Source organism: Rhamphochromis longiceps, linkage group LG2 (assembly GCF_057381845.1).
Source record: "Rhamphochromis longiceps isolate RC_006_pf linkage group LG2, R_longiceps_female_GT1.1, whole genome shotgun sequence".
NCBI lineage: Eukaryota > Metazoa > Chordata > Actinopteri > Cichliformes > Cichlidae > Rhamphochromis > Rhamphochromis longiceps.
The window spans coordinates 29879305-30121807 of record NC_140558.1 but is presented as its reverse complement, the minus strand read 5'-3'; the positions used below and the strand labels follow the sequence as shown (position 1 = coordinate 30121807).

Below are 242503 nucleotides of genomic sequence, written 5' to 3'. Positions count from 1 at the left end.
AGCGATCAGCAGCAAATATAGTTGCATATATTAAGAATGTGGCCTAGTTTCATATTTGTTCAGTTACTGTTTGTGGTGATTTTTCTTGTTTTGCTTCTTGATGTGTCCTTGTAGTGCGTGCCCTTGGTGATTTTAGTCTGTAATCATACCAGAATCTAAGGCAAATAAACAGCCAGATATTTGCTGTTAGTGCCACACATAAAGAGAAAAAAAGGAAGCGGGAAGTAAAAAGGGGGGGGGAAAGCTCAATCCTTTATCATAGCAATGATGACACTAAAAAAATGAAAATAAATAAATAAAATGCTTAAAATTTAAATCAATTTAATGTAAGTGTTGTATGTTCAACTAATTTGCAAACAGAAATATAACTGAGGGCAGGTTACCCACTTCCTCACTGTATGTTCTGTAGTTATTTATGAGCTAAATAACTGCCATATTATTTATGTAGCTACAGTTTATTAATGCCCAAGCATCAGATCCCCAGCATTAGCTTAAATAGTCACTTTTCTGACTATTTTCGATGCTAATGCTCTCAAAATTTTGAGGCCACATCCCTTTGTATAAACCTCGTAAATGATGCTTTCAAAGTGATTATGAGGAGAAACGCGACTGCTGCTGCTGCTGGAGCGCTCGCTTGGACTCGCTCCCTGAGAATCACGCTCTGCGCCCTCGTGATGGGAAGCGCGTCTGTACGCAGAGCGAACACAAGTAGGACAAGCCATGTGTATCACTGGGTATCAAACCGTTCCGCACAGACACCCTATCTTGTGTAAACATTACCAGCCTCGTTAATGATAAATCAGTAATGAGCCTCACCTATCAAAGGTTTAGGTGTTGAATTTCCCATTATATCCAGAAATTTCTCGCGCCGGCTGACAACTTAATCCCGATTGCAGTGCTTCTCTGTCCATCCATGTATCACGGGTCTGCTGAATATTTGCCTGGACCTGCTTCAGTCTTTAGTATCAGTGCCTTCCGATCGCTCTGTACCTCCCCGCTGGACCACCGACACGCTCTTCTTAATGTCAACAGCAAGCGCTGCGACAGGCAGATACCTCCAACTGGCGCACAGCAGCCCCCTCCTTTCTTTAGTACGGGCTCCCCTCTGCACGACTTTAAAGACACAGCGAGCATAGACACCCCCCCCCCCCCCCCCCCCCACCCCCACCTCTTCAAAAACATCTCAGAGCCTCTTAATAATTAATCGTGATTTAATCACCGCTATAATGAAGCCCCGTGGGCGTGTAGCCTTTAAGACAAACAGTATGTTTGATAGAGATGCAAAAGGAGAGTCTGTTGAGATATTTGCATATAATAACTGCATGCTGGAAAGTTTGGCAACAATAAAATGACCCCATCATGGCTGTTTAACGGATGTGGCGGTAGTAGTGGCAGGGGGTGGGGGTGAATTAATCTACATAAAGTTAACAGATAGATTGATAAATAGCAAAACTGTAAATCACAGAACCCTAAAGCAATATACACACCAATGGCAAGGGGAGCGACCCAGATTTTATCACTCACTCATAGAGTGCACGGCAGATAAGGATTCCACACTTTTGATAAAAGTCCAAGCATTGTATGAGGAAATCCCCTTTTTCCCCACCCTATCCTCTGTCCTCCCACAGCCTTGACTGCTGTGCTTCTCTCAAGCTGTTTCCTGTCTTCTGGACCGCACTGCTCTCTGAGGAGCCATGGCCTGCAGGGCTTGTAGGAATCAGAACATCAGTGAAGGGGGAGCTAGGAAAGCATGAGCATTACAGAAGCCCGAGGTGCAGCAGCAGCAGCAGCAGCAGTGTGACAAATATCATGAACAGAATCTGTTCTTGAAGAAATGGAAATGCATGAATATTTATGCTCGCAAATGATACGTCCTAGACGTCACCATCATGGCAGTGACTAATTGGAAAGCATGGCAGAATTAGGTGGTTCGTGTGTGCAGGTTGACTGTCAGCACAGTCAACCCGCCAATTTGCAAAGGGATGGGGGGGAGAAGTGCCGCTGGTTTCTGGTAGATGACAACATGGTCATATTTGATCTAACTCAATCTGAGGGCAAGCAAGCCTTGTGTGAGATGGTGTTTGGGTGAAGGCAGACTGTAACTAAATATAACTCAAAGACAAAAGCGTTTGTTTCTTGCTCCTCAATGCTGTTTGTTTTAGCAGGATATGGTGGCTCCTTATAAGCGCCTTGGTGAATGGTGTAGGGGGTGAAGCGAAGCAGAAGTGAAATTCCCCCTGCCCTCACCCTTGCCTCCAAAAAAAGAGTTGCTACTGCAAAGGGATTAACAAAGGAAGTGAATATGAGGCTGCAATGAGTTCTGCAATCAAGTTTAACACAACAGAGCTGCAGGAACAAGTGCTGCTACTTCCTCCTGATGCTTGATGTACTGTGTGAGTGCAGACTACAGGGTGTTAATGAAACCATCATGATTACTAGGCTCACTTTGCTCCAAAGAAAAAGAACTGTACTTTTTAGGATCGTTTTTTGCACAATCATTGCAGAAACAGTGGGGCATCTGCACAAATATCCACTGTGCGATACTTGGGGAAATACACTTTCTAGAAACTGCCTTCCTAAAAAATGACATCATCAATCTTTCCACACAGGGCCCTAATACAAATGGATGATAAATTACAGGGAAAAAACAACAAAGTGTCTTAGTAGGTGCTGAGCCACCACATCCTGCCAGGATAACTTCAATGAGCCTTGGCACCGACTCTCAACTGGAGGGATTAAACACCGCTCTTGCAAAAGATATTTCCTCATTTGGTGTTTGGATGAGAACGTCATCTGACACATCAGTCTAAAATCTGCCACAGGTGTCCAATTTTGGGTTGACATCTGGTAATTTTGAAGGCCATAAGAGATAATTTACATAACTTTAATGCTCATTAAGTCATGCAGCGACTCCTCGTGTCCTTTTAATGGAAGCATTGTCATCCTCAAAGAGACCACTGGCACTGGATAATTAGCCACTGAATAACTGAGAAATGGACCCAAAGCATATCAGCAAACTGCTTCCCAGAGTATAACAGAGCCATCAGGTCACTGTTTTAACTTGTCACATGCCCCTTCTCAATGTCATATACACCAATGAGGCATAATATAAGGATGTAAATTAGTTAGCTGCAGACCAGTCAGGGTTCCCATGCTGATCTCCATCCAATTATGATGCATGTGAGCATCATAATTGGACCGTGGAGCAATCGAAGGTGGCCTGGTCTGATGGATGACTGTTTCTTTTACATCATGTGGATGGATGGGTGTTTGTACTTACCTGGGGAACACCTGGCACCAGGATGCATTATGGGAAGAAGACAAGCCAGCAGAGGCAGTGTGATGCCTTGGGTCCTGCCATCCATGTGGATGTTACTTATGTCATGTGGCAGGATGAATGTTATTTCTCGGTTCAACCCACTTTCGGCCTGACGCATTAGGGGGGCGCTACTATAAATAGCGGCCATTTGAGCGTTCCTGGATCGCTTACCTGTGATCTCCTTTTTGGTCACCTGACTTCCCTTGGTGTTGCAGAGATCATTTGCGGGTTACCCTTCTGAAGCCTCCATCGCGGCTGGAAGGTGTTTTGTCATTGTAGTGCGTACATTACCTTACTTGGTGGTAAACAGGTATTGTTTTTAGGTCGTAGCTGTAGAAGCCTCCTATGAGCCACTCTGCTCATGATTCGTGACGCTGTTTACTCAGTTTTGTTACGATCTCTGCCTTTTATTGTTCTTTTATAGTAAATACTTACTATGCTTTGCAGGAAGTGTGGGCCTTAGTTTTACAGAACGCTAAGCTAACTGAAGTGCTGCTGCTTTGCTTTTACTGTCTGTTCCTGTCGCGAGGTTTCTTTTCCTGCTGCTGCCAGCCTTTTAAAGTGGAAGTCAGCGTGGACAGCGGCCATATGCATGCTGCTTATTAATAAATTGTCAAACTGTTTTTTATCATCGAACCTCGTCTCTGTGCTGAGTATAACAAACCTAAGTGCCTTCTTGGTGATCAGTATTACTTCCAGTATTCTTCTGGGTGAAATTCCCAGGGTGGCGTTGTCTTTTAAACTGTGAAGAGTATTTACTTTATTCCCACCTCGTGCTGCTACACTTATATACTATGTACCTAATCATTGTTTCAGACCATGTACACCCTTTCATGGATGGCTGTGGCCTCTTTCAGCAGAAATGGTTCAGCAAAGGTTCGAAAAGCACAGGGATGAGTTTGAGGTGCTGAATTGTTCTCCAAATTCCCCAGATCTCAATCCAATCCTTCATCTCTCTAGGATGACAAACAAGTCCAATCAACGGAGGCCCAACCTCGCAAGTTGCAGGACTTGCAGGATCTATTGCTAACATGTTGGTGACAGATACCCCAGCACACCTTCAGGAGTCTAGTGGAGTTCATGTCTCAATGGGTCAGGGCGGTAAATCAAAAGTGAGACCAGGACCATATCAGGCGGGATGTCATAATTTTATGCCCGAGTGGTGTATTTGTATTTAGCGATATACATATTACTTGATTTTGCATACGAGTAAACACACTGTGTATTCCCACAGTGTAGTTTTTAGTGTACCAGTTACACTCTAACTAAACTATGACCTTCTCCTAATTCTAAAAAAAAAAAGATGTGGCTTCTAAAATCAATGAAGCAACATATTTTTGTTAAAGAGCTAAAAAAAAATAATCTAAACCAAATCAATGTAGTGAAAAAACTGTGGTCCCAAAAGGGGCATAAATCACATTCTCCTTGGTAACAGTGTTAGAATTTGACAAAACAGCACTATTGCATTTGGAAATGGTTTGGTTTAACTATAAGTGACAAAGTCCTCTAAGGGGTGTAATAATTATAACATGGGGCAAAGAAGGAACTGAGGTGGCATTAACCGAACATCAGATATTAACACGTAAGACTGTTGTTCATTTCCCTATTAACTCAAAGACCACTGTCTAACCTTAATCACGCACACCTGGCATAAACCACAATTTGGCCCATCAAACAGAAGTGCTTTAACTGGGGGGAGGTGATGTGCTGTTTCACATCAAATTTATTTTAAGCTCTGACTTTCAATTTACACTTTCCTGTGGCACTAAGGAGCCATGTACACTGGCAAGCTTTTGAGATTTTGGTGTGATTAGTGAGTGCGAGGTGCGAACGTGGATTAATCCAGAGCGGAAAACACCAGCAAAGCCAGCTGAAGCGACATACAGTCCAGAGGAAAAGCTGCATCTTTAGAGCAACGGTGTGCTCTAAAATACATAATAATGCATACGGTCCCCCTTTGGGATATTAAGCATGTGTAATGCAGTGATATCAATGGCTCCTACAGCGAATCAAGTTGTTTCCAGAGGAGGAGGGCAGACATGCCTCGTTTGCTCAAGGAAACTTGGCCCGCGGCAGCTTGACTGCTGCCATGCAGAGCAGCGCAGTGACTGGTCCTTGGACAGCAAAGTGTTACGTTTGCAGTATTTTAAATCTCTTTAAAGATTCAAAGGCATGTGTAGAAATGCTGAGCAGATGGCTGTTTGGGAAGGTTTGTGTGTGGTGGTCTCAGTATCAGGGGGAGGGCTGCTGTCCAAACCCCAGCCACTGATCTAATGGATGAAGTGAGTCATACCCACCTTCAATGTGAACACAACCATCTCCATCAAACACACATGGGCCAGCACAATAAGCCGCATTCATACAACAATGTTTTTCTGGTCACCTTTTTTGTTTTTGTGCACTGTTTTCTACTACGGTGCATTCACATCTGTTTCCAATGTGTCCTCCTGTCTTTTCATTAGGTCGACTCTTAACGGGCCACTGGAGTCAAGCACCTGCTTTTCAAAAAACGCAGTAAGAGTTCAACTATTGCCATGGCCATTGTGTCAGTAAAAAGCCTCTCACGTAGATGATGAAACACTCAACGTTTAAAAAAAAAAAGAAAGATACAGTTTTTTGTTTTGTTTTATAAATCAAAGCAACTGTGCAGCATTTGCCTTTAATTGGAGCCATTTTAGGAGGAGTTCTTGCCATGTGCTTGGTGCCCTCACAGACTGTTTTAATTTGCAAAATCCTCAGACTGAATGCTGTGGTAGTTTCAAGAAGACAAAATGCTTGGTTTCACTTTTGCAATTTCACATTTCAGTAAATTAAAAACACCACTGGTAGTGAATCGCTGACGAGTGGTGTAAATTGAGAAGATGATGCAGTGTAATGCAGTCGTTTGACAATCTGAGCTTTTTAAAAATGATGTTATCTATACATAATTTAAAAAAACTAAAACCTAATTATACATATATATGAAGAAAGGGGTGAAAGATGACAGTTAAAGGAATGCAAATCTTGAAAGGTGGGCACACATGGCTGAAATCCACAGCTGGAAGTGAAGAGTGGATGACACAGTAATGTTAATAATGGTAAAGGACATAGTAACTGTGGTATGGGGGGGATTTCCTGATTCAATTTCCATTGAGGGAGTCTAAATCATGACATTATGTAACATGTCAGGCCCTAGCTTTAAATGACCTCTGCTACTCTGACAATGGAAGCAGAAGCAAGGCGGCACTGAGAGAAAAACAAAATCTGATGTTATTCAGCATTTTAGATGCACAAAAATTTGCTACATCTTACTAAATTGTAATTTCTGGTAGTGAAACATGAAGCTGTGTCATGGCTCCTCCATGTTGTTTCAGGCCTCACTGTCAGTGGGAGGCTTGCTAAAAATGTCCTTTCAATGCATTTAACCAGATGCACAGACAGTCTTCTTCCTCCATCTGTTCTATTGTCTCGATGTTCTCTGGGATGAGGAGCGGATGCACCACCAGAGGAGATGCAGGAAATACTCTTGGCCGAGAACGTCTTCTAGCCTCTCGCACACTGTCTTCAGATTCAGGTGTGGCTCAAGACGGTGGTCGAATTAAGGTATTGCCTAATGCGAAATTCATACCCTTACAAAAAATTTCCATTACGGTATAAGTTGGAGAAGTCTTCAAAAGCACACACACTGTGTTGCGTAGACATATAATCTTAATGTGTTCCTTATGCATTCATCTTTTAATCTACTAGACTGTAGCTTATTTGATGTAGTGGAAAACTACAGTTGTCAGAGGGCTCATCGGATCTCAGACTGGTCTCCAGTCTAAAGAGGAATAGGAAGGCTTATTGATGCCCGGGTCAAGGTCTTTGTCATCTTTAACATGACTCCACACAAACAGCCACAGGCTCACTCCACACAGTCTGTCAGGCATGCTCCAGAAAGAGATGTTTTTGTCGAGCACTAAAATTTACGAGCTAAAGCCATATATTTTTAATCATCATTGAAGAACGGTGAAAAATAAAAGGGGATCTCGTGAAGATTAAAAGTAAATAATGCCCCAATAAACAGAGGTCTGTGTAAATATGTGCGTTTATAACCAACCCGGTCTCACCGCAGTGTAAATATATTTTTAAGGGATCATATTTTGAAAGGCCGGGTAGATGTTGTCAACCCGCAGCCTTCCACTGCTGCACCGCAGTTGTGTAAAGTCCCGTGCCATATTCACATTAATCCTGTGAGGGCTACAAAAGTGAGGCAGTGAATTCTTGTGGTCTGTATTAAACAACAAAGCTATATTTAAGAAAATTCCAATTAAGCCTCTTAACATCATTAGAGTTTATGACACCGTTCAAAAGCAAACTACCTCCCAAGCAATTTAAGGCTTGTCAGAATTTGCCTTCCGGGTCCCAAATTCGAACCTCTAAATTGATTCACTCTCAACTATTCAGCGGAAAAGAATTCACAATCTCATTAGAGAAACTCAAGTGGTTTGAGGGGAACTAAACTGCTGAGCAGCCAAGTTTAGGGACTTTTCAGCTACAACCATTTTGCCATTTTAATCCATGCCTTTATGTAGTTTCCCTTTCATGTGTTCATCACGTAATATAATGTCTCGCTAAAGCCGGAGCAGCATTTTATTAATGTTCCTGAAAAGTGGAGCGTTCAGTTTGTGAAGCATTGAAGTGTGCTGGTAAGCTTTAAATGACATGACAGAATAATGTGGACTTTATAGGAGACATACAGGCTTGTGTGTTACAGTTAGAGCTGGATATTTCCTTTCATTTGTTTGCAAACCGCTCCCCCAGTAACCTTGACCACAAAGGGCTCGATGACCGAGGGCAGACCCTGAGGTTATGACACAAAATACTTTTGCTATTATTACCATGTCGGTCACAGTGTACATGAGATCTAAGCCCAGGTTCAGCAACAAACCTGGCTAAGCTCTCAGTTCAAGAAAAAAAGTTTCTATGAAGTCAAAAACAAAACAAAAGACACAGGAACAACAGCCAGCAGCCGTCAAACCCAATCCTGAAAATGGTGGGATACTGGGTAAGACGCAAATAAAAACAGAATGCAATGATCTGCAAACCTCATAAACTCTCAATTTATTCATAACAGAAAATAGAAAAGATATCAAATGTTAAAACTGATAAAAAGATGAAGGGGCTAAGGTTGTGGACATGAGGTCGACCAGAGCACCAGTGACCCCTATATCCATCCATGGAGTCTCTACAAGAAAGGCCAAAGCTGCCTCTACTTTCTGAGACGACTGAGGTCCTTTGCCATCTGCTCAGGATTTCTTGTGGTGTCCAGTGCCATCCTATGTGCTTTGGTGCGCTGGGGCAGCAGATTGACAGTAGTGCATATCAACAGACTCAATAAACTGATCTGCAAGGCCAGTAACGTTGTGGCTGTGAAGTCTGACTCTCTGGTAGAGGTTACTGTCGATACTGGAACATCTCACGCTGGACAGCCACAGGAGGACATTCACCAGAAGCTACGTCCAAACTGTGGCTGGACTATTTTCACTTACATTATCTTGTTTATACTGTTGTACATTGTATTCTTTAACTTTGGAATATCTAATCTAAAACTATGCTTTGAGTGCCTTAGTTGGACTTATGAGTCTGCATTTTCTATCTTTTGTGTTTACATTTTTATGCCTGCAACAAAACAATTTACCCCCGGTGGGATTAATAAACTGCTATGCTATTTCATTTTAAGAAAAATAAGAAAAATTTCATGTCTGGTAGAATCTGATGCCAGCAACACGTCTCAGAAAACTTGGGACAAGGCAACGAAAGGCTGTAAAAGTAAGTGGTACTAAAAACAAACAGCTGGAGAACATTTTTACAACTAATTAGGTTAATTGGCAACAGGTCAGTGACACAATTAGGTATAAAAAAGAGTGTTAGTGAGGCAGATGTGCAGATGTTCACCAATTTGCAAAGAACAAAATGTCCAACAGTTTCAGAATAATGTCCCAGAACATAAAATTGCAAAGAATATTTCATCGTGTATTGTCAAATATCTTCAAAAGATTCAGAAAATCTGGAGAAATCTCTGTGCGGAATGGACAAGACTGAAAATCGGTACTGGGTGCCCGTGATCTTCGGGACCTCAGATGGCACTGCATTGAAAAGAGCGATGAAAGCACTCCGTCATGGAAGTCACTGCCTGTGAACCCAGTTTTCCAGGCAATGCAAAGAAATACATACGAAGCCGTACGTAAACGAAGTTAAAATGGACTGAGGCAAACTGGAAAACCGATCCGTGGTTAGAAGACTCGAATTTGAAATTGTTGTTATCAGTGCTCAGTTCAAACGCCTGTATCTCTGCTATAAAGGGAAATCAGTGCCTATGGAATTGGCAGCTGGCACATCTGGAAAGGCACCATCAATGCTGAAAGGCACAAGTACAAGTCATAGAGCAACATATGCTTCCATCTTTTTCAGGGAAGTCCTTACATATTTCAGCAAGACAATGCCAAACCTCACACTGCCCCTATTCCAACAGCATGGCTTTGTAGTAGAAGAGTCCGGGTACTGAAGTGGCCTGCCAACAGTCCAGACCTTTCACCAGCTGAAAACATTTGACCCATCATGAAACAAAAAATACGACCAACAAGACCCAGGAGCAGCGAGCAGCTAGAATCCTATGTTAGACAAGAATGGGACAACATTCCTCTCACAAAAGTCGAGCAGCTGATCTCCTCACTTCCCAGATGACAGACAGTTATTAAAAGAAGAGGAGATCCTATACAGTTGTAAACATGGCCCTCTCCCAACTTGTTTGAGACATATTGCTGCCATGAATAGAAAATGACCTTGTTGTTTTCTTAAAATAGTAACTGTTCTAAGTTTAAACATTTTATAAGTGTTTTATTGTGAATTTTAAAAGTGGGCTTATGTTTTTTTTCCCTTGGAAATCACTGCATTCTTTTTTTATTGACATTTGGCACTGCATCTCAGCTTACTGGAATTGCGTTTCTTTGACCATTAAGGTCCACCTGATTTGTCTCACAGTCCAAAAGGAGAGGGGCATATGGAGGAGCAGACAGCTACTGCATTACATAAATGCATATTTCCATTCAGCACTCATCTCTTTCCATTGCTCTGCAGTTTGTAGCCAGAGACAGTATGACAGACATAAGCTGCATGTAGGGTAACCTCCCTGTAACTCTAGCTTTCCTGTTTTTCTACTAATTGCCCCTTCTCTGGCACTCTCTTGGGGGTTAGGAGTGATACGCAGGACTGTTCTGCTGAAAATTTCCCATACAAGGCAGAAAAAATACAGTGTTCTGCACATGTCAAAAGTCGTAGAAGCTACTTTGTTGCTCCGGTCAATGCCTAATTTATCGGCGCCTGAGCTTTAAATGTTATCAAAATAGTAAAACTCCCTCTGGGTTCACCTTATGGCTGATGATAGATGCCTATTATTTTTGTGATTTCACCACAGTTTGTGTATTCTAACCACCTCCCAAAAAAAATTATCCCCCGATCAAAAACATCTGAGCAAACTAAAACAGAGGCTCTAACACAAAGCAGTTTTTGTTCTCCACTGGACTGTGCACCATGAAGGACATATAAATGAAACTCCAGGGGGCACATAAGTCAGGCCTCTCCTTCCCTAGTTCTGGGTGCATGAGTCACTCGTGTCAACTGTCATAAAAGAAATTCAAGCCACTAGCAGCACCAGAGGTTCAGTAATAACGTGCTGTTCTTTTTGGTATCTAGGCCAGTTTGAAGGCCCGCAGCTCTGCTCACTGACCCTTAAATGAAGAGGCTCGAGTTTGTCTTATAACACATATCATGCCAACTAGCACATCTTTACTTTAACGGTAAAGTTTAATTAGCAAATTTAATATCATTAAAATGTTTAGCGGATGGCAGCATCAAGCAGAGACCTCTGGTGAGGAAAACTGGAAACCAGTGCCAAAAATTGCAGTTCCTGAAATTGCCACTTGAGGCTTACTCCAAAACTGAGTCAATCTCCATAAAGTATAAATAAACATGCTTACAGTTACAAGACCAAAGCATGATTTAAAGGAATCATCTGATAAGATGAACAGAGAGTCCAATTTTATTTTCATTTTACTTGTATGTTACTTATCTAGCACATCTCTTTGTCTATGTGAGGCTAATGCTATCAGGCTAATACTTTTGCTAGCATTAAAGAGCAAATAACTTAGAAGTCCACATTCCTGTCCAAATATGGTCACATTTGGCTCTATAACAACAAAATATTGACAGTCTTCAAATGACTCATGATAAAGTCTTCAAACTACGACATTGCAACCATTTGGTCACATTGCAGTTGCTGTGTTTAACGTCTATATACAGTCCATGACAAGTCTTTGTTTAAAGTCCAACGGAGAATCACATCATTCTGCTTTCAATAAAAGTAACAATTTTAGTACATTTTTATATATTTTACCTGTAATCTTAGCTGCCCATTTTGCTTCCTTTCCTGCTGCTATGTCCTTGTCTTTTACCCTATTGCCTCGTTGCATGTTTTTTTCCCCCCCACTATTTTAAAACAAAGCAGCAACATGTAGTCAGAGAAACATCTTGAGCTGAGGCATGCTCCCTGCCTCGCTGCTGACTCGGGTGGGTGTAGCTAATTACAGAGCAGGTCCCGTATTGTCCAGGTCTCCAGGGAAACAGCTTTCATCCATCCCTAGTTCCCATGGTGCAGCTTGAAGCTAAGGTGTGCGTACTGACTCTTCTGCTAGCGACCATGCTGTTTGGGACGGATGCACTTCACTGAGCACATTTAGGCTGTTTTCTTTCCTGCTGCTTGAGATATAACTTCAAGATCAACGAGTGAGATGCACAGCATAACAGATCAGTGATGGTGAGTCCATAAAAAATGATCAAATCAGTCAGCAAATGACACAAAAATCATGGCACCCCTCTTGTTATGTGATTCAGGTGTTTATACAGAGGTTTCTCTTACAACTATATATTTGATACTCTACAAACAGAGAGAATTTTTCAGGAAATATGAAGACAGAAAATTATACTGGCTAGCCGGGTATCTGCATCTTATCACTGTCTCTCCAGACAAAGCAGAAGAAAAATAAACGATGTATGTGGTAAAACATTGCTCCTCGACAGATTTGCAAAACTGTGACTGTAGTTCAAACATGACGCTAAGACAAATAGGCAGCCAAAGTTTTCCTGCGATTCAGATCATCTTGTTTTGGTTGACCCAATCAGACTTCAATGCCAAAATAAACACCTTTCTCACATAGAAGTGCAAGAATGATTATTTTTTTTGTGAGAATTACTTTTTTGTTTGTTTCTAATCGCAAAATAAGACAGATGAATGATGAACTTTCTAAACTTCAGAGTGAAAGCAAAGGACCGCTTTGATTTATTCAAAGTAAACTCATGGTTCTGAACAAAAATATTTGGAGAAACTGATGAAATCTTGATATATACAATTTAGCTACTCATATCTTGTGTTTTTGTAGATTTCATGACTAACATGTTGATTTTTTTCCCCTGTACAAAATATTTTCGATTTTCTTTTCTCTAAATCATATAAAGGTGGCCAGCATCTGACATTCAAATGTAGCTGTTAATTCAACTGTCATAAAAATCTAGCAAAGCTGGAATGTGCTGAACTGGACACAAGCTGCTATCCGCAAGCCCAACTCCAAAGACAAACTGCATGTCGGCCATCAAAGACAACTGCCGTGGAAAGGCACGCACCAGCGGGAACTCTGTAAGAGGATATCATGTCCAGGACCTTGTGAGATGTTACAATGTACAGTATGCAGTTAAAATTTTCAGGTAAACAACAGGGCCCAGTAACAGGTAAAGACTGCAGCTCTGGAATTTGTTCTTATTTTATCCAGGAGAGGAAAGACGAAGTTGTGGGTGCCAGAAAACCCCAATGCGTAAACTTTTATTTGAAGCAGGAAAACCGAGTCAATTTCACAGACGCTCTGTTCCCCTATAACACTTCTACACTGCTGAGTGCTTCCGCCCATCTGTTCCCCTTTTCCTGTTCTCTCTCTGCAGCCAATGGGTCAATCACCAGCCACACCCTTTATCGTAACCCCCCTCCCCTTCTAGCATCATTTGGTGGGCTTTTTTGGACTTGTTATTTTTCTTATCTCTCCTTAAAGCAACCCCTCTTTCCTTTCCTACTCCATGACCCTCTTTTTCTCTCCCTCGCTCTCTCGTCATGACATCGTTCATGTGACACGTGTGGGAAACTTCTGCAGGGCCCCTGCTTCAGACAGGACACTGATATACTGAGAGTGCTGGATGACAGGGCTATTTTTGGAGCTTGTAAATATGAGAACTTCCTTTCCTAAAGTATATCTAATATCCCAGGGGATTAGCAACAACAAGAGACATAATTACTGTGTGTCTGTTATCAATTAGAGTGCAGCTTCTACTGCTTTTCTCTATGTTTTATTGATAAGACAGAGATCCACAGTACCAGCCCTTTTCCAAGGCTAGCCTACAAGTTGCACAACAAAATCCTTTTGTCTGTATGATAGCATTTTCAGGCACTTCCACGTATTATGCAGTGTTACACTTAGGTCATAGAGAGACATAGAGTCCATCATCACAGTGTGAAAGTGAGGCTCAAGTCCTGTTGATGTTTTTGTGACTGCCAAGACTCATCCATGAGACATTACACCACAATGCACCAACAACAAATGCATACTTCAGGGTGAAAGGCAGAATTATAGCGTGCTGGTGGGCAGACAGCTGTGGACATCAAGGACAAGCAATCCTTATTATACTTTTTTTTAAGTCTGCTTGGACTCCGCCTCGACGAGGTATGCATCCATGTTGGTGCATTGTTGTGTAGCGCTTTGCAAAAAAAGCAGATCTATGATGTTTTTCTCCTTTCTGCAGCTCTCACAATCCAAGTTTAGACTCAATCATTTTTTACGTTTTGCCAACACCTTGACTCATAAGCGTGCAAGTATAAATGCAAACCCCTTCTACAGTGTAGGCCCTTTAACGCAGTACTTGAAATTAGGCTTTCACCCCAAGATTTATGGAGCCATCCCAGCACACGGTTCAGAAGGTAGTCAAACCTTCTCCCCTGTTTGGAAGTGAAGAGACAAGACAAGGAGCAAAATAAAGTGGAAAGATAATTGAATTTGACCTTTGGAGGAGGAAGCTGAGGCTGCGATAAGGGAGATCTGGGGTTTGTTGCCAGTGTTTTAACAGAAAACAGACCACACAGCATGAGAGCCGGGAACTGCTCTGAACAGCCGCAAACGGATTAGCTCTAACCAACTGACTGGACCTATTTATAAAATTGAAATCAGTATTAAAAATGTATGGCGACTGCTTACAGCGTGACTTCCCATCAATGAAGATGATTAATAGGTGATATATATGCACCGAATATTACTGCCGAAATGATAATGTCTTTCATATTCTTTCTTCTTTTGCCTCTCTCTGTCACAGGCGCACGCACAGCCGAGTGGTCATAAATAAAGTCAGCGCTGCTTAATGTTTAACTGAATCCCTCTTTGCCACCCAAGAGCTTTGTTATGAATGAGGGAAATGAACAAGTTCACACAAAGGACATTCTTATTTTGATATTCATATAAAATGCAGGCAATCTGTAACACATACAGCATGCAACCTAAACATGCATGAGATCTGAAGACAACAAATCAAATTCTGCTCTTTTTTTTCTACAACCACTTCTCTCCTCCGCCTCATTGTAATTTGAAACACCAGCCTGGCAGATGCTATCAGGTCTTCTGCTGATTTAAATGCTTTAAAAGTACCATTAGTCCTATAAAGAGAAACCCTCTTGTTCTGTGAAGCTTTTAAATATAGGAAAAACCCAATGAGCGGTCACTAGACAGTCACATTTGTTGCCTGAAGCAAAAAGACATAAGGATCTACTTGCACTTCATTGCAGAATAAGCATGCAGCTGCTTCACAGAATGAACAATGGATGCTTAAATAGAAACAAGTGTTTCTGTCCAGTGCTGCGACTTAATCCAGGGAAAGACTCCGATGAAAGATGTAGTTCAGCTTGTCCACTAAAGTCCAATGAAGTCATACTTCGACTTGCCAGTTCAATCCTGAAGTGCTGATCCCTCTAATAGGGTCCCTCCATAGAGCGATATCAATATGATACAATGGCACCACCTAGTGGCGCATATGCGCATTTCTAAAACGCATTCCTCTGCGATCATAGCAAGTACAGAATGTTTATATGTACGTGATTAAAGAGAAAAAAGATGCCAATGTCTATTGAAAATAAAATAAATAAAAAAAACTGTGTAGATGTATAGAGGCATAAATAAATACAGGAAAAAGAAAGAAACAATAGTGGGACCAAAAATTTGAAAACACAGTCAGTTTGTATATTTTCCTTGCTTCGAGATTACATTAGTTCTCCACCAGTCACTTCCTTGTCTGTACTCACAAGCTTTTTTGTGTGTTTCTCATCAGCCCCTCGGGGGTGTTGGGGAAGCTATGAAGTGGCCTCTTTTAACCTCTCTCAGCCCACATGGACCTCAATATAGCAACAATATGAGCAACAGGCATTTCCTGTCTGTCTGAAAAAGCAAATACAGAAGTTTAGTTTGATTAGGGTGTGGGGAAAACGTGAAGACACTGGAGAAGGGTTTCAGCTACAAAATGTGTTGTTTTTTTGTTTTATGTGAAAGTACAAAGTTTAATGTTAAAAGTATATGAAAAAGAGCCAGAAAACATGACTGGAATTCATATTATTGTGGGACAATTGCGTGTGGTGCTATGAATAACCCTGCATTCATTAAGGCTCCATTGTACGGTGGCTTATACATTCACCTAACACATGAAACATTCCTAGTACGATCCCAGTAGGAGACACAAATGGTTGTGTCAGGAAGGTCATGTGGTCTAAAGACCTGCCAAATCAAAACATGCTGGTGAACAGAGGCGTGTCCAAAAGAGAGGCGTGGGGAGGACCAGTGCCACCTAACCCATAACTGATGCCCCCCACTAAAGATATGATATATGAACTAAAGCACTACTTATATCTAAAGTACTGCTATTATATCTTACAATTAAACACCATTAGATGAGCACATGGATAGGGCTAGTAGGGATGTAACTGAGTGCATTTATTCAGGTTGAATATTCTTCTACTTTAACTAAGTAGTTCCATGTTATTCTGCTTTCTGCTTTTACTCCATTATATTTCAGATGCAGTTTTTACTCATTGTACTCAATATTGTTTAGTTTAACATTTTAGTTGCCTATTATTTTGTAAAGTAATTGTATTATTATAGCTAAAGCTACAACAATTATATAATAACAGCAATAATAACGATCCAGTTATATCATGAATAAGATTATGAAAAGTCATTCAACATAAGGAGTACTAGTTTTTAGGCCCACCTAAAAACTCTAATCAAAATTCAAGAGAAAGTGATACATTTCCTTGAAATTTTTGTTGAATATACATATAAAACAACAGGTTTTTGAATGCAAATTTTTAATGCTATCCAGTCATACACAAACAGATAAGGCCAACGTGTGACCCACCTTCCACTGGGACACAAACTTCATTATGGTTCAGTAAATTTAGGTCAGAGTACTATCACAACCTTACTTCCTCCTATTATGGGTTTAAATTTACTTTTTTATATAAATAAATGTATATAAATATGCAACTGTACAAACTTGTCAGTAACTTCAAACTGAATTTTTGTTACTACTGTTGCCCACCTGCAGTACCCTCACAACCCACCAGGGGGCACTGGCCCACACTTTGGCAGTACTAATAATAATCATCACATTGTCACATAATAACCACTTTGTCCTGGTTCTGTAACAAGAACCAGAGCCATAGATGAGTCTGTAAGTCATGTCTTTTTAAGCCAGTTTCTACATCAAATTCCTTTGCAGTACCTCTGCTGTGCTCTTGATCTCCTGAAAACGCCCCTACTCATGGCTAAGGGAGCAGCCACAGATGTTTTTTGTTTTTGTTTTGTTTTTTTAACTAAGATTTAACAGATTGAAATGATACACACAGAGAAATAAAGTGTAAGGCTTACCCTCTGTGCTGCAGCTCAGCTTCTTTTCTCTGCTGGAGAGGGGCAAACCAAACAAGCCAGAGGGAATGCTCAAGTTTGAAGAGTGGTTATTTCCCATGTTGTCTCCCCCAGAAAACAACACTTCACATTTATCACTACAGAGCTTCTCTTGTCGTGTACAGTCTCTGCAGACTGGCGGGATAGTGAAAGTCTGCTTCTTTTATTGCTAAAACCATCCCGCCAGAAATTTGAAGGGAGTAAACACAGCCACGTGGCTTTAGCTGTCTCTTTATTTGGTCCAATAAAATCCCAGCCGGGAAGGGAAGGACGTTAGCACGTGCGGAAGGTGTGTGAGTATGCGCGCGCGGACCGTTAGCTATACACACGTGGTAGGGAGGCTTTTTTTTCTTCTTCTGTTTTTTTTTTTCTTTTGCAGCCCAAACGGCAGTTTCTAAAAGAGGGAAGTGGGCGTGCGCAGTAACCCCGACCTTGAAAGGTGGGCGCGAGACAGTGTTAATGTTTGGAGGGAAAATTATTTGTTTTCAAAAGCAGCTCTCCCAAAGGGCAAATAATGGAAAACTAGATTCAGTGGATTTATAACATGTTAGAAGTGTTCTCTGGTTTTGCTATGATACTGGACTTCAAGTTTGTTTAATACTTTGTTAAACACAGCTGCCATGGTGAGGGATTTTTAAATATGTAAAAGCAGAAGAAATGAGGAGTAAATGCTAAAATTTGAGCTTAATTGTCAATGTTGTCTGTAACTCCTGCCAAGGTAAAGAAGGCCTAGTAAGTAGGTAAAGGCTACAAGAACCCCAGCAGCATTTATCGTCAAACCTGAAAGCCATGTATGAAAGCTGAAAGCTCAAGGGTTTCTGTTAGCTAAGCGAACTGTTTTTCCTGTATTACATTTTTTTTTGGGGGGGGGGGGGGGGGGGCTTTCCACTAACTGGAAGGTTGGTGGTTTTATTCCTGGCTGCTGCAGTCTGCATGCCAAAGTATCCTTGGGCAAGATACTGACTAACTGAGTGAAGGAGGCATGTTTTATAAAAGGCTTTAAGTGCTCAAGTAAAAAGTGCTATATAAGAACAAGTCAATTTACAATTTACTTTTTTCATCAATAAATCAGTGAGCCGATAGTCAATACATTATTTTTTCCATCAAACTTTGTTTATATATCATACGAACAAGCTGCTGAGCTCCAGTAATGTCACTGCTGACCTCTCACTTTGAAGAACACCAGCTGACCTACTTCTTCTCCAAAGAGTCCTTACATAGTTTGAAGTTGTGCTTTGGGCTGGTGTCCTGCTATGGAAATAAACTGGGTCCTATCAAGCGACAGACACATGGTATGACACTGTGCCGCGAAATGGACTGACTGCCTTCTGTTGTGTATCATTCTGCATCCTGTTATTGTTTTGCCAGTGTGTTTTTCTTTTCTTTCTATTAGGGGAAGTTCACTGACATCTGGGTGAGGTCATCTGTGTGAAGTTGTGGGTCTAAATAAGTGGGGCTCTATTTGGTCCAAACTTCCTTATTCCTATCTTAACTGTTTCCATTTTTTTGTTGGTTTTATATTGATTTTGTTTTTATAATATATAGTATTTTATTAGAGTTAAAAATTATTTTTAATTATTTTTGTTAAACTGTTAGCAAAACAGAAAATGATGACTTTAAGTCAGGGTGGTAAAACACAAGGCCCGGGGGCCAGAATAGACCCAGCATAGACAGCTTTGGAAAACGTGAATGAGTGCACAGATGTTTTACCTTTAACTGTATTTCCATGGGTTTTACAGCTTTTCCTATTGAGAACGATCTTGTCATTCATACTACACCAAAGTACCCAATAGATAAACAACAGTTTACTTATTTGCTATAGCAGTATTTATCTATCCTGTAGAAAAACTGAAAAGTACTATTAAAACTAATTTTTTATATAATAAAGAGGAATAAATGTGTAATTAAACAACTTTACACTGACAGAAAGAGGATTTTTGCTGGTTTGGCCCACTCAAGATTAAAGTGGGCTGTATGCAGCTCACAATGTAACATTACACCCCTGATGTTACTGAAAAACATCAAAAACTTAGCTTTGCCTTTCTGCCTTTCAATTCAGTTCAGTTCAGTCCAATTCAGTGTTATTTATAATGCCCCATCACAACTGCAGTAGCCTCAAGGTGCTTTGTATTGTAAGGTAACGTTCCTACAATAATACAGAGAAAACCCCAACAATCAGACAATCCCCTAAAGTGTGAGAGTGGTGAAGAAAAACTTTCCTTTAACAGGAAGAAATCTCCCGCAGAACCAGGCTCGTGGAGGGGCAGCCATCTGCCGTATCTGGTTGGTAGTGAGGGCAGGAAGACGGGACAAAATCTATCATTAAGGTAGGGTTATCACTTGAGTTAGACTTCCAAGGGCTTATGAATGTGCCAGCTGTTCCACATCTCATGTGGCAAATATCATTTCTCAAACTAAAGATTCTGATATATTTTTCCTATTAATCAGTTTTCCACCAGACTCTCTGATATTTTTTTCTATTGTAGTTAAACAAAGATTTCTCCGTTCTATTTCCCGTTATAAAGTATTATACATCACTCTGTTATATCTTTATATTTTGGTAGATTTTTGTATTGGATTGCCTATAGTAATACTTATAACAAACATATAACTTGCTAAACTTGCCATTAGGACACAGGAGTGATTCCTACTAAAAGTATATACATGTGTAAATGATACCAATTATAAATAATCCATGTTTTCAAAATTCCTAATCAATTTGGTGTGTTTTTTATTTAAAAAATGTTACTATTCCAAACATTGGAATAGTAGCATATTAGGCTTCTGTTTAATCTTCTGTGTTGTTACCCTTTCCTATTTTAACCTTAAGATATCAATGTTTCATTTCTAGTTGATCATTAACTCTACCCAATACAGATTACTGAAGTGGTCACATTGCCCTTCATCAGCAGCCTTACAGCACAGTTACTCATTAACTGCTCAAAAGTCTACAGTTTGAACGGAAATGTCTTGAGTTGGACCTATAGCAGTTCAGTCTGTCTCTTGCTTTATCCAGCTTACTTCAACACTTTCTGTCTGTGGGGCTCAGGGGTATTTTCCGAATTTTAACTTCAATTTGAATAATGAAAGTAAAAATTAAAAAAATTGCATAATGACAATGATGTCATGTTAGTGTGAATCCCCAGGTTAGACTCATGAATGCCACATCTGTGTTAGACAGTGGGTTATTGATTTTCTACACCCACACTGATCATTTTAAAACCTCTGTGGTCCCTTGGAAACCTCAACCTTTCAGATCATGTGGGATGATTAAGTCAAAATGAAAATATGACTTTTATGCTGAAGGCAAAAACTCGTACGCTCCTACGTTCTGTTTAGTCCAGTTACAGGTTGCGTGTCTTAGTGGTGAAACACGCAGTGTTTTCCTCAAGATGGCGCTCACACCCAATGAGCACACACTCAGTGAGAATCAGAACTCCTTTTGAGTATCCTTTCATTTCATTTGTGTGACAAGCCCCTCTGCATCTTCTCTGGACTTGTGTTTTAACTTCCTTTAGTCAACTATCACAGACTAATTCCTGAATACACAAATTCACGAACGTCGTTGAACAGACGATCCCACCGATGACAAAAGACAGCTTTTAACAGGTCATCAGTGAATAAGAGGACATGTTAATACAACGCAAAGATCATGTGTCCATCTGCAACCACTTTCAAACATGCTCGTGTGATGTGGGAACACGTGATTGGGAAAAAAAAGCTTAACAATGACTGGAAAGCATAACTGTAACTGCAAATAATGTATAGGAAGAAAGCTGATATTTGGATTTATAGGAATTGCTGTACTGCTCCTACACAATACCGTCACACACAGGTTGCCTTTAAAGTTGGGATGCTTCTTGTTGTGTCTGAACTTTTAGGTTGCTCATTAAAAGACTAAGATCAACTATTAGGACAAAACTGAACACATTTTGACCCATTTACAGCACTCTGTATGACCTCACATGAAGTATTGTCACTTGACTTGGAACTGAAAATCAGTTTCTTATTCCTCCAGCAAACTGCATCATCAGTTAAGTTTTCATAGTTCAGTCACGTGGGACCTTCTACAGCTTTTGTATGCATGAGAGGGCCACGGTTTAGATTCAGTGAGTACCATATTCTGCCCAAATGCTCAAAGCTTTATTTATCTTTCCAATACTTGCACACGTTTTTAAGCAAAGACTTGTTTTCATCAGATTTCTCATTGTTCGCAAATGGGCAAAGACTCAACCGGCCTCAAAATTCTCTTAAGTCTCATCTGAAATATGGGCATACTTTTAACAGGCAAACACATCTGCGTGCACCTCTGAGATCCTTATCTACACCTACATGTTCTTTGGGTGTGACATCATCCACCCAGAGTGCAGTCAGCGTAGAAGACAGGATGCCGAGCATTCCTTGAATAACCAACACAGGATCTCATTTCTGCTTGTGAACACAGACCTGACGACGCTTCAGTGAGTGGAAAAATACAGCCTCTGTTCAGTGCCTGTGGGGTGAATGAGGGTGGAATGATGGGTGCCTTCCTCCTGCCTGCGTTTGATGAGTTTTTGTGCTAATAAGTGCTTAAAAGTTGGCAGATATGCAGATTTGGTTTTCTTTATTTATTTTTCTGGATGGGGGACTTTAAAATGAGGCAATGTTTTGACCCTCGTTTATTCCATATAATTGTTTTATTATAATAAAAAATCCCGCATACATCTTTTACTTCTCTTATCTGACATTCTAGGAGGGGCAGTTAAAGGAAGGGGAGTCCTGCTGGCTTCAGTGCAGCTATACATAATGTCCTTAAATTCTTTGAGTTAGTGTTTGGTTATCATGCCAGGAATCTGACCTTATCTCCTCTCCTGTCACGCAACAGCCGCTTGTCTGACCTCTATGATGTGGAATGTCACGGATGCTGGAAGTTTAAAAAAGCATAGCAGCTTTTACAACATAAATCTCCCTCTTGCTGGGTCTTTCTGTCCATTAAGTGGCTATTGAAGCAGTTTCTTTTTTTTTTTCAGTTTGGCACATTGGCCTCTTTTATGCGGCCTTTCCTCGACAGTGTCTCGGTAAAAGATTTGACCCAGCAGATGGGGCCTGTGGGCGCTGACGTAAAGATTAGAGCAAGGCATTACAATGCCTCAGACAGGATGTTTCAGAGGCCGCCCCGTCATAGTCGCAATCCTCTTACTGATTTACTGCAGGTGCATACTATGCAGTGACATCAATGTGTGGAGTAAATCTTCTCACTTGGGATTTTGTGAGCGTGCCGGCTGTTACAAAGACACACTTGCGAAACCCAGTTTAAAGGTGTGATGAAGAGTGAGAAGTGTAATTACTCTGTAATTACTCACGTTACAGACTCCTGACACACTAAAAGTCACTTCTAAAGATGTGGGTAAGGTTGTGGTTTCCAGTATCTTCACTCTGTGGCATGTCTGTGTCCCCAAACATGAAAAATGGTGATTAGATGAATAATATTATTTTTGTCATAGCAGTTTGATTGGTCTTACAGTTTTTCTCAGTCGCTTTGGTGCATTTCTCACAACAGAATTGAACTCTCCACCACTACTAAGGCACTTCTCAAAACAATTAGTGCAAACTGCAAAACATGGTGGATAACTTGCAAAAGTGAGTCACTCCATCAAAAAGAAAAGTCAGGTGTCCAAAATAAGTTGTCAATGCATCAACAACAAATCCCTTGAGCAAAACAGATAATACATTCATCAAAAGCAAGTACTTATATCAATCAAAGTGTCAGGGCTGTCACAATTACAAGTCATTACACCAGCACCTTTGGTCACAAAATCAAATGGTTTGAACATGTTCTCATTGTGACGGATTTCTTTGTAGGTGCTTCCCAATGACATGTCAAGTCTGGACAGCATGCATGGCATGTTGAAAACCATAAATTGTAAAGGAAAATCAAGACACTCCATATGCACTCTTGATAATATTTAATTGAAACTGTTCACAGCATTGTGCAAACTGGGGAAATACAGTAAATCAAACATTTTACAGCAAACATAAACTCACTTAGACAGTAAACCTCACTCCAGTGGTTATGAAACAAAAAAACAAAACTGAAAAACAGACACTGCTGCATATCAATCATTGATATCTAGACGCTCCCGTCTGTCTGCCCACATATTTGCATCAACATCACAGCGAATGTCAGCTCTATCGATGCATCGGGGAAAGTATCTTCTGGAGTGTCAACTCCACTCTCTGCAGGACTCTGCTGTGATGTCATCACAAGCTGCATCCATAGCTGCTAGCAGGGTCATTTGGGTATGTCATATACCTTCCACCTCCAGAAAGAGAAAAACTCCTCAATTGGATTTAGGAATGGAGTGTAAGGAGGAAGAAACTCCATAAGTATCCTGTCGTGTGCTGCAAACCACTGCCCGACTACAGCAGAGTGATGGAAGCTAACATTATCCCAAACCACTACATACATTGTCCGATTGTCACCAGGATCATCCCTTTCATTTTGTGGGATTAGGTCCCTATAAAGAGCGTCCAGAAAAGCCAACCGGTGTTGTGTATTGTATGCACCAATACGAGGAATATGGGTGTGAACGCCATTTTCTGAGATTGCTGCACACATTGAAATATTTCCTCCTCGTTGGCCTGGGACATCAATGGTGGCTATTTCTCCAATGTGATTTCGTTCACGCCTTTTGCAAGATTGAATCCCGCTTCGTCAAGATATACAAACGTGTGCAGGGGTTTCATGGAAACTCCTTAAAAATAGGGTTTTCAAAATGGGTGTACAAAGTGTTTGACAAGATGTTCAACAATTTTGAGTGCACTGACACAAGCAATGAAATGAAGACTATTAGTTGTGAGGACAATGACTATTCAGCCGGTACAAGTATGAATAATTGTGACATTCATGATAAAAGAAAGGAGATAGTGATGAATAGGAAGTCAAACGTGACCATTCTTTAGATATTTGTACTCACTCAACTGCTTCATGTCCAAAGGCATTTGCCTTTGGACGCAGTGAACGTGAAACCGCCACAGGGTTGTGCCAAAACGACTACATGTTGTGGTGGTTGAACTAACTGTTGTGCAATGTTTAATTCTGTTGTGAGAAATGCACCAAAGCGACTGAGAAAAACTGTAATACATGTATTTACTTCCTTTTAACACAAGTTACAATGTTCTTTACAAAGCACTAAAAAACAGCAGGGTAGCTGGTGGACTCCAAAGAGAAGTGCTCTAATGGATATCTCAAAGTCCCCCTAATGTTCCAGCATTTCTCTGTTCCTCCTTTTGCTCTTGGGCTTCCTCTGTGGTCACCTTCTCTTCAACAAAGCACGTCACAGCAATATTCAATCCAGTTCAGTTCAGTATTATTAATGACACAACAAATCTCAAATCACAACAACAGTCACCTCAAGGCGTTTTATATTGTAAGGGAAAGGCCGAACAATAATACAGAGAAAACACCAACAATCAGACAACCCCATATGAGCAAACATTTGGTGAGAGTGGGAAGGGAAAACTTCCCTTTAACAGGAAAAAGCTCTCTGAAATCTGTTGTGACTGGTGGGGGGTGAGGGGAGGAAGAAAGGACAAAAGACACACTGTGGAAGAGAGCCACGGTTTAATAATAGCTAATGACTCAATGCAGAGTGGTGTATAAACGCAGAGAGTGAAAAAAGGTGAGTGAAGAAGAAACGCTTGGCGGAAAGCCCCTAGCAGTTTAGGGCTATTGCAGTGTAACTAAGGCAGGGTTCAGGATCACCTGACCCAGCCCTAACTATAAGCGTTATCAGAAAGGGAAGTTGTAAGCCTGATCTTAGAAGTAGAGAGTGTCTGTCTGCTGAATCCAAACTAGCTGGTTCCAAAGAAAGGGGTCCTGAGGGTTGAAGGCTCTGCCTCGTATTTTACTTTTAAATATCCTAAGAACCACAAAATAAGTCTTAAATAAGTCTGAGAACAATGTGCTATATGTGGGAGATATGGTACTATGAGGTCTCCATAAAATGGTTTAATATATTCAGCACAAATTTGGTATATATTCAGATTTAATGGGTAGCAAATGAAGAGAAGCTAATATCAAGAACCTTAATTTTCTTTTATATGTCTTCAACACAAGATCGGTGATTGGGACGTCTGAGTTATTTAGTTACCTTATGGATTATTCTTGAAATTACAAGACAAATGTGTGCTTTGTGGTCAAGCAAAACCTTATGTAGAGCAAATGGTAAACCTTCTCATTCTCCAGTACCAGCTATCAATGAACAACATTTCCCAGTGACATTAACATGACAGTTAACCTGTATGTCACCAAAATAAACTTTAATTTCTTCGGTTGGCTTCTATAGAAGCAGCCCAGCAAACCAGCAAATGATGCTGTGAGGGTAGAGGGTACTACTTGACTGAATCTCTAAAAGTTGATTCTGTTCATCTGGACGTAGCGTTTTGTGGGAGAAACGTTTCATCACTCATCCAAGTGACTTCTTCAGTCTCAGCTCACTGCAGGTTTCCCCAGTCTTACAGCAGCACATCAAGAAGGCCCAGTTGGACTTTTGTCAAAGCTGGGAAGGCACCTAAAGAAAGCTCCAGCCGATCCAAAAGAGAAGGAAACCTGTAGTGATCCCGTATGTGTCAGGAGTATCGGAGCAGTTGAGACGCATTTTTTCTAAACACCGGGTCTCTGTGGCTTTTAAACCCCAAAACATGCTGCGCCAAAAATTGGTCCACCCCAAGGATCGGGTCCCCCGACACAAACAGAGTAAGATTGTGTACGCCGTTAAGTGCCAGGAGGATTGCCAGGATTTATACATCGGGGAAACCAAACAACCCTGGGCGAAGTGGATGGCACACCACAGAAAAGCCACCTCGTCAGGCCAGGACAGGGAGGAACGCTGGTTTGAGCGAAGAGTCAAGGAGGCCATTTACATGAAAAGGGAAAGACCGTCTCTGAATCGAGGAGGGGGCCTAAGGGTACATCTGTCACCATTTTACAATGCTGTGATTGCAGAACTGACCTCCCAGCCCATTGTTTCTTCAGTGGGCTGGTTTCAGTCATTATGCAAATGTACTGTTTATAAGATTTGGGGAAACCTGCAGTCAGCGGAGACTGAAGAAGTCACTTGGATAAGTGACGAAACGTTTCTCCCACAAAACGTTACGTCCAGATGAACAGAATCAACTTTTGGAGATTTACTTACCTGCATGATTGAGCATGCATCAAGACGATACTTGACTGAATTTAAAGGTTTGTATGATAAGACATTAACCAATAGGTTACTCACTCGGATAGGCTTTCTGCAAAGACTTCACTGTCATTTATTAAAGGTATGAATACACTCATACGCTCTCAAGTGGTGTGGAAGCAACAGTCAAGTCTCACTGATGTGATCTGCTCTGACTGATGTAATAGGGAGGGCTGGGATTCTGTGTCTTCTTGAACATGGCAGCTGTGTCTGACAAATTACATAACTACTTTTTTCTCTTTTTTTCTTGGGATTGTGATCATTAAAACGACTTTGAAGGTGAGTCAGAGCCCAGCTGCTAAATGGGAGAGTCAACTGGCAAGTTAGTGGAAATGGCAAATGACGTTATGGCCGGTTCTGTCCGACTGATGCCAAGCTAAAACCAGAGGGTGTGAAAAGACAATGAAGACGATAGTCAAGGTGGCGCTTTCTATTCTTATACGAATTGTGTCGTTTTGAAAGCTCTTTTAAATTGTCTCGCTCTCACATTTGAATCATCGCTCTCACCCACACTCAAAAGTCACAGCGCTTTAATGTCCCTGACCTTGCAGTTGACTGGGGCCTTGCTTCCCCCACTCTCCAGAGATCTGCATCAGATCACACACAACGACTCACACACATGCAAAAATACACGCTCCTGCCTTCCTCCCACATTACAACGGCAACTCTAACGATGCAAAAGCGGGGGGTGGGGGGCTTGTTGGAGGAGATGTGCGTGTGTGTGTGTGGTGTGGAGGTGATTGTGGGAATGGGGGGAGAGGGCAGGGGGCTCACATATGTCTCCCCCCTCTCAAAAAAAACCCCAACGCTTTCCTGATGGTGGTGGTGTGGTAATGAATGAGCCTTTGATCGCAGAGCCATCACGTCACTGGTAATGGTTGTTGTCAGAGACTACATTTGCATTGCTGTTAGATAAGACATCAGTGCACACTCCCCCGAAACCTGGGCTTCAATGAATACAGACAGTGAGTTTGTATCGAAGGCTTCAGGGGGCTCGTCGTTATCGTCATCATCACCATCACCATCATCACCTCCACAGGAAGTTTGTCTCCTTTTTCTCACACCCCAGCCGTGGGTTACAGCCAATGTTTTGGCTAATTTGCAAACCAAACATATTCCTTTCCCTTTCATGGCTATCTTAGTCCCCACCTCCTCATTTGAGTTTGAGGCAGGGGATACAAGGGCTGTGCTTGACTGAGCCCTGAATGCTCTTTAGTTGTCACACTTTTCCCAAACGCCTTGCAGCTGCTCCTATTGTGGCAGCAGAGGGAGGTGCTCCTTAGCTGATTCTTTGAGCCTCCTGCTGTTGCCCCGGCCTCAGAGGGGTTCATAGACGGGGAGCGTGGCCTGAACAATGGCTGACGCCATGACATCATGCTTCTTATTTTGGTCGAATCCTTATGCAGATATAAGATAGAGGATTCCATCACATGGAACAAAACAGGGAAGGGTGGTAGAAAAATAATTTGAACACGGCAGTTGACCACTTCCCATCAGCTTTGTTTAGGTGGAATATAAATGTTCCTCTTCTACTGTTCTTTTCATCCAAAATAAAGTAGTTTCACACTATGAAAAACAAACTTATGTACAGCTAAAAAAGTCACTTTATAATGACACTTTTTATTTTAGGTTAGGTTTATTAACGCAAAGATATTTAACTCTTGATTTGTTGAAATTTTAATGGACTAAATGATTTGAGAGAAATAAATGAAAACGATAACACACAAACACACGTGTAGAGTTTGATTTTCTAGAATGGGAAACTGGCTCTTTCATACATAAGCAAACATGTTTATAAATGAGTTATAGAGTCATTGGATACTTTATGAGGTACACACTGCTAGTAGTGGGTTTGACATCCTTTTTGTTTTCAGAACTGCCTTCATTTTTCTTGGCATAGATTTATCAAAGTGCAGGAAGCATTCCTCTGAGATTTTGCTCCATACAGGCATGATAGCATCACACAGTTTGTATCTATGATACAAATCTCTTGTTCCACCATCATTCCAAAGGTGCTTTATTGGACTCCGTGAATGTGGAGGGCATTTGAGTGCAGTAAACTGTGTGTCACGAGTTGAACTTGTTTACATGGCTGTAAGAAGCCATCAGAAGATGTGTGGATGGCTCCTTGTAGTCATAGTAGTCATAACCATGAATAACTAAAAAATAGGGATTTTAAATAATATGATGAAAAGGTTTTGTCAGAGGGCCAAAGATGAGTGCACTGTGATCATTATGGGATGGGGATGGTCAGTACTTAGGTAGGCTGGGAGCCCAAAGTGGGCCGAGAAAATCTCTCCAACACCCCGAAACCACCAAGGCAGGATGGATCCATGTCTTCATGTTGTTTACTACCAACTGAGTTGCTGCCATGTGTTTAGCTGATGAGATATTTGCATTAGGCAGTTCAGGTGTACCTAACATAGAGGCTGGGGAGTGTGTATTTTTCTGTTGAATTGATATTCCCTGCGTTAGTGACCTGGAAATCTTTGATTATTGTTATGATTCACATTATGGAAGAGATGAGTGTTAAATGGTGGTGGTGGGGGGAATGCAACACTGCAACCATGTTTAAAAAAAGTCAAATGAGATTTATTCATTTGTATAAAAACAACATTAAAACAAACATTTCCAAAAATAGATAGAGATATATTACTTTAGTTAATAAATACGTCATAATGCAGTCAAAGAGGACTATGTGGCCCCATTTTAGTAGTCTTACGGGGCTCCGTCCATCTTCGTGCTGCAGCACACAGTACACATACATGAGGTATTTCACGGTCAGCTTCCCCAAAATGTCAGGATCGCCATGGCTTCATGATGTCTCGTGAGGCAAGTATTTGCATTTGAAACGGCCCCCTGTTCAACTCTAAATCTAACTATGAAGATTTCTGGCACATCTACTCCTAGAAAGAAGGGGATACATTCATTGTTCAAAGGAAGGAGAGACTTCCATGCCATGTTGGGGAGTAGATCAATATTGCTTTCTTTGACCAGTATAGAAAGCAAATGAACATGAGAGGGTAAATGAACATTCCTGAGACAACTGTTACAGCCCTCTGTCTCTTAATGATTATGATTATCAGAAGCAGTTGCCTCATGGAGGAGAAAAAAAAAGGATTTCCCATATAAGACTAAACACAACTATCCTGTCAGTTGTTTCCCCAAGTAATTCAGGTTAAAAAGTGTGGTTAATTTTCACATTTCTCAGTTTAAACATCAATACTCAAATGGTGGTTCTCAAACATCCCTTTGAAATGATGAAAAGCCAGGCTACAGAGATTTGACCAGCAGATCACATAGCCAAATGATCTGACCCTGAAAACAATAGGTGCCCATTCTGTAAGGCGATACCAGCATCACCATAAATGGATAATAATCAGAAGCGCAGTTTTGTGAAGTCACGCTCGAGTTGCCGTTCAAGTCCAAACAAAGTGTCTGCTGACAAACCCTTTCTTCAGCAGCTGGGAGACGTGGTGATGGGACTGTGGAGGAATGAGAGCTGACCGGCAGAAGTGTGCACGGGGATGGAGACGGGGAAGTTGAATACTGTGCTGCTGCCGCCGATAGCTGGACTGCCAGCCTCTGACGAGCACGTCGACGAGGCCAGGACCTGGGACTCGAACTGCAGGAGCTGACCCATGAAGCTGAAGTTTGGGGAGATGATGCTGCGGCGCTGCTTGACAAACTCAAAGGCCTCGTCCAGCTTCACGCGGTTGGTCCGCATGAGGTAGGCGAGGCAAATGGTGGCGGAGCGGGAGATGCCGGCTTGACAGTGAACAAACACCCGGCCTCCTTTGTTTCTCACAGAGTCTGAAGATGAGAAAGAGAAAGGGAAAGAAAAGTTAGTGGAGTGTAAACACCTGCGAGGTTGTATCAGGGCTGAACTCCTGGCTGTCACAGGAAACCACAAGCACCAAAGTCTTTGCAACACTTTGATATTCTATTAAAATTTGCCAGTGCTCATTACGACACAGGAACACAATAAATGGCGGAGCAGGGTGCGAGCCAGTGGGGGCCGCTACCAAAGGAGGCAGACTGAATGCACAAAAGAAGGGGGATAAACCCCTGCTGGCTGTATTGATCTGGGAGGAAAACTGACATTGAGTGAGGAGAAACTGCCTTTTGTTTGGCCAGAACAAAGAGCAGTGTGGAGGGAGCTATTCAAGCAGCCAGTCTACCCACCACAAACTAGCTTGGAGCTGCTGCTTCGCAATTGATCAAAAAAAAAAAAAAAAAAGAAAAAAAAAAGGAGGGGGGGCATCCTATTTTCTATGGCTGGGAGGTGGCAATGATGTAACCGCATTGTGCCTGAGCAGGGAGCCTGTGCCGAGCCAGCTGGTCGATTTTGGAGGGAACTTTTTTTTTTTTTTAAATCTGGGGGAAGGGGTTTGGTGTTTGTGTTTCTCCTCATCAACAACTATGCTAGGTGCTTTGATTTAGCAGAAAGGGCGTGCGAAGAGAGTAAACGTGATGATGTACTCACCGATAAATTCGATTGCCTCATTGAAAAAGGAGCTGATATCAGCTTTGTGGTTGTCCTCGACAGGGATGCTCTTGTAGAGGAAGGAGTCCTCAAAGTGGTTGGGGCAGTTGGCAGACACATTGATTAGAGCGGTGATGCCAAGCATGTCCAGCATGTCTTTTCTAGAGGCATGGTAAGCACTACCAAGGTAAAGGAAAGGCAAGATCTCCACTGGACCGCCCTAGACAACCACAACAAAAACAAAAAATCAGTCATAAATATAAAAGTCCAACAGACAGAAAGTGACAGAAACTGGGATTATTTTTGCTTTTTAATCTTTGACTACAATAAAATACCAACCTGGTCATATAGCGGTGTATTGCAAGGGCTACTGTTGGTACCAGCACTGTCAGGATGGTTGGAGCTTAGAGGCAAACTAAGTCCCTGTGGAGGGGAGGGTTTGGTACACATTTCTGGATACTCTGTAGAAAATGTTTCAAATCCGCCTAAAAAGGACAGAAAAGAAACCACCAAGGTTAGATCACACATCTCAACAAAGACGTTTTTAAATACAGCTCTCCAAAAAGGTGACAGCTGCTCATGGTGCTATTTTGGAACATCGTTTACTCCAAGCACCAGCTGTTATGGTGACAGGTGTAATCGTCATTTATTGACCTCGTTGTCAGGAAACAGTAAAACAACTCTTTAAACTACTTAAAACTCGGAGTTTTCTTACCTTTCAGAATAAAAACACTGGCACCGCAGGCGTGACGACACAGGGCTGTAGCAGCAAGCATCATTGTGCCGTCTTTCTTCACTTGGCTTAAGTCCAAACTGCGATCGTCGAGCAGTACCACGGACTGGTACTCCCCGGAAAGGAGCCGGTTCCTGATATCCTCGTTGGGGACGATGTGTTCAAGTCCCAGACCGCCCCTGGCCCTCCTGCGCACTATGGTGCTGAAGCGCACGTTGGTGGAGCCCGAAATGTGAGAGGAGTTGAAGGATAGAAAAGAGCGACAGTCCAGCACTAGGCAGCCCAGGACTTCACCCTCCAGCAAACCACGGAGGGAAGCGCAGTCGATAGTGGGAACCTCCATTATGACCATAGTAGTACGGCGGGGGAGAAATGTTAAATCCAAAAACATAAAGTTACGACGGAAGACAAAACTTAGGTTTGAGCCGACTTGACAAACGTTGTTCGTCCAAGTGTTATTTGAAGCGCGGAGTCCTTTGTTCCGGTTAGCTTGTTTAAAAAGAAAAAATCAAAAACATGAAAAAGTTTTAAGACGATCTTAAAACTGGTCCTTTCTTCTTCTTTAGAGTAGCCTATTCGGCAGCCCCAGACTTTTATTTGTCTTCTTAAGTTAAAAAAAAAAATTAAATGTTATAGTGAGCGCGTCTGCTTGCGAGTGCCTTTCAGCCCGCTTTTATAAACCCGTGGTTGTGAATGAGAGCTCAATGACGTCAAGGGGACCGCCCTCTTGGATGTCTGCCAATTCTGCGAACGTCATCGCCGACCGTACCGCGTGCACGAGAGCAAAAGAAGGCTCGCGCACAAGCAGGACATTTCTGTACATGCGTCCTGCACGTACGCGGGCACGCGATGTTGACCAACTTTAATCATTAGCGGCTAATGTGTTTTCTTTCTTCAGTGTGTCAACGTTAAACTGTTATAAAGCTATTCTACTTTAATACATTAGGCTGCTAATTCACCAAATTAAAAGTACAATCAACACCAATTTACAGCCTTCTAAGTGTTTACACATCTATTTGTCCTATGCAGTAATTTATAATAGGTGCTTTATGATTGTTTATTTCAGTGCACGCTGCCAGTGTCTTAAAGGTTTTTAATTGTTTAATTCTGGTTCATGTAAAGTCCTAATTTGAAGATCTGCATGTCAGGAAAAAGAGGAATTTGCCAAACCTTTCCATGATGTTAGTGCTTAATTAGATTTTAAATTCGCCTCTTCATCTGAGAGTTGACAAATAACAAGATAATAAATAGATATCTGCCACGGGTGCCATAAAAGTTTACACATTGTTTTTATTAGTCAGCGGTACATAGTGTTCAATGCCCCGAGAGCAACGGCTAACCATAAAAGTTAATCACTATATAGAAATCTGAAGTCCAGTAAATTTCCACATGCTTAGAAACAAAACAGTGGATTGCTAGGAAGGCAACAGCAGATGGAGATCTCTTGACCAGCTACTTTTGTTTCATCCGTGATCTAACTGGAAAAGATGGGTGACATGATGAACTGTTTAAGTCAAAATGAGAGTATGTTTTTAAAAAAACAAAACAAACAAAAAGCTCTGGGAAACCCTTTTCATTTGTTGTTGTGGTTTGCTGACTCAGTACGGACAACACTTCTCTTTCATAATAAGGAAGCTGGAAGATCACTGTTGTTAGAGACCGTGTGTCTGTTGACTAGCCCTACTGTCTTGAAACTGAACAGCAGACACACGTCACGGTTGTTTGGTTGTGAAACAAACATTTACCAAGCAGAGGTGAACGTGTGATATTACAACACTGGACTTTAGGATACCATAACAGTCGCTTATTAAAAAAATTAGGTCACCTAACATATTTACATTTTTTCTTTAATTGTCACACTGTTTTATCAAATAGGTCATGATGTCATTATGACTTTAACCTGACTGAGTGTGGACTTTCAGGCTTGGTGAGTTCACACCTGTCCTGTTCCTGAGCGTCTCTTTGACTTCAAGCAAGGAGGGGTGAAAAAATGAATTTGTTATCTAAGAACGGAAGGAGGCAGAGGAAGGTAACCAGTCACGGTTGAGTGCAGAAAAACTCTCCAGCCGGTTTAACCTCACACTCATGTGAGATGAGTCACATCTCACACGAGTGTGAGCCTGTGAGGAGCTTGCAACAAAGCAGGAATGTTACACACAACACAAGGACGTAGGGTCAAACAGTCTCCAAAAACAGTCTGTACCCAAACATTTTGTCCTTGCAGCAAATCCGCCTTCCTTCCACTTATGAAGCAACAGGCGTTATAGTTAAGGCAGAAACGGGACACCTGACTAAGAGGTTAAGACAGACAGCCAGAACAAAACAAAAGCAACCCTGTGAATCAGTTTTGTACTTTCTTGAAGTAAGAGGTGCCCCCCCCCCCCCCCCCCCCCCAAAAAAAAAAAAACCCAAAAAACCCCCAAAAAGCAAAACACACCATCACTTATATCTGGTGTGATACTGGCTTACAAAATATTCTTGGATATTAATTCAAGTTTTACTGGCAAAAGCCAAGTATCATATTTCACCATCTGCAACAGTGAAGCTGGTATAGTTTTCTCCTTTTGAAGCTGCATGAGTGGCTGTATTATGCGTGATCACTGCAAAACGAGACCCAAAGGATACAGTGGGAAATACTACAAAGTCAGGTGGTTTTTTTATGTATGTCAGGATGTGAATGTTTTTCTTTTTTTGCCTTTTGTGTTGCAGCCATGCTAGATCAGGAAATGAAGCGTGGGTGTGGTTGTCACTTGGGTACAAAGTAAAGATATTCAGTTAGGGGATGAATAAGAGCCCATGACTCAGGGGACCTTTGAACAAGTAGCTGAGATTGAAACAGAAACCAGGAGATGATGGGTTTAGGACTGGTGTGAATATGCCTAATTTCTCTGCGGTCATCATGACCAGAAAGCTGGACTTTGCTGTGAGCACGGCTTGATGTATGTGTGAAACTGAATATTAAAAGTGAGCACTGTAAGTAGTTGAAACCATTGCTTTGTTTTCATTCCCATAATAACAGCCTGTAACCAACCAGCATTCCCATGCAGAAAGGGAAGTGAAACAGAGGATGACAAAGTGGCATTTCCTGTGGTCAGACCGCTCTGTCACTTGCTGACATCTGTGCCTGATTACTGTCATTGTCACTACGGGCTGCACTGAGACATCACTGGGAAAACACAGGGCCTATCCTGTCTTCTAGTGTCTCAACAACAGACCACTTTTCTTTGAGCCAAAAATATTCTGTTTCTTGATATGAGAGTATATGTGTGTGTGTTAAGGAAAGAAAACGAAAATACCTACAGTGGAAAAAACGTTAACTGATAGATTTGATGGATTTTTGGTAGGAGAGCAGCAGATGCATTTCTCAACCATACCAGCCTGACGTATAGGTCTCAGTTTCAGTTTTGTGGTGTTATTTTAGTCCCCTAGAAATTTGTACATGATCGCAATGGATGTGAACCAAACTCATAAGTAATGTTACTGTAAAAACTCACATATTCTCCATTCATTTGTCAGACTTGGAAAAGCTTAGCCGAGGGCTGTTTTGCTTGAAAAATCTATTTTTACTACACATCAGCTGATTTTCTTTCATGGTGACCTTTTTTTCATTTTTGCACGTGAAGGGTAATCTGTGTTGGTCAGATAATGTGCAGGCTTTTGTTTACTTGCCAAAAGGCACAGCTGATGTACTTGGAGTCAACGTGGGAGATTAGATGTTAGCACAGTAATACCTCTATTAGTTTTATTAGAATGGCAATATGATTTATATCACATAGACGCCTCGAGCAAAGTAGTAGTTAACACATGCTGCTTGGCAAGCGTAAAGGTTGTTGATTTGATTCCAGCTAAAGACATAAAACCCTCTCTGGATTGCGTCAAGAAGAGCATCTGATGTAAAACTGCCAGATCAAATGTGCGTAGTTACTCGCCATGGCGGGGGGGGGGGGGGAAGGGCAAAGTGTCTTACTTACTTTTAGAAGTAAGAACAACATGAATAACAGTAATGATAAAAACCCATGTTCTTTTATTAAATAACACCTTTCTTTAAAACAATCTATTGTTTGGACTCCTAAAAAGTTACTCAAAACTACCTTTACCTGTCATATGTACAATTGCATAATAGTTTTCTATTCATAATTTATGGACTGGTACTTTTAAAACACTTTTCTACTCAAGTTTAGCACTACAAGCACTTCCTAGTCTCACTCACCAAATCACATTCATACAGCTGTTGTTTCAGCATTCACACACACACACACACACACACACACACACACACACACACACACACACACACACACACACACACACACACACACACACAAATGCATTGGGGGCGTCTTGGTGTTGTGGATCTTGCCCAAGGATTCTTTCATAAGGATACTTTGAGAATGTAGGGATTCATCCACCAACCTTCTGATAGAGTCCTCCTTAGATACAGCCACTGAGGTGGCAGAGTTTTATGTTTATAAATTTTCATTTCTTGGTAAGAAGGAGTTGTTAGCATTATTTTAAAAAAAGGGGAAGAGAACCTTTTCCTCTATGGCAATTTGGCAAAGGTGGTAGAGCTGGTTGGCCACTAATCAGAAGGTTGGTGGGTTAATTCCTGGCTTGCTATGTTCTCATGATGACATAATGCTTGTATGAATTTGTATATTGAGGCATGTTGTAAGAAAATGAGCAGAAAAGTGCTACACAAGTATCAGTGCAGACCAACTGGGAAAATCAAAGAATGAACTAAAGTTTTATTGGGCAAGATGCTGAACCCTGAGTTACCCACAATTCATCCATCACTGCAGTGAGGGTGTATGTGAATGTCAGCTAAATATTTACTTTTAAAATGTGTAGGTGAATGAGACTTGGAGTAGTACATACTTTTTTTTTTAACATTTTTAAAATATTTTTGTTCTCTTGCTGCACATATTAAAAAAGAAAGCGAAAAATAAGAGTAAGAGCATAACACATGGATAATACTGGATTAAATTTGAGTTTTGAGCAGTTTGTATTGCCCATTTTTGTCATAAAATTCATAATTCCTTTTCCTCTTAAAATTCACGTTACTAAATAAATAAAAAAAACACTATAGTTTTCAGTCAATAAAATTATTTTTAAAAATGTGATCGTATTGCACAAGTTCATCTTTTGTTAATCTTAATGTTAATTTTTAATTATTTCTTAATTTAAAAAACGTTTTCCCATTCATGTTTCGGCTCATTATAATACGGCTGCATCACTCGGAGGAAGAAGAATCATAGTGAACAGGAAGTACATCTTAGCCAATCAGCTTCTGCAAAGCGTCCTAAGCTGACGTCAGCCCGGTACCCATGAACAACCGGTAGCGTTGAAGATAGTATGGTCTCCTGTTGTTTGTAGTTTTCTTCTTTTTAACGCCCCTGTCCAACGTGCAAACATCATGACTTTCGATGTTAGGAGGTGAGTACGGGGGGCTTCCGGTTCTTTGTGGCGGGATATGAAGTGGAAAGTGGTGGTGGTGGTCTGCTGTCTGTGAGCTCTAGATGAATTAACAGTTGGCTCAGCATCACATGCTACTGAGGCAGCCAAAGTTATCACAATGATGTGTTGCGTTTGACATGAGCGAGCTCAGTTTTTTTTTTTAAAAAGAAACATTTTTTTTATGCACGGGTTTTTCGTTAAGTCGCCGCAGTGATGCTCGGGTTTTTGTGTGGGTTCGTTTTTTTGCGCATGTGCAAATGTCCTCGACCAGCTTTGCCAGACGTGAGCCCGATTACAATCAGCACGGTTGGTTTGGTTTACAAAAGAAACTGTGTAGCACGTTCAGTACACAAACATCAAAACATTCAGTCATTAGCCACCAATAAACAGTGAAACCGGAACACAGCCATTGCAGAGCCATTCAAGCTATTAATCTGCAACTTAAACTTGTTTGCCACACTTTCTCTACAGGGCTGTTAAACCTATCAATAGAGTACGGCCAGTTAGAATAAAAAACAGGATGTTTGCATTGCCCATTTGCATAATGCTCACTTCATCCTGTTTGCCAGTGCCAAGACAAATTTAGTAAGAACACATTTTGAGCCAGCCTTTAGATTTTGAATGGAAATCTGCCATATCCACAGTCACAACTGTTAAGTTCACAGAGATGAAACTTCACACATTTATACAGAGTCTAAAATGGTATCTGATAAACTCAACTGCAGCGTGTTCTGGAAACTAATTAAACACATACAAAACGTATCTCTTCAGAGGCTCTGAATAAGTAATGTATTACTTTTGCAGTTATCCTGTTGCTCACCAGACCCAACAAAAGTCATTTCCTAACAGTATTTTAACAACGCAGCTGCTATATTGAAGAAAAACATTTAGCAAAGTCATAAACAAAATATCTTCTATGCATTTTATTTTGACAGCAAATTAAGTTGTAAAGTGCTTGTACTTGTTAATAATATTTATGTTTCCTGCCTGTGGATTGCATTGTTACATTTTGGGCTTATTCAAGTGCCTTTTAGTTGTTTGTCTGTTGGTTTCTTACCATCTAAATTTAAAAAAAATTCTCAAAACACTATCTTTGACACACACAATTAATGTAGCACAATATTTGAGTATGGACTGGTTCTAACCGAGCACTCAAAGTGCCTTTTATTGTAAATGGTAAATGGCCTGTATTTGTATATAGCTTTACTTAGTCCCTATGGACCCCAAAGCGCTTTACACTACATTCAGTCATCCACCCATTCACACACTGGTGATGGCAAGCTACATTGTAGCCACAGCTGCCCTGGGGCGCACTGACAGAGGCGAGGCTCCCAGACACTCTGACCACCACCAGTCTCTTGAGCCACGATCGTCCCTTACTACAAGCTTTAGTCACCCATTCACACAGTGCTTTGTTCTATACCATCTGGAGGAGTATGGGGTTCACTCCCTTGCCCAAGGACGTTTTCGCAACTTTACCATGACCTTCCGAATAGCAGATGACCCGCTCTGTCTCTTGTGCAGAGCTTGTGCAGTTAATCTTACCAGGGAGTCACATTTAGGGCCTAATTGTAACATTAATTCTTACTGGTAGCAGTTTATAAAGAGAGAAAGTTCATATTGAGCAGAATTGAGTTTGGCTTACTAGCGCAACAGTTACAGTTTCTCACATGGACCCTAGGAAAAATCAATTGCCCATCCCAGGTCCTGAGCCACAGCTTCCATTAGTAAATGTGATGTCATTTGCTGATAGGTCAATAGGAACCAACAAGGCTCATATGTGACAATGTTTCAGATAATCCTCCAGCTCTATTTAATGTGAAGTAATCACAGTTTTCAGATAGCTGTATAGCTGTGCTGAATGTTAACGCAGAAAAATCGGACAGATTGATGAAAATGATCAACAGCACGGTCAAACTGGAAATCAGTGTCTGTCATCTTTTTCCAAAGATTACAGCTGTGTTGTGCTGACAGAATGATTTTACTACAGAAGAAAAAACACTCTGGATGAACTGTGTGTCACAAGAGGTCAGATTCTCATCGTTGGATGCTTTGCTTGATGCCTCGATCATACAAAACCCGCATTGCAACAGCTAGAAAAGGCTTGAGTAACTGTTTCGAGGTGTTGTCCTTTCAAAAATACTGCAGGGTTAGTCACCAGCGTGAGGGTGTGTAACACTTTTTGGCTACCATAGATTGCATCATCCACAAAAGTAGGATGTATTCCCGGAATGTGCATGTTATTTATTTCAAAGCGCACAACAAATAAGCTAAAGTGCGAAGCTGGTGTTTTTCTGCCTTTATGTTCATAAATCTGATGAGCAAAAATAATAAGGTGCTAATTTAAAATTTAAAACCTAATTGCATGTACACATTTTCATTTCTTTAAAAAAAAAGACACACAGCTTTCCTCAAAGAGTTACTTGTGTATTTGTTAGGGACTATTTTAAGCTCTGGATTAATGTACAGTTGGTGTTCTAGGTTTTTTTTTTTTTTTTTTTTTTTCCCCAGCAGCAGGATGGTGTACACATATACGGTCTTGTGTTCCCCTTCTAATATGTGGTAGTAAATTTCTAGGTTTGGTCTTTTCTAGAAATGCGTATCTTTCTCAGCTGCTGTAGATTGACATTTCAACAGTAATAAAGTTCTTCCACAAATGCCAACTTCCAACAATGAGGATCATCTCATTCAGGATGACCGAACAGCGTCACTGAAGGAACGAGTGAATCACCGAAAGGCTTTTATGCCCAAGTTTAATGTCCTTTAGATTATGTCATTTATTGGCACAAGGACATTTTGTGTTAGCCAACCCGATGATCTGCTGTGTTTATTACATGGTCACTTTAGAGGCTTAATATGGATTCTCCCTGTTTTTTCAATAATTGCAGTAATGACTTTATCGTAACAGCAGTTGGGTTACCTACGTAAAGAGAGAAGTATTGCTTATATTCTGTGGTGTAAGGTGTGAAAAGAAGAACCTTGATCGTCTGTAATGTGGGTTTACTCGGCTATACATGGAACAAACTACTGACTCACCGTGAGTCATTGCCGAGATTCGGCTTATTTATTTAAGACCCTTGAAAAGTAGGCTTGTGTTTTCGTGTCATGGTGTTAACAGCTAGATGCTGGTATATCATGTCCTCCCTAATCACATAACATCTGAGCAGTGAGATGTGACGGAAGGAGATGTGTTGACTGTAATTCAGGAAATTACGAATGTAAGTGGTACACTGAGATGTGAACCCTTGAACCTCATAAATATTCATGAAGTGTTCTGAGTAGAGATAGTTTGATAAAACCACAGTGTCGCACAGGTTAAAAATACATATAGTGAAAGTTTATGTCAGTCTTTTTTTTTTTTTTACACTTCAGTAGGTGTATAGTCATGTTTTTCTTTAAAGTATATTTTCTTTAATTTAAATAACTCCTGGATCTTTTAAATATTTTTTTAAATTGCTGACTTTAAAAGGTTTAACTTTATAAATTGTACTTTATTATAATAAAGTTACTGACTACATTTTGAAGCTGCGATCAAGGAAATAAGAAACTTTTTAACCAGTTACTTTAAAAGTCGAAAAGCCTGCAGCTCTGCTCTGCTCTGGATTCCACTCTTTATGTTCTTGGATTAGTTCTCCACACTCTGGACTCTCTACTCAGTTCAGCTACGGTTCCCCCGCTGCTCTGCACAGCAGGCGACCCACCTGTTTCCATGTGTCCACAACCTGCTCTGTCACTACTCAATATTCCATCCAGTCAGCCGGCAGTAATTACTTCTGCTAGCCACTACGATGATGATAACAGACGGCTAGTGTAGCTAATTACAAATCATTAAACTGCTTAAGTTAACATGTGTGACAACCAGGTTAACATTTATGCTAACTGTTTAATACTTGTTGAAGCTTTACTAGTGTCTGACATTTCTCCTAAACTGTTGTTTAGTGTAATGAACATATTAATTTTACTAATGAATTCATTAACCTTTGTCACCTCAGAGTGAACACATTGTAGGACTGTTTAAAAATGTTACAATAAGTCTCTTAAAAAAAAAAAAAAAAAGGAAATAGTTTAGCTGTGAGGCAGTAAACACAACTCATTTTGGTTACTGTCAAGTGAAAGTTGTGTGTTGTGGCCTTGTCTATTATTGTCCTTTTGTGGTATAATCTTAAATCAGACCTTTATTTACCTACCCCTGGTTTGAAGTGCGGGACACTGTTTGTGAAACAGCGGTGTTATTCCAGTAGGATGACATGATCACAGTATGTTTTTACTTTAATGTCAAAGCAAAATGACGTATGTGAGCGAGGAAGCGTGTCTGCATGCAGCTCATTGCTTTTAACTAGTGAATAGTGTGGTTACATGGGTCACCTTTTAAAATCAGATGATGTGTAATTCGAAATACTTGAGCCAATATTGTATGTGGAGTCAGTGATAGTGATGTCATATTGTTCTTTTTTCTTTTTTTTTTCCAACACCTTCAACTGTTAAAAACAAAGGTGTGTGTGTGTGTATATGTATGTATATATGTATATGTCTGTCTGTCTCTATGTGTGTATCTATGTATATGTATAGATCCACAGATACACATGTAGTTTTTATAAGGGGAATTTATAGCTTTTGTTTAAAAAAAAAAAAAAATCCTGTCCACGTAAGCAATGCTATGGAAACTATCTCAGGCCTTATGAAAATACAAGAACTAATGTCATGCATTGTCAGGAGCACACAAGTAGTGATAAAACACTAGTTGTATGGAAATGCTAGCCAATCAGAAGCCTGACTTTAAAAAAAAAAAAAGATGGTAAAGGCTCACACATTTGACACTGAAAGACAACAAGGAGTATTTTAAAAGCTCAGTTTACATGTGTACAGAAGGCAAAAATGCACAGAAAAAGGTCAATTTTCTAAAATACATGTGCATGTAGCTGAACTGTTTCTCTAATTAAGCTGAAAAAAAAAAACCTGTATTTGTATAACCAAGAATAATCCAAATATATTCCAGATGAACTTCCTTTATGTAAAATGATCCTTTCCTGCCATAATGCTGAACTTGACAAACTGCACAACTCGCATATTCATAAAATGAGCTCAGTTGTTTTACGTTCTTATCAGTGGCTGAATACATATCTCGAACATCTCTGTTCCAAATAATACCACTATGACCACAATCTGCCTTCAGCCTTAGTCTACTCATACCATCTACACCGCAGAATGCGTAAGTAATACTTGAATAAACTCCAAAGACGTGGAAAAGACTAGAACTTGACTTACAAGGCCTTCACATGGTGGGGATGTATATCATTTTGCTCCACCTGTCATGTGAGGAAAGGCAGTGCACATTATCTATCTACATTAGTATGGATGTATACTGTGATGATATACACATAGAGGAATGCTGAATGAGAGTTTTGGGATCTAGGAGTGCTTCACATTAAAACAAAGGCGTTAAAGCAGGAGGTTATGCAACATCGAGAGAAGAAACAGAGGTGGATTACAGGAAGCCCACCCTCATACTTCCTCCCGGCCCTGCATTGCATTAGCTGTGATTATTTTTCTGGACGCTCTAAGTGGAAGAAATGTAGACAGATGTGATTGTTTTGGTAGGAGACTGCTAAGGAGAGTTGAGTGGGGAGATCGGGGTGTGGGAGGAGTTTGCACAGTCAGCCAAAAGATTTTTCACTGCCCAAAAAGGACAAGCGCAAGAAGTCCTGAACCGAAATAGTTTTGGTGTTGAGTAGCAGATTTTTTCTCCTTCCTTTTTCTAGCTCCCAAAATTGGCAAGAACAGTATTTCACAAGCAGAGTCGATTGTGTCAGGTGGAAATGATCTTCCCATCTCTTAAACGCTGATTTACGAGCAGTTTAAGAAAGGTATTTTTAGAAATATCCAAAAATGTTAAACTGAGGATTTTACCGAGAGTAAATCAGCAGTTCTTATATCCACTTACTGCCAAGAAGATGAAACCATATGATTTAAAGTTGTCGGTGAACTTGTGTTTATGTTTCTGTGTGTGTTTTTGTTGGCTTTGTGTATGTGTTAGACCTTTGTTGGGGTCAGTTCATAATTACAGAGCAGACATTCAAAGGAAGAGGTTGTAACCCTGTAAAAGTGCGTGTGTGTGTGTGTTTGTATGTGTTGCGGTTGGCCGTCTGGATGTGTTATATAACGGCGGACGTCCAAAGCTAACATTCCACCGCGCTTCTGTAATATCGCAAGGCATGATGGGTACAGAATGTGCAACGTTTTTCAGCACATAATATTTACATTTGCTATATATTTCTTTTTGTCTCTCCTCAGATTTGATATCTACAGGAAAGTGCCAAAGGATCTCACCCAGCCAACATACACAGGAGCTTTCAGTGAGTAGTCCTTCACTCACAGGCCAAAGTTATGAGCATCTACTTTAAGGTTTTCATTTTTTTGTAATTTTTTTGGGGGGGATTTTGTTCCACATATGTGAAAGGAATTCCTGAATCTTGCTTCTATAAATGGAAGATGCAAAATGTGGCAAAATAAGATGTGAGACGTAATCACTTTTTCCAGTGAAAGTTAACTGAAAAGGTCATCCTTCGTGACTGTACAGCTGCTTGCAGTAGTTTGACATCAGCCAAAACACTCGTTCTGACTGCTCTGGCTGCTGGTAGCAAAATCTGCCTCTGCAGGACTTAGAGTGAGAATTAACACAAACCAAAGTGTAAAGGCGATAAACCATATTTTGAACAAGTAAGATGGCATGTGTTAATGTTTGTGCCATAGGTGCTTAGATTTGTGTGTATGGGCTATCTTTGTGCTGATTAAGGCTACGTCTACACTAATGCGTTTTCGTTTTCTCTCCGTTTTAGCCTCCCATCCACACTGAGACGGCTTTTTGAAAATGAATACATTTGAAGACTGTGCGTTTGCGTCGCAGTGTGGACAGTGAAAACGTAGACTTTCTAAAAATGATGATGCATTTTAGTCATGTGATGCAGTCATGTGACCAACTAAACAAAGATAGCAGAGGGCATTATACAGCAGTTGTTTTGTTTGCTCTCAATTTTCACAGCCCTATTAAAGATTAATATCAGTTTGTACCAAGGTTATTATCGTTAACAAAAACTAACGAAATAACAAAAACTAGAAGTGAAAAAATATTTTCGTTAACGGAAATAAAAATTAAAACAAGACTTTGCAAAAAAAGGAAAACGAACTAAAACTGTAATGAGTGTTCACAAAACTAACTAAAATTAACTGAATTTATAGCAAAAATGTGTTTAGTTTTCATTGATGTGTGCGTGTCATACAATAGTCTAGGGTGAAAATGAAGTGTAGTTTCCAGGTTTTTTTTCTTGCTGTGTCTCATTATGCCAGCAGGTGGCAAGTACGTTAGTCGAGTCGTCTGTGTTGCTGCTCCGTCCCACGCAGAATCGTGTCAGCAAAAGTCGGGAGAAATCGCTACAGTCCAATTTCAGATTACTTTGAATATGATTGTGTTTTAGATAAAAGCAAGTGTCTTGTAATGGAATGAGACAAATTATGTGGTGCATTTCTAAAGGGAAAAAAAAAATCCCACAAACCTTAAAGTGCACTTGAAAAGCTTGCACAAGAAGGCTAACCAGGCTTACCTTGAGAAGGTAAAGGAGCACGCCCAATCCTCATCCCCAGAAACAGAAGCTTGCCCCAGGCAAGGCAGCGTGATGCATCCCAAGTGAACTCCACAAAAAACATTAATGCAGTGCTTCCAACAGCGACCCAATGGCTGCTAGTTGGTCAATTCGCAGGAACATCACAAGCGAGAGGAAGCGTTGGTGAATATGTTTATTGAGCCTGGGATATCTACACAACTGTGTGAGTCAGTTGCCTTCCAAAAGTTTAGCAAATCACTTGAACCAAAATTACGAAGACCCAGTGCTGCAAGAGTTAATAGTCTCATTGGGGCCAAGATAAATCTTTTATAGTTGCCTGGTATCAATGGTTGTTCATCTGCCCTAATTTTATTTATTTTTTAATAACCCATAGGTTCCCTATAGGTGGGAATGCGAGTTGTCTGTCACTGCGTGTTAGCCCTGTGACAGACTGGCGACCTTTCCAGTGTGCAGGGTATGGTAGCTGGAATAGCAACATACCCAAGGATAAGCAGAAGATAAAAATAAAAACTAAACTAGCAAACAAATGGTAAAAACTAATTAAAACTGATATAAAATTGAAAATCTGAAGTCAAAACTAAATAAAAATAAAAACTAATGAAGATTGCAAAACTATTAGCTTTTCTTCAAATTATTTAATTCTCACTCGCTCTTGCTACTTTGTACTTCTGTGTTACTCGCAGCAACAACTTCACCTCATTGTCAGTCCATTTAAAAAATTTTCCTCAACCTTTTGCTGCGACGTTTCAAAGAGCCGGAAAGTAAATAAACGGCTGACAGAAATGAGGCAGGCCGAATCATCTGGCGCTTCACGCATGCGCAGGACTGGAACGTAAGCGTTTTCGGCCGTTTCAAAGTGGACGCACAACTCTGTGAAAATGACTGAAAACGCTAGTGTGGACGCGGAGTGTTTTCAGTAGAAAACGCCATTTTCAAATCTATCCGGGCTAGTGTGGACGTAGTCTAAAGGCCTCAGCTTATTTCCATAGTAGAGTCAATCAGTTCACTTTAGTGTAAATGTCAGTGTTTAATTTCAGTGTAGCTTTTAGTAACTTTAGTATTAATATTTTAGTAGTTCAGAATGGGTGTTGCAAAATGAACACAGCACTTTTTGATTATAGTTGACTCACAATTATAGACATCTCAAATGAAATAAAGGTATGCAACAAAGTAGAACTACAACATACTATTTTTGTTCACTATAATAAAAAGAACTTGCTCAACTTTACATTAAAAAAAAAAAGTAGAAACATACTAATTATTGAATATCAGAGCTGCTAAAAACTATTTTTTTAAGCTAAGCTTTGTAAGCAGGGCTAACCTAGCATCATTTATCCTCTTGGCTTGTTCACCTGTTTAGTGATTCACTTTTTTAGCAATAGTTAATTGAAGTATATTAACAGGAACATTTGCTTGTCATTAATCAACCAGACTGAATCAACCAGAAATAAAAATAAAAAAAACTTTCATCTATAGCTAGCCCATCTTTATGCTAATTACATTCTAGCTCTGGCATACAATACACCAGCTAGTCAAAACACACACACACTTTAATCCAAAGTTTGTTTTTGGAGGCATAATGGACTTTGTATTTTTTTTTAACATAGAGCACTGTACAAAGCTCTGAATCCACCACACATTGCTTTATATTTTGCATGGAAAGTGGGTGCAGTAATTCTAACGAGACACTCACTGTTGTACCTCTCTCCAAACGGTCGGGTGCGAGAAGTAGACTGAAAATATGTGACAAATGTGCAGCCAATGTCCAGTGAAAAGCATAGAAAGACCTTCAGAAAGCCTGAGGAACTATTGTTCTCTTACAATAAAGTCTGGCTCCTTGGAGTTAAAATACAAAGAAATTAACGGTGACTCGAGACTGTTGCACAGTACTTTATTTTGATTACTCTGATGTCTTTAAACCGCCTCATTCTTAACTCAAAATGACATTTGAGTCCTAGCAGGGCTTCACAGTCTGTAACCTTCTTCTTCAGCTTGAACATAAAAAGTAAATAGAATCAGATGCCAGTCCCTGCTCTGGGAGGCAGATGTTTAGGAAAACGATGACAAGTAATTGTGATTCAAGTACTTCCCTTTTGTCAGCACAGAGGTATGCTCTTATGTAAAAAGCAAACAGCTTGGAGCAGTACCTGTTTTAGCACATCTGGTATGACAAAAATGCTAATAATCATGCTGTCTCATAGTCACTGGCACCTCAGGAGTCCTCAGTGGAAATCTGACTGCTTTTTCCTGTCAGGTCATGAGTTTTCCTACTTGTCATCAATAAGTCATTGTGTAATCAGGGGCTATATTGATTATTCACTGCTTGATAGAAGACAAGAGCTCTGATGACACATTTTTGGCAGCAGTCGTATTCATTAGTCAGCTGACAAAGACACATAGTAGGAAAACTCATGACACAGTGGATAAACTAAAAGTGTTATTTCAGTATTGGACCCTTTTAAGGCAGAGAAAAATAATTTTCTGTATGGACAGCAGAAAGAAGTTACTAAAGTTATACACTAACGTTTCCACCCAAGAGGAAATGGATATAAGTTTTTCCTGCACTCAGTTAACTCCCTTCCTGTCTCCATCCGCTGTCTAGGGATGACGCCACTGGTTGGATTGGGATATTAGAAACCTGTTAATGCTTCATCCACAGCAGGCCGAATAACATTCAGGCCACGGTGGCAAAAAAGAATCAGAGCCTGCCTTTTCACAAAAGGCCAAATATTTGACCCTCATCTGCTTTTGTTGCCCCAGGGCACATTCTGCAGGGCTCAGTTTACCCTAAACAAAAGCTCTGTTTGGCCACTGTGGTTTCTGGAACTACTCATGGTTTGGATTTAATGTAACAGTCTCTTGTTTGTCAGATTTTTCTCTCTTAGTATTTGTGTGGGTTTTTTTGCCCGGGCTGATGTGGAAAAAAATAAAATAAAAAATCAAATTTGCCTGTGCTATGTGGGGAAAATGAGCCTTAGAAGGAACAAAGATGTAACAAAAAAGCCACATCTGATTACATAAATAGGGTTAGTTTCAAATGTCAGTGACTGATTCATGGTGTTATTGTAGCCGATTCCTTTGTGTCACAGTCCAAAGAATGTCCGAGCTGTCCGGATAAGCTGGAGCGTAAATAGAAGACAGTCATGTCATGTCTTTGTAAATCATTTCGGGGTGTCAGTATTTCCATTGTGAGACTATTAAAAATCACTCATCTTTAGTAATCATCGTCCTATATTGCATCCTTTGAAGGCAGGGAAAACTTACTGTACAAGTTTTTTAATGAACCTGAATTCGTAATCTATGTGTCACAGTGACACTCCCTTGTTTGTTGGTTAAATATTACCTTATGTAAAGCTTCCTCTAGCCGCAGGTCCGCCTGTGACGCCCTGCTAAACCACAAGGTCACGTGACTGTGCGAACCTAGGAGACGGTTGCCACGTAAACATGCCTCACCTGCTGAGCGAGAGCTTTCTAACCAAGGCTCTCACCATACCAGATAGACCACAGACACAGATCAGTTCCTTCCACATTTATCTTAGTAAACACATGGCCACTCTTTTATTTGACTCTTCGGCTGATTAGTTTGGCACATGGAGGGAAGCGGACGACCTGGCTGCTTCTCCTTTAGTGTGTTTTTAAGCTTAGGCTTTATGTCGGCACAAAGACACTGAACAGTTAAAGTTAATTTTTCCTACTTTGGTGTCTGCTCAGCCTCTTTTGTGGAAGCCATTTTTGGTCTGGGTGACTGTCAGTGTGTGAGTTTAAGGAAGCCTAAAATGTTGTTTGTAGGGCTTACTAAGGCGTAGCATGAGATCACCTCTCTCAAAGAAGAAATGCTGTAATGGCCGCCTGCTGTGCTGGTATTTAATGTGTAATTACTGTAGGAGGTTCTTTAAAAGAAAGAAAAAACAACATAATGGGAGGGCTAACACTGTCAGTAAAACTGCTATTTAGGGATTTATTTTTTTTAGCTGCTGTGATTTCATTAATACCAATAGCTTACGTCAGCCGTTCCTTAAGACCCAGTCAGTCCAGATCATTTGACTTGCATCATTCTGTGTAAAGCTTGTGTAACTTCTATGTGAAAGAAGTGATATATGAGACATCACCAGTGACCTAGGTTTGAACAGTGTCTTCATTCTGACTTTCTTCCTCTTTGCCCACAGTTTCCATCCTCTGCTGTGTCTTCATACTCTTCCTCTTCCTGTCTGAGCTGACGGGATTCATAGCCACTGAAATGTAGGTACTGCCGCTCGTCTGTAATATCCTCCGGCTGAAACGCACAGTTCCCTGGTTACCACGCAGGCACAAACAGGGACTTAATTATGAATGTCAATGCCCTCATTATGATGTATTCTGCCCAGCCAGTGTTGTAACCAATGAATGGAGTCAAATTTGTGACAGGAAATTGGCTTTGTGCATGCGTCAGCCTCTTGGCAATGTGTAATAAGCAATGACTTGGTAAGGGTGTGACAGAAAGGAAATTACACCGGCAGAGATACACAAATGCTCTCTCCTTGCAATTTGGCAGAAGATGAGTCCCCTACTATTAAAGTGGCGCACAATAGCATGACGTCGAGGGAGAAAAGTGTCTTTTTCTAATGAAAATACCACATTTCTTTAAATTAAAAGTTGATTTTCTGTTCTAACCATTTCTAACCTTTTTTTTCTTTTCTCCATCCATTGCAGTGTAAATGAACTGTATGTGGATGATCCCGATAAAGACAGTGGTGGGAAGATAGAAGTGAGTTTAAACATCAGTTTGCCAAACTTACACTGTGATTGTGAGTATATACATATATACAAATATCTATTTCTTTGCATTACATCTTCTGTTTCTGTATTTTTTCTTCCACACTTTGTAAGGCCTCTTTTAACAGTTTGTTTTCCCCTTTATCTGACTCATGCTTACTGTGTGCCCTGTCATTTAACCTGTCATATTAGCAAAGGATAAACTATCCCTTAGATAAAGAAACAGACTCTCAAAACTACAGTGATGTGCAAATGTCTTGAGCAAGCCCTCAGTTCTTTATTAGTTCATATGATTTTTTTTTTTTTAAAACCACTTAGCGCTGACCTATGAATCATTCAAGTATAGAAAAGGCACAATTTAACAATTCAAGGGACAAATCAGCTATTTTGTGTCCAGGCATAACAGAAACTTAAATTTTTAGCTTTAAAAATAGCGGTTAATCAGCATCAAAGACCTGACACAGCATGCGTCTGGACCTTCAGTTGATCCATTTACTCTTCACTGAAACTTCAACGGGCTCGGTGAAAGGGTGTGCTCTCAAGAAGCCATTATTAATGATGATAAAGAGGGAGAAAAGCCTGAGGTATACCAAATTGCACAAGAATTGGACTGAAAATCAATGGCAACGAGTCTTATAGAGTGATGAATCCAAATTTGAATTATTTTGAGGATATTGTGAAAATTGATGGAATTATAAATGCAGAAAAGTCTCATAAGATTTTGATTTACTATACAGTATCATCTGCAAAGTGTTGTTTGGCAACAGCTTTATATTTCAGCATGTCAGTGATCCCAAACACACTGTCGGTGCAGTAAAGGTGTAGGTGGAAAGAAAAAAACACAATGAAACAGCTTCAGTCAAGGATTGCCCACCACAGAGCCTGGACTTCAGCATTTTTGAAGCAGCGTGGGATCATTTTGACAGAGAACAGAACAAAAGGTAGAAACATCCAAAAAAGAGAACTATTAGACGATCTGTCTAAGAGAGTTCAGGCTGTGTGAATGAATGGGGGCCTTACTAAATATTGACTTCCCACCTCATTAGAACTGTTTTTGCCATATAATACTGTATTTCCATATATGTTTCAGTAACCTGCTGCATCTATTTTCCATTTTCCTAGCAAAATGTAAAGAAATGAGGCATGCTTTAGAACATTTCACAATACTGCATTGGCAGTTTTGGTCTGGCATGCTCATAGATAAGACGAGAGCATCCTCTGTATCTCCTGTTGAATCTCGTGCTGCCACACAGATGTGATCTGTGTTTCACATTAAGTCGCCTCTACTGGCTCGTACCCTGCGCTCAGATGTCTGTGTAACGTGCGATTGAAGGGTACTAGGTCACTTTTGTGCTCCTCGTGCCTTCCCCCAGCCCCTCCTCTAAAACTATGCCAAATGACAAATCGCTTGCACAAATACACCGGCAGGTCTCGGGACAGCGCAGAAAACTCACACATCGATTCAGCTCGGGCGATATCCAAAAATGGAAAAGCTTATAACTTGCTTGTGTGAAAATTAAGTCCAGATTTGTGCGATAGAGGCTTTGGCACGCAGACACACAGCTGCTGGCCATGTGTTCAGACGAGCTCACTCACTCATGGCATGCCTAAACAAAGGCCGTCCCCCTGCCGTTACTAATGAAAGCTCTTGATGATTGTATGTATAGGTCGTTTTGTTTAATTGCAAAATTGAAGCCCTTTCCCTTCCCCCCTCAAGTTTGGGTCCCATTTAAATACCAGCTCAAACACGTCGGTTTGACCACACAGTGCAGCTGCACGTAATGAGCAGAAATGTTCCTCTCCTCACGAGTTAATATTCTACACAAGTCAATTTTCCAAAGAGCTTGTCATCCGCTGCAAATTTACTTCAAGGAAGAGGCTCTTTCCTCATGGAAAACCTGACATTTCCATCCCCTGGTTTTAGTGTTTATCTGCTCTGCTGCTCCAGAGTTAAACATCATCTCTCTTCGGTGACCTTTACCGGTTGCCCCGCCTTGATTTGTGACTTCATGGAAAAGCACATCCGCGTGTAAATAACCTTATACTAACCTCCACTTTCTTTCAACCTGCTTCCAGTCCGAAATGTCTTAAAAAGGAGAAACAACCATCTCTCACTGGCGCGCACACACACACACACACACACACACACGTCACTTATATTTATGCACTGTATTTTGAGATCTGGATAGAGATGGAGAGGGGGGAGAATCCCGTCTTGAATGTCAAAGGTCAGACAGACGGCATGTGGAGGTTTTTAGCACAGATCAAGCAGACATCCCTCTCTCTCTCTCTGTGCACTCGTGGGTGACATAAAATGCAGGCAGGCTCTGAAAATAGGCCACTGCCAATGTGTGCCACCGCCGCCTAAAAGAAAGGGGTGAAGTCTAGATGGAAAAACACCGACACGGGGAGACGGGGGTGATTGGGTATCGTAAATGGTCTGATTGTGTGTTTACTCTGTGGGTCACTTTGTGCAGTGATAATCAGATATTCTCTTTTTCTTTTTGAATAAAAAGTGCTTGTTTGGTTTTTCAAAATAAAATAAATAAAACAGCAACAACAAACAGCTGCTCATATTTAACCAGAAGGTGGTGATGCTCCCAGATTGCTGATTTTTGCTGAAACTCATCAATAAAATAGGCAAATATTTGTTATAGAGTTAAAAAAAATCACTTGAGTTCATCATTGTTTTCCGGATATCTTAGAGATTAAAGTAATCACTAAAACAAGTCTCAGAAAAACTGTCAATGTTTTTTTTTTTTTTTTTTTGTTTGTTTGTTTTTTTTCTTTTTGTTGATTCCTTTCTGTTGTTTAACGAAACGATTTATTGGCCGATCGTCCTCGCACTCGTCTGAGTTTGTTTCTTTGCTTTCAGTGGTGGGTTTGGACATCCAAGATGAGATGGGACGCCACGAGGTCGGTCACATAGAGAACTCCATGAAGATTCCCCTCAACCAGGGTGATGGTTGTCGCTTTGAGGGAGAGTTCAGCATCAACAAAGTAAGATCTCACCTGAGAGTGCGAGAAGCCTAATCCATACATGCTGTGTGAATCACTTATACTACTGCTTCCCTTCAGGAAATTGCAAAACTCTGCTTTTCTGTGCCCAGTAGTTACACTGTGATGGACTGGGTCGGGCTGATATTTGTATTTTACTGACAAGCAAGCTTGGATTGAATGTCAGTTTGTATATTTGAGTTGGACTCGAGTTAAAAATGGAGATTGCCCCCACCAACCTCTTGGGTCTAAATTGAGTTACGCTAAATTGAGGCTGCTCTTGGATTTAGTTACACCTATCCGTATAATCTAGGCTCCATGAAGCTGTGTTTGTCTCACGTCTGCATCTTGTGCGTCAGTCTTTCCACTGCATTTACAGTGATTAACCCTGCAGTTGAACAATTGACACTCATGCTTGGGGGAGTAGTTGGAAATATGTAAAACACGCGCGGTTGGGAGGCAAGGAACATTTAGTTTCCAACCAAATGCATTCAGGCTCCCTCATTAGCTAACTAAATGTCTTGCAGGTGCTTGTGGTGTTAGGCACAAACCCACCTCAATGTGTTTATTTGTGTTCAGGTACCGGGAAACTTCCACGTGTCGACACATAGTGCCACAGCACAGCCTCAAAGCCCTGACATGACCCACACCATCCACAAGCTTGCCTTTGGAGAAAAGCTCCAGGTGGGACACATTTTTTATTTATTTATTTTTTTTAGATGGAGAAAGTGGAGAAGAATAACTGCCATATTAGCACAGATCTTTTCTCTCTTCATTGTCACACAGGTACAGAAAGTCCAAGGAGCCTTTAATGCTTTAGGAGGGGCAGACAAGATGTCATCTAATCGTATGTATCTAGACAGCAAATGTAATAATTATGACCAACTTATGACAGTGCTTACGTACACCATATTGCCAGAAGTATTCCCTTGTCTGCCTTCACACACACATGAAGTTGAGTGTCATCATATTCTTAATCCATCGGGTTTTATATGCTGCCCCACCGTTTACAGCTTTAAATCTTCTGGGAAGTTTCCACGAAGTTTAGAAGTGTGTTTATAGGAGTTTTTGACCAGAAGCACATTTGTGAGGTCAGACACGGATGTTGGACAAGAAGGCCTGGCTCACAGTCTCCGCTCTTAATTCATCCTGTTCTGTTAGATTGAGTTCAGGACTCTGTGCAGGCCAGTCAAGTTCTTCACACATCAAACTTGCTCATCCATTTCTTTATGGACCTTGTTTTGCACACTGATACGCAGTCTTATTGGAACAGGAAGGGGCCCTTAGTTCTTAATAGAACTTTAGGGGCTGAGCCCAACTACTGAAAAACAACCCCGAGCCATAATCCCCTCTTCATTAGACTTTACGCTTGGCATGGTGCTGTCAGACAAGTACTGTTCTCCTGGCACAAAAACCCAGACTCGTCCATCAGATTGCCAGAGTCGTCACTCCAGAAAACAAGTCTTCACTGCTCTAGAGTCCAGTGGTGACGTGCTTTACATTACTGCATCCAATGCTTTGCATTGAGCTTGGTGATGTAAGACTTTCATGTGGTTTCTTTGCCATGCAAACCCATTCTATGAAGCTCCCTACACACTGCTGTTGAGCTAATCTGAAGTCCACATGAAGTTTGGGGGTTTGTAGCGATTGACTCTGCAGAAAGTTGGCGACCTTACAAGGTGCTTCATGGTTGATTGCTTATGACTTCCGCTTTGTTATAATACCACTAACAGCTGACTCTGGACTATTTAGTAGTGAGGGAATTTCACGATTGGACCTATTGCAAAGGCAACATCCTATCAAGGTACCACACTTGAATTCACTGAGCGACCGATTTTTAAAATATGTTTGTAGAGCATTAAAGGTGATTGATTTTATACAACTATGACTGTGGGAGTGATTGGAACACCTGAATTCAATGGTTGGTAGGTGAGTGAATACCTTTGGCAATGTAGCTTAGGATGATGTAATGTCACAAGACACTCACTGGACAGAACTACATGGGAACTTGTTTTACAAAGACAGCATTCATCTTGAATACTGAAGATGCTTTGTTTGTCTTATTTAATTAATGTTATGTCTCTTGCAGCTCTTGCTTCACATGACTACATATTGAAGATTGTACCAACAGTGTATGAAGACCTCTCAGGCAGACAGAGGTTCTCTTATCAGTACACAGTAGCCAATAAGGTACCGCATCCCTGCACTCATTAGCTGATGACCTTTTCTCATCATAGAGGCAGCGCGTCCATGTCGGCATACGGCCGGAGCACGTATAGCTCGTGTTAACATTGCACTCATCTGAAAGTGAAAGCTCAATCCTAGTGACTGGAAAAACTCTCAAGATGTCAACAAACCATAAAGGAAAAAAAGAAAAAACACTTCCTGGAACTGTGTAGGAAGACAGCTGGGAGTGGAGTGTGGAATAATAACACTGCAGGTCAGCTGTGAAGAAGGGACAATAAGGGCCTGAGCAAAATATTTCCAAAACCTAATTTCCAAAGCGTAAATAGTGGTCCAGCTGAGGCCCGCATCCGAGCTTGGACTGCGACATTCTTCTGCGTTGTGTTAAATGTGTTTAATGTGGTCAACATTATTGTGTCGGGCAGTTACTGCAGCACTGATTTTGGAGAAATGGATTTATATATACCGCCTGATAACGTTGTCAGCTCGTAACAATAATTCAATTTACATTGTAGCCTCCTCGAGATTGCTTCATTGGAATAATATTCAGCTGAGATTCATTTTTATTGAATCATTTATGACTGTGGAGTGACTTATTCCGAAACTGATTCTGTAGTGACTCACAAACACCACTGCCACCGCTGTAGATGAGAATATGTGCCGATTTATTTTATAAACGTAATGGGATTAAGTTCCTCACTTGTAATCTTTTTTTTTTTTTTTTTCCCCCCCCCACACACAGGAATATGTTGCTTACAGCCACACGGGAAGAATTATCCCAGCGATCTGGTTCAGGTACGATCTCAGTCCGATCACAGTGAAGTACACGGAGCGGAGACAGCCCCTCTACCGCTTCATCACAACAGTGAGTAAACACAAAGCCCGCGGCCCCAAAGCTGTTTACAAAAGCCGCTTTTATTTGAATTGCAGGTCTTTCAAGTTCAAGTCCAAAGATCAACTTTTTACTATCCTGTGCAAAAGTCTTGAACCACACCTTATTTCATTATATTTTGCTTTCAATGAGCCAGATATTCTTGAATTGTTTTTAAAGGGCTTAAGTAATAATTTTCCAGCTTTTCTGAAAGTCTTTCACAGTTTTTCTCTGGACTTTGGCTGCTTTTTCACTCATTTTCAGTCGTGTACGTGACCTTTTCTGTTTGTTTGTTATGCCACCTATGAATCATTCAAGGATAGAAAAGGCACCTGACTCAGTGAATGAACTAGTGTTGTGTTTACACATAACAGACAACTCGGCAAATAACATATTTTAAATCGTATCTTTAGGCACTTTGTTTTTATCACAAAAGCACCTTTATTCCAGTTTCTTTAGTTAAGTCTATGAAAAATGTCAAAGATAACAGTTTTTATGCCGTGTGGCATAAAATAGGATTTGCGCAACAACAAAGTGATTCCCAAAGAGCTGGAGACTTAAAAAAAATGAGAAAACTGTAGAAATAGATGATAGCAGAAGACGTGTCAGGCATGTTCTGAAGAAATTGACCTGAGAGATGCATCTGGCCCTTCAGTTGATTCATCTGCTGTTCGCTAAAGTTGAATTAAAATTTGATCTCAGTGTAAGGGTAGCGGTCAAGAAGCTGTTCTTAAGGAAGGGAAATGAGGAGACAAATTCGTGCATTTTAGCTAAATATCTCAGCTTTGTGATTGAACATCTTCACTGCCCAGTAACAGATAGAAAATAAGCCGTTCAAATGTTTGCTAACATGGTTAAGAATAATGCTGCTGGGTTGATCTCTGATCAAAGCCTGGCTAGCCGTTCCCTCCTTTTTCTAGTTTTTGTGCTAACCAAAGTCTAACCATCTTCTGAATGAAGCTTTCGTGTTGTTGGTATGAAACTTAATGACCATTTCCTAACTCACTGAACTCCCTTTGTCTTCCTCAACTCCCTTTGTCATCGGTGGAATTTTGGCGTAGCCTGTAGCACCTCATCAGAAAGTTTCCTGTTGACTGATAATGCGGTCAGGCTTGAGTTGGCAGCCTGCCTGATGAGCTACACCATTATTCGTCTTGTGTGTTGTTTAGGTTTATCATGACTTAAGGCATGGGTAGGAGATGACTGTGTTTTTAATGTGATCATGAGTCACGGCTCAAGATTGTGAGTCAGCCTACAGCAGGGCTTTTTGTTGGATTCCTATAAATTCCGTGGCGTTGGCGCAGAGCATTGTTTTGATAAATAGGATTAGGCCCAGCTGATATTGAGACTTAAGAAGAAGACATCAAAGCTCTGAAATATGAAGCCTGACAGGATCGTTTTTTCATTTTCTTTCTTTTTTTTGTAGATTTGTGCCATCGTCGGAGGGACGTTCACAGTCGCGGGGATCATCGACTCCTGTATTTTCACTGCTTCTGAGGCCTGGAAGAAGATACAGATTGGCAAAATGTCATGATGACGGTTTCCAACCCTCTCCTCACATCTTATTTATAAGTGCAAAGTTGCTAGCCTGTTAGCTAAATCCAGTCCGAAACGACCTCCTTCAGGAGATTGTATCACCTTGTCCATATAAGAGTCTCGGGCACTTGATTTAACTACCAGGCTGCAGGGATGCATCTGTTTTATTAAAGATCCTCTCGGGCTCCTTCTGCTCCAGTGACGTGAGAATGCTGACTATCACATGTCGGCTTCCTCCATCTTCAGTGTCAGGAGGGGAAAGGAGAGGAGATGATATCTTTTGTTACTGAGTGTGCCAGGGATTCATTCTGTATTTTTTTTTTTTTCTTTAAACGTTGCAGCTGATATATTTAGAATGACACGAAAGAATAATAATAGACATCCACATATATTAAATCAAAGGAACATTTTTTTAATCATGGGTATAGGAAATGATATAATTCAGGGAGTAAATGGCATCAAAACAGGATCATCTCAGCCAGATGTGTTGTAAATTAGGAGACCAATTTAGATTTTTGGTCCTCGTGTGAAGGAAGTATTGTCAGGGTTCATAAAACGTGCAGAGGACGGGATGAAATCTAAAGCGTAGTGTGTACAAATAGCATTTTGTGTCATGTAGCGTGGTCTGTCGTTTTTATCTCCAGTATTCCACCTGTGTGCCTTTTGGCTTACTGTTAAACCGTACAGGATCATCAACAGCTCTCTTTGTGCCACTGAAAGCTTTTCAGTTTCTCCTGCTTGTTTCAGTATCGGTGCAGCATTTATCATTGTTTACTTTACAGTCTCTAGTTTCCACTTTATTTCTACTCAGTCTCAGTGATGGCAAAAATATAGTGAATGTCTGTGTTTGTTTGTTTTTCTATTCTTTTTTGTTTGTTTGTTTATTTACATGGTACATGATTTTTTTCAAAAAAGAATTTTGGTGTGGTTTCAATAAAGGTTTGTTTTTAAAAGGGACAAACCTGTTCATCAGGGCCTCTGCTTCCTTTTATTCTGTTGTCATTACAACACTCCCTGTTATGTCAGTGATCATCGCTGAGTTAAAAGCACCTTAAAACCTGTTTTTCTACTCTGAGTACCATCCTTTTCTCTTTAACGCTCAAATTACTGTAATCCCTGCGCTGTCCTCAGAGGTTACGATAAAGGTTACTCTGGTATGATTCGTGTTTCCAAAAAAACCTCAGAAAGTGATCTGTGAACGAGTTTTGGCTTTAAAAATTTTAGGTGTCTTTTTATTTCTTTTAGCTTCTTTAAACTGCAAGAAATGTATTTGTAATAAAAAGTCAAATTATGAAGGCCATATTATGACTTTTTACCTGAACAACATGGTAACGATTATTCTTAGAAGCTGAAAGTGGCACCTTTGTGTCTCTGACTTTGTATACGCTCACTCTCCTAGCTGTAAATGTCACAAAGTGGACTTTGCACCAAGCCGGTTCTCATTTCCCTCAGCTGGCAGCCTGGGACAACACCCTGCAGGCTGTCATTTGTGATGTGAGCTTGTAAGAGGGCGTTAAGCTGTTACAGCTATCATCGTGCAAGCGTCCAGCTCTGATAAAGGTGCTTACCGTGAGTCACTCCTTTTATTCCCCCTCCATCCCTCTGTTTACTTCCATCACTTATTAGCAATGTTGTGAGTCTAAGTGTGTCCACCTCCACTGAATGACACAGATGCCACAAATATCTGTTTACTTCGCTGACTAAATCACAGATCTTGTGGCTCTTTCTCATTGTGGGCCAAAACACAAATTGACACTTTACTCCACTGAAGTACAGCTTTTACGACAGATCCAACTCTAAATTCATATTCATCATTGGGGAAAAAACAAGCAGAAGGAGATAAAATTCTTTATTTCCTCTTGTATGAGTCATAATTTGCACAAATAAAGAAAGAATTCTCTGCATATAAAAGATAAAAATATATATATGTGTGTGACTAGAAAATACTTGTGGTTTGTTTTTGTCATAATGCTGCCACGCAGTGGCTGGTTAGAGGAACTTCAGGCACATGTAGCTCAGTCCATTTGTTGAGGCAACAGTCTGAGAGAAGAAGGATTTCGAGATGAAAGTAATCATGAGAATCTAAAACCTGATCTTCAATATATAAAAAAAAGACTAGTTACATGTCAATACTGAGATGTTACTGCAAACCATCCTCAACCTCAGCTGTCTGTGTTAAACCCCTTTTTTATGCATCTTTGGTAAAATTACACATTCGAAGAGGCCGGGGAGGTGGTGTTCGGTGAGGAGTAGAAGTCACAGAAGCCCTCCTCGGACAGGTGTCCGTACTCGTTGTTGTAGAAGGTCTGACCTGACAGCTGGCTGAAGAAGTTGGGCCGGAGCCTGGAGCTGCCTGTGGCATGGCTTTGATCTGGGGAACTGTGGGAGGCTGTCAGAGGCTCCGTGCTGCTGCTACTGTTTATACGACTGAGGAAAGAAGGAAAAAAATTACAGACTCCCAACTCAGGCTAAACAACTTTCTGTGAATTTTGATTGATACAATTCTCTATAACCTAGATAATCATTGTTGAACTCCCCTGTTTATTACCATGAGCTTATTATTGCAAGACAGTCCCGAATACACCAATCCCCAGCATGTACACTTACGAAATATTTGTGCAAAATGATGGAGCCCAGCTGCTTGAAGACATTATTAAGCAAAAGACTTTCAGAGGCACCAAAGATACTGACACACTGATTTAATATACGTACTATATTATATATTATGTAATATATCCTCTAAAGAATGGGATAGTTTATTTATTTTTGACTCCTTTTTGATCAGAGCATCTGCTCACATAGGCTCCTCCTACACTTTACTGTAGGAGTAAGTTCTCCATAAAAACATGCTTTTTTCACTTTTAGTTTATGTTGGCTTTTTACAACATTGCAACTCTCAAAATGTTGCTAATACCCAGGTTTGAATGACTCAGACAGTTGTTTACTCCCACTTACCCATGCATAGATCGAGACTGCACTGATGCTTACTTCCTTTGCAAATCTAGTTTCGTTCCACATAAAGCAGCGGGTGACTATTCTGCAGTTTCCGAGCAAAAGAAAGCAAATGTTTTCTCGTATTGACTCTGAAACATGTGGAGCATAAAGGCATTCATTTCTAAAGTTTTTCTTTAACTCGACAGTCATTGTGCTGTTTCATGGTGAGAAATTAGTGTGTAGCGGTCCAAATGTCAGATGGTGTGACTAAACAGCTGGCTGCGTACGTCTAGTGCTTCGATTCCAGTTTTCACAGATATTCAGATTTTTGCTTTCATATCATTTAACCTTTTCAAGACAACACCCCCGTGGTTGTGCTCAATTCTCTCAAATTCTTCGGAGGCCAGAACCATCCCGCTGTCCGTCTGGTTGTCCTAGAGGAAAAAAGACACAGGTTGACGCAGGTGCTACATCTGTCTCGACCAAGAACGACCATTTTTAGTAATAAACATAGGTGATAATGTCTAAGTCTGAAAAAGCTTTCAGAAAATGTCACCAGTCAGTTCACATTTTCCGATAGCTGATAAGAGGATAAGAAGCTTACTTGAGGAGGTTTCTGTGGATGCATCTCAAGAGGCAACTCTTCAAAGGTCTTCACTCTGGGCTGGCATATTTTGGACGGCCCCACGAACACACAGCCAGCAAAGGGCACACAATTATAATACCTGACCGAAAGACAGAGAAAAGGCAATGATCGCAAACAAACTTGAGCTGCATATTGCATTTCTATTTTTAATAATTGAAACACAAATTTCAGTTTACCAGCATTTTTTGGACATTAATTGGAATCTTTACACAGCTATTGGAATCATTATATGTTGTATTTATGATGCATTATGTTCATGACAAAAAGTGACAGTTTGATAAATCCAACAATAACAATCTGCTGTATCATTCATATCGTTTTATGGGGTCTGGTGGATAAAAGGGGATTGCTCTCTTGTACCTTGTGGGCATAGTGTTGCAAGCGAGTCTCAGTTCTTCCTCAGATGGCGGGCGCGAAGAGGCTTGAGAGAAACCATCGTCTTCAGAGTTCTGTGAGTGGTTCAGGGGGATGTAGTCCTTCCCATCCTGAAGGAAATAAGAACAAGATCCAGACCCCAAGAAAGAAAAACTACAGAAGAAAGTTGGAGACATTATCTCTCCAGCAGAACTTACAGGTAGACTGTTGTCCTGCAGCAGGTCTCCCAGGATCTGGACCAAGGCGGGGAAGGTGGGCCTCTCTTTTGGCTCGCCCTGCCAGCAGGCCAGCATGATGCCATATCTACCAGCAGAGGGCAGCGCAGTCTTAACAAGCATAACAGCCTCAAATGCATCTACAAATGCCATCCTACATTGTTCCCTAGATGTGCAAATCAACTTAATGACATTAAAACGGAAGTCATTCTTCTAACTGGTTTACCCAGTTAAAGACATTAAGAGCAATATTTTCTTCCTGAAAGCAGAAGCATTTTTTTTCTCGAAGATGCGGAAAGAAAGAGAGAAACTAAATGCTTACATTTCAGGAGAGGCAGTCTCCGGTGCTCTCATCCTGACGCCCTCTTTCAATCGCTTGCAAAACTCTTCGTCAATCTGTACCCCCGGATACGGAGATGCACCTAAGAAAAGACCAACATCAACCACCACATTAGGAACAGGAAGACAAATGACTGAGTACTTGTATAATAGGGATGCTGATTCGTTCTGCTAGTAAAAGTTCATTGCTTTTGGCACCGGCTGACATTTATAGATATTTTCAATCACAAGAGACTGAGTTCTGCACAGATGACATAAAAGATGCGTGTGCATGTGTTATGATTCCGACTTCTTACCGAGTGAAAAGATTTCCCAAAGGAGAACTCCAAAGGACCACACGTCACTCTGGCTGGTGTACACTTTGTCAAAGATGCTCTCTGGGGCCATCCACTTCAAAGGGAGGCGAGCCTGAGAGAACATTAAAACAGATATGACAGGCAGATAAAACACAGCTGAGACTCGCCATTAAAAGTAATCTTTATGTGGGTGGATAAAAAGAAATAATAACAATTAAAAAGTGTATTCTTTCCCGGGAAGCTAAAGTGGTGACATACGTTGCCTTTCCTGACGTAGTCGGGGTCTTTGTAAATGTCTCGGGCCAGCCCAAAATCACAGATCTTCACAATGTTGTTCTCTGACAGGAGGATGTTACGGGCGGCCAGGTCTCTGTGGATACACTGTGGATACACACAGGACCACGCATACATCATAACTCCGCAGACAGGTGTTTGAGTATGTGCGTGATTTTTAAGTGGTTGCATGCGCGGTGTCCGCCTTGTTTCCTCTGCGTAAGTGTTATTTGGGAGAGTGTACCATTGACCATTTTTTAAAACCAGGGAGTGTGTTTGTGTCTGCGTGTGCCAGTTTGTAACTGGGGCTGAACTGTATCTCTTCCAGCACCCTTCACAAACCTGGCAAGCAAACACAGCTTTGAGTGGTTTGGGGGAGTCAAATAAAGCCAGCCAGTCTGCTGTTTTAAGTCTCAGTATCACATTCATTACAAGTTGCAGCTGCTCCCTTTTTTCCGATTTAATCGTTTATCCAGTTACAGTGCAATGAACCATAGCAATGCGTATCAGTGTTTTGGTAAAACACAATTTTTAAAAGCTGGGGATCAAATGGGGATCAAATCAGCTCACCGTCAAACTGAAACAATCCAATAACACACCTCTCTAACGCCTGGAAAATGTGAGAATTCAGTTTGCATCGAAGTGCTTTGAAACATCTCTGCTGTTTGCGAGGAGTATTCCTCAAAATTAAAACACAATCTTAATTTTATTGCTTTACTTGTACCTGAATGCTTTTAATGTCATTTTATGTGCAGACAAAACTTCAATTCTAAGTTGATTTCATGTTTTTTTAATATTCATGAATTTTAAAAAAGTCATATAATTTTAAATCAGTTTAGTCCTATCTCTTGGACTTCAATAAAAACTGCTCTGAGAAAAGCTCACCTCTTATCTCTTAAGTCAAAAGATTTTGCTCGTTAGACAGTATAACTCAGGAGGCCTAGATACTTTGTGATAACACTCCTGATGCACTTCCAGTGTCAAGGTCAGGTGGCAGAGTCGCTATAAGAAATGACAAGTACTTAGGAATTGTGCTTAATATTTAAATTGAGTAGTCCCAGTTTATACTACTGTGTATTTTCTCCACATTACCAGAGCAACAAATGCAGTTGCTGCAGAACAGATTGAATGATCGCTTCATTAATCATAATACACTACTGTTTTTAACCTGCTCACATGTATTTCGAGTATCTAAAATAAATTTGAACATAAAAGGCACTATAATAATATAACAAACTGTGCTATTTCTAAGCTGGGATTTAGTTTCTTTTTCATGTTGTCTATGCAGTTAGTACACAACGATTGTCTACTTTAAACACGCACCAGTAATTGCTCTCATAAAGAGAACAAATCTTAGTTACGGTGTATAAAGTCTCACCACTAGATGTCAGTAGATTGAAGCTAAATGAAATGCACAAGCCTAGCTACGGTGGCCACTGTAGGACAAGTAATCTGTAGCGAGTCTAGGCTTTAGTCCAGCTGTCGAGATTTACATTGGTGTAACTAACATTGCTGAACAGTGACGCTTAGTGAGTAAACTCTTGTACGATGTGAGAATTTAATCAAAGTGTTTGTCGGATGGAACGTGTGATATTTAGGACAATTTTTTGAACAGCCTAACATTAGCTGGCATACTGTTAGCTTATAGCGTTGTGCGCTGTCTGGAGATGGGAGGGTTGTATCGAATCTGCTTCGATGAGTTCAGTTCATCGACGAGGTTTGAGGTAAGGATGAACAGGATTACATTTTATTCTGATGCCGGTTGCATTGTCTGTATTTTTTAATGGTTTCAATATTTTAAACTCAAAAGAAAACAACGGATAATGGTACCTTTAAATGACATTTAATGTATTGATGCTGTGTTGATGCTGGTGACTTTATTGTTCTTGTATACAATGTATTGGTATTTATGGTAGTACTTCCCAGGTTCAAGTCTTTTTCCATCAGCAATGGTAACTACACTCTTCTTTTGTGGTGTATCTCAAGGTTCCATTCTGGGTCCAGTTTCCTTTGTTATGCTATCACTGGGGCTATATTTGTAACATAAACCCTTGCCAATTCTGGTAAGCAATGCCTCTGTCAATTCCTTAACCTGTTCTTTAGTTGATGTTAAAACCTTAAGAGTAATTAGTGATTCAGCAGGCAGTTACACCATCCCCTAACGTCTTCATATTTTGTGTCCTCGGCATCATATTTTAAACCTCAGGAAAAGAATCAGTGTTATTTCTGTTTCTTTTCTTAAGTTTGATTTCCAGATTATATCAGCTGTTAAAGACAACTTTTTTCTTTTTAATTAATACATTTCTTTCTGTTATTGACTCTGAAATGGTAATTTGTGCTTTCATCACAGTTGGTCTGAGTTGTTGTATGTTGGACTGAGAAAACCACTAATATCGTAACTGCAATCAATTCAAAATGCCAATGTTAAACCTTTTTTTTTTTTTCTTCATTAAAAATCTTTCTAATTTAATTTGTGTATTGCACTGTGGCATCAATGCAAAAACATCCATATTCTTCTGCTAGTTTTAAACTGGGGATCATTGTTAGGCACAAAGGACTGAAAAGTTGATGGTAAATGAAATGCACTCACATAGTGTCCTTCCACCTTAGTGCACAAAACACTTAACCGCTCAATTACCCATTCAGATGCATACTCTATGCCAGTGGAGCTGTCACAGGAAGCATGGCAGAACATGACACTCTGAGCCAAGGGATCGGAGATGCCAAGCATTAGCGGTTGACCCTGCTCTACCACCTGAGCCACTGTGGACCCCTCATAAATGCCCCAAACTACAAGCCGCTGCCTCTGAAGCTAACCTCCGGTGACAATTCATCACAGCTTAATCATTAATTGTCCACACTGTAATGCTGAGAATTAACCTTTCTGGAAGCCAGGAACTCCATCCCACGAGCCACCTGGAAACTGTAGCAAATCAAATCTTCTATCGTCAGAGGAGTTTTCCACAAGTCCTCCACTGGAGAGAGAGAAGGAGAGGATGAGGGCAGTCACGGCGAGAAAAGAAAACAGCGCGGTGCGGGATGAGGAGTTCAATCACATAAAATGACTCACTTTTCTCTACAGCGGGAGTCTGACTGGACGTATTGGATGATGGACTCTGAGAAGCGGTGAGCGGGGAGGAGGATGGAGAGGGCGGTTGACGAGTCCTCTGGGCAATCTGACCCGCTTCAATCATCCGCCTCACCTGGCTCTGGGTTTTTGGAGAGCGATCCTAAGTGGGGAAGCGTTTCAATGAATCATCTCAAAAATCAATATCGGGCTTAAGACTTACAGAACATGGCAGATAACTGAGTTTGTGAACAGAAACTACATAAAGGGGACAAAGCAGAGGTAGAAAAATGAGACAGACTAAAAGGTTAAAATGAAAACATGATTACAGATAGTCTTTCTGAGCTTTGAGCTGCCATCAGAGAACAAATGTGAAAGTGCTTGAATAAATTGCTTGAGTTCTGCAGCGCTGTGTTACCCTGTAAGGGAGGAAGAACTCTCTCTTGGCTCGTAGGAAGTTGGAGAGATTCCCATACTTGCAGTATTCCACAATCACCATCAGCGGGCCTGGTAACAGAGATGTTTCAAATGTTTCAGCACATGTTCACTGCTCGTCTACAAGCTCTTTTTTTGTCTTTTCTCGCACCGTATCTGAAATAGAGACGCTGCAGCTTGAGCTGGACCATTTCCCGCCTGAGATTAGCTGCCTGGCTGCTTTTTGTTTAGGATAAACACTTTCAGATGTCCGTGACTCAAAAATATTCTCTATAGGTCAAAATCATGCATGGGTGAAAGGGAAAAGAATGAAGGCATCTGTTTTACCTCTCATTTGGTTACAGGCTATAAGGGAAAGGGGGGTGGACAAAATGATGTAAGGACTTTTACACTGAACAGGACAAAAGAGCAGAGCCGGAACATGAAGCTTTCCCAAAAATACTGACAGAGGAAAATAGATGATCAAAGGCTGAAACAGTGACAACATTACCAAAACAATCCCACCTTCATTTATCTTGTTAGGTGACTGTGTGCAAATGTATTTAATACACTATATGGACACGAGTACTGGGCCACCTCCAGATTACACCTACAGGTGCTCTTCGGCCATGGAAACCCAAGCTACGAAGCTATTGGTACACAGTATTTGTGCTGATGTTAATGCCAAAGCAGATTTGGAACTGTCACTCTATATGGTCTGCTACTTTGAAGTTCAATCAATGTGGTTTCTAAACACTTGTACTAATATTACTAATACCACTTATTACATTCTAAAAATAGGATTTTGCAAACATAATCCATGTAATTCTTTGGCCTCACCATTTGGTTTGGTGCAGGCTCCCAGGAGGTTTACTACATTCAGATGGTTGCCAATGTGAATCAGTATCTTTAACTCTGACATCAAGGCTTTGTGTTCACTGGCCGTGGCTCCGTCTGCAATACAAAGTGAAATGTTCCAAATAAAACACATCACATTGTGTATTTTGACGTGTGCATATCTTGTACAAACATGAACTGCGTGGGCTGCACTGCACTGCAATTTCTCCTAACTTTGATTACTCTGACTGCATCAAATCTGTTTAGCATTTGCTTCACTTTGGGTAACCTTCCAAGAACATAAACACACAAAGCCAAATCTCACCCTTCAGCATCTTGACAGCCACCGTGTCCAAACCTTTGCTCTTGCTAATGCCGTAGATTGATGCTTCAATTACTTTTCCAAAGGCACCGTGCCCTAAAACTTTTCCTGTGTCAAGAGAAAGAGCAGAAAATCAACAAGATATTCATGCTTATTGATTGATGCGTGCTTGATTTTAGCCTCACTGGAATACATAAACAGTTCCATCTGCAATGGGAAAAAAATTGCAGATGGCATCCATGGAGACAAGGAGGAGCAACGGGACATTAGACAACATGCTCCCATAAGTTGCTGTCGTGGAACAGATGCTTTTCTTCTGGGCATTTTTAAAAAGCTGTTCTGGGAATGAGCACATATTTAACATTAGCACTATTGCTGGCAGCGCTCTATCCAGTTGGCAGCAATCCAGAATCATGCCATTATGGATTGTGGAAATGGAAAAGTAATTCAGTTTCACCCATCTATTTGCCTCTCATCCACTCCTGCTCATGTCCTCACACATACCTCAGGCTCCTATGCTACTTTAGCAACCATCCCTTTTTTCTCACTGTTCCTTGTTACCCACCTAGCCGGAGTCTGTCTCTGGAGATCTCCCACTGCGATGAGTCGTAGGGCAGGTATTCGCACTGCTCATCCAGTGGCACCTCCCCCGGGTCCATAATGATTGACAGATAACCTGTCTTTATGTCTGCTGGGTTAACCTGAAGTTCAAGGTGAGACGAGAGGTGGGCTGAATAACAGGGAATCTTGGAAAGGAAGCGCTTGGACACGCAGCGCAAATGTGAAACGTAAATAGCACGAGGACAGAAAGAAGGAAAGGTCGATGGTATACTGCAAACGAGTGAAATTACCTTTAGTCATGCTCTTATTAGAGTTAGAAATATGTCAGCATGCTCTTTTAAAGCACATTTAGTGTTTTTCTTTTATTGCTGAAAGCAAAGAAAATGATTTGTATTGAAATATTAAATAAAGTGGCCCATCTGCGCTTGACTGACAGCAGCCACTGAAAGCCACCGAAGGATGAGGCATTGTTAGCAGGAGTCTTCATGACCTCATCACTAACTAAATGCTGCAGCTGATAAGCTTAGTAGCACTTAGTAGTACTTAGCATGCAAAGTGACATTAGTAATGCACTTTTAGGGAGTGAATGTTTGTCTGGTGGCTTAAGCACAGGCCGTGTGCATTTGCGGTGCTGTGTACAAAGCATTAAAAGCACACTTTTAAAAAGTAAATGCTTTTGTGCTCTGTGTTTGTCTCTGGATGTGTATTTAGTTAAAGGACACCTGTTTTTTTTTTTTTGTTTGTTTGTTTTGCAGCCTTCAAAGCCCAACATGCAACAGCAGCCATGTTGACTTGAAACAGAAGGTAAACACGGGTGTTGCTGATGTCATTAACTGAGCTTCTTTTCTATTCAGGAGTGAGAGCAACACCTTTGTTTACTGCCTATTACTGTAGTTACATGTGGTATGTTCATGTTGTGTTTACATATGTTTTATAGCCTCCTGTCATGACCTGGCATTTGTTAGTGTTAGTGTGATGCTACGGTTGCAGTTAAGTTGCAATGCAATCTAACTAGCTAAGATGAAGACCTTAAAGTATTCTGTTCAATTGTTACTATTAAAAGTGCGGATCCAAATAAAATATGTCAAATATGTCCTGTACAAAGTACAGCCTTCTTCAATTTTAAGGTTTTATATAACAGGACATCATAAAAAAATAATTTGGTCTTTAGCAGGTCATAACATTAGGCAAATACAATCTGAGATGAACATTTACACCTGACAGGTGACACTGCGTCATTATTTATTTAACAAAAATCGAACCACTAATGCAGAAGCAAAGAGTAAACAACTAAGTGCATCCTTTTTGCTTCCACATGAATTAAGAGGTAGACAAGTGCTGCTAATGGTAAAATGGACTGGTACTTCTATAATGCCTTCACCCAGTCATACACATTCATAAAGCACTAAATTTCATGCCTAAGCAATTTTATCTAACATTCAAACACACACTCACACTCAAATGTATGCATTTGAGTGTGAGATTCAGTACTTTGCCCAAGGATACTTCGACAGACTGGATGATCAATCAATCCACCCACCTACCTATTGATTGAGGACCCAGTCTACCACCTGAACCACAGCTGAAATCAAATGTACTCGAGTAACTGATTATCAGCAAGTTAAGTGCATCGGCACATCAGTGAGCACCTTGTAAAAGCAGAAGTTTGTTGGTCTGGAGAATTCAGGTGTGTGTTAACATAATGACAATCTTCCCAGGATTGGGCACCTTAGCACATCCACCCCAGTGTTAGATCGTGCAATACTCTGAGAGGCTGCAAAAAACCCCAAGAGCTACACCAAAGACTCTATAGGCCTCAGTGAGGAGATTAAATGTTAGAGTTAAGTAGAAAACCCTCATCTCTCTATAAAACCAACATGGCAGCACAGCTTAGGTTTGAAAAGTTAGGTTTAGGTTTGAAAGGTTGCATTTGGAACAATGTGCTCTGGACAGACAAGACTAAATTGGAGATGTCTGACCATAATACACATCATTAGAAAGGTATTTGAGAAAAATGGAGCATAGAGGAGCAGAGCTAGAGACAGACGAAAGGTGGAGAGACAAACATTGAGACGCTGCAAGCAAGACGGAGAGAAAAAAAAGGAAAGCCATCTCTAATTAATCTACGAACATTATTGCTAAGGATTGTCTTATTGCATTGGAGTCACACTGGGTTAAATATGTACACTTGGGTTTTAAGGGGTATTTATTATTTTCTTCTTTTTTTTGGGTTGTATGGAAGCCCCAAACGCAATTTCATTGTTCTTGACAATGACAATAAATAAATAAATACTAAATACTAAATTAAAAGAGAGACTCACCCTACCAAGTGTGCAAATAAAGAGCAAATGGATTCTCATTATGACCACGTTTGCTGCTGTTGCTAACAGCAGCAAACGATTCGCTCTATGCGCTCCAAGAAAATATCACTAACTGTCTCTGGATGTAAATGACAGACTTATCTCTAACAAACAGATTGTGCTCAAAGATAGACAAAACAGGAGTCAGGGGTCAAAGTGCCTCCGTCACAGCCTGTCGGCTCCTCTCGAAACACACACAGACACAAACTCAGACACAGTGATAAGTGGCGCCCTCTGACCCGCTTCACATTGCAGAAGATGAGAATGAGCAAGGCCCAGAAGAAAACGGCGATGACTCCAGTCCCGATGAGAATTACAATCTCCACGTTGGCCCGGTCACTTGATCCTTATCGGAAAGAAAGAAAGGAAGAAAGTCAGTGTTAGATGCAAAGGGTTTAAAAACACACACACATACACTGCTGAAAATTACTCAGCCCTGTCACATGGACTGGTCTTTTACCAACTATAGGGGGCACTAAATTACAAAGTATTTGCCCCACAGCTTTCTAGTAAACTCCTTAAATAAAATCGTTAGAGTTAAATAAATGTGCTGGGCTGACTTTCAGCCATTGGCCATAAAACCTCTTCCAGCAAACTCATTCACCAGCTGAATGAGAAAACACAGTGTTTCACTGGCTGATGACTATGATTTGAGAGCCGCACATAACAAAAGCACAAAAACTAGAGTTACGGTGAGAGTGTGAGAGGTGAAGATGTGAGCTCAAGGACAACTGCGATTTCAGGCCTGAGTGCACTCGAAAAAGCACACGGAGAGAGCCGGGAGAGCGTATGGTGAATAGATTCAGGTGTCTCTGTGACTGTGTGTGCGTGCGGCTGTCTCACCGATGACGCTGACGGCGGCTGAGGAGTTGACACAACCGCGCTGGTTGCAGGCGGTGCAGGTGTAAAGACCGGCGTCCTCCTCTCTGACCCGCTGGATACTCAGCGTGCGGTTTGAATCCTGCAGCTGGATCCCTGCGAAGGAGGCACCGGGGGATGGGGTGGAGATGGGGGGGACTTGTTAGTGACACGCAGTCAAACCCATATTCGAAGCCTGTGCTGTGTGCTGTGACTTTAGTGCCACTTTTTCACCCTTTCGCATTGTGAATTCAGCACCATTTTCCACAGCGCCTTTTTGAATTTTTGTCACACCTCTGGACCTCCATTTGTAGCATTCATTTATTATTCCATCATCCCGCCGCGCACCCCAAACAGTCCCCTCTGAGTGATCCCAGGGCATCAGCTGTTATTCAGACTTGCATTGACCCACCCTACAGGCTCATCACCTTCAGATATTAAGAAGAGACTAAAAAGCTAATGAGCTGTGTCGGCCTGAGAGGGTTTTATGTGTGTGGGTGTGTGTGGATGTGTGAGGAGCTCTACAGCAAAAACATCATGACAGGAACTCCTGATACAAGTTCTATTTGACCCACTTGTTCCACAGTGTGAGTGTGTGGGATTGATGTGCGCTTGTAAAGGAAAGCAATGGTATCCTAGAACCAGACCTTTCCTTTTTATTTGGTTTCTGGATTGATAGCTAGGACAAAAACATTCTGAAGTGGTCCAATGTTTAGCAAAAACACTGCAATCTAATCCCAAAGACCATTTATCCATGACAGTGGAATGCTTGATCTGCATTTGACTAATCTCCTAAATCTGAACACTCGCAGGAGGTGAATTTTTCCAAGAAGACAACGGTGTAATCTTGAGAAATGGCAATGTCACAGACTCGACAAGGGGGCCGTGATAAAGTTGCAGCCGGTTGTGCCAAAAATGACTGAATACCACTGAAAAACACTTTGTTGTGCACACACAGCAACCTGCAGTGCATCGTGTTTGCACTGACTGTGCTGACCAGGAAGAAAGTGTAGAAGAAATCCTACACCGAGGCACAATTTACATGAGGAAAAATATTGTTCCAAGAGTGCAGGCTTGCTGGAGAGAATGTGTGACGGCAACGTTATTAGCATGTTGTTGACCAGGCTTGCAAAAACATGAGAGGGTAATGTCAAAAGCAATCGCACACACTGAGAAAAAACAATCCGAGGCTGTCACTCACAAAAAGAGCTACTTATGTTTCCACTTGGAAAACTGCACTACAGTATTATAGCTATAGATTTCAGCTATTTTTGCGCCTATCAATCATTCAGAGGCAGAAAAGACAGAAAATAAAGCACAACATTAAACATACAAGAAGTTTACCTGAATAGCTGGACTGACATTTGATCACACTGAGTCGATGTATCTGTGTAAACATTAACAAAGCCTACTGGGATGTAAAGTGGATAATACGAGTCCCATCAAATAAAGCCTCACAGGGGCAGGTTTTCTGACTTCTTGTCGGCGTGCGTGTGTGAATGCGAAAGCCCCGTCCTACAAACACGTGTATGAGCTGCTGTGATTTATTCATGCACCTGACATTTGGTGGAGAGGCTGGTTGTCTTTGAACCAGAAGAATCGGGGCAGAGGTCTGCCCTCCACGTCGCACTCCATCGTGAGAGACTCGGTCACATTCACTGTTTGGTTGGTGAGGCTGCGCTTATAGCGTGGTGCCTCCAGGGCTGCGATGGGAGAGAGAAGGGAGAGCAAAAGCCAGAGACAGATCAGCAATGGAGAAGGTGAAATCAAAATTATTTCACTATATCGACACTATATCAACTCAAAGAGGGCAAATGTACAAGATGCACTCTTGTGGGTTTGAAAATCAGGGCAAAAGGAAGAAGATCCCATTAAAGCGTACATATGTCCTCCAGGCACTGACGCAAGCTTACACAGCAAACAGCACGAGCGAGGCAGGAATTTGTTTGTGCTTTTCAGCCCTGCTGCATCTCAGCTCTGTTTTCATGTCCCTACATATTGATGCTGTGCAGGCATCAAGTATTTTCTCCATTATGTGTGGATGTGGGTATCGAGCTGCGTGGGATCTTTTGAGTGTGGGTATTTTTAAGCCTCTAGCATCTCAGCGCCAGTTCCGCTGTGTGTTGCCACTGCCAAGGGTTGAGTTTTTCTCTATAATTAGTGGTGCAGCCTAGTGCGCTGGAGTTAGAGTGACTCTGCTTTCTGCATTCAGCGGTGTGTGTGTTTGCATCTCTGTGTCTGGAGCTTTAATTCCCCCTTATTGCTCACCTTTGACAGAGATGTATCTGAAAAGGCACTGTTTCTCCCCACTGCGTCTGCTCTGAGCCTCACATACGTAATGCCCTTCATCCTGCAGCTGGATGGAGTTAATAGTGAAGTCCAAGACCCAGCTGTTGGAGGGCTCCTGGAAGGAGAGCCCACCACGGAGAGCCTCAGCATATAGGTGCACGCTCTTGCAGTCCAGCTCCTGGGGCTTACCCTCCTCGTCCTGCAGGGCCCGAGGGTCAAGACGGTACCAGTGGAGCTGCTCATAGGTGTAATTATCAGCACTGCAAAGGAGAGACACTTTCTCCTGCTCCAGGGGATACTCAGACTGCTGGACATCTACATTGAAGCCCTCGGGGATGGCTTTAAAGATGAGAGAAGAACAGGCAGGCTGGTATGTTACCCTTACACAGAAAGGCTTTGAATTACACATCAATAAATACTCCTCAAAATATGCCATTTATATAAAATATAAACCAACAAATGCATGTAGGACGGCCTTGTTATGAGGATCCCAGCAAAAATGAAAGAGAAGTTTTGTTTGTGCTTGCTCACAGGATTAAGAAATTCTGCAGCAACATTAGGCCTTGTTACACTGCCACTAGGCCCTTAATGGCAGGCCAACCTCAGTGTGAGTTATTTTCACAAGGACTATTTCTTTGGCATGGAAGCGTAAAGAGGCAACAGGGTGTTGGGCACAGACTTCTAATAGTTCTAAAATAACAACCCCACAAGTTGCTTTGAGTGTTTTGAGTTGGGCTGCTATCACAAAGGAGCTCTACTTTTTTTTTTTTTGGTTGCGCCCTGATGTCCTGTTCTGGCCACCGGTGCACGGATGCCAGCGATTTCAGCCCGAACATAGCCTGCTGCGTCAAACCAAACCAACTTTCACATGGAAGATCATCACTTTTAAAGTGAGCAGTGCCCAAGTCAAAAGAAGGCACATTAAGTCATGTGTGCAGCCAGAAACCCTTCCCCCTGGCTTTTTTGTGGGGAGTGTACCCTATACTCCTCCTCCAGAGTTGGGCCAGAATTGGACAGAAAGTTCTACTGTGGCATGTGCCATCATGGAGCTCTTTTGTCCCCACAAACAAAACTGCAGCTCACCATCCACCCCCATTTGCTCCCCTGCGTCTCATGTTCTCAAAGGGGAATTCGAGTTGAAGTGTTGTCATTTTGACTCGCTGGATGTGATCCAGCACACGCTGCAAACGGGCACCTGCAAGTGGTCAGACCGTGACTTCCAGAGCGCAATCCAAGCTTAGCTGGGGTGCTGGAAGCGGCGCAGCAACCTTGATGTGCCAAATTGAAATCAGACATGCTTTTTGTTTTTTATTGGATTACTGGAACATTTGAGCACAGATCATACTACATACTGCAGCGCGCATTCTGTGTAGGCTTATCATACATTGAGTAGCTTTGTTATTCCTGCAGAGGATCAGAGCTGACTGAGTCCTGTGACAGAACAGAATGACCCGTTGGCTCTTGTGCCCGGGAAATCAATTTGAAAATCTTTCCACCTTTTTTTTTTTTCGAGGTAATTAATTTTTCAAATCTAATTTTCCACCACAAACTCTGCTCAGCTTTATTGTAATAGAGTGCAGCAAAACTTGGATCATCATTGATCAACCTTTGGCTTTAAAACCAACCAAGCTCCTATTTTTTTCTCCCAGCTGAGGAAAGGCAGTTTGTTTGTTTGTCTTCTTTATGGATCGTCTTCAAGCTTCAGAACAATATACTAGGCCTCGGGGGACATGAGCGCTTGGGTTGGCTAAGCATTTGACCTTGACCTTCATTGTTAGTGCTCAAGGTCAAAGTTTATCTTGAAAAACATTTAAAGAAACCATGTCAAGTAATATATCATATGATAGATCTGTGCAACACACTTTTTGTCTTTTCAATATGACACCCTATGATGTCACAATGACGCTATAAAGTTTTGCAGAATCACACACTGGATGAATATGTCTTAAAGCTCGAGTTTTTATAGCTTATAGAAGCCAAAAATGCTCCAATCATATACTAAAGATAATAAAATACACAATTTTAGTATGTAATACTTCAAGGTCAAAGGTCAGGGTCACAAAAATAAGGAAAAAAGCTTTAGTTTCCATTCAATCCTCTCCAAACTTTGAAGCAACATAGTCATCATTCTTTGTTTAAGCTCTTCAAAACCGTATTTTTTTCAATACAACATAATATGACTTCACAATGACACAAAATATAATATAATATAGCACACTCGATTATGACCTTACCAATGCTAACATGAGCAAAGAATATCAAAGTTTTAGTATAGCCCTTGGCCTTTGGGGGGAGTTGCGCTCTGTGAGTGCTCCTGTTTCGCATTGTGTTTGAGAGATATCTAACCACACATACTCACTGGTTACATAGAAGTAGATAAGCCGCTCATCTTTGCCCACTTTGTTTTTAGCAGAACACTTGTACATGACGGACACGCTGGCATTGCGAATCAGAAGTCTGCTCACTCTCTGCGAGGCGAGGAAAGGAGGACGAGACTTTAATTCATGTCGTGGAGACGCACATTTTAAAAGAAAGTGCAATCTGCTGTCGTGTAAAAATCAGGTTTTCTGCTGACAGACCAACGACACACAAACTCGCTCAGGTGTGAGTGAAAAAAATAGGGCGTTTGCAGCGTGAGCGTGTGTATGTATAATTTCCTCTTACGGCTGTGGTTTATAAATGTGCAGGCGTGGGTACGCGTACATGTGTGCCTGGATGTGTTTATAACTAGAACTTGCAGGAAGTCTGCAGAGGAAGACTGTTCTAAATATTTCTACTGTGGAAATGGCTCTTGATTGACAAATTTTGTTATGGAGCTTAGAATTTGGGACACTTACATAAAAACATCACAGGTCACAGATAGGTCCACTTACAGAAAGGCCTTCTTATGGGTTAGGCCGTAATTATATTCTGTAATCCTTTACCCCAGAGAATCAATTTATAAGCAGAGCATGTCTGTCCACAGAAAACCAGTAACAATCGCAATGAGGCCTGACGAACCTTCTCTCGTCCATCCACAACTTCGAGAGACGACTCGATCGGCTCAATTTCATTCATCGCATTCTCCGAGTTAATGTCCTGCCAGTTCTGACATTCTGCAATCCTGTCACTCCGGCTCTTCCGGTCTTGTCGGGCCCTGGAGGGAAGCAGAAACACATTCATGACACCTCGCCTCATTGACATTTGCAGCACAGAGTGGGCAGTGGGTGAGAATTAAGGAGCACGTTGAACGATATCCTGATGTTTTATGAGAAGTCTTTTCCCGCAGACTGTATATTCACATCAGCTTGAAGCCCTGAGCCAATGCAATTATGTCCTAAGTGTCCTAGCAGTTAATGGACAAATTACTCTATCAATTATGACTATCCGCAGTGCGAACATCACAGGAAAACTAATGAAATTTCTATTTAGTATTTTCACCCATCTGCACTACTCTGCATTAGCAGAAGGCCACAGGGGTCAGTTTTATTTTACTCTCTACATAATTTACTGATGGTAAATGTGCATACGAAAAAATGATAACTTGTAAATACCAATTTACAGTATTGTACTTTGCACATTGGATGCTTGCCCAGCCCTTGTACTTAACACATTTCAGCCAGTGGTGTTGGGGATTATAAACACAGAAATCAAATACCATCAGATTTTCATTTGAGCCGTCTGAAGAGTGTCTGATTGACAGCAGCTTCATCTTTCAGCATGAAAAGCATACCTGTGGAACACTATCAGCCCTCCCAGAGCACGGACCTCAACATTATTTTGACAGGCAACAGAACAAAAGGCAGCCAACCCATATGGAAAAGAAATAGTAAAAACTTATATGATTTACTCATGAAAGTGGCCACTTTCTCATTACTTTCATATATTGTTTTAGTTAGTATCCAAAACATACAAGTTTCATTATATAATTTTTCAAGGGATCTTATATCTGTTTTCACTCTTGTATGCTTTTCATACAAGTTTCACACAAGACAGATGCAAACTTTATAAGATTTATATATATCTTTTCCATATGGGAACATCCAAACAAGTGCTTTGAATGTCCTTCAAGATGCATGGAGAACCTTTCCTGAAGACTACTTAAAGAAATGTCAAGAAAGCTGCCTGACAGAGTTCAGCCTGTGTTGAAGAATAAAGGTACAAACTCTGTGTTTGCCTTAGATACCATATTTATTTCAATAAATAGGTACACCTATTTCCCTTTATCCTAGCAGTATACAAAAAGCTGAGGTGCAATTCAAAACGACTGTAGATAGGCAGAAATGTACTAATTTATAAAACACAATATCCTTTTACTGACCGTAAAGAGATCGCATGCAGCATTTGGACCATAGGCAGAATAATTTTAGCCTTTTCTCTTACTCCTAAATTACTTATCAAACTCCTCTTATTGGCACGTCTATGGCTCAGTAATTAGGATATTACACCTCATTTGTCTAATCCATACTGTTTAAGAAGTGATGTGCCGCCTTAAAACCACCTACTTGTGAGCCAGGGGATTATTTGCTTTTCCTAGTTCTAGTCTCGATGCTAAGCTACGTTGATGAGGCTTCATATTTCGCATAGAAGTCTAGCAGCACTTTTAACAAGTCACTGAGCTCAGATATCGATAGCAGACCGTTCCTTTTAACTAAAAACAATCGTAAAACTGTGTGAGGGCCTGCTTTTTGTGTTCACTTGTTTTCTGTTGCCACATGAATGAGAGAGCTCCACAATGTGCTTTATGAGCAGATTTGTATATGCAACAAACAAGCACACACATACAGAGATAACATCAGACAAGACATTGCTCTCCTGAAAGTAATTTCTCAGGCTCTGAAGAAAAAGACCAGCACCACCGAGATTACAAAAGCAAACGCCTGATATTGTAAAATTACTTTCTTTCATCAAGCACACTTCATCAGGAACACACTGTGCTGCTACACTTAACAGGAGCCTGTGAGGAAGGACAGGTTTAGCTGGAAGTCCTTTGCTGTATTTTGGACCGTCACAATGGACAAGGAATTTCAAAATATTCAAAGAAAATTGAAAAAAAAATAGAGGCAGAATTCACTGTCCATGAAATGGCATACTAGATCCACAGTGGCTAAAACAAAATAAAAACTGAGCACTTTCAGCCAAAATTAAACCAAAGCTGCCACTGCTGTGAGTTTCAGACTGCCTCTTAGACCAGGATCGAAACCTTGCAGCTGCACTCATGTTGCATGTTGACATGGAAAGGTCAGAACAGCAATATCTTCCAAAATTAAGCCTAGGAGGAAGACGGTAGAGGCAGGTGGATATTAGAGCAATATTCAGTGGAAGCGCACAAAACACAGGGGCTAAAGAAATAGGAAACAAGTGAGTATGATTGCATGTTTTATGTGTGTATTTGTATTGTGTAGCACTCTAGTTAGCTTCAATCACACCTGAGAGATTTATGTGCATTTCATGTGTGTTGTGTCTGTATGTGTGTCTTTGCTTATGCACAAAGCTGGACCATAGCACAGGAGAGTGACAGGCACATTATTACTGTGTGGGGGAGGAAGCTGGCTGGACATCGAGCAGACACTTTCCTTTAGTCTCCTCTTTCCTCCTTCCTTACCTCCCCTCTACCTTCCTCTATATATTAGCTCTTTTCATCCACAGCCATCCGCCCCGCTGCCCCCTTCTCTCTCTTCTTATCATCTCCTCCCTCTCTTGTTCACTCAGAGCCAGTGGATAATTTCACACTGACCTCTTCTTGTTATTTGGTCTCACATAACGCTTCATGCACAGCTCTTCCCGCCTTTCCTGTCTTGTCTGATGAAACCTTATCTTCACACACACACACACACACACACACAGTTGCAAAACTACCAGTGCTATATAAGAATGAGTCTGGGGCTGAGGTTTTTCTTACACTCTGCTTTGGGTGCTGTTGAGGACACAGGGGCCCCAGGCCCTCCACTGCCAGCTGATGTTGGGAATAGGGACACCGTAGGCGGTGCACGTCAGCGTTTGGCTGCTGCCGCTGGGGTAAGGGCTGGATGGATCTGCCACCTCTTTTTCATGAATCTGAGGAGGAACTGGGGGAAGAAGAGAGCTAATAAATCAATTTTTCCAGGAAGTCATAACTTTTTTATGCTAGATACAGGTCTCTTTATAATTGATTCATGCAACGTTTTTACTCTTTTGCTCCTTTCCTTTGTAAGATTTTCAAATTAAATCTACAAAAATTCGACTTTCCTCACTTGGGAAGGCAGGGAATCTCTATAACTTTACACTGCTGCTTTGTTCCTAAAATATCTGGAGGGATTTTAACTGGAGGTTCACAGAGCAACACACACATACCGTTGACGACAAGCGTTATGTTGAGCTTCCTCTCTAGCCCAGCATCGCTGTTTTTCAGGACCACCGTGTACAGCCCGGAGTCCTCCTGACAAACATCCTTAATCTCCAAAACATGTTTAGGGTGCATCCTCATCCTTTTCATCTTGAATTCTGGGCGCTGGTTTATTAGCTTTCCGTCTTTATACCTGGTGGCACACACAAATACACAAAATGTGCTCCTACTGAGATGTCCTGCTCTTTAATTGAGCTACAAATCTCAGATTTGCGAGGCCTAATTATGCTTTTGGACATTTCCAATTACATTTAATGAGACTCCTCTTACCATTGCGTTTCGGGTGCCGGTAAGGCAGAGACATTTACTTGTAATTTGTATGACTTCTGGCCAGCAGTTATCTCCACAATCGGTCCAATTCTGTAGTCGAGGTGGATAAATGGTCCTTCTGGAATCAGAGGCATTCAGTTGTTTACATAAAAGGCTTTAAAATCTTAAGGTCAGAGTACGAAACACTCGCCTTCTCTCAGCTTAAAACATGGCAATCAAAAGCATTATACGTGTCTCCACTGTAGTCAGCTTGGATTCAGTGAATAAATCCTCTGGTTCTGACTTTAAGTCACTTTTTAAGCCTTCAGCAGTAAATATTCGATTGATTTTTGGTAAAAGGAAAAATAATACATTAATTATTTTGCCTCATCTGAAAAAACCCTTTAATCCATAAACACTGCTCAATTCCAAATTCTAAGGTATTTTTCTAGCGCTTGTCCACGAGGTAAGGATGGTGCGCTGGGTTGCACGTGTCGTGGTTTTGGAGTTAGACACTGCTCAAGCAGATCTCTGGGCAGACTCGAGCAAGCCCTTAAAGCCCTTTTCCTTCTGGAAAAAATCTGAAAGTGAAGTTTTTCAAAAACATCAAAGAGAGAGCATACGACACCTTTGGTGCACCTTTAGATGTCAGAGTTCGCCTTTCATGTTTTCTGTGTTTAGTTATGCTCCTTTTACTTTGGTCTGTTTCACGTCACACATAATATCACAAACCAAAATGTTTGAAAATAAAGCTTTACAGTGATAAAGACCATGTGTGGCAGGAAAAATTTATGAATGTAATATGTTTCATTTTGATTTTTAAAAAATCGACACCAAATCGATACCAAATATCGATTTAATATTTTATGAAATAAAATGTTGATATTTTATTAAATAAATCCAACTACTCTGGTAAATGCAAGTGCAAGATGGCTCATCTCATGCACAGAAATCCTGAGGCAGCGTTAGAGCCAAACTCGAGGGGACTCGACTCAACTGGCTGCCAGCTGCCTGTGTTCTGGTTATACTCCTACAGACCTGGGAGGTCGCAGAGTGCAAATATAATAGTTAAATGTGAATTTCTGTGTGAAGTGTAAATGTTTCTGTCTGTGTAGAGAGCAACAGATGATTTACCACAGTTAACCAATGCATTATCAGGAGTAGATTGCATGTAATTGCCAGCTAAGTGGCAACATTTATGGCAGTTTTTTTGTGCTGATGTTGGCATGTTATACAATCTCATTTGCAGCAAAAATAACAGATGAAACGAGATAACTTCAGCTTATTGGATAAAACAGATATTATAACAGAAAGCAATATATGTTATTGGAATACTCGGCATGTTGCAAAAAGTTAAAAATCACAATAATATCATAGTGTGAGTAAAGTATTATGATAATTGTAAATATCAACACTTCACTTTTGATTCCACAGAGGCATCCGATGGAAGACATAACACTTATTAATAAAAAGCATAGCATTATTGAGGCACTGCAAATTATTTAATCCCAACATAATATGGTATCGTGGGGTGATTCTTACCTCTATTAAATATGTGACTTCATTAATAACTTAAAACTATAACTTAACTATAAACTACAATTGTCATGAAGGTAGCATCAAACACAATCTAATGCAACTGATTGGCGTGACAGAGGAGGATGCTGAGGACAGGGTGAGATGGAGGCAGATGTTTGGTCAAGTTTTTCATTACAGGGATTATTGTGGAGACTGACCATAACTGCACATAGAGCTGGATTATTTGCTATGTTTGCCAGCATAACTGTAGATTTGGATGATTAATGCAAACTTTAAGAAGACTAATGTATGGACAAAAAAATAGAAAGTCTTACCATAAACTACGACCTGAGTTTGTTGGGTGTAAGTCCCGTCCATGCTGGTAACATTGCAGGTGTATCGGCCGGTGTCTGTGACATTGACACTGTGGATGGTCAGGGCGCTAGAAGCCGTTGTGGCTTGAGACAGAGATTCACGGAGGGTGGTAACTTGCACCAAGTCATTCGCCTGGTGAGGAGAAACAAACTGTGATTGTAAATTCAGGTTTGCTTCTTACTAACACAACATGCGATGCACTGCTAGTACCTGTTTGCTTGGGTAAGACCACTGGATGTCCACCCCTGCGTTGAACTCCACCATCGCTGTGCAGTTCAGGGTGAGGGCCTCCCCCACTAACAGCTGTACTGGCTCCTCAGGAAACAGCTTGACATCGTAAACCTGACTTCCTGTCCGTGAAAATAAAAGGGCGAGGTAGACCCAGACAGAGGTAGGGAGACAGTGAGAGAGGTCAGAGTGACATTGTCAGCAGTTTTTCCTGAGGAAATGACTTTCCTTTGGACCTGAGAAGCCATCCCAGGCTACTCTAAAACTTTATATATACATACACACACACACACAATTTTATATATATCTAGATGTGTGTGTGTGTGTGTGTTTGTTTATATATGTGAATAAAACTGAAGTGAAGCATCAATCCCGTTTTGCACACTGGACAGTGTATCTGATGTTTAGGTCATTCTCTCTGCATGGAAATGACTTTGCACGTAAAAGAAAAAAGGCAGACTGTGATTACTGATTGTTTATGCAGTCCATTAGTGTGAAGAGTGAAGCCTCTCCGAGTTTCTCCTCTGACTGATGTGGCTATTAAATTTGGCTGGGAGCGGTGAATATGAGTTTCCATTTGCCCTCTGAAGACAGAGGTGAATGAGCTCATACAACAGAGCGTAGAGCATCTGGATCACCCTGAGTTCACGCGCTATGAGAGGGAAACTCAACATAAAGTCTCTCGCCTTTTCAGCTTAGTTTTTCAAAATGTGATTATGCCTTCCTTTTCCATCTGCTTCTCTTTTCTTCTTTTCTTTTAGTGCTTGTGACATAATGACTCCATCCTTACATAAAAATGGAGTTGTTTTAGAGGAAATTACATAATTAAATAAAAGCCTCAAAATTGTCAGCATTAAGGCTTAATTGGCTCGTCGACTGCCATGGAAAATTATGGGGACAGGGCAGTCAGTCTAGCACCACCTTTGATTTTCTAGCTAATTTCTCTTTCAACAAGAGCAGAGAGTCAAATCTAATTCAAATATTTGTCCTGGGTCGGGAGTGTTTTTGTAACTCTGTTCACCCATCCATCCAATTTTCTGCTGCTTTATCCGGGTTTGGGTCGCAGGGGCAGCAGTCTAATCAGAGATGCCCAGACCTCCTTTGCCCCAAGTCACCTTTTCCAGCTCTTCTGGGGAGGGGGAGCGGACGCCAAGGTGTTCCCAAGATCACATAGAAATAATCTTTCAGTTTGAGCCACAGCAGAGATAGCGTGAGCTCCTCATTTCTACTCCTTGCATCTTATTCTTAATTTAGCATACCAACATACTGATACACCATCAGCATCAGTGCAGACGCTTCTCCAATCTTTTCGTCAGTCTCCTGCTCCACTCTTCCCTACTTGTAAACAAGACCATGAGATAACAGCACTTCTCCTGAGGCAGAAAATCATTCCCAGCACAGAATGTGCAATCCACCCTTTTCCAGCTGAGAGCCGTGGCCTTGGACTTGGAGGTGCTAATTGTTATCCCTACTGCTGAAAAACTGCCCCAGTGCAAGTTTGCAATCATCCCTCAGTGAAGTCAAAAAAGCACAGACATGATCCTGAAACCACTGAACCTGAAACCTTTTGCCCCTTGGCTGCACCTAGAAATTCAGCAAGAAACAGATATGGTAACAAAGGCAGCACTGCCACAGTCCAGTACCCACCGGGAATAAGTCTGATGTCCTGCCAGCAATGTGAACCAACCATGTCAATTGTACAGGGACTGAAAAGCTCTTGAAGCACCCTACAGAACATCCCAAGGGATGTGGTTGAATGCTTTCTCCAAGTCTATAAAAATTGACTGGTTGGGCAAACTCCCAAATATTTCTACTGGAAAAGCAAGAAAAGAGCTGGGCCATTGCTCCATAACCAGGAAGTAAACTGTGTTATCTTTCCTAAATCCTAGCACTCCCCTGGGATAAACGTTCCCAGCGAGGATAAGCAGTGTGATCCCTCCCGAAGTTGGACCACCACCCTAGTTTGCAAATCCAAAGGTAATAACTTGCACTTGGTGTTGCAGAACTGTGTCATACAGGAAAGTTGCTCAATACCGCCCAGCCAATATTATCAGTCGATATTAGCTATTTGCAGATACATTATATGAGCAAATAATTTACATTTATTTTACAACAATGAGAATTAAAACAGGAAAAAAAAAACACTGGAGAAACACCCCTGAGCTATGTTACAAGTGTTGCATAGTCTGTCCACCACAGCATACTCTGCGACTTCCCTGTTGGCAATGCAGGTGTTTAGAGTGCCATTAACACAACAACCGATTGATCTAAACAAGTAATCCACAACTTCGTGTGACAAAAAAACAAGATTGTTTTTACCCTGCATTGTTATATTATCTTAGCAGGGACACATTATCTTGTTTCGTGTACTTGAAAGAAAAAAAGATATTGGCTGATATATCAGATTTTTATGTTAACAAATATTAGTGTCAGTCTTAGAAGTCCTATATCGTTCAGGCTCGAATCCAGACCTATGAGAAACTCAGAGCGGATCTCATCCACCTCAAGGGATCTGCCCAAGATTTTTAACTAGCTTAATGTTCTCAGTTACAGTAATGACCCAGTCTTCTCTGTGTCCCAAAGCTCTGTGGTGTGTCATTTAATGCTTGAAGTTAAAAGTTCAGCTAAGAGTTCAGCTGTTGCCTTTTGGTAGGACTTTGTGATAAATACCTAAGGATACTTTTGAAACCTTTGGAGGAAACATACTGTTTTACCTGTAGTGTGGAACACGTAGTTGTCCGAACTGTACCAATTGCCTCCCAGCATAGCAGCACAAAAAAGCATCAGGAGAGGTTCCTTGTCTATGATGTTTTTGGGAATGGACCAGCCCCGCTTGTTGTCCCATCTCAGCCTCTCCTTCTCCAGTGGCCAGGGATTGTACCACATCTAAATGCACAAAAATGATTGCTGCTGTTAAAATCATCAATTTAAGCACCAGCTGAAAACTTTAACTGGAGGAACAGAGTGTGAGAAATATGTTTTGGGCACAAACCGTTTTCAGGGTGACATTCAGATCAGGCACTGTGACCAGGCATGGCACTATTACATCCGTGGAATGGCTCTTGATGAAAATGGTCTGCACGCTGCCGCTGTTGAGGAAGGGCTGCTCTGGGTCTGGATGCAGACAGAGAGAGACAGGGAGCAGGGAGGTTAACCCCGATAGCAGCTGGGGTAATGGCAGCTATTACTGAGTTAACTTCATGTATGGCCAGCCAGATCTCCCCCATCCTGATAATGACCCCCAAGGACACACCTCATGTGTAGTTTATCATGATTACCAACAGCTCAGTCTGTCCCCGCCTAGCAAATAGCGGTAAGGACCTCTATTACACATCAACTGAGAGACAGACAGCCAAGAGGTTTAATCATCCTCTAAACAGTGTTACAATTTCACCTCAGGCTCTCTGGTGATGGAAAATATCTCTCCACTGTGTTTCATTCTTAACACCTTGATACTTCCCTTTTTTGTTGCTGCAGCTACCGATGCTCAGGACTTTGGGAGGCATCGCAGCAATTGTTTTGGCAATTTACACTGCAGCTCTTATCACCATAAAAGCTAATATTCCCTCAGCAAGAGATTATGTTATTATAAAAACCTTTATCTCTCCCGCTTTGCTGTCAGTACCGGCGATGTTTGAGCAGCAGCAAATATGTTATATGACATCCGAGCTTTTCTTCTTACGTCTTGTTTTGCATGATAAGCCTTCAGTTATTTCCATACTTCTTGTTTTTTCTGCACAACTCAAACCTATCACTTTAAGCTTCTGCAAGGCCAAACAAAAAGTCATATCAAGAGTGTTGGGGGAAAACTCTGTAAAAAACCCAGGAGAAATAAAGACACAATGAGACAAAGTTACTTTCTTTATCAAACGTGTACACGGGTGAGCTGCTAAGAACAACTCACACCATGCACAGTGGCTTGGTAAGTTTTATAGGCACAGAGCACAGAGACAGTGAGAACAGGATAACAAATAATAAACAGATAAAATAAAACAACTCCATATATGGTGCTAGTCTCGTCAGCAGAGAGCTAGGGAAGATAAAACAATCTAAAACAATATGTCCCAGAAACAAGATGTCTTTGCTGGGAAAGTCTAAAAAGATAATTCTAAACTAATCTAACCATAGGCAAAGGGCAGACAAAAGGCATCTTTGTACATTTAAAAGAAGGTAAAGAAACATAGAATCATTTTTCCTGTAACAAAGAGGCTTATATTTCTGCCCTGCAGTGGACTGAACACACACACACAAGCAACAGAAATAATAGACAGCGTTTCGCACTTTAACGTCTTCTCAATAAATCACCCGTAGGTATCAGACTGCAGGAAGAGATCTGCTACTTGAGGCGAGGACAGGTTGCAGAGCAGGCTGAGCAGGTGTTTGTGTGCTTTGCATTATTCTACACATGTAAAAATACAGTATATTCATGTATTCAGATCAACGTCTGCACTCATATGCGCGTTTAGAGCATAGCGTTAGAGCCCTGAAGGAGTAAAAGGCTGACATCTGCCCGTCTAATTGAATCCACATGTGTCCCCTTTATCCTTCAACACACTGGGTCTAATTTATGGCTGCAATTCCATCTGCTTATGATCAGCCCCCCGGATAGATCTGTGGAAACTGTTTTGGCACCTTGTCTGAGGGGATAAACAGGCGTTTCACATGAGTGGACTGGTCAGCAGGATTCCCCGCCATGACAATCATTTGTCTCTCCATGTGCCTCCTCTCCCTCAGCACACGGAGCGAGGAAAAGTAAAGAGACAACCCTTAGGGACAAGTCCTGAGTTCTAAAGTTCAAACTATGAGCTAGTCTGAAACTTGTATATGGCAAAAAAATACTGATAGCGAAACACATTTCATTGGTGTTCTTTGATATGTTATTCATTTCGATATTACGAAAAACAAATAGCGCATTAATGCTTTAATTAGCTTCCCATTCCTGTCTTTATCAAAAGCTTTGCATGGCTAATATCTGAATCCTGCCAACTTCCAGGGTGTGACCGAGGCAAACTCAACAATTTCCACTTCTAGTAACAGAGCGTCTGCTTTGATATTAGAGTAATATTCAAAACAGGAGATCTGCTTCCACAGGATGGCTACCAAAGAAAACAGAAATAAGGACTAAAGGTTCCACATAGCCAAGCCAAAGAGCTGCGGACCAGATCAAGCAAGGGGATGAAATTTTAGCACATTTGCAGGCTTGTGTGACTCACCCATGACAAAGACATAAATGCTGGTGGCAGTGGTGCCTTCAATGATGGCCTTGGCATCCTTATATGAGCAGCGGTAGTACCCCGTGTCTTTGGCCTGTGCCCCATTCAGGACAAGCTTCTTGCAGTACGGCAATTCCAACTTCCCCGGACACTCGCTGACTAAGGCCACCCTCTGCCCGGGGGCTGAGGTGGTCTCCAGCTGGGAGTGACGCTGGGTTAGGTCTCGTCCAACCAGAGTCTGATCAGGCCAGGCCCAGGCCAGAGTATTAGATCCCCTGAAGAGATGTGAAAAGTCAAAGGACACGGAACAGATTTAATCTTAGTACTTAAAATGAAAAGTTGTATTATTGGAATTAACACTCAGATTGTCACATTACTTGTGGTGTACCACAAGGTACACTCCTAGGTCCTTTAGTTTTTTCTTTTTTTTACATGATTCCATTTTACCAAAGTATCCAATGTCATAAAGTCTCTCTTCATTTCCAAGCAGACAATATGCAGATATGCATTAGCTGACATCTACCTGTTCTTAGATTGTTTATTAGTGATGTTAATTATTCGATTGCATAAAACTTTCTTTCTGCTTATCAGTCAAAATACTCTGTGCTAAATAAAGACATTATTATTACATTTTTGTTACATGTTAAGTAAAAAAACGACAGTGTTTGTGTGACTGTGAGTGTGCATTTTGCACTTGTAGTGCTATAAATTTTCCAGAGCATCTGTACATCCTTGTTTGCTTTGAGCTTTGTCACATAAATTCAGTTATGTTAACCCAGAGGCATTACGATTGCAACCATAATTGCTGCCTGAAAACCGATAGCTATGCTTTCATCACCTTGCTCCACTAAACAGCAATGACAGAAATGTGCACATGGTGCCAAAATGTGATGGCTGGAAATGACACAAACATGACAGATGATAATTTGAGTATTTTACAGCCTCAGTGAATAATTTTCCCTTATGGGAGGTTTATTTTTTTTAAAGATGAAAACATTTATCTGAGAAATAATCTGGAAAAGACCAAAAATAATATCAGCTTTAGCAAAGACAGCTTTTCTTCTTCTTCTTTTTTTTTGTTCACCACAAAAACAAAATGGTTAAAGGAGGGACTGCTTGGGGCAGCAGACAGCACAGCTGAGATTTTATAGGGATATAGGATCATTATCATGAGTTGATTCATATATGACAGAGGCTCAGTTTAAATCGGATCTGGCTTTGCTTTAGAACAAAAAAAATCTCTTTCTTATAAGACATGGCCCATTGTTTATATGGTTTAGAAAAAGCAGAGTAAAACAAGTGCAGACTTTTCTTATTTAAACTGACAGTTTGCATCACAAATGTAAGACGTATAAAATGCTATGAAAACTATTAGCAATGCATGAGTGTCCAGATCCTTTGTTCACGAAAGATGCAATAAAACTGGTAACTTTTTCTGAAAAATGAACTGTAGCAGAGTCGAAATGTATTTTTCTCATTTGTTGATTGCAAGTAACACATTTTTTTTAATCTATCAATGATGATTTTTTGTAATTTCCTGAAAAAACACACAGTTTGTCATGCACAAGTGCATGTAGTCAGTCCAAAACGAGAAGACACACATACCTGCATGTAAGAGTGAGTGTTGTGTGGGCTGCAATCACTAGTTCGTCTTTGGGGCTGTCGAGGACGGGTGGAGTCATAGAATAGCCTATCACCAGACCTGCGGGAATGAACAAGCCAACTGCATTAGAATCATGTTACACAGGTCAGTCAAGACCTAGTGTTTTTGACAGAGCTGCTGGTAAGCTGTCAAATCTCTGAAACACATCGGGAATCTGAAATCTGACACAGTGGTTATTACATTTACAAGCTGTAAGGCAATCTGCGGCTAAAGGAACTGGTCCCTGATGCTGAAAAACACCCAGATAGAGAAATTACAGCTCGCTCGTGAGGCAATGCTGGTGTGATCTCTTTACCTCCGCCTCTGAAACAGCCACACAAACCATTTGCCCTTGATTTATTACAAATGCATTCACTTCACTCATCGGTGCTTGGTTAATATAGCTGGCCTAGAATGTCATTACCATAGTAGAGTCCCCTCAGGGTGCTATTAGCGCTTAGTCAGACTCTGCACCTACAGTTGATCATATATAAAAGTGTCACCATGACTTATGCTCCACCTGGATATCATTAGAGATGAAAACACACACTGTGCTATTGCAGGGACTGAGTGGCTGTGCGGTAGTGGAGAGGCTTTCTGAGCATTTACAAAACAAATCATGACCATTTTCCCACATCAGACTGAATAAATAAATACATAGTGTGCTTCAAGGCACTTTGTTACAAAGCGATGCACAAACATCAAAACAAACTGAGAAAATATGCATGGATAAGCATCATAAACAGTAGACTACAATATAAAAACCCCTGCACTCCATATGTAAAATGTAAATAAAAACAAAGCAATGATTTTTATTCTCAAAATTTCCTCTGCACAAGAGACGAGGCTGAAAATCAGTATTGAAATCTAAGATCTTCACACCCTCAGGTGCCACTGCCTTGAAAACAGACATGTCTCTGTTGTGGAAGTCATTGCATAGGCTGAAGGACACTTCCAGAAACCACTATCTGTGAAAACTGTTGACCGTGCCATCCATAAAAGCAGGTAAAAGCTCCATCATCCAAAGACAAGCTATATGCGAACACAATCCTGAAACACTTTCTAAGGGGTTAAGCTCATTTAAAATGGACTGAGGACATTTGAAATTAGCTTGTGGAAAACTGATCTGTGTTCAGAAAAATTTAAATGTGGAATTCTTTTTGGAAAACATGGATATGGCATCTATGATGGTATGAGGGTGCATTAGTGCCAATGTATCTTACACATCTGGAAAGGGACCATCAATTCTGAAAGGTAATACAAGTTTCAGAGCAACATGTGCTCCCATCCATCGTGTCTTTTTTAAGAAAGGCCTTGCATGAAACAATACTTAACTGCATATTGCAGCTATTACAACAACTTGGCTTTATAGCAAAAGAGTCCAGTTTCTGAACTGATCTGCCTGAAGGCCAGATCTTTCACCATCTCAAAATATTTTGTCCCATTATGAAACAAACGATACAACACTGAAGACCCAGGACTGTTGAACAGCAAGAATCGTATATTATCCCCTATTGGATTTGTAAGTTTCCTCACTTCCAAAGAAATGAACTACCTCCAATTTTTATGGTAGTTTCATTTTAATGAAGAGAAACAGAATATCATCTAAAAATCCAGAAAAACACCTTACTTGAAAGTTAGAAAGTGATTTGCAAGGCATTGAGTGAAATTGGTATTTGATCTTTAAGCAAAACATGAAGTGGTACTTGGTGAAGAAACTTCTGTTGGCAACCACAGTGGTAATATGCTTCTTGTGGTTGGGATTTTGGGCCGCTTCTCTCACCCAAGACTTGAGTAGGGAGACCTGCAAAATTTCAGTCCATTACGGCATATTATGTTACCAGTAGTGTCCTTGGCCACTGTGGTCCCAACTGCCCTCAGATCATTAACTAGTTCCTCCTGTATAGTTTTGGACTGACCCACAGCTTTTCTCCTGATCATCTTCAATGCCATGAGGCACTGTCACCTTCTCACCAAGCTTACTGCTGATGGTCTTGTAGCCCATTCCAGCCTTGTGCAGGTCTACAGATTGTCCCTGACGTCTTTTGACAGTTCTTTGGTCTCACCCTTGGTGGTGGAGAGGTTGGAATGGAAGAAATGGATTCTGTGGACATGTAGCACACATGTCCACATGATGAGTTGCGATCAGGAGTATTTGTAATTGATTGATTCATTGACTGGTTTTAATCTGCGTGTCACATGGGCACACAACCAATCTGTGGGAGCCAGAGTTTTGGCTGGGTTGTAGGGGGTAAAATGCTTATTTCACTCAATAATAAGCAAATCAATTTACAATTTTCAGGTATGTGTTTTTTTTTTCTGAATTTTTTAGTTGATATTGTGCCTTTTTCCATTAAAATGAAAAAGTCGTAAAAACTAGAGACTGATCATTTTTTGTTAGATGTGAACAAAGCTACAAATTCAGCAGGACAAATGCACAAATAGAGTTATGCAAGCAGCTGAAAGGCTATACAAATACCTTTCATATATTGGATCAGTATACTTTCTTTTATAAGCACACAAATCTATCTGGGGTCAAAACATTTGTACAATGGAGCTGCATATGCGCATTTTATATTACTGACTCACACATCTTCTAGGTCTAGGCAACAGCAGCTGAAGTGCCCAGCAATGGTTTCACAGCAGCCAGTCATGACCTGCTGCCAATCAAAAGTCAGAGATCTGTACAGCTGCGAATCTTAAACACCAGCCTCGTTCCTCCTACATGTCCCGCCGCCCAGGGAGCATCACAGAGCCAATTTATTCATATGTAAATTTTTCATTTTTACAATGTAAGCCCAGCTTCCTTTCAAAACTGCAAAGATTTAAAAACTTCAAATGATAATTTCTTAAAGAAATCATAAGCGATTTCGAAAAATATGCTGATTTGCTTTCTTGCTGTGACTTAGATAAGAAAATCCACGCCAGTCTCACATCTACATGCAGCTGCAATCAACAGGCGGTTAACTGAGCTTATCACAAAGGCGAAAACTGAGGCTGCCTAGCGAGCTGCAAATACACAAAATACAATAAAGCTCAGAAACAAAGTGGACTAACGGAAGAAATCTGCAATAATAGCTGAAACATCTGATGCTTGACTAACAGGCAGAAGTATGCTGTAACTTCCTGTGTCGCAAAGCACGGTAAAAATAGGCAAAAATTACAATAAAACAATGCCCCAGATGTGTCCAGGTTTTTATTATAGCCTGTCTTATTTGCAGTGTTTCTATTTTTGGTTATGTTTTGTATATTTGCAGTGAGCTGCTTTTGACATGTAGGTGGCAGATTACTCAGAGCCAAGCTAGCTGTTTCCCACCGGTTCCAGTCTTTATGCTAACTTTAGATAAACGGCTACCTCAGCCTCAGCAGTTATCTGTAGTTTGGCCAAGAAAGCAAAGAAACATCTCCCCTATAAATTTGAAAGTTGTATTATGTTATTATTCCACTAAAAAAAGAGAGCTAAAATAATCCCCTTTAACTTATCCTGATTTATTGCTGCAGGAGATAATAACTGTTAACAGTAAAACTGTCACCGACATCTTCTCACAGATGTTAAAACTGACATTAGTGAATTATTCAGAGCTAATATTGGCATTCTCAACAAAAACAAACATGCTGAAGGCTGCAGTGGGAGTCGGTGGCAGTCCATAAATCATTCCCAGTTTGGTGCCCAGCAGGATCTTCCTTCCTTCCTTTTTTCCGAGATCTTTACTTTGCCTCGGAGGAATAGCAGAGACTCCCCCAACGTATTGTCTCTGCTGTCATGTGAACTTGCCACCAGATTCAGTCCCATCACCGTTTGAGATGCTGCAAAGCCAAACAGCGGGCTGTGAAAATTGCACACACAGAGGCCAGCATGAGGCTACAGACCAGGGGAAAGTGAGAAAGGAAATTCCTGTCAGGACAAGTCCAAATTTCTATTTTAAGATGCGTGGATTTCCTTCCCACAGGCACCAGGAGAAAAAGATCATCTCGAAGATTCTTTGCTCATTTTTTAAGGATGGCAGATAGCTCCAGCAAAGCTCTGGACCACCCACACCTTTCCATTCACAGACCTGGATGCAGAGTGTAATGGGAGACCTACAATATTTCATCAAGTTCATGAATTTTTACATTCAAATGACTGAAAAAATAATGAGGTAGCTTTAGAATAGAAATAAACTTTATTTTCTTTATTGATCACCTTAATGTTCGCATCAGCATTTTATGTCAACAGTAGATTAAATGATGTGTGCTAGTAAAATGTGCACAAAGATATGAATCATTTATTGTGACGAATTTGCGAAAATTGCCAACTGTGCCTTTCAGCACTTTGGATCACTTTTATGTTTGTCAGCTCTTTGTTATCTTTCCTGCCACAAACTTTCATTCACTGTCTTTTGTCCTCAAATACATAATTTTGAAGAATTGGGCCATATCGTATTCATAAGGACCTCACGGTACCTTGTTATCCTAACAGAGCACTTTTCTTTCAGACGTCAGGCTTACTTGTGGTTCCTAGAGTTTATAAAAGTAGAATGGGAGGCAGAGCTTTCCCCTCACTCCCAGCTCCACCCCTAAACTAGCCTGTTTCTGCAGGAGGTTTCTTCCTGTTTAAAGTGAGGTTTTCCTTCCCACTGTCTCCAAGTTCTTACTCATAGGGGGTCATCTGATTGTTGGGGTTTCTATCTAATATTGTTCAGTCTTTACCTTAGAATATAAACCACCTTAAGCTGACTGTTGTTGTGAATTGGTGCTAATCAGAGCGGCATAAAAAAAATGCTAATTTCTGATACCAAAAATTGTTACCACCACTTAGAAAAAAATGCTTTATAGACGTGCATTTTTCTGAACATGGCCTCTCATGCCTCTGTGAGTAGTAGCTGTTCTAAAAAAATTAAAGGTAGAGGTGGTGTTATGTCCAGAAGGAGGTCAGTATGGATGACCGGGTGCACAAAATGTCACACTTGGACAATGAAGTCTACTGTTTACATCCCTTTAAGCACCACTTAGGTGCATAAACTTTTTTAAAGAGCTATTGTTAAAGAGATTTTGCATCAAAAACAATAAAAGAAAGTACAAATGACAAATTACTTCACTAAGCAGATCCGCCACAGAAATAATATCAAAGAGGTGGCAGTGAACAGCGCACACTCTGCCACCCACACATCTGACTTTATTCATTTCTGCCATTTTTTAATTATTCCCCACAAATTGAACCACCTTCATTACAGCAATCTGTACAATAGTGTTGGACTAAAATGATATCGATCTCTGACTCTAGAGATACAGTTGACTTACAAACAATATATAATATGTAAGAATCCTGCACGCAGGCTGACATATGGTGACAGCTGTTAGACGTGCAGACTGAGTGATGAACTGGGTCCTAAATCCCCTTTGTAGATGAGTCTCGGTGATGGATGCTTCCCTGAGAAAAATCTGTTGGGAGATCACACACTGGCAAGCCACACGCAGATTTTACATCACTTTTGAAATGTCATTAATGACTGGCATGCCTGAGAGATAAAATGCCAAGCTGTTGGAGGTGTAGGTTGTTGAAGGAGGGGAAGCTACAACACAAACATTTACCATTACCGTGAACACCTCAGCTGTGGATTTTTTTTAAAAACAAAAGCTACAGCGTGCAGTAGATGTGTGTGTGTCACAGGAAAGGGAAAAGCAGCATCACACCCACACGGAGTTGAGCTAAAAGCTCCCAGAAATCACAGATCATTCAAACTGACAGAATTAATGTCATATACGCCGATGTTTGCTGAGCTCAGCACCTCTGAAGCGGCAGTCTGAAAATAACGTGCACCAACTCGATAATTTGGATTTCTTGTGTATCACTCGTCATCCTAAGTGGCTATCTCGCATCTGCTGAAGGAGTCGGAACTTATTTTGTGCTGGGTTTCGCATGACTGCAGGTCGAAGCACCGCTCACCTCTCTGCTGATTGATGAGTGGCGGAAGGGAGTATATACTGTAGGTGACTCTCATCCATGTTAGTGCAGAGGCTGCTGTTTCTTTCACCCCGTGTTTAACAGCGATGGCAAATTTTTGTGCCAGATGTCAATATCTTCCATATGGATGTGCTTCAAAATGTATACGCTCTCTTTCCAAACCGCGAAACCCCAGATATGGAGACCTGTCACTCCATCAGCTGCACAAAGCGTTTCAGCACATATATATAATCCCATTAGTGTTTGCTTGCACTCTGTCAAATACAATTAAAAACACACGAGGCGAATGCCAAAGTAAACCGAACACATCGGATCCTGAAAGTTTGGGGCTGATAACGTGTCTTGTCATGATAATAAACACTTTTTCCTGGTTTGAGCTTACATGCTGCTTTTCATGGCAGACTGCAATGACAATCACTCATTTATCTGGGTATGCCTTAAACTGTGAAGAACAGAAAGGTTAATGGTCACCGTGTATTGCAAGAGCTGTGTTCCTGAACAAGAGCTTCAGCTGGAGGACAGTCGGTGGGTGGACAGTGAGTAATCTGAGTTATCCTTCAGTACACAAGGCTTCAAGCTTCCTAAAGAAAAATGAGTGTCTCAGTTATGTCTAGTTTGTCTTTAATTTGCTTTTATTTAACTGGTGTTAGCACCTGGGCGACAGTTTAAATTAGTTTTAAATTGTTTCTGGCCACTTCTTTTTTAAGTCATGGCTTATGTATAATGCATTTGCTGACATTAAATGCAGCCACTGATTTCTCATCATTTGTGTGAGACACACAGTCTTTTATGTCCTGTGTCATTGCGTTGTAATACAGCAACTAATACAGGGCACATTGCATTGCTTGATAATGTCAGTGTAACTGACAAAAAAAAGGTCAGGCAAATGTGGTGTTCAAGTTACAGATCAGCTAACTCATCTCCAAATTTAACATGAAGTCACATTAGCTGATGAACACCTGGAGCTTCATAAAGTCCAACTACTTGTACACAAGTTCAGCTGCTCGTTAATGCAATTATCAAATTAGCCAATCAGTTGGCAGCAACGAAATACATTTATGCATGCAGACATGGACCTGATTAACTTCAAACTGAGCATCCGAATGGAGAAGAAAGGCCATTTAAGTGAGATGTGGGGCTGGTCTGAGTATTTAAGAAACTACTGACCTACTGGGATTTTCCCAGCAACCATCTTAAGGGTTTACGGAGTCTGAAAAAAAAGAAAATACAGAGAGAGAGAGGCAGTTTTCTCTGCAAAAATTCTTTGTTGATATCAGAGGTCAAAGGAGAATAACCAGACTGCTTCAAGCTGATAGGATGGCAACAGGAACTCATTATAGCCAAATTATGCAGAAGAGCATCTCTGAATGCACAGCACGTTGTACTTTAAAGCAGATGGGCTAGAAGACCACACCATGCGCCCACTCCTGTCAACTAAAAATAAGCAGCTGAGGCTACTATTCACACAGGCTCACCAAAATTAGACAGTAGAAGATTTGAAAAACATTGCCTGGTCTGATTTGGGGTCAGAATTTGGAATAAACAACATGAAAGCGTGGATCCAACCTGCCCTGACAGTTAGTTCAGTGTACTCGAGTGGCCTCCACAGTCAGCAGATCTCAATCCAACAGACCACCTTTGGGATGTGTTGGAGCAGAAGATTCACTTCATGGATGTGCAGCTGACAAATCTGCATCGACTGTGTGATGCTTTCAAAAATCTCCGAGGAATGTTTCCAGCACCTTCTTGAATTCAGGGAACACTCGGGACCAACCAGCACTAACACATCGTAACTGATGAAGAGGCCAGTGCGTGTATATTTTAAATGTAAAACACAATAACACACATGTTAACACTTTTTTTCTAACTGCTACAGAAACTGGAGATTGAACCGCTGACCTTCCAATTAGTGAACAATGTGCACTCCCTCCCAAACCGCAGCCGCCCACACAGGCATACAAAATTAAATACAGACATATAGAGAATGGTTAACAGCGATGTACACTTTAGTAGGTTTGCTGGAAAATGTGTTGGATCGTGCCAAATCATTGGTATAAATCATTTTCGCAGATGATTGTATGTCGAAACCCTATTCGGAATGACTCCCTGGCCTGAAACAGCAAAATGAGTGGTGATTGGCCCATTTACAAGCACCTTACAAATGTGAACACGGACAGAGAGCCAGAAAAATATTTCAAGCCTGGTTCCCCTCTTTCCCATGCATTCCAGCTGGTGGTGCAGAGATAAGCAGCAGCTTCGGGAGATTAGCCTCGACCAACAAATATCACAGTAATTTCATGCTGGATTCTGTTATCTAATGATTACACATGATATAAACACATAACATTAGATTTATAAATGACTTCAGGCACTTAAGTGTTGTGCTCTCATAGAGACAGGCTAATTCCGAGCCTCCTTTATGTCTGAAGCAGCTGAAGTGACAGCGACTCGATGACTTTAGAAACCTTGTGATTCGGCTCACCGACTTCTCGGTATCTGACACTCTGATCACCAGGGCTTGTCAAAAATAATTAAATTCTGTCTTCAAGACTTGCAGAAGATTTAACCTCCTCACTGACAGTCATTTGACATGGCTTTGTAACAGAGAAGCAGCTCACTCAACATGTCCTTGTAAAGAAACCTAACATTTCTCTTGAGAAAATAGAATTTCTCTCTTGTTTTGTGACAACCCATTCTTAGATTCGTTTAAAAGATTTGTAAAAGAGGAGAAATAATAGGCATAAAAAAAAATATTAAAAAAGCAAAAAAAGTTCCATCCATGTTTGACATCAGCCATATAAAGGGATATGGTTACACCGGCCGGATGACTTCCCAAAGCAGGCCCCTCTGATTTTCTACAAGATGGAAGTCCCAGATGTATATATGTGAGCTCTGTGCCAGAAGTCAAACACTTGCAAGGACAACTGTGTCTGTTTACTCCACAAGTGCCATTGGGCCTCGCTTTGATGTGCCAGCCTCCTAACTGGTTGACAGGGAGGAAAGAAGTGCAACTGGTTTCCTGTCAAATAAAATCTGTAAACAGCATTTTATTAATTCGAAAGACTCAGAATGCCTAACGGGCCATAAAACGTCTGCATCCCAGTGTTTTGCAGCAATTTCCAGCTTTGAATACAAAGAAAAAGGATTTTAATAATGCTGGAAAAGTTTAATTTATTTGGGACACTTGCAGATGCACAGCAAAGCTTATTAGGCTTGGTTTACATTAGAACAGCAAAATCATATGCATGCTTGAATGCACAGCATGCTAGAGCCAGCCAGGTCCAATTGTTTCCTGCCTTCGCATTTCCAGCCTGATTTTCACCCATATCATTCAGCTCAATGTAATCTTATTTGCATTATGCCAAATCACAACAGATGTCATTTCAGGGGGCACTTGACATAATAAGGTCAAGCTCTCTCACAATATTTCAGAGAGAAGCCTACTGCACGGCTTCCTTTGATTATAGCAACAACGGGGGGAAAAATTCCCTTTTATTAAGAGGAAACCTGTGCGCACAGCAGAAATCCATAAATCAAAAAAATGTGTGTTTCAAATCTCTTGTTCCCATTTGTGTTTCCCCTACTGATGGCTGGGAGCTCAACAGAAGCAGTACATCAGTGTGATTTCTCTTTCTCGTGCAGAAAACAAGAAGAATTTCCAGATAATCAAAGTTCCAGGGGCAACATTACATCCAAATGTACTACGTTTGCAAGATGAACTGCAGAACTGCTGAAGTTAGTGGACCTACGGTGATTCATACACACTGGATTTTTAACCCATTTAAAAGCCTCTTGATATGCGCACTCACATTTTATTTGCTGACCTCTCTGCAGGCTCACATTGGGAGTTTTTGTCACATTTACGCAATACTGAATGTGGGCTTCCTATAGTCTGTGAAGGACACCTGCTGACTAGATAAATCACACACAGAGAGAAAGCTTCAGTGCCATAGGGCACTTTAAGCCAGTTAAAAATGTAAAGCTTCTCTGAGAATCAGGCGGATGCAAGGCAAGCGGGATTCGTGGGCATTAAAGGCGAGTAGGCGTGAAGATGAGCCCTTCTCTCTTTCGCTCTCTCTCCTCAGGAGCGACACAGGGCGCTCGTGTGAAAAGCAGAGCGGTGTTTTTCACTGCGAGCAAATTTCCTGTTTTCTTTATCATATTCACGCGTCTCCCGCTTCCCGTTTTCATGGACACTAAAGATGATTTTGCCGTCAGCGTTTTCCTCTCCCCTCTGTAGTTTTGTTTCTGATCAGTCACATGACAGGAACAGGAAAAGAGGAACCATTTGCAAACAAATAACTTGTCAGACTCTTAGTTTTAGCACACAGGAGTGACTCAAGGGAATTTAAAAATAAAGTCTTTCACAGATATAATGATTATGGTAAGGCGTGTGCGGAGTCGCTGTGTGGTTATATAAAATATCCATGAGCAAAGTTCCAATGGAAATTCGGTTTAGATTTAATTACAGTAATAAAAAAAGGAAAGCGAAACACACATGAAAAGAATGTACAAAATGTTTCAACTTTTTTTGGTGGCGAGGGTTAAAATTAAGAGCAGCTTGAGGATGCAGCTACACTGTTACTGTGTTACTGGCTGAGGTCCAAGGCTAGAGGGCTCTGAAATAGCACCATATATCTGCCGAAGGACGGGAGGCCAAGCAGGCCACGGAGCAGACCTGCACTTTGGATGTGAAGTCAGTCAGCCACGGGCTCTGACACGCTTCCCTCTCTCCCTCTCTCTCCCAGCTTCCTCTGTCATCTGGACACAAGGCCGGGCCAAATCCAGGCGACTGGCTGACTGGCAGCCTGGCTTTGATTTCATTGTTACTACATAGGTGGATGACATCCACCACATCCCTGTCCTCTCCACTGCTGGGGGAGAAAAAGCCTTTCCAACATCCTGCCAGAGGAGGGCTACAAACATAAGGATGCCACGGCAAGCCATCTGGGCCAGCTTCCTATGTTTAAAACCTCTGACCCTGACTAAACCTTCCTGTACCTGCCACACAGGCACACCGGACAGCTCAACTCTTCCTTTGCAGCAGTGACTCTTTTTTTTTTTTTTTTTTTTTGGCTTGTCATCATTATTATAACTGAGATATTGCTTCCTCCACTGAGAAGGGAAGCAAGTACATTCTGGTAAATGCTCTGCCCCTGTTTCTGGCAATGATGATTTTGTGTGGAAGAATCTAAAATGTTCCTTTTACAACTAGCTGTACAAAAAGAAAGAATGCCAACATTAGTGCCAAAGATTAGCACAATCCAGCCCTGCTGTGATGGCTTGCATGCTCATAAAAATCACGCTGTGCCTCTTTAGAAGCCAAATGTTAAGGAGCTTCATTGCTGTGCTCGTTACCTGATTCGTGCAGACTCGGGCCATAAACAAGTCTCTGCTGCTGTCGTGTCAGATCTCCCGGCAAACTAAATCACCGCGGCAGCTTAAGATGCCGGAGAAAAGAAGGGCAAAGTAGGGAGTACTGGGTCAGCAATTATGGTGCTGAGTGCCTAAAGGGAGGGAAGCTGGCAATTTCCTCAGGCTTTGCCAATAGACCCTTTCCCATGAACCTCAAGTGACCTCCAATGCACAGCAAGTACTCTGAGTGACCAATAATATGCTACACGGACAAGTCACAACCCTAAACCCACACAGCTGCCCGAGCCTGAGCAGCAGTTTGAAAGTAATAGCGATGGCGACTCTAGCTAGAATTACGAGGGCTCCAAATTATGTTTGTCTCTAAGCAACAGAGGCACTTTGGAGTGCTGTAATATAACTGCGATACAGGCACTGCGTCCGAGGAGCCGGTCTCTGCCTTTAGAGGTATCAGGCCACGGATGCCACAAAGGAAGAATTTTCCTCCTGCGCCTCACAACATAACTTACAATAAATGTCGTCACTGCCTCGTATGGCTGTTGGATCCCATGCAATTACTTTTGCATTAGCGTGTCATGACAATTTGTGAAGTCAACACATTTGTAGCTGTGAACTGAAACCCCCTGATTATTCTGGACTCTCTCATTTGATCATCAACCTGTCGCCCCGTAGAATGACACCCAGCTGACACGACAGATTGTGCACGACTCCTCACAATTGTTTTTCTTTTTAATGTCGATTAACAACGGCAGTGACACAGCACTCACTCGTGCAGTTGTATAAGCTCTTCACCCTCCATGGGTGGCTCTGTACACTCAGAGACTCACAGTTCAAGTATTCAGCCATCAAAGCGTCGCTAAAATGCTGTCCTTGTGATGGACTGCAACATGAAACTCAGGCCTGGGTGAACATGAGAGACAGGAGGAAAATCAATAGGTGAAACCTCCTCTGCACAGTAATTATTCAAAGTGTGGTGAGATTTTTTTTTTTAAAGAGTGCAAAGAAAATAGAGCCCACTGAAACATTTCATTTGCACAGCAGGGACACTGAAATGACCATGGAGATATGGTTCTGAAAAATCCCTTCATGGCCATTTGTATAACTTCTCTTTTTCATACGACAACTCTATTGATTTTGAAAAGGTGCTACAATAAGGGCCGAATAACCAAGAATAACCATTATTTTCTTGTGGTGGGTCAATGGAACCATTCATACAACAAGACAAAGGCTGATTTTTCTCTTTTTTGATTGTTAACACACAATTATCTGTCAGTTTATACATCACCAACTGAGTGCAACATGATGAAAGTACTGATTAATTTTCTTTTTGAACTGTTTTGACATCACCTGTGGCTTTGTAGCAATTATTTAGCTACGAAGTGGGTCACAACCTCCCTCTTATCAAGGCAATCTGTTAACCCATCAGCTAGCTGACTCTGGGAGCAACAGCCAATATTTTTGGGCTTCCAATGTATCAGGATGTCCGGACAGTGGACACCGGATGGCTGATTCATATTCCTGTTCCATCTGTCGGTCTCTGCATGCACATGTGACGATTACAGCTACATGTAGAAATGACAAGTACTTTAAAACCAGAGAAAGCTTCTGGTACCAAAAATCTCGTCCCTTGCCTACAGACTGCAGACTGAATGCTGTAGACTGCTCCTTAGATTGTCCGTGTGGGCCTATTTGTGTATGTATTTGGGTTTGTTGTTTGTTTAAATACATTTTAATATGTTAATGACCTTTTTTTATGCCTGCAAACAACTGAACTAAAACTCTATTGGCAATTTGGAAGTTGGAATGGCAAAGTCTTTTCCCATCTCGTAAATGGATTGACATTTAAGTGTTTTTATAGTATTATTAACATCTCCATGCCACATTTACACATTCACAGACATTCATGTAGTGCTTTATACAACATATGAAGCATGCTTATCTCTCAAACATACACACTGATAAACGCTTTTGGGCATTTTGGGGTTCAATATTTTGCCCAAACACACTCACAGCCAAGACTGTAGGCAGCAGGGGTGCTGCGGATGCTAGGGCGCCCCCTGTTGCAAAAGGCAGACATCACCAGAGCCACTGAACGGAAGAGTCCGTACCACAAAGATGAAAAAGGTCCAATGGGCCTTTCTCTTTCTTACAGCAATGGCGGATCATGGAGTCTCACGATAGTTCCAAAAGTTAGCAACACACGCTAGTCGCACCATAGAGATATAGCAGCACAGACGTTTTTTAAAACGTAAGAAACAAGTTAAAAAACTAGTCTGCTTGTTATCAGAACACATTCCAACTGTCCACTAAACCTTTGTGAACTTTGACCCCCTGCTAACATGACTCTGACTTACTCAGAGGCTTTGCCCATAACCAGCTAAATATGCTCAGACTCTGAACAGGAGTGTGCCTCAAGAGTAAAATTAATTTCTGAGTGTAAATTTGGAGGTTTATAACCTGCACCCAGATGAAGGCAACTTTTGGCTTATTATGAGCTGCTGATGAGCAGTTTAATATTATAATTAAGCAATAATTGCAATATATATAATATAATATAATTTTATACCTTAGACTCTAGTACCCCGTCGCCTGCCTGCCTGCCTAATTCAGCACCCCCACCTTCAAGGCCCTTCCCACGGCTGATTTAGACTTGTGCAGTGAATCTTTGGACAGCCTACGACATAACCTACGTAAATGGCCAATGCTGTTGCCAGCACTCATCCTTGTGCGTGTGTGATATGTTAGTTTCCTTGTGATTGTGTTCCGGTGTTTTATATGCCAGCCACAATAGAAACAAATAAAATACTGGGATGTTTTATTCCTCCCGGGCCCCCGCTCTTTGTTGTGGTTAGTTTTGGTTTTTGATGGGTTTTAAAATTGTTTTTATTTTATTTTTTTTGGAGGCAAACATATTTGTCTCTCAACTTTTTTCCACTTCCTTGTCATTTTCCTCACGTCCGTTCCAATTTTTGATTTCCGTTCTGCAATCTCCCTCCAGGAATTTGATGAAACGTGAGTCCTTATGTTAAGGCAGCGATTATGATTCCCTTAGTTCCCTCAGTTACTCTTCCATTGAGCTGGACATCAGGTTGTGGCATAAGTAGTGCTGTAGGGTTTCAGAGGGGTCTACGATTATGACCCACCTGTGGTGTAAATTTAAAATAGAGGTATAAATCCCCCATTAATCCCTTGTCACATTGGAGGACAGGCGATCAAACTACTTCATGAGCCACGTGGGAGTGGGCTATTCATTTTCCCAACTGGGCTTCATGAGAAACTGGTATTGTTGTGGAGGGCTACACCAATAAACTTGTAAAAAGATAACATTAACACTGAGCTAAACTGAGTTCAGCTTATTGGCCCAGGTTTTCATGTGGGCCCTTAAGAAAATCATTTTTGCCACCCCCGATAGTCGCCCCCATGTGTGCAAATGTCCAATTAATAATGAAGATGTGCACCACATACAGAGTAAAAGGGAAAAATTCAAAAGTGGCTAATAACATTCAAAATGGGTGGTGAGGCTGGTCATTGTATTATCTCACAGCAGCATTACTATACTATATTTTTACATGAAAAGCATGTGGGGATCGCTGAAGTGACTAAAGCTCATCTTCACAGAGACGGAGCTTTTATCAAATCTCATGGCATCCCGATCGGTTGTGATCGGTTGTTAGTGAGATGTTGCCTCCAAAACCACTAACGTCACTCTTAAGGTGGTATTAGAAATGTCGGGGTATCACCAGAGCTCTTGGGATTTTGTGCTATGACAGCTGATCCAAGAGAAGATAACGAATGAAATTCAAAAATATCAACAAAGAGACAAAATAGTTGAATAGAAAAGTGGCGCCTCTCCAAAAGTTAATGGTTCTCTTTAGTTATTTAGATGTTTACATTGGGACCAGAATGGTGGCCACTGGATACTGCAAAGCAATGCAACTAGCATGACTAGAAACTGGGCATTGAAAACATGCAGGGGTCAGATATTTGAAAACAAAAATACCACAGATGGTTTCCATCAACTGTCTAACACCAACTTGGACACATATTTGGCCTCTGATTCAGATTCCTGGTGTTGAAAGAGCTTATCTCTCAGTTCTAGCTGTATTTGGGGTATTTGCGCTTTAGCATAATGAGAAAGTGAGTGACCAGAGCCCCAAATGCCCAGGGGGCCTCACTGCTCCATGCCAGCGATGAGTGAGCCACTGGACTCCTTATTTATTTGGACTTTACTGCAGCAGCAGCATTCCTCTCAGAGGAGGCTCTGTAGCTGACAGAACAAGATATTCAAGAACGGACACCATGGACCGCAGAGTCCTGAGGTTGAATCCTGAGATCAGCACTGAGAACCAGGAGGGGGTATTGTTAGCTAAAACAACTCAACCTCTATAAGGGTACAACTAGAATAATACCCAAAGTTGAGAGTCAGATTTCTGGGATGATCTGATCAAGCAGAGGTATGCGTACAGAAAACACTCTGCTAAAAGCAATATCAACACTGTGCACCCAAGACAGAGAGCAAGCCAAAGATCATTTGGCTCAGGAGCTCAGGTTTTCTTTTTTTGTTTTCTCTCTTTTTTCTCATATGTGGCTCATTTTGGGTTTAAAAAGGGTTTAAAAAGCCACTTACGGCGCAACAAAATGAAGGAAATTATGAGGGGAGAATGAAGGAATCAGTGACTCGCTATTCATTCCAACGCTGTCAAACAGCAGCAGAAGTTTCCCCCGTGATGTCTTTCTTAAATAAGACAGAATTTCTTTGATGAATGTCTTTGCACTGCTGTAATTCAAACTAGAGGCAGAGCGTGAAAGCAAGATGGGACAAAATGACTCGGGCAGGAGCTTTTTTAAATGCAGCTGCTGCGTAGATTATCTGCTCTCCCCATCTTATGACAATGACTTCTGGGCTGGCGGGTCTACAATGGACTCACCTTTAATCTCTCCCTCTGATCATAATAAGGGCAAGTCTGTGATCTAGTTACAGTTACATCAAACTCAGAAATGGCTTTTTAATGTCACGCATTTGAGAAAGAAAGAAATCTGGGAAGTGTGGGGTTAGGAGGGTTAAGAAAATCCCTCAGGCCAAAGACGTGCATAATCTTTAAACACAAGACTTTGTTTTGTTGAATTTATTTGATGAGAGATTTTATAAGTGAGGCAGACACAGACAAAGATCTCTGATGTTTCTGTCTTGGATGCTGTTTCACGAGTGGGAAAAAAAGACAAGAAACACTTTGCTTTAACTCCACATCTCCAACACCTCAAGACCATATTTAGCCCTCAGCAAGTCTGGATCCTATATAAAGCAGCTGAGCATAACATGACGCTTGACTTGATTCCAGTCTGAAGTGATTTTAAAAAGCAGCAATTCTGAGCTTCAAACTGCCATCTTTCTCCCACCTCTCCGCTTCAGAGTGTCAATCAATCCCGTAAGTTCCCACTGTGAGACTTGAAAAATGCCTCCAGGTTAGTTCTTCGACATTCTGTTTCATTTTTATGCTTTCTGTACCAGTTGAGAAGCAGAGGGCCTCTGTATGGATGAACACCCTGCAGAGTAGGCTCGTAAGATGAGAAAAACATTATACAGAGCTTTAAAAATTCAAAGGTCACATTTTTTTTGATGGGAATGAAAACTCGGGTTTGGTTCTTGTTCTCAGTGGATTCATGTGACCCAACCGGCACAGCTCATCCACATCCACATGCAGTCATTTACGGAAAGCTGCGAGCATTCTCGGCTGTAGATGTTTCATACATCTAATTTAAACCGTGCATAGAGGACCAGCGTGCTTTAGATTATTTAGACACAGCCTGGCTGAACTTGTTTGACTTTAAGACACACAAGTGACAATGGAAGACGTGTGCAGGCAGAGCTTTTTGCTTGCCACAAAAAAAAAAAACCAAAAACCAGAAGATTGCAGAGAAAAGCTCTGGACCCTCACTGACATATGGGAGCCCAGTGAGCTCTACACACACAACTGATGCAAAGTCACTAAAAGTCAGCTCAGCTGAATCCTCTGGTGTTTTTGTATCTCCTGAGATTAAGGCACCATCGATTAACAGCTACATCTTCATCAAACAGAACAACAACATGCCTCCCCCTAGTGCCTATCTGCATGTAGACTTGTTGAGTCTTACACCCTACCAAAAGATGTGCACTCTTAGTGTTTGTCAAAAGGACTGATTAAAAGTGGGTTAAAGTTTTTACGCATAAACTTTGCAGCTAATAACACGCTGATAACACGGGAAGTAGCCCCTACGCACAAATGCGCACAATTAACATCCACCTGGCTTCGTTCAAACCTCGAGTAAAACTTAAAGCAACTTAAATTAAAAGCTCAATCCACCTCACAGCAGAGGAAAGCCGGTGTAAACCTAGAGTGCAACACCTCACTTTGTTTTTCGTTTAAATAAAGTTGCGCTCAAAACTTCCACCGTGACTCATTGCGTTATGAGATGTCTCCTCACCTGAGGCGTATGCTAGTCCAATCCAAGTCCGACAGAACAGCATAAAGTCTGTCTTCATCTCCAGATCTCCGGTCCAGAAGTGCACAAGCTTGAGCTGAGTTTCTCTCTCTTTAAATTTTTTTTTTTAGAAGAATAAAAGAAAAAGGACAGGTTGGTTTTAACAGGCTCTTAGTGGAGAAGCTGGTTTCAATGAAGGTCCTTGGGTGGGGTTAAGGGGGGGAAACTCAGGTGAACGCTGTCTGTCTGTGGGCTGCTTTGCGCAGAGAGGACATAGCCGAAGTGCTGAGGAAAAGGAAAAGCACACACACACCACACACACAATTTCCCCCCTCGTTTAGTTTAAAAGGATGCATAAGGCACTGAATGGGATTTTCAACGATTTCCCTTTCCTTTGCTCGTGACGGGAGCGCATCCACATCCACCCACCCAGTTCATAAAACAAGCTGGAGAGGGGTGTGAGCGTGTGAGGTGGTGTGTACGGGCTAGGGAGGTGGGGTGTGGAGGGTCAGCCAAACATCCATGACAAAGTTCCTTCCTGCTGTATTAAAGACTTTTAGAACTGCGGATAATAACTGTGGAGGATAATAAAAACGTGCAATAAGAGCACTGCAATATTGGAGCTGTGGGTTTTCCCATTTGTTGCGTTGCTGCAGAACCGTTTGGCATTGATTTTCTGTCATGGATTTTTCCCAAAGCATTTAAAGTCGTCCTGACACCTAAATAGCTTAGCAGGTAATCCTAATACCATCAGAAATTCTTACAAAGCCACCACGGGAGCACTGCAGTCACCACAGGAAGGAAACAAATGCCACTGCGAGATAAAGCAACAGAGGCAGCCTGCAGACAAATATAAGAATGTAAGAAGGAATGGTATTTTTGATGTATCAAAAATAGGCTCAAATTTCAAAAATGTTTTTAAATCCTTCTGACACCAAACTGTCAATGCAGTTTTATGTGTTTAGGTCAAATGCTGGTTGTTAATTTGATGTAAAGGAAAGATCTCTTCTGGCATGCTTCTGGACACAAATTCTTCCTCACGTTAAACAAACATAAGCTGAGGGAGTGCCTCTCTATTAAGTCTCCGTAATAACTCATCCAACGGGTCAGATGTAAGTAATGATGCCTCCAAGACTAAACTGCACAGAGTTTCTTCCAGACTTGACCAAATCCTGTTAACCCCCACCACCCACTCATCCATCCTCCTCGGGGAGTCCTCAGAGTGTGAATAAAAGTCATGTACTAGGAGCACAACATGCCCGTAGCGAGCCGCTATCAGTCCCGTTTTATCGTACAGGGAGGGATTTGGAAAATTGAAAACCTGTGTACCATAAGTCAGAGAGGGCAGAAGGGGGTGTGCGCTTGTGTAATCATGCGCACGCACAGAGATGGGCCTTCAGGTGCAGGTGTGTGCTTTATCTGTGAACTGTCAGGGTCACCTTTGCGGTGGTCAGACAAACATCGTATGGAAAGTGCAGAATAATCAGCGCAAGTCCAGTGAGATATATATAATAATGTGCTGCTTCGCCACTTGGAAATCCATTACAGCATTAAAGTGTCTCCGGACTCCTCCCTTGCTGTGCCTTTAGAACAGTCCACACATTAAGCAGCAGCTGTTGATGAGACATATGAGAAATAATATTTTTCCTTGATATGAACATGGTGTGATTCCTCAGCTATGAAGAGCCTGACCTCAGGGAGAGAGCTGAATAACAGGGAGTCAAAGGATTATTGTTTGTTATTGTGGGCATGTGTTTCCACTCCGGAGCCCTTACGGCAATCCACCTCTCTGACCTTAAAACACAATGTTGTGATTGAATGGTTGTAATTAAAATGTTCCCTCGGTTTCAGGCCGGCAGAGCCTTCGGCTTCACAGAAAAATAAACACACTAAATTGTGATGATAGCCTAACAAAGCGCTGTCCAGGGAGTTACTAAATCTCATTACGAATATAAAACAGATAATGTCATAAACAAACGAAAAACACTTGAACAGCCAATTCAATAAGAAATCCGCACACATAAGCCATTCAGGCAACAGCGATAGCAAACAATAGGCTTTACGCAGGATGGCACAATCGCCTCTGCTGTGTCAGATGAAAAGGTTTCAGTTTATAATTCGTCCGACCCCTGAGAGACAACCGAGGGCTCAAGGACTCGTCCTTGAAGTGCCAGCACTCCATCCGGCCCATCCTCAGGTCAGGAAACAGATTACAGCTCTACAACTACTATCATAGGAAGGATGTGGAGCAAGCGTGCAACCCTCTCGCTCTTTCGCCGAAGTTCATGCCCATGGGCCTCCACGCTACACTGCACTTTTGCCAAGCTACTTTGAAGAAGCTGTTACAGTTCAGCAGAGTTCCTTTGGGTTTCTTTTGATTGTGGTAGCCACCATTCTTAGCATTTGTAGATCATGCCGAGTTACGGTGCCCTCCTGACTGTAGGAGCAGCGCGGTTTGCATGTAAGTTATTTGCTATGTAATCAGGATAGCAGTGGGACAAGACAACTCTCACAGCTCAAGGCAGATCCAAACTTAAGTTTGAATCTCAATCTCAGATTTGTTTATTTGCAGCTTTTATCCTTCTTTGCTGAAACTTCTTGTAGACAACTTGATACAAATCACACAGGCTCATGCATAGACCTCCCCAAATCATTCAATTTAGTTTCATCTTATCAATACTTGTGATTTGGCGCTTATATTAAGCAACGATCAGACAAGCCCTTATGACAAAGAACTTGGCGACAGTGAGAAGGAAAAACTGCCTTTCAACAGGAAGAACGGTCCAGCAGAACCAGGCTCAGGGAGGGGCAGCAATCTGCCACGGCCTATCTACACTTTCTCTTGACTTAGCCACTCCATAATCATTCCCGTTCTTTATGAGGAGACATGGAAGGTATGCAGCTAATGTTGGGTATATTTATTTAAGATGGCACTGTGGTGCAATGGCTGTGTGGAGTTTGCATGTTCTCCCACCTGTGTCTATTATGTGTCTTCCTCCCACAGTCCAAAATTGGCCGTAGGTGTGGTGGTCTGAGTCTCTGTGTCACCTCTGTAGCCTTCTCCAGCGTATACTTTGCTTCTTGCCCTGTGACACCCAACCTAAATCCGGTAAATAAAGGAAAACAGCTGATAGATGTGCTCTAATAGAAATTTGACTTTAGTGTTTAGTATTTATACCACTTTCTACTTCTCCACTCTTTACTTGACTACATGTATCACAACCATATATCACATACAACCAGCAGATTAATCATTGAAAACTATAAGAAAATAGTTTTTAATACAGCAGTATAATCCTGCTTGAGGGAGATTATTTATATTTAGGGGTCTGCTCTCATTAACTAACAATACTTAAGTGAGATTTTAAATTCAGACTTTTATTTGTAACAGATTGATTTCATCATGTGGTTTTAGTGCTTCTATTTAAGTAAATATAAGAAGTAGGCATAAACGTTTCCACCATGATGGGGATAAAGTTCTTCTTTGGTCTGCGCCAAACATCCCTGTTGTTACTGTGACTGAGCACTTCTTATCTTTGATTTGAGTGTCCAGGTCACATCTTTCTTTCCCTTTGTCTCCCTTTATCAAATTGTCGCTTTGGTTTAATCTTCCTTTTAGACAGTAAATCCAAGGTCAAATTTCTGTAGTCTTTCTCGTGAATGCCCTTTGACACCAAACAACTAGAAAGAGTTACAGTACTTTCAGATTCTGCTTTACTTCCCATCAATGTCGGTGTTCCCTTTTTTTTTCTCCTGTCCTTTTTCCTTTTTTGGAGTGATCAGTGACGCAGAAACTGGCAGCTATTTGAAAGCTATGCCACTTGTGGAAGATTTTTCTTACAGTGGAATGATTTATTTCAAATTATTTTTGAATCCCTCGCTGCTCGAGGGCATACACAATCGAATTTTTTCCCTGAAGACCTTGGAGAGCTCTTTAGATGTTGGCATGTCGATATGAACAGATTTGAACAGCTAAGAGAACAGCAGAGGTTAGATAGTTCAAGTTGTTATGAAAAGGACTTATTAATATTAATATGTTTTGACTTTTTCCACCACTGTTATTCAGGTGCAACTGAATATGTTAAAAAGGTCAATAATTTCCAGAGGGTGTACTTCCTTTTTCACAAAACTAAAACTGAAGCAGATTTAAGAGGAAATGGCGAGGAAAGCTAGAAGTAATGACTTTTTGCATAATTGCATTTCTCAAGTTTTAATAATAAAATATTAAATAGTGTCGCTTTGAGCTACATAGGATACCCAAAGGCTCTGTAGAGCTGAGCGTCCCATTAAACAGACTGGCCACTGTTTAGCTCTATTACCATTACATTGCTTAACATGTTTTAATTACAATAAGAAACATCTTGTAGTATATAGATGTATATCACACCCAAAAGGCACAAATGTGTTCCACAGAGTCAAACAGAATGACCTGTAAAGAAGAGAAAAACAAGAATGTAAAAGGTTTACTTCATAATTTACGGCAATTTTGCTAAATCTGAACACATACATAAAAGAAAGTGTGTGATAAAAGCATGATGAATGCATATTCCATGTAGCTGCTGTGCAGAAAAACAGTTCCCCCACCGGTCTAGTTTATTGTGCCACTTTCCCAATCAGGAGGCGCAGGCAGCAGCATCCTGCTTCAGCAGCCCCCTGAGGCCTGTCCAGGAGACCCACAGGCAACCCCACTGTCACTCTGTTTATCTGACCTTTCACCTGGCGGGAGGAAACAGGACGTCGGTGCTGTCGTGTGTTTGCAAAGATAACCAAAAGCCCGCCTGTTTTCGCTGTGGAAGTGTCAGCGATGGCTCACGCGTTTAAAGAAAAAAAATTAAAATAAAAAATTCCGGTGCAGGCGAGTCAGCAACCCTCCACCGTGTCTCCTGTTAGGATAGCTTTGGATTCACATCAGTTGCAGTGTGCAGTTGCGAACTTTGCTTTGATGATGTTTAATAGCATCCTTGATCGTTTCAAGTTGTGTTGGGTTTGCACTTCCACAGCGTGTGGCGTTGTAGAAAAGAATCAAAGGCAGTGTTTGAGGAAGAAAAAGTGATTCGGTTTATTTGCGTAAGCACTTTATACACGACGAAAGGAAATTACTAAGAAAATTAAACTCATGATACATGGCTTCAAAATTAGACACATACATAATGAATAGAAACGAATAAACAGATTGAGTCCTTTCTATTTCCTACACAATCACATACAAAATCTTGTAATAAAGTGCATAATAACCTCACCCTGACTGAATTTGGTGATTTTACAAGTCAGTCTAAAGAGTCTAACCTGGCAATTATTCCAATTATCATAGCAAAAGTCATTTATCTACATCTATTAAACATTATGTGTTGAAGACTGAGTATGCCATTAATGTAATTTGATGCATCTAAGCTAGAGCACAGCGTTTTAATACTGCATTTAAGCTAATTGGTGCATAAGCCTTGGCACGATGATTACTACAAAGTGGATTTTTTTTTTACTTTGATGAGTAAGACAATTTTCTGAACATTTTAAAGCTTTTAAGATAGAAAACAGCATCTGGCAAAATCAAGTCAGAATTTGTGAAAAGAATGTTTACGTCACGCTCATTCAAATAATGGCTGATAACCGTGTTGTGTGAGAAAGCATTGATTGATTGCAGCGATATCAGCCGGACAGAGCGGCAGGAGGGTAGTGGAGGAGCTTTATGGGCTGAGGTTTGTGGCGGCTGTCTGTAATGCACGGGCTAAAGAAGGGGAACACCTTGCCCCTCGGCCCGTTGGCGAACGAGTAGAGCAGACTCATGTCGTCGGCGTTGTAGAAGGAGACCCTCCTCTCGTCGCAGTCCAAGAAAACCCCGAGCCTCTGCGGGGAAGATCTGACCCGCAGCCTCTCCCACGGCTGCTTCCCCACCGAGTACTCGTTCCTGTTGCGCAGCCGCAAGGTCCAGTAGCCGCTTTCCGGGCTCAGCTTGATCCGAGCGTGCCTGTTGACATTCTCCAAGGCCACTCCCAGGTCCCACTTAGGGCTGGTGCCCACTTCTACCTCCCAGTAGTGTCGACCCGATTGGAAGCCCTGGGCAGCCAGAATGTTGACGCACTGAAGGAAGCGCTTGTTGTGGTTCACGTGGTGGGTCATGACGTTAGATTCGACCGCTACGGTTTTGTCTCTCGAGACTTGAATGCTCGGGTGTGCTGTATCGACGTCAAACGTTAACAGGGAGGGACCTATGGGGTGAAACAATTCATTGGGAGATAAAATGACAGATTTTTAACGCACAAAACTCCAAAACAACCCTTTTACAGCATGATAATGGTGCCACTCCTGTTTCCACCTCAATAGCTTATCATAACACTACACTCATTTTCCCTTAATTACTCCCATTATTGACTCAGAACCAGTTTTCAGCTCCAGTCATTTTGTGTGTAATGAAGCATCGGGGGGAAATTACCTGGTTTCAAAGATTTGAACATCCTCCTCCATGTGATGTATTGTAAGGGAGCCAGGTATTTGTTACTGAAAGCATTTATATCAAACTCCGGGGCGATATCCACCTGCGCACATGGTCTGTGCAAACAAAAAGGACACAGAGTTCGGATCATTTGCTCTCAGCGTAAATTACTGTAAATGTCACATGAGCACAATGTGCGCAAAAACTGTCACGAGCAATTAATTGGTCACAACACGGAAATGCACGCTCACCTCAGTGCTGGGAGCTAATGAGAAGGAAAAAAAAAAGTCACGTTAACAGCTTGTTTGAAACGGGTTCGTGAAAAATAATTAATTCCCAATTAGATGATTTTATAATATCAGACAATAATATAAATAGGGTCACATCATTTTCAATTCCCACCTCAGTCAGTACGATGTCCTGGGTGGCAGTGCTGGCCTCCTGCAGCGCTTTTATATTGTCCTCCAGCTCCTTCGCTGCCTGCTCCGTGACCTCCAGGTGGTGCTGGACTTTCACCAGCTCCTCCTCCTGCTCCCTCCTCAGCTGCTCCAGCGTACAGGCTTCCTCATCGTGCAGGATCTGATGGAGAGCTTGGAACTCACTTTTGACACGCGCCTGGAGATCTGCCGCGACACTCTACGAGGGAGAGGGATGATTAACGTTATAAGAGCGGGACTCTCCGTGTCGTGCCACGCGTTTACCGAACACGTGGCTTGCTTGCTTAAAGCTCTAAAAAGCTTGCGGAACAACACACATCTCCAGAGATACAAACAGATGGGAATGAAGTCACAATTAGCATAAAAGCTCCATGTGTCTGACAAGTACTGCATAAAGAAGGAAACGATTTCCTTTTCATCATCTCAGCCCAGCGTGTGCGGCTAAAATTTAAGCTCTTATCCCACATCTGTCTGCCTTACTTTGTCATTTTGTTTCCGTCGCTCCTGCTTTTGCACAGTTTGTCATGTTCTGCACCACTAAATATGCACATTAACATGCTGTAAACGGCCATTAGAGACGGCCGTGCTTGTTCTTATTTCTTAAGTGTTGCCATTCCTTTGGATTCCCACATGAGCGTACCTTTATAATATTCATCTTTTCTTTGTCTCTGTGAATGCTGTTGATGAAGTCCTGCTTCCTCAGGCGGTGGCTCTCCAAAGCCTCCTTCAGTTGTTTCTGCAAAGTGGTATGCAAATCTAATCAGCGTGGGGGATAGGAACACTAAAGAAAAGAGACTATGCAGAGAATGAAGGAACTCGATAACAGTAAAGGGGGGAATAATTAACGACAAGAAGTAAACGCTATTCAAGACACAGGCCCATCTGAGAACTTTGCTTTTGTGCTGTTGTTGAGTTGATCTGCATCACATTCAGAGGTTTTTCTTATATTCTGCATGTATTGAGGAGGAAACATCATAATACATTACAATCTAACGGAATCTAGTACAACTACAGCACAAAACACAGCCTAGGAAGAACACAACATTTTAAAAGGTCCCACATTATGGAAAAGCATTTTGATTGTGTTTTATTATGTTCTTAATCCACTTGCATATGTAACATAAAAGCTGCGAAAATACACCTGTCTAAAGTTTGGACTAGTGATGTCATCAGAAGAAGAAAAAAAAAACTTTACACAAAAAACCCCAATAGCAAAATCTGGAATACTACTCATTTTTTGCAGAGTATGTACCAACATGGGGATGCATAACTACAAACTACAACACCAAAGATGGCGGCTAGTGCAGTTGCAGTAATAGTGCCAGCCCGACTTGCGAAGAAAAGTAGTAAGAGTCGAGTACGGAAGCACTTGAGGTAGATGACCAAGGGTTGGAACTACATTTTTAAAAGATGATATGCAAACGTCCCCCACAGCTTGTGGGGATAGGTTAATTGATTGATTAATCTAAATTGTCACTAGGTGTGAATGTGAGTGTGAATGGTTGTCTGTCCCTATGTGTTGGCCCTGCGACAGACTGGCGACCTGTCCAGGGTGTACCCCGCCTTTCGCCCTATGACAGCTGGGATAGGCTCCAGCGCCCCCCGCGACCCTGGAAAGGATAAGCGGAAGCGAATGGATGGATGGATATGCAAACGATGCTATCTTGACTTTCACACCAAGTGTGGAAATGCTTCAGAGAAGAGGCTAAAAGATAGACATCTACATATGCTTACATTCATATTTCACAACAGCATTGCTGTTGTGAACTCAACTGTGTCTAAAGTTAAATGCTTGAGCTTGTGACGTTAGCAGGATACTTAGCAACCATGCTAACACTTCTGGTAACCAAATATATTGGTAACATTTTCGTGTCATTCTGAAATGACACTGAGTCAAAGGATTAGGGTAACGTCTGTGTTTTTCTTTTTTAATTTGAATTGAATTGAGTTTTAAGAATCAGGTAATTATGCTGGTACTGGTACCGACTACTAGACTTCCAGGAAAGCTAAAGAATGTACAGCCAAGGATGAAGACAGTAGCAACATACACTGAAGCCAAAATGTCCTTTTTTGTTAAATATAAGCTACATTATAAATTTTTTGACTGCTCTGCTTCAGACTGAACTGACAAAAACAGGTATTTTTACTGCAAACATGACTGTGCCATCTTAATTAGAGCCAACCCAATATAGGTTTTTAAGACCAATACTGATATTTTGTGATTTAAAAATCAGATAAATCAGCTGTTATTAATGCTGATAGTCATCAATCAGCAAATAGCTGACATTGGCTAATAATAGTGATAAAGCTTAGATTAAGCTGAAGTTCAAACTAATATGAAATGGGATCATTATTATGGAAAAAAACTGGCTTAAATGTTTATAGCCTGAAACACATGTTAAGGTATGTAAAGTCAGAATTATAAAGGGTGTGAGCCGCATTACCTAATTGGAATCACTGAGCTGGAGTTCTCAACCATGTTTGTGTTATGTTATCTTACCAATATTATGGGTTATTATGCTGTTAGCTGGTGTAACAGCTCAAGGGAGGCCTGCGCTCCATTTGCACGCATCTATGCGCACGCAATGGACCTACGCAGCCGACACAGGCACACAGCCGATAATTTAGTAATCAAGTAGTTTGTTCACATGTGGTGTCTTTTGGCCTAAAAAAATAATTAAATAAATACATTCTAAAATTCAGGTGACTTTACAAACCAGTGGCTGATGCTGCCGTGGTCTGTGGTTTGTTACTTTAGCTTTTTATGTTTTGTATGGTTTCCAAAAAACAAAAGCAACAAAAAAAAAAAAAAAAAAAAAAAAAAAAAAAAAAAAAAAAAATAGGGGACAAGTTGACAAGTTAATTTGTCAATCGGGAATCCTTAGAAGTACCTGTACTTTTTATGTTAAGTGAAAGAAACCAGCTGAGGCCTCGAGCCTTATATTTGCTCGACAGATCAATTTCTTATCTGTTCTCTTAGGAAAAGTGGAAAAGGATTTTTTTGTCTGTGCTAAAACCAGCAAAACAAACAAACAAAAAACCTTACAAGTGTTTTTATTATTCTGTCAGTGTATATTAATGCCTCTGCTGTGCTTAAGTTGCATAACCTGTTATACAAAGTATCATAAGGGTGAGTGAAGAGTGAACTTTGGTCTGAGAAATTCAAATAAGGTAGGCTGAGGGCAGAACAACAATAAAACAAACGTGGACGCGGACTGAAGCATGAATTATAACTGTATTGAACCCAGATGTTACTTGCTGGTCAATTACTATTGATCGGTCTACTTAAGAGCACAAGGTTATTTGTATAACATCGCAGAAGACTTTATTTCTTGCTGACCCAAAGAAACTGTCTGGAAAACCGCCAGCACGACAGTTAAACATGAAGTGAGACTGAAATACAAACCTCTAGGTTCTTGGTGTAAGCATCCGAGGTAGTGGCACGGACCTTCTCCACCATGGCTGCCACAAGGTAGTTAGTTTGAAACTGCTTGGAGCTGAACTCCTTGCGGCATTGTGGGCAGGTGACAGGCCCCTGCGTTCCTCTCCAGTACCTGGATATGCAAGATTTGCAGAAATGGTGCATGCAGGCCAACATGACAGGCTCTCGGAACAGATCACAGCATATGGCACATGTCAGGTCCTCTCTCAGACTGCCTCTGGTGGACTGAACAGCATCAGCAGCAGCAGCAGCCATGATGAAGGGTGCTGTCCTCTTTGAGATCCCTTCACAGGAAGTGAAAGCAAAACGTCTGAAGGCAAACAGAAAAGATTACCAATCCACTTCTGCAAATACTTTACAAGGAGATAGCTTCGATTTTTCTGTCAGCTGCCAACAAATGAAAGGAAAAACAAATAGTTCACCTTCAAACACAGCAGAGTGTGCAGCTACAGTCTGAAGTCCATCACTGATAACAAAGCAGTGCAAACATCTTAATACTAGCACTAAGCACCTACTTGATGGTGCTCAGCAGTAGAAATCAGGTGCTATATCACGGGGCTTGCGAGCTAGCTTGTGATTTGTATTGTGAAGGCAGTGTTTACTCAGGTAGCGTGTTTGCTCTTAACTGCCTGGAGCCAGTTAGCGTTTAGCTACGTGTAGCAGCCTCTACAAAACAATAAGAAACAAAAGACATTTCGGAACTTCAATAAAGTGACTATAATCGTCACATAATGAATACTTTGATGAACTTACGTGGTCTGTTGTTCGGAGAAATTCAAAACCGAATACGTCAAAGTTCGCCCCTCTGCTCTCTACTCCCTGCTGCTGCTACTGTTTGGGAACAAATAGTCTTATATTCTGCGCATGCGCGCGCCACAAGCCTGCGTTTGATTGGTCAGTGTGTTTGACGGTGAACAGCAGATGGCAACGAGTTTTGTCAGCAATTTTCGATATACACTAACTGGTCATTTTATTAGGTACACACGTTCAACTGCTCATTAATACAAATATCTAATCAGCCAATCACGTGGCAGCAATTCAGTGCATTTATAGGCATACAGACAAGGTCAAGGCGACCTGCTGAAGTTCAAAGTAAGCATCAGAATGGGGAAGAAAGGGGATTTCATTGAGAAATGGGTATTGGTGCCAGACAGATCTGCTGATTGACTGGGAATTTCCTACAAAACCATGTCTAGGGTTTACAGAAAATGGTCTGAAAAACTGAAAATATGCAGTGAGTTGCAGTTTTCTGGGTTTTGTCGATACTAAAGGTCGGAGAAGAATAACCACACTGCATAAAGCTGATAGGAAAGTAATATTAACTCAAATGACCACTTAACAGGAAATTCAGGCTAGAATTCACACAGACGCCCCAGAAATGGGCAATAAAAGATCAGAAAGATTCTGATGAGTCTTGATTTTGCTGGTACATTAGGCAAGCATGGTTAGAATATGGAAAACCACATAAAAGCATGGCTCCATCCTTGCTTGTATCAAATGTTCAGGGTACTGTTGGTGATATTTTCTCGGCAAACATTGGGCCCTTTAAGTACCAGATCATGATTTATACACCACACCTGCTTGATTGTTGTTGATAACCATATCCATCATTTTATGATCACAGTGTACCCATCTTCTGAAAGCCGTTTCCAGTGAAACTCTCAAATTAGCTCAAAGTGGTTTCTTGAATGGGGTCTCTGTATTCAAATGGCTTCCACATTCAGCACATCTCAGTCCGACAGCTCACCTTTGGGTTGGGGTGGAAAGAGAGATTTACGTCATGGATGTGTACCAGACAAATCTGCAGCAATTGGGATGCTATCATGTCAATATTGACCAAAATCTCAGAGGAATGTCTCCAGCACCTTTGCCAGTCGACCAATATTTATTTTCAATCTACCTTTTTCACTTCCTCCAATGTCTGTTGCAAACGCAGGGAAGGACTAAGACTAAGACTAAGAATACTGGATCTAATATTGATTCCGAAAAGACAGTCAAGTTGCATCTTTTTACTTTTACTGTAAAAAATAGATTAAAGTGTGTTATTTCTAGGTCATTTGCACAGATATATCTGTCCATTCATCCTCCATCAGATATAATTCTGATGGAACAAATCCCTTATAAATACCTTGGAGTACACATTGACAATAAACTGGACTGGGCTAAAAACACCACAGCACTTTACAGGAAGGGCCAGAGTCGTCTCTATTTTTTGAGGCGACTGAGGTCCTTCAACATCTGCCAGAAAATGCTGAGGATTTTCTATGAGTCTGTGGTGGCCAGTGCGATCCTCTATGCTGTTGCATGCTGGGGGAGCAGGCTGAGGGTCGCAGATGCCAACAGACTTAATAAACTGATCCGTAAGGCCAGCAATGTTGTGGGGATGGAGCTGGACTCCCTCAAGGTGGTGTCGGAGAGGCGGATGCTGTCCAAGATAAAGACAATGTTGGATAACACCTCCCACCCACTCCATGACATGTTGGTCAGTCACAGGAGCACGTTCAGTGAGAGACTGAGATTACTGAAAAGCACCACTGAACGACACAGGAAATCATTCCTGCCTGTGGCCATCTCCCTGTACAACGCATCCACTTAACACACTGTTTGCTGCTACAACTACACATGTTTCTTTTCCAAATATTTATTTATAAGTGACTTATGTATGTATGTATGTATATATATGTATATATTGTACTATTCTTAGTTAGTGTATTGTCTGTCTTGTCTTAATGTTGGTTTAAAATGGAGCACTGTAACAAAAAATAATTTCCCCCAGGGATCAATAAAGTATTCTGATTCTGATTCTGATTCTGATTAAATGACTATTAAATCTCCATGAATAGTAGTAAAGCAAACATCTAATAAAATAGGATTGGACTCTAGTCTCATGTAAAGGTCAGGCCCCCATAACAGTTTTGCCCACGTTTCACCCTAGTGGGAGTTGTGCCTTAAGAGGGTCCTCTTAAGAGACAACTTCCACTAGGGCTTAAACACCTGGGACTCTCCATCAGTTGGTGTTAGAACTGAAAAAGCTTCTTGCATGAGAGGTGAAACGTCTTCAAGAAAGTTATAGAAGTCCGGTCGCTTTTCTTTCCAAGCTCCTTAGATTCCGTAGATAGCTATTTGTTTAGATTTCTGAAAGGTTCCTCCGGAGCCACAAAAGACGTTATACAAAAGATTTTACATTACTTGCTGCGATAAGTGAACTGAACTCAGTGTGTAAAATGAGTGGATGGTTTGTGGAATTATAATGAAATTTGCTTGATATCCACTATTGCAAAAATCTACAGTCTGTCACAAGTTGCTAAAAACCTCCAAACTCTCTGAAACATTACCAAGGATACGACCTCGGTGTCATTAATGTTAGCTCCAGGCGTGCTTGCAAGGAATGTGGCTATTAAATTTCAGTTTAATAGGGGAGATACAGGACCACTTCTGCCTTCTTGGACATGGTGACCAAGTCCTTTATAAAAGAAAAGTTCACCAGCAGGAACGACTGGAACATCCCACACAAATATTTCTCTGAGGAATCCAATCTGCAAGCTTCAAAAGGAAAGTATCCTTTAAAATCAATATCTAAAATCAAATGACTAAATGGTCTAATCCGCATTGTACGGTTACCATCTGTCAAGTGTGTATCCCCGGTAGGAAATAACAAAAGGAAAAGGGGGAAAAAAGCACAAAAGGGATTTCTTAGCTTGGGTTAATTACACAGAAAGACAGACAAACAAGTTGCGAGGACACCCACAGTTTGTGAGCTAGAGACAAGAAGTGAATCTCAACCATTCTCAGTCCCAAATAGCTCACTAACCACTTTTATGAAGATTAATTTGAGCCCTTCCAGGTGAATCAATGACACAGCAGCCTGAGAAAACTCTCAACACTGGCTGAGTGACCCAGGCATGGGGAGGCTGGTGGATGGCTCTTTTAATTGGAAGCAAAAGAAGTGAAAGAGAGAAAGAGAAAGAGCCAATCAAGTATAATCTCCGGTGCTGAGATAATTGGTGCATCAAATTATTCTGCCACAAACTAAAACCAAAGAGGTTCAAGGATCCTATTAAGATTCTGATCAGGTGAATTCCTTTCAAACAATCATGTAGGTTGAAAGTACAGTAAAAAAAATTAATTCAGGGCATTTTTAAAGTCTTTTAATCCCATTTATTTCTAGGGACCTTGTGATCTTTGTTGCTTTTTGCGTTTCACTTTGCTTTTGAAGTTCCTCAAAAACTGGCCAAATCAAAACAAAAAGTAATTTTTGTCCCAGATGACTATTTACTGTCATCTTGTTACAGAGGGAATTGCTCCAGGCACAATAAAGTCACCATCCCCCCCCGCGCCCCTCCCAATAGAAAATAATCCAGGTAAATGACACACTCTGAATACTAAAATATTGACTGACATCTCCCACGACACTGCAGGGTCAAAGGGACTACAGTTTAGTGACTTTCTGTGCCATCAGCATGAACTTTAATCTATTTTAGGTATCGTGGGAGCTCACAGGGGAAAAAAGCCCACGAGAGGCTCCTTGTTGTCTTGTATTGTTTTCCGGGCTAATCAACTCAATATGACAGTTAGCTTAACAATGGCTCTCTGCAAAGCAACACGAAAATTGCGTTAAGCTGCACTTTAAATGTTTTTCATTAAAGAAATTAGATCAGTTGAGACAGTGATCCCGAGAATCAAATATACAGCCATTTAAATTATCTGCTTTAAAGCCATGTTTTGTTCCAAAGTTCATCAAATATTGTACACATGAACAAGGGCAAAGCTTCGAGGAGGGGAAAAACGGAATACTTGGCAGGAAATAAATGAAATAACAAATGGAGATGAATTTGGAAAACCCAGTGACGTAGACTGAGTGTGCTTTGGCACTTTAAAGGATGCTTTATGGTGTTTTATTTGATTTCTTTGCCTGGTGAAAGTAAATAAAATAAATGAAAACATTACAAAAAAAAGTGTGATTTGCAAAGCGCAAACCCTGCGCAGATCTCCAGTCTCTGTCTCTGGCAGGCTGGCACAGATGTGGAGGCTTACACTGCACCCTGTAAACCTGACAGGAACACACAAAACAGTCGAGCCACAAGATGCGCACCAGGCGCTGCACGCTGGGAGGAGCTTCGAGATTTTTTCCCACTTGTTTCATGACACTCTCCGGTGAAGACACGTTTGCACAAAGGAGATATAGGGGGACAGGTGAGTCGATTAATGTGTGGATAGACTTAAAATGGATATTGCGAAGCTATAGTTGTGGGACATACATGGACTCCCCCTTTGAGGTGCAAGACATGATTTCTCTGCTCTTTTGTGACAGCGTAACCTGTAGCTGATAGAACTATGAAATGTGCGTAATTTGGATAAAAGAAAACGTGCTGGATGAAAAGAGTCCAGACTGCGTACCTGAGACTCTTTGCGTTGGAGAGAGACGTTTTGCACCTGTCAAGTCGGTTAACTAATCTCTCAGAGCTCAGTTGGAGATGTTTGAATGCGCACTGCTGAGTAAGTTGAACAAATTGGCACAAATTACGCACCGATGCACACTCAATTAGAAATAAATCGCCTCGTTATTATTTGGTAGTAATATGTAGAGTTAGCTTGAATTGAATCAGGTTGTGCTGAGGATGTTTGATCGAGCAGGTGTAGTGGCACAAGGTTCCTATCATTGAACAAAAAAGGGTAAATAATGGTTTATAAAGTGCATGGCTTAACCTGCCTGGTGCAGCGGTGTGTACCAGGCAGGTTAAGGCAGGGTTTTCATGTTCCTCGGGTTACTGGCACTGCAACACCTGTTGTAGCACCATGATCACATCTTCGGTGATCCCTACATATGGATTTCGAGGCATCTTACAAATCAGTCAACTATAGATTATTTTGTCCGATGTCCTAAGAGTCTCTGTTTTCTCTTCACCGCTAATATTTCAAGGAACCGACACGTATGAATGGTTTCAAATATCAGGGAATTGTGCAGGAGCTTGGAGACACGACACATCTGCAATGCAATACCTTTAGTTTAACCGTAACATTATGGGCGAGAACACAATACTTCCAAATGCCATTGGCTTCACTGTTTTACTGTTTTAGTAAAATCGTGGAAAAAGCGATGATGTCAGTGAAAGATAGTCTTTCTAGTGGTTCCCAGGAAATAGGCTGGATCCCCCGAGAAATCAAGGAGTGTCTGTCACCAAAGAGATGACCTCTCACTAAAGGGTGACCTGGTTTGTCTCAGAAAACTTTAAGCATTAAGTGATGGCCACAAAAAAAAAAATAAAAATAAAAATAAAAATCAATAAAAATTGCAAAGCTTAATCAGGCCCATAAGGGCAGGTCCAGGTTTTATGATTGAGAATCCCTAGGAAATGGATTTCCTCAAAGCATCTTACTGTGGTTAACATAACATAATGCAATTTACATGCATTTGCCTAATAAGGATGAGACTTGGCTTTTATCCTTTAAGAGCCAAGCTGCAGCTGTAGTTATACATGTCATTACAACATGCACTGTCTGCACTCAGCAGCGGCTCTTGGCTGTACACAGGTAAACTGCCATAAATGACTAGATGATGAACTACAGAATATTTTTACTTATGAAAGGTTGTTTAATGTTAAGCACAAAAACACAATGTTCCCTTTATAAGATTCAGACTATGCATGCAACCTGCCTGCAACTCTAATGATGCAGCTTTGAACTGGCTCACTCTTGATCTCACTGCTTCCTCCATCATGTTTTCTTTATTCTTTCTAATAGTACAGGTTTTCATGTCTCTTAGAGGGTTTTTTTGTGTTTTCTTTTGCACAGCCCAGACAATATTCCACAGTAAATAGCTCGTGATATCCAACCCGTTCTCACTCCCAAAGCGTAACATTTTACGCTAGGTGACAAATCGTCACCATATTACGTTTTCGGCTACCCACCACGTTCCTAAATGACGACCATATCTGGTTCTATTTTTGCATAGGGCTTTCAAGAAGCTGCTACAAAGCAAGCTGTTCTTCAGTTGATTCTAACTGTCGATCTATTCATTAAAATTCATGTTTAATTTTCTTACTTTTACAGAACATCTACCTCCTCAACACAGTCGTGGACAAGTGTTCTAATAATGAGGCCGTACGAATTAGAGGCGTCTCATATCTACTAAATTGTTTCATTATCTTTTGGTTAAACACTACATCTCTTTAATATCAGAGTGGTATTTGCAGGTGATGTAAAGGGAACAAAGAAATAACTGTGGAGCCATGTTTTTTAAGAAAGTTGGATTTTAGCTCTCTTGCAGTGCAGAGCATGGAAAACACCCTGAAAATAAAAAACATGGTTTGAAGTACAATGCATCACTAATAATGCCACTTGTCTGTCCTAATACACTGACAGGAATGTCTGCAGTTCACTTCTGTGAGTGACAGCGTATAAAAGACACGAAACAAATGGATAGAAGAGTAACACACCTCGACACTTGATCAAAGAGCTCTAATGTTCAGATTCCCATAGTTGTACTGCCAGTATCCAATTCAATTTGACTTATTTTATTTAGAAAATTCTTAGCATTGTAAGGTAAAGAGTCTACAATAATACAGAAAAACCCCAGCAGCCAGACAACCCCCTCTGAGAAAGCACTTTTTGACAGTGGGAAGGAAAAACTCCCTTATAAGAGGACAATATCTCAGCAGAACCAGACTCAGGGAGCCGTTACCGCTTTGTGGTGAGGGGAGAAAGACAGGGCAAAAAACATGCCTTGGAAGAGAGACAGAGATGAATAATAACTAATATTTAAATACAGAGTGGTGTGTAAACGCCAGTGTGCATGAGAAGTCTGTGAGGGCTTAATTGATGTACATCCTGGAGGTAAGAGTTCAAGAAATGTTGATCAGGCGTGATGAGAAACCTCTGATGGGATATTCTCTTAAACAGTTATTTTCTATTTTCTCTGCTCAGGTGTAAAGTCAGCCTTGATCTAGCATCTTCCAAAATGAGCCCACCGGACATATCCAACAGCACGGGAGAAGACGAGGCTGGAGAAACCGATCCCTTGTTTCTGCTTAACGACAGCATGGGCTTGCACCAGCCTGGATACCACACTGACATCATCAAGCACCTTGGAGTCCAGATCAGCCTGATCACAGCTTACTCGCTTATCATCCTGCTGGGGCTGCTGGGCAATGCTCTCGTCATCTACATGATAGTTCGCTACAGAAACATGCGAACAGTCACCAACTTCTTCATAGCTAACCTGGCCCTGGCAGACCTTCTCGTGAACACCTTCTGTTTGCCCTTCACGCTGGTTTACACTCTTCTAGAAGAGTGGACATTTGGGGCTGTGTTGTGCCACATGGTGCCCTTTGCCCAGGCTCTGAGTGTGCACGTATCCATCTTCACCATGACTGTCATAGCTCTGGAGCGCTATCGCTGCATCGTGTTCCACCTCGGAATGCGGCTCACGTGGCACTCGAGCTTCCTCATCATGGCATTCACCTGGACTGTGTCTGCTGTCCTGGCAGCACCCCTCGCCATCTTCAGAGAGTTCCGCTACGAAGAGATCCCGTCGATCAACCAGCGCTTTCCCGTCTGCACTGAAAAGTGGCCCCAAGTGACCAGCAGGGATGGGCTCATCTTCAGCCTCTCAATGCTCCTCCTGCAGTATATCATTCCTCTAGCCATCATCAGTTACGCCTACATCTGCATCTGGGTCAAACTGAGAAATCACATCAGCCCATCAAGCCGCAATGACAGCATCAACCGCCGCAAAAAGACCACAAAGATGCTGGCGCTTGTGGTGGTGGTGTTTGCCATCTGCTGGCTGCCCTTCCATGCCTTTCAGCTGGCCATCGACCTGGACCTGGTGCTCAGGCTCGAGGAGTATAAACTAATATACACCGTGTTCCACATTGTGGCTATGTGTTCAACTTTTACCAACCCTCTCCTGTACGGATGGATGAATAAAAACTACAGGAATGGCTTCCTCATGGTGTTCCGGTGCGAAGACAAGCCGGATACTTTCCACCTGGAAGGCTCATTCAGGACTCGCTCCTTGAGGAGGATGACTCTGAACGGCCGTAACGGCGGACACCCTCCCACTGCTGTGTGACTTGATTTGCACGTTTCAAGGCATCTGTAGTATATGAACGTATGCGCGCCCCTCTGCTCCGTTGGAGTTTGTCTTTCAAAAAGTAGCCTTTTTTTTTTACTTTAATGGTTTGATCTTGAGTATCTGTGTCACTGGAGAAGACCCAAAGCTTTGCATGCAAATTGCTTCATGTGAAGTTCTTTTTCCTTTGCTAACAGCACTAGTAAAAACAACTATTAAGAAATGTGTTTAAGGTGTTTACTTAGGTGTTATTTAACTAGGTACAGTGTATAATGTGTTCTCGTGTAAAATGAGGAGCTCTCTTTCGTTTGTCATGTCCAAATTTATGACACAGTCTTAAGGGAAGACTGTTATTACTGTGACAGTGAGAGTTTCATTTTTCACACCTGTTTTGTTTTTTCTACTTGATGTCTGCTCAAAAAATATCTGGATGGTTTTCAGCTAATTAATCCAACTGCTACATTCTGGATTAATTATAAGTGTTCTGGCAGCGTAACATTCAACCCTAGTTCAAGGAATCCAGAGGAGGCGATCGATATATTACTGTCCAAACAGGAAGTTAATTGTCCTCACCTGGCAACCAGCTGTTCCTGATTGGATGAAGCAGCAGGACCCTGTTTCCAGAGGAATGGGACTCTGTAGAGCGAGAGCGAGAGCAGTGTATTATTGATGTCTTTAGCACAGAATGCAGCCAGCTGCTTCGCAGATTTCTTAGAAATAAGAAACGCTTTTGGAAGAAGTCAGAATGTGTGATTCTGATAAAGTGCCCTTTGTTGACTGTTTAATGAACAGGAATATTAATCAACCGCAGCACCTCTTGGTAGACATAATGAGCCCCTATTACACATGCAAATCCTGGACCTGATCTGACTATGGGGAGAAACTATGTTTTGCATGTCCTTGTCAAATAAAGAGATCCAGGTTTGGATAAATATAAGTAAGTCAAGTAAATGGCTGTTATATTCTTCTGTGACATAGTTTGAAAATGTACTGAACATTGGCAGCATGCAGGGACTCCACACATGTATGGTAAGCCCGACTGATGAAATATCCATGTGAAAATTAAAAGAGGTGAATAGGAGATCTTTTTTAGTACAAGTCACACGTTTATGAGTCTTTCACATATTTTTTTGTTTATTTTAAAAAAGAAAAAAAAATAAGTGGGTCAAGTGATTCCAGTGAAGCATTTGTATATGGCCTACACATTGTGATTCATTATACAGCAGAGAAAATGCCTATTGCTCTGGCATTACTGGCTCCTGACACCCACATTGCTGTTTTATTCCCTTGTTTGACCTATATCCCTTTTTAGTCCTCTAAATTATTATGAGAGCTGTGAGTGCTATCAGTGCAACCAGCAGAACAGCACTCAGCTTGTATCCATTGCATCACACACCATTACGGTGGACGTGTGGACACTTCTTTTTTAAACAGGAACACATTATTTGGGATTCTGGGATGCATATTTGTTCAGGGAGTCCTAAAGATGCCAGTTCCAGTTGTTGAGAGCTGACAGGGTTACATTAAAATTCCCCCTCACACGTCATTATAAAGTTCAGACAGAAAGTTTTGAGACTCTTCTGTAGTGTCTTGCGCGGTCACCTGCTGCCCTCTAGTGTCCCAAGCAGGCGTTGCACACGCCCCACCTAACCGGATATAGCGTCTCGTTTGACCTTCCTTTTTTGCTCCAGTTACGTTTGACATGATTTTCGGACTTTATCCGCGGTGAAATTCTTCCCGATGGGAGCGTAAAATGCAAATTCTCATTTTGTAAATGGTATCGCCGTGCAGGTAATCGCCTTTTCATCTGAGCTGACCCTAAAAAATGTGCTTATTGAATGTCAGTAGTAGAATTTTCTGGGGTACGCTGTGCCATTCATTCATGTGGCTTGCCTCATGCTAGGCTATGCTAAAGGGGAAGCTAAAGAGTGCGGACGTGATAAAACAGGATAGCAGTGTTTTATCTCACGTTAGGCCTCTCGTTGTTGAAATATGTCACAGTCTGCGGTCTTAATGAGGCTTACATTGTTTGTTGTCAGTCACGCGACGAGACACAGTTGGACACAGCTGGAGTTGTGAGGTAAAAAGGTGTTAAAGGTAACGCTATAGTGTTCACCTTCAGGTGTTTATTGAACTTGACACCTGTTGTTGTAGCTGAAAATACCAATGGCTTGGATTTATTTTGGAACATAAGGGTTGTCATCGCTGAGTTGTTTTATCACATTGACACCGCTATTTACGGCTTCGTCCTGATGTGGCATCTGAAAATTATCTGAACACATCTGGCTAACTATCACGCTGTTTGTTCTGTGTGTTTGCAGGGTAAACCAAGGGAACAATGGTGAAATATTTCTGCTGTGCAGGTCTGCTAAAAAACACCTGGGACCAAGTCTGTGTTGCTTTCTGGCAACGATATCCCAACCCTTACAGGTGAGGTGAGGGGTTTATGTGTGGATACGCATTCGTATCAAACATCTTTCTTATAGCCTGTAATATTTTTTTAATGGACTGTAAACTGCACCCAATAAGGCAACAAAAAGTCACCTTGCAATGTGAAGAGCCTACAATTTTAGAGTCAACGTCCCAAACCCAGCTGATCGCCTCTTTCTGTAAGCACTAGATGACTGTGGGGTGGAAGAACTCCATTTTAACAGGAAGAGACTAACAGGTCCAGACTCCTCTGCCATGCTAGTTGGGGGAAGGGAGAAAAAAGGAGACAAAGACACAGGGATGGAATATAGTCTGCATTATCATAGTTTTCCTAATCTTTACGCTTAAATGCCAAGTGTTTTGAGAATGCGACATCATCAGTGTGATTTATTTATTTATTTTTTTAAACTTCCCCTTCATATGTTTTTGTTTAAGATAAACAAACCGATATAGCGATATAGAAAAAAAAAGATAAAATTAAAAACACATTTTATGTATCCAAATGTTCAGTAAACACTCCAGTTTAAACATTTTTTTTTAGCATAAATATGAGACTGTGTCATGGTGTGATGATCAATGAATTTTGTTTCACTTTAGTTTCTTATGAGACAACTTTTGAGACATTATGTTTTACAAACGCAACGCTCAGAGAAGTCATGTGACTTACAGTCAGGTATATCTCCCAGACTCGGTAAGAGTATTCACCAACACTTCCTCGTGCTTGTTCTGCTGATTCATAGGACGGTTTGTGTATTCCCACGGCATTTTTTCCACTTGGTTCATTTTTGTTTTTATCTAAAGTCTATTTATTTTTATTATTAAGAACATTTTTGTTGTTGTTACTTCAGTGAACAAGATTCTTTTTACATCTCTTTTTAGTTTTACATTACAAGAACAACATGATTAGATTACATTTTAGCATTCACCTACTGAGATGGTTAAGTGGAAGATCCTGGAAAATCATTTTCAGGAAACGCATAGTTTTGACTTTATTTTGCCAATTTTCTGCTGAAGATTGTTCGCATAAAAAATTTAATGGAGATAAAAATAATAATAATAATACTTTAGGGGACCAAGCAGTTTCTAAATAGCTCAGTTTCTTCATCATTCTGCCATTTTTACCAGCCGAACTACCATTCGGGTAATAAAGGGGGAAAAAAATCACCGTAATCAAGTCACAATGAGTGTGAAAGCAAATGTTAGTTGTGCTTTTAATTGAATCATCAGTTTGTCCATTTAATTGAAGCTTAATAGTTCTTGTCAAGCTAAAAATACAGTGTCTAGTTTAGTATTTCTGTGTTTGTCACTGTTTCATAGAATGTTTAAATGTAATATATTTCGATTTTGAACTGTTGTGTGGATTAAAAACGGTAAATTCTTATTGAACTGAAGCAAAAATAGAGATTTTTCAGGATCATAAACCTAAATAATCCAGGTTTCACGTCATCATAATCCATCCGTCCTTCTTCTTCTTCTTCTTCTTTCACAGTAACCATGTCTTGACTGAAGATATAATTTTCCGAGAGGTTACCCCAACCAACTGCCTCATTTCCAGGCGTCTTTTGACCAAAACTAGCCGTGCCCCTCGCTGGATGGAGCGCTACCTTCCAAAGCACATGGCCAGCTCGGCGTACATCATCGAGGACTCCATCGTGGACCCTCAGAAAAGGACCATGACCACGCTCACGTGGAACATCAGCCACGCTCGCCTAATGGTACATTGGCGTTTGTGTGCCTTAAGCAGCATTCATCAGCAGTGCACAAAGTGGCACCTTTGGCTCATTTTGCTTTTGTTTTTTCTCGCTGACAGTCTGTAGAAGAGCGGTGTCACTACAGAATTAACCCTGAGAATGGCAGCTGGACCGAGATTAAGAGAGAAGCTTGGGTCTCCTCCAATGTCTACGGGCTCTCTAGAGCTATTCAGGTCAGTGGAGTAAAGCAGAGTGCTGCGCTACATAACAGCTGAGGGAAAGTAGCCGGGGGTGACCGAGAGTAACACTCGCCCACCTTGCATTTGTTCTGTATTTAGAAACATAATACAGTGTTAAGATGCAACAGCTGAGCAGCTGAAGCTGTCGGCCAGGACCTGAAGTAGTAAATGACTTATGACAGAGAATTACAGTAGTTGTTGACAGCCCATATATGAGGATGTGAGTCATGTGTTGTTATGCCTCATGCATCTTTTATAACTTTGTTTTTCACCTTCCAGGAATTTGGGCTCGCAAGATTCAAGACCGGTGTGACAAAAACCATGAAAGGCTTCGAGTATGTGCTTGCCAAAATGCAAGGTAAATTATTCTTGGTTCTTATTCCCATTTTATTCCTATTGTAAGTTTGTGGCTGATGCTAATATGGGTTTTCCAAATCTGTTCAAACTGCTCAAAAAAATTAAGGGAACACTTGATCACCTCAGTGTAACACATGAGGATTGGAGCCCAACGTCCTTTAGCAGGATTTGTGCTCACACACCAACACTGTGCTGCTGGAGTGGCATTTCCTGGAGAACACTAGAATTGTGAGCGGCAGGCGACATAGTGCTTCCCAGCATCTCCAGACACCTTTATGCTTGTCACATGGACTCCGTGTCAGTTTGCGTCCTTTGAAGAGAATTGGCACTATCGGAGGCTGTATAGCATTGTTCTGCTGGCACAGGTCCCACTTAAAGACACTGGGACTTTATGCCATTTTCATGGAGTCTGTTTCTGATGGAAGCATCGAGGTTAACACGTGTAGCCCTCTGGAGCTCATTCTTTAGGGCTCTGGCAGCCCTCCACATGTTCCCCCTCACACAGAGTCACATAGTGGGGCTGCTACTGGGGTGGATGGCCCTGGGAGACACAGCAACCCTTCTTGCAATGGCATGTATGGCTGGAATACTGGAGGAACTGAACTACCTGTATATGCTGAATGGATTGCAGCTATTGTATCAGTAGTGACTAGTGACACAAAGAAAACGTAAAGTTAGAGAAAAATCAGTTGGGGAAAAGGTGAGAACAATGGTCTGTGGTCATCGTCTTGCAGAAGTATTCTCTTTTTGATGGTTGCCTTCTCTTTGCCTCCCACTTTACCTGTTGTCGCTTTTATTTATCCCAAAGCAGGTTAAATGGAGTCAGTGGTTGATGCTTCCTAATAGGACAGATGGATATCTCTTAAGTTTAACTGACTCTGTGTTAAACTGTGGTGATCAAGTGTCTCCCTTTTTATTTATTCATTTTTTTCTGAGCAGCATAATATAATAACATCAGTAACTCGTGCATGGAACTGCATATTCTTCTAAAATAAGGTGACTGTTGCTTTTTTCATGAATCTGGAAAACTGATTATAGTAATAATTGGAAGTGTTAGCTGCTTAGGCACGAAAACCTGGATGAATCCAATGAAGAGCTGTGTTTTGTCCCCGTGTAGGTGAAACTCCATCGAGAACTTTAGCGGAGACGGCTACAGAGAGGGCGAGAGAGACGGCGCTGGCTGCTAAAGAGAAAGCCAAAGACCTCGCCTCGCATGCCCAGAAGAAGCAATACGTGTGACAAGCTACACAAATAAAGTGATTCTGCAGCAGAACTCACCGATCCCAGTCATGGTTAGACACCTCTGTGAGGGCGCATCCAACTGAAATGGTGGGTGGACCATAAAAGACCTGAGCTGGGTTAAACAGCCTGTTCCTGCCTCCCTCTACATGCCGCACTATAAATATATTGCCGAGCGTATCTACGCCACATCACCTCAGTATTTACCAGAGATGCAGGTCTTAGACAGGAATGGTTGGTTATTACTGGCGCTGCCATAAAATGATTGAAGCTGTTGTTCGACCTTTGCTCCAGTCGTGCCCATTGTCTTGTTTTTTGTTTGTTTTTTTTAAACTCCGTTCCTTTGAGTATGCCTCGTCTAAAGCAAGTCACGTTGTCTTTAAAGCTCCAGTAGATAAGGTCACACCGAATTTGTGATTAAGGCATTCTCGTTTATGATTGGTTTTATTTAATCTTGCATACAGTTGCTGGTTTAGTTCGCTCTACAACACTTAAATCGCATTACTGCAGCTGATCATCTCCTTGCCTCAAGTTGGACTGAAGAGTTTGGTACAGTTGGTGTCATTGCTCAAGAAGAAACCTCTGAAAACTTGAATTGTGATTGTGCATTTAAAAAAAAAAAAAAAGGCACAAAAGCTACCTTGAACTGTACATTCATCTAAGCTCTGGTGATGCAACCCATGCAAAAATGTGTCCTTTATCAGCTTGTCAATAAATTGACTTTGTCTTTCTAATCACTTTGCTGTCTGTCAAGTGTATGTCTGTGCGCCAGCCCTGCTCGAGTTAGGGGTGAATGGATTTTTACCTCTAAAATGACTAATAACAAACACAACAGCAAATAAATACAGAAAATATTTATTCATTAAAAAAAAGGAAGCTTACATCAGTAAAAAAATGCTACATAATATTACTGGGTGGAGAGACGGATAAAGTAATAAGGCCTCTTGCATATACAAAAGTGAATTGAGGGGGTAGAAAGCACCTTAAGTTATTAAATACTAGGGGTCGACCAGTGTTCAGAGTTTCAAGGCCTTTGAAGATAAACTGTAAATGAGCCGCGCCGGCTCTGATGCAGTCTTCTGTTTGAACACGGCTCATAAATAACAGCCCATCAACACCAATGTTATACAGTAGTGCAGCTGCAAGCTTGGAGCAGCTCCCGGCACCTGCTGCAAAGCTGTGTTTCCATGCTGAAGCGGCAGAAGTTGCAATAAACACTGCGATGTTATGTGTTTCTATGACTACAAGCACGGCGATTTTTCCCAATTACACTGAAAAATCGAACAATGCACCTTTTTTTTTTCTTTTTTTACATTGATGCAATTTACTAAAACAAATTAACAGTTTATGTAGCCATAGCTTGCCCAGAGGCATTTCAGCAAAGTGTTAGGTTTATCTAAAAGTTTCAAATATCTGTTATCGGTGTCTTTGAAACTAAAAAAATATAGGTCGACCCCTATTGAATACACAGAAATGAATATGTAATACAGCATTAACTACATAATCATTAAAAGTACAAACTGCCTACCTGACTGGTGAATTTGTTATGTGTATAATTAACAATTTAATTGATAAATGCACAAGTGAAGGTAGGAAAGACTTCTAGGAAACATTAGCAGTGAATAAAACTGCCATTAGGCCTCGGTGAGCAGCTCCCAAGTGCTCCTCTCACAGTTTTAAGTTCTTAAATTGTGAACTAATTCATATTTGGCAATGTTACTGAATTTTCCTGATGTCGATGTGCAAATATGACCTGCTTCTGTTTGCTGCTTTCAAATCTTTTTGAGACAAAACAAGTGCAACATTTGGAAATTATGTGCAATAGAATAAAAAGGAGCAAAGTATATGACTGCACTTAGATATACAATAGGACACAAACACAAAAAACCCCGACATAGCAAGATTAATGTTTAAGTGCATGCTAAACGTGGCATACTGAGATATAAGCTTAGTGCTAGGTAAAAGCTGAATAGCATACTAAACCAGATCTGATTTAAGGCAGAATTCAGTACAGACATTCTGTAGTAAAGAATAAGTTAAAAGTTTAGAATAAAAGCCCTTATCTGAATTTTAAAAGCCCTTAAAAAAATGAATTATTAGAGCTGCATGAATGATACGAAGTTTGACACCTCATGGCTTTGGGGGAAAATAGCATTAATGACTGATGCTAGAACACACACGAGTATGTGTTTGGTGACGACACGGCCCAGTGAATTTTACTGCTATTCAGTGCAAATGGACACCTCTCTTTCATAACCAAAGGTTGGCTTTTAGCTTTTTGTCCGACGTGTGCTGACAAGAGAATGCCAAAAAAATGTTCAGTTGTACAGTAACATCTTCTTCCATTCTCCCCCATCCTTTGTTTTTGGAATGTTTTTCCTCCTCTTCCTGTCCGTCCGGTGACAATAAACCAGTTACCACTCGTGTACTGCCGTCATAGCCAGGCCTTTTCCAGGCTGGAGTAACAGTGGTCCGCGCCGGTGTGCGTAATGCTCAGTCCATCAGAGTCCACAAACACAATGCTCTCCACATCAACCTCAACGTCCTCTGCAACAAACCCGAGCACAGATCCGATCCGTCAGCAGAAATACGGCAAACCTCGCTCGTCACATTAAGCTTGAACTTGCAATTTGCCTTTGAGGAGACAGCCAGCTCCTAATAGGACTGAAATAATTTGAACGTGAAATAAAAAAAACCCGAGGGGCTTACCTCTGTCTGAGTCCGACCTCTCGGAGGACATGGTTGACCCCTGGCTGTCGTTCCTCATCCTCTCCGTGCCCCTCTGCAGCTGCTCCAGCCGAACCCGCAGCTCTTGCTGCTCCCAGCGCAGACGATCCTTCAGCTGCTCTGCACGCTCATCCTGCTCCTGCAGCTTCTGAACGGGAAAAAGGTGCAGGAGCAGAGCAATGAAGAAAGGATAAACAGTACAGGCAAAAGCAAAAATTGAGATTGCTAAAAGCTCTGTAAAATGCACAAAACAAGCCACTTTCTATACACACAGTATTCATATATATTCAGAATATTTAATGTTCTTGACTAATTTAAAAGCTTAACTTTAGAAACACCAATTACATGCATGTCTTTGGACTTTGGGAGTAAATCGAACTACCCGCAGAGAGCACATAGACAGAGGGAGAACATGCAAACTGCACACAGAGAGGCTGGATTTAAACACAGGATATTCTTGCTGTGAGGCAGCAGTGCTAACCACCACACCACAGTGTTACCCCACTTCATGATTCAGCATTGTTCTCTGTTTTGTCTTGTGCGGTCTCCCTTTAACACGTATTGTGTCCCTGAGAAAAGCACCACATTTTAAACATGGCTGGGATGACAAGTAAACCAAACTCGAGTCAGATTCAATGCAAATTCAGACATCTCGCACCTTTATGTGAAGCTGGGCTCGTCTCAGCAGGTTCAGAGTGGTGTTCCTCATCGAGTCCGATGACAGTGGGACCTGCTTCTTCAGCTGCTCCAGGCAGTGCCTCAGCTGTGCCCGTCTGCAAAGCACAATGAGAAAGAAGTGAAGCTGCAAATCCACACTTCCCTCTTTTTGGGGTTTTTTTAATCTCTTGATCTGACACACATGAACTTTTACTGTAGCATTACGAAGAAAAGCCCATTACCTGTTTTTCTCCAGCTCATTATGAACAGACCTGCAAACAAAGTAAACAAACAGACAGTTTGGTCAAACATTCACAACAGTGCACTCCTACTCAGCAGCTACTGCGTGAGAGGTATTCAAGGTTGAAAGGGTGCCTTATCAAAACTGAAAGTCAGACCGAGCCACACCCTGTCGTCAGTTATTTGTTATGTAATGCATTCACCTATTGCCACCAGCAGATATCTTCTTGCTCTTCTGCTTGCTTCTCCTGTCGAACTGAGCTGGACTGAGAGGCAAGACGGAAGCATACCCATGTTCTGCCTCTGCGCAGGGAGACGCATCACAGCTGTGTTACACAACAATCGCCGGCAAAATCACAGTGCACACTGGCTGCGACGTTAAAGGTGCCCTCATATTAACATGTGCGAATGCCGGTGGGACAAATCAACTTTTATTACGGCGTAATTAAAGTGTGATATACTATCCGTGCTGTAGGGGAGGTGGGAGAAAAGGAGGCTGAACGCAGTCTACCGTTGTCATCAGCTGGACGTTTTGCTTTTGGCGCCATCATCCACTATCTGTTCGCTTTTATCCAACCAGCCTTACAACCTCACGCGTAAAAAAGGAGTCGGGATAGCGTCTACAGCTAGTAAGCAATGAATAAAAGTTATACTTTATAGGCTTTCCTCATCCCCCCCCCCCCCCCTTTCATTCACCGGAGCGAACGCTCAGCGGCGCCCGGATTCATTTTCAAACTGGTCCAGATTGGCGCCTTTGAGTACAAAGATGCGACCGATATGTAGGTCAGAGTCAAATGGCAAAACACCGCCCAAAAATAACCTTGCACCTAGAATCCAGGTTAAATCTTAAACAGCTGCACGGTATGATGTTTCTACGTTATGTGTAGGTGCATACTTGCCGCCGGTTTATTGTGGATTCATCGTTGTTTTAACAATAACCAATCAACTCCCCTCTCTAGGCTGACAGTTGACATAAAGCACTTACCCCGCTCTCTTCTCTCCAGAAACTCGGCAGCCCGAAGAAGCACCTGGATGTTGCACACTTGTCCTTCCATTGTTTTGGTTTTTTTTGCTCAAATGAAACGGCAGCAGGTAAACAAGCTACTGTGGTACAAGCGTCAAGAGCCCGAAGTGGATGAAGCAGTGTCTGAGCTACGTCCTCAATCCACACAACGCTAAACCGGTGGTGCGTTCAGGAGCCCCACGCAAACTCGGAAATTTTCAATAAATTGTGTATAAACATTCCAGGTTATACCGTTCTACGTAATATTTTGACTAAATTCTCTAACCACTCGGATATTATCATTAAACTTATCACGCCACATGCCCCACACTATCTATCGATTCATCCAAATCAATATGCTTTTCTTCTGAAAAGTCTTTTTATTAGGGTCAAAGTTGAACTTCAGAAAAATAATGGTCAGCAGGATAGCGTCAGCGCTTTTTGTTCTGTTCAAATTATTTTTCATATTTCCCTTCATGTTCAACTTGCATTGCTAAGTAGTGGTGTTTTTGTCTGTTTGTTTTTCTAAAAGTCGTTTATGGCAAATTTGCTCATTTAATCCAGGGAATTCTGGGTTTTGGTGGAATCTGTACAATCGTTGTTTGCAACCTAGAATGCGCCATATGTCTAATGTTATGTTAGCATTTATGTAAAATCCTATGCTATGCAAATGATAAACCAAGAAATAATGCTATAATTGTACTCTTTATATATAACAAACAATATCTGTGTTATACCTCCATCAAAATATTTCCGAAAGCACTGAAAGCACCTAACACTGATTGGTCCCTGTCCTTCCATAAAGTTTATTGAAAAAAAAGTCTTTCACACGGCACTATTTTTCTAATTTTGTTTATCGACATTGTCAATGATAACATTTCACAACAAGATGATTGTTTGTGAGGTAGCTCCCGTTACCAAACCAACTCTTACACATTTATTTCAGTTCATATATTTCAGTTTCACTGTCTCCCTCAACGTCTAAAAACAGCTCAAGTCTAAACATTTTATTTCGATAACAAAATGTTTAAGGATAGAAAACACTCAAACGTATTAAAGTTTGCTCAATAAAGACAATAAATAATAAAAAATTCAATAAACATTATATATACCAATGGAAAGTGGGAGGAGACGTTTGCCTAACTAAATATGGCGGCCCCTGGCTTCACCGCGAGAATATGCTTGCAGCCGCATACTCCATGCGGGAGTGAAGCCTCTTTGCCAGCAGTATGTTTAACCTTTGAACTCCTGAGTGTGCGAGTCCTCCGCCATATTGACTGTTGTCTTGACTGGAGGAGATAGAGAACATTTTGAGGTCCGAGAAGAAACGAAAGTGTGCTCTTAAAATCACCGAAACTGGTGCAAACTTGGTCAAAGCGTACTATAAACAAGGTCGTAATGGCAAGGAAGAAAAGCAAGCAGCAAGGGGTCGCCCAGAAGGAGCTTGTGCCTGGACAGCAGACCGCTCCGAAGAGCCCCGTCTCTCCCGGCGATGCAGCTGGCGGTGGCGGCGGAGATGCTGGGCTGGATAGGCTGCCCACTACCAAGGCGAACCAGGTAGCTAGCTGCGAGCCAAACGCTGCCTTTAAAATAGGCTAGCTAGCCTAGCTAGCACTACTCAGCTAATCCAAGCATCCTCCATTGTGCTTCTATTCTATCAGCTCAATCATGGAGAGGTGCAATTATATGCACCCGCTTCTTGGTGGGAAGCTATTTTAGTTGTAATTTAGCAGCGATGTATGTATACCTTTATGTCGTGTGAATTGTAATTAAATAAATATTAAGCTCAACTTACCGAGTAGAATAGTTCCCACCAGACGCATTTTTAGGCACTGTGATCACCATTGCAGCCAGTCCCTTATACCGGACAGGTGACATTGTACCTCGGGCAGGGTCGTCCCATTTCCATCGCTTACAAGACTTCATCCGCCCAGCTAACGTTAGCCAAGCTATCATCTTCAGCTAGCGTGCTGCAAACGTGCTTGCTGCCTGCACTTGATCCCCTCCACAGGACCTACTCAGCCAGCAGAGGCTAACCAGCTACTAGCTAATCAACAGTTAATTAGCTTAAAAACTTGAAACATAACGGGTTATCAATTAGGGGAGCTGTCAGACTAGTTCCTATTAGTTTTTTGTCGTACCAGAATCAAGTATCAATCTGTAACAGGAGCTAATGTAAAAAAGTTTCAGTATAAGCAGTTAACTTGTGAGCTAATGATACTTAGCTGAATCAGAAGTATCTTTGATGTTGAGGGTAACCGCTTAAAATAAATAAATAAAATTTATCCATCTGCAGGCTGGAAAACTGTCTTATTAACAACCAGCTGATATTACACCTGGCCTGAGCTTTATAACCTGCAACCTGTCCGCTGCAGCTGGGACCTGTTAATTACATTTTTATAACGCAAACTTAAGCCCCTAAACGGATCGATCAGCTTTTTTCCATAGAGCTTTTTAGTACTGTACCAAAAATAATCGAACTAAGTCCTAGCATAACAGTGAATGTTCATTTTTATGTAAACTGTTATGGAGAAGCTCTATTCATGATTTCTTAAGGTACCACACTATATAGGATATAGCCAACTGTACCTTCAAACTGGCAACACAGCACTTCTACAGTCATATAAGCACATGTTTTGATGTCTCTTGAAAGTTGCTTAGCTCTGGCTTATATTTCTAATATGTTTGTAATCTGGTATTCTAGATGTTTGTCCCTTTTGCAAAAGACATATTATTCCAATTGATCTTTAGTTTTTTCTCACCTGCTTTTTCCTGTTAAGGAGAACTTTTCCCTCATCTAAATCAAAGTCTAGGGACTGTGGGTGCAAGAGTATTGAATGAAATACCCCCCTACTGTAACGGTGAGAGAATGGTTGTGAATGTTATACACAAGGGTTAAAGATAGGTAATCCACCCTCATTGAACATTTAAACATTTATCTAGAAAAATCACCAAAACACCAAAGTTTCTTGACATTGATCGTTAAGGATGCAGTTTAATTTTGAGCTGACTGTGAATGTGTTTTGAATCGTTTCCCCCTAAACCATGAATTACAAGCATAATCAGTTTGCTTTTCAGGCTTTGATCTAGGGCACAAACCTTGATTGATTAAGCGTGGAGCATTGCAGAGAGTGAATCTACTACATAATTTTACTATGTGTTAAAGTTAACATGATGGTTAAATTACATTTATTTGTTATTGTTATTTTTATTTGTTTTTGTGGTGTTACTTTTTGCTTTTTGTTTGTTTTGTTTTTTCTTATGATGGTTCTGTCACACAATGCTTGCAAAAGGTCCAGCGAGGAAATAATTTGATCTTTGTCATTGCTTTTTAGCACTTTGGTATGTATTGCGTGCACAGTATTATGAGCTTAATTAATATATGTTTTAGTCTGTGATATCTGTTGCGATTATATGCATCAATCAGTCAACACATCTTATATATGGAACGCTTTCTTCTCTCTTTTTCTGCCTAGCCTATGCACACCTGCTGTCTCCTGTGCCATCGTGAATTTAAGGACTGGGGAGCGAGTTCTGTGAACGGGCTTCCCGGGGGCCATGGAACGAAGCTGGCCAACGCTGTGCCTGCGCTCTCCCAAGCTTTATTGCGGGAGGCGCCAGGGCGTAAGCTCGCTGATGCTGTGCCCTCACTATCTCAGTCCCTGCTGGGAGAGGTGCCTCTGTGGATCTGTCAGAGCTGCTGCAGGAGTGTAGAAGAGGAGGAGAAGCGGAGCACACAGGAGCAGCCAACACCGGTAAATAAAACAGGACTGATCTGGGTCACATGTCTGAGTACTTTTCAAAGCCTCTGTTTACTAATGTTTAGTTAAACTATGTTTCTTTATCCTACTGAGGTTACCTCATTATTAGTCATCAACACTGTTTCTGCAAAATAAATCTCTCTAAATCTCACCTTTGCTGTTAGGGCTGTCAAAAGGTGCCAGAGGTCACTTATTTGTTCAAAAGAGCCACACAGGTTGGAACTATTTAAATATTACATCATGACCACAAGAGGGCAAACCAATACCACAAATAAACCTGTTACTAAAGATCTAAATACCTACAACTGACAAAATAAGCAAGTATAATTATTAGATTAAGTTTTACTGAATGAACCTTTGAGGTTCTGAGAGAGCTCTGCTTTCAGTAACATGGAACAACAAGGATCTTTTCCTCAGAATGAGTTGTGAAGATAATAAAACCATTAGGAAACTATGACGTGAAGCTTTTATCTCTGGATTATTTGTTAATCAGTCAGGACAGTTAAGGTTCCACAGTCTTGGTCTTCTACAGACCAAAATCCCAAGTATTCCCAAATGGGACACCAAGTGTTAAATCGATCTTTCTGACTTGCGTTTGGTTGTCACCTTTATGGCATCCTTACTGTTGATCTGTTCCAAAACAAAACAGACCTAACCTAACTTGCCTGCTGTTACTGTTAACAGTTTTGTACACATATAAAACAGTCTGAAACTCCAGGTAGAACTAAACAACCTTTAACAAGTAAAAAAAAAAAAAAAACAAGAAATTTTTATGGCTTGAGACCATTTAGCTGATATCCACCCACTTATATTCCCTCATTATGTAGGCTAAACCAGTCACTTTTATCCTTTCTTGCACCTGCAGCAGTGTGAAGCACGCATCTACACCACACAGCTGTTCCAGCTGTGCCAACCAATATGCAGTTTTGCAGGTGGATTATGCTCCGTTAACCCTGCAGCAGCAGTTGGTCTAACAACTTCTCTGCTGGAAACCCAGCTTTGCACTCTGCAGTTCAGGAGACAGATACTAAGGGTGCTCCCCCCCCCCCATTCATATTTAAAAAAATTTGTTCATATCTGCTAGATATATAAATTGTGATTAGAATTTTACGTACACTCATCATGGGCATGAGGTGTAAATCTAAAATTGTCTGCTTTAGATTTTCATTGAGTTCTTTGGACTTTCCCATTGTTCTGAGTTTTGTTGAACAAATCCTTCTTATTCTGACAAAGGTAAAGTTGTAGTCAACTGTGATTAGTGATTACTAACGAGAAATTAATAAGCCATGGCCTTGTCAAGCTAAAACACATTGTAGAAGCTTCAGCATTCACTCCTTAAAAGATTTAAGTGACTGTATGTATAATTTGACCATGTGTGGATTAGAGAAAATTTCAAAATAAATTAAAGCTGTGCACGAAGTTATTGTTTATGCACCCAATTACATCCTGGCAAAAGAACAGTTCAAATAAGTCATTAAAAACCCCAGAATTACCATGTAATTCATGTCTAGGATGAGTTTATATGAACCTCTAACCATAACTGTGATCAGAAAGGCACTTTGAGAGCACAAGGTCTACCAAGGTCAATGATTCTTCTGGTGTTTTTTTCCTAATGTGACAGAAACAAGCCTGCAATGAAGGAAAGTAATTGTCTGCTTTGGTTTTTCTGTAATCTCTGCTGCATATGTAAGACAGAAGCAGCCAATAAGCTTTCTTTGTTAGTTATTTTTGTAAATAATTTACATGGAAAGCATTTTTTTAAACTTAATATATCACAATACTTCAGCTGGACTGCTGATGAGTGTCGTGGTCATGACGTTTTGCTGACATGTGGGTTAAATGTTAAAAGTTTCAAAATGAGAACAGCAGGCAGAGTTGCAAAAAAGTGACTTATGGTGACTTAAAGCATTCTTTAATATGTGTTTTTTTTTTCTTAAGTATTAAAGCAAAACACGCAAGTAAAATGATTTTCATTGCTTATCTGCAAGTTAGTTGCAGCTGCTACCAAACTGCAAGACACTGTTTGCAGCCACATGATTTATACTGGGGTGTTTTCTTTTTGTTTGTTTATTTATTTAGGTACCGTTGTCACACTCTTCCTCCTGTAAGTCCCAGAGCTGTGGGAACGGTTACCCAGAGCAAAGTACTGTGGACTGGGACCCGAGTTCTTTCCTGTCGGCTCACAAACTGTCGGGTCTCTGGAACTCTGCCCACACCAACGGAGGGGAACACTGCAACCACAGCACTTCTTCACACTCACAACAAGGTCTGTCGTCACAGAGTAAAAGAAAAGCATGCAGCGACTGACAATAAACGCTGAAAACATCACCATCCTGAATTTCAGGCTGTGTTGCAAGCTTCAGTTTTGGCAAATGGACAGAATTTTGGTTAGATTTAGTTCCTTGGCTGTTTTAGCAGTACTGTGTGTGAGGTTCATTTTAGGTCACTTTGTTCAGCTGTTAATCGAAATGATCATAGAAGAACTTAAATGCACGATGTAAAAGATTACACTCATTAAAAGTCAGCATTATAGGACGTGCAGTAATGTTTTAATGTTAAAAAATGTAAAGACTGTGAAATTGTTTTTAAAATACAGTTGCCTGTGAAGGTCATCATTTATACAATGTTGAGAAGGAAATCATGGGTACTATTTAGTTTGTGTAACAACAAGAGAGAGGAAAGATGTATGGAATGAAAACAGGGTTATACAGCTCGATGGCTCAGCAGTAGGAAAGACTGATGGTGGGATTAACAACAGCTAAAGCAAAGTAAATGAATAGAAAGTTATAAATACGTTTGTAAAAAAAGCAGTTGGAAGACACACTTCATCGATACATGTGCAGGTATTCAGGCCACATGTCAGAGGAATGGCTCATTCTTAGGGATTTCATCTATTATGTGCAAAGTATATAGTTTTCTTTTTAAGGAATTACTTACATCTTTTGGTTGTAATATTATAATAATGTTATATCAGCATCAGTCACAAATCCAAAGTGAAAGAGTTATGCTGGCAAAACTCGAGTTCAGTTTAATCATATTGATTAGTCAGAAAGAAGCATTTATTATTAGACCTCACAGTCCAAAACTCAAGTGTTAATCCTGGAACATGTCGTCATGGGTTAATGCATCATCGCGCATCAGCGAAACATGACAGGTAGACCACGCTGCTTGGCTCCCATAACATTTTTTATTTTGCTTTTAATGGAAAGCAAACATCCATCATAGCTCATTTTTACTTCATTTCATTAGCACTTACACACTTGCAAGCACCTTGCCTGTTTTATTTCAAAGTAGAAATATGCATTGTATAGCATTTTAACTCAAGTGTATAAACAGAATGAAACACAAGTTATTAATCAGGCTTTATACAGTTTTTACATTTCTGTTCCCGAGAAGAATGCAAAATATTTAGTTAGGAAATATTGCATTTATATTTTTACACAAAAAAATCCCCAAATCTGAATATAAGAAATCAAGAGAGGAAGGTGCATGGCGATTTTTGATTGGATAAATCTTACTTAATTGTAAGAAACTGTTTAATGATACTAATTTTCAAACACAGTACAAGTGTGTTAACTAAATTGTTTAAACAACAGGATAAATAAAAGAGTTTCATACTGTGAACTGGGTTTATGATGATTAGCAGGAACAAATATTTCATTCATTTCAGTTTATTTATTTATTTATTTTTAATTCCTTAGTAAGGGCAAGACTTCAGAATAACAGACAGAAACTCCACAATTCCCCATTGCGCAAGAGCTTGGTGAAGTGTAACAGTGAACAGCGCTGAACAGCAAGTTTCTCATGTATAACCATGTATAAAAATCCAAGGAGGCACGTGCAGAGACTTGTGCACGTGACACAAGCCACAGACTTTAATGTTTATTCAGTTATATTGACATTAACAAACTTTGAGAGTCAGCCTCGCTTCCGAACTGGATTAATCCTCAATTTTAAAGTTCTAACGCTGCGAGTTATGCACAATTCACAGGAAGTCTCATTAACTGTTTTTAAAGTTCCCATTTCACATGATGAATGATGCATTCAGTGGGAATGGATCATTAGGCTGTGATTTATTACTTAGACCTGACAAACAACTAAGATGACTTTGTTTTTGTCTGATTTCTCACTTTTCTTTGCTCCCTTCAAAACCCTTTCCCTGCTGCGTAAATGTGATTGAATTTCTAGTTAAATATTTGGATGGTTCATGGCACCAAATGGCATTTAAAGAGGAGTAAGTGAAAGACTAGTTAAATGATCCATGCCCTTTGTGAAGGCGGCTGTTTCCTTCTAAAATAGACTGGTATGTTTTCCTTAAATTAATTAAGAAAGAATGAAGCTGTAGGAGAGGTGTTTAGCTGTGAAATACACTACCCGCATCCTAATTGGCATCCCAATTATATTTCGCTGTATATAGCAAAAAATGTTTAGGCAGGCATTATGTTACGCGGATTTGTAACTTCTCCTGGCAAGTGTGTGTGATTACCAGTAATAGGTGCAGTCAGTTTTGCACAGCAGAAATAAGCATGTTAAATAAATTATTAAAATTTAGTGCTGTCTTGATGTTATTTTAGCTAGCAGAAAGGGATTTATGCTTCGGGACTGAAAATGTTTTACATAGCTGTTTTCCTTTTTAATGTCAAAACATGTCTCCAAAGAAAAGAGAGTTATTTTTTAAAACACAAACTGCTCATAGGCGGTAAATTCATATTTACCCATGGTGAAAGTTAAAAGCACTGTTCCCCTTTATTTGTAACGGTCTTTTTTAAATGTCTGCAGGTATAACAGGAGTTTCAACCTGTCATGAGAAAAGAGGACTTAATGAAGCGCCAGGGAAATCGGCTAAAACGTCAGGGAACAAAGTATGTCCCTACAGTCACCCATCAGCCCAGAATTCCAGTGGATCCTCTGCTGGGAACGCACTCTCTACCTCAGCAGACCTTTGTAAGACCACTCCCAAGCACTTCAAGACCATGTGCCGTCGACCAACGCCACCAGGTAATTTTATTCTTCAATGAGTTCAGGAGCTTTTATTAAAGCCAGCAAAGAAGAAAACTCAAGTTTCAAATCAAAATGTGCAGCATTAAAGTTAAGAGTGTATAATAGGCGAATGATTTAGGTTTAACAAGATATTTTTATTTTAATTGTTTCTTTATTTTTGTCCTTTAATAGAAACACCTAATTATATATTACTGTAGAAAACACAGTAACTGTTCTTTCAGACTTTGCAAGCCTGTAGTTGTATTTTGCTCTGAGCTCATCTTTGAAGTGAACTTTAATAGGATACTTTAGCTTACAGTCAAAAGATTAGTGGACCTGAAAATTAACTGATGTACTTTAGAAAGAGATGATTCTGTATGTGTGACCTGTGACTCATTCATATTCATGGTTTGTTATTGTCCAGGTGAAGCCTTCCACCCCAGTGACCACCATCAACATACAGACTTATCGGTACCCCCCAACAGTCCCACCGGCCTGTCTTCCCAGCATTCCTCTCTCCTACCCGCAAAGCCGAACTCTGGGCAGCACGGCCACGTGACCTCCTCCTGTGGCACTGGCGTCGCAGCGCACGCGCCATTCTCCCCTCTGGTACCAAACCTCCACGGCCCCGCAGCCAAAATCAATTCTCTGAGCCCAGATAGCCCAACATCTGTCCATAAACCCAGCCCGTGCAAAAACTCCCACATTCCCGCTGTGAACGCACAACACAGCAAACTGGGCACGTCTGTCGTGGGTTGTAACCACTCCTGTAATGGGCACAATCCGGGAACAGTAGCCACCTCCAATGTAGGTCATGTAACACCTGGGGCATGCAGGTGAGTTTTAATAATCAGCCTTGTTTTTTGTCACTTATTTAGCTGTGTTTATTCAGAGAACAATTATATCCTAAGGGTTTATCATTCTTTTTTGTAGGGATCAAGCATGTAAGGGGCACAAGGTGACTAATGGGACGTTATGCCACCCTTCGTCTGAGCTGGAGGAGGGTGAGGATGAAGACAGCAGCTCTGAGAGGAGCTCCTGCGCCTCTTCTTCCACAAATCAGAAAGACGGGAAGTACTGCGACTGCTGCTACTGCGAGTTCTTTGGACACAATGCGGTACGGTTTGATCGACCACTTTAAAAGTTTTACTAACAAAGAGGTATGCTTTTTCATTCATCAAATGTGACTCTGTGAGAAGAGCTCAGTATTGTGAAATATTATTTGCTCACAGCCTCCAGCTGCACCGACCAGCCGAAACTACGCCGAGATCCGAGAGAAGCTTCGCTCACGACTGACACGGCGTAAAGAGGAGCAGCGCCAAGATTCAGAACTGACAGTGGCTGGTGCCATCGACAACCGGGACGTGGACGAGCTGCTAGACTTTATAAACAGTTCTGAGCCCAAACCTGTCAACAGTGCCAAGGCTGCCAAAAGGGCTCGACACAAACAAAAGAAAAAGGTGTGGTAATTTTATTGAATGTGTGTTGTTTTCTGTTTTTCAGTTATAGTTCAGTCATGTTTATTTACGTCTAAAGCTGAGATTATTTGGCGAACTTTAATATTTAACATGGAATCTATTAGACCCATGTCAATAACATTTCCTCTTATTGAATAGGAAAGGTTAACTAGACACTAGCAGCTCAATAATAGACTTCAGATGAGATTTCAGTGCAAACAGCAGGAGAAATCTGCAAACACTTACTCTGGATTAGTTACATGCTAATCCTGTGTAATCTCATGGGTAGGTGGGCCTCATTAATTATATGTGGGAGGAAGAAGTGATGAAAAGCACATTGCAAAGAAGTAAGTGCAAATTGATGGAGAAGCAAATGATGGAAAATTTCCTCTTAGATAGCATCAAAGACAGTTTGATTTATTGAAAATATTTTAAATTTAGATGAGACACTGCAGCTAAAAATTTTGAAATGACCAGGATCTTTGCATATTCATAAAATGTGGTCTGATCCTTCTCTCAGTCAATAGACAAAATCAGTTTGATTAAACTAAATCCACACAATGTACTTGTTTTGTGGAGCAGGGAATGATGAGGTAGATTTTGGACTGTCCCTTGCTACCAAACTTTCATTATTTCTGGGACATATTAATTGAACATGCACCATCTCAGCAGGGTTCATTTGAGGACTCTGATTTCTTCCAAAAAACTGTCTTCTTTTTCAACCATTCGTTGGTTTATATAAATATGCACAATGTTTCATTGTCTTGTTGTATTGCTTAACCTCTCCTAAATGTCAGAGAATGGTCTGCTTTTCCTCTGTTTGTTGCCCTTACTGTTGATTGAGTAACTCCAGCAAAACTCTAGATATAGTTTTTAGCCTTTTCTAGCATTGTACATTACTGTAATTCTTCCTTTTCCCTCCTAAGGCCCGAACTCTTCCACAGCATGCATTTTTAATTTCTCTTTGATATTTGGGCTGATTGGGACCTGATGAATGTAAAAACAAAGAATTACCAGATTTTTTTAACCTGATTTTTGTTTCTAAGAAAAATGAGAGCCACATATGAGGATATTTGTTTAAAATTTCGATAGAACAGTGGCAGTATAATGTTCTCGTAAGTGGATATCAGGCCCTTGTAGAGCAAAATTGAGTATTTGGGTCTACATAACCCAAAATGTGATGTCCACATATGTGGACGCCAGGTCCTAGGAGGTTAAGGTCTTGTTAAAAGGTCACTGTGGTTGATAACCAGACTTTGTATGCCTTTATTTACCATTAGTGGCACTTGTACAACCCATGCTTACAATCTCCCCTCCTTAATTAGAACCGTTGAGTCTTATCTTTTCAAGAACTCATTAGCACAAAGGTCCATTGACTTTTTTTCAGACTGAACTGAGAATTACTCAGCGTCTTCTATGAAGACATAAACACTACTGCTTTTTGTGTGGTTAGTTTTGTCAGAATATGTTTTTCTGTTGTTGTGACTTGGGTGAGATAAGACCGCCTCTGAGTAATTAAGTATTCTTGCAACTGTAAGTGACAATATAATAACAGATTACAGATATTTGATTTCAGGCTTGGGTATTTTCTAATACTCAGTCCTTTAGATACATTTTGGTCAGTATCAACAAAGTCCTTTAGGGTATATATTTTAACTTTATGCAAGTGTTCAGTACAGAGTCCTAGTGTCTATGTGGGTACCGTTTTCACTTTCTTACCTGTACCATGTCTGTTGTAGGAAAAAGCTCAGCAGGGCAACACGGGCGCTGCAGGCAGTGACCCCCACTCCAATCCATCTGAGCCTATCGACGAGCCCATCCCTGATGGTTCTGAAGCCAGTCGGTTGCTAGACTGGCCTCAGCTGGAACTTGAACGCGTTAATAGTTTTCTCACAAGTCGGCTAGAAGAGATTAAAAACACCATCAAAGACTCAATCCGGGCATCGTTTAGTATGTACGACCTCAATCTGGATGTCAATGACTTCCCAAAGAAAGCAGCCACGTTGGAGGGAAACCATTTACTGTCCCATCTGAATGGTTCCTCTGACTTGCAGCAGATAGACCTTGACCTCTCTCCTCTTTCGCTGGGAACCTTTAAAAGCCACCTGGACCTGGTTAACGGATGGGAGGACACAAACATTGTCTCATCTTCTAATAGCACCACCAGCACCACCACTGCATCAGGGGTTAGTGCAACTACAAAGGACATCCAGCGGTTGCACAGTACCCCTAGTCTCTCTAAGCTCATAAGAGTTCGCTCACCAGAAAGATGCACTTCCACTGGATCTGACAATTTACCACAGGTGCCAGCTCAAGCGACAGCTAAATCAAAAGAGGACGCCTCTGATCTTAAGAACACAACTGTTGGGAGCAATGGTGCAAAGTCAAAAAAGAATAAAAAGCAGAGACAGGAACAGTCTGCGTCAGAGCAAAATTCCAACAAACCAACCAAAGCCGGCTCTGGTAACGAGGCACAGAAAACCAATGAGTCTAAAGAAACGGCATCTAGTGGCTCAAAGTCTGGAAACAAACAGCCCCAGCTTATCGCAGACCACCAGAAAAATGGGCCTAAGAAATCTGAAGAGGGCAGACCATCCAAATATGCAACAAATGGAGCAAACGGTGGCCCCTTGAGTGCACAAAGGGGGAAAAGCGACCCAGAGACACGAGGAGGCCGGTGTGAGCAGGATTCAGAGAGCAAAACACAACCCGCTATTCCAGCGAATGGACAACAGCAACAGTCCAAGGGGAAAAATAAGAAGAGCAAGAACAAGGGTGAAAAATCCAACAGTGCAATTGGTATGGAAAAGTAACTGTAATTGCATGCTTAATCACTACTGTTTTTTTAAATTATCTTGATGTTCAATTCTTTATGTTTATACTGTAGATGATGTATTTCTCCCTAAAGATGTGGATCCAACAGAAATGGATGAGATCGATCGGGAAGTGGAATATTTCAAACGGTAAGCTCATCACAATAAATGTCCAGATACGTGGAGTTTTTTGGGGGAGGGGGGGGTTTATATATTTTAGCTCAGCTGTTATATTTACATGACCTTTTCCCCTCTCTTGTTTGTCTTTTGTTCCCTGTAGGTTTTGCCTGGATTCTGCAAAGCAAACTCGCCAGAAGGTCGCAGTGAATTGGTCCAACTTTAGCCTCAAAAAGGTTTCTTCCAATGCAGCTCAATAACTTGAACGAGTGCCAGAAAAAAAAACTTCCCACCACAAACTCTTTCGGTAGAGCCCTATTTGGCCCAAGGCCATCTCTCATTCCCAGTTTTCTTCTCTTCCATACTAAGCCAAGGGACCCTGGTTCAAAATCATACTCTCCATTCAGAAGACTGAAACGTGTGGCTAACAAAGCCAGGGATCATACTCAAAGCCAACTCTACCCTCTGCTACTATTTGCAATGTTCACTAAGTAAGAGATGCAAAAGTGGAAAAAAAAAAGTCTGTTGAATCAACTGCATCCATGTGCTTAAGTATGTAGTATGTAATCAGCAACCGTACATTAAATAAATGTTTTTTATCACAAATCTGAGACATTTTAACGTCGTTAAACGTCTGAATTCCACTTGATTGAATTTGGTGCTCATCCATTACGTCCTACATTTCTATTTTCCAATCCACTCCACCAGTCGAAATAGACACTAGAGGCCATGTGTCTTATAAACACTCGTACCAGTCTTCTCTTCTTGGAGCAGAGGAGACAGTTACATTATATTACTTGCAGAGAAGCCGCAGTACCTCTGCTGGTTGCTCACAGTTTTGAATTGGAATAATGTTTAATGTTCATTTTAAAGAAAATCAATTACCGAAAAGTGACAATGCATGATTTTTCTGCCAACCTGTTTTATTATGAAATGAATGTTTGGCAGTTGGTACACCAGCAACACTAAAATGTTTTAAAATACATTTCTGTTAAATGTATTATTTGGCCAACAGAATGCATCCAAAAAACAAATCCAGTTAAGTATCCCTGCAGATACATCCCCATGCATGACGTGCATGAAAGAAAAATCTAAACACTGTCCCAAAATTCAGTGTCTGTCGCTTCAGTGTCAGTCCTCCTGTGATGTTAGTCTTGAACAATTATCTCTTATAAGTGATATCCAGTATACATTCTGTATGTGTATATCTTTAAAAGGACACCCTTGAACACGGTTTCTCAAACACTTTTTTACCCTTCTGAATCCCAGCAGTAACAGTACACCAGTGTGAAATGTTCATTCTGCCACTGGAACAAAAAACCTTGTTTGTTGTACATACTGAATGAATAATTTTTGCCCACTTGAGCCCTAGTCATGGGCTCTGTCTGGGATGCATTTTCCAACCATATTACTCACTTTCCCTTTACTGTGACCTCGATGGCACCCTCCACCTCAGCTAACCCAGTGAGACCCCAATCTTGATCTATGTTACAATGGCAAATATCACAAAGGAGACCTTTGGTTTTGACACCGGCCTTGAGTTTCACATCAGTATCAATGTTTTAGCTGATGGCTTTCATTGAAATGAATGATGTTTTGTTTTTTTCCTGAATCTGTGCTGAGATTTTGTTTTAATATAATATCTCTGATGCTTTCCAGGTTATATTCAATTAGAGAAGATTATCTTAATGTTTCGAATGTAGATTTATACTATACCAGTAATAGCCAAGTGTATGTTGGCTTGTTTCTTCTTTTTTTTAAGAAAAAAAATCACTTTTGATACTGTGAAAAATCTTTCGTTCGGAAAGATTAAAAACAATACAGTTTTGACAAAAAGTGTGGTGTTTGCTTTTTACATTTCTCTTTTACTGCATTTACTTGAAGCGCTTCGTGATTGGGAAATTGCTCGCTAAGTTTTGACCCTTCCAGCCCTCCGTCCGGTATCAAGGCTTCCTCTCCTCTGCGTACTGTGTAAACATGCGGATTAGATACTTTTGTTAAATTGTATGCTTTCGTATTTTCCCGAAAAACTTCGAAGCAAAGGCATTTAAAGGGACGTTAGGTTATTCTTAAATAAAATGGAGACCGAAAACCGACCTCAAAAGGTAAGTTAAACAGCCATACTTTAAAGATGCTACGCTAACCAGGGTTAGCTAACGGTAACATTAGCTAGCTTTAACCTAATCTTCGAGTCGTTTTGCTATCTGTTGGAGTCGAGCTCACTTGGCAACCTTAATAGAAGCAAATTAAAGTGGTTGAATAACAGACGGTTCATATTAATTCTGTACAATCGTTTTTATTAAATCGCTACTATTAGCATTAGCCATGATGCAGTGCTAAAACATTTACTATAAAGACGTAAAGTTGACGTATGCGATATCAAGCGGTTATAGTAAGAGACAGCATAAATGTGGCCCTGTGGATGTAAAATTAGGATAAAACTTGAAAATATTTTAAAAATTAGATTTCATTCTTTAATAATTATGATTAGTAACGAGCTTTTGGGGCAAGAAAACAAGAAATGCATCATGCTATGATGTAGAGAAAGTCACTGACGTCCAACAGTCTGAAAAGGGTTACTAGAGCCAGCCGCAGTGAGAGGCATTATAGTGAAACGGAGAAAGCTTGGTGGAGAACCTTCCTAGGTGTGGCTGAACTGTAGGCCTCGCTTCAGTTAAGTTCAGTCTTCATGATTCAACAATAAGAAAGAGACTTCTACTGTAGATGCATGTAGAAATGGATGCTACAAAGCATGACTGCTCATCACTGCCTTTGTTACCTGTTGACGATCAGGTTCTGGCTGCTGAGCTGGGATCAGCTGACACTCCACTTTAACATAACTCTGAGTTGCCAGAAAGTTTATTCTGTTCATCTGAATCATCTTTCTGGGATTCCTGGATGACTTAGCATGCATCAAGACATCACTCTGGGTTCTCTTCTAGCTTCATGTTAGCATGCTAGCTGAGCAGATGTTTGCAAGTGTTGTGATAGCAGTATAATGCAGTTGATGCAAGATTACCATCGTGCTCCTGTCCTTTTGTGAAATAAAATAAAAACAATGTTCACATTTCCACTTCTGTAAAGTTGTAGACTTCTACACCTTTTTCCTTCTCCCTACGGGAAGTGAAATCGGTCTATTGTAGGGAAGAAAAAGATGTTAAATTGTTCCCACATCCTGACTTTTATCTCTGTGGCTTAACGAGAGTGTAATATGGATTAGTGACCACTTGCTTTGATTATAGTAATGCACTTTATGTTTTTATCGACCAGGTTTCACCGTCACGTTTACAAGTGGCTCAGAATGCTGATGCTCATCTGCTTACAGAGACACGCAAACACAAGCACATTAATGTGTTGTTGTTGTTTAAAAAGTTGTTAGTAGGTTAGTATAGTAGTGTGATACAATATGCTTACAATAATGCCTTGTACCCAACACCGCTGACATACAGTGGGGCAAAAAAGTATTTAGTCAGCCACCGATTGTGCAAGTTCCCCCACTTAAAATGATGACAGAGGTCAGTAATTTGCACCAGAGGTACACTTCAACTGTGAGAGACAGAATGTGAAAAAAAAAATCCATGAATTCACATGGTAGGATTTGTAAAGAATTTATTCGTAAATCAGGGTGGAAAATAAGTATTTGGTCAATAACAAAAATACAACTCAATACTTTGTAACATAACCTTTGTTGGCAATAACAGAGGTCAAACGTTTACTATAGGTCTTTACCAGGTTTGCACACACAGTAGCTGGTATTTTGGCCCATTCCTCCATGCAGATCTTCTCGAGAGCAGTGATGTTTTGGGGCTGTCGCCGAGCAACACAGACTTTCAACTCCCGCCACAGATTTTCTATGGGGTTGAGGTCTGGAGACTAGCTAGGCCACTCCAGGACTTTCAAATGCTTCTTACGGAGCCACTCCTTTGTTGCCCGGGCGGTGTGTTTTGGATCATTGTCATGTTGGAAGACCCAGCCTCGTTTCATCTTCAAAGTTCTCACTGATGGAAGGAGGTTTTGGCTCAAAATCTCACGATACATGGCCCCATTCATTCTGTCCGTAACACGGATCAGTCGTCCTGTCCCCTTGGCAGAAAAACAGCCCCATAGCATGATGTTTCCACCCCCATGCTTCACAGTAGGTATGGTGTTCTTGGGATGCAACTCAGTATTCTTCTTCCTCCAAACACGACGAGTTGAGTTTATACCAAAAAGTTCTACTTTGGTTTCATCTGACCACATGACATTCTCCCAATCCTCTGCTGTATCATCCATGTGCTCTCTGGCAAACTTCAGACGGGCCTGGACATGCACTGGCTTCAGCAGCGGAACACGTCTGGCACTGCGGGATTTGATTCCCTGCCGTTGTAGTGTGTTACTGATGGTGACCTTTGTTACTTTGGTCCCAGCTCTCTGCAGGTCATTCACCAGGTCCCCCCGTGTGGTTCTGGGATCTTTGCTCACCGTTCTCATGATCATTTTGACCCCACGGGATGAGATCTTGCGTGGAGCCCCAGATCGAGGGAGATTATCAGTGGTCTTGTATGTCTTCCATTTTCTGATGATTGCTCCCACAGTTGATTTTTTCACACCAAGCTGCTTGCCTATTGTAGATTCACTCTTCCCAGTCTGGTGCAGGTCTACAATACTTTTCCTGGTGTCCTTCGAAAGCTCTTTGGTCTTGGCCATGGCGGAGTTTGGAGTCTGACTGTTTGAGGCTGTGGACAGGTGTCTTTTATACAGATGATGAGTTCAAACAGGTGCCATTCATACAGGTAACGAGTGGGGACAGAAAAGCTTCTTACAGAAGACGTTACAGGTCTGTGAGAGCCAGAGATTTTCCTTGTTTGAGGTGACCAAATACTTATTTTCCACCCTAATTTACGAATAAATTCTTTACAAATCCTACCATGTGAATTCATGGATTTTTTTTTTCACATTCTGTCTCTCACAGTTGAAGTGTACCTCTGGTGCAAATTACTGACCTCTGTCATCATTTTAAGTGGGGGAACTTGCACAATCGGTGGCTGACTAAATACTTTTTTGCCCCACTGTACTAGTCGCAAGCATATGATTTGAGTGTCTATTGATGTTCAGTAAATATAATTTTATGAAATAAGAGCGTGGTTGTTATTTGGATGCTATCAATAGTCTACCATCATCAGACTGCTTTTATATCATCAGGTTTGTGCTCCATAATGTTCTGTGTGGCAGAAGTTTTATTCAAAGGTCCTGGTTGTATCTGTGGAGAGCCAATATCTCTTAGAGAATAACAGAGACACACTAAGGCAGCTGTGTAGCTGATAACATGTAAATTAGCATATGTATATATATTTTCACAGAGATCCCATGACGAGGATGAAAGGACTGGCTCAGAAGGATCGGAGGATGACGACTACGTTCCATATGTTCCAGTCAAAATCAGAAAACAGCAAATGGTGAGTTACTGAACATTGTTCTGATTGAGTTTTATGCAGGTAGTAACTGCCAACTCTTGTTTTCATAGTGGGAAAACATTGACCTTATTGAGTAGATTGGAGAAATTGACTAGATCTGGTTGATCCACATTGACTGCAGTTTTTTTTCTAATAAATGAAACTTCTAAAAATGTGACATGTATCAAAATTAAATACATTTATAACTTTTCTGACTTATAGCTACAAAAGATGTTGCGCTTGCGAGGGAAAGCGGTGGATGAAGAACAGAAGGACAGTGGGGAGGAACAGAGGGATGAAGATGAGGCTCTTGGTCCACGCTCCCATATTAGTCTCCTCGACCAGCATCAACACCTCAAGGAAAAGGCAGAAGGTATCTAGTTCAAAGTAGACCCATTCTGTGGTCTGATACTTCTGTGTTTAACTATTCAGTTTTTAAGTTTTTTATGACCTTAACTTGTTTTTATTTTTATACCTACAGCTCGGAAGGAGTCAGCCAAAGAGAAGCAGCTGAAAGAGGAGGAGAAGATCCTGGAGAGTGTTGCAGAGGGCAGAGGTAAACTAATGGTTTCTGTTTAGCCTTCTTGAATTAGATGTTGGTAGGCATGAGAAAAGTGTGGTAAACTATCTGAATTTGCACAAGTTCTTTTGGCAACGTTCATCTCTCTTCTTCTGTCAGCTCTGATGTCTGTGAAGGAAATGGCCAAAGGTATCATATATGATGATCCTATAAAAACAAGGTAAGCTCCTTATCACAGAATTCCATGTAGTCAGTTTCTCTTTGTAGTTTCTTTTTTAATATTCTTTCGTCCCAAATATATTGTATAGCTGGAAAGCACCACGCTACATCCTGAATATGCCAGACACCAGACATGAGCGCGTCAGGAAGAAATTTCACATCCTGGTTGATGGCGACGGCATTCCAGCTCCTATCAAAAGCTTCAGAGAGATGAAGCTTCCACCAGGTGACAGCGGACTCTGCCCAGTACATCAAAAACACTGACTCATGGTTCACAGTGATCATCAACTGACAACAAATCTGTGTTTGTTTTTCCTGCAGCAATTCTGAAAGGTTTGAAAAAGAAGGGAATCATCCACCCAACACCAATTCAAATACAAGGAATCCCAACAGTGTATGTATAAATAGAATACAAAGGCTGTAATGTAAATTCTATTTTTTAAGTACATTTAAAGGAACCCTGTTTGTCTGTAGTCTTTCAGGTAGAGACATGATTGGAATCGCCTTCACTGGATCAGGAAAGACTTTGGTCTTCACTCTGCCGATCATCATGTTCGCGCTGGAGCAAGAGAAAAGACTGCCTTTCTTTAAGAGAGAGGGACCGTATGGACTTATCATCTGTCCTTCAGTAAGAAAAACATAATCAGCACATTTATATCGGTCATTTCACATAAATTTAAATATCTGATAAATGTATTCCTTCGTTTCTTAAAATGTACCACTGATGCACATTCATGGTTTTTAGACCAAAACTATTACTTTTACTAAAATTACCTACTAATAATATATATTTTTAAAAATAGAGTTCAAGATGTTGATTAATGGACATTAAAAAATGTTCACCTTCATTGTGCTGTTCTGGGCTTCAGGGTGAAATCTCAGAGAAAATGGCCTCATGTGGGGCCACTTTCATGTTTGTACTCTAGGAGTGCTATCTCCTCAAAATCAAATACTCAAAGTGTATATTTCAGCAGCAAAGTCTCTTTCCAGAGGCCTTGCTACTAAAAAGAAACCTTAGCTAAACTATAGCTGAAGATAGTGCTTACTGTCGTAGGCAGGTGTAATTCAATACAAATAAAACAGTGCCTGCAAATAACTCCCAAAGATGACAGTTTGACATTCATAAAAATTATATTTTTGCACCAATGAGGTGATTCCGAAAGAGCTATTAGCGAAAAACCTGACATATCTCGGCATGATGTAAAATACATCCTTGAAAAATTTGAGAAACTGGACAAAGAAAAACATTGAACCACAAAATTAATTTTTCTGTGCAGGAATGTAAGAAAACACTACAATTGGCATCTCAATTTAAAAAAACAAAACAAGTAGTTTACTAATGTTTCTGCTTTTTTGTAAAACTTAAAATTTGGAAATTGATCATTAACAATAATTATATATTAGCTGTATAAATATCATTTTGATTAATGAACTTGTGCATACTGCCAAATTAATAAATGATACAGTGGAACCCCGACTTGCGAAATTAATTCGTTCCCGAGGGTCTTTCGTAAGTCGAAAATTTTCGTAAGTCGAAGCACCCATCGCGCCTTTTGAGTGAACGATGGGCTATAGGCTAATTGCTAACTGCAACAACAATACATCGTTCAAGTGGAACAGCGAAGCGCAAGTACGAAAGCCAAGGGGGTTGTCACATGATTCGGAAGGCATTGTGGGTATTCTGGGCTCAGCCAATTAGAGCCAACGGATTTTGTTACACAGGCATTTTGCCGTAACACGGGCAGAAATATTGCCGTTAAGTGCCTTTGTAACTTGAATTTTTCGTTAAATGAGGTATTCGTAAGTCGGGGTTCCACTGTAACATAAAATGTAACATAAAAAAATAATATAGGTAATTACCAATACTGTTAATTATGGGCAGTTGTAGCATACTATGATCTAAATAGAGGAAACAAAGCCTTTTCAAATATTCATGCACTGTGAATTTTTCGTGCCCTTTGGAAAAGATGACATTAGCTTTGAGAACCTCTGTTTTTCTCATCCCTCTGACTCCTGAATCCTGTATGTGTGTTTTATAACCCGGTGTGTTATTGCAGCGAGAGCTGGCGAGGCAGACACATGGCATCATAGAGTATTACTGCAAGCTGCTGGAGGAGGAGGGAGCTCCTCAGCTGCGCACAGCCCTCTGCATCGGAGGAATGTCTGTCAAGGAGCAGATGGAGGTAGTAAAACAGTAAGTACAGCTGAAGGTGTTGTGAAAAAAATCTGGATTTCAACCAGAATTCCCATTTCAGTGTCAAGCAAAAAATTGCACGATTCAGCCCTAACGTTCAGCGAGGAACAAAAAAAGTGACGTGTTCCTGAATCAGTGCTTTAACGTACAGCATGCATAAAGCTCAAAAGCATTACTACCTAAACACTGATAGTACTACACTACTACACTTTAAAAAGCCAAAATGTCATGTGATGTTGTGGACTAATTTTCTCTCCAACTCTGTCTTGGTTAAAGCGGCGTCCATATGATGGTTGCTACACCTGGAAGATTGATGGACTTGCTGCAGAAGAAGATGGTGGGTCTGGACATCTGTCGCTACTTGGCTTTGGATGAAGCTGACAGGATGATAGATATGGGTTTTGAAGAAGACATCCGAACCATCTTCTCTTACTTCAAGGTGAGGCAGTCCTTCATGGCTCTAGCTTTTAAATGTTACAGCACTATTGCAGTAGTTTTTCCTCATCCATTTTTCTGTGTTGTGCTTGCTCTATCCTTCACCAGATAAGTAGCTTTACAAAGCCAGCCTACCAAGGCCAGACAGCATAATGTTTATTACACTAGAGAACTGAGATTCCTCTGCTTCTCTCAAACATAACAATAAATTCCTTTTTTCTTGTTTCACAAATCCACACCTTGGCAGAGTACAATAGGCTTTTTGTTGTTACTGCACTCACTAAAGTTCTCTATTCAGTCTGACTTTAACTGCTTTTGAGACATCAGTTTCCAGGTAGTCATAGTACTTTCAGAGGTAATACATTTCTTCATAATATAAGCTCTACTAGCAGTTGCAAAGAAATATTTCTTCCAGTTGATGCTGGATTTTTTATTTTCATGCCAATTTTTTCATGAAAACATTTGCTTTCTGTTTGTTTCCTAATCTAGGGTCAAAGACAAACCCTGCTTTTCAGTGCCACTATGCCCAAGAAAATCCAGAACTTTGCCAAGAGTGCACTGGTCAAACCCATTACTATTAACGTGGGCAGAGCAGGAGCTGCCAGCTTGGATGTCATCCAGGTGACTTTATCTTTCACTAAAATAGTCGTTTGTCTCAGTCACAGATATGGTTTGCCTTCCAAATGCATATGTAAAAATATTAATGAAATAAATATTTTTATGTGTGTGCAGGAAGTGGAGTACGTCAAAGAAGAGGCTAAGATGGTGTACCTCTTAGAGTGTCTCCAGAAAACGTCTCCTCCAGTTCGTACTTTCACGTGTTTGACACTTTTATAAAGAGTTCTTATAAAGAATTAAAGCAACACGTCACAAGTCCTTTTTCATTCTGACAGGTGCTGATATTTGCTGAGAAAAAGGCAGATGTAGATGCCATCCATGAGTATCTGCTGCTTAAAGGAGTAGAGGCAGTGGCCATACATGGTGGAAAAGGTATGCAGAGTCTAAATATTTCATTTAAATCATTGTCAGAGTGCCAGTTCATTATGTGCACCTTGCTAGTACCATGAAACCTTGGAACCTTTTTCCTTCAGAGCTGCCTTAATTCTTTATGGCAACTTCAACAAGCTACTGGAAACATCCCTCAAAGACTCTGGTCCATATTGACGTGATTGCAATAGCATCACACAATTACTGCGGATATGTCGGCTGCACATCCATGATGTGACTCCCCTGTACTACCACACCTCAAAGGTGCTCTGTTGGATTGCGATCTGGTGACTGTGGGGGCCATTTGAGTTCAGTGAACTCACTGTTATGTTCAAGAAACCAGCTTGAGATAATCTGAGCTTTGCAACCTGGAGGTTTATCCTGCTTGAAGCAGCAAGTAGAAGGTGGATATATTGTGGTCTTAAAGGGAAAGACTTGGTCAGCAGGAATATTTAGGTAGGCTGTGGTGTTTAAATAGTGTTCAGTTGGCACTAAGGGGCCCAAATTGTGTCTCTATGTGCAACCACCATTAGCCTGAATCGTTGATATAAGGCAGGATGGCAGCATTCTCTGTGAACCCTAAAGATGGTTGTGTGAGAAAATCCCAGTAAGTCAGCACTTTCGGTACCAGTAAGTATCTCATGCGGAAAGTCATTTACATAATGCTCAGTTTGAAATTCAGCAAGTAATTTTGGCCATGTCTGCATGCCTGACTGCATTGAAATTCTGCCAGGTGTACCTAATCAAGTGGCTGGTAAATGTATTTAGTATGTGCAAAGCCATATCTTTGTTGTTTTGTAGTTGCTCATCATCACCACTAGATGCCATCTTTCTTGCAAATGTCACCTTCATGGTTTCTGCTTCATGGGTTCCGGTGATGCAGAATTGTTTCTGCTTCTTAGAAAATGTTGTTTTTATTGAGATAAATTTCTGTATTTTTCCAGATCAAGAGGAAAGAACAAAAGCCATTGAAGCATTCAAAGAAGGAAAAAAAGATGTGTTAGTGGCCACTGATGTTGCCTCCAAGGGTCTGGATTTCCCAGCTATTCAGCATGTAGTGAACTATGACATGCCAGAAGAGATAGAAAACTATGGTAAGAGAATAATATGCATATGGCTTTACCTTCATCACGTATTTGTTAGTTCTTCTAAAATTTCTCAGGCTGATTTGACAAAATTTTCCCGTTTCAGTCCATAGAATAGGAAGAACTGGACGATCGGGCAAAACTGGAATTGCCACAACTTTCATCAATAAAGGCTGCGGTAAGGACACAACCTAAAGATAAAATTAGATTGATTACTAAGGAGGGAGAGTAACCTCTCTGAGAATGCTAGCCAGTGTAAGCCATGCTCTATTTATGTCGCTGACCAAAGTAAAAAAGTAACGTCGTTAAGGTTTGTCCAGTAATTACAGATACTGGATGTCTTTGAAACACCACTGTATGGTTTTAAACATGGTAATTTACTCATACAGGCATGGCATAGCTGAAGTGGTGCCGGCTTTTTAATGGGAAATAACTTATTGTAATAAATTTAGTTAGGTGGATCAGTGTTTAAGTACAGTTAAAATTTAACCAGTCTATGTGTTTGTTTATAGATGAATCCGTTCTGATGGATCTGAAAGCTCTGCTTGTTGAAGCCAAGCAGAAAGTTCCTCCAGTCCTCCAGGTACTCCAGACCGGAGACGAGACCATGCTGGACATCGGAGGCGAGTTGTCCCACCTCAATAGCTACTCCTTAATCATGTTTTTTGGTTTCTTTTTGAATATTGACTGCCTCGTGTGATATGACTGAAGCCAGTTGCATTCTTTACAATCCTTTCCTTACATCAGATTCTTCTTTCTTTCTTCAGGCGAGAGAGGATGTACATTCTGTGGTGGTCTTGGTCATCGTATTACAGACTGTCCCAAGCTGGAGGCCATGCAGACCAAGCAGGTCACCAACATTGGAAGGAAAGACTACCTGGCTCATAGCTCAATGGACTTCTAAGAGTCTTTCATTAGGGGCAAGATTCTCCAGTGCTGAACAAAACTTGAAAGCATTTCTGAGGAAACTGTACAGCAATGTGTCACATCACCGAAGAAAGGAAGTGGATATTATAACCCTCCCAACATTGTAGATGAGATGACCGATTGCTTCGCCTTTCCGTCAGTTTTCTCACTTTGTAGCATAGATTTCTGCAGCTCTGTAAATAAAACCACTATATTTGTTCTTGTTTTTCTTTTGTGTACATTTCTTTTGTCTGTGTCTTCTGGAAAAAGTGACAGGTGTGGCTTAAGTGTGGTATGGTGAGGAAGTTGCTACAAGATATAGACAAATGCAAAGGGAAGTTGACACAAGACAACAGCAGCACACAACTCATGTCCTTTCTGTTGCAACAGCTAAAACGCAGATCAGAGAGATACTTTATCACACACCAAAGTATGCAAGAAAATAAAGGCTGTTAGTGACGTAAAGGAAACATTTATTCTTGTGGCCAAAGGAACCTAATTTTAACTTTGTTGGCAGTTTCATCTTGGCCACAGAGCAGCGACTGGTGTAAGAGACTACAGGTTTTCACAGTCAGCGCTCACAAGCATGGAGGTCATCTTCAAAGAGGGAATGCTGTACCTTCAAGCTGTCAAATTTGGAAAAGTAAGTTTTATAGGCATTCATCACATGTGGAATATATCGACTTGTTTCTTACCTGCTAGTTGATCAAAAGGTGTTAGTGACTCTAGTAGTAAATCTAATGGAAATGTTTAGTCCCATTTAATTTGTTAAACGCTGACATAACCAATAGCTGTATCTCAAAATAATTTTTAGTATTTCATGAAAGTCTAAAACTTTAGTGTATAACCGAACGCTCATGCACTCAGATCAGTGTGAGTATTTCATCCTTTAACCCAGTTTGGCAGCAGTAGAGTCACAGGAACATTAACCTACATGAAAATGAATAATCCTTCCGCTACATTAAGTAAGAGAAAGGCGAGTGTGAAGCTAAATCTGTTGAATGTTTAAAAAGTCATGCGTGGATATGTGGATAAAGTAGTAAAGATCTTATATTTGTTCTTTTATATACTAAACAGCGTTAAATATCAATAACCAAGACTTACTATACCTGTGTATCATAGTATTTAAGTCTTACAGCTGTTTTGTATATGTCAGGCTGTGGTTTGTGAACATCCTGGCATCACTGAACAGCGGCTCATTTGTTCTGTGAAAGTAACCTGTGATGGACAGAGGACCATTTCTACTTAAGATCTCCTACAGATAGTAAATAATGATACACACATACACATATATATATATATATATATATATATATATATATATATATATATATATATATATATATATATATATATATATACGTATATATGTGTATATATATATGTGTGTGTGTGTGTGTGTGTGTGTGTGTGTGTGTGTGTGTGTGTGTGTAGCCACTTGGTAGCCACAAAGGAAAGATGCCATTCTTGCTTAATATCTTATTACCTCCCACTTATTAATAGTCACTTTTTATCATTTCATCAGAAAACATGGCGGAAAATGTGGATGGTGCTTTATAAACCCAGCTCTCAGGGGGTTGGCCGATTGGAGTTCTATGCTCTAGCTGACAGCAGCTGTGTTACCGAGCAGAAAAGGATGTGCCGGCAGAAAACACCAGAAAGAAAAGTCGTGCGTCTAATTGACTGTCTCAGTGTCACGTTTGCACCAAAGGAGTCTTGCCCGGCTGGCTGCACAGCCTTCTACCTAAACACCACACAGTCAACCTACATCTTAGCCTCCACATCAAGCCAGGACTGGGTGAATGCCCTCTGTCATCTAGCCTTCCAGGTATCACACATCTCCAATCCTGAACAGTACAAATATGACCTTTCCTTTTATGTCACTGGTTAGGTTTTAATTTTTGGGAAAGGTCAGTAAGGACAGACTCTGCCCACATCCAGAGACAAGTAGCATAATAAGGAAGTTAATGCAGTATCTGTAACTTCTGTCCCTTTTACTTCTCTAATTCTTGTGCTTGCACAAGCTATGTACCTTCTTGCATCTTACCACTTTAAAGCCATAAAACAGTGATAAGAGGTACTTGTACACTCCATGTAATGTTTACCATGCCACTGTTTACAGAAGGATCCTGGAGAATCAGACAAAGGGGATTTTGAGCAAGATAATGGCTTGACCATGGCGGACAATGATCTTTACGCATCTTGGAAAAGCGGTAATGCAAGCACGTCTACACATGATTAGGGATCAGGCACAAGAAATTGAAAACAAATAAAAATGTGCAGGTCTTATTTCTGTAGCTTGTCTATTCGTCCTACACACACCTGTTGAACTCTGTGTACTGGTTAATAAGAGAGTGCGTGAAAACTACTAGTCTTAGAAGATGAGGTAAGAAAAAGGGGAAGGTTGGTGTAATTTCCCCCCCGAATATACAAGGAACTATTTTAGACTTTTCTTTATTTTACTAATTTACTATTCACACCCAGGTTGGAAGAGCCAGTGTGGCTATTTACATCCAGGAGCATGGCACAGAGAAGCAATCAGGTGTCCATAGTAATGTTATTTGCACACAGGAACACGTTGCCAGAATTTCTGATACAAGTAATATTAACTCAAGGTTATTGTTGTGAAAGGGTCTATTTTAATTAAAATAACACACCTATGCCACTTTATCACATGTTTTGAGAAACCTAGTTTCAAAGTCAGGATATAATAGCTAAAAATTACATTTGTTGCTATTACTTCCAAATTCCCCAATAATAAGCATAACTATAGAGCTAAAAGTATGGTGTTTGACTCCTTCGTCAACGCCAACCTCCTCCAGCAATCAGCTTGCATTTTACTGGTGTTTCATTTTAGCCCATTTTTGCTACACTGCTAATAGATTTGAAAAGTTACATTACAAAAATACTTCGACTTACTCCCCAGTTATAAATATGGCCAGCCGTTTCTTTATCAGGGTTTTATTGCGGTGTACTAGCTCACATTAAACTATTAAAGGCTTTAATGAGCTTACAAAACTTAACGACCTGTGCCACTTTATCGCATGTTTTGAGGAAGGTACTTGCAGGGTTGGGGGGTTTTTTTTTTGTTTGTTTTATTTTTAAGCAGGAAGTGATATAAATGAAAAGATAAACAACCCCTGCGAGGGCAGTTATGTTCTAAAAATGATGAATACGTTTGCGTCCCCCCCACCAAGCTCAGCATCACTGTACAGCCCTCAAATATACGTCAGACAGGTTAAGAAATGCACCACAAGGGTTCATCGTAAGCAAAACCACAGCTTAAGACCAACTTCCTGTTTCAAAGGCAGCCCGCTTTACCCAGTGTTTTTGCCTTCCCACAGATTTTACAAGCACTAACGATAGATCACCTTCAAACAAATCCTTTAACAGTCTGTCTGACTCTCTGATCAGTGACGTTTCTTCCGGTTTCCAACACTGTAGCAAAATTACTCAGCTGACGTCAGCAGGTAACTTGGTGACTGAAGTGCTTCCACAACCAAAGGATATAATGGGCGATAATTTGATTTATTATTATTACTTGTAAATTCCCCATTAATAAGCCTAAACCTGTGAGTATATTATAATAAAAAAGAGATATTTCAGTAGGATAAGCAGAGAAGAAAATGGATGGAAATATTTCACAGCATCATAAATTCAAGACATCAGCAGAAATCCCCTATATATATGGGAGCGGGCGCTACAGCCGCTAATTTATTCAAACATGAAAGCCAGAATGTATCAGCGTCAGCAAGCTCTGACTTATACAAATGCATTTCTCTTCATTTCCTAATGGATTACACTTCTCAACAATCCAGAAAAGCCAGCCTCACAGAGAGATTAGTAGAAGGCAAGCAATTTTAAATCAGATTTTTCAAAATTAAAAAGTATTTGGTGTGCATTTATTTCCTGTGCTGCTCAGACCTCTTGTGGGGAAAAAAAAAAAAACAACGCTTTGTGTGTAGTTGCGAAACACTAACCCTTGTGTGATGTCATGTGTTCCTGTCTTTAGAGCTGACGCTTCCTCCAAACCAGTACCAAGTAACCATCCAGAGCACAGAGGCGTCCAAGAGGTGCAAGCTGTCTGGGAAGTACCTGGTCTCCATAGAAGGGGAGGCAATAGAGCTGCTGGACATGAGAACTCGTTACATCATCTTCGACTGGCCATACAAGCTCCTACGCAAATTTGGTCAGATTGAGGTAAAGCACTAGATGTTGTGCAGTCCCTATGCTGATGATAAACCAGGTATTCCAGTGGGTTTATTTAGAATTTCTCAAAGGGAAAAGCTTTGTAAAACACACTCATTGACTTTTGTGCCAAGAGTTGGAAGAAAAAAATTACTACCACTCTGTTTGTACTCTAAATATGAAGCGACAGCCAGCAGCTTGTTAGCCCAGAAACGGAGGAAAACAGCTACTCTGGCTTTGTTCAAAGGCAGCAAAATCTCTAAAGCTCACTAATTAACATGCTGCTACTCGTTTGTTTATTCTGCTGCAAAAAAAAAAAAATTAAATTCAAAGCTGAAGTATTGCATATTTTATAAAATGGCAAATGTATTTCCTAACATGAGGATCTTTGGCTGTGATTGCAGGGGGGATTCAGCATCGAAGCAGGCCGTCGCTGCAAGTCGGGACAAGGCGTGTTCATGTTTCTGACCCAGCATGGTCCCCAGATCTTTCAGACTATATCTAAGCAGTGCACAGTGGAGAGGAATACAGCAGTGCAGCCTCCCAGTGCCAACAGAAGATCACTAATTGACCCGTTTCCTGCTCCCCCGCCTGCCACAGCTCACTCTTTCGTCGACCCTTCCATCTACAGTTTTCCAGATGTTTCAGCCGACACAGAGGACAAGTTTACCGGCGATTACCCCATTTATGACGACCCTGTGCAGCAGATAAAACAGCTATCACTCAAGCCTCCTCTCTTGGGCAGCAACGAGGCTGTGGCAGAGGAATCTGAGGATGAGGATGAGCAGGAATGGTGCTATTCCCTGGAGGCTCTAAATCTGGATAACAATATTGAGGACAGCATTTACTGCAACTTACCGAGAGGCACGCCTCCTTTGATGAGAAAAGCCGAGGCAGATAATTCAGATTGCATTTATTCAGGGATAAAAAAAGTCAATTCTCTGACAAATCTTCAGCAGGAGCCTTCCTATCCCCCCTTACCATTGCCTGTACCCCCACCACCTCCCTTATCATCCGCTTACTCCTTAGCCAAACCCCAAAACCAGCATGCGCTCCCTGTGAATAACTCCTTCCAGCCAGAATACAATACACAAGCAGACTACGATGAAGACGATTTGAATGAGACTGAGGAGGCCAATAGCTCCTCTGCTCAAGTTACCCCCTCAGAGGTGCCTGGCAGTTTTAAACACAGGCTGGCAGAAATCATTTCTAAGGACTTGGCAAAGTTCCAGCCTCCTCTTCCCTACGGAGCAAGCAGCCTCACATTTTCTCAGTAGACTATCAGTTAACAGACAGACTAGACAGGACAATTTTATCTGTGATAAATTGTCATAAAACACAATTAGTTTCTTTACTTCTATAAAATCCCCTCCACTGGGAACATGCAGTTAGGCATTCTGGCTCACAAGTGTTTGATTGTTTTTGCAGCTTGTTATATGAAAGATGCATCTGGAATACTTTTTAATCTGCAAATGCTGTTGCCAAAAAGAGAGATTTATTTTGTTTTCTTCTGCGGGAATGCTAGGCGAATACCTTTAATGTGACATTAACTGAGAAGGTGGGCGAGCATTTGCCCGCACCGTTTCATAATGGGAAAGCTGGGAGAGAAAACAAACGACCTCGCCTTGTTATGTTTGATGCGCTACACATCATCTTCATTATCATCCTCTCTGGAATCAGTTTGGTTTCTTAAGCAGAGTGAGGAGGGATTTGTCACATCAACTGTCAGTATCTGTAAAACAGAGTGGAAAAACCAATAACCCACATTGTGTTTTGCTGTAATTACTGTATGTGTTTGCTGACAATATCCATATAAAAACCACTTAAAAAGCACACTCTTATGTTAAGTATATCTTTATTGTACCAAAAGAGCCATCATAAAATACGCTATACATAAATAGAAAAATACTTGTTTATTGTTTTTGTTTGTTTTATTTGACAAATGTCACTAATGAAACTGGAAATGTGTCTAGTAATGGTTCAGAGTATAAAGTGCATAAAAAGGGCCTGCAAGAGTCCATCACATCCAAGCAGGTTTTTCTGAGTTTTACCTGTACTTTTACCTGTACAGGTAGTGCAGAATCTCAACTATTATTAAAAACAGGACTTTGAGAGCGTCTCTGCTGGTCAGCTGATATCTTCTGCCTTGTAAAGAGCTCCAAACAAGTTAAAAGTCAGTGGCACTGACTTTCTGCCACTGTTTCCCGCTTTGACCCTCCTCTGCGTCACTGAGATGTGAATATTCCCCATCGCTGCTGCTGGAACAAGTGCCTGATTTATTTGATTCCATGTCAGATGTAGGTCCAAGTAAAATCAGATGACCGATAGATGCGGAGGGGTCTCGCTGCTCTCCGGTCAGAGGTTTCGGGGACTGTGCAGCGGCTGCTGGCAGCAGAGAGTGAATCAGGCTCCTCCTGGAGGTCTTGTCTCCAGAGCCTGGACGAGGACTCCTGCACTCTGGGTGAACCACGCCGGCCAGGAGCTCAGACAGCTCTGTGATGTAAATCTGCGCCATCTGGAGGGTGTCGTATTTGGATAACTTTTTCTCGTTTTCCAGGGAGGGGATGACACTCCTGAGCTCGTCAAACGCTTTGTTCAACCCGTGCATCCTCCTCCTCTCCCTGGCGTTGGCCGCCACGCGCCTGTGTCTCTGAGGGCCGAAGTGGCTCGTCTTGCATCCATCTGGCGCCTTAGCAGGGTCTGTCTCTGTCATGCCTTTGGTGGTAACGCGGTCAGTGAATTCGGTCACTGGCACAAGTTTCTCCCGCGAGATGCCCGCTGCCTCTGCAGCCGCGTGCGCGTCCCTAATTGAGAGCGCACGGATTGAAGTGGAGGAAATCCAGGCTTTGGAGCTGATGTGGGCCAGGTTGTGCTGCTGCTGGTGATGCTGCTGCAGCAGAGTGAAGTCCTCTGGGTACTCCGACCAGCTCGAAAGTTCTGCTTTTGCAGCCATCACTGCAGTGTCCTGATGTGGTCGTGCACGGCAGGATATAAAGGTCGCACTTTCGCTTCAGCCGGTGCCAGAGTCTCTGGAGTGGTTTGCGCTGCGCCTACAATTTATACAGCCTCCCCTGTAGTCACCTTGGTGTCACTCCCAGCCCGCAAACAGCCCTGACAGCACTGTAGCCTCAGGAGGCAGCAGCCAATCGCACAATCCCCTCTGACCCTGTCTGTCAAAGAACAATTAGACAAAGCTCGACTTTTTCTCCTATTGTGCATTGTAACTCAATCACGACCTTGTTATCCCTAAAAGGAGACGAGTATTAATCATTTAAGAGCGTGCAATAGCCGACCTATGCTCTACCTAACGAAGCTCACCCTACTCATGAATGAAAATGTATAGAGAATGAATGATTATGTAATAAATTAAGTTATAGTCTATATTATGTGTCTATATTAATAAACGCGAGCTTGTATGGGAAAAAGTTTGTCTTCTTTTTAATTACACAAGTGTGTTAGTCATATTTCTATAGTAAGTATGTGTTTTTCTATAAAGTCATCATCATCCTTTCCATGGAAAATGCATTTCGGCCTCTTTCTCACGAGCGCAGTAACCGACTCGTGATTGGTTCTGACCCGCTGAGAGCTGTGGTTGTGGAAAACAAACGTCCAAGTTTGTTCTCAAACAAACAGTAAAAGGCGCCCAATCATTCATTATTTGCAGAAGAATAATAAAACTAACAGGTGTGAGACAAGGATCGAGACACACCTATAGCTGAGGCGCAATAACTGATAAGTTGTCTGAAGGCGATTTATGAACCATTAAGAAAAGTTGGAAAGAAAAGAAAAACACTCCGTCATTTATTATTTATTGCTGTTATTTTTTTTGCCGTTGTTGTCGTTACAAGATTAAGATTTTTCCCCTTTCAGACCCAGCCTCGAAGGAAGAAGATAAATTAGGCTACAAATTTTTGCTCAGGGTCACGTGGCCCCTGGCCTGTGCCTATCAGCTGGTGTCCCTTGGCACCGCTCACAAGCCACGCACCTCCGAGACGGTGTCACCCACGTCTCCCATATGCTGCCCACGGCGCTCACTGAGCTCTGACTCTGACATGAGAGCTAATCATTCATTAGGGCATCAATTACGGCGGAGAAACAACTTCAGCACCGGTGACGGACCTGTCCGCTGAGAGATCTGAGATGTTGTAGTGAGGAGTGACTGGGACAAATTTTGCATTCAGCGAGCTCTCTCTCTCTCTCTCTCTCTTTCGGGGTCGAGTAGTAGTGAAGAAAATCACCGTGACCTGCCCCGCCGCCAGCAGTTTAATGAGGCCTGGTCTTACTTGAATAAATCGGCACGTTCTTCGTCCCGGGATGTCCATTCTTTTTTTTTCTTCTATTTAAAGAGGGCTGGGGGGGCTACATGAATATTTCATTCCTTTAGCCCCAGTGCCAGCGCAACAGCCCGCAACCCTGCGTGCAGGCTTTAAAAAAATGCAGCTACACTTCCCATCTGGTGCGGGGCGTGAGGGGGGGAGTGGCAGTGGAGGCCGAGGAGGTGTGAGGAACATTTCTAAGGTCAACTTGCAGCGACCTTCTGTAGGAGACAGGCGAGAATGAAGGGAGGGGGGCCTTACTTTATCTTTACTTGAATGCGTTCTTCTTGAGTGGTGTTAGGCCACTGTACATCACTGTGACTAAATGATGCAATGACCCTGACTAAACTAAACAAATCAACTCTGTAACTGTTTCCTGCTGAAAATGCACAATGCAAAAAACATGAACCTCAAATTGCACAAAAGTGTTTTGCAAAAAATTCCTCAGCAATTTCACAATGCAGTTCATGGCCATTGTGGCTATTGCTGCTTTGTAGTGCTATGTTCCCATATCAAGTAAACACAGGGCCAGTATTACCCATACCGATACCAACACCATTACTTTTAACCTGTAAAGCCAGTGTATGTAGGGGAGAGCAGTGTCATGTGTTATGAGATGACCATCGTGATTTTTAAAACACATCTGACCACATTCTAATGACCACTAATTCATCGTGATTTTTACTTTCCACAATACTTGATAAAACACACCTTTCAGCTTTTCGTGGATTTTAATACTGGGGTTTTTGGAGACCTATCTCTATTCTACTAGTATCCACTTGACTCGGTTTGGTTGTTTTCCATTACAACTGAGTGTGCAATGTGACCGAAAGTTCCACAATGTCATTTTTATGTGACACAAACACAAAACAACAATGGAGAATGAGGAGGCGATGGTGCTGCTTGGTCTATGGTTTTTGTCAGAATAAGGGGATCACGGTGTTCATTTTTTGTGTAGCCATTTCCCTCGTTGCCGGGTTTCAAAAACGGTGGTTTTGTTTTTTCTGAGGCGGTTGCTCTTAACTTGTCAAGTGATGCTGTTGACTGCTCAATAGGTGGCATGCAATATGTTGATGGCACATTTTTAGATTGACTCACTTTTCTCGGAACCCAGGCTGAGCAGGTACTAAACAAGTACTTGGTACCAGGTGCTACCACATAATGGAAAACTCTACAAACTGAGTTGAGTCAAGCCAAGTAGGTACTAGGGAAAAAGAGGCATAAATGTGTTTGTCTTTAAAGCACCTTTGGTCAGCTTTTTCTATTTAAAATGTGCTATAAACTACAACTAAAATAGACATGAAAGACAATAAAGAAAAATTTCACACATTATCCAACATCAATAGCGGAACAGGTATCGACGCTATCGATATTTGGATCTATCTGCGCACACTTATTGCTTTGCAAACAGTGAATAACAAACAAAGTTAGGTGGTGATGTAGCCCTGGTACATATCCCAGCGATTACTCCTTATCCTTGAATCATCCACAACCTAAACTCAACCAGCCAACCAACAGCAGATTCCACTTGAGTCAGCACATCTTTCCCATAGCTGCTGTTTAATTAGCACTAACCACCTAAGTTGTTACACTTGTAGGTGATTGCAAGTGGAAGGTACAAGTGCCCTTTGACCGGTTCGTGTTTGCTGGTAACTGAACTTTGTAAAGACTGGGGATTTTTTTTTATGTGTGGGTTATTCTTATAATGCTGACAAATAAGTCAAATGCCATAGTTAAAATTATTTACACTAATGGTGATATCACTGGGGATGCCCTCATCTTCTCAGTTGTTACTGTTGGGTGACTGTGACCCCGACCGATCTTTAAAACTATTTTTAAGGCTTTTTAAATGAGGTGTGAACCATATTTATATGTGAACTAAGTTCACATATAAATATGACTCTCTACTTTAACGATGCATTTTCTTGTTTCCTGGAAACAAATAGCTACAATAATACCTGGGTAGGTGACAATAAAGGAAATTAGATCTCTCTCTCTCTCTCTCTGTGCAAAAATAAACAAACCATTTACTAAAATGACAAAGTGCACTTCACCTCCCAACTATTTGCCTAACACACCAAATTACAGTAGAATTAGTATTACAGAATACCAGCAATTATCCGGAAATTATGACCCAACAAAGATAATAAAATAATAACCACAGTTCTGATTGTAATATGTTCTTAATAAACAAATAAATAACAATCAACACATATAAATGTGCTTTTGATGCATGCCTTTGAATTCCTGTTTACTATCCAGGCGTCCCCTTTGTTTTGCTCCACCCACTGAATCGCATCTAACCCTGTGTTGAGCGTGCTTTACGGTTGCCTAGCAACATGCAAACAGCCACACTAGTAAACTGTAGCTCAGCTGTTGGATTTCCTTCCTCGTCGCCAGCATTCAGTGGGGATGAATGCTCTATAAAGTGTGCCGTCGTTTCGCCTTGTGTTTTAATTAAAGACCTGTTAATTTCTGAACAAAAGACTGTTTCATTTTTTTTTTCTCGTGCACCAGGAACAGTGAACCTCTTGATGTTCGGCGGAGTCTGGTCTGTAATTATCCTCTCACACCCCGAGCTACGGAGGTGGTTCTAGTGAGCAAAGAGAGAAACCGTAATGCCCGGGTTTCAGGCGCAAATTAGGACAATTAGTGGCCTCATTAATTTGGGAAAATGGAAGTAATATTCTAGTTAAAGTAACGGTTCATTAAGTCAGTGCTATCTGTGGCAAAAGGCTAATTGATGAACTCTGAGAAGGACAGTAATAATGAGAGAAGACTTTTTCTCCGTACAGTAGCACTATTAGGGCTTTGTGTTTAATACCTGCTAATTTAGGAACAATATACTTGAGTGGTCGCCCCTGTCATCGCGAGAAGACCCCAATTGTTCCTTATTGAATTGGAAGAAAATGTCGCGATACCTGAGACAAAGTCACTGCAGGGTGCGGTTTAAGTACGAGGTTTGGAGTCAGCCCTGCACCACTGATCACAGGTGTTACCGGATACCTTCCTGAAGACACGTGTCACGTGTTTTCTAGCCTACTTTGATTACTCATTTGCACACTTATTCTCATTCTGTAATCCTGTAGATCACACCGAAGCAGTAAAAAAATGTTTTATTTACTTCTTACACCATTAAAAGTTTTAGTTTCTAATTTGCTTTGGTACTGTCACTGAAATAGATGAGAGCAGTGACTGAAAGTAATACCAAAAAAACCCTAAAAGACTAAATTACAAGACTATTTCTATATCACACCCACCCTACTAACCTATGATTATATCTCTCTATCTATATATATAGATAGATAGATATGACTGTGTGTGACTGTAACAAGCGTTAAAGTCAGTATTTGGTATGACTTCCTTTATTATTATTATGTTAATCAAGCTTTCTTGTATTTTCTTTAGGTTGTCTTCAGGAAAAGGTTTTAGTTCACTGGCACACTGGTGTTTTGGGTTTCTGTCATGCTGAAGTTGAGGCCCAGCCTCTGGGGAAGCCAATCAATAACTGAAAATGATAATGCTGTTTTTTTCTTCCTATTTCTTAAAAACTTGACTTTTAGATCCTGTTCATTTGCTGTAGGTGTTTTGTTTTTTAGGCCCACCACTTCGATCTCCGCTTGTCTAGTTTTCTCAACCTTTGTTAAGGACACACTGCACACCGTGCTGAGCTATATCAGGATTTCTCTGGAAATCACCTTGTTGGTGCAAAAGTAGTACTTTATTTCTGTCAGACTGAGTTATTGTTGGCATTTCTTTGTAGATTCAGCTAAAGGAGGAACAAATTATGTGTTTTCACAACAGGCCTAAAGACACATTTTAAAATGAGTTCTTTGCTAAATTATCTGTTATGTGTCATCCACTGATTTATGTGCTTTTTTTTATATACTTGAATGATACAATTCAGCGTTAAGTGGCTTTAAAAAAAGCCCTTCAGAAAGCTTGGCGAACTACTGCTCACAGACCACATTAAAAATGACAAGAAACGTTGGCTTCCAAGAAGCAAAAATAAAGAAAATGAGAGACATTTAAGCAGTAAAGTATTTAAAATAAATACATTTTACTGGTAAATCTATATATTATTTAAATAAAACCTTGGTTTCTGTTTGCACAGGCCTATTTTTCCACTCTTGCCACCTTGTGATGCTGTGTGCTCTCATTAGTGATGAATCCATCTTTAAAACTTTCATTGTTTAATAAATCTTAAAAAAAAAAAAGGGAGAGTTGCTTTAATGGGTTCTCGTTAGTGTTTTGCTTCATGTATGATGGGTTGAAAATGCAGTGTTTGAGTGCACTCTTTTCATGTACCAGCACGCCATATGGCAGATAGGCGAACGCCGAGTGGGCTGTAAAGACCCAGTCCATCAAAAGAAGAAGAAAGGCTTCCAGACACTTGAGCATCAGGGACTCTGAAAGCTGTCAGCAGTAGATAGACACTTATAGTGTGTAATGGATGCTCAGGCTATTGTGCTTTTAATAATACCATTATATGATGTTTTGATGGGCGGACAAGCACACGAGTGAACTAAAACCTCTACTGTCCCAACTTATTTTTTTATCATTAAGGACTTTGGTGGTTGCCAAAAGTAGCACTGGGTCCTTATGAAAGTTATTGATTTTAATTAGTGCATTGAAAACATATTTAGGATTTAAAAAAACCAATGGAACCAGGAATTAGTAACCTAGTTTTCATTTTCATGATAACAATTTTTAATTTTTACCCTAGCAAAGGGTTTTCATGCCACCTTCAGATTTGAAAGCTACCAGAAAACGCACACACACTCACACACACACACAAACACACACATGCACACAGTCTAAAAAAAAGTGACAGGTTTTAAGGAAAATATTATTTATTGTGTGGCTCGTGTATTGTATTGCATTACATTACATCAGATATTTTTATTTTTCAGGTCACATATGAACTTGAATTTTTCATCATGCAGTTCTTGCAGCATTTGAATTATATGTCAGATTTAATGGTACTGTGTCAAAAATGTCTCCCCTGCTAGTTTTGGTTATTTTATGGGATTTGAGGGATTCTTTTCTACCCTCTGGCCATGCTATACTGAATTCTAGGATTGCAAACATGAACAGATGGGTTATTTGACAGTTAATGTAAAAATCTTAGGTGAACAACACACATAGTTGCAATCGCTATGTGTTAATAATATAAAACATTTATGAGAGTGGAAAAAACACCCCACATTCGTGTGTTTCCACCAGTTACCACCAGATGGAGACAACACGATATACATGCCAGAGGCAGTCACGATGGCACTCAAATCAAATAAGGGCTTTTCATTGTTCAGTCTCAGAAACAAAGATGCTGATTATATAAACACCATTACACACTCCTCAAGCTAAATGAGCCTTTAAGTGCTGATAGGGTTATTTACCAGCCGCCTGCCAGACATAAATCCTGTAAGAGATAGGCAGTTGTCTGAGAAGGGGATATCTCTGGAGGCTTCAGCGATGGTTTGCAATCAGAAAGCTATTTACTGTGAGGATAGAGATGTGTATCGTGTAATAATAAAGCCCTACTCAGTTCACTTGGGATTACATCCATCATGATATAGGCTATGAAGGGATGCGATCATATCCTTAGTACATGTTACTCTAAAGCTTGGGGGGGAAAAAAGATCCTTCAAACCTTTCTCCAGAGTGAAACACAGAAACAGAATCATGTTTACCAGTACTCTTTTCTTTTTTATTATTTTTTTCAGGGACGTGGTAGATCTCAATAAGAAAGCATCACTCCATCAGGCAAGTGATGTGCAGCTGTCAGTAGAGAGCAGTAGCGCTCTGCGTGTAGAGCCGAGCAGAGCACAGCAGCACGAGGCTGCTAGTCAGTTAAGATGAGCAACACTTTGTCCACTGACCCCTTTGACCTTGCGGGCTGAATTAAACTCCTGGCACAAAGTGGGAGCTGTTATGAAGTCATCTGATCATCGCAGAATCAAACAAGGCTGTTTTCAATGAGTGATCCTTCAAGAGCGCACGGTGACCTTTAGTGTCTTCGGCGTCAATGCACTGTTTTGGAAATCGCATCTTCCCCGTCCCCGTGATGTGAGGAGTAAGGCACAATAAGGCACAAAACTGATGATTACGTCTGTCATGATCACCGTCAGGGGGTCAGTTCAACGAGATTATTTCATTAGACGGATAGTGACAGCCACAACCAACTTCATTTACAATCGCGCGAGATTGTTCATCAACTTTCAGTATGGATTTTCCACGGCTGATTAACGTAATTGGATCGAGAGTCACGGATGTCTCAGTCTTAACTGACATCTGAGCGGATGTCAGATTTCGCAGCAGCTGCCTTTATGTTGATGTTTGTCACTTTGACTTATGGGTGCTTGTATTTTATGAATGGCTGAAAAAAAGGAAAGGAAAGGAAGTGAGAGGAGGTGGAAAGAGAAGGAGCCTTGGACAATCAGCCTGGGTAACAAAGAAGCAGCGTGTCCACCTCTGCGAGGGGTTATGTATAAATATCCGTCATTATGAAAAGAGCAATTTTCTGCACCTGCCTGCTAATTGTTCCCATGTTGACACTCGGGGTTGGTGAGATCTCTCCCTTTAGAGCACTAACTTCAGATGGGGGTGGGTGTGATTTAAGGGTGGTAAAGAGAGTGAGCGAGAGAGAGAGAGAAATGAGACGGCTGAGGGCGTACGGCTTCTTAAAGCGAGTAGAGCTGATTTGCAGTCATAATCCGCCTGTGACTTCCATCTGTAATGCGAGCTGGTGGGGGTGCCAAAGGATTAGCAAAGGTGGTCATGGTTCCTGCATGGCATTCAGTGTCCATCCCTGCCCTCTTCTTGGTCATCCCCGCACTTAAAAGAAGATAAAATGTTGATGTCATAAATCTCAGGATTTACCCAGGGAATATATTTCCTGCATGCCAGAGGCTTAAAGTGAGTGGAAATCATTAGCACCTTGTCCTTCATTGTGATTCTCATTCGGCAAAAGTGCAAGTGAATGCAACATGAGGAAGTGCCATAGGTGAGTGCAGAGATGGATGAGACTGGCAAGGCAAAGGTGAGGGGTGAGCAAGAGAGAAACAGAGGGAGACTTGCAGGAGCTGGAGTTTGTAGCTGGGAGGAGGTGAGAGCTGTTATAGGGGATGAGAGGTGTAAAGCATCTGTTATTCCTCTGATAGCTTAAACATTTGAAAGCATGAACAACTTTCTCCCCCCTCCACCCCTCAAAGACTGAATAACCATCTGATATCAGCTGTGAATCAGTTTTCTGGTGTGCTGCACTGTGCTTTTAGTTTTATTTATTTATTTATTTATCGTCAGAGAGGTTGCAAAGTTGCGTGTGTGTTTTTATTAACCTTCAAAGGGGGATTTATGTGTCAGAATCTTGCTGCATCCACATTTGTGATAGATAATAAGCCAGATTTCATTTGTATGATTTACTCAGCTGGAGGCACAAGGTAAACTGATAGGCGGGGGGAGAAAACTGGTGTTAAGTGCTGACTAACATGCCTCTGTGTCGACTGAAGTCACTAACAGAAATGAAATTTGATTCTCTAAATATATTTCTCTCTGCCAGCGTGGCTGAAAACAAACCAAATGCTGAAAATGTAGCGAGAAACCAGTAAACTCACACTCTGTGCCTTATGCACAAATTCTTGCCTTGTTCTGAAGCCTATTATATTTCTTCAACACATTTCAGAGCTTTGCCTGTTTTAGAGTTGCCCTTTAAAGCAACAGTTTGGCATTTAGGAAACCCTCTTGGATATAACTTGTAAATTATGGAGCGTCTTTAAAGTACTGGTAGGTAAATTTTCTTAGAGAGCCTTGCGTGTTGCTTCTCCCCGATTGCAGTGCTGGACTAAGATAACCATCTGCTTCGTATCTTATGAACAGAGTTGAGAGGGCTATCAATCATCTCATCTAACTCGAGACAAGAGTGAATCCCCACGTGTCAAGTACTCTGACTTGTTTTCCCAAAATTTGTCCCACTTGATACTGTGATGAAATCAAACAAAAAATGTGATTAATTATAACAGTCTACTGGGTGAGATGAAAAGAAAAAGTCTCAATTTTTCAAAATGGTATTTGTATAGCGCTTTACCCATTCACACACTGGTGTGGCTGCATTGTAGCCACAGCCCCCCTGGGGCGTACTGGCGCCACCGGGCCGTCTGACCACCACCAGTAGGCAACGGGTGAAGTGTCTTGCCCAAGGACACAACGACAGAGACTGTCCAAGCCAGGGCTCAAACCGGCAACCTTCCGATTACAAGTCGAACTCCCAACTCTTGAGCCACGATCGCACACGTTTTCTAGTCATGTGGCCATCCACTGTTTTGGATGTGTAATGCTGCCCCCAGGCACGCATGCCATGTTGCAGTTACCCTGGAAGCCATAACACGGGAGTTACATCACTACCAAGTTCAGTAGGAATTTCACTAGGAAGATCGGAAAAGCAAGGAAAAACAGGAGGTTTTTTTGCTTCTTAGGAATTTGGCGCCATTCATGTCTCACTAGCTGTTCAGCATTATACACACATGTACATACAGGTTAAATCGGCAACCATTGGTCATAAGGGAAAAACATGGTTGGTGAGTAGTGGCTAGAGATTGATTGCAGTTGCTGTGAAATCGATTGCTAAAGCCTCAGTCACACAGGTCAGTAACTTTCTGGTAACAGAGACCATTTGCCTCTGCTGTGCATTTTGAAACATGTTGGCTGCAGCGCTGGGACACAAAATTTAATTTGAAGGTGAATGTTTTTCAGTTTTTAAGTTACAGCTGGGTTAGCAGTTAGCAAGTGTTTGCAGACAAGTTAACATCCAACATGCAACCTACTGGCAGTCTGCCAGCGACCAAAGCAATTACAAGAATATAATAGCAAAAATCTATGACCAAGGATGTCATAGATGCAGCCAGGGATCCTGGAGCGGGTTAATATTCTGCAAAATGCTTACCTCCAATGAAATGTTCACTGATTATCTACTGCAAACCAACATCTTCAATCCAAATCAGGACAAAAGTGATAAAAAGAAAGATTCTCTTTCTGTCCTTGATGATTTCTGCAGCCATCAGCGTAGCACAATATAGGCACTGTGAAAAGCAGCAATGCCTTTTATCTATACAATGTGTGAGTACAGTATTAAAAGGTGTGTCAATACGTTATGTTACAGCCTACATCACAGAATACTCTTGAGCAATGTGAACATGATGTCACATGGGAAACATGAATATAAAATGTGGATATAGCCCCCACCAGCTGCCCTGTTTTAAAGCTTCAGTGTTAATGTTACTGGCTCCCGCCACGCTGTTTTCTTGGAAAGAGAAGCGACCATATTTAGACAGGAGGATGGAGTACAATGTTATGAACTAACTGTTTGGCAGAGTGTAGACTTAGTAGTTGTATCACACAGACAAAGATATATTGTAATTACTGCTACGTAACTAAATAAAATACTCAAATTTTGCTCATCAGAACTAGTAACTGCTTGCATTGTCTGTATCAGAAAGATAATTGCATTTAGTATGCTTAAGACGCACTGATTGAGAAATCCAGCTCCATGACTCCAATATCACAATCACCTTTGTACAGTTGTACAGTGTACTGTTTTAACAAGGGAATATATGGGGACTTTAAAGCCAACGCCAACTGGCCACCTTCATCCTAGAGCTTGATGCTTGGTCTTAGCATGCATTTAGCCCCCAATAGTGTGCAATACACATACACTTATTCTTCTTTTTTATACTAAGTTAATATACTGTGTTGTGTTGTTTGTTGCGTTGTGATGTGTCATATCGTGTCGTGTTGTGTTATATGTAGTGCCGACGTAACACAGTTTTCCAATTTCATTGTACTACTGTACTATGTATGACTGTGCAATGACAATAAAGAGTTATCTTATCTTATCTTATCTTATCTTATCTTATCTTATCTCATCTTATCTTATCTTATCGATACAGACTTTTAAACACATGATATTTATTGTCCCTGGAGAGGTAAATTGATTTAGCACCCTGTTGTATATGCTACAAAGAAATGACCTAGCCAAGCCCATCCCTTCCACAATGGATAATGCACTAGATAGCAACACAAACACATCAAAAACACACCAGAATCCACTTTCCCACCCCCCTCTCACACTGGACTCAATACTTAAGGAAATAAAAAGTGGCTCAGGACATCTGCAGGGCATCAGTAAACCAGGAGAGTGGAAACACAGAGTGGAACCATGGCTCTTTTGTTTTCTTGCTTTGGGCAAGGCTTGTTTTCCCTCGCACTCGCTCACTCACTCATTCCCCCACACATGCTTGACTACAAGTCTACAAAAAAGTGTCCACGATGAAAAATATGAGAGAATTCTGCTCGACAGTTAATTTTCCCTTTATTTTGACAACCATTGTGGGGCCATAAGCTCATCCGGGGGTGAGCGGCGTGCCTGCAAAGCAAAAATGATGGTTGTCAAAGTAAAAAAATGCATAAGAAGGTGCTGCTGAAAGGAGGCAGGGTGCCCAATATGCCTGGCATCCCAAGGTCAGGAGCAATGACCTCTGGCATGAAGTGCTGTGAGGAATGGCAATGTCAGTCAAAAACCTCCCTCATCTTCCTGGTCCTGTCAATTTGCTGGTGATAATTAATCTCTCTCTGGTTAAATATAAAGATTGTAAATCACAGCGTGGTCCTGCACCGTAGGGGGGCCTTCATCTGTCAGCTACAGACCTTGGCTGATGGCCCTTTGTAAGCAGAGCACTGACTGAGGCAGCACACCAACCACCTACGGCTCTCGTCATCATCTGTTTCTCATGGAGACATCCTGTCTTCAACCTCCAGAATGTGATCACCGAGCTGCAGGCTTCACTATACTCAAAATTACACTTTACTTTGCACTCACAACTGCTTGGTATCACCTGAGGGATGAAACTAAATTAACAAAGGGTTTTTAAACATTAAAGATCAGTTATTGCAGAGGACAACTGTTCGAGTTGCTGTTTTGTGTGGCCCTGCTGTTGTTTAACATAGTTTGGGACTATAGGAGGTTACAAACTTGTCATTTTACCAGTCATTTGACAAAGAGGAGTATATATACATAGCATTAATGATAACGCTATTTATAACTGAATGGATAATGGCTGTGATACAAGAACACTGAATGTGGTTTCTAACAGGTATAACACCTATATATTAGTATGCCTGTCAGTCAGTTAGAAAGCTATTGCATTCTCGTGTTCTAATCATGTATCAGTAATGCTGTTGTAAATATTGCAAAAGTTGTTAATAAGTCTAATGCCTGGACAGTCACAGCAAAGTTGCAAAGTAGGTCCTCTCTAAAGCATAACCTACTTAATGCTTTACTAAATGAGCATCATGATTTATTAACCACAGCTAACAACTAGAAACTGACACCATACACTCTGGACCAGGGGTATTCAATTAAAATGTATGGAGGACCAGTTAGACTGAATTTGCTCTGAATCACATAGCATGAGTTACCATGCACGCCATTAGTCTGTGTATGCACACTGGCTATCAGAAAGACAAAGAAATTCAAATAACCTCACCGTAGCCTTAACCTTATGAGACAAGTTGCACCGAGCATAATGGAAAGGGTCCATCAAAATCTAGTAATGGCTCCGGGTCCATAAAAAATGTCATCTGGGTCTGGATCGGTCAAAATATTGGTTACCTAGGATCTAGAACAGGAATGCCAAACTCACTGGGCCGGATTAAAGTCTTTGCCTGGCCAATTCTGGCCCCTGGGCCTTATGTTTGACACCTTGATCTCGACTACACACTCAATCACAGGAACAGAACTGAACTTACAAATCAGCTTAGAAGTATGATTTCTCTCTCTCTTTTTTTTAAGTAACCCCCTGCTGGCAATTGGAAAGAATGCAGGTATAAGCTACGTCCATCTTTTACATACAGGATATGTACCCAGATTATTGCACACATGAAATTTTAATAAAGGAATCAGCTTAAACTTATAAAACATTTATGAAATCATTTAAAAAAATATATTGTCAATACTTGATAGGGAGTGGTTTGAAGTTGTTCTAGTTAATAAGTGTGCAATTTCTTTTAACAGCCTTAAAACTTTAATTAATATAATCACGGCAAGACGGTAACACACCCAACTTCATTCCCTCAGGCTTCCAATCAAATTTCAATGATATCTTATTTTCAATAACATCTTGTGTAATTGAATATTACAAAAACTAAGGTAAACTAACCTGACAGTCTCTAACTTAATACTGAAGCGTTTCCTCGCCTACATTTAGACCAAAGCTGTCTATTCTACGTCTCTCTTAACCTTTGAGTAAAGAAAGCAGATGCTCAGGTGCTACGCAAACTGAAATCTGCAAAGTTAACGATATAAATCTAGTATAACCTGCTGTGGCATTAAAATACAAAATCTCAAGCTGTTACACAGGCTGCTCATGGTCAGCATTGATCAATAGTGAGTAAAAAATGTCTTCAATGAGCATAATAAAGTGTGTGTCTTTGTGTGTCCTTCATGTTCTCACATCTAAGAATATGTACTCTCAATGTAAATTCTTTCATAAATGTCCTTGCTGTTCGGTGTACAGTGAGCATATACTTGAGTATTTAATCACTCATATTGAACTCTGTGAGCCACTTCACTTCATATGGATCAGTACATCACTTCACTGTAGCTGCACTGCACCTCTTTTAAAAAAACAAAACAAAACAAAAACTTCCCTTACATCCCTTTGGACTCAAGCTTAAATCAGCTATAATAAAGATGTTTGTTTGTGTGCTTGTAGGGGGTAAACTCTGGCATAGTCTTTGAACGAGCTGTTAGCAGTGTGCACTGTTGTGCTTGTTAAATGCTTTGTTGGAGGTTTGACACTCAGCTTCTCAGGATGCACTCAGCGCCTCCGACGCTATCCTTAAGTCGTGAAGCTGTTTCATGCTGGGCCCCCATGGGTGAGGGAGGTATGACAGGATAGCACAAGAGGCAAACAAAAATGTGGGCACACACAGAGTCACCTTTAAAGTGTACGAGAGCTCCCTGATGCCAGCGCTGCCATGCTGCATGACTAATGCAACCCGCGAGTCACTGTTTCTCCTCGCAGAGTCCCCAAGAGCTGAATTAATTGGCTGTCATCATGCTAGCTAGCTCTCACTCTCTCTTTCGCTCTCTGTCACACACACAAACATGCATGGAATGATCAAGATATAAATAAACTGAGTCTACATGGCATTTAGGTGAAAGGCAACCATAAACATTTATGCTACAGTAAGTGACAGGCCCTAACTTTGGGGCCTACGATCCAAGTCATACAGCATAATAATAATTAGCCTGTCACATGACAGTTTAAAACCACACTTCAATATTTTGGTGAATTTCTTGAGAGTTTATGAGAACATCAGCAGCCCAGTGCATTTCCATTAAGGTGTTAGCAGGTTATGAAAAGTTGTTAGCTTAGTACGAAGTAGTAAGAAGCAGGAAAACAGAATTAGCATTAGCCTAGCAATTGGCACATAGTATTTTGTTTGTTTTATTCAAATACAACATAAAATATAAAAAATTGCATAGTGTCCTTTTGGACATAGCACACTAAGAAACTGTTAAATTTCCATCTCATTACATACTGACACTCGGTCAAAACACCTTGGGAGTTAATACTCTGGCTGCTTGTTAGCATCATTTTTCAGTTTGCAGGTTACTGCTCCCCTTGACAAATATATAAAAATCACAACGTGAATTTCACCCAGAGGACAGGACTTTGGGATAGTTTTCAGTTCTTTTCTTTCATTATCTTTTTTTTTTACTTTTCACTTTATATTTTTAGCTGCTGTTTGGCAAAGTTTATATAACAAAAGTTTCAGTTTGGGTTTAGAATAGTGTGCATGCTTTGGATTAAAAATCCACCCTTTCACAATGTTAAGTCTGTCTGACAACCAAACACAATGATGCTTACAGGGGCACCGAGTGCGTGACACCAAGGACTGAGCAAACATTTTTTCGTGTTTCCTGCCAAACCATTACTTTCTTACAGACTCCTGTCAGAATGAATACTAGTGGGAAAGTTTACTTCACTTATACCTAAAAAACTATTCATGCATTTTCACAAGCTGTTTACTCCTGGCTGCTAAAGACCCAGAGTTGCATCATTATTTAGCCTAAATTAAACACATTGCAATTTGTTATATTTTGGTAAAAACTGAAATTTTCCAGAGATGTGCAAAGATCTTTAGCCACCTTTTATTTTTTTATATTTAGCTAGCAAAGTGGTAAATGTATATAGTGATTTCTCCAAAGAGATTAAGATTAAGGAACTGACCTCCCGGCCCATTGTTCCTTCAGTGGGCTGGTTTCAGTCATTATGCAAATGTACTGTTTATAAGATTGGGGAAACCTGCAGTCAGCTGAGACTGAAGAAGTCACTTGGATGAGTGACAAAACGTTTCACCCACAAAACACTACATCCAGATGAACAGAATCAACTTTTGGAGATTTACTTACCTGGATGATTGAGCATGCATCAAGACATATATAGTGATTTCTTGAAACATACAATACAGCATATAACAGAAAAAACGAATTAATACTCTATAGTATGACTACCTTTATTCTTCAACACAGCCTGCACTCACTTAGGCAAGCTCCTTTTTGTAATTTCTTTAGGTAGTCGTCAAAAATAGTTCTGCAGGCTTCTTGAAGGACATTCAAAGCACTTCTTTGCATGTTGACTGCCTCTTTTTCTCTGTCAAGATGATCCCACACTCAATATCATTGAGTTCCATGGCATGAAAGTGTTCGACTGTGTGTTTTTCTATTCAGCTATACTTTTACTGCACTGGCAATGTGTTTGAGATCAATGTCATACTGAAAAATGAAGCCTTGCCCATCAGATGCTTTACAGATAGCATTGCATGGTGGATCAAAATCTGATAGCACTTTTCTGTGTTGATAATTTCATCAATTTTAACAAGACCACTATCTGAAATGTAGCCCCAATGTGTCGACACATCACTGGTACATCCCATCCCATCTCATCACTCATAGGTGATACAAAGCAGAGCTCTCAAATGCATAGATGTAAAATATCTCAGTTGAAAAGTGAACTGAGTATACTGAATCACCACTGTCTCTTGAATTAGTAGCTTTTAGCAGCGGAGCTCTTTGCTGACGAGCGTGATTGCTGTTGTCAGCTCAGCAGTGACGTCGGTGCCTCATTCAAAGCTGTTTTAAAGACCACAAAAGCCAAATAAACAAAAGTCTGAAAATGCTGTCAAAAACAACAAGCTGGTACGCACTCGTTTTTGAGGTGAGCTGAACTGAACAGGCTATCGTACTACTAACCTGGAGCCAGTCAGACTCAGCTCTGAATGTCAGGCTGTGTGAGCGTCGAGGCGTTCGCTGACTGATGTATGCAAGGAAGTGCATTTGAACCATGATTTAAGCGGTGCATAAATTGAATCAGAAATGTAATTTGTAATTTCCACCTCTACAGTCTAGACAGATAACATATTGCTTCTTTGTATACAGCACCATGAGCAGATGATATTTTAAAGACCTATTTATTTGAACAGGTTTGAAGTCCAATTGCAGTGCACTTAAAAGACAAAGCACTCTGCCTTTCTATTTGCCTGGGCTTTGAACCATAAACATTGTTTGTGTTTCTCAACAGTTTGCTCAGAATGAAAGGAGGTGTCATAGCGGCCCCCTGTCTCTGCATAATGCTGTCTGAGTAGTCATGCAGTATAATATCTTGTCTGTCTGAAAGTGATTCTTACTAAAGGATTTCGCTTTTGCTCTGAGCACGATCGTGAGCTTAATATAGGAGCAACTGAAAACTTTCTTTTTGCACTGTGATGGTGATGTGTTGTGATGTGTGCATTATTTCACACTGGGAGGGCTTTATCATTTAATGGCCTCGGGCGTGTTTTACCCATGTATTTGTACATGCACGTGTGTGTGTGTGTGTGGAGGAGGGTTTGTTCTGTCTTTCTCTTTGTCCTCAGAGCTTTTCCTTTCTGTAAGCCTCCAGATGTTGTCGTTTGCTCATTTGGGATATGACGGAGCAGTCAGGTGTGAGAGAGATCCTCGACAACAGAGTTTGAACGCAAATAAAGCCCTGCCATGTGTTGCTACATGAAATATGTGTTCACACCTATTTAGGAGGTGTCGTACAATCAGTGCACTGCTCATTTTCTACCTTACTAGGCTGCAGAGGCTTAAGTGAGAATTATAGACTGCTGCATGTTTTGAATACAGCTTATGTTATAAATAAATGTAATAGGAAAGCAATGGAAAATAAAAACACAATGAGAGGGCAAAAAGTAAAACCACAATTTTGTAATCATAATAACCTCTCTCTGCAATGCAAGTGATTGGTTGACAAATAAAGCATACCTGGGGAGCACCGATGGGGTGCCTAATTTGTGCATTCTTTATATTGTAAGGTAGACCCTACAATAATACATACAGAGAAAAACCCAACAATCATCAACAATCAGATGACCTCCTATGAGCAAGCACTTTAGCAACAGTGGGAAGGAAAAACTCCACTTTAACAGGAAGAAACCTCCAGCAGAAATTGGTTCAGGATGAAATTAAGTCCATTCATTGCTGTCTGGTCATAATAATCAGCAATGTGAAAAGGCTTCTCAGATGAGAGCTGAAAACAACATCAAGGACCTTAAGAAAGTCCAGTTACTTAGCTTTCCAAGCTCCTTAGATTACCGTGACCTGGATGACTGAGAACCCACACAGACAAATAATCAGTAATGACTTTAAATGCAGGGTTTCCCAGCTAATGACAACCATGTTCATTTAAAAACTATAACACATAACTGGGGCTTCTTCACAATGAACTACTGCATCAGTATGGTGTTGTATGGAGGGGATCAGCTCGTGGCACAGCTGAGGTGAAGCCTTTTTTTTTTTTTTGCTTTTATTGTAGCCTTCATTTCAAATTTATTTTGGGTCAGGTGTTTCTCATCTTCCTCTTGACAGTACTTCACTGATTCTCTATGGTGTTCAGGTCAGGGAAGCTGGCTGGCCAATTAAGCACAGTGCTGCCATGGTCAGCATAGATTTTTAGAACAAAACTGTGGAGCAAAGTTGTGGAGAAATTGCAAAATAATGTTCCTCAGTGTAAAATTGTGAAGACTCATCATCCATAGCACACAATATCATCAAAAGATTTGGAAAATCTGTGAGAAATATCCTCTTGTGTACAAGAGAGAAGGCAAAAAATCAATACTGGATGCCCGTGATCATCAGACTCTCAGGTGGCACTGCATTAAATAAACAGGCCGGTTGCTGTCATGGAAATCACTGCACAGGTTTAGGAAAACTTCCAGATACTTCATCTGTGTATACAGTTCACTGTGATATCCACAAATGCAGGTTAAAGCTCCATCAAAGAAGAAAAGAAGAAGATATCTGATCGTGACAGTTCAGACCTTTTGCCAACTGAACACATTTGGCCCTTAATAAAATGAAAAATATGACAAATACAGTAAACATGGGCCTGTCCCAACTTTTTGACCTCTTTTTTTTTTAAAAAAAAAAAGTATTCTCAGTTTAAACATTTGATATGTTTCCATTTTCTGTTATGAATAAAATGTTGGTTTCTAAGATTTGGAAATCATTGCAATGCATCCCAACAAGTGATGACAGTACATCCAGATGTGCATGTGAATATCTCCAAGGTAATCCATCTACCTAATACAAAGAAAGACCAAGAGACTCTCCTTCCAGCTGACCCAATTATACTGACATCTGTGATGAAAACTTGTAAAGGCCCTTCAAACACAAAGGAAAATCTACAAGGACCTCTTAGCGAGGGTTGGTGTAATGGGTCGAAACATACAATGACAGTGTTGACACTTATTTTGTAGCTAAGTAACTGTTCACAAAGGTAGTCTCTGCATAGTTCTCAGAATTCTTTCAGTTCACTTATATTTATATCTTTCATATCGTTAGCTTCATAGCATAATTGCCTAAGTCATTTGACTAAGTCAATGACTTAGGCACTTATGCTATGAAGCTAACGATATGCATTCATAGTTACCAGGCAACATTTTAACTTCTTCAGAGGGCATTGTGAAGTTCCTTCAGCGAAGGTGTTTTGCCGAAGGAGCTTGCAGCCACCACGTGTTGTAGCGACGGCATGCCACTCCAGCAAACCTCCACAAACTAGATAGCGACAACACTGGTAATTAGTTGGCCTCTTTACCTTTTTTTTGCCAACTCACCAGCTCTCCAGAGTCCGAATCAACTGATCCACTTATCCCTCACCGCGATCATGGAAGCGGTTGACACCACTTGAGAAAAATCTAATCATAAAGCATAATCTTGTTAGCCGGGTAGGCGACAAATGTAAATCCTTCTAACGTGCCTCACAAACAAAGACAATCATCCAATTCCAATCCAATTTTATTTATAAAGCACTTTAAAATACCCAGCACAGGAACAAAGTGCTGTACAGAAAATAAGTTAAAACAATAGAATAACAAAAAACAGCAAATTAAATAAATAAAACACATAAGACATAAAATTAAAACAGCCCTATGTTAAAGCAAAAACAAGATAAAACAGCATCGAATCACCTAAAAACAACTAAAATAAAAATAAAAAACCAACATTTCACGTGGTGTCAAAGGCCAAGGTAAAGAGGTGGGTTTTCAAGAGTGACTTAAAAACAGATAAAGAAGTGGCCTGTCTAATCTCTAAAGGAAGCTCGTTCCACCGTTTGGGTGGATCTTAGGTATTGATTTGTCTAGAAGTGTTGGAGACAACTCTCCTGGCTATCTATCTGAGGTGGCTTTTGACCCAAACTATGACAGGGTGCGAACCAGCACTGCACACAACAAGCACCGAGCAGCAAGTAATGAGCCGCTCTGTTTGTGTTCCTGGAAGAAGAATTTAGTTTTTGTTTTTCACACACACACACACACACACACACACACACACACACACACACACACACACACACACACACACACACACACACACACACACACACACACACCACTCTGGTCTCTATTTTTCTGACCTAGCAGAAGATTCAAGGTGCCGAGCAGATGAAGATGATGCATCACGGTGTCGTTTAGTTGTGAGAGGCAGAGAAATATTATCACATTAACACTTGATTTCCATTTTCCATGAATAATTTCTTTTCTGTTCTGTTTTGGGGAACATAATTTATCCTTCATCTGAAATGAAGAAAACTATATATTTCCTGTGACACCGCTTTGCCACTAAATTATGATTCATAGTTGAAATTAAACAGGAAACATGTCTGAAATGTGCCCTTTGGAAATGTTCTCACCAACAGTCCGCTGTAATCACGCCGCTTGACAAGCAGCTATTTTGATTCCATTATCAGGCAAAACACAAACTGTGACAATGGTCCAAAGTGTCCGCTCAGTCTCCTTTAATATTTGTTTATCTTTATGCCATATGTTCTGTGACAACCCTGTAATATGAAAATTTGAGTTGTTATTCACGAGGTATTATGATATTTGACAACAGATTGGAGAAATTAATTCCAGGGAACAGGCTATGGGTGAGTGATAACAGCACCTTTCTATTGACAGAGCTTTCACACAGATCAAAACTTAATGGGCTTTATAATTAACAGTGATGATTCCTCTCCCCTCTGGTTGGCCTTTGTTGGGGTAAAGCGAAAAGGACAGCTGGCATTTCTCAGATTACTTCAGATTGATCTTGCCCATCCTACTGCGAGTGACAGATGAAAAGGGCTAACTAGCTTTGACTTTGAACCTGCGGACCACAGGCTTTGCCATTCAGTAAAGACAGCGCTGACAAGAAAACACCTCATTAAATGTGTTTTGCTACATAGCATGCCAGGGATAGGTGCTGTTAGTCTTGTTACTGTCAAAAAGCAAATAAACAAGAAATACTTAATCCTCGTTTCGATTTAATCTACTGCTCAGAGAGTGCAGCAGTACGCTGTTGCTGCTCTTTCAAAACTGGCAGCGAAGAGGCTTTCCGGTGATTTAGTTTCAGGATTCCACAAAATAGTGAGGACAGTTTATTGATGGTTGAACTCAAGGTTGCTTTTTGCTGTAGCGGGTATTACTGCATAATTTAAATAACCTACTTATCCCAGTGGGATTCACAGGATATGATGCATATGCGTATCACAGCTTTTAATTTTACCTCACTCAGAGCACCCTGCTTACAGTTCACTCTCTTATAGTTATAGTTATTAGAGGTATCCCATGTTATTGATGATGCCGAACAAAGTTTCCTGCTAGTGACAGCTCAAATAAAAAATGCTAAAAGCGGTGAGAACTTTATTTTGAACAAAAAAAAAATCAGCTTCTGAGGCGGTTTTACCATTTTTGCCATATTATACCCATGCTTATTTATCAGAAATATGTGATTAACACAAGTATGTAGCTATCTGATTTAATTAAAAGAATTCTAATTATGAAATACTGTTAGCTGAGTCAAATGATTCATTTTAAAATTTACCATACATAATTTTACAATTTGAGAACGTAAAGACTAACTTACAGCATTATTAAGATTTTAACTGCTACCTTATTCACAGAGGTCGACAGGGGATGGTAACAGACAAAAATCAAAGCGTCGCCTCTTGATCTTGAATTGAAATTAAAATAATAAAATTTCATTAAAGCCATAATGCTTTGAGTTGAGCAAAAGAGCTGCATGCAGTTTCAGAGCCGCCGGTTCGAGACCCATGTCTTAGAGCACGCCAAAGACAGGCGTATATGCACACACGCGCCCATCAGCCTCTCAGCAGACAGCAACGTCTGCCTGCTTTATCATTAACATTTAGAAAAGTCACCCAACAAAATGAGATGTCAGAAGAAAAGAAGAAGAAAGGAGAGAATTAAAAAATGCAAGTTTCTTTCTTTAGATGCTGATAATTATATAACTCATTCTTTTTTATATATAAAGAAGGAACAGTTCTGTGTGCCTCCCCTCTGAGGGATCGTTACATTACAGGCTACAGTGGCTAAATTTCTAAGTAGCCTTTAGTGGTTACAGCACCAACTAGGGTTAACCTACAAAATGAGCCATGTGGTAGTTTGGGTGAACATTGGGTCACCCAGGATGAAGTAAAATTCTCAGCTTGAATTATGGTTTTAATTCAGTGTGTTATACAATTCTTCAAATTAAGTCTTCTGCTATTAGCCGAGCACAATCCAATAACCTGACATCGTACATGAGAACATTTTCAGGCTTTTGCAACAAAACCTGACAAATTGTCAGTCATCATGTTTCAGCATCAGATCTGAGATCTAAGGACAAAAACATTAAACAACCCTTTGAGGTGAAATTAGGAAGAAGTCTAGAGCATGCACTACGTCTCTCCTTGTTGGCCTCATTAGCCACATGTAATCTATCACACCTCATCCATTTGAGAGTCAGCCTCTGAGCTGTGTGATCTGTAACACACTGGACTTGGAAAAAGGAGTTTTATTTAGTCCTGCTGCATTGATTTTATTTGTTTACTCTGTGCTCTCAGTATTTTTCTAATGCTTCTCCTTTGAGAAGTCTGTAAAAATACTTCCGGGCGAGAGTGCAACCCCTTTTTCACATCTCTCGTACACCTTGTCCTTCTTTTCATGCAACCTGATGCTTGTAAAATTAATGGAGATGGGCCTGAAAAACTTTTTAATAATAAAAACATACGCGTGAAGCACTGCTGTGTCTAATCACACTAGTGCTCTTTGGTGAGACCATAAAACATCCACAGTTAACTGGCAGAGGTGGGCCAAGCAAAGCATCTATTGCAAAAACTCAGTAACAAGATTAAAAAGCTTTCATTAAGTGGCTCATTCACAGAACGTCTACCAAGTTGTTTCAGCTTCTGGTCTTCATGCAGCCAACACACTGACTTGTTTTAATTAAATCAACCAAATGTACTGACTGACTAGTATTATTACTCACGTCAATTTAAAAATGTATTACAGGCTTTTCCTCGATTAAAAACCCAGACAGCCCCCTCATTTTCTTTCTTTAGCTCATTTTGTCATTTGAAAACTTCATTCTCCGTGCATCTGTCTGACTTTGAACAACGTGAATTTACCCACAAGCCTTCCAAACAGTCGCAGACCATCTTGTTATTTACCCCCACAGTGTATTAAAATGCCAAGCAAAGGAAATCATAATGAGTTTTTGAATCGTGCTCGCTAACCAAAAGTGGGAGGCTGCAAGTGCAATTTCCATTTCCATTTTCAGAGACTCAGAGAAATGCCTTCTTTGCTATACGCCAATGTGCACTGTGTCATTTGTGTGAGTGTGTGTGTGTGTGTGTGTGCGCGCGCATGTAAGATATTGTTTTACAGTAATTCGACTTTATGCTTGAGCGATTCCTTGTTTTAATTAAACGAAACTCAAACTGAACAAATGTGCCAAAAGTGTATTTTCAAAGGGGGCGAGGGCTGCTGTAGAAATATAAATATATATATATATATATATATATATATATATATATATAAAAAAAGGATCTTAGGTATTGATTTGTCTAGAAGTGTTGGAGACAACTCTCCTGGCTATCTATCTGAGGTGGCTTTTGACCCAAACTATGACAGGGTGCGAACCAGCACTGCACACAACAAGCACCGAGCAGCAAGTAATGAGCCGCTCTGTTTGTGTTCCTGGAAGAAGAATTTTGTTTTTGTTTTTCCCACACACACACACACACACACACACACACACACACACACACACACACACACACACACACACACACACACACACACACACACACACACACACACACATTCCTGTTTCCCTCTTGTCCCTTTAGATGCTTCTCTTAAGAAAATTGCTCTCGTATGAAAATAGCACGCCATTCCTTTGTTCCTCCAATAAAAGATGTAACAGCTGCTTCTCAGGGAGTGAATTCTAAATGAGGCTTGGCATTGCCCTCCGCTGTCAGATCCAACAATGACCTGGACTTCTCCTGCTTCCTGCCTCCCCTCGCCCGCCTCCTCCTTGCCTCTGTCATCCTCCACCTCTCTGCTCTGCTTCCCTCTATTCCTTAAGACGAGCCCCTTGAGCTGGACGTGTTGACAGGGCTTTCTCACTCGGATGCAGCCATAGGGAAGCTGATGTGTCCCAGGCCGCCCAGGAGCATCACGGCATGTGATGGCACCTCAGCCTCTGCTCTTAACAGAAATCACCAGAGCAGCCTGATGTGCAAGAGGAAATTAGGAAAAGAAGAGGAAGCTCCTCAAAGAGTTGCCAAACAATTGTTGTTGCAGAGCTGATGAGTTATGATGTGTTTGTGCTGCAGCGCTGGGATTAAGGCTGAGGTCCTTAGTGTGGAAGTTGCTGCTGCTGCTGCTTGTGATTGAGGCTGTCAGCCTTGAACGCCACAGATCAGCACCAGGTGACACCGGGGGGACATGGCAGAGCCCAAATCCCAAACATGCAGCCTATTGAACCTTGCTGCCTGTACGGTTTGAAAACAATTCTCATGCTGAATGAATGATTCATCCTCTAAAAACATGTGATTGTCAAAGGAGGTTGAGGAAGGGAAAAAAATGTGTTTTGTGAGGTTTATCATGCTGATAAAGCCTCGCAAGCCTCACAGCAGCGTGAGGATATGATTACCGAACGACTGCGTCACACATTTCTGAGAATGCTTTGTGAGAAAGGGAAGATATGGAGCAAAGGAGGGAAAGCGGTTGAGTAAAACAGCAAAGATGTGACAGAATCAGGAGATTTGTGAAAAGGGTAGAAATCAGGCTGTGAGGAGATATTTAGGCCATGCTGGGTTTTTTTTGTTGTTTTTTTTTAAAAACTGCTTACACAATATGCAGTTTGTCTGCTACTTTGGATGTCCAGCTGCTGCTCTTCTCCCGGGTAACCCAACTCCAATGAAATTATGCTGCGACTCCTTATGCAGAACATGCTATTATTCTCCCAAAGCAACAATCTGATCATTCAGCATCCCTTACCAACAGGCTTGCAAATTCCATGGTCTTTGTAGTATTTTCCTGGATTTTGTAGCAAATTGGGCTGAGGGATTGAATCAGCTTAACCTTTCACCAGTAATCATAGGTGATTATGAGCATTTGGACATCCTGTTATTCAGCATTACAGGGACGGGTGGCCGGCTCGGCAGTAATTACACTGCAGAGGGCTACCTGACTTATATGGTAGAATTTTCTCCCACGCAATTTTCGATTCAATAGGTAAAAGGTTCCGCTGGACTGCAATAAAAAGGAATCCACCTGGCTTATTTACAACAAGCCGGCTCCATTTTTATATTAATAACAGTGTAGCAGAATCAATAAAACCTCTTTCCCTTTGGAAGATATGTTTTATTGGAAGCATTCGTTCAACTAGGCTGAGTGTTACTTATTCCTTGTTCCAACCTAGCAGATGGATTCTCTAAAAATTTCACCGAGCAGATTTTTTTCCGTCTTTGTTTCCTTGACAACACATCTAAACAAGGAGTGGTCTCCCAGACAACAGGTTTGAAAGTACTGCAAATATCCCAGAGTGTGTGTGAGGTGAGAAAAACGGGGAGAGGTTGTTGTGGTTTTTTTCTATTCCTGCTACGCGGCCGTGTGCGCTGATTGATCTATTTACTGAGCTGTACATACATTACACACGCTTGCAGTCTACGGCAGGTGTGTAATGTATGGAGATGCAATACAATAATATGATTATCTGTTTAGTCAAGGCGCTGCTTGCTCCAAATTGTTAACTGCGATTCCTTCCAAGGAAAGAAACGCGGCAGAGCTTGCCAGCTGGATTCATCGCCAAAACAATACTCTCTGTGTGAAGCAGATAGTATTTTTTGTTGGATATGCCCTGGAATATGTTTCCTTCACAGAGAACGCACATCCCTATCTCAGATCCACTCAACAGGGCCAACAATTCATCCCTGCATCTGTTATTGACCCATCCTCTCTCCTGCAGATGACTGCATCAGCCGACAGGGTCTCTTTGTTTTGCTGAAAATTTCTTCATCTCCTCCTGCTCACTCTACTGTATCAGTAGTTATTACACAGGACTGTTACTATGGCAGTGGGGGGAAATGCTATTAAAGGGCTTATTGTGAGTATTGTTTGCATTGAGGCATCGTTTCATCTTGGCAGACTTGTGCGCGAGCCTATCAAGCCATCTGCCAGGAAGAGGCATCAGTATAGAGGGCGAGTGTCTTTGCACTTTCATTAAGAGGACAGGGAACCTAGACGGATCAAGCTATTTGTGGCCTCGGAGCATTAACACTACATTATCAAGGACGTAAAAAAAAAAATATAGCATCCAAAATGGATGGAAATAATCAAAGCAAGGCTCAAGGACCTTGATATCACTGAGGGAAGTGTTTCTACTGAAAGCAGAATTAATTTCATTGATTTATTCATTCAGCAAGAAATAACTGTTCTTTATTTAGGCATGCTAAAATACATCCCACGTATGAAGAAAGAACCTTGCTCTCCCAGCAGAGTACAGACAAGTGGAAGCTGAGCCCCTGTTGTACTGCCTTCCTGTAGCGCTTCCTCTGTCAGTATGGATTAGAGAAGTGAGCTGGAAAACTTCAGAAACAGAGCAACACCTCCCAATTCTGCTCCAAAAACTGCTTGCATCACATACAACAGGCGGCTATTTTCAATATTAGTAATGCATATTTAATGATTGCCACGGTGCCCAATGGTACGGGAACTGAGAGGCAAAATTTAATCAAAAAGAAGCCAAGAAATATTCCAAATTAAATATTCCATTCAGAAGGAATATTGGTTTATGTTAAGCTTGTTATCAGTCAATATTTCGTGTTGCGTGTTTAACGGACATTATGATGTTGTGCGGTCCAGATGGAAATATTTAAACAGTTGGGAACATTTTGCAACAGTAAAGATGGTGGTAGAAGTACAAACAACCAGGAGAAAAAGCTTCAAATCTTTTTTTGTGGGCAAACTCAGCAAACTTTTAAACATTTCAGTTCTCAGATTTGACTGGATATTGAACATGTAGCCCAAATATGCAGTAATGCAACAGCTATTCTTCCTGGGGTCACAAATCTTTAAAACGTGACAGAGCACTATAAAACACACACGACATCATCACACAATAACACACATGCAGGCAACAAAAACAGCTTCTTGCAACACAAATTTTGCCCCATATCAGGCTTAGGCTCACTGATAACAAAAAATTTACATAAAATTCCTTCAAACCAATGTATAAAACTGCTCTTTTAACTAAACTGCTTCTTGCTAAGGAGGATAATATAAATTATACCCTGTCTGGTAGAATATAAATGTCCAGCTACACTGAAATACTAATTTTATAAAAATAATTCAAATTTTTATAACAATAATATTTCTGAAAAATACAAGTAAAGGGTAAAGTCAGAAATGTTTTGCTGTTAACCATTTAGGACATGAATGCATTGTTACAAGACTTGTTCTGGTCCATTGTACCACTGGACAATAATCAAGCTGAGACAAGATCAATGCCTGGATTAATTGCTTGATCGATTTTGGTGACAAAAACATTTGCATATCTTTTACCTTCAGAGATACCATTTCACATTTTAGCAACTTTTAAGAACAACTTCATTAGTATGTTCTGTCCAGGTCTAAAATTACACCTGGAAGCTTGGTCTCATGGACTTGATCGACAGGCACATTAATGGAAACCTTGCAAATCCGATTTTTTCTAATAGCGTGGTTTGAACCAAATGTCATGCTATTTGTCTAAGACACATAGGAAATTAATGTTTTGTTCTTTACACCGATTGTAACTCAGAATTTAGAAATACATTTAACTTTTTTTTCAGTGTTGGCTGCCACACATATTATTGAATCATCTGCATACATAGAAATAGTAGCCTTATTAAGGATGAGTAGCATGCCATTTTTAACGATAGTATAAAACAATGGTCCAAGGTGACTTTGTTGGGGTACTCCACGCTCCGTGGCTGCTACGTAACAGGACTTGCATCCAGGCGGTTTCAGGTAGAAGTCAATTAAACTTTAAGCTGATTACATCTATGGATGGGAATCGATAAGTATTTAGCGATTCCGTTTACATTATTGATATTACTAATCAATTCGATTCCTTTTTGATTCCCTTATTGATTATTATTGAGTTCTCATCGGGTCACCACTGTCTCTAAGCAACATATCAAAGACATTACATTCGTGCAAATTAACTGCATGCTGTATCGTCAAAAGTTGCACATGCTGGAGTCATTTACCATCTTTGTTGTGATCAGTGTTGGGGTACTCAAAAACAGTAATAAAAACCCTTCACAACCAGCAAGTCAGCTGATCAAAGTCCATCCACAAAGGAAACAAATCTACTGGAGATCAAAACAGAAATGATTCAGTGAACGAGTACAGACAGTGTTTACCAAAATATCTTACCAAAGTATGCCTGATTTGCACTGGTTTCACTGGTTATCGTTGCTGTTTTTTAACACACAAAACTGTTTCATATTCATCTATAGGACTTTTTCCCTGTTCAAAGTTTTGTTTTATGCACTATTCAATGTACAGTAGTTATATACATATTGTGAGCAGAGCTAGCTTTCCTCTTGGGGCATTTAAGATCATCTGAGATTAGAGAGCCAGCTGCTGAGCATCAGCATCTTTAGGGCTTCTATTTACAATGTCCAATGTTTGTGTGGTTTCGATTTGCTGACAATATACAGAAGCATGTCAGCTTTTGGGAAATGGTCACCGATTTGTGTGCTTCCTTGAATCCATGACCAAGGAGCTCACAAATTAACTACCACAAGTTTACCGGTAAGTTTAATTTAATCATCAATTTAATTTCCAGATTGACTGCAAATCAATTAGAATATAAGAAATACATGAGAAGAATTTGTTCTGATTAGTGTTATCACCTTTGTTAGCCCATTGTAGCACTTGTTTGAAGACTTTAGAGAAACCCACGGTATCCTGTGGAACCTCTCTGAGTGGTCCCAGCAGGGAGCCGAACACATCTGTGAAACCACATGCTTCGCAAAGTTTTATTAATAAGTTTTGAGCTTCTCCCTCTCTGTATGAGAAATGAATTATCAATGTTACGCTTTCAAATTGTGCCAGAAATCCAGTGTGGCAGAATACAGTTGTTTGTGGAAGGCGTACTAAAGAAGGCACTTCAGCATTCACTAAATATTCATATGGTCGAACTAGTGCAGGTGGTAATCTGAGCAGAGAAATATCTGTGACCACTACATCTGTCAGTTCACTTTGCCGTGCATCTGGCCTGTGTTGTACCAAAGCCAGTTTCTCTAAATAAAGACAGACTTTTTGCATCCCCAGCTCCCACCCTCTGTTCTGCACACAACACTTTCTCTCGCCATTGCCAAGCAGCCCAAATTAAATCAGGCTTAAATAAGATATATCTCTAATCTCTGTATGCAAGTTCAGACTGATCCTCACAGCAGCGCTCTGACATTTCTCTCAGGCCGTGGGATGCCTCTGAAGGATTACCTCAGTGGGAGTGGGCTGCATTAGCTAGCCCATGACGACTCACTCTATTGATAGCCGTGGCAGGTACACCTCAGCAAGGAGCCCTTGTGCGGCCTGTGGAGAGAAATGAAATGAGTATAAATTGTGGGTGTCAATTCCAAAGGGGAAAGCTGGTCATCTGTAAAAGAAAAAGATGTATGAGCACATAAAGAAGGGTAATTCCGCTGTTCTGCCAAGAGAGGACGTGGAGGAGATGACATTCCCTCCTTTGGCCTGTGACAGGGCATCAGAGTTTCTTCTACTCTCGTTCAGACTGCTTCTTTTTCCCCAACTTCTTCTTTCTTATTTGCTCTTTGACTTTCTGTCACAGTCACAAATATCCAAACTTTAGCGTCGGACAAGCCGTCGCACACACACACACAAAAGCAACGAGCGGACACACACCCTGGTATCGATTTAGGTTCTGATTCGTGCGTCGCCGGGCTGTTGTTTCTCCACGTTAGAAAGTGAAGGGAGCCATGACCCAACTATCAATCACGAGTAAGACAAAAGCAACACCTTCTTCGTCAACGGGCGCGCGCGCTATTTATCAGGCGATGCATCGCATACTCAAGGTCGCATCAAACTGACAGCTGTGCCAGAGCAAATGTTGAACACCTTTTGATGCAGCCTTTACAAATTAGTTTAATGAGGAATTGATTTTCACTCCTCCTCTTCTATTCTTTTTCTTTTTTCTTTGTGAACGAGCCAGGCTGTCCCTCAGGCCCCGTAACAGCAGGCGGTTCAGCTCCGCGGGAGCAACAATCAGGCAGAGAAGGAGAGCTGCCCGCCATGCGAACAGGCAGCAAGAAGCAGCTCACTGGAAGGAAGGAGTCACATTCAGATGCAAGCAATGATGGCCACAACCTGCCTCTTTCACAACCACACCAGGCTGCTGGGCTCGAATGGATAGATACCTCCCCGCACGCACACCCCCCATCGTAATGCTAATGCATTGTAGCCTAATGTTGTGGAAACAGATGGAGCTCAGTCATCAGGGTTGAATGAAACAGCAGTCAGAGAGGTGGAAAACATGCTTCGGAGTGTGAGTGATCTCATCAAAACAACAGAGGGATCAAATACATCAGGTCTGCTGCTTTTAAGTTTGGCTGCCTGGACGGGCAGAGTAATGAATTAAACATGGGCGAGGTCTGAAGTAACATGGCTGCCCACCAAGAGGGAGGTTTGGAATTTCTAAGCTAAACATTTATTCACGACCAGCGCGGTGAATACAAAATATTGTTTAAAGGAGAAGAGCGTCTCTGACAGGAATGCTGAAATACAATTGATGGATCGCGGCGTTATTGATTGGCTAAACATGGGGATTTATCCACCACTGACTGAAATGCATATGAATAATCGGCATCATCGTTTCTATTCCGTGGGCTAGCAGAATGAGGAAAAACTGCCAGCCTCAGAGGACGTCATCCTGGCTAAAGAATGCTTTTGGCCTTCTTCCCTTTTCATAATAACTCACAGAGGATGGTCAAGTCTTTGTAAATGGGTTAATGAAATCCTAGACTTTACCCAGCCGAGGAAGAAGATATTGATCCCGCTGTGGGGAGGAAATTCTATACCACTGTGCCAGTTCAGATTAATCATAGGACCCAGTGTATGACAACGCTTTTGCATAACGGCGACGATCACACCCTCTGTGAGAGGAGTTTGGAATAGCAATCAGCGAATGATTACTCAAAGTCAGAAAAGAAAAAGGAGCAACAAATATAAATGAAGATGAGTTAAGCGGTCAATTCAAAGAAGAAAAATCTAATCAAACTATTCGAAAAGTTTCTCGGCTGTATTTGACCTCACTGTTTGTCTGGTGAATGATGGGCAATCCACATCAGTGGGCTGACCGGCTTGATTATTTTCATTCTGTGAAAATCACACTTTTTTCTTTGTGACAAACGTCTTTGATTGACCCGCCAGCTTCACGGGGTCATCTAGCAAATGAGTGGCTTGCAACATCCACACTAGACAATCTGCCTCCACTGAAGGAAGGAGAAAGAATAAATACTCATATTTGTTTCATTATAAAACGTCCCTGAACAGCGATGACTGGCACGCCTTCAGACCTGAACAACTCGAGGTGCGGATCTGTCAGCAGCGATCCACAATAAGCCCTCCCGCCAGAATAAGCGGGATTGGAGCAACTAGAAGTCCAGCTGGGGTGGACGTCTTCGCTGTGACATTGTAGACTATGACAGGCTTCTGTTCTTGTGCAGACAGGGAGAATTTATGGAAATGGAAGCAGAGTGTTGAGACGGATGGTAGCTGATCATTGTCTGCCCCGTGCAGCAATCAGGTGAAACCCTGCAGGGCTGAATTTAAAGCAAATGTGCCCTATAAATCTCCAGGTTTCCCTGGGCCGCCTAATGAAAACTAATAGACAGACTGTGAAAGGAGCCATCCATCCTCATTGTTTCCCCGCCCAGTAACGGGATACTTTCCTCTCGGTTGTGAGGTAAAACTATAAAGTGTTTACATGCCAGCTTCTCAAGGGGAAGTCAAGTTAAAAGTAAACAAGCTTGGGCTAAAATGATTTTTTTAAACTATATTTGCCACCTAAATATAGGAAAAGGTTGTAGCCTGTGTTAAACATGGAATTTATCATCTATCACCGGCAGCTTAAGGGAGAAGAAACTCTATTTACTGTACAGTGTCACAAAGCCTTTTTTAAATTATATTTTTAGATGCATGAATTGTTGTATTTCATCAATATTTAGAATTTAAAAATGAATTTCTGTAAATATCTGTGTTGAGCATTGATTCTTTTGCACTGAAGAATGGCATGGAGAGTGGTTCGTGAGTGGAACCGCAGGGAAAAAGGCAGAGAGAGGATGGGAGGAGAAGCAGAGGCAAGGGGAAGGGGAGGAGGGAGACAGGGAGCCTGTTGGTGATCTCAGCCTGCAGATAGGCACCACGGAGACGTTCCTAAATAGAATGTGACTTTGATTTCTCACCTCATTTCACTCTCAGCTGTCAGATAGGTTTCTGCTCAGATGACATCTCCTTCACAACGATGCGCAAAAATGTGGAACGGGTCAGAAATGAGGCAGCTGCTGCCCTACATGCCAGACAGTCTCTGGGACATCATCACCTCTGCCGCTCTCCTGTGACTCACAACACTGACAACAACATTTAGAACAACAAAACTTAAGGCACAGCCATGCAAATGATGCCCCGCACCTTTCGAACATCCCCGCCCCACGCGCCACTTCTGTTCCCCACCTCGGAATTTTTGTCTGCTTCTGCGTCTCCCTGCGAGCAGCCGTGACCCATTTACCTCTGATCTATCAATGTCGTGGTTTTACCTGTGCTGACATGTTGATGCACAGCCGTCACACAGCAGCTCTATTAGCAATTCCCTCTTTAAAAAAAAGGTGGTTTTTGGCATCGTCTGCTTAAGAAATGGATTGTTGGATATGATTTTAATTACACACTAAGCAATTAATTAAATGCTAAATAAGTCATTTTATAAAGCTTTTAAACCTGCAACAGCATCAAAATTTTAGGTGATTGTTAAAGTAACAGGAAAAATATCTGGTAAATTCGTTTATTTATGGCTTACGCTCCAACTAAGTGAATAAATAACGACTGAAATGACTGAATTAGACGAAAAATGCAAAACTCATAAAAAGCTCATCTTTTGGAGATCGGTGGATTTCACAGGTCAGTGACAAATAATGTTGGTTATTATAACAAATGTAATGAATTGTAAAAATTTTAATGACCCCATCAAGTGTGCAGCAGTACAGTAAGTAATACAAATGATAAATAGGTAGTCTGAAGGGTCTGCAGAGCTGTTATATAACCATAGAAATGTACTTATAAAAAATGTATGGTGAAATAATTAAAAAGCAAATAAAGCTATTGGTTGCAACTTAGAAACCATTTATAAAGAGCGCCTCGCCTGCTAGCACATTACCTCTGCATTGCAAACCTTTAACTTACAAAAAGATTTCTTTTATATAACATAAACGCACTTTAACAAGGAGCACAGGGGGTTCAGAGAGCCTTCGCTGTCTTATAGGTGTATAATTCATTTAAGAATGTGTTTGCAGTGTCTCAGATGATGTCAGCCGAAGGTGTCTCGGTTGGAAAATGATGAAAAACAACAGCAACACATGGCTATTTCCAGCTAAGCTCAAACCTCCTGTGCAGTCTGACCACATACAATAAATAAGATATGTGTCTCGTTCCGTAACTTCATCCTGCCTCCCCCTCTTGATGGTGTTCTCATCTCGAATCCCACAAGGGTTTAAACAGGATTGGGGAGTATAGCCCGAGTCACGGACAGGCTGACTGGTACGGAAGGATCAACCAGCTCAAACTTCAGTCCCAGGCCATAGATTTTTTCAGCCATCAGGGACAGCTCTGCAACAGTATCTACTAGAGCCGTCTAGTGAGAACATATCAGACTCATATCTGTGATCGGCCAGCTCGGTCTGTGTAAGAGACACCAGAAAAATGCTGCCGTCCTTGTGAGGGATTATTCTCCAAACATCCGCACTAGAACAATCTGCCTGTGTTTGCTGGATCGGGTCATTTTCAAACCTGTTAGCAGTTGCCCCCGTGGTGTCATGAGGCCTACATACCACCTGCTTGGCTTGTATTCCGACCAGCTCTGCTCCACTTGGCCAAGAATACTATCTCAATGAGACAGCTGGGTACTGGTAACTACTCTCCAATGTTTCATCAACAGGTATTCATGTGTTATTCATTCGCCTTGGCTGCTGGCCGATGGCCATGTAATGACTGTTGATCACTGCAGTTGTATGCTGGATTGAGATTTTTGCCCTGGTAAAATCTGCTGTTCATTATTCCTCAGACATCCCTAAGCCAGGCACAGAGCCGCTATTTAAACCATATGAATAACCTAATCAAGTCGACATCCTCGGGAACTATAGCTGCCTTATAATCAAATTATAATGAAATTCTCATGCAGTCTCAAAAGCATCATAAAACTCTGTTCAATAATTCACGTGGCAAATATGATATTACCAAATCTTGTTTATAAATTCGCTAGCCTGCCACCCATCAGTGCGCACTTTTTGCCCCACAGCAACTCCGGCTGATCCTTCAGCTGCAGAAGTCAGAGAGGGCTGGCAGCCACAATATTAAAAAGGAAAAGCCACTTGCTGGTTTTGCAATATAAGTGTAAATATGGGCACCTTAGAACAGCTGGGTTATGAATAATGGAGGCAGGTTGCCCTTGGTATTCATGGGAGGGGGAACATTCTGGCACTCAAAAAACAGAGAGGGAGAAAGTTCACAACCCCTGGCTGTACTTCTATTTTCTTAGCTGCCTATTTGCACACACAGCCGTCAGATGCCGGTCAGGAGTGAGACAGCAGCAGCAACACTGGCGGATGCTGCAGGCCTTTGGTTGAATTCGCTTGTCTCTTTTATCCCCTTTTCCTTCAGAGATGCATCTAAAATGCCGCTGGAGTGGGGTCTGCTGCTGCTTGTGACAATAAATAAATAAATGACTCAATGCCCTTGCCAGCTAGCATTAAGAATAGAAAGAGAGGTCAGACGCCTTAGGGTGTGAGACAGTGCAGTGGGGTAATTGTGCAGTGACACTGCTGATCATTTTGCAAGAGAAAAATATAACAGCCCCCCACAGCAAACTGCAATCAAACTCAGCAGGACTCAAAGGGCAAAAACATGTATTTTTACACTTTTGTTTCTTAAGACCCTCTAAATTGTTTATATTGATTTTTTTCTCTGTTAACCAATTACTGTCTCAGCTCCGAATTAATGCCTGTTCACTGATGAGTCACACTGTGGCAAGCCAGCTGGGTCATCGGTCACATCAGGCGGCAAGTTTTGTAGGTAGACTTGCTAAAGTGTTAAGACAGAAAGAGCACACATGATATATGTAATAAGCTGGTTGACGTGTCATCATCACTCAATATTATTTCTTGACTTGATATGAGTTCAAGGCCACATGAAATACTCTCAATGCTGCATGTACTATACTTTCATTTTGCGGTGCAACCACTTCCTTTGAGTCTTCCTCATTTACTTTTGCTTCTATGGTGACTTCTGATGGTGAGAATGATTTCTGCATTTTCAGCTGCGAGGAAATGAAAAGGAAGCAACAAGACTAATAGTGGAGACACCGAAACCGTAAGTCATGGCACTTTCAAATCTGGATTATATATGTTGTGCACACTTCTTCATTTGCGCTAAGCATTGAAGAGGGGACACAACACGCCCAAACCTCTTTGAAAAACTAGCAAATATTGTACTAGTTATACAGCCATGGTGAGGTTTTACCTATTACGATATACTAAAATACACCGGCTGCTTACATTGGAATTAGGAGGGTAAGTAGCGGCCAGGTGCTAATAATCAAATGCACCTGATTAGTTGATCATAAGTGTGAGCAATTCGAGGTGCACAAGGTGAATTTGCAATCCTCAGATAAACTACAAAAAAAACAAAAAAAAGCTGCATCCCAACTCTGCAGGCCTCAGTCAGTATGTCAAAGTTCATCAGTACATTTAGAAAAAAAACAAACAAGTGTTAAGTTCTTGTTGCCAGCATGGCTTAGGTTTGCAAAGTTACATCTGTAAAATACCTCAAGACTCATGGAACAATGTCCTTTGGACAGATGAGACCAAGGTGACCACGTCTGGCCATGTTATGGCCATAATGCACACCAGCTCTCAAGCACTTTGGTGGAGGGGTGGTGATTTGCTGCCACAGGACCTGGGCCTCTTGCAATCATTAAGACCTCTGTACACCAAATGATTCCAGAATCAAATGTGAGGCCATCTGTCCCACAGCTGACGCTTGACTGTAAACACTCATGCCATAGGACAATGATCCCAAGCACAGCAGAAGAACTACAACAGAATGACAATTTAAAAAGCAGTGACAGAAAAAAACATGCCTTCATGAATGTTCTAAGTGTTGATGTTTTATAGCTTGTCTATCAGAGGTAGCGCATGTGGAACGCTGCAAGCACAACAACAAAGGATTTGGGCAGAACATAAATAAGTAATCCACGACTTGTTGCAACAGTAGCATAAGATATATTATGACTACTAATTCTTTTTTAAAAACAATACATAATAAGCAAAATATCTAGCTAAATAATAGATTTTTAACTGACCAAATGTTACGAAACGGTCTTAAACACCCTACGTTGATCCGGCTGCAGTGACGACAATGGTGCAAGCTCTGTATTTGATTTTGTTGTTACGATTGATAAGATGATAATATAAAAAATAATAATGATAAAACTCCCGTAAACAAGCTTTTCCTCGCTATAAAGTCCAGGGAAGCCAATGTTCCTGAAGGACAGTGAACAAAAGGTCACATAATGTCTCAGACATCTCAGAATTGCATTTTGAAACCTTTTTTTCACTCCTTGACATAAATGGAAATCCAAACTTTCTGGACATGAATCACAACAAAGTTTGTGATAATTTTGGAAGGTATGTTTTATATTTGAGAGTTGTTTTTTCTTTAAATTTGGGGATACTTTTGGCAGCATCGATCTTTATGTTTTTTGAGTCATCCAGTAGGATTATTATACCTAGAAGTCGTGCTGGGTGTAGTTTTGTGACACCAGTAAACCAGTATAACGTGCATGGATGTATAAATAAAACTTCCACACAGCCCAGTGGCAAATATGCCAAAAACATTTTCTATTCTTTCACTCTGAGACACACAGTGTTCCTTTTGTCTGCGAATGTGTGTGGGATAATTGCTTTTTGTTACAGTGCGCATCAAGTGATGAATATGGAAGTCGCAGTAATGAGCTCTTCTGCTACGCCAAAATGGCCACGCAGTCCTGCAGCGTTCCTGGCGGCATGGTAATACACTTGGGCCAGTAGGCTGGGGGCATGCACTGGTCTGCCACACCTGGTGGCCCTGCAGTGTACTTGGAAGCAGGTAGAATTAAGTACAAGTCATTATCATGCGTTATAAGTGGGTATCTCAGAGGCTGTGATAATCACGGTGAATCACAGGAATCTCCACGTCACGACACACTGCTTGTATCCCGTGGAGAGTTTTTCTCAGTGGTAAACACTGTTGTCTAGGATGTAAAGAATTATAGGTGAGCTACTATGCATGTTTATTTGCTGTACAAGCATCTCCAACCATCTGCCATTAAATCCCACTACAGTGCCAGAAGTATAGTTTAAGTAGAATTAAAAATGCCGTTTTCCCCACTGGGTTTCTTTTATTCCTAATCTAACAATCTGCTAAAGCAACACTTGTCTGATTAATCTTAAAGGTCCGCAAATGAAATAGCAAGAAAAAACAGTTAATTAGGGAAGAAAACAGCAGTTTGCCACTACATCCCTGCGTGTTGCGTCAAGCGCCAGCGCAACTGCAGGGCCCCAGGATTTCAGTGCACAGCTGGATTTGTGTTCCTACATCTGCTGCTGCAACAAAGCACAGGTGAATCTGAGTTTTTCCTGTATGCGTTTAGATCTTGTCAGTTGCTTGTTTCTTTTTAGATGCTGTAACCTACTCAGGGGTGAAAATGTTTTGAAATACCAACTTAGACGGCATGAAAAACCCGATTTATACAGGGCACACTCAACACTGACGGAGTGCAGTCCACATGAAATAGAGTTATTCTGTCTTTTTTTTTTCTTTTTAAAAAGGGCAGACATTCAAGCACAAAGTCAATAGCAGAAGGTGAAGTTTTTTGTGAATATTCGTACTCCGCCTCCCTCAGAATAATAATGTGTGAGAGAGCCTGACCATTGGCCAGCAGACATTGCTGCTTTCTAAACATCAGTCAACTCTGGTGTGGTGAAGAAAACAACTTAGTCTGTGTGATCTGTTCTGACTGAAATGATCAGTGCCCCTACAGTACAGAATTTCTCCATAGCTAACGCGGTGGAGCACTCTGCTTCCTCCCCCACTTTATTCATTTATGAAGGGGAATCACTGTTGTCATCAAGAATCAGAGTCAAATCATCACAGCTGAGGATTCCTGCCTGTATATTTCATTTTCATACTTTCATTTATTTGAGCTTAGATATTGATTGCAACCTTAGAACTCATTGAGATTGTAAGCAGAGGTTGAATTTTGTGAATTATTCATTTAATTTGACTTTTATTTATGATTTCCTTAATAAAATGGGCATGTGTTGGGCCTTTGATTGCCTCAGGTCTTGAATTACAAGTTATCTATCTATAAGACATTACATATAAGATATTATGTTATCTATAGATGAGATACTACAACTGACTAGAAGTCAGTTCTGTTTCCTGACATAGTAACGTGGAAAATAACGTTTTCGCCAGACTCTAGTCCAATTTTGGGTCATGCAACAGTTTAGCTGTCACACAGATAGGTCCACATTGGGTCGATAGTACTTTGTTATACAGAGGAGTTCACGGTTGGCTTAATGATCGCAGATGCACGTGGCTTCAAAACAAGCGTAAATCATCACCCCTCCACCGCCGTGCATGACAGCTGGTACGAGGCGATGTTTGCTTTTCACCAAATGTGGCACTGTGCCTCTTTGGACTTGCCTCTCCAAAAGATGTTGTTCATGACTTCTTGTGGTTTGTTGCCAGCATGGCATGTTTGTTTTAGATAGAAGAGACTTCCTGCTCTAAAACCCTTAAAATAAGCCATACTTGTTCAGTCTGTTTTGAACCATGCTGTCATGAACTTTAACATTTATCAGGCTAACTTATGGCTGTAGAGTTTTGTGTGTAGCTCTTGTTTTTTGTAGTTTTTCTTGCACAATCTGGAACATTGCTAATTGCTTAAATCAGCGGTGCCCAACCTTTTTTTGCGCCATCGACTGGTTTATGTCTGACAATATTTTCACAGATCGGCCTTTAAGGTGTCGCGGATAAATAAACAAAATAAAACCAGCACCGGTACCAAAAAAAAGATTAGATTTATTCATAACACACGGGAAAAGACCCAGGGAAACCAAGTTAATAATAAAAACAATTTTAAAAAATAACGCTAAAAGCCAATAAAAACCCTGAAAACCATGAATTTCACACCTGAGCCTCAACTCTCGCGGCCTGGTACCAAACGACTCACGGACCGGTACTGGTCCGTGGCCTGGGGGTTGGGGACTGCTGGCTTAAATGTTTTGCACTTGTGAATAACCTCTCACTGTACAGTAGAATGATGGACTTCAAGTAGGCAGAAAAGGCTTCATAACAATGCCCAGATTGCTTCTCTAAGATTGCTGATGTCTTTCCTCTTCGGCATTCTCTTAAGACACACCTGAATGCTTCAGACCAGCACGGTGCCAAAACCTCTGCTTTTATAGAGGTGCTCGCACTTGCTGATGGTCATTTAATCAAATGCCTTTGATTATCAGCATCTGGCTGCTACTTACTCTTTTAATTCCTATGAAAAGATTTTTCCTAGTCATGTGAAGATGAATGTTTTCATGACTGAAATGAATGCAATTCATAAAGATATATTATTTGCTATGCTGAGCAAAATACTTTTTTTTTTTTTTATTGTGAGGAGAATCTGAGTGAAGCTTCATTTATATCACTTTACCTACTTGCATAAAATGTGTTACTTCACTTAAGGCAATTTCTTGAGCCACACACAGCGTTCATCAAAGCTCCCCCAATATGAATTTTCATTGATTCCTTAATCACTTTTGTCTCGTTATGTATTCACCTGACTAACATTTTAGTCTAGTCTAACAAACTGTGTGCTACTGCACTTTAGTAGGTGTCGTGTTTCCCCCACAGGCGCAGCTGTCCTTCATTTGATCCATAAAAAAAATAACACTTAAAAAAGTCCCATGTATTTTGCATTGACTGCATTTGGTTGTATAAGCTGGGACCGCTAATATGATTTGTAAGGAGAGCATAAGATGTAGCATCCCATTGCGGCTGACACATTTGAATTCAGAGTCAAGCGATTAACAGAGAAATCATGCATGAGTGAGCTTGCTTACCAATCTGCTTTGTGTATTAGCCAAAACATCCATATATTAAAGCTCTCTGAGCCTAATGAACATCCCGCTCTTATTGATGATCCCATTGTTGTGTGGAGGAATTTACATAATCGCTTCTTTACTCAGATTAAATTTACCTCCATTAAAACACACCTCTCTTCCTCTTCACTTTAGCTGCGATCATAACACTGTCTCATATACATGTTTGTGTTTTGAAAGCGCTCTTACTTTAAATCGTCTTTTCTAAAACCAAATTGCATGTGAACAGCAAAGCTGTTTTTTACTACTTTCTGCTCCCTGTGACGCATCATCATTATATCTCACAATATTTTCTGCTGAGACAGGGACTCGCGGAGAGTGTTTTTATGTTCTTGGCGGGGAGAGAGAGGGGAGGGCGGTGGGGGCGAGGTGGAAGGAAGCAGAGAGATAATAGTTTGAAGGCTGTGTCAGTGGTAGGCAGGCTTCAGAAAACATCAGGGCAGCATTCGGAGATAAAAACAGGTATACCACCCTATCATGTCCTCAGAGCAACTGTGCTTTGATATGTTCTAAAAACCCATTGATGTCTCTGACAGCACTTTTCCTTTTTTTCTTCCTTCTGTAATGATAGTATACTCCGAGAATGCTAAATCAGGTCTGGTTTAGTATCAGTGAATTTCATCAAATTCAAAGATTGAATTTGCGCTCAGATATTAATAAGCTGGGGGAGAGAAAAAAAAAACCTTTAAAGCCCAACAGGTTATTGGCTGCATTAGATTTAATAATTTCTATGAGGTTTTGACCATGAAAGAAATAAAAAGGTTTATGTCTGGTTTCTCAGGAATTTTCTCTTGAAAAATAGTTTCACAATCATTGTGACACAGTAACAGAGAAACAGAGCATAAGCAAATGAAGAAACACAGATAACATCTTAACAATGTCTTGTTGGTGGCAAACAGACAGTGCAACCAAATACAGAAATGCATATAAATATATTAAGAGTTCAGATGAAACGAGTCTGTCAGATATTTTTGCTTCTTTTCTTTCGAATCAGGCAGTTCAAATGTCTGATTTTCTCCCAAAGTCCCTTTGCAGTTTTTATTACTATTTTTTTTTCCTTTTTTAAAGAAAGCCCTGGGTCCTTGATAAGACATAGCAAAATCGCTAAAGCCGGAGACATTACAAATGATGAAAGCAGAATTCAAAATGAAAACCGAGCAAACTGATCAGCAAACAGTATGACCATACAGTGTGACACGTAATGACAGCACACTTTATTGCCAAACAGTAGCAGAACAAATAATAAACAGAGGACAGTCTGCAATAACTACACAATACACTATGCTCAAAATAAATAAAGAGTAATATAAAATTCATATAACATCTGACATTTAAAAATAATAACAAATATAGTATAAAAAGATTGTAAGTTAAGATACTTTGAGTGTCACATCGTCTAAATTTGTGATGCAATCTAGGAATGACATGTCAGTTGCACCACCAATCAGATACACAAATATATATATATATATATATATATATATATATATATATATATATATATATATATATATATATATATATTTTAAAGGATACACATTCTTTACACATATCTGCTATTAGTAAAATCAGAATGTTTAGTTTTAACACAGTAATATACAGGTTGTTTTCAAATACTGTAGCTAAAACACTTCCATGTAACTTCCTCTGTGTACACATAGCTCAGTGCATGAATTACAGTTGTGTTTTAAAGGCCTCTAGTGGAAATTATTGCAACAATTAACTAGCATTGTTGCACTAACCCCTGCATTTGGTGGTCTCTGACCACACATGATACAAAGTTCTTCTGCGGTGAAGATGACAACTTAACAGGAATACACAAGAAATTATAGTTTAATGCCCAACAGGAATCTTGCACTGTTAGCTAGCTAGTTAGCACTGGGAGCAGCAATTTGAATTGCTTCTAGTGGTTGAATATTAGCATGTCATCTTCTACAGGGAAGATGAGAATTTAACAGGAATACACAAGAAATCATAGTTGCCTGACAGGAGTCTTGCGCTATTAGCTTGCTAGCTGGCGCTGGCAGCAGCAATTTGAATTCTTCTAGCGGTTGAATATTAGCTTGTCCCTCCCCCACTGTTGCATCAGGCTAGTTCATGCCCATAGTTTGTTTAATCTGGTCCAAATCAGTTTCTAAGCTATTCACCTATTTGCAAATTGAGAAAACTTAAAGTGGACTCCAAGCAAACCAAATTTAGGCACTCCAAGCCACACGTGACTGTTCAGTATGCTTATTGGTCAGATGTGTCTGCGGCGGGCGCAACAAAACAACATACAGGAAGAAGGTTCCTTACTCACCACAGCCGGCGAATTAGAAGTCCGAACGTCCGGCTGTGGGGTGGCGCGCAGGCGGCGCGATCGGCGTTTCTTCCCCGCAGACGGCTCCGATGGGCCTGGAAAAACCGCATCCGACAGGTGAGGCAGACGCGGCTGCTCCGGGGTGGCTGTAGTTTGTTGCTGCAGGACCCAGTCCGACAGTTCCCGAGCTTGCGCCGCCTCCCGGGCTTCATACAAGTTGGCCAATAAATCCAAACATCCTCTGATAGGGATTTCTGTTGAGGATCGCCTCAATACCATTTATCCCAACGATCCTTGCTCTCGTATTCGAGGTGTGGGTTATCCAGTCGACCAGGCGTTGGACTTGCATCAGATCCCTCTCCCCGGGCAAGTCTGCTGGATCCATGTTGTGGCTGGTTCGTACTGTCACGGTTTGCCGGGGCAAGCCGTGTGAATAATAATGGATCCAAACTGCAGGCTGCTGAAGTGGAGGGTGAGTTTATTTGCAACCAAAAGGTACAACAGACAGGGTGGCGAGGAACAGAACGGTGAAAACTCTAAACTGGGAAAACTAAATAAAACACTAACCGGAATACGAATGTGATTTGCAGGGAGAATGACCAGAGAAACAACACAGAAGGGTGGAAGGGAAATAACACAGACGAACCAGCAATTACTATGACAGAAGACACAACTTAAATACACTCAGAGAACACAGGGAACACAGCTGGGAGTGATTAACATGACGAGACTAGGGAGGCAAACTGAAAACACTCACATAAGACACAGACCTTCACAATAAAACAGGAACTTACACAAGAAAAGACACAAACTAAGAAACGCGGACTAGATACAGGAACACACGGGCAGAACAGAGTAAACACTAACCAGAGAATTAACAGAACCACAATCACGAAGAGAAAACAAAACGCTGGGTCAAAAGGACCCAGGATCATGACAGTGCTTCTGGACCAGTGGGTAATATGGAGGATTTACCCTAACTTTCCATCAAATTTAAAGCTAGTTGCTACACATTTACTCTACACATTTGTGATATTTGGCCACGTCTCAGATTCAAACCTGCAAGGTGTTTAAGGCATTGAACTCAAACTTTCAAACTTCACTAGTAGTTACCTGGTAGACGTTCACTGGTAGACCAAGACCATCTGTACAAATGAGTTAGGTCTAAAAATACCCACAGCTAACATGCGTGTGAGGGGCGTAGCTTGTTCCACATTTATTCGACTGTTACGAATACACTATCTGGGTACTTGTAGTGCACTTTGGATTGCTAAACTTCCCAATATGAAGTCACTTATGGACTCAAAATAGCAAGTATATAATCTTAAACATAGCACTGAGTATTTATTATTCCAGGAAGCACAAATAACTCAATGCTCAGATGTGTTCATTAGATTTTAACATCTTCCAGAAACATTTTTCTTTTTTGTAACTTAGTTTCCTTTCTTTCTCTCGAATATTGAGATTTTTATTTTTATTTTTTAGTATTTTCCGTTGCCTACATGTGCTGTTAAATTGCTGAATAAATACATTTAGTTGCACTTTCAGAACCCCCATCCCTCCGTTGTATACCAGCCCCAAAGCAAAAACACGATAAACGTGATTTGGAATAGTGAATATTGGTCGATAATAACGACTGCTGAATATTACTGCTGGACAGAAATTATGTAACTTTTACTGTCTGTGGTCAGCACCTGAAGGTGAGTGTGAAGCGTTTGGACAGAGTGTATGTGTGAAATAAACAATGACATTTTGCTGTGCCATAATTTTTCTGATGTTACTGTCAGGGAACTCATTTCAGCTCTTCAAGTTTGCAGACAGGGTCGTGCACCCAAGCACATCATTATAAACTGCTCCGGCCACCCACAAAACACACACACACAGAGTATGTTTTATGCAGTGCATGCACATAGACACACACACAAACACAGCTGAATAGAGACCCATTTGCCAATTCCTGATTAATTTGTTTGTCCGTTTACTCAATTGAATTCATAAGGAATTCAATTAGTTTCATAAAGTGGAACAATACTGGGCCTAATCTAAATAAATGAATCCACAAAACCATGTCATTGCTATTTATTACAAAAACACATTTCTTCCAGTTTTGCACTGTGCATTCCAATATCCACAGGCTGACCCGTTAGTCCCATACTTAGCTGCTCTTACAGCAAGTCAAAAAGGCATGACGCAAGTCTGGCTGCACTTTTGCCTTACTTTTTATGCCACATAGTGGAAAGTCATGCTGACTAAGTGGCGTTCAAGTTCATTTACTCCTTACTCCTTATTGAATGTACATCTCAAAAGAAAACAAAAAAACCGTGGTTTAAACCTTTGCATTCATTTCTGCAATTAATAAAAACACTATAGAATGCTTTAAGTTATTAGAAAGTGTTAATTTATTTATTGTCAAAGGATAATAGCTCAGATATACAGCAACCTACTAATAAGACAATTAACTCAAGACTATACTTGCTTTTGAGAAGTTTCATTCTGAAAGGGATCTTTCTTTTTTTATCCTAAATAAAAGGCAGCATACAGGTCTCACTTATATTCATTGTTGTCTAATGAAGTGTGTAACCTGGTGCCCCGTGTTTTAAACACAGACAGCTGCAGCTCCAACAGCCCTGCTCCACAGTTACAGACAGAGATCGACTTGTTTTGCCTTTGCCTTTCCTGTTCTATAGACCCACTGAGACTTGCTGTGCTGTGCCATCAGTAACCTATACAGTGCTGCATGTCAACTCACAAGTGACTGCTACAAATATCAGACAACCCGGATGAGACACTTTATCATATTTCATTGCTTTTCAAACGTATTCCAAGACAAGGGCAATGTGATTTATTATTTATAGTCCCAAAGCCACCTTATCCTCTCTGCCAATAGGCAAACTAAAAATAAATAATTCATTTAGGACTTCTAAGCACAAATCATGGAAGCGTTGAGATTTTCGTCTTAGACATTACGTGCTTTGACATATGGTCCTGCTCTTCATTAACACTGATTGAGAACTGTGGCTCTATTTTCTATATATCTTGAGGGAAAATGCATATTTTTGCATAAAATATAATTTTGCTGCCGTTCATTACAGAGATACACAATCAATGCGCAGCTATGTTCTTTGTGTTCTTTGTCCACATTTTAAGCACTTACAGGCCTGAGAAGGCTATGTGAGACCAGGTTATAGGACAAGGTTACCTTGCCAGGATGCTTATCGTGGAAAAAGTGGCCTGCTAGGACAAAGCAATTCAGAATTTTATTATCATTCAAATTAGAACATATAGAGGGTCTTCAATCCGATTGGTGAAATAATGGGAGTCATTTATCTAGGTCTCACCGACCTTTCATTTCCCATTCATGTCTTATTAGTGGAGCATACATCATCATCCTGCCATAATTAAAAAGAGAAAATCAAATTGATTGTGGGAAAAAAGGTGCATAAAGGTACGGTCTGAATAGGGTTGTGTGGTCCTTGTAGTCGTGTTTCTGTTGTGGGTTTTTACCTGGCCTTTTCTGTGTTGATTTTCTTTTGTTGGTTGGATTCTTGGCCACTAACTGGACCTCGTAGGTGTTTATCAGCTCTAGGCAAACCTTTGCCTTAACCAGAACAAAAGCATATTGGAGCTCCTGTGATTAATGTGCCATAAGATTGAAAAAAAAGGAAAAAAAGAAAAGTGTTTCTCACGAATATTAGCCTTCATAATGGATTTATGAAAAACAAAATTAAAACGGCATGAGCTGATGGCTGAGGTAAGCCAGGATTTATAAAGTAAAAGTGCATATTTTCGCAGTTTGCACTTCTTGTTTTCATTGCCACACAGTACTAGGAGGAAACGATGTTATTCAATAACAGATGACAGGCAGCATTTTAAATTGAAAGTGATGGTACAGTGGAGCTGGGGATGTCAGAGACAGAGTTTTAGTGGAGACTAAGAGATAAGAGACAGACTCATCAAAACCTAAACAAATTGAATATGGAAGGAAGTTCCATGTTTACAGGCGTCTGCAGCGCTTTCAACTTCAACAAATCCAGATAGGAACTGAAAGGAGAGTAGTTAACTACTCATCACACTGCAGTTCAATGAGCATAACTCAATACTGTGTCTCCTCTCTTCCTAATCTGAAGCTTTCAATTCCCCAGGGGTCCACATTGGAGAAGATAAATGGGGTGAGAGTTACCCTCAAAGTGGCCCTAATGAGAAATCTGTGGGAGATGCTCATATTTTATCTGCAAAATAGAACAAAACAATTCTCCCCAAAGCCCTCTTAAATGCTAATTGAATAGTAATGCAATGCCTCAGGCATCTTGTTGTCAGCTCATTTGGGCAGTGATTTGTCTCAATCCGTCATAGGATTCTCACTTTTGGCACGCTCTCAATGAACTGCTCAATGTGCCATTGAAATTCAATTTCATAAATCCCTGTGCAGTACAACAGCCTCTTTGCCAGGACTGCTTTTCACTTTATGTCATCACAATTCCTCTTTTGCAAGGAGATTTGGTACTTTAATACACCAACTTTAGAAAATCTGCATTATCTTCTTTTCTGTTTTATTTCGGTGTCTTCTTCTGCAGCACCAACCTGGACAGAGGTCCAGCAGCTTTGCAATTTGGCCAGCCTCCCTGTAAAACATAGTTAATCGGCATTCTCTATCACGTGAAGATGGATTCCCTGAGAAACATACCAAAGTCTTATCTCACTGCCGCACTAATAAAAATGATGGATAACATGGGAGCCTGAGATGATTGGAAACAATTGGATTTTGTCCACATTATGTAATTCAAACGCTGCTTGGAGAACAAGCCGTGGTCTCTGGTCCCTCTTTGACTTCTCTGCACCCAGCAGGGTTATGAAGAGGCCACAGCCAACCCTGCTGTGATAGAGCAGGAGCTGCTTCTGCACCAGAGCTGTGCTGTATTAGTTTAGCTGCTTGTAACATTCAGCAGAGATGCAGCAGCTGGATCAAGTCAGGGGTTAACCTGTTGTATTTGTAGGCAGATATGAGATAAAACGACCGGCATTAACAACATTGCTATTAAGGGAGAATTGTGGTGTACAAAAAGTGTTTTTTATTAACAACAAACAGAATTTTGGCTCTTTGAACTCACTTCAATAGATCTAACAACCATATTGTTTCACTCCAACTTGAATTCCAAAGACCAACTACTGCTGCTTTATAGTTAGGATTAAGAACACTAACTTTGCCTTGTTAATAAAATGCTGTGTCACATTAAGTTAAATATTAGAAAAAAAGAAAAATCTTGCTTTCTTATTAAATTGCCCCCTTCCTGATTTTTCAGTTTTTTTGCATATTTGTCATTCTTACATGTTTCAGATCATCAAGAAAATTTTAATATTTGACAAAGATAACCTGGGTAAATACAAAATTCATTTTTTAAAGGAAAGGATGATTTCATTTATTCAAGGAGGAAAAACTCTACAAACCTATCTGGCCCTAAACCTAATAACTGGTTGTGTCACCCTTGGCAACGAGAACTGCAATCAAGTGTAACGAGTCCTCCAGATTGCTGTGGAGAAATTTTGGTCCACTCCTTTTTGCAAAATTGTTTTAATTCAGCCACAATGGAAGATTTCTGATCACCAATGATCTACTTAAGATCATTTAAGCCAAAGTATCTCAATCTGATTTTAGGCTGAAATTTGACCAAGACTCTTCAAAACCTTCATTTTTGCCTCTTTTTAGTTGGACTTGTTTTGGATCACTGTCCCTCTGCATAACCCAAGTTCACGATGACACAAACTGATGGTCGGACATTCTCCTTCAGGAGCACAATTCATGGCTCCATCAATTACAGCAGTAAGGCGTCCTCAAGCAGCAAAACACCCCCAGACCACAATACCACCACCATGTTTGACTGCTCTTTTTATGAAATGCTGCCTTAGTTTTATGACTCAAACATCCAAAAAGTTCAGCTTTTGTCTCGTCAGTCCACAGGTAGTTTTCCCAGAAGTCTTGGAAATCTTCTCTCCCATGGATGCCGTTCTTGCCCACTCTGTTTCTTACTGTTGAATCATGAACTCTGACATTAAACCGAGGCAAGTGAGGCCTGCAGTTCTTTACATGCTGTTCTGGGTTCTTTTGTGATGGCGGGTGAGTCATCGATGCGCTCTTGGAGTAATTTTGCTAGGCCGGCCACTCCTGGGAAGGTTCACCACTGTTCCAAGTTTTCTTTATTTGTTAATAATGGCTCTGACTGTGGTTTGCTGGTGCCTTAGAAATGGCTTTGTAACCCCTTCCAACATGACTTTGTTTCTCAGGCGATCTTATGTTACTTTAGATCATGACATGATGTGTTGCTTTTTGAGATCTTTTAGCTTGCTTCACTCTCTCAGCTTTGTGAATTTATCTGCACAGAGGGCCAGGTAGGTTTGGATAACTCTGATCGCTTAATAAAGGAAATCACCATTTTGAAAAACTGTATTTTGTATTTACTCAGGTCATCTTTGTCTAGAAGTAAAATGTGTTTGGTGATCTGAAATGTGCAAGTGTAAGAAATCGTGTAGAAGGCACTGTAATTATTATGTTAAAACCTGATGCATGCAGTGAATGTTTGCATGAGTTTGTGATCTAAAAGCAACTTTGAACATGTCTTTTCCTCCTCTGCTGAGCGCCGGATGTCAGCTTTGATTTTCAAGCTCACTGCCACCCGTGGTCCCTTTTAAATTCATTCATTTGCCTCATCTTAAGTTCAGCTTCAGTCCAGCAGCCCTTCTCACTGTGAGGTGGCAGAACAGGTTAACCGCTGGGTTTTTGATTGCCATGCTGTAACACATGAATATGGAGGAGAAAGTATGGCGTTAAAACAGAGATAACAGATTGCTATCTCATGCTCGCAGCACTCTGGTGTGGCATAGCAGTGTCAGAAATTTTAATCACAGAGCTATGTAATGACATAAATCTACATATCATGGATGAGTAAAAATAATAGATGAACTCCTTCCAGCTGAACACACTCTCTGCATGTACTGTATATGTCAACGAACCGCACAATTCTTATCTCATGATCAACTTTAAACCAGTTCCCGTATCCTGGAGCTACTGGGATTAGAGCACCCACTCTAAAATATGACTCAAGGATTTAAATAACACGCTCATACTCTATGTTGCAATACATCAAAGACTGACCTTTACAACCTTTGAGGCTCAACAAATATCTAAGACTGAGCCTCATGTTTTTACTCATAAAAGAGCTTAGAGAATATCTCCTGGTATTTTCAACCTGATCCTTCATCTCTTTTTGTACTTCTAGACTTTCTCTTTTCCAAGGACTGGTACATCCGATAGGCCAACAAACACTTTTTTTTAAAACTGTTTCTTCTGCAGTTCAGATTTTTCCCCCCTTTCTAAAATTTCCCTAAAGAAAAGAACCAGATTCAGAATCAGTCAGATTAACTGACCTTGAATGATGGATCTTCCTTGCTACTTGTCTGTCAGTCCATGACACAAGCATCTTCTGGGTTTGTCTGGTTCTGTCGCTGGTTGACAAATCAGAGGAAAGGAATATTACGCCATCATCGCAGGATCAGACATTATTTTTCGTTGTTGCCAATGCCTTAGCCCCGTCTAAGCCCTCGTTATGTTTAATGGTGTGAGTTATTGCCTGCCCTGAGCATTGTAACTCACGGGACGCAGAGCATAGAACATTTATAGACCCTGCAGCCACTATACAAGCTGAGGCCTTCTTCTGCAGTGAACGCAGGATAAAAGAAGAGCAATATGCCTCATTGTGGTGCTGCTCTCTGATACCTGAATTTGAACATTCTCACCTCAGGAGAAGATGATTTAAATAATTGATGTCCTTTACTTCATTGTGTTTGCAAACAGTCTTAGCTTTTCAAGCGTGGAAAGCTAAAGTACTTTGGAAGGATCCACTGAAGTGACGTGGACGGGGTCGTATTAGGGGTCAACCCATTATCCCTACTAATGTGCCGTGAGATTAGTAGCTAATTGATATTGCATGCTAATTGATATTAGCGCTGGGCACACTACCAGTTTTAGGTTTTATATACTGTGCACATATATACAATTAAGAGAAGCTCATTTACTCCAATCTTCCTTTCTTTTCATGGTTATGTCTTGGATTTACATTTAATATTCAGAGTCTAGAGCACAGCACCATCGCACAACAGCTGAGAAAAAGAAACACAGAGAAAGCAATGAGTCAGAGAAGTTTTAGGCTACAGAGGGCAACAAAATAAAATAAAACTCCCAAAACTTTTAAGGTTTTGTTGAATATTTCCTCCAACAACAATACTGTACCATTGATGACACATGTTCACCGACCACTTTGGTGGCTTCACCTCTTCAACTGTTCAACATGAAAGCAAATTGGTAATCAGTCAATCACATGGCTAATTAGATGAATTTAAGCATGCAGATATGATCAAGATGATCTGCAGAAATTCAAACTGAGCATCAGAATAGAAACGAAAGGGGATTTAAGTGACTTTGAATGTGGTGTGGGTGCTGGTGTGATTATTTCAAGAACTGCAGATCTACTGAGATTTTCCAACAAAGACATCTCTAGGGTTTCCAGGGAATGGTCTGAAAATAAGAAAATATCCAGTGAGCGACAGTTCTTTGGGTGAAACTGAGCTGATAAGATGGCAACAGTAACTCAATAACTCATTTCACTCGCTATAACCAAGCTATATAGAGGAGCATCTCTGAAAATACAACACATCGAACCTTGAAGCAGATGGGCAACAAAAGCAGAAGACCACAATGGGTGCCCCTCCACTCAGCTATGAACAGGAAAACGAGACTACAATTCACACAAAGTCACCAAAATTGGACAATTGAAGAAAGTAAAAATTTCTGTGGCAGTATTTGGATGGTAGGGTCAGAATTCTGTGCTGTCCGTGCCATCAAGAATTAAGGCAGCTCTGAAGGCAAAAGGGGGTCTAACCCAGCTCAGCCGAGTGTATATTCTAACACAAAGACTCAACATACTTAATGAATCTACAAAAAGATGTTTCTGATGGATATGCTATTTGTTAACAAAACAATAAAATTATCAGATGGTTTCAGGTCTCATGAGGTGTGAAATACTAATTGGCGTTCTTTCTATCAATAGATCATTGTTGCACTACAGTAATTATTTTATCAGCAGACAATCAATGGTAAAGAATAAAAGTACAGTTGGAAATATCTCACGTTACACATCCAACTACTTGTCAGAGATTTCATAATTAGCTTGTTAATTATGTTTTAACTTGAATTATGACATTTTAATCTTTTACACATGAACACATCAACTTTGAGATCATCAACAATAAAAATTATCATTATCTGCAAACAGCATCATTTTAATTGGTATCACTTCAGCATGACATAACATGTGCCATTGCAAGAAAATGTTTTGTTGAACTGAAGGTTAAAAAAATGTGAGTTTAGATGTATTTAGATGATTTAGATGTAGTCAAGTACGGTGACCCTGAGAGGACAAATGAACTGCAACTTAAGAAAACACCAGCAATAAGAAAAACTTGCAAAAGCACACAAAACACAAACAGATTTCCAAAAGCACAAGGGAAGTATTTCTGTGGAGACAATAACACGACGGACCAGCTGCAGGAACCCAAAATATGTTACGAATTGCGCTGGGAGACACTTAAAAGAAGTGGAGGATCTATCGGATTGGTGAGGAAAGAAAACACGAGAGGTAAGTGTGAGCCTAAATATTAGCCTAAAAATCTGTCATCAGTATTATATGAATCATGATAAAACACGCCTACCATGTTTTGGGTTCCTGCAGCTGGTCCGTCGGGTTATTGTCTCCCCAGAAACGCTTCCCTTGTGCTTTTGGAAATCTGTTTGTGTTTTGTGTGCTTTTGCAAGTTTTTCTTATTGCTGGTGTTTTCTTAAGTTGCAGTCCGTTTGGCCTCTTAGGGCCACCGTACAATAGCATATTTAAACACAAAACATGTTGTGCTTAAGTGCTGCACAATGATCAATAAAACGAAAACAAAACTACAAAGCAGCAAGAGAACAAAATTAAAATCCCAATAAAAACATTAGATGAATACAAATAATGAAATTTACAAATGAAAAAAAGACACCCCCTCCCCAATTCGGTTTAGCGGCTTTTAAACAATTTTGTATAAAGGAAGTATCCTGTGTTGTAGAGATATTTGCTAACTAGTTGGCACCACCTATGACCAGTTTGTACCTGAAGATGGTTTGGTGACACAAAAAAAAGCAGGAGACGAGGTGACGTAGCCCGCTGATCATATTCTTTTTCACATACAGTCTTTGAATCTGACCTCTTGTCAGTCATGTTGAAGGACAGTGACTCAATGAATAAAACAGTAACCGCAACGATTACTCTTGCCATCTTTTGCCCACACCCCCCTCCCCCAGCCAACAGAATAAGGCAATGTCCTTGTTGCAGTGAAGCCTGGTCTCTGCAACAAGCTGAGACTCTGCAATGCTTAAAGCCCATGTGCCATAAAAAGGAGAGAAAGCCTGACTAAGAAATAAAAGCTTTTCTAGGATGCAAAGCAACAGCTGTCTTTGTTAAAGTAAGTAGGGTGACCAACCGTCCTCTTTTTTTTGCACTTCTTGACTTGTAAAAGCCTATATGACATTTTTTATTTCACCATTCATTAACTGCACAGAGAAGACATCGTTTAAATATGTTAACATTTCCTTTAAACAAACAGTATTATTAAAGTTCATCATGACTGGGCCAAGTGTTCTTTTTTTTGGCAGTCAAAATATGGTCACCCTAATTTAATATATTTGCTGAAATTAGTTCCTTCTAATGCTCCTGATGCTGTATATACATATGTGTTTAGTATATATAGTAATGGTAAAAAGAAAGTATACTGTCTGTCAGGTCTAAGGTTTTAGGAATCAGGACATAAACTAGTATAACTAGTCCTCACCACGTCTCTAAATTATTTAATACAACTTCAGATGAACTACATATTACACTATGTCATGATTTATTCAACAGAAACAAAACCAAAGCACAGAAGCAGAAGCATGATTTAGTAACCACCTGAAATGGGTTGAATTAATCATTTGTGTGTGTGACTTTATCAGTCTCACTCACGTCATTGTGAAGGAATCTTTGACTGGCCATTGTTTCAACTTGACTCTTATTTTGCTGCTGTTCTTGGGATTATTGTCTTCTTGCATGACCTAATTTGGGCCAAGGTTTAGCTGACAGACAGACAGCTTCACGTTTGGGTACACCAATACTTTAGTGTAAAGAGAGGTTCATTGTTGGGCTCAAACAAGCCCAAATCATCAGCCCTCCACCACCGTGCTCGACAGTTAGTGTGAGGTGTTTGTCCTGATATGCTGTGTTTGCCAAATGTGGTGCTGTCCATTACAGCCAAACATCACCTCTTTAGTCTCGTCTGTCCTTTAGTCTCGACATTGTTCCAGGAGTCTTGTTTGTTCAGATGCAACTCAAGTTGTTTGGAAATGGCCTTATAACCCTTCCCAGATTGAGCAACAATTGCTTCTTTAAGGTCATTACTGAGGTCTTTCCTCACTGGTATTGTGTTAACACATACCCGAATGCTCCAGAGTAGCAAACTGGTCTGCTTTACTTAATTCCTATAAATGCAGTAAGGGTGTACTTGGTTTTTCTCACTGCATTCTTCTCCTGCATTTTGACTTAATTTTTATGAAACAAATAGATCTGTTAAGGACCAGATGATTTTTTTATTATTTTGTCCTGATATGTAAAACCTTGGCGTTTAAAGACTGCGTGCACTTTCTTTTTCATTTTTTTGACTGTGTTGTATCACAACTTTAATTGTATGTAATTGTTGCAGAGTATATACTCTTGCAAAGGTAACACAGGGGAAAAGTAGCACTAAAAAAGATGCTGCAGTTACTAAGCAGCTGGCCTGAGGTTTCAAGATATTTACTCATTATAAACAACTAATTAGCCTTGCTGACAGCACGCAGCAGCACCAGTCTTGAGTTTCATATCCTGTACAATACAAAGCAGCTGAATAATGGTTAAGACAACACACTATGTAAATGAGACATCTTTGGAGTTACATGTTGTTATGCTTCTCCCATCTCTTTGTAAAGTAGCAAACAAGCCCTAAATTCTGAAGTTGTCAGGTGTCACTAACATTAGTAAGTGTAATGACTGAATTTCAATTTCTAATGCCGTCTAAAAAAAACATGAGTTGCTGCTCTACACATCACATGTAAAAACAATATCATGGAAATGATTAATTCTTAATCAGCGAGTAACCTCGTATTCATACTTTTGTCAGTTTCATCTTGCCTCTAATCAGCTTCAGAACTCCTGTGAGTTTAACTTGTAAGTTGAGAGAACATCTTAATTATGCTCGCTGGCGTACTTCCCAGCATGCAGTGCATTTCAATTAACTTTACAGAATCTTTTCCTCCTCGTTTGGGCAATGTCACTTGGAGACGTGTTCTGTATGTTTGCTAAGATCAATTTCTGATGAAACTGGAGCAAGTGTGATGAAAACTAGTACAGAATAGCCCTCAATCCTCGTTAGTCTTTCATGGGCCTTTGTTTCCCCCGATTTCACTGTTGAGGCTGGTGTTTTTTAAATTTACGGTCACACGCGTCGGCAGAGATTAAAATGATTATAACCTTGTTGACAATGTTAAAACCATTTTCTCTGCTAGCAATGCACACTCTTTGTGTTACTAAATGGTAATGTGTTAGCAGTATCCGGAGGAACTGTGGAGTGTTTTGTGTTTAGAGTGAATTAGTTTGTTTACGAATGAAATCCTGCAGTGGTTTTCACCTTAGTTTGACTCATTTGAGCACACGAGGACAATCAGAAAGCAATTGTACTCGGTTATGGAGTGGAACAATTGAAGCTTGCTGGGAGTAAATTTGTTGTGGACATTTTCACAACATTCAGATCCAAAGTATTTCACCTAAGTAGTAATATCGTGTGTTAGACAACGGCCTTGTCCTCTTACGTGTTATCTGAACACAAATATATAAAGAACCTTTTTTTTAACTCGTCTCCACGGCTGTTTGATTAAAGCTCTATGTTCACAATCTTGCTGACAAATTTTTATCCACTACTGTACACCTACAGCGGTGGACAGAAACATTTCAGTGGAAATGGCTTTGCAATTGTCATAGTATCTAAAAGATGTTGTCATTGTTCGGAGATCTTATTTTCTGAGTCAGTTAACTGGCCACTCCATCACCCTGGCTTTTTTTTTTGTCATAGTGTTTGTGTTACTAAATCGTTGAGATTGTGTGGTATTTTCTTCCCTGTCTCCTTTCTCTTACGATTCCCATTTTGTCCTGTGGGTGTGTGGGTGTCTGTTTTTGTATCTGACTGGGCGTGGCACTTAATCATCACCTGCCTTGCAATCAGTCTGCGCACCTGAAAGTAATCCGTAATCAGGCTCTGCAGCATTTCAGCCCCGGCTTCTCCTCCGCTGTGTGCTGTATCTGCTAGTCTGGTAACACACATACAACGCCAGCTAAAGTCGCTAGTCTGTAGTGAATTTACCTGATCCTGTAGCAGCTTTGTTCTCTCTGTTTCAGGGTCACGGTCCATCACAAGTCTTGCTGTCAGCCTACTTCAGCCTCCATCTCAGCTAATCTGCTACCACCATCTAAAGTAAAATACACTGTTAACTCTTGCGCCTCAATCTGCCGCACTATTCTGCTCTTGTGTTCTTTCAGAAGCTTTTGGATTAATTATGCTGGTACTTTTACACCAATATCCTGAGGCCAGTAGTGTGAAGCAGGATATTTTCTCATCCAGGTAAATTCAGGGTAAACCCTGGGTTTTCTGTAACACAAAGGTTACCATGGTGGTATATCACCATGGTAACTTGTGCTGCAAATCGGTACAGCTCTAGATTACAGATCAACAGGTATAAAATCACCACAGATTATCCAATGAATTCTCTGAAAAATGAGGTCACCATTCCTGGAAGATCCGTCAGATCTTTGTTTATAGATAGTGAGAGGGTCACATTTAAAAAAAAAAAAAAAAAAATCTTCTAAATCAGGGGTGGGCAACTCCAGGCCTCAAGGGCTAGTGTCCTAAGGTTTTAGATGAGTCCTTAATCCAACACAGCTGATTCAAATGGCTAAATGACCTCATCAACATGTCCTGAAGTTCTCCAGAGGCTTGGTAATGTGATTACCCAGGGTAATATCTAAAACCTGCAGGGCACTGGGCCTCGAGTTGCCCACCCCTCTTCTAAATGGAGTTTTCCATTTGAAGTCATGAGTCCGAATTTTCAAGTGGAACACGCCCTCAAGTCAGACTTCTAAAGACCATTACACATCGATGGCATTGCAAAAAAGAGACATGAAATTCAGATTTTTCTGGATCTGAATTTGCTGTGTAACAACAAAAAATGATATCGACATTATTTCAGAAAAAGTAATCCTCAAAAAATGCACTGTGGGAAAAAAAAAAAGGGGGTCAACAAATCAACATCAAGCAATGCTGAGCTGGTCCTGATGTTTCTACACAACAAAAGAAAGAAACAGAGATTCTGGGTTTTCTGGTTTCTGTCTCGGTTCTTTCGGTTGAGCTCTTGTTGGCAGAGTGATTTTGAAGCACTGCACAGGAGCACTGCTGTGTTGGGTAAATACCCCTTTCTACTCACTGTCCAAACAAAAACAGGTATGCAGATGGACACACTTCTGGAACCATAACTTATACTTTATCCTGTTAGGTTGAGTGAATCCAGATAAAGGAAGCCCTGGGTATGTTGAGCTCCCTTGGTAGCACAGGGCCATGGTCTCTAGAGGGTTACCTTGCAAACATGTTTTTATTAGCTCCTGGGTGGATCTTTCTCAATTTTCACACAATGGCACAGACTTTTTTTCTTTTTTTGGGGGGGGGGGAGTCCCAGCATTTCCCATTCAGCTTTGAGCCAATTTATAAATGCTATATTGCTAACATGCTAAAGATGATGAACATGGTAAATCTCCCAGTAATATGTTGAAATACTATAATAGAAGTTATCCAGCTATGTTGGCTGAGGTACTGAGAAATATTAAGACTACTCCCCTGTATAACCATGTCTATTATTGGTCCTCAGTGTTGTTTTCATTCAGTCATGAGGAAGTTGATTTTTTTTTTTTCATTTTTCTGTAGCTGGAATACAGCCTAGGGGATCCTAATTTAATGATGTCTAAAGCAGGTTAGGAGCCTCCATTATGAGAAGCTGAGTTTGGTGGCGTGTTTGTGACGGCTGTGTTGTGCTGAACATAGCTAACGTGCTCTATGTGGGCCACGAATCCCGGAGCATCAGTGTTTGCCAAGAGCACTGCGAGACGAGATGCAGTACATGACATTCCGCTACCTCAGTTTCCATGGATACCACACCTGATTAGACACAAAGTCATGCACGTGCCCTCTGGATTGTGACAGCTAGTCGGCTGACATCTCTCCAAGAACCTGTACTACAACTCAGAAAAAGGAAAGAGGTAAAAAAAAAACAAGAAGAAGGAGAAAACCACCACAGTGGAACTTTCGCACCCCCCCCCCCCCCCCCCCAAAAAAAAAAAAACCCGCTATCAACTTTTATCCTGTGTTTAACTGTGCGATTCACAGAGATGTTGACTCTTCCTCCTTCCGTGTTGATCTCCCATTTTGGCTCGTGATCAAATGTTTGACAATCCAGAGATGTAATCGACTTTATTCCCTCTGTCTTTATTTTCTATTTGAACCCTTTATTCGTTTTTCACATTCACTGGCTCCATTCCCCATTCCCTCTGCTCAGCATGCATGAAGCGGACAGCACGGGGAGCCCAGAGATCTATAATCCCCCTACAGGAGAGAAGTGGATGACTTTAATGATTTAAATCTGGTCAATGAGCACCTTCTCTGATTTAAAATGAGAAATTTGAAGGCTTGCTGGAATTAACCCGAAAACAGGACCACACTCACCACATCAGCATTCCCCTAAGTCAATGGTCATTGACTGCAGTAAGTAGGTGCTTAATCATTTTTAATTAGAGATAATCAGACATCTTGTCCATTCTAGTTACAAGAGGGCAAAATTGAGGTCTGCGAGGATCAAAGTTCTCGATTTGACATTCTGACTGAGTTCTCTAAATCTGACATTGTTAATTCAAGATTTTTGCCTCGCTCCCTTGCCACCACGGAAGGACCCAGTGAGCTGTGTTCATATAAACAAGTCGGTTTCGAGGATTATTTATTGTGTGACAGCGGCACTTACAAAACAGAGCAAAACTGCAAGTGAAGTGTTGGAGAATGCTCAGCAGAGTCCAGGCTGGGTGTGGCAGTGCAGTCTCTCTCGCTGGTGGTATCTCTTAGTAATGAGGCCCTGTGAAGCCACGGCTCTCACCCCTCGCTGGGCCCTCATACATCATTAATGTTCCCACATCATAGTCCTGATAATTACCGGGGACGTGAATGTCACCTCAGTCGCGCCTCCTCAACAGAGGATGACAGCGCGAGGTCTGTGGTCTGCCACGAGTGCCAGATCTCACGCGTGCGCTCTTCTCACGCACACGCTCAGAGTCTCTTCGCACACTCGCAGATATACAGATTTCATCCAAAGTGAGCCATATGTGTCCTCTTATTATATTCACAACACATGGGACGCTTGACTCCTTTGGCTTTGTTCCAGTAAGGCGCTTCCTATTTCAGTTACGCAGACATTCGGATAACTTTCTTTTATGCATTTATGTCCTCAAACTTTTACATGGCGCTGCTGAGAGGTCTGCCTCTATGCTGGCTTTATGAAGGTGAATTTAATATAACTGTATAGTTCAAGCCCAGTATTCCAAAGCGTTATGTCCATATTAGATGATTCTACTCTTTGGGTCTAGTGTAACTGTTGAGTGCCACAGAGGAAGTAATTTTCTTCTTAAAGCAGCATTGTGAAGCTGCTAAATGTATCTGTTTGATTCTGTGAAGGGTGGATGGAGGCTAAAAGGCATTGTACTGACTTGGCAAACACAAAAATGTGGTTAATATTCTGAAAGGGAATATAATAGGAATATAGAAGGAGTCTAATTTTTTCATCCCTTAACTCTCACAAACCATTCATCCTCAGCTCAAACAGTAAAAGGCATTCATTTAGGGGAAACTTAGAACTGGAAACTTAGTTCAACATTTAAAATTGTGCATTTTTGTGAAATGTGAGCTACTTAACTTTGATCTGTGTGAAGTGACTGAGCTCCTGCGAAGTGTGAACTTGCACAGAACTGCCTTCGAGACGCAACGCCGGAAGTAAACCGCTGTTACGTAGGACACATGATTGCATCCCAGCAGATCTGCAGCTAGATTAGCCACATCCATGACTGCTGCTGTTTAAAGTGTTGATGCGGCACAAAGAAAGGCTCTGGCTCGTGTTGTCGCTGATCGTGAAAGTGTATTGACGTTCTTGTCTGTCATCTGAAACAAGCAAACATCTTCCTCTCTCTTTTTTTTTTTTTTTTAGAGAAATCGAGGAGTGGATGAGCCACAGAACACACCGTCAGCATTTTTCACTGGATTTATTTACCTTCACTGCTTGAGTGCATTTTTGCCTTAGGGCCTGGCTCCTTTGGCTGCAGTATTAAGGCCTGTTTAAAAAAGCTGCAACATGTACACCAAACTAGCCATCTGGACTGTGATAAATCTACTAATATCAAAAGCAGAAGGTTAAAGACCGCTTTGGTTTACCAAAGAATCAAGTAGTCTTAAGCGTGCCTGCAGGAGAATGGCATAAATCAAGCATCTAAGAGTTCTTCTAATTGCATAATCATCTTCAATTACAAGTGACTCGGATATTTCTCTTTAAATCTGCCACAAATGCAATCCTAGAATTTTGAAATTGGACTCAAACTTCTGCAGAAAAACTGATGATTAGAAGCAAGTTTAGTTGAAAAATCTTCAGCTACCTCTGTAGAAATAGTGTGAATATATGTGGATTGATCAGCTTTGAGGCTATATTTCTCTAAAGAGTTTTTCTTTCATACATATCAGAAAACTCTTGAAGACAGATCTCAATATGTGAACATATATTTCAGATCTGTGAGGCCAAATACCTGTTTTGTGAATCATAAGACGCGAAAGATCTAAAGATCTGAAGCACTGTTCAGTTTCATTTCAGCATCATGGATTTCCCATAAATGTGGCACTTGTGGGTTTAATGGTTGTGCTGACTTTGTACTCGCAATCTCTTCAGTGGTAATTCATGAAAATGAGAACTCAAATGTATATTGGGGGAAGCAGTACAAACCTCTGTTATGGCTGTCCAATTAAACGTGATTTATGGACGAATCACTTCAAACAGTTGCATCTCAGTCTGTAAGTAAGCACACAAAGAAGCCATTATGGCTAAATACATCGGGATCGCTGTCATTTACCATGTGTTTTTGCTCGAGGAGTCGCGGCAAAGTTTCTGAATTGCAAGAAAACTGCAAGATTCACACTGTTTGGTCTTTATTGACTAAATCCAGACTATAGAGACTCCACTTGCGGCTAATTGCTCTGTACATCAACTGACACAAACTCAAAGACGCCCCATCCATTCATCCTTTACCTGCGGCGAGTAATCTGACTGTAGCTTTTTCTTTAATCTGCAGCTTTTATATCAAATCCCAGTGGGTGCAGTGGAAATCTATAACCCAGTAGTAGTTTTTTTTTGCTGGACCATAGCATTTTTACATGTTGTAAACATCATCTGTGACCCGATGCACCCTGTCCAGCACCTCCTCAAACTACTCCCTTCTGGTAAGGCAATACATGCACGCACCACAAGGTTTGAAAAGCAGCCTCTTTCATTCCCAAAGCTGTCAAACTGTTGAGAATGGTCTGACACACACCCCTACCCCACCCCACCCTCCAGAGCTCCCTACACACTCACTAAAACACGGACACAGGCACACAAATACACTCATAGAGATATACTGTATACTGTTAGACCTCTGCCAACATGCCCCGTGGCCCTTGTGTTACTTGCTTGCACAAGGGCCACGGGGCATATCGCACTTTGCATTTTGTATCGCTACTTAACGCAGGCTTCAATTTGTTTACTGTCTATTTGCGTGCAGGACTGCCCTCTAATGCTGCCTTTTAATTGTATGTGTACTCTTCTTTGTACTTTTGCAGTAAATGTGCTTTAAATGTCCTCTATGTGTCTTTTCAATTGTTTATAATGCTATTATTATTGTTACTTTAATATTAATACTCAGGTAGCGCCGTAGATATTGGGTTGTGCAATTCTCCCTTGCACAGCAGCGCATTATCATTGTCTCAGCTGTTTTCCTTACCACGCAGAGAGCTGACCATTTGACCCAGCGGGCCTTTGCCCCGTTCTTTTTCCTCTGAGACAAATATTTTCAAATCTGGCATCAACAGTTCTCTGTTTGCAGCAAAAATGCTCTTCCTCTGTTGGCTGTTCAGAGGAAGAAACAGCAGTCTCATAAGCACAGTTGACTTTTGGGGGTCGTCCTGCTGCCCTCTCGTTTCTTCCTCCTTCTTCTTGTCTCCTTTTTTACTTTGATTTAGCTCCTTATTTCTTTATGCCAGTTCGAATGAATATGGCTGACCATCAGCGAAATGGCTTGTGATCCACCCACAGGATAATAGCGTAACCGTGGGGGAAGTCAGCCTCACACATGTAAACAGATTAATATGCAGGGTGATTAGTTCAGCTGGCACAATGATCTGAAATTATATCTTTATGCTGTTAGCTGCACTGGCTATTACAGGGAGGCTACTTGCTGTGTTTACTTTGGGCCGGACTTGAAGATAAGCGTTCAAGACAATTCATGGAAAAATAATGTTTGTTTGGAAAGCTGCAGAAATGTAAATCTTGCCTCAATATTCATTGTTTTTACATGAGTCCTCATTTTCCTGGCTCTAAACTGAGGAGGTGGTACGTGCAAAGAAGCACAAGCCATCAGGCCACATTTATAGCAGATACGCAGGATGATATTAAACCATAATTTTAGTTTAAGAATTGGTAAAGCATGCAAAGTTCACACTGTAATAAGTCAGAGCAGATAACTGCAGGTGCACTGAGACAAGCTATACTATATAATGTCAGCAGATCTATTTGGTACCGAAGACCAGGTATTCTTTTTTTTTTCTTTCTGAAAAACATATGAATAATGAAAAGAATTCCAGGTGAAACATTCAAATCTCCAGAATAAAAGGCCAATTCATGTTAAAATATTCAAAACCTCCATCATGGTTTGGCACCACGGAGTGAGACTTATCATTCTGGCTGTCAAATCACCCATGTGACTGAACAGATGTTGGCACCTTCTTCAATTCTTCTTCACTTTTTTCTTCTCGGTTTTTCTTTCTCTTCTGCCAGGATACGGACAGGATGCGAACACACTTAGACTCACACACACACACACACACACACACACACACACACACACACACACACACACACACACACACACATAGACATGCTCTCGGTTCAGAACTAACCCTCATTTGGCCAATTACTCTGACCTTCCAAATTGCAGACCATCCAAAAGCCTCTTAGAGTGAATGTAACATCCCCTCCTTCCCTGCTCTCTGGAGAGATATTCAGCATGCTCCTCTAACCCTACTGATAGGACAATTTAGCTTTAAACGAGCCTGTTTGCCTCAACACATTTCTTCCCGCATATCTTCCAGGGCTGTGGGTTTTATTGATCGCTGTTGTCCCTGGAGTCTTGGTGCCTGGACTGGGGCACTCAGCAGCAGCTGGTTGGGCTGCTGATGGTTGTTAGCCCCGCTGGCTGCTCTGTTCTGGGCTTTGTGCTGTGCCAGGCTCAGCAGCTACCCAGCTCCCCTACAGCCCTGTCTGAGCGCGCTTGTTAGGAAGCTGCCTAAAATAGAGGAGAAATATCTTGTCTCACTGCACCGCCCCTATCCGCACGCCTGGCTGGTTTAGCTGCCTGGCTGCTGGCGCAGGCTTACCTGGTACCTAGAGTGTAGGGTTTACATAGCTCCGTGTGCGCGACGAGTCTGAACCTGTGGCTGATCTCTGTCGTGTCCTAAGATGAGGCTTGGATGCATTGTTTATCTTAACACGTTTTCATCTGGCGACCCGCTCCCTGGCTATCTCCCAGGAGAAGTGAGTGCAGGAGACCTGAAGCGAAAGTCAGGGCTCAAGGTCTGCCTCTCCGCCTCCCAGTCACAATAAATCCTTTCTGGTTAGTAGCGCTACACTCGTGCTTTTGCTGTTGGGTTAGTTGGATGTTGTTTTTGTTGTTTTAGGTATTTTTCTCCACCTAATCGTTCAAGCATTGTCTCAGTCATGTGAGAGTTTACTAAAATACCCAGCATGGGGCAGATAACAGTTTTAAATGAATTTTAATTTGCAAAATAATCATATTAGTAAGTGTTAGTGTGTCATGGGTCCCATCCAGTTATTTGGTTCATTAAACTAGTGCTATCATTACATTGGCCAGTATGCCAATTGTTTCCCGTTACAGTAGTTTTATACTGGTTTAATAGCACCACAGACAGCCTTCAGCAAATATCTGAGTTGCTGGGAGGTATTGCTCTTGGCAATATTGAGGCCAAGCGGTGAACATCAGCACACACAAACAGCCAACAAATCAATGTTCATATAACCTCCTAGACACCTATACACATACTGACATAGCGGATATCAGACAGCAGCAGTCAATATATTTTCAATTCAGATCTGTCAGTTAAGTGTCAGATATTTCATGGCACCTCTGCACTTCATCATGATTTATTACACTCTTGAGAGAATCATTTTGTACAAATCATGGCTGATTCATAGATTGTTTTCTTGGTGAAAGCACATGAAGTCGTTATTGTTGTTCTATATTCACCACACATAGCTTATTTACAGAAATGCCCTCTCTTAATTGCCCATCTACCTTTTCTTTGTAGGGCAGCCACGTCGTCCGTAACTTAGCCGTGTGCTGGGTTGACAAGCAGTGATCATGTAATTAACACATCCTGAGATGTGAGTGATGGAGCTCTGAATATAGAAGACGTGATGGAAAATAATGACACTTGGTCAAATGATAAATTAATGCTTTTAAAGATGCAAATTGAACACGACTACAAAAAAAAAATCTCTCCTTTAATTTCTAATGTTGGAACAGGCACCCAATTTAGAATTCCTCGTTGATTTAAAGCGTGTGCCAACATCAGATTGATTTGCATATATTACAAATATGCACACATATTCACGTTCTGATCTTGGGAGAAAGATGAGGTATTAAGCATGTGCTTCTTTTCTTAAATCCACAAAATACTCTTAAGTATTTCCATGGAAACTGTAATAAAGAAAAAAGTATATACAATATAGTGAGGTGCATTCAGAATCAATGTGTGGCTATAGCATTGGCATACATCACAAAGGAAGTATGGGGCTTTTATTACACATTAAACTTGACAATCCACTGAATAGATTTGTACTATTCACGCTATTCATGTGTGTTTAAATAATAACTTCACATGAAATGAGTGCAGGAAAGTTTTAAGTATGATCTCCACTGGATTTTTTTTGCGAACTGCTAATGGTATAAGAATGCTGGCATATATATTCCTAAAATATTCCACATTTTGTTTAGATTAATCCAAAATCACTCGTCAAGTCTGTGTTTCATAACTGTAATATCACTATGTGTGAAAATTGTCAAATTGAAATCATAAGCGATAATAATTCAGGACAACGACATGATAGTGATGGCAGTTTTATCGCAGTAAGATTTTTATCTTTGGTAACCACCTGACAAAACTAACGGTGAAACCACTTATATTCTTAAAACTGAATTTACATCCAGCAACTACCATATGTTTTTTCATGTGGATACATTTTCACAGCAAGTTTGTCAAGAATTGAAAAACATGTAATAATTTAATTGGCATTCAAGCCTGGGTAAGAAAAAAAACTGAGTAGCTAAAGAAACTGACCATTTGGCCTAAAGCGATTTGCTGCGCGGACAGAAGAGCAATGAGACATCAGATTCAGAGATTCAGGCAGTTTATCTGGTGTTAAATGTTATATAAGGCTTCGCTCACTTGTCTGTTCTGTTGGACATAAAAAGCTGGTCATTGCAGTGAGTAATGACCATGTTATTTATGAACAATTTTAGTCGCCAGCAGCTAAAGTTTAGCTCATGCTAATTGCTAATCAAGCTTTACTAGCTAACCTTGTGAGTGACTGGTTGTTATTGCTATGCGCCAGAGCTATGAATGGTGTAAAACTTGTAGCTTCTGGGTTTAGATGAAACCGATATGAAATTATGTGAAACATATGCTGCAGAATTGTCTCAGCCTGGCAGCCCTATAAGGAAAACCTGATTCTGCTACTGTATGCATGTAAAGTAAGTAACACTAAAGCAGTGATGTGACGCAGGATTATTGATTTTCTTGTCTTCACTATTTGACGTATTTTCTAGAGATTTAAATGTCTTTAACCTTGAGCTGTTGTAGGACTGTGATCTGATCATCCCAAAGCACCCTGTTTACAGCTCACTGCCATGATACACACTTGAAGCCCACTTGTAATCATCCAGAATACCACAGGCATCTGATTTCTGGTTGCACTTCCAAAAAGTCGAAAAGAAAAAAGAAAACACTCATATAGATTTCTGGTTTGCTGCAACTATTTCTCCACGAGGGTTTGAGAATATTGTATGAGTTACCCACATCAGCACCAAGGACATTGGCTAGCCGTAGTAAGGGGGCGCTGTTTTCTCTCGTGGGGAATCGACCGTGCAAAAGACATAAGTAAAGTTTTGAAAGTAGGAAAAAAAATTTAACAGATGACTTTACCCACACACATACAACATACCCTGGATACTTACTGTACAGCTGTGGTCAGAAGTTCAGAAGTTTGCATACATGCATGAGCATGAATATCGTGGTCAATTTAAGCTTTTAATAATTTATTAGAACTGTTGTTTTTCTAGATTGAATGATTGTAAAGCATACATCTTTAATGGCTTTAGGAAAACAAGAACTGGGTGCAGAAGTTTGAATTTATTTAGGATTTTCTTTAATCCACACATCTGAAATTATACGTACAGTCTCAAATATATGCAAACACTTAAATGTTTTAATTAAGTGGTGCTGAAGGCTCAACAATTTGTCTTAACTTGACAAGGCCAAGCTCTATTAACGTCTCATTAGTAATCAAGATTTGGCACAACTGGTAGTTTGCTAGCATAAAAATTAATTGTTTGACAGCATTCACTGGATTAACCAATACTCATAACAATGAGAAAGTGCAAGAAACTCAGAGAACATCTAAGAAGGAGTATTTTGGTTTTAATGATTTCTTTAAAAATGTTCTTTTTCCAGGGTGGAATGATTGTGCAGCATGCATGTTTAATGACCTTATAAAGCAAGAATTGTATTTTTCTGTTATCTACAGAGGAGTAAAATCGTGCATACAGGCTTAAATATATACACACACCCACTAATATTTGGTTAAATGTCCCTTAGTGAGTTGTGGCTTAACTTAGATGCTTTTGGTAGCCGTCAAAAACTTCTGAAGACTTCATTTTTAACATATCCATAAATTTTCAATAGGACTGAGCTCGAGTCTTTGGGAAGGCCATTCCAGAAGCTTAATGTTAGTCTGCCTTAGCCATCCATTCCAAAACCAGCTTTGATGTGTGTTTGGGATCATTGACTTGTCAAAAGAGCCAGTTGTGTCCAAGTTTCAACCATGCAGCTGTTTATGTAAGGGTGAAGTTGAAGAATTTGGAGGCAGTCCTCCTTTTTCATTGTGCAATAGACCAATACCACTGACAGCAAAACAGCCCCACAGCATGATGCTACCACCACCATGCTTGACAGCTGGTACAGTGTTCTCAGGTTTGAAAGTCTCACCTTTACTCCTCCAAACACGCTCAATCTTTGCCTCCTGTGATTGTAAAAACCTTTCTTTAGAAGGCATTTGGTTTGTCCATGATGACAGTTGCAAATTTAATTCAAGGTTAATAATGGCTATTTTGGTGAAGGAGCTTCTTTGTTGGTCAGCACTCTCTCAGTCCTTGGTGATTTAACTTTGCTGGACAGAGAAACTGGTGTTCCAGCAGTTTTCATTTCATGGCAGGCTTGAGCCTCAGTGTTTCCTGAACATCATACCAAATTTCCTGTAATCTGAGGGTGACAGTTTTGGTCCTGCTCCACACTTTGGCAAAGTGGTGACACATCTGAATAACTTGCACTTGCGTACAGTTGTTTGAACTCATGATCCTCGAGTTGTTTAGAAATGCCTCCAAGAGACCCTCTCAAGCTGTCTAAATCTACAATTCTGCTTCTTTGATGTTTACTGAGTTTCTTGGACTTTCCCATTTTTCAGAGTATTCAGTATTCAGTCAGTTCAGTGCATACTGTCAAACAAAAACTTTTTATGCTGGCAAAGAAAGTAACAGATGTGGTTCATTGTGATAACTAACGAGAAGCTAACGGGCCTTTTGCTATTGTCGAAGATATTGTTCTTCAGCACGACTTATTAACAGAGAGCGTATGTATGTATCTAAGCTTGTGTGTACACTTTTGACTCTGTGTGGATTAGAGAAAAGTCCAAATAAATTCAAACTTCTGCGCCAAATTCAAAGAGTTCAAAGAAATCACTAAAAGCCCCAAATTACCATGACATTCCTGCCTGTTGAGTTCATGTAAACTTGAGACCTCAACTGTATTTGCAAGCATACTGTTTATGCTGTTACACAGAAGCAGTTTACTTTTATGCAAGCTGATGAAGAGAAATATGTAATGACATCCATTAAGCTGCAGTTTTGAGCACTTCCACTTCACAATGACGAGGCATTTTTCAGAGATTTAACAGTTATTTCTTTTTCTTTTCTTTTCCACAGATTAATAGGAAAAAAAACACCTTCCTATAAACTACCACACTTAACGCCATGACACTGGGTTTAGCTGAGTCACTGGCTGTTGTGCCACCGCCAGTTAACTGGTAAAGAAACTGCTATCAAACGATCTTTGCCAACAAAATCACGCCACTTCATACGAGCCAAACTAAAGTGTGTTTGAGTGTAATATTCATCGACAGTTCAGTGACTAATTTGATATACAGGCCATCATTTAATGTACCGTATAGCACATCATATTCCATCTAACACTTCCTGACAGAAAGCCAATACATCAGGCACAGTTCTCAGAAATGCTTGACATAAGGTAGCTGATTAACATAACATACATAAAAATGAGTCAAGATGATCTGAGATATGATTTCAGGTAAACACAGCAATCAGTGCCATCTGGAGCAAGATTTTCTTTGCTTTGTCCCTCGTTTTACATTAGCAACCTACAGATTTAAAAAAACAACAACAACAACAACAACAACAAAAAAAAACACATCAGAAGTCTTTCTTATCTATTTGCTTTGGTCTCTCAGTTAAAATAATAAGAATTAAAAAAAAATACATTACAGTCCTAATGGGATGAGCTATTTTTAAAAGAACGCCATCACATCTGTCATGTTCACTTTTCATAAAGGCCATTTTGAGCTAGTTTATAAACTGCAATGAAGCAGCAGCATGGGAGAAGACTGATGCGCCTCTCCATCACCACTCCACCCTCTCCCAAAAAGGAGAGAAATTAATTAAATTCTGGGTGAGACAAAGGCTTAGAACATAAAGGGCTGCTGTTAGCATTTTTCTAGCCCATTGATTCCTTGTTACTACTGCACATTATGGCCCCCCGAACCCTCATAAATCAATTCATACCCTATTGTCCTTTTCAGAAGGCCCTCTTCACTGTTGGCTCTAACATGGCCGAGGTGACAATAATCTATTGTTTCAGTTTAAAGCTCAGTGCTGCACCCCAGACCCATGGCCGCTGAGGGCATCAGGATGTATGTGCTGCCTGCAGGAAGCCAGGGTGAGGGTGGGTGCAGGGACTACTGAGCAGTGGCAGAAAGACGGGTTGATCTCTGCAACACAGGAAATCTATCTTTGTCTTTCTGAGAGGTATGCATACTGTAGCAGAAATTTAGAACATGCTGGTGAACCCTTCGTCACTTGACTACTTAAAATACTTTGATTTCATCTAAATGAAGTTCAAAAAAACTTGTAGGAAGATGTTAAGGGAAAATTCAATCCCAGATGAAAGTGCGCGGGCTTGTGTTGGAAGAAAAGTGATTTCCTCGAGTGTGGACTGAAATTGAAAACTATTTAACAGAAACATAATGTGCCACTTCTCGGTTCTCTGTTTTTTTTAATGATTGTGGCTTTAAACGTTCCCCGAGGTATCTGTTTGGTTAGATTATAATTTATTTTCCATTTTGGTTCATCAAAAGGTACTGCATGAATCAAAATGCAACTCATGTGCCAACATGTAGAAAGCTGGTAATAAAAATGTCCTCTTCTAGTTATTAAAAACCAAACAGAGCCTGGTACAAACTGCTCATTTTCAACAAAAGGTCAGGTATGCCGGAGAAGGAAAAACTCTCTAATTAAGATTTTTCCTCTGTTTTGTGTGTAAAACTAAATGGGTTATGAATTTCTTACAGTCATATTATGTGCACACACCTTTAAAAAGACAGGATTTTAGTCATGCACATGTGTTGTGAGGGCATCCATCTAAGCAATAGGAGATTTCATTCATTTCAGTTTAATTGCCTGTATCAGAAAGTTTAGTTAGAAACTCTTGGGGGGGAGTGTGTTATAGACTGTGACTCAGGAGGTAAACATGGGTGAAAAACCAACAGAAAAACTGTAAAAGTCCTTTTTTTTTTAGCTTAGTTGTTTGCAGCTGAGTTACACTCACACTCCAGATCGATCGCAACTGTCCGGTGGACTTTGGTGGACCAGTGAAGCAGCTCGTTAGACATCAGAGATTACCCTGGGATCGTTACACATGACAGATTGATAAAATAGTAATATATAATACAATTTTGATCTTATGTCACTGAAACATCCTCTGGGGATAGCGAAGTGAAACAGAAGATTTAATTCTATAATTTAAAGCTTCTGTAAACCGCGGGCTGCAGTCAAAGCCATAGAAGGTGTTGAGCTAATTTTACTCTTAAATTGCTGTACAGTTTAATGCAGTTGTAGTATTTGGTGCTTACAAGTTTAGATTCTGACTACATGGTGGCAAAGGAGGAAAGTCAGATGTGACTTTTTTTGGGAATATGAACATTGCAGGTTATGAAGTTTAAACTGAGGGACCATAAGTATCAATAACCATAGACAGAATAAAAAGATGGACGTAGCTACCATGACGTGGTGTATTGGTGTCTGAATTATTGTTTGGTTGGCTGGTCTTGGTTTCAAAAAACAGTATTGGGGGGGGGGGGGTCTGAATATGAAACTGCTTGCTCGTCCTCTAACAACTTGTCATTAGTAGGCTATTAGTCTTTGCACATACCATGAATAATCATCTTTTCGGTTCATTTTTTATTCCATATGATCCTGAAGGAGCGACTGAGTGCATAAACTCATCAGGTGTGTTTACAGAGCTCAAGGCAGGACGCTTTTTTCTGATAGACCTCTATACGACCAGAAGAGTTATTTCAACCACAGCTGTTGCCATCTCTTGGCCTTCAGACAGAATGCAGGTTTAAGGCACTTCCACAATGGTTTCATTTCTTCCGAACCAGTCTGCAAGAATTGGCCCAACAAAGACTTCAGTCCAGCCCACGGAAAGCTGCGGAAAATTTGAAGGAGTGCATAGATTTTAAACTTTTAACCGTTTTACAGCTTTCCCATTAATAATAATAATAATAATAATAAAGTAAAGTAGTATATAAAAATTAATTAACAGAAAAGTTCCAGTTTCTATCCATCTACTACAGAAAGGAGCGTTTCTCTCTGCTGAAAGATTTGTCAAGGGAATGAGCTACCACAACCTTTTCTGTAATTTTACACATTTATCATGCGAGACTATCACGTTGAAATTGCACTTCTTTTCCTGGTATTAAGACTTCTCGGGGATTAAATGCGTACACTCTAAAAAGTGTATTTCAGCAGTAGTTGAAGTTATGTAAAGTTCAGAGTCAGTTTCATTAAGATTTCTGCTTTAGTGGAGCCAGTCTAAATTTGTGGAGTATATCAACTTGTTATTACGTGTTGTTCCCTCAGTACACATGTAACCTGCTATTCTCATTAGAGTCAACCTGCATCAATTAGGTTTCTCCTGACGCAGTGCATCTGATGTCATGACGTCTCCGCCTTCTCCAGAATTTTCTACTTGCGGTTGAGAACAACAATTTGAGAGGCACTTGGCTGCAGGCAGGACCTCGTGAACAATTTGGTCAATAAGGTAACGAAGATATTACTTTTTCCATAGTCCTTGAAGGTAAGTCAAATGTAGAACACATATTTTAATATATTAGATATAAAAATATTCCAACTGTATTGTTAAGTTTGTTAAGTGTTTAGTAAACTGACCTGACCAAACCGCTATCATTCAGCCCTGCTAACATTAGCGAAATGTCAGACCTGTTGGTAGTTTGTGCTTGGACATGTAGGTTAAGTTAGTAGTTTTCCGGCGGTACTCTCTTGTTTTAATATCGTAACGCTAGCTTAAAGTTGTGTATTCATGCAGTGTGTCGGTGTTGGCTTACTGTTAGTTATTCATTAGCATTAGCACATTATAGCGGCAAGCTGGGCCGCGGTTCTCTTCAGAATACGTTACTTCGGGCGCGCGCATTTATACACGAGTGGTTGTTCGCAGTATGCCTGTCGGCGCGAATAGTTCACGCGGTCACGGCCACGGGTGATGTAGGAGGTAAAGTTTAGCTGTGGTGGCTCCAGGAAGCATGCATTTACTGCCGCTTGCATTGCTTTCAATGTACATAACGTTAAGAAGGCGAGGAGAAAGGGTGCGTGCAGCGCTCGTACACGCACGGATCAGCCGTGTGAGAGGGAGATGGTGTGCGGCAGAAAATCAAAATTAGAAATCATAGAAGAAAGTATTACGCTATTGAACACAGAAAATACAGCCATCAGATTTCTTGTAGACCTAGCACACTTCTGGTCTGTGTCTGAATACATATATAAGTACATAGATGCAGATGAACACTGTAAACATGATGAAAGATCGACAGACTAACTCGAACATATCTTTAATCTTTAGGACTTTGGGTAGCGCTTCCTTTCCTTCCTGTCAACCTCTCCAGAGGGGTGTCTGCTGATGGCAGAAAGATTACATCACCTCTGGTTGGAACCCTGGACAGTGCCACAACCTTTGGCTTGGTGTCCAATGTGATGCCCCATCGCCACCTTCTGACCTAACTTCTTCTCAGCTCTGTGACTACTTCAAGAGGGGCATTCCTGTGTGGAGGCGTGCCAGGCAGCTCGTTTTACCTGTGAACTTGCGTACTTTCAGTTTATCAACAACAAAGGTATGCAAGTTCAAAATAGTAATGTCTCATTTAAACTTAATTCAGTTTTACACTGAACAGGAATCGGCTTTATATATAAAACAATTGCAAAAAAAAAAAATGTACCTATGGGCATTTGGGTTTTGTTTTTAAACTTTTGTTTTGAACTTATCCCTTTAAAATCTAATTAGAGAGGGCTGGCTACATTTGATGAATACATTTTGTGTTTAAATGATTCGCTTTGTGTTGGGCAATGTGGCAAAAAGCTGAGATGAGATCTAGTCTCATATCACCATATTGATATATTGTAATATTGCCCAACTCTCCCTCTGTGTTTTCTCAAATTATTTATATACACCCAGTAAAGCGTGTCTCTTTGTTCCTCCAGTGCTATGCTTCATGTGGAGATGCAAGGACTGTGGGACAACATTAACAAAAAGATCTGAATTGCTCAAACACTACAAACTGATTCATAGGCATTACGGACGAGGCCACTCATATCCATGCACTTATTTAAATTGTGCATGTAGGTTCAAGACTTGGAACGCCCTACTGAGCCATCTATCAAGAAATCACCCTGCCCAACAAGCAGTCTCCAAAGCTGCGTCCACATTCACTTGCCATATTTGTGGCCATAATCAACTCTCCACAGAAAGAGAATATTTTCAACATATCTATCAGCATCTTAAAAATAAGGAGACTGTAACATGTGTGTTCCAAAACTGTGAATATAAAACCAATGTCTATGAGAACTTCAAAAGTCATAAA

The 242503-nt window shown here is 40.9% G+C and overlaps 12 protein-coding genes and 1 long non-coding RNA gene across 24 annotated transcripts in view; 7 read left to right on the top strand and 6 right to left on the bottom strand.

The window, feature by feature from the left end:
- Positions 1 to 17588, bottom strand: part of neurl1b (neuralized E3 ubiquitin protein ligase 1B) — a 27950-nt gene extending 10362 nt beyond the window's left edge. For 2 of the 4 annotated variants that reach the window (XM_085422178.1, XM_085422188.1), the window contains exon 1: positions 17341 to 17588. In XM_085422178.1, the coding sequence (XP_085278304.1) occupies positions 17341 to 17437 (97 nt within the window). In that variant the 5' untranslated portion in view covers positions 17438 to 17588. Of the gene's footprint in view, positions 1 to 816; positions 1046 to 17340 lie in introns of those variants that run through there. The other 2 variants (XM_085422197.1, XM_085422205.1) reach the window with 1 other exon arrangement.
- An 11579-nt stretch (positions 17589 to 29167) lies between these two features.
- Positions 29168 to 32494, bottom strand: dusp1 (dual specificity phosphatase 1). The gene is made up of 4 exons (XM_085422168.1): positions 31799 to 32494; positions 31423 to 31568; positions 31084 to 31303; positions 29168 to 30410 (listed from the first exon to the last, which is right to left on the bottom strand). Exons 1-4 carry the CDS (start codon positions 32205 to 32207, stop codon positions 30055 to 30057), a joined length of 1131 nt encoding a protein of 376 aa, XP_085278294.1. The 5' UTR covers positions 32208 to 32494; the 3' UTR covers positions 29168 to 30054.
- Positions 32495 to 37099: 4605 nt separating this feature from the next.
- Positions 37100 to 58198, top strand: ergic1 (endoplasmic reticulum-golgi intermediate compartment 1). 2 transcript variants are annotated; one of them, XM_085422144.1, is made up of 10 exons: positions 37100 to 37249; positions 43562 to 43623; positions 49056 to 49128; positions 49579 to 49673; positions 52517 to 52641; positions 53218 to 53322; positions 53425 to 53485; positions 54728 to 54828; positions 55565 to 55687; positions 57120 to 58198. In XM_085422144.1, exons 1-10 carry the CDS (start codon positions 37230 to 37232, stop codon positions 57225 to 57227), a joined length of 873 nt encoding a protein of 290 aa, XP_085278270.1. In that variant the 5' UTR covers positions 37100 to 37229; the 3' UTR covers positions 57228 to 58198. The 2 variants fall into 2 exon arrangements, with proteins under 2 accessions (XP_085278270.1, XP_085278281.1); XM_085422155.1 differs by lacking the exon at positions 54728 to 54828.
- Positions 58199 to 59060: 862 nt separating this feature from the next.
- On the bottom strand, positions 59061 to 106816 carry flt4 (fms related receptor tyrosine kinase 4). The gene is made up of 30 exons (XM_085422133.1): positions 106384 to 106816; positions 88568 to 88664; positions 86963 to 87237; positions 84742 to 84863; positions 84464 to 84635; positions 81732 to 81871; positions 81482 to 81653; positions 79650 to 79767; positions 79328 to 79512; positions 78897 to 79062; positions 76016 to 76151; positions 75375 to 75483; positions 72995 to 73354; positions 72283 to 72429; positions 70712 to 70843; positions 70108 to 70214; positions 67513 to 67648; positions 66951 to 67055; positions 66629 to 66742; positions 65793 to 65881; positions 65378 to 65537; positions 65188 to 65282; positions 62293 to 62415; positions 62035 to 62146; positions 61722 to 61821; positions 61382 to 61487; positions 61170 to 61294; positions 60768 to 60888; positions 60512 to 60597; positions 59061 to 59656 (listed from the first exon to the last, which is right to left on the bottom strand). The coding sequence occupies exons 1-30, from the start codon at positions 106439 to 106441 to the stop codon at positions 59437 to 59439; spliced, it is 4188 nt and encodes a 1395-aa protein (XP_085278259.1). The 5' UTR covers positions 106442 to 106816; the 3' UTR covers positions 59061 to 59436.
- A 4581-nt stretch (positions 106817 to 111397) lies between these two features.
- trim105 (tripartite motif containing 105) lies at positions 111398 to 117579 on the bottom strand. 5 transcript variants are annotated; one of them, XM_085422093.1, is made up of 8 exons: positions 117443 to 117532; positions 117112 to 117355; positions 116654 to 116999; positions 113888 to 113983; positions 113213 to 113446; positions 113062 to 113075; positions 112811 to 112926; positions 111398 to 112586 (listed from the first exon to the last, which is right to left on the bottom strand). In XM_085422093.1, the coding sequence occupies exons 3-8, from the start codon at positions 116942 to 116944 to the stop codon at positions 112027 to 112029; spliced, it is 1311 nt and encodes a 436-aa protein (XP_085278219.1). In that variant the 5' UTR covers positions 116945 to 116999; positions 117112 to 117355; positions 117443 to 117532; the 3' UTR covers positions 111398 to 112026. The 5 variants fall into 5 exon arrangements, with proteins under 5 accessions (XP_085278219.1, XP_085278237.1, XP_085278229.1 ...); XM_085422111.1 differs by having other exon boundaries at positions 117205 to 117355; XM_085422103.1 differs by having other exon boundaries at positions 117112 to 117155.
- Positions 117580 to 121751: 4172 nt separating this feature from the next.
- On the top strand, positions 121752 to 127136 carry npy7r (neuropeptide Y receptor Y7). 2 transcript variants are annotated; one of them, XM_085381972.1, is made up of 2 exons: positions 121752 to 121882; positions 124613 to 127136. In XM_085381972.1, the coding sequence occupies exon 2, from the start codon at positions 124647 to 124649 to the stop codon at positions 125760 to 125762; it is 1116 nt and encodes a 371-aa protein (XP_085238098.1). In that variant the 5' UTR covers positions 121752 to 121882; positions 124613 to 124646; the 3' UTR covers positions 125763 to 127136. The 2 variants fall into 2 exon arrangements, with proteins under 2 accessions (XP_085238098.1, XP_085238092.1); XM_085381966.1 differs by lacking the exon at positions 121752 to 121882 and adding an exon at positions 121975 to 122185.
- A 281-nt stretch (positions 127137 to 127417) lies between these two features.
- Positions 127418 to 132458, top strand: prelid1a (PRELI domain containing 1a). Its single transcript, XM_085422060.1, has 6 exons — positions 127418 to 127553; positions 128084 to 128192; positions 129682 to 129907; positions 130003 to 130116; positions 130402 to 130480; positions 131597 to 132458. Exons 2-6 carry the CDS (start codon positions 128101 to 128103, stop codon positions 131716 to 131718), a joined length of 633 nt encoding a protein of 210 aa, XP_085278186.1. The 5' UTR covers positions 127418 to 127553; positions 128084 to 128100; the 3' UTR covers positions 131719 to 132458.
- mxd3 (MAX dimerization protein 3) lies at positions 132260 to 136542 on the bottom strand. The gene is made up of 6 exons (XM_085422074.1): positions 136328 to 136542; positions 135546 to 135645; positions 135345 to 135374; positions 135104 to 135218; positions 134428 to 134593; positions 132260 to 134265 (listed from the first exon to the last, which is right to left on the bottom strand). Exons 1-6 carry the CDS (start codon positions 136395 to 136397, stop codon positions 134153 to 134155), a joined length of 594 nt encoding a protein of 197 aa, XP_085278200.1. The 5' UTR covers positions 136398 to 136542; the 3' UTR covers positions 132260 to 134152.
- Positions 136543 to 137603: 1061 nt separating this feature from the next.
- Positions 137604 to 150708, top strand: fam193b (family with sequence similarity 193 member B). 2 transcript variants are annotated; one of them, XM_085422011.1, is made up of 10 exons: positions 137604 to 137902; positions 139822 to 140100; positions 142186 to 142372; positions 144886 to 145104; positions 145511 to 145922; positions 146020 to 146203; positions 146319 to 146546; positions 148283 to 149342; positions 149452 to 149506; positions 149637 to 150708. In XM_085422011.1, the coding sequence occupies exons 1-10, from the start codon at positions 137744 to 137746 to the stop codon at positions 149731 to 149733; spliced, it is 2880 nt and encodes a 959-aa protein (XP_085278137.1). In that variant the 5' UTR covers positions 137604 to 137743; the 3' UTR covers positions 149734 to 150708. The 2 variants fall into 2 exon arrangements, with proteins under 2 accessions (XP_085278137.1, XP_085278127.1); XM_085422001.1 differs by having other exon boundaries at positions 149431 to 149506.
- Positions 150709 to 151391: 683 nt separating this feature from the next.
- On the top strand, positions 151392 to 161477 carry ddx41 (DEAD (Asp-Glu-Ala-Asp) box polypeptide 41). 2 transcript variants are annotated; one of them, XM_085422032.1, is made up of 17 exons: positions 151392 to 151578; positions 154813 to 154908; positions 155128 to 155278; positions 155387 to 155461; positions 155585 to 155645; positions 155734 to 155870; positions 155966 to 156038; positions 156119 to 156272; positions 157702 to 157838; positions 158115 to 158277; positions 158763 to 158894; positions 159006 to 159077; positions 159167 to 159263; positions 160205 to 160354; positions 160452 to 160523; positions 160858 to 160975; positions 161120 to 161477. In XM_085422032.1, the coding sequence occupies exons 1-17, from the start codon at positions 151552 to 151554 to the stop codon at positions 161247 to 161249; spliced, it is 1845 nt and encodes a 614-aa protein (XP_085278158.1). In that variant the 5' UTR covers positions 151392 to 151551; the 3' UTR covers positions 161250 to 161477. The 2 variants fall into 2 exon arrangements, with proteins under 2 accessions (XP_085278158.1, XP_085278150.1); XM_085422024.1 differs by having other exon boundaries at positions 151393 to 151578; positions 160858 to 160968; positions 161113 to 161477.
- Positions 161478 to 161618: 141 nt separating this feature from the next.
- On the top strand, positions 161619 to 167165 carry dok3 (docking protein 3). Its single transcript, XM_085422046.1, has 5 exons — positions 161619 to 161894; positions 162777 to 163079; positions 163374 to 163464; positions 165264 to 165451; positions 165844 to 167165. The coding sequence occupies exons 1-5, from the start codon at positions 161838 to 161840 to the stop codon at positions 166714 to 166716; spliced, it is 1512 nt and encodes a 503-aa protein (XP_085278172.1). The 5' UTR covers positions 161619 to 161837; the 3' UTR covers positions 166717 to 167165.
- Positions 167166 to 167606: 441 nt separating this feature from the next.
- atoh1b (atonal bHLH transcription factor 1b) lies at positions 167607 to 168392 on the bottom strand. Its single transcript, XM_085422055.1, has one exon. The coding sequence runs from the start codon at positions 168390 to 168392 to the stop codon at positions 167607 to 167609; it is 786 nt and encodes a 261-aa protein (XP_085278181.1).
- A 72131-nt stretch (positions 168393 to 240523) lies between these two features.
- The window catches only part of LOC146677425 (uncharacterized), a 4976-nt gene continuing 2996 nt past the window's right edge, over positions 240524 to 242503 (top strand). The window contains exons 1-2 of the long non-coding RNA XR_014913706.1: positions 240524 to 240672; positions 241489 to 241756. This is a non-coding gene — a long non-coding RNA (uncharacterized LOC146677425). The remainder of the gene's footprint in view (positions 240673 to 241488; positions 241757 to 242503) is intronic.

Bases quoted from the DNA above. Each gene is read 5' to 3' on its own strand.
- dusp1 (XM_085422168.1), bottom strand. From the start codon at position 32,207: ATGTTTTTGGATTTAACATTTCTCCCCCGCCGTACTACTATGGTCATA. The intron at 31,569-31,798 runs GTAAGAAAACTC...TGTCCTTTTTAG, and splicing joins CAGTGTTTTTATTCTGAAAG to GCGGATTTGAAACATTTTCT. The intron at 31,304-31,422 runs GTTGGTATTTTA...GTGGTTGTCTAG, and splicing joins ATACACCGCTATATGACCAG to GGCGGTCCAGTGGAGATCTT.
- ergic1 (XM_085422144.1), top strand. From the start codon at position 37,230: ATGACTTTCGATGTTAGGAG. The intron at 43,624-49,055 runs GTGAGTAGTCCT...CTTTGCCCACAG, and splicing joins AACATACACAGGAGCTTTCA to TTTCCATCCTCTGCTGTGTC. The intron at 53,486-54,727 runs GTATGTATCTAG...TGTCTCTTGCAG, and splicing joins AGACAAGATGTCATCTAATC to CTCTTGCTTCACATGACTAC.
- flt4 (XM_085422133.1), bottom strand. From the start codon at position 106,441: ATGAAGACAGACTTTATGCTGTTCTGTCGGACTTGGATTGGACTAGCA. The intron at 76,152-78,896 runs GTAAGAAAAACC...GCTTCCCTCCAG, and splicing joins AACAGCACCCAAAGCAGAGT to GGCCCGACAAGACCGGAAGA. The intron at 62,147-62,292 runs GTATGTCACCAC...ATGTTCTCTCAG, and splicing joins ACTACGTCAGGAAAGGCAAC to GCTCGCCTCCCTTTGAAGTG.
- trim105 (XM_085422086.1), bottom strand. From the start codon at position 116,944: ATGGCTGCTGCTGCTGCTGATGCTGTTCAGTCCACCAGAGGCAGTCTG. The intron at 113,984-116,653 runs GTTTGTATTTCA...ACCACTTTGCAG, and splicing joins CTTACACCAAGAACCTAGAG to AAACAACTGAAGGAGGCTTT. The intron at 112,587-112,810 runs GTAATTTCCCCC...TTCACCCCATAG, and splicing joins GTTCAAATCTTTGAAACCAG to GTCCCTCCCTGTTAACGTTT.
- prelid1a (XM_085422060.1), top strand. From the start codon at position 128,101: ATGGTGAAATATTTCTGCTGTGCAGGTCTGCTAAAAAACACCTGGGAC. The intron at 128,193-129,681 runs GTGAGGTGAGGG...CTTCTTTCACAG, and splicing joins CGATATCCCAACCCTTACAG to TAACCATGTCTTGACTGAAG. The intron at 130,481-131,596 runs GTAAATTATTCT...GTCCCCGTGTAG, and splicing joins TGTGCTTGCCAAAATGCAAG to GTGAAACTCCATCGAGAACT.
- mxd3 (XM_085422074.1), bottom strand. From the start codon at position 136,397: ATGGAAGGACAAGTGTGCAACATCCAGGTGCTTCTTCGGGCTGCCGAG. The intron at 135,646-136,327 runs GTAAGTGCTTTA...CTCCCTGCGCAG, and splicing joins TCTGGAGAGAAGAGAGCGGG to AGGCAGAACATGGGTATGCT. The intron at 134,266-134,427 runs GTAAGCCCCTCG...GGTTTGTTGCAG, and splicing joins GAGGTCGGACTCAGACAGAG to AGGACGTTGAGGTTGATGTG.
- fam193b (XM_085422001.1), top strand. From the start codon at position 137,744: ATGGCAAGGAAGAAAAGCAAGCAGCAAGGGGTCGCCCAGAAGGAGCTT. The intron at 137,903-139,821 runs GTAGCTAGCTGC...TTTTCTGCCTAG, and splicing joins CCACTACCAAGGCGAACCAG to CCTATGCACACCTGCTGTCT. The intron at 146,204-146,318 runs GTACGGTTTGAT...ATTTGCTCACAG, and splicing joins AGTTCTTTGGACACAATGCG to CCTCCAGCTGCACCGACCAG.
- ddx41 (XM_085422032.1), top strand. From the start codon at position 151,552: ATGGAGACCGAAAACCGACCTCAAAAG. The intron at 155,279-155,386 runs GTATCTAGTTCA...TTATACCTACAG, and splicing joins CCTCAAGGAAAAGGCAGAAG to CTCGGAAGGAGTCAGCCAAA. The intron at 159,078-159,166 runs GTTCGTACTTTC...TCATTCTGACAG, and splicing joins TCCAGAAAACGTCTCCTCCA to GTGCTGATATTTGCTGAGAA.
- dok3 (XM_085422046.1), top strand. From the start codon at position 161,838: ATGGAGGTCATCTTCAAAGAGGGAATGCTGTACCTTCAAGCTGTCAAA. The intron at 161,895-162,776 runs GTAAGTTTTATA...TCATTTCATCAG, and splicing joins AAGCTGTCAAATTTGGAAAA to AAAACATGGCGGAAAATGTG. The intron at 165,452-165,843 runs GTAAAGCACTAG...CTGTGATTGCAG, and splicing joins GCAAATTTGGTCAGATTGAG to GGGGGATTCAGCATCGAAGC.
- atoh1b (XM_085422055.1), bottom strand. From the start codon at position 168,392: ATGGCTGCAAAAGCAGAACTTTCGAGCTGGTCGGAGTACCCAGAGGAC.